Below are 288,358 nucleotides of genomic sequence, written 5' to 3' on the forward strand. Positions count from 1 at the left end.
TACACCACGCACATTTACCAAACATTTGTGTAGACGTGTTGGCACGCCAACAAGCTATTGTAGGCCAAGTAGTGCTTAAGACACTTTTTCAGACAACTGCAACATCTACAGGTTAGCCATCCCTTTGGGAGCATACTGCTTATAGCCCATGCAAAGCATGTCTATCTACAGCACTCGTGCCTCGAAAGGAATATATTACTTACCCACTAAGCAGCTGTTCTTGACATGTAGAGCTGTAGCTTCACTTGTGCTCACTCTCCTCCCTGGACATCTATAGTTGCAGTTCTTACTATTTACATTCATACGCATGGACATCTATATTCTACACTCTATTACTCCATTCTCACCCGCTTGCTGGAAAACAACAATGGAGTCGATGCCCATGCGGACTGTCACCGAAAGGAGTCGCCGCCTTACCTCGTGATTGGAAAAACCTCTTTGAAGAAAAACAACTTGCAAACATCCGGACCCAACACTAGATGGCAGGAGTTATGCACAGCATGTGAATCTACAGCTGTACATGCCAAGAACAGATGCTTACTGGGTAAGTAACATAATCTTTTCTGTGTACCAGTGAACTCTTTTTAAATAAGCTGTGTTCTTTTTCAACATTTTGACATTTCCATTTATTCTGTTCAGTCTACCTCCTTTCATTGGTGCATTCATCCCATTTTGCTCAAAAGTCATATTTGAACCCATTTGCTTTGCTGATAAAAATGGCTTAATTTGAGCACTGGTCCGTTTCTCCTTCAGTGTTTTGGGACCCACGGAGATTGAGCCTCCAACAAGAGCCACCACACTACAGCTATATCTGCTCTCCTGGTTGGCCTCTACACTTACTACACCAGTCTATACTCTCCAGTGGTAACCAAGTCAGCTAAGGAAGTGGCACCCGTCTATACTCCCACGACTGATGCGAGAAGACAACGATTACTTGGAGACTGTAGTGGAAGAGATTGAGGCTACGATACAAGAGTTAGTTGAGGAAAGCCATGGGCCCCAATGCACTCCCAGTAGACTGTACAAAGCCATGGCCTCAAATCTTGCACCACCTATTAACTATAGCAGGAGGGCAGAGAGTGAGGTATACTCCAGGTGGACTGGAGGCTCACCACAATCCTAGTCCTCCATATTAAAAATAAACTTCCAGAGGACTGCGACTCTTATAGGCCTATATTGCTCCTGAATGCAGAGGTCAAAATATTAGCTAAGATTTTGGCAACATGCCTATGAAAGGTAATCTAATCACTTATCCACCTGAGCCAATTTGGCTTTATGCCGCAGCGAAGTGTAAGACAATCTGTGGTGACCATATGAAGAGTTGGGGGCAAAGATAGACCATGAAAATGTACTAGTAATGTCCCTGGACACCAAAACGGCTTTCAGTGCCCTGGAACTGGACTTCATCTTAGTGGTGTTAAGAAGATAAAGCTTCTGCCCACAAATTCAGAAGGGGCTATGCTATGCTATGCTGGCTCTACAGTGGCCCACTAACAAAGGTCAGGGTCAATGTGTCGAACTTATCCACTATGGGACTCCAGCAGGGTACCAGAAAGTGTTTACACCTATCGCCAATGATCTTCGTGCTGGTCCTAGAACCACTGGCTGCATGGGTGAGTCAAGACCCACTGGTCAGGGGACTGAACTGGGGGCGGGGGGTGCTTGGGAGCATATAATCTCTTAACGTAGATGACATCCTGTTCTATATTACCAACCCTGAGATGACTAGAATAATGCAAATACTCGTGAACTTTGGCAAACACGTCATTAACTAGCATAAATCTGTGGTATACCCACTGGTGGGAGGAATTGTGCAACTTCCATTAGACTGCAAGGCGATGGTTCCACAAATCGGCTTTAGATACCTCAACGTATATGTAACAATCGATCTCTACCAATCCCCACTGATGGATAGGCTTAGAGCCTATGTACGTCAGTGGAGGGCCCTGCCGCTTTCCTTATTAGGCAGAGCTGCACTGTTCAAAATTATGTCATTACTGCGCTTCCTGTGTGTATTAGAGCGTACACCGCACAAGGTTCCAAAAATACTTGAAAGTGATAGAGGCGGACGTCCTACCCATTTTAAATTCTTACACAGATTGTACAGAACACCAGACTGGCTATACAAAGTAGGCCTGACAGATGATGTGCGATGTATGCGGTGCTGGGCCCCCAATGCAACCTTCCTGCACATGTCCTGGGATTGCCTGGGCATCAATAAATACTGGGGAGTCATCTTTGATGCACTGGATAAGATGTTAGAATTGCATTTTGAAAGTTCTGCCCTGACTACGCTGCTGGGGTATGTAAGGAATGTCCCTTTAGGCAACAGGAAATTAATTTCCATGCTTTTTGCTGCTTGCCAAACGACGCATACAGGTGTGCTGGGGCCTCCACCAGGCTCCTCGTAGGGAGGACTGGCTTCAGGACGCAGCGTTCTGTCACGGGCAGCTGTCCGCTTATTGGGACCTCATGCCTATCCAAGCTCGACCCTGATATATCCGGGAGCCGCTACAAACGTATTTGCGGCTGTAGGCGAAGGATGAAAGTCGGTCCCACTCCCCACCCCTGTTGATAAGTAATAGATCTGGGAAAATTAGATCAGGCTGATGTTAGTAAGCGATGTCATGTTATTTGGGCACAACATGAGGAGACCGGCCACCCAACCCCTCTTTCCATTCCATTGTATTTGTAGTTTTCTGTGGTGTAACCTGGATCTCCACGCACAAATGTTCGATAGGAAGGTGCTGAGCTCCTGCATTAGTAATTGAGATGTATAGGGTGTATGGGGCTCCGCTCTCTCTTGATGTCCAAATGCACACGCTAATGGACAAATGAGTAATGTATGAAGCTGGCTTTTTTTTATACAAGTTACCAAAAGAGTCCAGACGACCTTCACTGGCATACAGGGCTCCTAAATGCTCTCTTTTGTGGTACTGTGGGCAAGCAGATTAGGTTTATCAGGATAGTGTTAGGCATTTGTTGTATACATAGTCAATAAATGAGACAAGGACAAGAAAAAACTCAAGACTAATTTAGAATATAGTGATACCAAAGGGGATGATCGACGGAGTGTTAGAATATAAACATTTTTATAGAATTTTGTCATATTTGAGGCATGAGACAAACTCGATAATGTTGTCCTATGGGAGAAACAGCCACTGTATAGGGTCACTTGCAAACGACTTACTGGACTGTTCTTCTGGGTTTAAGGTGCCAAGATCCAAGAAAGCACTAAGAGCTCAGTGTTACCTGCCCTGTGCTGTCTGGGTGCAGAGGTGATTTCAGTGGTGGTAGCCTCAATTGCTACATGTTGTAGTCAAGGGAAAAAGTGCCTGTGGAAAAGAGGCTGCACGGGGGACCAGTCCGGCAGAACCCAAGTGGGGAGAGGGATGAGTCTCCACTCCTGGGGTCTCAGGCTACAGAGACACCGTTGGTTTCAATGGACTCGGGGTGGGGGGGGGGACATTGTGGGGTGGTCCGTGCTTAAATGTTTTGTCTGAAGGGTCGTCAAGTTTGAGGCTCCCATGTTCTCAGTGCACCTGTAGAAGGAGGAGAAGAAACACAGGAAGACTACTTCTGGTGTGGAGCTGGCCTCTGAAGTCCTTCAACATGCAGGTCGGTTTTGGTGGCAGTGGTGTTCAGATTGGACTCAAACAAGCCTTTGTGCTTGCAACGGGCACCAGTACCTCTGGAATTGGTGTAGGGTGTGTCCTGGTGTCTCCAAACTCATCAGGGAGACGGATCTGACCTCTTGGACCACGATGACCTCCTTGGATAGCTGCTGCATCGGTGAAACCGATGGTCAGCAGGTCGGTGTACCGGACACCCCAGTCAGTGGTTGCACAATGCAGGGAAGTGGCTTCTCCACTTAAAGGGAGATGCTAACAGGTTGGTGAAGTGTTTGCAGTGCTTGATACCAAACACCATAGGTTTCAGTAAAGGCATCATGTAGCTGGGGAACTTGTAATTATCAATGCCCAGTACAAATACTTAAAATGGCTTTCCAGTTCACTTGCACTATCTAGTAATTGGACTAGACAGCACAGGGGCATATCTGTTCATGCAGATATATCCTCACATGTTATGTTGCACCCTGCCTTAGTGCTATAAGGCCTGCTGTAGGAGTGTTTTACATATATAGCATGTAGTCTGTAATCTTGGCACACAAGGTGTATGCCATGTGTTTTCACACTGGCTTGCACAATTTCACGCACTTTTCACAAGTTTGGTGCTGGGTCCCTTTGGGTGTCACAATACATGCTGCAGCCCAAGTGACCCCCTTTAATAGCCATGCCCTAGTTACCAGGATTACCACTTACTAGGGACTTACAGAGGTGCTAAGGGTAAAATGCAACTGTACCTTGTTTTAGGGCAAGAGCACTGGTGACCTGGTTTGCAGGATCCCTGTGCACTTCAGTCAAAATTGCATCGGTACCAGGTAAAAAGTGGGGGTGCCCATGTCAAAAAGGGGAACTTTCCTACAGCACACAAAAAAAGAATTAGACTGATCTTTTCCCAAGAGCGTCTTCATCTTCTAGTTGGAAAAACCTGAAAAGACCATCTGCATTAGCATGGTCAGTCCTAGTCAGTGCTCCACCTAAAGTCCATTCCCTGTAGGAAAATGGATCACCTCAACTGTTTGGAGTTTTTACCTTTCAGTTGCATCAGCCTCTGAGAGGCCTGTGGTCAGTTTTTCTAAGGAAGTACCAAGCAGGTATGGCCTCAGCTTCTTCAGGAACCAAACTCACAGCAATGGCAAATGGCACTCCAAAGCTCTTCTCTGGGGAGCAACCTCTTGCTAATAAACACAACCGGCTGGTCATGGCCATCATCGTTGGTCTGGGATAGGACCATTCCTATCTCATGTTCAGAGGCCCCAGTCTGGTCTGCACTATGAACTGCTTAGAATAATCTGGAGCTTTTAGAATGGGTGCAGAGTACATTGCTTCCTTCAAAGGTCTTTTGACAGCTTGTGCTAATTTACCATCTTTGGCTGCTTCTTGGAAGTCAATTCTGTTAGGGGTGCCACAGTGGTACCATACCCCTTCACAAACCACCTGTAGTACTGAGTCAAGCCAAGTAATGCCCTAACTTGAGTCTGGGTTGTTGGAGCTACCCAGTCCACAATTGTTTGGATTCTGCGCTGTAAGAGTTGAACTTAGCCTCCACCTAAAAGGTGGCTCGAGTATTCAACAGATCTGGCACTTGCTTGCCTTGATAGTGAAGCCTGCACGCTACAGAGTTTCAAGGACCATGTCAAGGTGGATCAGGTGATCCTGCCAAGTGGAGCTATGGACAGCTATATCATCAAGATATGCTGCACTAAAATACTCAAACCCAGCAAGGGCTTTGTTCACCAACTTTTGGAATGTGACAGGGACCTTCTTTAATCCAAATTGCATTAGAATAAACTGTGAATATCCATCTGGGGCTGAGAATGCTGATTTCTCTTTTGCTTCTAGGGTCAATCCAATCTGCCAGTACCATGATGTCAAATCAGCATTGAGATCGCTATAGTCCACACAAAACCTCATCTCTGGTTTGCCATGCTTGGAAAGAGGCTTGGGGACTGAGCCCAGGGACTTTCAGAGGGTTCAGTCACCCCTAACTCCAGCATCGTGCTGATTTTAGCTCTGATGCTTTTCTTAGCTTGGCCAAACTGGCTGTATATTTTGTTTTTGACAGGTTTGCTGTCTCTAGTGTCCACATCATGGGTACACCAGGTTATCTGACCAGAGGTTAGGGTGAAGAGCCCAGCAATACTGCCTCAGAACTTGTCTGCAGTCAGCTTGTTGGGCAGAGAGGGTGTCTGAGAAGACAACTCCTACTGACCCATCTTTAGGACTGTGGGGGAGGAGGTTCAGGAGAGGTTCACTCTCTTCCTGATCCTCATGAGAGACCATCAGCATGGCGGCATCAGCCCTGTTAAAGAAATGCTTTGGGTGATTTACATGGATGACCCTGTGAGGGCTCCCGCAAGTGCCAGGTCAACCAAGTAGGTGACCTCACATTTCCTCCCAAGGATAGGGTAGGGACCACTCAAATTGTCCTGGAGGGCCCTAGGAGACACGGGTTTCAACATCCGTACCTTATACCCTAGTTGGAACTCCGCCAGTGCAGCCTTTTGGTCATGCCAGAATTTCTTTTCAGGGAGTCTCATGATCATACCTGTCATTGTCTTGTTGAATCTCTTAACTAGACCATTGGTTTGTGGGAGATAACGGGTGATAAACGTAAACGTCACCCCACACTCAGTCCGCATGGTTTTTAGGTAGCCAGACATGGTTACTACCTCTGTCTGACACCACCTCCTTAGGAATGCCCACTCTAGTAAAGATACTGATGAGGGCTCTGGCAACTGTAGGATCAGTGAAAGTCCTAAGTGGAGTTGCTTCAGGATACCTGGTGGTATGATCCACTACCACCAGTATAAATCTGTTTTCATGATGCTGTTGGGTCACGGGGACCGACTGTCCTTTCAAAGAGAAACCCAACCACTGGGAGTGGAATTAAGGGAGACTTTGGGTGGTTACCTGTTGAGCCAGTGTCAAGACAGGTAACACAGGAGTTGCAAAACTCATTCACCTTCTGGTACATATTTGACCAATAGAAGTGGGCGACTAGCCTACTCCCAAGTCTTCGCTTGGTCAAGATGCCCAAGAACTCTCTGTATCACTGAGGCACTACCACTCTCCTAGTGGCACCAGATTTGGGATCTCTGGCCTCAGTATATATTAGCCCCTCCTCCCAATAGGTCCTATGGGAACCACTGACATCTCCCTGTTCCTGTGCAGCAGCTTGCTGGCTCAGGCTTTCAAGAGTGGGACATGTTTTCTGTTCTTGGCACAGCTCTTTCCTTGAGGGTCCCCCTGGGCCTAGGAGCTCTGCAGTGTAAGGCCCATGTCTCTGGGGCTTAGTCCCCTCTAGGGCTGACAGGTCTTCTCCCTGAGGAGAGGAGACCTGAGGTTGTGGCTGCCCAGAAGTTGGTTTCCTAGCCTTCTTGCCTTTTCTCTTGGATGATTGTGCCATTATTCCAGGCTGCAATTCCTCTTTTTCACCCTGGGCTTTACTCGGTGCCCTTGTTTTTACACACACCCATTCCGATGTTCCCAGCATCGCTGCATGGCCCAGCATTGCTGCACAGGATCTTAGCTCTACCTCAGCCCATGCTGAGGTCTCCAGATCGTTCCCTAGCAGACATTCACCTGGAATTACAGAGGACACAACCACCTTCTTTTGACCAGTAACCCCTCCCCACTCTAAGGATACCATAGCCATGGGCTGCAATGGCGGCTGCTTTAACAGCAAAGTGGTAGGGCAACGCAAACACTGGGGGGGGGGGCGGCAGCAGGGGTAGGAAGAGGAAATAATAAAGAACACATGCCTGTCGCTGCGGCTGCTGCCTTATGCTCCTCTCCTGACGCTGGGCACACTGCACAGGTTCCTAGGTGCCAATCACTGCAGTGCTGTGATTGGCCTGAGTGGGCAGACTTGACACTTGCTCAAGCACAGAGATCCTGTGCCATTTCTCCACCTGGCTGTGCAACACAGCTGGGTTGGAGAAATGTAAGTGCGCATGCCGGCTTGGCCATCCTAAGTTGGCTGGCCAATGCGACATGCACACATACAGTGCACAACTCTTCTGGCAGCTGAGTGACGCTCCGTCAGCACGGCCTGTCCTAAGGCTGGCAATTTGCTCAGTGGAAAAATAACAACCCCTTTCTTCTGGTCACCACCATCATTGGACTTTTTAGACACCCTATTCTTGACCCAATGGTTAGCCTTCTTCCCCAACTGTTGGGGAGAGATCAAACCTAGTCATAATAAGTATTGGGGCAATTTTTCAGAAGTACAGCTACTTAACAGATGCTCTTTCATAAGTAAATTATATGGCCCATCATAGTCTTGTATTTTACTTCCTCTTAACCACCCACCTAGTGTTTTGACATGAAAGTCCACAAAATCAACCCAGTACTGACTCAAGGTTTGTGATTCTCCCTGAACTTAATCTTGTACTCCTCAGTGGTGAGTCCAAAGCCCTCAATCAGGGTATCCTTCATGAGGTCATAGGACTCAGCATCTTCCTCATTAAGTGTCAGTAGTATGTCCCTGCACTTGCCTGAGAAAAGCTCTCAGAGCAGAGAGCCCCAATACTTTTGGTTGAGCTTTCTCATTTTACAAGCCCTCTCAAAGTTTGTAAGACATTTTGTGATCTCATCACCCTCAACATATTTGGGGACAATCCCTTTGAGGATTTTGAGATCAAATGTTTCCTCTCTATATACCTTGTTGCTGCCACCATGTATGTGTTCTAGACCCATCTCAGCCCTTTCTCGCTCTATGGCCAGGATTTTGGCCTCAAGGGCTACGCTTTAGGGTAGTCTCTCCAGCTCCTGGTTTACATCCTCTAGTTCTTTTTGTGGCCTGGCCTACCTCCTGGTACAGTTTTAGGGAAGAGGTTCTATTGTTCTCCTCATCCTATGGGATATCGGAAGTCCTCCCCTCTGAAGGACAGACCTGTTGGGCGACCCAAGAAAAGTGGTGTTAAAATCCAGAGTTCCGACTGGTGCAGTTCTGTATACTACATTGCTCTTACTATTCTAGAATGACCCTACTGAAAGCCACTACTGTGAGTGTGGAGAGCACATCTGTTGCTACGGTAGGCACATTCTTTCATATCATATGGCCCTGCCCGATAATTGTCTTTCTGGACTGGACTTTCAGACTTCATGAGACAAGCGGGTGAGATTGACTAGATCAGCCAAAAAGTATATGCTAAGTGTGTGGTGGGAAGACACAGCCCCGATATACCCCAAATGGACCATGCTTGGACTGACGGTGAGAATAAGAAGCCATGCCAAAGCTTGTAGTGCCAGAAGCCCTCCAACTTTAGATTCCTTGAAGAGAGATAGGGACTGCTGTATGATAGCTGTAAAAGCAACATACGGAAAAAAATGGGATGCCCAAGAAATGGGACAATATATGGAGCACTTGGAGCTCCTACCGTGGGTTTGTTTCGGGAGGGTCTGGTCCGGCACCCCAGAGGGACAATCATATGACCTCCCCCCAATACTGACAGATTCCCAGTTTAAAATACAAAGGTGGCTGGGAGGGAGGGAATTGTCAGAGGGTTTTGATTTTATTAATCATATAATGACTGTACAAGACATTGAAAACTGAATGTTACTGTATCTTCTTAAAACATAAAAAAAATAATCACTACTGTTCTTTGCTAGTTTCAAAACCTCATGTATACCTTTTGTCAACCAACACAATTCCATCTGCTGACTATGATTACTTATTTCTGATCTGAGTCCGTTCACCAAACACTATACCTCCAAAAGCATTCTTCATTGGATTTTCGACTCTGCTATGTTTTTTAAAAACCTACACCAATCTCTCATAATAGGCATGTATGGCGTCTTTAGGCTCCTATGTTTTTCTCATAATCTTTTCTCAATGTATTTCCCTTTTCTGGAATTATTTTTTCAAATTCTTAAACACTGACTTATATTTCTCATCAACGTCCGCAGACAGTACATTATTAGGACAAAGTCTAGCTGACTCCAGAGCTGGCCATCCAACAGCCACTTTACACCCCAACCAGAAATATCCAGGAAAAACTATTTCAAACAGTGTATTTAAATCCGTTCATAACATCAGAGAAAGGTGTGTTAAATTATGAGCTTCATCATACAATTTTGCAAGTCTGCCCATGTCCAAGTGACGTGCCACATTCTCTCCATGTACGTCTTTTAGAAGAAACTCATCTACAATATTTGTTACTGCTTCTGAATCACTTTTTACATTTCATGCCCCTTTGTCTTCACTGCACTTTCTTCCATTTATCTTGATACTACTGTAAATCCTCCCTGTCAAGTTTTCTCAATCAAACCTTTGATCTGGGCCCTTAAACTAATGAGACCCATCTCTTTAATTTCATCAACAAATCCATATTGTAATTTTGTTTTATATTTTATTAATATCAACGACTAATTCATTAGCCAATTCTTCTAATTTATCGTGCACTTCATTAGAACATCTGGCTGCTTCTGGGATAAAATATCTCATTTTATCAGCATTATAGGTCAATAATCTTTTAAATCCACATTTCCTTGCAACATCTCTCCAAGTTCTATCTTTGGCACTGCTATACATATTTGTATAGATGGTGGCTCTATCACGAGGCGCCGATGTAAGGGGAAGTGGACTCCAGGGCTCCGTCCACAGCTTCCCCCGCCCGCAAAGATCCTGCCGACATAGCGGTGCCCCTTGCTGTGGAACCTGTTTAGGAACTGCCGGTGCAGGTGAGGAGCAACTGTAGAACAGTGGCGGTGCTTCACAAGCGGCGCAAAGCTGACTTTATTCACGGGAGCCGAGCGCCGCGGAGACAAGATGGCGGCCGCGCGCCGATGTGGCAGCTTCCAGTGAGCCCGAACGAAGTGCTCCCAGGTCCGCAGTGAGTTCTGCCGAGTGTGTGGCACCTCGGCGATTGCAGCACCAGCATTGGGTAGAGAAGTGCCCTTCAGGGAGCTGCCGGAGCGCATTTGGCTGGGGAGGAGCGACATCGTGACAAGAAGACGGCGGCCGGCTATTGCAGTCTGCATCAGTGAGCGGAGGCCTGGGGACCCGTACTGTAGCGATGGAGGTTGGAGTCTGACCTGCCTAAGCTGACCAGCGTCAAGCGGAGCCGGGAGAGCCATGAGCACTGTGCGGGGGTACTGAGCTTGAGGCGGAGAGGTCCTACCTGAGACAACAGCTTACATCGAGACCGTGGGAGCTTCTTGGTTCGGATTGGTGACTGACCGTGGAGCGGAGAAGTTCAGCGCGGCAAAACGGTGCAGCATCGGTTGGATCTCCATAGCGCTTACCACTGGGGAACTGCGATACTGCTGGTGGGGTAACCCCCCCACCCCCCCCCCCCCGTGTGGATGGGTCTTGTTGGCGGCAGGGGTACACGGAACAGGCCCTAGAGAATGAAAGTCGCCGCTGATTGCCTGTGAGCTCAGTCGAGAGCCCCCACCAATACGCCGGGGGTCCAGCGGTGCGGCGAGTCCTGCTCTACGGCCGACAGCAACGCCCACGCTTACGGTGACCCCTGAGGACTTACCTGCCCTCTACTAATGGGGAGGGTCTCCAAAAAGAAGGGATTCACTGTGCTGCAGGTGGAGGACACGGGACTGCTCACAGATGAAGAGGACGAGGGGGCGGTGAGGAGGAAGGATGCCGTCCTGCCGGGGCCCACTATGGTGGACATTATACAGGCCATCACTTCCTCAAGAGAAGCCCTGGAGAAAAAGATGGACGCCATAGGGGCAGAACTCAATCTATTGAAGGATGACCATCGTAAGCTTAAGGAGCATGTGAAGCTTACCGAGAAGACCTTGGAGGAGGTCCCAGATGTGGTCCCAGCACTACAGCATTTGCTGAAAACTGTGGAGACCAAGGTTAGAGTGCTGGAAGGGAGGGCAGAGGACAGTGAGGGTGCTCCCGCCGTAACAATTTGCGCATCGTGGGGATCCCGGAGCAAGAGGAAGGGGACAATGTGGTACGTTTTATGGAGACCTGACTCAAGACAGAAGTGCCGCCGGAGGGTCTCTCCTCCTATGCACTTGAGCGAGCCCATAGAGCCCCGACTAGGCAGCCCAACCCGGGGGGCCCTCCTCGACCGATGGTGGTACGGCCGCTTCACTACCGAGACAGGGATCATATCGTACAGCAGGCTCTGGAGAAGCGGAATTTGCAGATTGGGAACGCCAGGGTGATGATTTTCCCGGACTTCACCAGGGAGGTACAGAGGCAACGTGCTTCCTTCCTGTCTGTCAAGCGGAAGCTGTGCCAGCTGCAAAGTTCTTTACTGCACCGCAAGATGCCTGGGACTGGCTGGAGACGCGAAGGACACAGGTGGCAAGTACTTCGCTGTTGAGGTAGACACGGTGATGATCGCTCACTCCCCCGCCATCCTCGAGGGCTCCTACGCCAACAGGCTGCCAACTGGAAAGGCACTAAGCTGTGCGGGCTGTCGCGGAGATTAGCCATTGTGAGGCTAGTCCAAACTCAACTATCAGCGAACATGATGTGGACAGATCTGAAAGCTCCCGACCCAGCAGCACGTATGGGGACTCCGAAACGGACTTATCGGTTGCAAACAGAGAAGGCATTGCCTGAGGCATGCCCCTTGAGCTGAAGGGGGGAGGGTCTTCGTGCAGATAGGTGCTGTTCATCAGAGAGGCTACCGTGAGTTGGCAATGGACTACCGGCACAGGAGCAAACATTGGGGCTACTACCGCTTGTACGGGGGTGGGGGCCTAGCCGGGGGTGGGATGTTCTGGGTCCTGCAGGGCCAGCCTACGCATCTCCACTTATTTCTTTTCTTCGTGACTTGTAGGTCACCGTACTGGTTTGGATGGGGACTTGTTGGTTGGTACCTGTCCTGGGGAGGGGGAGTTTGGTTGTTGAGGGGGTTCTTTTTGGGGCCAGGCATGTCACTGTTAGGAGGTTAGAAGGCGGGCTAACTCAGATTGAGCAATGGGATCCCCCATAGGGATTAAATGCATCTCCTGCAACGTCAGGGGGATGCACACGATGCTGAATAGGCACAAAATACATACATATCTGGTGCAGAGGGTGGTGCAGATTGCCCGGCTGCAGGAAACTCATTTGATGCACAAGGAGGGGCTTGCATTGCAAAAGAGGTAAAGGGGACAGGTATTTTGCACTACATACTCGGCCTATACCAGAGGCACTTTGATTTGGGTGCGGGCGGTTGTCCACTTCCAGAGTACTAGGCAGTTGGTGGACCCAGACGGTAGATATGTGGTGGTCTCAGGACGGTTGGATGACAGGGACATAGTGATAGGGAGCCTTTATGCCCCCAATATGGACCAGTCCGCGTACTTTGCACACCTCTTGAGGACACTGGCGACCATGTTGACAGGGTCGGTACTGTTGGGGGAGGGGGGGGGGCTTTAACAGCATTACTGACATTGACCTGGACCGCTCTCACCCTCCGCTCCCAGATGCCCCGGTGCATAGACTGGCAGCTCTCAGACACAATTGGCAGCACCACTGCGGGTTGATGGACATTTGGAGGGCCCATCACCCAGTCGACAGGGACTACTCCTACTATTCCACTTTGCGTGAACTGCATGTTAGGTTGGATTCGATCCTATGTTTCCCAGACGTGTGTGGTGGGAACACGCACAGTGAATATTTGGCTAGAACGATCTCTGATCATAACCTGCTGTTATTATCCTTAAATCTACTATCCCTAGTCGGCGCCTGCGCCCAGAGACGCTGGAAGACCTGGTGTTTCGGGCCACGATAGGCTCAGCTATTGATGACTTTTTTTAGTAAATACCGGAACAGCGACAAATCTGATTATTGAATGGGATGCCTTTAAGGCGGTCATTAGGGGGCGCTGCATTGGGGAGGTCGTTGGAGTACAGAGGGTGCTACTACGGGAAGTGCTAACTGCGTAGAACAGCCTATGAGACCTCGAGAGGGAAAGACCGGAGCAAGTGGACAGGCAGGCCGATCTTCTCGCGGCCCGGGAGGTACTGGTTACACACCTCGAAAAACTATGCTGCTTCGACTACAGGGCATTCATTAGCCGGGCCCACACAGAACGGGATAGATCTGGGGCGTTGTTGGCTTGGTTGGCCAATCCGGCACGCAGAGGAAGGGTCATCCTGGAGCTGTGGGGGCTGGGGTGTGAGGTATTTTACAGTCAACGAGATATCAATACCCAGTTTTTGGAGTATTATACTTCCCTATATCAAAGTAGACTTGACCCGGGGGCTGATAATGGGACAGATTTTTTGGTGGCTGTAGAGCTTCCTAGGGTCGATGCAGAGGCGGCAGAGGGTCTAGGCAAAGCGGTGGAGGTGGGTGAAGTACGTAGCGCCATCAAACATATGGCTAGAAATAAGACCCCGGGGACAGACGGACTCTCGGTGGAGTTTTACTCTACATACATCAATGTGTTAGCTCCGCGGCTGGTGGCTCTGTATAACCAGGCGAAACAGGACGGTTGTCTTCCTGCCTCGACGAGAGATGCGGTAATTGTTCCGCTCCTGGTAAACCCCCTGAGGACTGAACGGCCTATCGGCCCCTCGCCATGCTTAACTTGGACTATAAAATATTAACCCCTTCAGTGCCCATGACGAGCTGGACTCGTCATGGGCTGCGGTGGCGCTGTGCCCATGACGAGTCCAGCTCGTCATGAACTCCGCCCGCTAATGGAAGGCGCGGCACTGGGCGGGGAAAGGGGCGGGCATGCAAGGGGTTAAGCCGTATATTGGCGAGTGTGCTCTTGGCCCAAATGCCGACGCTTGTTAATGTGGATCAGGCAGGGTTTATCCCGTCCAAAAATATGGTAATGAATGTCCGCAGGCTGCTGTGTATACAAGGAGAAAGCATGCATTTCTACAGTCGACATTGAGAAGGCTTTTGTCAGCCTAGAGTGGCCGTATCTCTTTAGGGTTCTGAGAGCCTTTGGTCTGGGGGAACCACTTTGTGCAATGGACGGCGCTCCTCTACAAGAATTCCACCGCCAGAGTCCAGACAGGGGGGTTGATCTCAGAGGCATGTGAGGTGGGCAGAGGGTCAGTTACAGCACATTGCGCTGTACGCAGATGAATTCCTGTTGTTTCTGGTTAATTCGGGGGAGGCCCTGCGGGGAGCCAAGGAGCTGCTGGGTGTTCTGAGAAATGTCGCGGGCTTAGGGTGAACTGGGTCAAGTCGTGTCTTTTTCCCATGAGGTCGGATAGGACTGGACTAACAGAGGCTGAGGGGGTTCCTTGGGAAACTACCTGGGCACTCAGATATATCATGACCCTGCGGATCTCCTAGAGGGTAACGTAGGGCGCGCAATACATAGCGCAAAGGGCAGCCTTGAGTTCTGGGGGACCCTCCCGCTATCAGTGGCGGGGAGGGTAGCGCTGGTGAAAATGGTTACATTACCCAGGCTCCTTTATTTCTTCGGAACGCTCCCGCTATGGATCCCACCGAAGGTTTTAGCTCAACTCAATACAATGCTCACGGGTTTCCTTTGGAGCATAGGGAAGTGGAGAGTAGCTTTCACCACTATGATGAGAGCCTGGACGTAGGGAGGTTTTGAGCTGTCGGATCTGGAGGCCTATTACCATGCCGTGCAGCTACAGTGGTACACGAAGTGGATGGCAGGACGCCTAAAGGACACAGGGGGCCGGACCCCTCCCAGCACCTCTTATCCCGAGTGCTGCTGCGTCTCCCTCTGGGGGTGGGAGTGGTCCCTCGGGACTTACAAATAGTGCGCCAGTGTTGGAACAGGCTGCCTAGGAGAACACGGGTGAAAAACCTGTATGCACCTGAGATTTCGTTGGGTGTTTGTGAGGCATCACCCCATGCAGGGGACTGGAGCAGGCTGCGACTCTGGGACGAGACCGGGGTCTCCAGAGGGGATTTCCACCTGCATGCCGCCTTGACGGCAGCTATCCGTTAACATTGGCGAGAGGGGTTGGCGGAACCCCAGACTTCCCTGACCTGGGATTAGTGTTGGCTAAAAGAGAATTCACCAGCCACTGGAAAACTAAAAACGGCCTTGGTCTGACACGCTGGTCTGGGGAGATGGTGAAGTGGGCAGACTGTGAGGGGACCTCCCGACGACAGATGGCCAACCGTACTGGGAATGAGAGGACGTTGGAGATGGCACAGGCATGGGTGGCATTAGTTGACCTGTTGAAACACCCGACTGACTAAACCGTGGACGATCCGGGGGAGGTGGACCCTTTAGCGGGTGAATGATCCTGGGATTCCCACGATATTCGCCAACATCACTGGGTTGGGCTGACATGGTACTCGTCCTCTCCGGTGAAGCCACTTGGCAGAGTCAGGTAAAGTGGAGCCCCTCTTACATGACTATATTGACCGTTACTCGAATACAGATAAGCTTAGCGACATGCCTGGGGGTGAGGGGGACAGGGGGGGTGGGGGGAGTTTGAAAGGGGGTGGGGTGTCTATCAGCTGTTATCTGCATAAAGACATTTAGGGTGAATAGAGTGGTTCGACAAGTCCCACTGGATCCCGAGTTAGGCATTCCCATATTTTTCCAGCAGGTGGACTGGCATTTGACATTACAGCCTTACATTGCATGTTTATATTCCACCATGTTGTATATTGTGCTTATCATCATGTCTGCCACAACGCTCTGCAGGCTGTTTTTCATTGACCTATAGCAAGTTAATAACATTTGTTTACAAAAAAAATGGTGGCTCTATCACTACTGTCTTTTCATAAACAATCTGCACCTGCCCTTCTTGTTCCACAATCCTACTAGTCATTGTGATTGTGACTAAACTTGGAGCACTCTGTTCATTTTCAATAAGAGCTTGCACCATGGTAGTATCTACCCCTCTGTCCCTGTCAACCCCGATAGTAGTCTGGGTCGGTTGTCTGTATATGGAGGAGGTCTTGAAATTAACAGTTTATTTATAAATTTGTCATCATCTGATTCCTTGTTTTTTGCTCCTCCCTAGTTTTTGTCTTGTCCTGCTCCCATAACGATAGCTGGAAAGGTTTTAACACATTTCATCTTATCTCCCCTACACTTTTTCTCTTGAAAATCTAGTTGACCTTCCAACCAGCCCCTAAATGATTTCTTTATGGTACTATCCTTCTTGAATCTCTCTTTCCGATTGAGGAATCCAGACACACGTATAACATCCAACCTCTTTAATCATTTCATATCATGGTGTGCTTGGTTTTCGAAAAATCCAGTAAACAATTCAATTCTATTTACATAACGAATAACTTCAAATAGGTTTACATATATGAATAACACATCATTACCACAGTAATCAAACTACTAATTGAACCTACAATCTTCATGTATCCAAACAATTCAGCACAAAAACAGATTATTCAACATAGTTCATCTCCACACAACACATCTCAACACAACACCTGTTCACAAACACATTTTCTCCCTATTCATACCTAAACACCAAGATCTTTCAGGACCATATAGCACCGAAAAATTTAGTACATCTCCAAAAACTTGTTCGAGGCATGTGTGTTGTAGATACACATGCTTTGCATACTCCTGCCATCTAGTTTTGGGCCTGGATGTTTGCAAGTTTTTTTTTTTTTTAAGCCTTTCCAGTTACAACGTAAGGTGACTCCTCCTTAGTGATAGTGCGCATGGGCATTGTCTCCATTGTTAGATTGTTTTTTTCCAGCCATAGCATTCCCTAGTAGGGTCCATCCCCCTTAGCACTGCTAAATCCCCATTAACCAGGGATGAATAATATTCAAATGTAGAACATGAATTAAACGCAAGAAAGTTTTCAGTAAGTAGACGATGTTTTAATTGTTTTCTGTTTTTATGATTCAATTCCACTTATTGCTTAGGTTCAGCAATGGTACGTAAATCCATTATATTAACAAATACAATCCTCTTTCCTTTTTCTCCACCCCGATGCATTTCGGGCAACGAGCCCTTCACCAGGGAATAGCTCTAGAGCAGTGTTCTTCAATCTGTGGAGCGCGCCCCCCCAGGGGGGCGTGACACCATCTCAGGGGGGGGCGCACACTCCACCATAAAATCAGACCTTTGTTTACCACTGTCTAACGTTGCAAGTACATTTACTTCCGGTTTTTCTTCACCCTTTTCAAATGGGGCTTTTGGATTGGAGAACAGCAGCCAATCAGCACATAGGGACGTCACCACTGACGTTCCACCAATGAGGGGAACAGCATTATAGATGGCAGGACGTGCCGCGAAATTTTGCATTCATAAAGCTCTTGCATACTACTACCTTTTGGTAGTGTGGCGCTTCTTCACTTCTGCAGTTTGCCTCGTGCTTGCTGCCTTTTCTTTTTTGGTTGCTGTCCTTTGCCTGCCGCCTCGCTGTGAAGGATCTCACCTCGGAACATTTTACATCACCAACAGGTAAGTGAGAGCTAACAGACAGTCCTTCTTCCCATGGCATCTGCTTGCCTAAAAGAAATCTGTTCACTTTCAGTTTCTCAGCACAGGAGACTCCGTGCTTCCCACTGCAGCTGAGGCCTCTCGGGGGGCGGGGAGGGGAGAAAGTATAGCTAATACAATACATTTGATTAAAAATCACTTGCGAGTATCGTACTTGAACTGCTTTTTGCATGTGTACATTGCCCACGAATCACACATCACGTCCTTTGAAATCATGGGGTTTTGCTGATTCTATTTAGCCTCCCCACTATTTGTTTCAAGGAATGGCCCGATAGTCGTAAAAGTTAATTGGACCTAACAATAATGTACAATAAATGCACAACTGAAAATAGCTCTCAGGTGGGGTACAGTACGAAGGGGAACTCTTATGGGTCCTGAGCTGTGTGTGGAGAGCCGAGGGCTGCTCTCGGGTAATGCAGGCTGTTGAGGACAGGAGCTGCACTCCCGGAATTGTGTGCACAGAGCTAGTGTGGGCTTTTGAGGGCAGGGGCTGCACTTCTGAAGTTGTGTGTAGAGAGCCGAGGGCAGCTCCCTAAGCTCTTGGGTGGTACAGGCTGTTGAGGACCACTTCTACACTCCTCGAGTCCTGTGTACAGAGCTGAGTCAGACTGTTGAGGTCAGCTGCTGCACTATACTTCGTTTCTTGTCTTTCCATACTTACATTTTTTTATACAGCCTAGCAGTGTGAAGACGGCTACTGCAGCTGCTTGCTGGCCTGCTAGAAATCTGTTTTCCTCTGGATTTTCTTTTAATAAGGTGGAAACTTTGAGTTCTCTCATCCTTAGGAATTGAAGGTTAAAATGCCTCTGCGTCAAATATTGCATTCCCTTTTCTTGCTCTTCTCCAATCTGGAAACCCACTGTATATGTCTTCCTGCTGCTTGCCTTGAATCCGACAAAGCGTCTTCCACTCTCCAGTTTAAGTCTGTTCGGTGGTAGTGTAAGGGGATTAGGAAAACAACACACAACTTGTACTGATCACTGGTTGCATGTCTGCATACCCAGTGCTTTTCCAGTCGCACAACTACTGTCTTTCCGCATGCCTTGGCTTCAGAATTACAAAAAAAAGCTTAATTTTTGTTTTCCTAACTGCTGAAGATTTACATTTTGAAATAGACAACTTGTTGTGCGTTTCAAAAAATTACATCCTGCCTTTCATTTGGCACTCACTATACCCAAAATAGATTGACTGCAAAGTGAGAAGAGTTTGTAAATACCAATTCCTATGTCAAAAAAATAAGCAGAAATTTGACATTAGACACAGCCTGACATTTGGTCTCTTTCTTTGAAGCGCAGCAGATGAGACAAGATAAATACATTTTAAGGCAATTTTATTTATTGCTTGGACTTTCGGCCTACCAGTGCATCCCCACCCACAGATTAGGTAACACTGGCTTAAATTATATAGCCTCTACCTTTAAAACGACCACCAAGATTTTAAAATCTCGTGCAATATTGTATAATGGATTGCAATGGGCCGAATGTTAGTCTATGTAAAATTCCAAACAATCATTGCTACTTTTTCATAATTATAAGAATAAACACAATCATGGCAATACCTGAAATTCCTATGTTGATGTCTGGGGCAGTCCACTCAGTCATTTCATGGAAGCCAGCCTCCACAATTATACATTAACAGATGAGCAACCTGGACATAACCGCTTCCTTGCTACAACCGTCTTTGATGTAATTGTGACAAAATGAAAAACGGGAACAGGATGTTGGCCATTCCTGAGCCATTCAGAACACCTGCACAATACTCCTCTAGACTTCTGCACTTTTTGTTCTGGAAATAGAGCAAATTACTGAGGATGGGGAAAAGAGTTCTACGAAAGACTAGAATCCAAGCTAAATATTTCAGCACAGATTGAATCTGGCTGGATATTGCTACCAGTTGTAGTGCAGTGTGTATTCATGCTCATAGAGCCTAGGAGTGCAGAAAGCACAGGGGTATCTCTGCACTGGACATGCCTGAACGTACAGGAAGGGCTGTGGATATTCTTCCAGTCTCATTGACAGTACCCCAGGTTCTGAACCTTGCACAGACGGATCCTGTGAACAGATTGGTAGGACATCTATGCCCAGATGGCAGTTCAAGAGTAACAGAAAGGTGGTAAGTCTTAACACACAAATAATCTTGTATCCGTAGATTGAAAGGTTTGTAGTGCACCTTCTCACGTTTTTTATGTCCATGTTGCCTGTATTATATGTTATCCTGTAAAATGTGCAGTTGAAGGAATGTATTTAATGTAAATATGTGTTAATTATATTAAAATCTCTATATTTTAATGTTGTGTAATATGTTGGCACTGAAAAATCACTGGTGTTTTTCTAAAATGTTCAGGTCACCATTGTCATGTGCCCTTGTTTATTAACGTAAATTGCTTACTTTTGTTAAATGCATGTACCACACGTAATCTAGTTTATTTCTATCATATCAGCCATGCGTCATAGGCAGTGTGAAACACACTTCTTGGCCGTTTTGTTATGTTACTATATGCAAAATTATCAGTATCAAGTCATTAACCTACATATGACACATGGACGTATCCAATATCACTTGCCCAGCCATGCATGCTGCGCCAATCAATCACCAACTCCTGACCTTCAAGTCAGGCGTTAGTTCCTCTTTGCCATTCTAAGTGAATGGGAGGGTGATATTGCTTTAATCCCGGGTCAACAGTTGCTGGGTCCTACGCAAAATTGAATAAAGTGTAATAAGCCTCTGTCAGTTATCCACACCCATTCACAAACCTGAAGCTTGTTAAACAATCTTACTGTGTTTAACATTATTAGCCGGATATGGCCTGGAATATGCGGATGGCGGGTCGATTATGTAGTGTACGATGTTCCAGAAATTTTTGTCAGGTGGGAGGGGGGCCCCAACGCCTACAAATTTTTAGCTGGGTGGGCTCAACCTAAAAAAGTTTGAAGACCTCTGCTCTAGAGGAATACATATGGTACAACAGTGAGGAAAACAAACCTATCAAATGATACATAGTCATCCGGCGCCACCGGGTGTAGTGATTGATAAATCTGGGTTAACATGGTGAAGTGATAATGATCCTTAATAATACGCCAAAAAACCTAGTCCATGCGGTGAAAAAATGGATATTTATGGGTCAATGCCCTTATCTAAGTAATATCGTGACCCCTGCCATGCAACATCTTAAAGGTAAAAACGATGCCTCAGATTGTGATCAAGCCAGTATTCACAGAGTACCTTACAGCCTCTGCCATATCAAGACGTCCACAGATAAATGGAATCTTAACTAGCGCGTGAGTGTAGTCCAACCCGTTAATGTGCCAAAGTCACAGAAAGCCTGGACTCGAGGTATGAATCCTGAATACTAAAAACGTGTTAGGAGCTTACTCATATGAGGAGATCTTGTAGATCGTTAATGTTAAAACGTGTTTGCCGCTGCTCAAACAGCGTGGAGCTTACTCATGTGCATAAGGTTATGTGGAGGAGTGAGTTAAACTACCGGGGACACGCGGTAGTAATTCGTCACAATGGCCGTGGTGGGGCCATGCGAACAGTGTAGTCCCTGCGAAAAGCTGTAAATAAACAATTTTATGGTGACTTAAAACGCCGTGTACTAAACAAGCAGGTGCCGCGGTACATACATAATCACGAATGTCAGAAAAACATAGTACAAATGAGAACGTCATAGTCAAGTTTAACAGGCGTGTAGGAGCGCCTACACAAAATACTGTTACTTACAGGATACACGTGGATCTGGCTGTACCATGCGATCTTTAGATGCGGAGCTCAATGGTCTCCATGCTTAAAGATGCCAAAGCCGTAAACAGAGTAAAATGACTAAGGTAAACACACAGTCGGAGTAAAACTCAAACGGGGGCCATGTCTGAGAAGGAAAGCTTACGACAACAACGCAGTTATGCGAGCCAACAGGTGATGAAAACGGTATGAAACCGAGAGATTATAAAAAAGAATAGCACAAGTTTCTCATAGAAGCTTGCCAAGGAAGTAAACTAACAGCACGCTTAAAACTTGACTAATAACTAACAGCACGCTTAAAACTTGACTAATTTCAGGCTTGGGTATGGAGAACCATATGGGGCCATATTGAAGAGTGTAACATACAAAAAGCTGTCCAAAGCACGCGAACAGTAAGAAACCGAGAGTTGGATAAAAAATGTGAATGCAAGTTGTCTCTCAAGGTGGGAAGATGAGACAACTTTACAGGCGTCTTTTGGTAAAGATAAGCGGTGACAGTAAGGCACAGTATAAGGACACTTGGAGTGTGGGAAACAGTCATGACACAGACTCTCAACTGGACCACAGTTGAAGGCACAACTAGGCCTGAACTAGGAAGAAAACTAAAACAACGAAACATGCAAGGCATTCTACAGGTAACATAAAAATTCCAACCTGTCATTCAGCCATTTAGGCTTTAAAGTATCAAGGCGTTTGATCCAGAAGTTTTCCCTCTGGACCATGGTGTTGTCTTTGCCTTCTTTTTTCTCTATGATTTCTAGAATCAGAAATGTGAGTTGGCTCACATTGAAGCTGTTTTCCACAAAATGGCTTGACTCCACAGACCTCATGTTTTTAGTGCCGATACTGCTCTTATGTTCATTGACTCTTGTTTTGATCTTTCTTTCGGTTTTGCCCACGTATGCCGTTCTGCAGGGGCATTTTAGTAGATATATGACATTTTTGGTGTCACAATTGTCGGAAACTTTTAGATCAATTTTGGCACCCGTCATGGGATGGGTGATCCAAGTACCCTTAATAATGTTATTGCCGTTGTTGCAATTATAACAGGCAGTCATGCCCTTGCATCCTGTTCTTTAAGATTCCCTAAAAAAAGAAAAAGGACATGGCTACCAGCCCTGTTTATCCTGCCCCACAGCCCTCTCCACCTCCACCATCTTCTCCACAGTTAATAATTGAAGATCCCTTACACATAACTTCAGGGATCTCCACATACAGATCCCGATATGGATCATAGGGATGATGATACTCATTTGCCTGCAGACCCACACCAGTGACCCTCCAGTAGACAATTAGCCAGACCTTTATCCTGCAAAACCATCACCACCAGATGATAATATTGCTTATCAACAGCTCATTGCTAGAGCAGCAGAGTATCATGGGGTGCCCTTATATAAAAAAACATTAGAAGAGGACTTTTTATTTGAAACACTTGAGTCCACACACAGGTCAAGTCAAACACTCCCTATGCTTAAATGCATGATGAGGAATGCAGCTGATATCTTTAAAGACCCTGCTCGAGCACGTATTTTAACTCCAAGAGTAGACAAAAAATATAAACCGTCCCCATCAGATCCTGTGTTCATCAAGGGACAATTACCTCTTGACTCCCTAGTGATCCAGCGGGGTACCAACCTCAGATACTCACTTGGGCCCATACACACACACTCATTCATAATAGGCTAGTAAATACCCCATGGGGTCAATTTATTGTGCTATTACCTGTATGATGAATTATTTAATTATGTCTTATCAAACCTTTTGTCCCAATCTATTTTCCTCTGGTCAATGGACCTTTTTAGTTAACTAAATAGATGAAAAATTACATATCATAAACCTTTATTAAAGAACCACAGACTCGGGAGAGTTTAAATTGTTTATCTAATAAATTCATGTGAGCCAAGAACCAAAATACAGTTAGAACACCGTCTTTGACAAGGACAGGAAGGGAAAGTAATTCAATCAGAATAATCATTAAACAAAGGTATTACGATGACAGAACCTGAGTAAGGAAGAAAAACAGAGAACAGTACATTAACATACTACACAGAATTATATTGACCTAGTATGGTGTGGAAACCAACCCCTAGGGCAAGGAATTGCAAAGGGTCCCCTGGGACAGATAAGGTGACAAAGGCTCAGGACAGGATTCAGGACAGGATAGATGACCTCTTCTAGATACGACGCCTGCGCCGCACCCCTCTCTGACACTATATTTCTCCTTGATTATTCCCCGATGTTCCTCTGTTATGTACCTCCTCGATTCTTCCGCGATGTTCTTCTAATTAATTGGCTCAAAAGTTCTTAGTCTGGAATTGAATCTTTTTTAGTATTTTCTTAATTCTCGGACAGCATACCGGTCTCTCATCCTTGTCCGTCTCTCTGTGTGTACTAATCTAACTAAACTACCTCTATTATACCTTTCTAATGGCATGCACCAACCCTAAATGTTTCAAAATTATGACACTCCCAACTCTGATTGGAAAGGGGAGATTATGATCACACCATGCTAAGTTTAATACTTTTCTTTTAACTCATTGTTCTATGTTCCCTCCCCTTAATTTATTTTCCCATGCTTTTTCCCCACCCGTATTCACAAGTTAATCAATACAATGTATGCAATTTAATTTAAAATCCTTTCCGTTCTCAGGACATCATGCTGGTTCCCAGAGTATTTTACTGTTTTCTTTGGATGACATTCAAAGCTTTGCATCGCTGCTCCTGGGTCGTTACAACTGCGCATGTGAAAAGGTCACATGATGCACAAGCTTCGGTCCCGCATGGAGGACCAAATACGAACTAATATAGAGATCAAAGAAAGAGAATATTAAAATCAAAAATAAATGATTTCACTGTATACAACTTATCTCTACTCTATTCCCCTTTACTTATATAAATCTTTCGCATTAGCATTTCATTAAATTTGCAGGGTTTAGTTTTGCATTCCGTCCATTAATTGTTCTTTCTGCATTTGTCACCCCCGAGTGGACGGGTATGCCCAGACGTGTGTCCCGTGCTCTCCATGCCACTGGAGTCAAGCTATCCTGGCTGATGAGTGCTGAAAGCCCGAAACCAGTCCTAGGATGCTTGTTTCCAGTCCAGGAAGGACCTGGCCTGGCAGTTTGGGCTGGACTATTCCCATTGGGTACATGGTCAATACAGATTTGCATATGGCTGGGTCCAAGCTGGAATGGCATGGTGCGCAAAGAAACAATGGATTTAGGCCCAGATCTCTGCACTGTGGTGAATGTATGACATTGTTCTGCATTCTGTTCATTAATTGTTCTTTCTGCATTTGTCACCCCGAGTGGGACGGGTATGGCCACTGGAGTCAAGCTATCCTAGCTGATGAGGGCTGAAAGCCCGAAACCGGTCCTAGGATGCTTATTTCCAGTCCAGGGAGGACCTGGCCTGGCAGTTCGGGCTGGACTGTTCTCACTGGGCACAGGGTCAAGACTGATTTGCATATGGCTGGGTCCAAGCTGGAATAGCATGGTGAGCAAAACAACAATGGATTTAGGCCCAGATCTCTGTACTGGGGTGAATGTATGACATTGTTCTGCATTCTGTCCATTAATTGTTCTTTCTGCATTAGTTTCAGCATAAGCATGTGCATTAACATGCAAGTTCCAAGCGGCCATTTTGGAAGCGTTTGCGCAAATGCAAAGATTTCCCTCCAAAGCAAAGGTACGTCATTACTACGTAGATGTAGTCAACGCATGCACAGTGAAAATTCCCGGGTTAGCAGCCATTTTAATCACTCTCTGGTTACTTGTTAGTACGACACATAGGCAAGCTTCTCTCAAGGTTAAGTGTACGGATTTTCAGGTGCGTTATTAGTATTTACAAACACAAATATTACGGTATTACAAGTTATTTGAGAGGATTGCTTCAGAGCAAGTCTCTTTTATACTCTCAGATGGCATTTTATGCCATCACTAAATTCTCATCACCTAATCAGATGCCAACTTTAGCAAATCTCGATTTCCTCTTCAACCTTTTCATTCCCTTTCTTTTCATTTCTGTACTGTAAACCCTTCATTCTTTTATATATATTTCCTTTCATTTCTTCAAGTTGTATCTCTTCATAATTTCTTTTCTTTCTCTTTTCATTTACTTCATACCTTTTTCTTTTCTTGCAACATTTGAACCATGTCATTACTGCTTAGACTAATAATGTTATCCCTAAGATTGGCAATATTAATTGACCTATTATGCTCTTACCTATGTTAGAAAACCAGCTCCCTAATGTAGTAATACTATTTGTTAATTGCTTCCATACACTGTCAACTGCCAGTGGTTTCATATCTTCTTCCAATTTCGTAATGTTTTTAATATATCTTTCAATTTCAACGCTTTTATCAGGTATGTAGGTGCAACAATGTTGCGCCTTCAGCATTTTACAGACTCCGCCCTCATTTGCCATATATATATATAGAGCAAGCCGATTTTGCAAAATCATAGATCTGATCGCAACCATTTCTGTATTGGTCATCAAGAATCCTCCAGCAGTGTCAGTAGCTAACCGATCTACTACATTAGATAGCTGACAAATTGTTTGTGAATTCAGAATTACGCCCACTGAAGGTATGAATGCACTAAAAATGTCACCTACTATTTCAGAAATATTAGCTCTTTTTATACATGTTCCTTTGCGTCTTCATTATTTCCAGTGATTCTTATCACATGGTACACCTTTGGGAATACTATAGCAACTCCCGTACCAATGATCATGTAACCTGAAATAGGCTTTATTGCCACACACGTAATAAATTCCAGGAAATACTGGATCTGTTCCACCTTTAAGTCCCCATCCACCAATAACTAGGAAATTATGTTCGCATTCACTATAACCAATAAATACATTGTTATATTCAGTCTTTAATCTATGGAGGCAGATCTTCCCTTTCTTTTCAAAGTCGAAGGACATAGCAGCATGAGTCTTGCCAGTTTTATAAATGTAATCTTTTTCAGCCCATTAAGGTATCTGTGGTTTCGGTTCAGAAGCCCTTCTTTGGAAGTTTTGTCTCCTTTGCTCAACTAAATTCAAAAAATTCTTCTTCGTATAATTTATATGTTAAATTGTGCTTGTGTGTTTCGGCTATATCTATTGTTTTCATGGTTAGAAAACATTCTCCCATAAACTTTGCGTCTTTAGTACTAAGAACTGGGTTCATGCTTTTTAGCATAGGAGCCTCGAAAAAAAATCACATCTACATTAGAATAATAATATTGTAATTTCCCTGTTCTATAAAACAAACTTGCTAAAACACTACAAGAGATACCATATGTTAATGGAATATGATGATATGTCACACCTTCTGCTACTGATGAAGGTAATTTCATACACACATAACAATCACTAACTTCCATAGTGTCCACGTACTACACTAGCAACTTTGTAAATACATTTAAAGCAGTGTCCTTATTTGCCACAGTGTGATGTACATCTAACTCATCTGGTGCTTCTAAATTTACTTTGTCTCCTTTTGTCTTATTCTCATCTGGTGCTTCTAATGCTACCCTATTTCCCTTAATGTTATAAGGAATGGCTACTGTTAGTACTAACCAAACTATGAGTACTAAAAATATACTACATATGCATATTCTACAACATTTTTGTACACAATTTCGTTTTGGTTTTCCAGCAGCCCTATCATCAGCCATTTTGAGTTAAGAAGATTTCTCTTCTCTACTTTTGATTTACTTGTGGAATTCAAAATTTCTTTGGGAAATGTTCAGGTTGGTCTCACTTTTTTGACAATCTGTTATGTATTTCTTCATCACTTTCTTCATTTAAATCTAAATTCTCAAATTCTTCAAGAATTACATAGGTCCATTCAGGACCCTTGAATTTAATATTCAGTCATCTTAATCTTTGACTTCTTCGTTTGGGCTTATCACTAGATTTCCCAGACTGACTAGAAATTTCGTTTACCTGGTCAGGTTCTTCATCAATTGTTTTGAAATGATATTTTAACCTTTTCACACCACCTGGCCAGTTATCACATTTTCTGACCCTTTTTGCTTGCACTGCACTGTCACCGTCTTAGAGTGCTCTTTTATTTTCGTTAAGTTGTGGCACAACTTGGTTATCTTCATTTTCAGAATTCCTCTCTGTCTGACCCTGTCCAGGGCTTACTCCTGTAGTGTCCTTTTCTGCCTGGATGTGGTCTTCTTCCCTAGTCTGGCCCTGTTCAGGTTTCATCTGGATTCTCTCTTCTACTTCTACCTGAACTTGTTCTTCTTTTCCTAATTGGTCCTGCTCAGGACTTACTGCACTTTGGTTTTCTGCAGCCTGAACGTGTTCTTCTAGACATATCTGTCCCTCCTCAGACTCATGAATGGTTGCATCCACTTCTGTCTGAGTAGATTGTTCTCTCCTTGTCTTTTCCTGCTCAGGTTCTCCAACAGCTGTATTCTCTCTTTCCTGAACTTCTTCTTCTATACCTGACTGGTCCTCACTATTTCCTTGTCCTTCTAAACGGATTTGGCTTCTCGTTCTTACAATTACTTCAGGTATGACAACCACTGGTATCCAGTCATCCTGACTTGTGCTTAGTTGTTCTCGATCAGCTATTTTAGGATCTGTTATCTTATATCCTTCAGCTGTACAACCTTCCGCAGCCTCAATTGCATGTGTCAGTTGGGAACCTTCTGTGCCGGGTGCTGGTACTCTCTTGGTATGGCTTGCATGAATCCAATTAGGCAAGCCTGCACACTTCACTGCTGTGGTTGTAACCAATATAATCTGATGTGGTTTTTTCCCACCTGGGTGCTAGACACGACTCTAGAGTGTGTTCCTTCACCACCACCCAATCACCAGGATTCAGATCATGTGCTTGATTCGGCTGCCTGGCAACTGTGTCTTCTCCAACCAGGTGAGAGATAAAACGCATACGGTCAGCCAGTTCTGTGCAATATTCCAATACCAAGTCATCAGATATATTCAACAGTTTGTGTCCTGATATACATGCCTGCCTCATTGCTCTTCTCATGTGCATTTCATGGGGACTCAACCCTGTATTCCTATCAGGAATGCTTCTGAGCCCCATCAGAACGAGAGGTAAAACATCAGGCCAGTCCAGTGGGGTAGATGCACATACCTTTCCCAGTCTTGCTTTTATAGTGCCATTCAGTTGTTCTACCACTCCAGAAGCCTATGGGCGGTATGCACAGTGCAGTTTTTGTTCAATTTTAAATGCTTCACAGATTAGTTAAATTACTTCATTATTAAAATGAGACCATCTATCTGATTCCAAGGTCACTGGAAAACCGACCCATGGAATCAGTTCTCTCAACAATAATTTGGCAACTGTTATACTGTCATTTCTTTTAGTAGGGTAGGCCTCCACCCACCGTGAGAACAAACAAACTATCAAACCTCTGCAAGGTGGTAATTGGATAAAATCTAACTGTAACCTTATAAATGGACCTTCGACTTTTCCAATTTTTCCTGTACTGACCACTGTCTTTTGACCTGGATTCATTTGTTGACAAATTAAGCATCTCTGGCATAGACTCTCTGCTATACTCCTAAACTTTGGATTATACCAATCTTGTTTGAAGAGTCTGATCATGGCATCCCAACCTACGTGGGTGTCACCGTGTTACATTCTAGCAAATTGTGAAAGCATACAGTTTGGCATTACTGGCCTGCCATCTAGGTAAACCCACACATCGTCTTGTGACCTTTGTTCGCATCCTTCTTTCACCCATTATTCCTTTTCTTTCAATTCTACTTCCTCTTGTAGTTGTCTTACTTCTTCCCATGTTTCCTAATCCTGTGAGTAGCATAAGTTGGCAGCTGATTCCACTTGTTTCAATTTTCTTCACTGCCATTTTATATTTGGCACAATGTTGGGCAACCTGGTCAGCATACCTGTTACCAGCTGTCACATAGTCACTTCAAGCAATTCTTTTGCAAAATTTCCATATTTAATTGGGGATCCTGAAGAAGTCAAGAAATCCGTCTGCATCCAGAGTTGGCCAAAATCATGCACAACCCCGTAACTATACTGGCTATCAGTAAAAATGGTTACTTTCCAATTTTTCCCAATTTTGCATGATTTAATCAAAGCGGGCAATTTGGCTTCTTGTGCAGATTTGACTCCATGCAAATAGGGTGCTTCGACTATTCCAGCCAATGTGCATACAGCATAAGCAAAACTTAGCCCTCCCTCCTCATGGCGCATACACGAGCCATCTACAAATAGTTAATGTTCCGCATTCTTCAAAGGTTCTTCCTGTATGTCTGGACGGGGCTTAGTACAAAGCTCAGTCACGTCCAGACAATCATGTTCGACTTCATCCTTCACTTCTTCTCCATAGAGATCTGGTAACAAGGTGGCAGGGTTCGACACTGTACACCTGACTATTGTCACTTTTTCAGCACCTAAGATGATTCTTTCAGATTTAGTCATCCTATTAGGAGTGAGATATTGAGTTTGAGTTCTTGTTAAAAGAATCTCAACTGAATGTGGGACATGCTCCTTTATCGGATGTCCCATTACAATTGATTTGCTTTGCTCTAAACTCATGCATGTTGCAGCTACTGCTTTTAAACAACTGGGTAAAGCTGAGGCTACAGAGGCCAAAGTGGCAGAGAAGTATGCCACTGGTTGTTGCATCAAACCATGTCTTTGGGTAAAAACTGAAAGTGCACAACTATTTCTTTCACAGCAAAACAGTGCGAATTCTTTTGAATAATCTGGCATTTCTAAAGCTGGGGCTTCACACAAACATTTCCGTAAGTTCACAAAGGCTCCCATGCTTTCGTCATCCCATTTTATAGGATCCTTTGCTCGCTTCTTGGTCATTTGTATTAGGGTTTGGCCAGCATTGAAAACCCTACAATCCACTGTCTACAGTATCCTACAACTCCAAGGAACATTCTTATTTCTCTCTGGGTTTGCGGCAATTTCATTTTTCTTATTATTTCTATTCCCTCAGGAGTCACTCTCCTCAATCCACATTCTATTTGATGTCCAAGATACTTGACTCCGGTTCGGCAAAACTGTAATTGTTCTGGGGACACTTTATGTCCACCTTCAGCCAAATGGTTCAACAAGGCAATCAAGTCAGCAACAGTCATCTCTTGTTTTGGATGCGACTACAAAGTCGTCAATATACTGCACCAATACTGACTCTCTGGGCAACACTAAGGTTTCTAGGCACTTTTTCAGTATCTGATTGAAAATTGAAGGATTTTCAGTGTACCCTTGAGGAACTCGATTCCAAACTAAAATACAGTCCACAAATTTGATAGAATGCCTTGTTCAATCATTCAATCAATTTCTGCTGCAACACCAGCTTTAACTTCAGGACTCATCTTGTATTGTCGAGTGTTTAGATAAACTGAACCTTCCTTTACAGTTCCTTTTACTGGGTCTACATTTGCCATTAACCCTACATCTATTCCTGTAAAATCCCACACATCTGGATTTACTGTAATTTTGACCTCGTCTGGTAAGTCATCATAGAATACATCTCGCCTATCTCTGTGCCTTGTTTAGCCAACATGATTTTGTAGACTCTGTCTTCATCTGGGGTTTGAATTGCAACACCGTCCGGTGTGCAAATTATTGTGCAATTCATTTTGCACAGTAGATCTCTTCCTAATAAATTTACAGGACTGGAGTCACTCATTACGAATTTGTGCATTTCCCTAAAATTGCCAATGCGTTCCTCCATGGGTTCTGTAATAGGTGTTCTAATCTGTTTATTGGAAACGCCCAATACTTGGATCGCTTCTCCCGAGAGGGGTAGGTTTGGAATGTCTGCTGTTCTCACAGTGGCATCAGTGTCCAATAAGAAGGTAATATCTTTTCCCTCTACTTTACCATCAACATATGGACCCGACTGGTCGACCGGTAAGGATGCGCCAAGTATGCACTCCTTTTCCTCCCCATCAGGAACTTCATTGGTCACTGTCATCGAAATAAGGGTCCTGTAAAAGAAATTGCGAGGTTACAGAATTTTTCTTACCACTTCCTCCTTGAAATCCGGTGTCTGCGCTGTACTTGGCCTGGTTCACAAAATTCGGCATAGGAGTAGGTGGCAACTGACTCTGTAGATTTCCAACCTGCTGCGGTTGATTCATTATCACCTCATTTTGCGTCTGTGGATTTAAATTTTGATTTGGGCCATTATTGTTCTGTGTATTTTTACACTTGTTTTTCCAGTGCCCCAATTTTCTGCACCCATGACAAGGAAACCTTTTCTTTGCCTCTTCTCTACTCATTCGTCCCTTCTGTTTTCCCCCACTATTTTCAATTTGGCCTTGCCCCTTTCCTTGATTTCCTGTCTGGCTGTTTAGTTGGAGTTCCTGCTGTTCTGCTAATTTTACTTGTGCCCACATTACTTTTTCCTCTAATTTCTTTAGTTTATTGTCAATCTCATCTCCGCAATACTTTGCGTATTTGAGAATATCGTCTTTGGGCCTCCGTGCCAACACAACATGTGTTGACGAATCACGTCTCCAATTTCTGTTTTTAAACCGGTCACAAATAAATACACAAAATGTCCCATATCTTTATCTCCAAAGTTCTCAAATCCACTATACTGTTTAAATACCTGAAGCAAGCGTTCATAATAAGTATGTACGGACTCATTTCTGTCCCGAGTCTTTTATCTATCTTTACCCAGTCTGTTTCCTTTGGAGGAATCTTCCCTTTGAAGAAAATCATCACCTGGTGATATTTCTTCATTACTTCTTCTGAAGGGGCTCCTGTTTTCGCATCTCTCGGGTACTCATCACTAGGCCAATCAACAGTAATTTTACATTCTGTCCATCAATCAGCAGGTACCACAATGTAAAACAAACCATCCAAATCCTTTAACAACACTTTAGAAACTTTCACAAATCTTTCAACTTGCCGATACCACTCAACTGGCTTTTCTCTTAACTTCGGGAAATCATTTATAAATAATAAAATATCCCGTCTGGTCCATGGAACATGTACATATCCTTCTCCTGGTACCTCCATCATAGGACAATCTTTCTACCTTTCCTGTTTCTTTCATCACAAATTCAGGAGTAGTTCGATTGGCATGTGCTTCTTCCCTTTTCCGCATCCATCTAGCTTTCAATTTTTCCAAGTCACCCTATTTTTGTAAAATGGTCATTAATTCTTTAACCTGTAATTTTCTTCCAGACACATTCATATTTTCCAGGTCCTTATCACTTAATTCTGCTCTGTATGGTTTCTGTAATACTTTGGATTTGCCTATTTCAACTCCCATTTCAGAAGCCAAGTCTGTCAATTTCTCATGGAATATCTATGTATTTCTAGCGATACGTCTGCAGATAAACAATAACTCTTCTTCACTCTAAGTATTTAACCTGTCTAATCCCACATTCCCAGCTATCATTTCTTCCAGTTTCACTTTCATTTTGTAGATATCTAGGATTTTCATTGGCTATTTCGGTTTGTCTATTCCCTGTGCCCATCTTTCTATTTCTTCTGGGGATACTATTGTGGCACTCTTAACTCCTGTGGCTGTTTCTATTTGTACTCCCTTTAAACAACTAGGTGTAACTCTTCTCGGGGTTTCATTTATCTGACCTCTTATCGGTAAATCCATTAATGATATTACTGAATCACATTCGCTGCCTTGATCATCAATGATTAAGTTCTCTTTTCTGGGTTCAATTGTAGGTGTGGACATGACTGGGGGTTTCTGAGCGATTGTCTTATCTCCATATAATGGAACCACCGGAACTATAGTCACTGTTAAGTTAGTGCTTCAGGATGAGTACTCAATTAAGTTATTTTCTGTATCAATTCCTCTCTATTCTTGTTTAATGCCTCTCTTTCTTTTCCCTGAAGTACCCTTCCATTTGTTGGGTCATGTATAACTTGGGGAACTAATGGTGTTCCCAAGACCGGAGCACTAGGAGTAGTTCTGCTCAGTCCCTCTTGGTAAGGTGGAGAGTTTTTTTATAAAATGTCCTCCAAAAAATCATTGTGAGAAGTTGGCCTGATGTATGATGTCACTAGTTCTAGTGAACACCTTATATCAGTCCAAACAACCCTTATGGTGATTGGTTGTAAAGTCAACCTTATAGACCAGCTATCCTAGTGGTAGCATGGACAAGAGCAGTCTTAGGCTAAACTCTGAATGGCATGTGAAGCCAGCTGTGATACCATATATAATCCCTTGAATACCAAATAAAAGGACACCACAACAGATATATATATATATATAAAATAAAGTGTATTTATTCTAGTCGAACCCTCAGCACTCTTTATGATATTCGAGGTAAGTACAACACAGTCTTATTTAAGCATACATTAAGTCACACAGGTAAGTAATACAGTTAGGCCCTAGGGGCCACGCAAACCATATACTAAAGAAGTGGTATAAGGACCACTGTCACGGAAATAGAATAGGCCTAGGCCTAGGGAATCGCTGGGGCTACACTACACTACCAACAGTTAGGAAGTGGGAGGCCCACGGGATTCAGGTGCAGAGTGGAAACACTCGCACGTAATGCGTAAATGTCGATAGAATTACTAGCAGTTAGAAATAAGCAGTTTTAGGACACTTCTGGTATAGCTAGAAAGTCGAGACTCGGAAACTAGACTCTAGGTTAGTCAATACCCTTGTGAGCACTGAAGTACCCAAGTTACCTAGCCCACGGGCTGCGGGTGCATAGGTGTGAACTTGCGTCGGGTTTCGTCGTGGACTTCTATGGATGCCTGAAGGAAAGTTGCTGACGGGCAGTCAGTGAAGAGTGTCCGGTGGATCCCAAGGCCGGGATCAGGAAGGAAGGGTACCTGCAAGCAGAAGGGACAGAGTCAAGGTCACTAGCCAGTGACCACGTGGAACCAGGAAGAAACCAGGCGATGTCGTGAAGATTGCAGGTGAAGAGTGAAGCTTGTCGCTGCAGCCACGGGTACCAGGAGACGTCGAGGACGACCAGGACCAGGAGGCGAGCTGTCCCACGAAGGCTCTTGCTGTCGGCGGCGTCGAAGTCGAACTAGGACTCACCAAGCCTTGGCAAGCGGAACCCACGAAGAACGGAGGACTTGCTTCTGGTGCAGACCAGGAAGGTCTGGGGTGCTTCTCTTTTGCAAGGAAGCGGGAGCCAGTCTGGAGGAGCCAAACCAGCAGTGAAGATTTCAAGGTGTGTTGTCACAGAGGCCGCTAGCCAACGGGCAAGCAACCGGACAGACGCGGCAAGCAGGAAAATGCAGAAGGGCCCCACGCAGGACTCGTGGAGTGTGGGGGGCTGATCTTCGGTGCAGATGGTGCTTGGGTTTGGGGCTTCTCAATCCCCGGTGCACAACTTCGAGGGTACCTCAGAAGCTGCGCTGGAAGATACTCGCCACTTTTCCCAGGTAGCCGGTCCCACGTCTCTCGTCGCCTCCACGGATCTCAGCTCGGCTGTGGATGTGGATCAGGGTCGGAGAAGTCTGGAAGTCAAGGCTCTGGTCGGGCTCTGCAGTCGGTCCCTCATAGAACTTCAGCAAAGCAAAGGGTAAGTCTCTTGATGGTGCCTGTTTGCACAGGGTAGCCACTCCTTGGCCACAGGGGAGATTCTTCAGTCTTCTTCTTTCGTCGAATGTCGAAGGTCCAGAGTTTCTGTTCAAGTTGCAGGTTCAGGATAAGCTAATCTCCTGGGGCCCAGCTACCACTCTTATACTAATCTGGGGGGCTGGGTTGCCTGCTAGGTCACGCCTTATGGGTGGGACCTGGGAGGGGGGTGGTTACACCCCCTTCCCTTTGTCCAGTTTCGCGCCAGGACTGGGGCTGGTGTGCCCCAGCACCGGTTTGAACTGGACTATGCATGGAGCACCTTGTGTGCCCCAGGCAGTGTCTCATTTCTTTCATCACTCCCTGCCCCAATACACTAAGGCCTGTCTGGGGTGGTGCTCGCACCTCCCAAGGCAGGAAACCTATTGTCCAAGCCTCCCTTGCCGGGATCACTCCCAGCAGCAGGAGGTCAGACTTGTGTCGTGGCAGCAGCATCCATTTTGTGATGCTGGGGCTCTGGTTAACTTTAACCGGGTAAGTAGGTTACAACATGTCTTCTCCCTCTAGAAGGGAGGAATAATATCCTCATCCCCAGAAATGGGATGGGGGTATTATTCCAAAGTGTTAGACACCTTACACGACATGTTTTGATAAAGCCAAACCATAGTTACCATAACCGTTTAAGATTATAAGGCACTTTAAGAGTATATGGTAGGCTATATCATAGAACAGCTATAAGGACATGGTTCCGAAAGCTGCAGACAGGCTCAGCTCATGCTAGAGCACCATCTCACATGTTACCAAGCACTCTGCCTCCAGGATTGTTAAGGCCTGCCATAGGAGTGGCTGATAGGTACACATGTGTCTATATATAAGATAGGTATAGGAATACTACACCTAAGCAAGGGGTGATTACACCACCTTGCCCCAGCTGAGTGATCAGCCAGTTGTGTCATAATGGAAGGCCAGGCCAGGGGTGGCATAATACATGCTGCAGCCCCTGGTAGGCCTAGGGTACACCTATGCCCTGGGTACCTAAGGTACACTGCACAGGGGCCAATAAGGTGATCCTATCCAAATGGGTTATGCACCTAAAGTACATAGTATCAATTTAGAGAGAGAACAGCAGGGCTGTGGGTCTGGTTAGCAGGCCCACAGCCACATCTAAGTCGAAAACCAGTAAAGCAAAAGCAAAAAGTGGGGGTGAACATAGAAAGCAGACCCTACTCTCCTACAATCATCTTCCGATTTTCCACTACCTGTCATTGTTAAATGTTTGGTCTTCTCTGTGCACTTGCCTCCTGACTGTTACTCAGCCATTAGTACAGGATATAATCCCTCAGCCACCATTGCCTGTCTCCATTGTTTCATCTGATTATCTTGTGATTCATGTGGTATCCTAAGATAGAATCCTCTGAAACGTCTGTTACTTCTGGATCTATCACGCTCAAATGCTTCAGTCTCCCATTCCTCTAAGGCTTTATATTGGGTTAATCTTGGTCGTGCTCTAATTCATTTATTTTTAATCTCAGGTTATGCAGAATTCTCCCTTGAAATGTACCGTGTTCTGGAAAAGCTAGCACTCCATCACCTTTTGTATATTTTATCCAATTCTCCAACCATACCCAAGTATGATAGCCTCTCTCCATCATCATGTATGATGCGGGCGTTTTCAGGGGAGGGATAAGAATTCCCTCTCTAGTCTTAACGGGTTTATCCTTTTTAAAATAATTTTTTACTTTTCTGCATAAATGTCATCTTTCATTTTTCTCCGTACATTTTAGGTGTTGATCCTTTTTTGTATTGTTTTCTGGCAAAACCTAAATACCTTCTATCTGATCGATTCCCTATTAATGTTGGATCGTGTCTCCACATACAAAACCCACTGTCAATTATTAGTGTAGCTTCTATTTTGCTAGCCAAATCAAAGGTTCGGTTTTACTCTAATGTTTGACTAATATCAGCGCGGCTTCTATTCTTTCGACCAATCAAATTCTATTTCACACTATGCGCTTAGCCAATACTAGCGCGGCTTTTCTGTGATGTCAGTATCACTCCTTACCACTGACCCCCCTCCTTTACAATTTTGTGTCAGTCACACGCCCGCTGTTACAACCAATCCCTGCGCATCCCTCTGTGCTGTCAGTGCAGCACCCACAACTGACCCCTCCTTTGCAAGGTAACACAAAACTTGTTTTTCTTTCAATTTACATACAAATTCATTAAATAACAGAAACATTCGCTACTCTGTTTGCTCCGCTAAAATCAGAAAGTCAATTGCTTTTATTGCAAGTAAACCATTCCGCTTACTCCTCAAACACTACGAGTAAAACTCTTCCGCTTACTCTTCACTCAAGCACCGATGAACCTGCTACTCCTTCAGTACTATCCTTTCTCGGTGATATAGGACCAAAGTTTCACCAGCGAACTCTTTGCTATCAATCACGCTCACTTTTATACAAAATAGTCCCTAATTCAGCACTGTCAGCCTTGCATAGCCCTTCAGCGCTACCTTTAGCAAACGAGTGACCTCACTGCAGTGTGGTTTCCACTCACCATCCGCTATTCAATATTCCCGGGAATTTCCAGACAACATAAAACAAGTACAAACGGGTAAGTTAATACATAACCAATAATTCAAATTCAAAGTTTTTCACCTAACTAGTTGATAAATTAAACCATAGCTCTGCTACCAGAAAAACCGATCCAGTGGGCTACCCACCTCAGATACTCATTTACAATATACTCACTTGGGCCCATACACACACACTCATTCATAATAGGCTAGTAAATACAGCTGGGGTCAATTCATTGTACTATTACCTGTAGGATGAATTATTTAACTATTTCTTATCAAACCTTTTGTCCCAATCTATTTTCCTCTGGTCAATGGACCTTTTAATTAACTAAATAGATGAATATTACATATCATAAACCTTTATTAAAGAACCACAGACTCGGGAGAATTTAAATTGTTTATCCAATAAATTCATGTGAGCCAAAAACCAAATTACAGTTAGAATACCGTCTTTGACAAGGGGAGGAAGGGTAAGTAATTCAATCAGAATAATCGTTAAACAAAGTTATTACGATGACAAAACCTGAGTAAGGAGGAAAAACAGAGAACAGTACATTGACATACTACACAGAATTATATTCACCTAGTATGGTGTGGAAACCAACCCCTTGGCCAAGGAATAGGAAAGGGTCCTCTGGGAAAGATCAGGTGACAAAGGCTCAGGACAGGATAGATTACCTCTTCTAGATACGACACCTGCGCCGCACCCCTCTCTGACACTATCTTCCTCCTCGATTCTTCCCCGATGTTCTTCTATTATGTGCCCCCTCGATTCTTCTGCGATGTTCTTCTAATTAATTGGCTCAAAAGTTTTAAGTCTGGAATTTGATCTTCTTCATTATTTTCTTAATTCTCGGACAGCATCTCGGTCTCTCAGCATTCTCTGTCTCTCTGTGTGTACTAATCTAACTAACCTACCTCTATTATACCTTTCTAATGGCATGTACCAACCCTAATATTTCAAAATTATGAAACTCCTAACTCTGATTGGACAAGGAAAGAGGAGATGATCATCACACCATGCTAAGTTTAATACATTTACTCCAGTATTGGAACTTTCATAGATTCCCATTGCTTGTATCATTCCCCGTCGTCGAGATGGGAGTCCCCGGTAAATTAAAAAATACCATAGCAATAGGTACAAAAAAAGAATAAGGCCTAGGCTTCATCTAATTTTGTAGCATATCCACCTCTTTCTGTAAAAGAGACCAAATAAAATGAACAGCCTCACCCCATATAACCTTCCTGAGAGAGCCTCAGAGCCTCAGATTTTCTACCGCACGTTGTGCAAGGGAGTCTCCACTGAGTTCTGCTCAGTTTGTCTTCACATTCTTCTTCACTTTAACTCTTCACTTCAGATTCAACATGTCTGACAAGGAGAAAAAGGCTCTGTTCAAAGCTTGTGCCACCTGCTCCACAAAGAGACTTTATGTGGAGGACAAACATAAAGACTGTATTTATTGTTTGTATCCTGACCATAAAGCTACTGACTGCAAAAGCTGTCGGACCTTCTCCACCAAGACCTTGCGGGACCGTGAGGGACGTCTACTCACTTGGCTTCAAAAACTTAAGTCACGGAAAGATCCTGTTTCCAGTGACAGTGATGACGCTGCATCAGCTACTTCATCGAGGAGATAACAAAAAAGGGGTAGGTCTTCACCTTCTGCTTCTTCAGAACCCCCTTCAAAAGCCTTACAAAAGACCTCTGATAGGTCTGACAGGCGTAGTCCCATCAAATCTCCGCACCGTGGTGTAAAGGAGAGGGAAGGACTTGCTTCAGAAGTAGCACCTGCAAAGAAGACAAGCCATGTGCCTTCGGCTTCTTCTTCTCCTTCTGAGAAGGTAAAAACTTTTTTTTTTTTAAACAGCTTCTGTCCCACCTGAGGGAAAAGCTAACAGAAAAGTTCGCTCGTCGACGACGATAACATCGACACCGTCAACGACGACTTCAAAAACCTTACCGGCGTCTACTTTGGCTCCGTCGACAGGCTCGTCGATGAGTTTCCTAGTCTCCACCGGCTTCGTCGACGCCGCGTACAGAGGTACCTTTCTTTCTGTTGTCGACGTCTACTTTGACGACATCGACGAGGATGACGCCGATGATGGTGTCGACGGCAACCACGTCGACGACGACAGCTTCCAGCTTGATTATGACGACAGTCTCGACGATGGTCCCGTCGACGGTGGCCCTCTCCCCGTCGACAGGTCAAACATCGGCGGCGGCTCCGTCGACGACTTCGTTGACGATACAAAATGTGGTAATTTCTATACAGAGACATCACATTACTCCAGAAATGACTTCTCCCAGGAAGGTGACTCCCCTGCCTCCTGCTCTCCTGTTAGAAGAGGAGTTCTCTGAGGACGATGACGGTCCTTATGGTGATGCAGATAGCCCATCTCAACTGCATGTTAAATATCAAGACTCTGACTCTGACGGGTATTACATGGAGCAGCAACATTATGACCTACAATTGAGGTCTCGGGTGCAATATCAACAGGAGATGGTCTGTGTGCCATCTGCCCTCATTACGGACTTGCAGTTCATGCTTTCGGATTACAGAAAGAGATTTCCTACACAGTCCTCTGTACAAGAAGCAGTGCAAGTGCCTTCAACTCCACTTGCTCTACCGGTTACGCCTCACCTTCCTCCTCAAGTTTTATTACCGGAGTTACCGGAACCACAGCAGAATGTGGTTACTGTCCAGGACGATACATCCGATGATGACCAAGGGACACCGACAATCCTGGACCCTGACAGGGAATGAGATGATTACATCATTCCGGATCCCGCCTCTCCCGTTCCAGATCCGGCGGATTCCCCTCCTGCTGATATTGGGGTCTTTCCTAATCTAATGGAGAGAGCTTCTACGCGTTTCGATCTGCCCATTCCATCTGTGCAGTCGGAATGTTTTTTATATGACTTTAAAGAACCATACAGGAAGTCAGTACGCTCTATCCCTATCGTGGGTCACGTCTGGAATGAGGGGCTAAAGATTATGAAGTCGCCGGCCACAGTCATACCTGTACTTCCTCGTCTAGAAAAAAAGTACAAGGCTCCTGAAGATAGCCCTGCTTGTCCTGTCAGCCAGCTGAAACCAGATTCCAGGATTTCTCAAGCGGCCCAGAGAAAGTCCAAAAATCCGGTGGCCCCTCTTACCACACCACCTGATAAGGAGGGAAGGCGGTTGGATAATGCTGGAACGAGGTTTCTTGGCAATTCTTGGAAGGTATGATCGCCAAATGTGGTGTGATCTGTCTCCTTATCTAGACCAGCTGCCGGAAGAAGCTAAGGCTGAAGCTAAAAAGATCCTCCAGGAGGGAGAGAGAACATCTTCAGAAATAATTGACTGCGCAATGGATATTGCCACCACAGCCTTCCGTTCCCTAGCAGGGGCAGCAGTTCTTCGACGCCAAGGCTGGCTTCGTGCCACTTGGTTCTGGCCGGAAGTCCAAAACAAGATTCTGGACCTTCCCTTTGACAACGAGGCGCTTTTTGGGAAGCACATTGATGATGCGCTGCAAGATGTAAAGAAAGACACGGAAACTGCAAGTCCCTGGGGACTCTACAATACTGCAAGGTCCCTTTCCGTGGAGCGAGAGGGAGAGGATTTTCCTCACACAGAAGCAGATATCAGCAGCTGCGCTAATCCTCTTACTGACAGCCTTCTCAATCATACAGGCCGCAATATTCTCAACGACAGGGCCAGTCGTCTTCTTTCTCTCGATCTTCATCTAGAGGATGACAAGGGCGCCAGGGGAGGGATTCCTCTAAGCTCCAGTAGAGGCTTCCGGGCTCTTCCTACTGTTCCTTTGTCCCGTGTAACACCAGTGGGGGACAGGATATCCCAACACTTTCACAACTGGCAACTTATAACATCAGATCGATGGGTGCTCAATATTGTTTTGTCAGGCCATACTCTGGAATTTCAACATCAGCCACCCTCCAAAGCTCCCCGAGCCATCGAATCCAAACATCTACACCTTCTACGTCTAGAAGCACATCAACTACTTCTCAAGGGAGCGATAGAACCGGTCCCTCTATCCCAACGGAGAAAAGGATTCTATTCCTGGTTCTTCTTTGTTCAAAAGACCGTAGAAAAATGGCACCCAATTTTAGACTGGAGGGAGCTAAACACCTATCTCATAAGACTCTCTTTTCGTATGGTCTCCTTACAGGACATTTTACGGCTCCTCAATCCAGGAGATTACATGGCCACCCTGGACCTCGAGGACGCATACTTTCATGTCCCCATCCACCCTGCCCACAGGAAGTTTTTACGCTTCACAGTAGCCAAGAGCCACTTTCAATTCAAGGTCCTGCCTTTCGGACTCGGATCCACTCTGCAAATTTTCACGAAGGTCCTAGCCCCGGTCGCAGCTTTTCTCAGGGAACAGAAGCTCCAGGTCTTTCCTTACCTGGACGACTGGTTGGTGAAAGCTCCGTCTCATCATGCAGTGGAAGAGGCTGTCAGAACTTGCACACAGCTCTTCCGTCACCTGGGGCTCCAGCTCAACACGGAAAAGTCAGTCCTGCTCCCTTCCAAGTCAGCCAAGTTCTTGGGGGCCACTCTGGACACATCTTGCTGCAAAGCGTTCCCGTCAAAAGAAAGGCAAACAAAGCTGATGACTTCTGCTCGTCGGTTGCAAAAAAGAGGGTCACTTTCGGTTCACCTCTACAAATCCCTTCTGGGGTCAATCTCGTCCTTCATTCCCTTGATTCCACATTGCAGGTTACGAATGCGCCCCCTCCAATAACAACTGGATTTGCAGTGGCGCCAGGCAGAAGGCCCTTTTGACGACAAGATTACAAAAACTCAGCCTATGAAAGAAGCGGCATCGTGGTGGACGGTCAGAGAGAATCTCTCTCAGGGTCTCACCTTCAGGGGCGCCCCAGCTCCCTAATAATAACAGACGCCGAACTGGAAGGCTGGGGAGCAATCTTACAAGACCTTCAGGTAAGCGTCCGTTGGCTGCCCCAGCATCGCCTACTCCACATCAATCTGTTGGAACTCAGGGCGATTCGTCTAGCCTTGCAGGCCTTCCTTCCGCGGATTCAACGGTCCACTGTCCTGGTCCATACAGACAACACGACAGCCATGCATTACGTAAACAAGCAGGAAGGTACAATGTCTAGTCGACTATCGAAAGAGGCTCAGGAAATTTGGGCATGAGCAATCCAACAGGAGATATCGCTCTCGGCGGAACATCTTCCAGGTGCCCTCAACAAGACAGCGGACACGCTCAGTCGCCTGAAGTCAGTGAGCCACGAGTTGGGAATTAGACCAAGACATTTTTTCAGTCTCTGGGGCACTCTGCCCATAGATCTCTTTGCCACTCCAGAGAACAGGAAATGCAGACTCTACGCAAGCAGGGATCACCATCTGGGCTCATTAGGGAATGCACTTTCGATGGCCTGGTCAGGCTCCTTTGTTTACGCCACAGCTTTCCAAACTTTTCATGTTGGTGACACACCTTTTAGACAATGTTCATCTTGCGACACGGCAAAGCGAGCGAGCGAAGGGAGTGACCCCGAGCCACCTAAGCGGGATTCGGGGGGGGTCTCCCCCAAGAATATTTTGAAAAAATAGTGGGCAAATGGTGCATTTCCAAGCAAATTTGAGGAAGCAGGAAGGTTAATAAAGCAATTGTGAATCTGTTCTAACAAAGACAGTGACTGGCAAAACTTCTGTGATTCAGGGACATAAAAACATACTAGGTGTCTGCTGTAATGCCAACTAAACCAAATATCAGAGCAATCGCCAGAAGGGCCAACTAACCCCTGGCATTCGAGAATCCACATCCTTTGGCTTCCCAAGACCCTTCATCTCAGCCTTTGCAACTACTCTGACAAGAATAAAAAAAACGGTCGACCTGGTGGTCATACCCACAACCATTGTTCATGCATCTTGATCATGGCAAGATCTTTAAGCAAGGGCAGAATTTAAGTCATCAGTCTTTTAGCTGGTTCCGGCAAGGATACCCTCATTCAGAGATTACGTGTCTTTGAAATATGAATAATAACGTGCATGCTGCTGTTCTTTTCCGGAACTGGTGGCCTCTTGCCACCTGCGCCCCTTCGAATCGCCTCAATAAAAAAAAGCATTCAACATACAGATTCCACACTGCGCCCGACTCTATCACCAGCATTGACCCCACGCCTAGCCCTGCCCATCACACGTAGTTCGCCGTGGAAAAATACCATGTTCCAGGCGCTCCCAGAGAATTGTGGCTTAAACACACAGTGCATTCCACCCATGGGTTCTCCGTTTCTATGGGGCTCGGAGATGGGAGAGAGCGGAATGCAAATCAAACCACAGTGTAGTTTGTATCCCCTGGTGCTAGGTTAGTGAACCAGTATGGCGCCAATCTTGGAGGTGTAGGTACTATTTGCATGAAGCAAGGCAGCTTTTCTAGAGTGTCTGTGCTTGGTGGACAGCAGCAGCAGTGTCACTCGTATTAGATATGGCTCCGGGCTGTAATTTCCCTTGTGGGCTACTCGGAGTAGCAAATTTGCTTGCTGTGCTGCGTTGAATGACACATTATTAAATCTGGGCCCTAAGGCGTATAAAATATGGACCAGTTTCAAAAGGGAGATTCGGCTTACAAGGAAGAGAACAACTGTGCTAAATTGACCACAGGTAGGTCAAAAATCAGATATCACTCCCATGGTAGTTCAGATATAACCTAAAAAGGCTTAATTTGTGCAGGTGGTTGCAGGTGAGAGTCGCATGCGCTCCTTCTTGTGCACCAGTGGCCATGTACTCAGGGAGGGGACAGCTGTGTGCCAGTTTTCATGCGCTTGCACATTATAAAGTACTTACATTTAACTCCGAATTTCTCCAAGTTGCACTACTAACCGCATAGCTCAGAGGCACTCACCTCTTAGCTGTGCTACATGCACTGTCTCGGAGAAATTCAGAGTTAAATGTACACGGTATTTCTAATTGTACTTAACTTACTTGTTATGTCTTTGAAAGCGCGCAGCGGTGATCCGGATGTGCCTGGGGCCATGTAACTATGCAGTGAGGCAGTCTGTCTCAGAAAGTTTGTACGAAAGCACACTAACTCATTTTGGGCCGTGGTGACTTAGCGCCAGAGATGTGGTGCCACTGTACTTGCAGACCGCGTGGTCAAGCCTGGGCGGTAGGCCGCTCAGCATTTAAAAATTTTTATCAGCGTGACCTAAAACTCTTTATGAAATAATACAGCCTCTTTCACATTGCATTTTTTTTTCCCGTCGATTTTATATAGTGCGAACGCGGCCCGCTTTATGAGTATCAGTTACTATACACAAGGACACAAACACATTCATTTTTCTTCATTTTCCTCGGTTGAAAGGGTCACTCATAGTCGTTGAAATGTCACTCCTAATAACTCAAAATTATGAACGTGTCACACATAGCAATCCGAAACCTTGGCAGCTATGTATTACTGACTCTGTATTTACTTTGTGTCCCAAAGCAAAGCAGGAGGATTTCACATATAACACCTGGCTCTTGAAATCGCCTAGGCCACAGCGGATGAGGTTGTAAAACAGCGGATTTAGATTGTTGCTCGAGTAATTCCTGTCTGTTTCTATCGCGGACCTATTTCATCTTCCAACCTGGCAGTGGAAATTCAGGAGCATTCCGAGATTGGCGCCATACTGCTTCCCTAACCACGCAACAGGGAATACAAACTACGCCTCTGACATTGGCGTAATATTATTTCAGGGGATCCAATTGAATGCCAACAGTTTTTAAAATTCCAAATTTGCCTTGCCGAGCGCCGATTCAACGTTCAACGTGCGTCGCACAGGGGAACGAGGCCGCGCTCACCTAGCACCTCTCCTTACTCCACGTACGGTACTGCGCCACTGAATGCAAACTCCAAGAGGGCACCCTAAACTGTCCGCGACGTCATCGTCGCGCGACACACCTACATATAGGAGGCGACACAGTACTGTGTCGCGCCACAGAGTTTGGAAAGCTCTGGTTTACGCCTTTTCTCAAATCCCACTAATTCCCAGACTTCTCCGGAAGCTCAAGGCGGAACCCTGCAGAATGATTCTGGTGGCCCCGGCTTGGCCCCACCAGTTTTGGTTTACGGAGCTTCTCCTGCCCTCCCTGGATCATCCAGTTCATCTGCGCCCAATTCCTTCCCTGCTGACAATGTCTCGGGCCAAGTGGTATATCCGGATCCGAGCTCTCTTCAGTTATCGGCGTGGCTCCTGAGTACCGAGAATTTCAGAATCTAATTATCTCGGCAGAGTGTAGAGAGGTGCTTGCTCGAGCACCGAGTACAAATAAGACATATTGCTTAAAATGGAAGCGTTTCTGCCTGTGGTGCCAGCAAGAGAAAATTCATCCTTACTCTTCTGCTCCTCATCAGATTTTGACATGCATTCTGGATTTGGCTAAATCAGGTCTCGCTCATTCCTCTATCAAGGTGCACCTTGCAGCCATTTCTAGATTCAGACTAACTTCTTGTGGACCATCCCTCTGTTCGGCAAGGATTGTGAAGCAATTTCTTAAAGGTCTTTTTAGAGTCTTCCCACCAGTTAGGCCTTAACCGCCTCTGTGACAGCTGAACTTAGTCCGTAATCAACTCATGAGGCCGCCTTTTGGACCAATTCATAGGGCGTACCTTAAATTCCTCTCATGGAAAGTGGCCCTCCTTCTGGCCTTGACATCTGCCAGAAGGGTGGGTGAAATGCACGCTCTCACTATTCAAGAACCATTCTTACAGTTTAAAAGAGAGACTTTGATTTTGAGAACGAATCACAAATTTATCCCGAAGGTGCCTTCAGACTTTCATTTGAATGAACCATTGATTCTCAAATCCTTTTTTCCTCGACCCACTACTCCAGCGGAGAGGGCTCTACACTCTCTGGACGTTCAAAGATGTCTAAAATGTTATCTTCAACGTACCAAAGATTTCAGAAGATCAACACAGCTCTTTGTCGCTTTCAGTGCCCCTCGCAAGGGTTTCCCTCTTCCAAAGCAGGGTATTGCTCGATGGATTGCCAGCACGATCCAATACTGTCACCAAGCGGCTGGTAAGCCCCTGGAAGGGCGGGTTGGGGCACACTCTACGAGAGCCATGTCTTCTTCTGTTGCTCTATTTGCCGGAGTGCCGATAAAGGACCTTTGCAGAGCAGCGGCATGGAGCAGTACCCATTCCTTCAAGGCATTACTGCTTGGACTCCTCCACGCGTAATGACGCTGCAGTGGGACTGGCAGTATTTCAATAAGTGGTGAGCTTTCCCTACTATCCCTCCTTCCTTTTATTGGCTATTCGCACATTTTGTATCTCTTGATGTTCTCTTACTATTCTATTTCCAATTCTCTATAGATAATTTATATCTCTAATGAATGTCATGCATCTTGCAGGATTTTATAACAATGTTTTATGACACAAAATGTGCGTTCTGACTGCTACCTATTCTGATACAAGCAATGGGAATATATGAAAGTTCCAATACTGGAGTAAGGAAACAAGTTACTTACCTGTAACTTTGGTTCTCCAGTATTGGTACCTTTCATAGATTCCCATGCGCCCACGCTCCTCCCCTGGAAAGGCTCAGCTTTCGGCATCCTCTATTATACACAACGGCTACGAAAATCTGATGCTCTGAGGCTCTCTCAGGAAGGTTCTATGGGGTGAGGCTGTTCTGACTGGCTGTTCATTTTATTTGGTCTCTTTTACAAAAAGAGGCGGATATGCTACAAAATGAGATGAGGCCTAGGCCTTTTACTTTTTTTTGTACCTATTTCTATGGTATTTTTTATTTACCAGGGACTCCCATCTCGACGACGGGGAATGATACAAGCAATGGGAATCTATGAAAGTTACCAATACTGGAGAACCAAAGTTTAGGTAAGTAACTTGTTTTCTTCTTTAAGCTCATTGTTCTTTGTTCCCTCCCCTTAATTTTTTTCCCCATGCTTTATTTCCCACCCGTATTCACAAGTTAATCAATACAGTGTATGCAATTTTATTTAAAATCCTTTCCATTCTCAGGACATCATGCACATCCCCCAGATAAAGAATCCAACTTATAGATGCCTCTGGAAAACAAGTGGCTGTTGAAGCCGCTAACCATTGGTGCATTGCAAACACACATGGGCCTACTAGCTAGGTGCAACAGGGCACACTGGGATGAGATGGAGCAACTGCTCCAATATCTCCCAGACGAACAAATAACTAAGACACAGCAGTTAGTTGAAGAAGGGAAACTCATCTCTAACTCCTCAATCAGATGTGCTTTAGCTGCAGCTGACACCGCAGCTAGGGAGATCAATACCAGCATTCTCCTTAGAAGGCATGCATGGTTTAGAATCTTGGGATTTAAGCCTGAAGTTCAACAGTCTATCTTGAACACCCCCTTTGACAAGGAACACCAGTTTAGTCGTGTAGTTGACCAATCCTTAAAAAAGGTGAAAAAGGACACTGAACTGGCAAAATCCATGGGAGGGCTCCAGTCCCCATCCAATAGAGTCTCCTTTCACCACTCATTTTACAGAGCAGGGTCCAAAACAACATCCTCAGATCCAAATACTTCATCTTACAAAGGCAACAACCAGTCCTTTCCCTTTAGAGGTTTCTATAGAGGAGGATATAGAGGAAACAATTCGAAAGGTAGGGGTAAAAGCACCACGCCACGTAACACCCCTTCCTCTAATAAACAGTGACTTGCCCCCGATCACTCAACACCTGTCGGGGAAGACTTCAACAGTTTCTCTCCATTTGGCAATCTATAACAACCGACAAATGGGTGCTTGACCTTATCCAACATGGTTATTGCCTGTAGCTCATGCCCAATCCACCAAACATTCCAACTCACGTTTACAAACGGTTGACAGACCATTTGCATTTACTCAAACAAGAGGTGCAATCTCTTACAAAAGGAGGCCATAGAACCAGTTCCATTTCAGTACCAAGGTTCAGGGGTTTACACTCTTTATTTTCTAATTCCCCAAAAAGACAGTTCCTTAAGACCAATTTTTGATCTCAGAGAGTTACACACCAGTACATACTGTTAGAACATTTCCATATGGTAACGCTTCAACAGGTTCTTCCTCTCCTACAGCAAGGTGATTGTTTTGTCCCCATAAGTCTTAAAAGATGCATATTTTCACACTCCCATTCACCCAGCTCTTCGCAAATATCTCAGACTTGTGATAGCAGGCAAAAGCTATCAGATCAAAGTACTTCCATTCGGAGTAACTACTGCTCCCAGGGTATTTGCAAAATGTCTAGCAGTGGTAGCAGCTCATTTAAGAAGACAACAAATTCTTCCCGTACCTAGACGACTGGCTCACCAAAGCCAGCACACACCAAAAGTGTTTATAAAACACTTAGACCACGCTACACCTACTCCACCAATTGGGTTTCATGGTCAACATTGTAAAATTTCACCTACGGTCTTCACTCTTATCTAGGACCCACCTACAGTCTACATCTTATCTAGGAGCCACTCACGACACTCACACGGCTCTAGCCTCCCCAATGCAGCCTGAATTTCCAATCTCCAAACTCTATTGCTGCAGTTCCAAACCTTGCCAGCCAGGAATTTTATGCGGCTACCTGGAATGATGGCGTTGTGCATTGCAATAGTACCTCATGCAAGACTACACATGCGTCCATTATATGACTGCTTAGCACGTCAGTGGAATCAGTCACAGGGTCAATTAACAAATCTAGTGTTGGTGGACAGCTGCACCCATTGCTCTCTACAGTGGAGGAACACACAAAATGTATCGAAAGGGAGGCCTTTCATCGACCCTGTTTCACAAGTCGTGCTAACAGCAGACACATCTCTCACAGGTTGGGGTGCACATCTCCATCATTACACAATTCATGGTCTCTGGGACCACAAACACAGAAATTTCCACATCAACTATCTAGAGCTCCAAGCAGTGTTTCTAGCGTTGAAAGCTTTTCAGTCTCATCTCGCAGGCAAAGTTGTTCTAGTCCACATAGACAACATGACAGCGGTGTACTATGTACAAAAACAAGGGGGGGGGGCACACTCTCTCCAACTATCATGCCTGTCTTAGACAATTTGAAAATGGGCAATCCATCACAAGTTTCACCTTCTGGCGAAACGCCTCCTGGGAGTGAACAATCAAATTGCCAACCTCCTCAGCAGAAGGAGACAGCAAATACAGGAGTGGAAACTTCATCCCCAAGTTCTCCTTCCAAACTTTCAACTATGGGGACACACACCATCTATCCAAAGGCAATGCCCTATGGATGAATTGGTCAGACATATTTGCCTGCGACTTTCGGCCTCTCCCACTCCTTCCGTTTGTGGTTCGGAAACTCAGACAAGCATCGCTCACACTGATTTTGGTAGCTCCCACATGGGCCCGTCAACCGTGGTACACCACCCTGTTAGAGCTCTCAGTAGTTCCACATAAAAAGCTACATCTCACCTCCAGTCTCCTCACTCAAAACCATGTAGAAATCAAGCATTCAAATCCCAAGGAGCTCAACTTAGCGATTTGGCTCCTGAAGTCATAGAGTTTTTCTATTTAAATTTACCTGCACTGTATGACTATTCTGAAAGAAGCAAGAAAACGTACTACCAGAGCTTGCTCTGCAGCAAAATGAGAACTATTGGGTGCTTCTGTTCAGAACATTGTCTGTTACCTTCTAAACCTACAGCAATGTGGGCTAGCATACACATCTATTCGGTTGCACCTTGCAGCAGTAGCTGCGTATTTTCAAAACAGACAGCATTTGTCTTTGTTCAAAGTTCCTGCCATTAAAGCCTTTATGGAGGGCTTAAAGAGAGTTGTACCACCAAGAATTCCTCCAGCACCAGTGTGGAATCTTACTGTTGTGCTTCCAAGACTTCTGGGTCCAACCTTTGAACCACTACACAATTGTCCTTTACAGTTTCTCTCACGGAAGGTTGCATTCCTTATTGCAATCACTTCATTAGGGCGAGGTGGTGAACTACAGGCATTAACCTTAAAAGAACCCTTCTTTCAGCTCCATAAAGATAGGGTAGCTCTTCACACCAACCTCAAATGACTTCCCAAAGTGGTTTCTGCTTTCCATATTAACCAATATGTTGAGTTACCTAAGTTCTTTACTCAATCTGATTGAGTAGCAGAATGAGCTCATCAAACACTTGGCGTCAAAAGAGCTTTATTGTATTTTATCGAACGAACAAAAGATTTTTTTCAAATCAAAGCACCTGTTTGTTTCATTTACACCACCTGACAAAGGCAATCCTATTTCTAAATCTGGCATTTGAAGATGGATTGTTCAGGCCATTCAAACTTGCTATGCAAAAGCCAAAATAACTATCTATACCCCCAGAGGGCATTCCACTCGCAAAATAGGGGCATCTACGGGCTTTTTAGGTAACATTCCTATAGCTGACATTTGTAAAGCAGCAACATGGTCTACACCACACACATTTACCAAACACTACTGTGTGGATGTACTAGCACGCCAACAAGCCAATGTAGGTGGTCCCAGTGAATCCGTCTAATAAAATAACTACGTTTCTCATGACGTCCGTCATTTTGCTAGACGGATTGAGAACCTTCATTTATTTATGCCATTTCCACCCAAATCATTGGAATAAGCAGAATATATTTACATTTTATCACCAAGAGTCCGTCCCTTTCGGACACTGGAGCCTCCAGCCTGTTCTTGTTCTTTCCACCGCTTTACTAGGTGGATTTCGAGTGCCCCTCCCCATGTCCTGATGAAGACCCTTATGTAAGGAGCAGAATTTCCTACACTAACCCTGGGTCAAAACGTCAACAGCTCTATGTTCTCTGTATTGATTGCGGAAAACAGTGATAGATTAACCGTGACCTTTTCTGACATTCTCTTTCTGTAAATAATTTAGTCTTGGTTGAGGCTGGATATTTCTTTTATGCGTTTGGATGTACACATTGTTCACTGCCCTCCCTCCATTGCTCACCCTCCCTTCTGCACATTAATGCACCAATTCCTCCCTTTCCCCCTTCTGGGACACCTATGCACAAACTTTTTGATAAGTGTGCTATGTTTTGAACATGATGCATTATATGTTCAACGTGATTAAATATTTTCAATATGCATACATATTGTTTGTAATTGATTAATCAGGTGATGTTGATGTCTATGTAATATTATGTTTCCACAGGGACCACCCCCCGTATTGTACCGCAATTCACCCAGGTCCTAGTGACGTGTCTGGGTCAGCCCCATTATTGTGTAACAAGCCCATGTAGGGCAGGCAGTGCTACAAACACTTTTCCAGACAACTGCAACATCTACTGGTTAACCACCGCTTTGGGGGAATACTGCTAAGATAGTCTATGCAAAGCATGTGTATCTACAGCACACATGCCTTGAACGGATTATTTTTCTTACCCAGTAAGCATCTGTTCTTGGCATGTAGAGCTGTAGATTCACATGCGCCCACCCTCCTCCCTGGGCACCTGTAGTTGTTGCAGTTCTCATTATTCACGTTATCTACGCATGGACCTCTTTTTACTACACTTGCTTACTTCATTCTCACCCTCTTGCGGGAAAACAATCTAACAATGGAGTTGATGCCCATGCGCACTATCACTGAAAGGAGGAGTCACCTTACCTCATGACTGGAAAGACTTCTTCGAAGAAAAACAACTTGAAAACATCCGGACCCAATTCTACATAGCTGGAATATGCAAAGCATGTGAATCTCCAGCTCTACATGCCAAGAACAGATGCTTACTGGGTAAGTAACAATCCTTTCCTTCATTTGTGGCAGAAATTACCCAAAACCGTACATTTTAACAGTAAAAGCCATTATCAAGGAGGTGATCTAATGCTAATCGTTCTCTAGCACAAATGCGGGACCTGAACCCCAATATTTTGGACACCTCTATTTTTACCCAATTAATTTGGTTCCAAAATCTCCACTAGCATTTAGAAAGAACAAATGATGTAGTTCCCAAAAAAGCAGCACAGAAGAAAATGCATGAGAATGCCATGAAAGCTCAATTATAGAAATACAGAATCATAAAACTTAGCCCTAACCAAACACTTTTAAGCAAAATACAGGTCAAACTCCTAAACAGTACTGACAAAACACCCAACAGAAAATCTGTCCAATGGTCATAGAAAAATGACAAAATCTCCCAACAACAGGAGCCCCAGTGATGGGTGTAAAAATGGAATCCAAAAAGAAGCCCACGGTTCTAAAGCCCAAGAGTTCCTATGCACAAATCACTTTATATTAATAAATTCTGCAATTTCAGCATAGTATTGTCATGGTTAGGGTATTGGCAAAAAAGAAACCGCATGTAATTAAATAGCTTTTAGCACTTGTTAATTTCTTGAGGTAAGAGAAATATTCCACTATTCTCTCAGCAACTGCACCCTGGAGATGATCAGCAAAAAATAGAATTAGCTGGCTTTAATAGAACTCCTTGAACATGATACTTTGAATACACAATGGAAGCTTCATTCACAATACACTCTTCCTAACACAATAGTTCATTTTTAGGTCGAGCTTTTGAGACCTGTTGTATATACTTTAGTATATACTTATTTGTGGGCTACCAGCCTGTCCACTGCTTTTCATTTGTTTGTTTCAGTGTCCTATAAAAATCCTTGTTTGCTAGTGGTCAATCCTTCCTCTTTGTCCCTCCTATTTGTCTTTTGTTTCCTCCCACGGAGTAGGGACCAAGCACTGTTTCTTTATTCTTTGGTTGTTTATCGGTTAGTTTCGGAGACTCTACATTTATTTGTTTGTTTCCTGCTCGTGTGAATGTTTATCTGTCTTGAGCTTTGACACCCATAGATTCTTGTTTCTTTTGTTTCATTATGGAGGCATGGGAAGGCTCCTTCGCGCAACTGCTCCTCCTGCCTTTGGAATTCTAGCAAGATTTCAAACAGGCCTGTACATCTTATGCCTTTGTTTTAATAGCATGGCGTCCTCTTTCATATTTTGCCATCACACGCATTTGATTTTATCAGCACGGGGGCCCCACAGCTTGTCATCGGCACAGTTTCATTGGCTTTGGGTTTATACTTCTCGCAGCAGTGTCATGGAGTAGCGATACTTCGTGTTGCATCTGCATCACGACAAACAATTCCTCTCCTGAGCTAGGAAAATGCATACGATGAGGGAGGACGGGCACTGCGGATGCAGTTTGCCAACACTGAAATTGGTGAGTCTGGGCACATTCCAGCTTGGCTTTCGGAACTACTTTCCTTCTCTTCGCTGTACTTTTAAAAATGGCCCAAATATGGAACTTCATTTTGCTCTATTACGGACGTGGTTCTATTCTAAAAGTAACCTCTGACTTGCTTTTGAACAACTTAGACACCAGGCTCTACGGTTTACAGGCTTAGTGATGCACATGTAAAATATTCTCCAGTCCCAACTGTAACATGAGCAGGGGGAGGAAATGTTTTTCTTGCTCCTGCCAGTTAAGGCTTTTTAGCAGTGGGCGGGTTGGGATGTTAAAAGAATATGTGTAATAAAAAGATCTAAGATGTTTAAAGTAGGCTTTACTATTTCACTAGCACAGGTAGGCGATAACTGAGTGTGTCATACTTTTGTGTATTATATGTATAAATACATATATGTTGCGTTTCCCACTAAACTTCTGCCAGTCTCAAAATTGCTATTTCGCTAGGGTCACCATGACTGGTCCGATGAGAACTCATGCTGGGTTCTTTCTATTACTACCTTAGCCAATATGTGACATGTTGCAGAAGTCTGCTTCGCGGGTTTGAGTTATTGCTCTGGCTGCACAACCACATTGCCTCCTTTTAAAAAACACATATGCCCCAGAGCGCGTGAGAATTGAGAAGCCTGGTGGTGCTGGATTTTTTTTAACATGTCCCAAAAGGGGCATATTTGGCTTGGCGTCAGTGTAGAAATGCTGGTGCCGACACATGGCGCTGCTGATAGTGAACACATTACCTGCAGCAAAAGTCACTGTTTGCAGGCTGGGAAGCATCATGGTATGAATAAAACCTCCTATGACACTCACCCCTCAACCTTCGCCTTGTTTTTTATTTCTTTTTATTTAAACTGTTCTCCATTTTATCGGCCCAGCGCTGTATAGTCCTATCTGGGAACCCCTAGTGATGGCCTGTGCCACAGCAGCAGAACCTGATGTAATCACACCGCCTTCTCCTCCCCCTCCACAGCCGCTGACATTCCCTGCTCCACTCTCTGTACACTGGGAACCGCTGCCCTCCAGCTGGGGGGTGGGGAGGTGAGAAGAGGGAGACACCATGGGTGAGCACACAGCCAATGGCATGTGAACAGAGGGAGGGGATGGTGAAAGTCATTTTACGATATAACTTCTGCGTCCAGTCGTCCCTTCACCATTCCTCTTAAGTTGTTGTGGTTTATGTTATCAAGGTCAGCTGGAGCTCAGCGTTGTAAATATTGCTATGATGGGGTGGGTGCTTTTCTGCATCCATAAGTGCTCCTCACATCAATTCCTCATGCACCCCCCAGTGCAGTATTCCCTTTCTCTTCCACTACCCTTCCTTTCAGACCATTATCTTTCCCTCTAATCTAACCTATTTTGCTACTCACTGCCCCTAGCCTACGCACTTGTCCCCCTTCCTCTTCCCTGTACCCACTCAATCTGCATGTCCTCACCCTAAGTAGTGCCTCTTCGCTGTACTGTGTCTCTCCTAGTGTATTGTTTCTCCTCACTATGTACTGTACTCCCCCATGCATTTACCTACTTATAGTCCCAGGTCATTATTCTCCCCTATGTTTCCATCACCAGCGCACCTCCCAGTACTTTGTCCCTACACAATACCACTCACTGTATAATGCACACATTGGCTGTCTGCCCCTCCTCTCTGTGCTGCCACCAAAATAATCCCTCACCCTTGCTCTGGACCGTACTTCTCTTTGAATGTGATCTCCTTGTATACTACAAGCATTTGCCTTAATATGGCCCTCCTCATACAGTAGCAAGATCACCTGGGCATCCCCACCCCTTTTGCAGTGCCCCTCCTCAAACACACACCCATGTGATGCAAGCGTGCTCTAAAGAGGTACACATTGCTGTCTAATGTCTGCCTGCCCCTCCTGTCTTCATTCCTTCAGCTACTGTCTATTCTTTGCTTGGATTTTTGTTTTAGGTCGAGCTTCAATGATTGGTGCCTGGTACTACCTTATTCTACTTTGGATGAATGAAAGGATGCATCAAGCAGAACAATCACGACAGGCCTTACTACATGTTTCTCTTTTAACCGATCTCTAGAATTGGTATATATAATGACGTTCAGTGGTGTCTTATTTCTATTCTGCATTGCAACATACGATTTGTAATGCTCTTCAATCCCTAGCGCCACAGCACCCAGGATAATGTGCTGCATGGCTAGATACTTATCAGGACCCAAAGGTGAGACCTATTAGCTATGCCAATGCTTGTTTAATCTTTGGTGTCATTCACTTGATGCTCTGCGAAAATGAGAGGTGAGATGGTTTGCAGCAGAATACTGATCGGGATGGGAAATGAGAAGGTGTGAGATGAACAGTACTCCAGAAACTGCATCCATGAAACAATAAATGGCGTCTGAGAATGTGGCCCAACTACTTCACAGTATTAATTACATTTTTAAATGGGTCTGTACTCTCCTTGCAAGTGCAACATCATTATTCATCATTTATATTTCTATGCATCAATAAAACCAACTTTCAAAAATTATTTTTACCAGACATTTTCATATTTTGAAAAAGCTACTATATAACCATAAATGTTGCCTACTGCAGTAATCTGTGACATACCATGTAATAAAATCCTTCTCTGCAGGCTTTTATACAGAACAATAATAATCCATCCTCAGATTGATGTTAAACATGAATTTCACAATAAATACTCCGGGCCTACTGTCTTTATCATAACATTTCAAATTAATAGGTCAGGCCTTTGATCATTTGCTTGCCACCACATAGAACTTTGTCCCGTTGTATTGAGTGAAAGTTTTGTGACAAGCCAAAAAGTGCAGAACAAACCATCTTTTCAGTGTAAGCACGCAACTGCAGCTCTATCAAACCCTGTACTCTGGAAACCTACAGGTGGGTGAAGTGTGAATCCTTCTCTCAGTACTATTTTGTAAGCTCTTTTGTTGATCACATACTGTCTGGTGACAAAGATGTTGTTACCTAAGGCCGCCCTGGACATCCAATACTGCTCTCACATACAACTGCACTCTAATGTCTAAAGTTAATGATGGAAAGAGAACTGGATGGTGCTGGGACTGGAAACCAATACCACATGTTCGAGGCATATGAGCTGTAGATTGTATACTTTAGCATAGATCGCCATCTGGTGTTGGGCTTGGATGTTTGCAGTTTGTTTTTGTCGAAGAAGTCTTTGGTAGTCATGAGATAAGTGACTCCTTCATGTAGTGACAGTGCACATGGGCATCGACTCTATCCCCAGATTGTATTTTTCCGCCATCGGGTTCGGATGTGACTTGCTGCGCTCCAGGTCAGTGTCGTTATCGAAACCCCCTTCGACACGCAATCACCTACGACTCAACGGTATTATCTCGATCGTGTTTCCATTTCTCGACGCGCATCTTCTACAATCGAAAAGACTTAGACAAAACTTTGACGGGGGCCGTTGGGCCTACCTGTGCCGATTCCGACGGAAGTCGATGGAACGGACTCCCTTTAAGAAATGTCCCCAGTGTGGTGCTAAATTCCCACACTCTGACCTACACCCAGTGTGTAATCTCTGCCTCTCTCCGGAACATCGAGAGGATACCTGTGAGGCTTGTCTATTTCAAGTCTAAGAAGACCATTCGTGATCATCGGGCTCGACGCCACGAAATGTCGAGGAAGCGGCTCCATTCCAGGCATCTTCCTTCCAGGCCCGACAGCCTTCTAGAACAAGCCCAGGAGGAACCGGTCTCAGTCTCCACAGATGACTCAGATGCCGAAGACGAAGTCACCTCAGCTCAGCGGACCTTAAGTACTGAGACCCCTGCCCCTCCCAAGCCCATATCAAAGGCTCCGGTAACACCTTCGCCACAAGGCCCAGGTCCACACCGGTCTAACATTTCAGATGCCCCGCCCTCGTTCTCGGCTATGAAAACCAAAGATAAGCCTTCCAACTCAGGCTCGAGCCAAACGCACTCCGGAACCAAAAAACCACCTTCGGCACCGAAATGCAAGGCCACCGATATGCCACGCCTTCCTCCATCGGCACCTGAAAACCCTCCGGCACTGAAACAGCTGAAGGACAAACCCTCGAAGCCGAAGCAAAAGGGGAAAACTTAGACACCAAAAACCTCGGAGCCGAAACAATCCAAGGAAAAACCTTACACGCCTAAACCTCCGAAGCAAACCTCTCCGGAACCGAAACAATCAACATCGAAATTTTCGGAACCACAAAAGGCTTCTAAACCAGACACTATCCCTATGCCTAAACAGTCTATGCCTCCTCATAGGGAGAAATCTTAGGCACCGAAAAAGAACACCGGATCCGAATAACTTTTTGCCCCAGATCCCAATCAGAAAACAATTTATATCCATCCAAAGACTGGTCATATTCTCTCCAAACAACTTGCAAAAGGGAAACCGAACCATTTGCAAGATACACCGGTTCTGGCTAAAAGAATGGACATGAGCACTAACACCTCTCCACTCCCTACACCTTCTCCTCCACCTGTTAATCCCACTGTACTTATCTCTCCAGCTCACTCTCCAGAACACACTTTTCCACTCTCACAACCAGAGGATAGTGATTATAGAGATGGGACGGACAAGGGAATGATAACATAATCCCACAGCCAGATAATGATGACATTGAGGATCCCCCACAGGACCCAGATCCATGGATGGACAATAACACAGATCCCAACTTAACAGACCCATATCTTTATACCCCTAAGCTATCCCCACACAGACGATAATGTAGGTTTTGCCCAACTGATCAACAGGGCCGCAACATAACACTGAGTAAATCTACATTCTGACCCTGTAGAGGAGGATTTTCTCTTAAAGACTTTTGCTCAGCCACAAAAAAACTTGCACGCCCTACCAATGTTAAAAGGGCTCACTAGACACGCACCAGAAGTGTTTAAGGACCCTGTTAGGACTAGGGTTCTTAACCCAAGGATGGACAAAAAATACAAAGCTGCTCCCAGTGACCCCATATACATTAAGGGTCAACTCCCTTTAGATTCCCTGGTAGCAGCTAATGCATGTAAAAGGGCCAACTCTCAAGGTTTAGGTGACGCCCCGCCCCCGGATAAAGAATCCAAATTATTAGATGCCTCAGGCAAACGTATGGCATCTCAAGCTGCAAACAATTGGAAAATAGCCTATACACAAGCTCTCTTGGCAAGGTACGATAGGGCTCACTACGATGAGCTAGAGAAACTCATCCAACACCTACCAGACCAATACAAAGACAAGGCCAATGACCTCATACAGGAGGGCAAATTGATCATGAACACATCCATTAAATGTGCTCTAGACGCTGCAGACACCGCGTCCCGCGCAGTCAATGCTAGCGTATTGTTACGCAGGCATGCTTGGCTCAGGATATCTGAATTTAAACAGGAGGTGCAAACCAGTATCCTTAATCAGCCCTTCGACCAAGAGCACCTCTTTGGCCCTGCAGTACACACATCTTTAGAAAAGATGGAAAACGACCCTGAAACCTCAAAGTCTACAGGAGCCTTGCAGTTCTCGTCTCCTAGAGCCTCCTTTCGATGCTCCTTTTATAGGGCTGGCTCAAAAACCAACACACCAGAGCACCCATCTTCATCTTACAAAAGCTCCAATCAAAGTTCCTATTCCAAAAGATACTTTAGGGGAGGTTACAGGGGTACCAAAAACAAGGGCAGAGGCTGGGGTAACACCTGCAGCTCCCCTACCACCAAGCAGTGACTGCGCTTCCCCCTGACCACTCCACACCTGTCGGGGAACGCCTTTCACAGTTCCTACCTTTCTGGAATTCCATCACCACATACAGGTGGATGAGACAAATTATCCAGTATGGTTACTGCCTCGAACTCATGTCCTCTCCCCCACACATTCCTCCCAAACACCATCCAATGTACACACAATATTTGACTCTACTCAAACAGGAAATTCTCTCTCTACTAGACAAAAATGCAATAGAACCAGTCACCTTACCCCAACAGGGCACAGGCGTTTATTCACTCTCCTTTCTGATTCCAAAAAAGGACGGCTCTCTCAGGCCAATATTAGACCTCAGACCCCTAAACCTCTACATCCAATCAGACCACTTCCACATGGTCCCTCTCCAACAGGTGCTCCCACCACTTCAACAAGGCGACTTCCTCTCCACACTGAATCTAAAGGACGCCTACTTTCATATCCCTATTCACCCTTCTCACAGAAAGTACGTCAGGTTCACTGTGGACGGACAACATTATCAGTTCAAAGTCCTTCCATTCGGAGTAACCACGGCACCCAGAGTCTTCACCAAATGCCTCGCAGTTGTGGCGGCTCATTTAAGAAGGCAACACATTCATGTGTTCCCTTGTTTGGACGACTGGCTCATAAAGACCAAATCCCACAAAAATTGTGTGCAACACACACAAAACTATCCTACTACTTCACAACTTGGGTTTCACAGTAAACCTCAACAAGTCTCACCTTCGGCCATCCAACAGTATCTAGGGGCTACTCTGGACACCTCAACAGCACTAGCATACCCAAATCCAGGAAGGATTCAATACATGCAGGCTCTAATATTACAATTTCGACCTCAACACTCGCTGCCAGCTCAAGTGTTTATGCAGTTAATTGGGATGATGGCTTCTTGCATTCTCATCATCCATTATGCAAGACTCCAAATGCGTCCCTTACAAGAATGCTTAGCACATCAGTGGAACCAGGCTCAAGGCCAGCTGACAGATCTGGTGTTGTTGGACAGCCGCACACATCGCTCTCTGCAGTGGTGGAATACACAAAACCTTTCCAGAGGGCGTCCGTTCCTCGACCCGGTTCCACAGATAGTACTAACAACAGACACGCCGCTCAACGGCTGGGGAGCTCATCTTCAAAGTCAAACTGTCCAGGACTTATGGACCCCTCGGCAGAAACAATTCCACATAAATCACCTGGAGTTACTAGCAATCTTTTTAGCGCTAAAATCTTTCCAACTTTTACGACTAGGCAAAGCTGTCCTAATACGTACAGACAACATGACAGCAATGTATTACATTCAAAAGCAGGGGGGGGGGGACACTCTCTCCAACTTTCGCGCATAGCGCAAACTATATGGAGATGGGCTATTCCTCAAAAGATATACCTCCTTGCAGAACATCTACCAGGAGAACACAATCAGAGTGCGGATCTGCTCAGTCGACAAACGCAACAAATCCACGAAAGGGAACTTCATCCTCAAGTTCTTCTTCCATTCTTTCAAATGTGGGGGACACCCAGACATAGGTCTATTCACCACACACCACAACGCAAAATGCCCAAACTTCGCCGCCAGGTATCCACACCCATTGTCCAAAGGCATTGTGCTATGGATGAACTGGTCAAACAAATTTGCTTATGCTTTTCCGCCTCTCCCGCTCATTCCCTTAGTGGTTCGGAAACTCAAACAACATTCCCTCACAATGATTCTAGTTGCTCCAACATGGGCCGGACAACCATGGTTCACAACCCTCTTGGAACTATCAGTAGTTCCACATTAAAAGCTACACCTCTCACCCAAATTTCTTAAGCAGAACCATGGAGAGATAAGACATCCAGATCCCAATCAACTCAATCTTGCGATCTGGCTCCTGAGGTCCTAGAGTTTGGCTACCTCAATCTCCCACCAGATTGTATGAACGTCATCAAAGAGGCTAGACGTCCTACCACAAGAGCATGCTATGCAGCTAAGTGGAAACTATTCGTTGTTCATTGTACAAATAACAAAATCAACCCACTAGATGCTTCCATTCAAAACATTATCTGTTATCTCCTGCATCTACAACAATGTTATTTGGCATATACATCTATACGACTACATCTAGCTGCAATAGCCGCTTACCTCCAAAGTAGACAACACTTGTCTCTATTTCGAGTTCCTGCTATCAAAGCGTTCATGGAAGGACTAAAAAGAATAATTCCACCTAGAGTTCCACCCTCCCCAGTCTGGAACCTTAATATTGTCCTTACCAGACTCATGGGCCCCACCTTTGAACCTCTACACAAATGTGAATTACAATTCCTCACTTGGAAAGTAGCCTTCTTGGTAGCTATCACATCCATCAGGAGAGTTAGTGAACTCCAGGCATTAACCATACAAGAACCATTTTTACAAATGCATCATAGTAAAGTGGTTCTTAGGCCTAACCCAAAATTTCTACCCAAGGTAGTTTCTACCTTCCACCTTAATCAGTCTGTTGAACTCCCAGTTTTTTCCCCTCAACCAGACTCCGTGGCAGAACGCGCTCTTCACACACTAGACGTCAAAAGAGCGTTACTATACTACATATAAATAACTAAACCTTTCAGAAAGACTAAGCAACTCTTTGTATCTTTCTCCCCACCTCAAAAGGGCAATCCCATTTCAAAAACAGGGATTCCGAGATGGCTTGTCAAGTGCATCCAAATATGCTATCTCAAAGCTAAACGCACATTAACCATTCCCCCTAGATCTCATTCCACACGCAAACTAGGGGCTTCTATGGCATTCCTAGAAAATATTCCCCTAGATGACATCTACAAAGCAGCAACTTGGTCTGCACCACTCACTTTCATTAAACACTATTGTGTAGATGTGCAAGCAAAGCAACAAGCTAGTGTGGGCCAGGCTGCATTAAGAACACTTTTTCAGACCACTGCAACGGATACAGGTTGCCACCGCTAAGGAGACAAACTGCTATATAGTCTATGCTAAAGAATACAACCTACAGCTCATATGCCTCGAACGGAAAATGCTACTTACCAGTATGTATCTGTTCTTGCATGTAGAGCTGTAGAGTTGTATACACCCACCCACCTCTCCTCATATCTTTACCCGTTGCAGTATCATCTGATTTAGATACATTACACATGAACATCCTTTTCTGCTTTCCTACTAACTCCATCATTACCCTTCATGGCGAAAAATAATCTGGGAATGGAGTCGATGCGCACTATCACTACAAGGAGGAGTCACCTATCTCGTGACTAACAAAGACTTCTTCGACAAAAACAAACTGCAAACATCCGAGCCCAACACCAGATGGCGTTCCATGCTAAAGTATACAATTCTACAGCTCTATATGCCAAGAACAGATGCATACTGGTAAGGAGCATTTTCCTTTTCGTGACAGCCTTCCTCCCATCTATGCTGCTACCACAAACCAAACATGTAAATTATCTACTGATATTAAGACACTGCCATGTGTCCCTTGAAAGGAGGTCAAGATCCATCCCATTTGAGTTGATTTATATTTCTATAAAGCATGTAAATACCAAAGAAATAGGGTGTCCTGATTCTAAAGAAGCCACCAGCATGCAGACAAACTTACGTAGAGAATAGTTCGGTATTTAACACTTTGAAATTTTAACACAACCTTGTCTGCTCGAACAGACAGGTAGAGCATTCCTGGCTCTAGATGTAATGACTGTAAAAGAATGGCCACTAATGCAGGCTTTAATAAAATTGAGAGAGTTTACATGATGCTTAGTAACTACAGTGAAGGGGTCTCGGATGGATGTAAAAAGAGTGGCCATATTATAGTCAGATGACAGACTATGGCAAAAGAAAAACACCTTAAAAATACTTTGTTTGCTTCATGGCAGCGAATGAAGAGTGGAGAGATGTACCCAAATGCAGGTTCTCTTGGTTAACCCCTATAATAAGATTGGATGTTGGATTCTGAATTTGCTACAATTTATTGAGAAGTGAGTTACAATAATCTAGCCTATAAATGATGAAGGCTTGGATTAAGAGTTTCCTGGTGAAGTAGGGAAGCAACATAGCAATTTTCCTGATAGTTTTGAGCATGAAACACTATGTGGAACTAAGTTTATGTACTTCATATTTTTTCATCAAAAATTACCTCAAAATTCTGAGCTGTAGAAGAAGGTGTGGGACACCCCAAGAGAAGCAGGCCACCAGTTGGAGGACCAGAATATGGGCCTGCTGAGCACAATACTGAATGCTGGTATACTCATTTCAAAGATCAGGATCTCCTTTCTGGAAAGTCATCGCCCTGCAACCTAGCAATACCTAATCTCTTCTAGCTCGTCTATTAATCCCACCAAAGGTTTGCATACATTCACATATCTGCTATTCCCACTAGTTATCACACCAAATTCCTGGTAATTATTTCTACCACATTGAAACTGGATTGAATGGTATTCTTGAGCGCACAAGATTAATCCCAATAGCTAATAACACTGGACTAACCACTAACTTTGAGTTGTGGAGCATAATGCTGACCGGCATGAGGCACTTCAATGCCTTATCACAGGTAGTAAGCGCTATATAAATGCAATTACAGTTACACTGATCTTATCTGCAATTAGCCTAAGAGAGTAGGCAATTAGCTACCAAGCCATGACAGCCTTTAAACTGTGTTTGAAGATGGTCAGGATTTCCATGACAAGTTTGGTATCGTCTACTTGAAATGTGAGGTCCTAATATAAAATGCAGTAAGCGGGGCCACATAAATGTTAAATGTTAAAAAGCATAGGGCTCAATAAGGAGCTCTGGGGAGCTCTGCAATTGACACATTTAAATGCCCATCAAAAAGATGCCAGCAATACTGCTTGGGATCATCGTTAGAAAAAAATGTGAACCAGTGATGTACTGTGCCCTTTATACCAAAGATATCAAGCCTATCCAGCAAGATATTGGGGTAGATCATATTGAAATCTGCGCTGAGATCTAAAACAATAAGAGCGGCAGAACTGCTGGCATCCAGAATCATCCTGATGTGATTTGTTATTGCAACTACAACAGGCTTAGTGCTGAGATTAGGACATCAGCTTGTTTGTAGAAGGTTTAAGCAAGAGTGTTTCCCGATGTATCAAGACAGTTGATTTGCACAGCGTTCGATGATCTTAGTGGACAGGGGCAAGAGTAAAATAAGTGTATAGCAGGATCAAGTTTAGCGTTTTACAGGAGAGGAATTGCAAGAACCTTTTTTCCATGTTAGTTACTAAACCAGAATTGAAGTCCTTTATCTTCATCCTTTCATGATCTCGCTCTGTAGTACAACTGCTTTAGCTAATTTTGGAGGACATGGATCAGATGGGAGTCTTAAGTGAAAAATTGAAGCTTAGAAAGAAGTAACCCTGGGCGTAGTTCGCGAAGTAGCGCTACGCGTAGCTATGCAAAGCGCACTTCGCACTACGCGAGTTATGCGTAGCACTTCGCGAACTGCGTAGTACCCTGTTTGCACTGTGCAAGATGCCGTTTTCAATGATTGCACAGTGCGGACAAGCATCCGGCACTGTGCAATCATTGAAAACGGCATCTTGCACAGTGCGAGCTGTAGTTTTCTGCCGCTCGAGTAGATTTTTACTCGAGCAGCAACTTTCTCGACGCAAACTGGTAGTTTCTCATCACGAGCGGTCGCGAGCATACGCAACCACTCGCAATGAGAAACCTGACCTCCCTGCGTTTAGAATCTCGCCGGGAGGTTTATTTTCCACGCTCGCGATCGGCAACTTGATGTTGCTGATCGCGAACGAGGAAAAAGTCTCGCCAGGATGTCATTTTGCTTGCTTGCGGTCGCCAACTTGACGTTGAGGACTGCGAGCAAGCAAAAAATGACCGCTGCACTACGCTACGCGTGTTTGCACTGTGCTACATGCAATTCGCGTAGTGCGAAGTAGCGCAAACTACGCATGCATAGTGCTTTGCCCAGGCTTAGAAAGAAGGCCATCTAGAACTAAAGGATCAAAAGGAGACCAGGTGGAGGCTGTTACACTGAAAGTGAGGTGGAGAACACTTGTACTGGAAGAGTGTGTATCTGATCAGAAATTATTTAAGGAGTTTACGGTGGGAAAAAATCTGAGCAGAAATGTTAAGCAGGGCAGAAATATTAGCTTCAGCAGGATGAATTGGAACATAATACTGAAAAATCTCTTTATAAGGATTTGTTGCAAATAACATTTGATTGTGGTAATACCTAGCTTTAGTATTCAGAACCAATTTTTTTTGTAGATGTGATGCTCTGTTTTATAGAGGTTTTTTTTAGCAGGATGATAATTAAGTCTCCATTGGCTTTCCAACTTCTTGCAGTGCCTTTTGGCAATAGAAAGTTCCTTAAAATACATGGGAGCTGAAGGAAGACATATGTGAAAGATTCCTTAAAAATATTCATGGTATCAATAGCATTTTTGACCCAGTTATAAAGGTCCGAAGAACAAGTTATTTACCTTCTGTAACACTCTGGTGGATACTCTAACCACAGATTCCTCACCTTTAGACTGTCCCCAGGCTCCAGAGTGGATCTGGAATATTTATCATCTATGCTCTTGTGTGCTGCTAGGTGTGATCATGCAGCTTGCCATTTGCAGTGTTCCACTCTAGAATGACATGCAGAACTGCATATAGGTAACATCCCTGCTCGCTGACGTCCGTTTCTTTCTTGACCCTGTCTGCGCCTTTGGATACTAAGCTTAGTAATGACCAGCAGTACCAGTGTGCATATCTCTAGATTGGGACTTTTTTAAATCGAAAAAGAGATCATTCAACAGAATGAGAAGGAGATGAGGAAGCTGCAGTTAGATAAGAGTATTCACCAGAAAGACCGTTATCGAAGATAACTTGTTTTTTTCATGAATACTTATAACCACTAGAAGCTGCCTCTGTATATACTATACCAAAGTAAGGTATAGTGTGCACAGAGTCCAGTGGATCCCCAAAGGCTTACTGAGTTATAGGTAGATAATACCTTACTCTCTCTTTGTGGTAGTGTGGGCGAGCAGTAAGGCTTTATCAGAGGGTAGTGTTAAGCATTTATTGTACACACTCTGATAAGAAATGATGTCACACACTGAAAGACTGAACTCAGACCAATTGTTTGTAGTACAAATATTTCTTTAGTTGTATTTTATTTTTAGAACCAAGCAGGACTTGATACAGATAAATAGAATTGTACTTTTCCAGACAGATTGATCAACAAGAAAACTGGATGAGAATTATTTTTGCTACAGGTTTGTGCAAAGATTCAAATACAGTTAAAATTACTTTTGAATACTTTTTCTAGTAAGTGTGATATGCCTAGATATCACACTGGGACATTTCCTAGATAAAAGGTAAGTAAAACAGTTTTCATAAAACCACAGTTTCTTTTGTTTCCATACAAACGCCCTCAACTCTTGAAGTTTTTCAGTGGAAAACAGACAATGCAATCCTAAGGAGAAAAATTAGCTTATGTGCTTGCAGGTAAGTACACGGTCTTGAGGTTGAGTTTCTGGGGTTAGAACAAGGGGTTCCCCTAGGATCAAGGATGCACTCAAAAAGCCCCCTCAGCGGCATTAGGGCAGCCGGGTGAAGAGTGCTAACGCCCAATGTTAGCCTATGGGGCTAGGGGGCGGTCGGTTGGTGGCTGCTCATGGGCAAGCCACAGGATTGCGGGAGCAACGCTCCCAGCGTTAAGCTCAGGGCAAAGGGAGATCCAAGTTAGCACACAAAGTACACCCACAGGGGCAACAGGGTGCAGTATGCTGGATCGGTGTTAGGTGCCCTGTTGTTTTCAATGGGAGATCTCCGGTTGGAACAAACACCGCAGGTTCGGGCAAGGAGGCTTTCCGGAGGTGACCACTGATTAGAGAGGTAAGTTGGGATGCTGGGGGGTTGCCCCGACACTGTCGGATGGGCTACCCAAGGCCGTGGGGCGTTGGGTGCAGTGGTGTCTTGTGGTGTCAGGTTTTCCTTGTCAGATCTGGTCGCAGTCGGGGAACCCACCAGATAAAGACTTCAGGCGTCATCAGGAAGCTTGAGGTAGGTCAGGGGTGACTAGGGCCCAAGTCCAGATCTCTGGGGGTTGGGCCACTCTAACTCAGGCCATGGGCATCGAGTGCAGAGTGGTGCAGACTCGCGGATTCGGCTGTAACCAGAGTCTGGTTCTTGAGCAAGTCCAGTGCTCACAGGAGACTTTGTAGGGAAAGCAGGGCAGGTCCTCTGGGTTCTGGGGGGCTGCTGGCTGCAGGACACACCCTGATTTAGCTGGAACAGGTCGGGACAGGCTGGTAGGGCTGAGGCCAAGGCATTTGGTGTCATCCTCCTTCTTTCTTCAGCACGGCTCTTCGGTCCTTCTTTTTCTTGCTTGTCTGAGGAGGCAAGGTTCGGGGTTGCCTTATAATAATACATTTAGGGACGTTTCAGGTAGGTACAGGCCGGGACCAATGGGTCCCTTCCTTTGGCTAGGTACACCCCCTAATATGCCACCATCCAGTGGGAGGGCGTGCATAAGCCTCACTCTGGTGGGCTGGGGTCCCCCCCATCTTCATGATGGTGGGAACTGAGTTGTGCTGCGCCCCGCCCTCCCCCATCTGAAGGGTGGGGTTGGCAAAGGTGGGTACACTTCTCCCATCTTGGTTTCCCTTCTGATTCTTCCTCCAAAAGTGGGGGTTAGAACCAGTGGGGGCCAGTTGCTGGGAGCAGCAAATGGCTGGGTCAGCTAACAAAGGCGGCAAGCCTTTGAAGCTTCCCCTTCGTGGGCCCTGCCCATCCTGGGGGTGGAGGCATGGCTTCTCGACCCAGGATGTGCTGTTTCAGGACCCCGAGAGAGGGAGGCTCTCGACCCAGGGGTTCAGAAACATGTCTGAGAGTGGCAGCTGGCGAGCAGCCAGTCAACCAGGACACTAGAGTTAGGTTGTTTTTCAGGGGACATCTCTAAGATGCCCTCTGAGTGTATTTGTCATTAAATCCCACACTGGCATCAGTGTGGATTAGATGTGCTGAGAAGTTTGATACCAAGATTTCAGTAAAGCTATTATGGTGCTGTGGAGTTCGTAATGACAAACACCCAGACCATATGCTCTTTATGACTTTACTTCACTTACAATGTCTAAGAATGGACTTAGACACTGTAGGGGTAAAGGGCTCATGCACCTGTACCCTAACCAGTGGTATTGTATTGTATCTGGAATTTCTAAAGCGCAACTATCACTCCGCAGGAGTATGTTGGCGCTATGCAGAAATAGATGGAAAGGCACAAGGTGGCCCGAGTTGCCACGGAGAGACTGAAAGGGTTAAATGAGCATAGAGAGTCCAAGGCTCCAAAAATCAGAGGTTTTTAAGGATTTCCTGAAACAGGCTTCAGATTGGATGAGACGAAGATGGCTGGGGAGTGTATCCCAAGGACAGTTACTGATTTACCTCCTCTAGTTTTATATTTGAAAAGGGGAGGGTTTTAAGAGATTAGCTGAGGTGGATCTAAGAGTACATGTGGTGATATAGGGCGAAGATCTAGATCTTAGGTACATGGGTCCTGTGGCACTGAAGTCTCCAAAAGTGATGACGAGTATCTTAAAAAGCACTCTTTTGTGAATGGGTAGCCAATGCGACCCTTTTAAAGCTGCGGATTCTGAGGAGCGGCGTGGCAGCTTGAGTACCAGGCGGGCTGCCGAGTGTTGAACAGTCTGAAGCTTGCTTTGTTGGCACCTGCATAGAGGCTATTGCAATAGTCCAGCCTAGAAGTTATTAGGGATACTGTAACAGTTTTCTTTGCTGTGGCTGGGAAACGGTCAAATCATTTTTTCAGGGATTTGATCAGCTGGAAACACTCTCCTGCCACTCATAGTACTTGCGGACAGAAGGATAGGGTAGAATCGAATTTTACCCCAAGATTGTTTACTACCTTCACTGTATTGGGTGGTGGAGGGGTATTTAGTGGCCACAAGCGACTGGGGGTGAAGGTGTTGTCTTTGCCTAAGAGCATGATTACATTTTTTTCCGAGTTACACTTCAAATGATTCTGATTCATCCAATGAAACACCTCTGTAAGACAATGTTGGAAGTTTTCTTCAGCAGGGATTGATTGTTTATCTAATGTTAGAATCAGCTGAGTGTTATCTGCATAAGATGTAGTTTCGATGTTGAATGATGATATCAATTCTATAAGTGGGGCCATGTAGATGTTAAACAGTACTGGACTTAATATAGATTCCTGCGGGACACCTATATGCAGAAGTTTCATGGCTGACTGGTAGGGCCCAAGCGTAGTTACTTGCTGATGGCCTGTCAGGAATGATTTTAGCCAGGCCAAAACCAGATGGGAGATGCTACATGCGTTGAGGCAAACTCTCATGGGATAGGAGTGCACCCAGCTAGAGGGGTGGCTGACCTATGCCATAGGCAGTGGATTATTGGCATAGCACACAGGGATATGTGCCATGTCGACTCTTTTTCTGCAGCAAAATACCCAGCTTGTAATGGAAGTGTGTGTGTGTGTTAAGATACCATCTTTCTTGCATGGTATGCCCCCACCTTTTGCTGAATTACTGAATGTACTTTGACTGGGTGTGCCCTGGACTCCTGCCAAACAGGTGCCCAGGGCCTATGTTCCTTCCCTAAAAACCTCAAACCCAAATTGGCAAACCCTGGCCACATGTCAGCCCCTAGTAAATGGTACCCTAGGTACCTAGGGCCTTGTGACCAGGGAAGGCCTCTAAGGGCTGTAGCACTCATTATGCCACCCTGAGAGGCCCTGTACCCTAACACACACATACTGCCCTTGCAGGCTGAGTGTCTGGGTACAAGACAAAACAAAGAGTCGACATGGCACACATCCCTGTGTGCCATGCCCACCACCTACACTGCCCTGGCATACATCAGCCACCCCTCTAGCTGGGTGCCCTATGCCAGTGGTGTGGGCACAGGAGCATGAGCCCTGTGCCCCTACAGTACCCCGGTCCATTCCTGGCCACTGTAAGTGCAGTGCTGCCATTTAAGAGTACATGGTGCTGAGAGCTCGTCAAACACGAACTCCACAGCACCATAATGGCAACCCCTCAAGACTGAGAAGTTTGGTATCAAACTTCTCAGCACATTAAACCCGCACTGATGCCAGTGTGGGATTTAATGTACAAAGCACCACAGAGGGCATCTTGGAGATGCCCTATGAAACCTAACCTACAATCCACGTCTGGTTTGGGTGGCTGCCTGGGCTGCCACACAGCAGACATGTTGCTGGACCCCTGGGTAGGAGAGCCCCCGCTCTCCTGGGCCTGCAACAATGCACATCCTGGGCGAGGTGCTTGGTCTCCTCCCCCAGGATGGACATGGGGGATGCTTCAAAGGCATGCCGCCTCTGTGAGCTTCCCCAGGCCACTTGCTGTACCCAGCAAACTGGCCCCCACTGGTTCTAACCCCCACTCTGGCGAGAAGACTGTCCGGAAACCCCAAATAAGGACAGGGGATGTGCCAGCCTGCCAACCCCACCCCTCAGGTGGGGGGGGGGAGGGGAGGTGAAGCACATCTCCGGGCACTCGCCATCTTGAAGATGGGAGGCCCTGCCCAATCAGGACTAGGCTACTGCCCCCCTCCCACAGGAGAGTGGCATGATAGGGGGTGTACCCACTCCAAGGCAGCGATCCATTTGTCCCTGTCCTTTACCTACCTGTAACGCCCCTAAATCTAGTATTTAGGGGCACCCTGAACCTTCCTTCCCTAGATTCCAGATTCTGAAAAACAAAGAAGAGCAAGAAGAAAGAAGACACCAACTGCTTTGGCCCCAGTCCTACCGCCTGTCGACCCTCGAACCTGCTCCTGCTACATCCTGGCACCTCTTGTGGCCAGCAATCTCACAAACCCCGGAGGACCTGGCTACCTTTTTGACACTAAGCACGTGGGACTCCCATGAGCAGTGGCTCTGCTCAAAACCAGCTTCTAACCCCTGGCAACAGCCCGGAACCGCGAACCCTGCACACTCTGCACCCGCCAAGCCTGGCCTGTGCCGGAGTGAATAAAGACCCCGAGGACGTACCCCCGGCGACTGTGGCCCCGAGTCCGGCACCCAAGGACTCACCTCGACGCTCCTGACGACGCCTGCAGCCTCAGAACCAGAGGGTAAGATTTCCCGACACCAAAATGCACCCAGGCGCCCGGCGGCCTCCTGTGCCGAACTTCTGGGTACCTACCTATCCTCCAACTACCCAACTTACCTCTCGAAGTGGTGGTGGCACCTGAAGAATCTTCGTCCCCGAGCGTGCAGCCTTTTTTCATCCAGGAGCTTTCCCATTTAAATCCATTGAGCGCCCGAAGGCTCAAAAGCACCCGGCACCCAGCCGCCCGAGTGGCCCTGGCAGTGTAACCTCAACTCCTAGCTACTTCCCCATTTGCCCTGAGCAAGTGACCAGGATCCCAGCTCCCACAGCCGCGTAGATTGCCAGTCAGCAGCCACCAACCAAGGCCCTCCTGCCTCCCTTAGGATAACATTGGGCCTAACTCACTCTGGACCCGGCCGCCCCGGTGCTGCTGAGGGTGTAACAACTGTACTTACCTGACCCTGGGAGACCCCTGAGTCTGTGCCCAGAACCTTAACTCTGCCAGTCGAGTACTTACCCAAAAGCCGATAACCCAGTTTCCTCCATAGGGTAACATTGACTGGTTTCTTCTGTGGAGTTTCTAAAACTTAAAATATTCACCTAAAACCAACCGAGTAACGAAAACGAAAATACTCACCTGCTATTAGGAGAGATCCCAGTTCTGGATCTTGGTGCCCAGCACTGACCCTGAAAAGTACTCACAATCGTACTTACCATTAACCCAATTTTCTTCCATAGGGAATCATTGACTGTTTTTCTGTGAAATTTCTTCTAAGTGTCGATTTTTGCAAACTACAAATATTCTTTAAAAATCGTACCAACTCTGAAAACATATAGGCACATGCATCAATGTAAAAACCGGGCGCAAACGGGCAGATTCTCAGAATCTGCCCCTTTGCGACCGGTATTTTTGCATTTGGGATGCATCATCCCAAATGCAAAAATCGCAATTTAAGGAATCTCTAAATTGCGATTCCTTAAATTGCGATTGCATTTAAGGAATCCCAAATTGAGATTCCTTAAATGCAATGTATGAAAGTGAAAAAATTAGCGATTTCGCTAATAGGGGGAGTAAATTACCATGAAGTTGAACTTCATGGTAATTTGCAAAAACTTTGAAAAATGCACTTTTGTGCATTTTTCAAAGTTTCATGTTGCGCACACACATGCCCTTAGAGCATGTGTGTGTGCAACATATGTGCACAGATCAATTTCAGGGGTGCAAAAGGGTGTCATTTTGACACCCTTGCACACTTGAAATTGCATGAGCTATTTGCGAGTACCTACTGGTACTCGCAAATTGCTCATGCAATCTCCAATTCATTCCTATGGGCCTGTAGGCCCATAGGAATAAATGGGACGGCATTCCTTAATTGCGACTCGCAATTTGCGAGTCGCAAATAAGGAATTTGTAGGAATCGCTATTTTTATAGCGATTCCTACATGCATAGCCTTTTGCAATTCCTTAATTGCGATTCCTTAAACGCAATTAAGGAATCGCAAAAGTCGTTGTTGATGCATGTGCCAGGTAATTGCTTACCGGTTTTAGATTGAGGTCCCAGTACTGAGCCTAGGAGCCTAGTCCTGGATTACAAAAGTAACGAGAACATACCATACCTGTAACTTGAATTTTCTCCCATAGGGAATAATTGACTGATTTTCTATGAAATTTCTTCTGTCAACTTTTAAAATAGCAAAATATTGCCTAAAAATCACAACAGTAACTAAGTCGACTTTACTCACTTGTTTCCAAGAACTATCCCAGGACTGAATATAGGATCCAGTTCTGGAGTTAGAAAAGTAATCCTGAAAGTAATCTATTGTAAATAACTTAAAACTTCCATTGAGCTCAATGTACTATTGTGTTTGAAATTGTGTTGCCTATTGCAACAACCTGTAACTACTAGCTACAAAAGTCAATTGCATATTGCAAAAGTATTTACATTAAAGCATCTCATTCTGAAAGTATATTTTAATACCTATTGTTGGTTCTAAAATAAAACAAACATATATTTTTTATATAAACCATTGGCCTAGAGTTCAGTTATTGAGTGTGTGAGACCATTTGCTGACTGTGTACAACAAATGCTTTACACTGTCCTCTGATACTGCCTTACTGCTCGACCAAGCTACCACTTTAGAGAGTAAGGTTATATCTAACTTTAGCCTCTACCAAACCTCTGGGGACTGGGGACTCTGTACACACTGTACCTATTTGGGAACAGTATATACAGAGCCACTTTCTCACATTGGTGGATCAGCGGTGGGATACAAACTTGCATTTGTTGGACTACTTGGTTACCATCTGATCACACAACAGAACTCTTAAAATTGCCTTTAGAATTCTGATTGGTCTTTCCAAAATACTAAAAGTCTTGTCAGGGCCTTGCTTAAGTCCCACTAGAATTTTAGAAAAATAAAAGTCACTATATTCAGGATAGAGGATTAGAACTGTCAGGTTAGAATAACTCAAACAAACCCAGCTATTAGTGAAAATAATAACATGGACCTGGTGGAGGAGCTCGACCTCACACCTTACTTACACTTGTCTTCCAAAGAATTGAGGTCCCTATGCAAACTTAAAAATATACCAATGGGCCTGCATCCAACCAAACTAGGGTTCCAGGAGCTCTTGGCTGAGTATGCTAAGGACCACCCATATGAACATGATGATGGCCAGTCAGATGAGGAAAGGGAAGAAGAGGAGGAGGGTAATAACCCCTCCCACACACTATTCCCTAGGGAGGAGAGGGCCCCCATACCTTTGAATCCAAGAATTAGCATCTGGGAACCTAGAGTTCACACAGGTGAACCTGGTACCAGAGAGATCACTGGGGGACCCACCAGTGAAGAGGACAGCCTTTTAGCAAGGCTGGCCAAAAAATTGGAGCTGGAGTCCAGGCTCCTGGCTCTTGAAAAAGAAAGGAGAAAGATGGGTTTAGCACCCATCAATGGTAGCAGCAATAATAAAAACAAGGATAGGGAGGAAACTTCTGATCCTAACATCCCCAAAGGGATTGTCCATAAATTTGAGGAAGATGATGACATCACCAAATGGTTCACAGCCTTTGAGAGGGCTTGTGAAATAAGAAGAGTAAAGAAACCTCTCTGGGGGGCACTCCTGTGGGAACTGTTCTCTAGTAACTGCAGAGACAGGTTTCTGACCCTCTCTGGGCCAGAGGCAGGATCCTATGACCTCATGAGGAAGACTCTGAGGGATTTGGATTCACTACTGAGGAATATAGAATTAGATTCAGGGGGGCTCACAAAACCCAGACCCAGTCCTGGATTGACTTTGTTGACTTCCTTCTCAGTAAAGACACTGGAGGGTTGGTTAGCTGGACATGGTGTGCAGGATTTTACTGGATTGTACAATTTGTTCATGCAGGAACATATATTAAGTAATTGCACAAATGAAAAGTTGCATCAGCATTTGGTAGTCCTAGGTCTAATTTCTCCCCAAGAATTGGGAAAGAAGGCAGACTACTGGGTCAAGATTAGAGTGACAAGGACAGCCACTGGGGGTGACCAGAAGAAGGTGGTCACAAAACCTCCCAGGGGAAAGGTGGTGAGAATCCCCAAGATAAAAAGTCTGAGCCTTCCAAAGGGCCCCAAAAACCTGTTCAGGGGGGTGGGATCCAAACGACTCCCTATGTGCCTCAACCCTATAGGGGGGGAGAACTTTGATCCCTTAAAGGCCTGGTGTAATAACTGTAAGCGGTCAGGACACCTAACTGTAGCCAAATCTTGCCCCCACAACAAAGCCCCTAAGGCACCCAGTACAGCTACTCCTGGGGCAGCAAGTATGCAGATGGGATCAGAAGTGTACCCTGAGCAAATCTGGGAACACACTGAGGCAAGTCTAGTCTCACTGGGGGAAGTGGAGTTTGCCACTGTAGCTGTGTGACCACCCAACTTAAAGAAATATTTGCAGTACCCCTGGGTGAATGGAACTAGGGTAGAAGCTCATAGGGATACAGGTGCCAGTGTCACTACGGTGAAAGACACACTGGTTTCCCCTGAGCAATATTTGATTGGGAAGTCTTACCCAGTCACCAATGCTGACAGTGTCACCACGAGTCATCCCATGGCCATGGTGACATTAGGCTGGGGGGAGGGGGGGGGTGTTACTGGCCTGACCTGAACCAGGTATTAGTCTCTCCGAAGTTGCCAGCTGCATGTCTGCTAGGAAATGATCTGGAAACCTCAGCCTGGGCTGAGGTTGAGCTAAAGGCCCATGCAGCCATGCTGGGCATCCCTGAATTGGTGTGTGTGCAAACCAGAGCACAGAGCAAGAGGAAGGGTGAAAAAGTAGGTCTGGAGCCTGAAATAATGGCCAAACTAACCAAGAGAAAAGGTAAGAAGACTGGGGAACCAGCTTCTGTACAGCAAAACATTCAGGACCCCTCTCCACAGGGAGAGGATTTGGATACCCCTAAGGGAACTGAGCCCATGGAGCTTGACCCTTACCAGGTTGAACTCTTGGGCCCAGGGGGACCCTGTAGGGAAGAGCTTTGCCAGGGTCAGCGAGACTGTCCCACTCTTGAAAGCCGGAGCTGTTTCAGAAGCAAAGAGAGATGTCAGTGGTACCCACAGAGCTTATTGGGAAGAGGGATTACTATATGCTGAGGCAAGGAACCCCACTCCTGGAACCACCAGGAGGGTGGTAGTGCCGCAGAAGTACAGGGAGTTCCTCCTAACTTTGGCTCATGACATCCCCCTAGCTGGACATCTGGGGCAATCCAAAACTTGGGAAATGCTAGTTAGTCACTTTTACTGGCCCCAGATGCACCAAAAGGTGAAGGAGTTTGTCAGCTCCTGTGTTACCTGTCAAGCCAATGGCAAGACAGGTGGCCACCCAAAGGCCCCCCTAATCCCACTACCAGTGGTAGGGGTGCCCTTTGAAAGGGTAGGAGTGGACATTGTGGGTCCACTTGAACCTCCCACAGCCTCAGGGAACACATTTATTCTAGTAGTAGTGGATCATGCTACTAGGTACCCTGAAGCAATCCCACTTAGGACTACTACAGCCCCTGCAGTAGCCAAGGTCCTCCTGGGAGTCTTCACCAGGGTGGGTTTTCCTAAGGAGGTGGTTTCAGACAGAGGTTCCAACTTCATGTCTGCTTACCTGACATACATGTGGAAGGAGTGTGGAGTGCAGTACAATTTTACTCCACCCTACCATCCACAAACCAATGGCCTTGTTGAGAGATTCAACAAGACATTGAAAGGCATGATCATGGGTCTCCCTGAGAAACTCAAAAGGAGATGGGATGTCCTGTTACCATGCCTGCTTTTCGCTTACAGAGAAGTACCACAGAAGGGAGTAGGTTTCTCACCCTTTGAACTTCTGTTTGGTCATCCTGTGAGGGGACCAGACTGTCTTGTAAAAGAGGGCTAGGAGAGGCCTCTTCAAGAGCCTAAACAAGACATAGTGGACTATGTGCTTGGCCTAAGGTCCAGAATGGCTGAGTACATGGAAAAAGCATCCAAGAACCTTGAGGCCAGCCAGGAGCTTCAGAAGCACTGGTATGACCAAAAAGCTGCACTGGTTGAATTTCAACCTGGGCAACAGGTGTGGGTTTTGGAGCCAGTGGCACCAAGGGCCCTCCAAGATAGATGGAGTGGCCCTTACCCTATCCTAGAGAGAAAGAGTGAGGTCACCTGTTTAGTTGACCTGGGCACTAGCAGGACACCCAAAAGGGTTATCCATGTGAACCGCCTTAAGCTCTACAATGCCAGGGCTGACATCACCATGCTGATGCTGACTGATGAGGAACAGGAAGCAGAGAGTGAACCTCTCCCTGACCTCCTCTCCTACAGCCCACAAGATGGGTCAGTAGATGGTGCGGTCTTTTCAGACACCCTCTCTGCCCAACAGCAGACTGACTGTAAGCAAGTCTTGCAACAGTATGCTAGCCTCTTTTCCCTGACCCCTAGTCTGACAAACTGGTGTACCCATGATGTGGACACTGATGACAGTGCACCTGTCAAGAACAAGATCTATCGCTAGTCAGACCAAGTCAAGGAAAGCATCAAAGCTGAGGTCAGCAAGATGCTGGAGTTAGGGGTCATTGAACCCTCTGAGAGCCCCTGGGCTTGCCCAGTGGTTCTGGTCCCCAAACCTCATCAACAAGGTGGAAAGAGAGAGATGAGGTTCTGTGTGGACTATAGAGGGCTCAACTCTGTCACCAAGACAGATGCTCACCCTATTCCAAGAGCAGATGAGCTGATAAATAAATTAGGGGCAGCCCAATTCCTCAGTACCTTTGACTTAACTGCAGGGTACTGGCAGATTGGCATGGCCCCAGGAGCAAAAGAAAAGACAGCATTCTCCACACCTGATGGGCATTACCAGTTTACCGTGATGCCTTTTGGGTTAAAGAATGCCCCTGCCACCTTCCAGAGGTTGGTGAACCATGTCCTGGCTGGGCTGGAGTCCTTTAGTGCAGCTTATCTTGATGATATTGCTGTCTTTAGATCCACCTGGCAGGATCACCTGATCCACCTTGGGAAGGCTCTAGAGGCTCTGCAAAATGCAGGTCTCACTATCAAGGCATCCAAATGCCAGATAGGTCAGGGCACTGTGGTATACTTGGGCCACCTTGTAGGTGGAGGCCAGGTACTACCCTTACAACTCAAGATCCAGGCCATCCTGGACTGGGTAGCTCCAACAACCCAGACTCAAGTCAGAGCATTCCTTGGCTTGACTGGGTACTACAGGAGGTTTGTGAAGGGATATGGGTCCATTGTGACTCCCCTCACAGAACTCACCTCACAGATGATGCCCAAGAAGGTTAACTGGACAGTTAGTTGCCAAAAGGCTTTTGACACCCTGAAAGAAGCAATGTGCTCAGCACCAATTCTAAAAGCTCCAGATTATGCCAAGCAGTTCATAGTGCAGACTGATGCCTCTGAGCTAGGGATAGGAGCGGTCCTATCCCAAACCAATGATGAAGGCCAAGACCAACCTGTTGCTTTTATAAGCAGGAGGCTACTCCCCAGAGAGCAGCGTTGGAGTGCCATTGAGAGGGAGGCCTTTGCTGTGGTTTGGTCCCTGAAGAAGTTGAGGCCATACTTGTTTGGTACTCACTTCCTGGTTCAAACTGACCTCAGACCTCTCAGATGGCTAATGCAGATGAAAGGGGAAAATCCAAAACTACTAAGGTGGTCCATCTCCCTACAGGGAATGGACTTTGAAGTGGAACACAGACCAGGGACTGCCCATGCCAATGCAGATGGACTTTTCAGGTTCTTCCACTTAGACAATGAAGACTCCATAGGGCAAGGTTAGTCTCATCAACTTTCGTTTGGCGGGGAGGTGGGGGGCGGTTGTGTGAGAAAGTGCCATCTTTCTTGCATGCTATGCCCCCACATTTTGCTGAATTGCTGAATGTACTTTGACTGAGTGTGCCCTGGACTCCTGTCAATCAGGTGCCCAGGGCCTATGTTCCTTCCTTAAAAACCTTAAACCCAAATTGGCAAACCCTGGCCACATGTCAGCCCCTAGTAAATGGTACCCTAGGTACCCAGGGCCTTGTGACCAGGGAAGGCCTCTAAGGGCTGCAGCACTCATTGTGCCACCCTTAGAGGCCCTGTACCCTAACACACACACACTGCCCTTGCAGGCTGAGCGTCTAGGTACAAGACAAAACAAAGAGTCGACATGGCACACATCCCTGTGTTCCATGCCCACCACTTACACTGCCCTGGCATACATCAGCCACCCCTCTAGCTGGGTGCCCTATGCCAGTGGTGTGGGCACAGGAGCACGAGCCCTGTGCCCCTACAGTACCCAGGTCCATTCCTGGGCACTGTATGTGCAGTGCTGCCATTTAAGAGTACATGGTGCTGAGAGCTCGTCAAACACGAACTCCACAGCACCATAATGGCAACACTGAAGACTGAGAAGTTTGGTATCAAACTTTTCAGCACATTAAACCCGCACTGATGCCAGTGTGGGATGTAATGTACAAAGCACCACAGAGGGCATCTTAGAGATGCCCCCTGAAACCTAACCTACAATCCATGTCTGGACTGGGAGGCTGCCTAGGCTGCAACACAGCAGACATGTTGCTGGACCCCTGGGTAGGAGAGGCCCCGCTCTCCTGGGCCTGCAACAATGCACATCCTGGGCGAGGTGCTAGGTCTCCTCCCCTAGGATGGACATGGGGGAATCTTCTAAGGCATGCCGCCTCTGTGAGCTTCCCTGGGCCACTTGCTGTACCTAGCACACTGGCCCCCACCGGTTCTGACCCCCACTCTGGTGGGAAGACTGGCCGGAAACCCCAAATAAGGACAGGGAATGTGCCAGCCTGCCAACCCCACCCCTCAGGTGGGGGAGGCAAGGTGAAGCACATCTCCGGGCACTCGCCATCTTGAAGATGGGAGGCCCTGCCCAATCAGGACTAGGCTACTGTCCCCCTCCCACAGGAGAGTGGCAGGACAGGGGGTGTACCCACCCCAGGGCAGGGACCCATTGGTCCCTGTCCTTTACCTACCTGTAACGCCCCTAAATCTAGTATTTAGGGGCACCCTGAACCTTCCTTCCCTAGATTCCAGATTCCGAAAATCAAAGAAGAGCAAGAAAAAAGAAGACCTGCCGTGCAGCTGCTAAGAAGAGGAAGACACCAACTGCTTTGGCCCCAGCCGTACCGGCCTGTCGACCCTCGAACCTGCTCCTGCTACATCCCGGCACCTCTTGTGGCCAGCAACCTCACAAACCCCGGAGGACTCGGCTCCCTTTTTGACTCTAAGCACCTGGGACTCCTATGAGCAGTGGCTCTGCTCAAAACCAGCTTCTAACCCCTGGCATCAGCTCGGAACTGCGAACCCTGCACACTCTGCACCCGCCAAGCCTGGCCTGCGCCGGCGTGAACAAAGTCCCCGAGGACGTCCCCCCGGCGACTGTGACCCTGAATCCGGCACCCAGGGACTCACCTCGACGCTCCTGATGACGCCTGCAGCCTCAGAAACAGGTGCCGCTGAGGGTGTAACAACTGTACTTACCTGACCCTGGGAGACCCCTGAGTCTATACCCAGAACCTTAACTCTGCCAGTCGAGTACTTACCCAAAGGCTGATAACCCAATTTTCCTCCATGGGGTAACATTGACTGGTTTCTTCTGAAATTTCTTTTAAGTGTGGAGTTTCTAAAACTTAAAATATTCACCTAAAATCAACCGAGTAACGAAAATACTCACCTGCTATTAGGAGAGATCCCAGTGCTGGATCTTGGTGCCCAGCACTGACCCTGAAAAGTACTCACAACCATACTTACCATTACCCCAATTTTCTTCCATAGGAAATCATTGACTGTTTTTCTGTGAAATTTCTTCTGTCAATTTTTGCAAGCTACAAATATTCTTTAAAAATCGTACCAACTCTGAAAACGAAATTGCTTACCTGTTTTAGATTGAGGTCCCAGTACTGAGCCTAGGAGCCCAGTCCTGGATTACAAAAGTAACGAGAACATACCATACCTGTAACTTGAATTTTCTCCCATAGGGAATAATTGACTGTTTTTCTATGAAATTTCTTCTAAGTGTCAACTCTTAAAATAGCAAAATATTGCCTAAAAATCACAACATTAACTAAGTCGACTTTACTCACTTGTTTCCAAAAACTGTCCCAGGACCGAATCTAGGATCCAGTCCTGGAGTTAGAAAAGTAATCCTGAAAGTAATCGATTGTAAATAACTTAAAACTTCCATTGAGCTCAATGTACTAGTGTGTTTGAAAACGTGTTGCCTATTGCAACAACCTGTAACTACTAGCTACAAAAGTCAATTGCATATTGCAAAAGTATTTAACTAAAGCATCTCATTCTGAGAACGTATATTTTAATACCTATTGTTGGTTCTAAAATAAAACAAACATATATTTTTATATAAACCATTGGCCTAGAGTACAGTTATTGAGTGTGTGAGACCATTTGCTGACTGAGTGTGTACAACAAATGCTTTACACTGTCCTCTGATACTGCCTTACTGCTCGACCAAGCTACCACTTTAGAGAGTAAGGTTATATCTAACTTTAGCCTCTGCCAAACCTCTGGGTTCTGTGGATTCTGTACACACTGTACCTATTTGGGAACAGTATATACAGAGCCACTTTCTCACACCAGGCCTATAAATCCTTAGAGGCCTTCCCTGCTCACAGTGCCCTTGATATCCATGGTACCTTTTACAAGGGACTTAAATTTGTCCAGAGAGTTGCCAACTGGGTTTGCAACAGTACAGTTTTAGGGAAAGAATATAGGCCCTGGGTACCTGGTTGGCAGGAACCCATGGCACACTCAGTCAAAGAGTATCAACATCAGGCAAAAAGTGGGGGGCAACCATGCAAAAATGGGTAATTTCCTACAGCAATTCAACAACAAACGAGTGCAACCAACAAACGAAGAGCCGGCAAAAGAAATCACTCTTGTTTTGATAAAAGAACCGGCACTCACCAACCTAGTTGGTGACTTGCTTCATCATCGGGTTCCCACCAGAGAGGCCGAGTGCATCTCTGGTGTGCTACAACGCCTGACTACAAATATAATCAAAAAAATGTTACCTCTGACACCATGGATAATACGTAATTTTGCTTGCCAGATGGATTTTTTATTTATCCCTGGATTGCAATTAGATGCATATCGAATCTATTTTTTGTGTTTCATCAAGACATGTTGTTCCTATGCAGAGCCTACTTAAACAATGACTAAATGCTCAAGACAGTGTACAATAAATTCATAAAAAAAGTCACAAAAAAGAATGAGTAGACAAAGCTTACATCTGTACAAATAGCAGGCAAACAAATTATATAATAAACACGTGAGAAATTCTTATACAATTTACAAACATCAAACTCTGTGGTTTTGTGTGCAGAGAAAAGTCCTACGCTCTTCTTTAAATAGAGATACGGGGAATCCTTTTCATGAGGTCCTCACAATACAATAGTCTTTTTTAATGCCAAAAGGAGGTCGCCTCTAAGTCTAGAAGCCAGGTCCAGAAAACTGTATTAGATGAATTACAAGTAGTCACAATGACTTGACATCAATTTGTCCTGGGTTCTTTTAGGCTCGCCTCATGGGAAAATTAACCAACGCGTTTCGACCTTCTGAGTGGCGCTTCTTATCTCAGAGGTCTTCATCAGGGTGGATATATTTGTACGAAGGACTGGTGATATCTATTTATAAAAAGTACGAATACTAGTCAGGACTTATGAACGTGTGGGGAGTATTTACAAGTGAGAATGTCTGTTTGACTGGGAGCATTACGTACCACATCTGTCATTAATGAGTTTCAGAATCCATAACTCTCTTAGCGAGGAAGAATCTTTAGGCTAGAGAAAGAAGATAGATAAGAACGTAGTCACTATCATAGGTCTCAGTACTAGTCTCCTTGGTAGTTTTAGATTTTAGCCCCTCAAGCTTGCACCAACGGATGTCTAAAATGGAGGAAATCGCGAAAGGGAAGTGGCAAAGGATATTAAAAGATGTTCAAAATAGTTTAATAGACGCACAGTGGAAAAAGTTTATCTGGACATCGCGGAAAGTATATGCTGCTGTTTCCTTTAAATATCAGGAAACGTGTTAAACCGACCACCGCTCCGGCGTGCATACGGACAGGAATCATAGCTGCCCTTTAAACCCCAGTGTGGTAACCATTATTAAAACACGCAGTCTTTAACTTATATTGCAGATGGAAGACTTATACGAAGTCTATGGACGAGCCCCAACGAACCGGCTGCTAATCGAATCCGTGCTCTTTCCGGGCGGGGCGCATCTTAACTTTTAATATTCTGGCGTGAAGACAGTATTAACCCCTTCGCTGCCAGGCCTTTTCCCCCTCCTGTGCCACGCCCTTTTTTTAGGCTATTTGGGGTAGTGCGCGCTGAGGCCCCTTTACCTTTTTGACCACATAAGGTATCCACGCAAAATTTGTGTCCTTTTCTTCCAACATCATGGGGATTCTAAAGGTACTCAGGGTTTTTGGATTCCCCTGGAGGGGTCACAGAAATGAGCCACAATACAGCAAAAGTTAGTTTTTGGGGGAAAAATGGGAAAAACGGGCTGCAAATGAAACCATCTGGGTTTTTCCCTGCAAATGGTATCAAAAACGAGTTTGTGGGGCTGAAATCACAATTTTCCCAGCTTTTAGGGGATACCAGACTTTTGTCAGAAACCCAAACATTTTTACACAGTTTTGGCATTTTTCTGGGACATAGCCTATTTTTGCTATTTTTTGTGCTTTCGACCTCCTTCCAGTTAATGGTAGAAATGGGTACAAAAGCAATAATGGATCCTGAAAAGCTATACATTTTAGAGAAGTAGACAAAATTCTGAATTCAGCAAGGGGTCATTTGTGTAGATCCATCAAGGTTTCTTTATAGAAACTAACAGTTAAATATAGGATAAATTTAAAATTTGTTGAAAAAAAAAGCCTTTTGTGTCAACGTTTTCACCTTTAACTTCTTCTAATTATGACAGCTCTTTGAAAGCAATATACCGTTACATCCGCTGGACATTACTGGTTGTGGGGATATATAGGACTTGTAGGTTCACCAAGAACCCGACGAACCCAGAGCCAAAAACTGAGCAGCAACTTGCAATGGTTTTTTTATTATGTACCGGGTATATAGTAATTATTCTGTAAAAATGTGTACATGGAAAAATCGGTATGAAAGATACCTATGTATTTCTGAAATGGGAACAAAATATAGAGTTTAGAAACAGTAGATATTTGCACATTTTCGAAATTGGAAATACTCATCCTAGCATGAGAATTATCAGTCATTTTTTAGAATGACTTCTTTTTTACACAATGTCTTTCATTTGGAAGGCAGAAATGCATCGAAAGTCAATAGGTAATAACAGTTCCTTTACAAATATGAATTACCCTATGTCTCCCGATAAAAATGGTACCTCACTTGTATGGGTAGGCATAGTGCCCATGACAGGAAATGGCTCAAAACCCAATGTGAACACACCACATTTTCACAATACAAAATTACCCTTTTTTAGCAAAGTGCCTAGCTGTAGTTTTTTAACCCTAGCTCTGCCGGCACCTCGGGACACCTAGCAAACCTATACATTTTTGAAAACTAGACACCCAGGGGAATCCAGGATGGGGTGACTTGACTGCCTCCCACCAGGTTCTGTTACCCAGAATCCCTTGGAAACCTAAAAAATTGCAAAACAAAACCCACATTTTCCCCACATTTCTCTGGTGGAAAGTTATGGAATCTGCGTGGATCCACAAATTTCTACACACCCCACGTTCCCCAAAGTCTTTCGAGAAAAATGGTACCTCACTTGTGTGGGTCGGCCTAGTGCCCGCGACAGGAAATGGCGCAAAGTGGACACACCTCAATTTCGCTGTGAAAAATGACCCTTTTTTGGCAAAGTGCCTAGCTGTAGTTTTTGAACCATAGCTCTGCCGGCACCCAAGGAAACCTAGCAAACCTATACATTTTTGAAAACTAGACACCCAGGGGAATCCAGGATGGGGTGACTTGACTGCCTCCCACCAGGTTCTGTTACCCAGAATCGCTTGCAAACCTAAAAAAATGCCAAAAAACCCACTTTTTCCCCACATTTCTCTGGTGGAAAGTTCGGGAATCTACGTGGATCCACAAATTTCCACCCACTCCGCGTTTCCCAAAGTCTTCCGAGAAAAATGGTACCTCACTTGTGTGGGTCGGCCTAGTGCCTGCGACAGGAAACGGCACAAAACGCAACGTGGACACACCTCAATTTCGCTGTGAAAAATGACCCTTTTTTGGCAAAGTGCCTAGCTGTAGTTTTTGAACCACAGCTCTGCCGGCACCTAGGGAAACCTAGCAAACCTATACATTTTTTAAAACTAGACACCCAGGGGAATCCAGGATTGGGTGACTTGACTGCATCCCACCAGGTTGTGTTACCCAGAATCCCTTGCAAATCTAAAACAATTGCCAAAAAAAAACATTTTCCCCACATTTCTGTGGTGGAAAATTCTGGAATCTGCGTGGATCCACAAATTTCCACCCACCCTGCGTTCCCCAAAGTCTTCCGAGACAAATGGTACCTCACTTGTGTGGGTCGGCCTAGTGCCCATGACAGGAAACGGCGCAAAACGTAACGTGGACACACCTCAATTTCGCAGTGAAAAATGACCCTTTTTTGGCAAAGTGCCTAGCTGTAGTTTTTTAACCATAGCTCTGCCGGCACCTAGGGAAACCTAGCAAATCTATACATTTTTGAAAACTAGACACCCAGGGAAATCCAGGATGGGGTGACTTGACTGCCTCCCTCCAGGTTCTGTTACCCAGAATCCCTTGCAAACCTAAAAAATTGCCAAACAAAACACATTTTCCCCACATTTCTGTGGTGGAAAGTTCTGGAATCTGCGTGGATCCACAAATGTCCACCCACCCCGTGTTCCCCAAAGTCTTCCGAGAAAAATGGTACCTCACTTGTGTGGGTCGGAATAGTGCCCGCGACAGGAAACAGCACAAAACGCATCGTGGACACACCTCAATTTCGCAGTGAAAAATGAACCTTTTTTGGCAAACTGCCTAGCTGTAGTTTTTGAACCCTAGCTCTGCTGGCACCTAGGGAAACCTACCAAACCCACACATTTCTGAAAACTGGACACCCGGGGGATTCCAGGGAGGTATGGCTTGCGTGGATCCCCCAACGTTTCCTTACCCAGAATTCCCTGCAAACCTCAAATATAGCTGAGAAAATCACCTTTTCCCCCACATTTCTGTGATGGAAAATTCTGGAATCTGCGTGGATCCACAAATTTCCACCCACCCCGCGTTCCCCAAAGTCGTCCGAGAAAAATGGTACCTCACTTGTGTGGGTCGGCCTAGTGCCCGCAACAGGAAACGGCGCAAAACGTAACCTGGACACACCTCAATTTTGCAGCGAAAAATGACCCTTTTTTGGCAAAGTGCCTAGCTGTAGTTTCTGAACCACAGCTATGACGGCACCTAGGGAAATCTAGCAAACCTATACATTTTTGAAAACTAGACACCCAGGGGAATCCAGGATGGGGTGACTTGTCTGCCTCCCACCTGGTAGTGTTACTCAGAATCCCTTGCAAACCTAAAAAAGTTGCCCAAAAAAAACACATTTTCCCCACATTTCTCTGGTGGAAAGTTCTGGAATCTGCGTGGATCCACAAATTTTCACCCACCCTGCGTTCCCCAAAGTCTTCCGAGAAAAATGGTACCTCACTTGTGTGGGTCGGCTTAGTGCCCATGACAGGAAACAGCGCAAAACGTAACGTGGACACACCTCAATTTCGCAGTGAACAATGACCCTTTTTTGGCAAAGTGCCTAGCTGTAGTTTTTGAACCATAGCTCTGCCGGCACCTAGGGAAACCTAGCAATACTATACATTTTTTAAAACTAGGTACCCAGGGGAATCAAGGATGGGGTAACTTGACTGCCTCCCACCAGGTTCTGTTACCCAGAATCCCTTGCAAACCTAAACAATTGCCAAAAAAAACCACATTTTCCCCACATTTCTCTGGTGGAAAGTTCTGGAATCTGCGTGGATCCACAAATTTCCCCCCACCCCGCGTTCCCCAAAGTCTCCTGAGAAAAATGGTACCTCACTTGTGTGGGTCGGCCTAGTGCCATCGACAGGAAACGGCACAAAACGCAACGTGGACACACCTCAATTTCGCTGTGAAAAATGACCCTTCTTTGGCAAAGTGCCTCGCTGTAGTTTTTGAACCATAGCTCTGCCGGCACCTAGGGAAACCTAGCAAACCTATACATTTTTTAAAACTAGACACCCAGGGGAATCCAGGATGGGGTGACTTGTCTGCCTCCCACCAGGTTGTGTTACCCAGAATCCCTTGCAAACCTAAAAAAGTTGCCAAAAAACCACATTTTCCCCACATTTCTCTGGTGGAAAGTTCTGGAATCTGCGTGGATCCACAAATTTCCACCCACCCTGCGTTCCCCAAAGTCTTCCGAGAAAAATGGTACCTCACTTGTGTGGGTCGGCTTCGTGCCCATGACCGGAAACAGCGCAAAACGTAACGTGGACACACCTCAATTTCGCAGTGAAAAATGACCCTTTTTTGGCAAAGTGCCTAGCTGTAGTTTTTGAACCATAGCTCTGCCGGCACCTAGGGAAACCTAGCAATCCTATACATTTTTTAAAACTAGAGACCCAGGGGGATCCAGAATGGGGTGACTTGTCTGCCTCCCACCAGGTTGTGTTACCCAGAATCCCTTGCAAACCTAAAAGAATTGCCAAAAAAACACATTTTCCCCTCATTTCTCTGGTGGAAAGTTCTGGAATCTGCGTGGATCCACACATTTCCACCCACCCCGTGTTCCCCAAAGTCTTCCGAGAAAAATGGTACCTCACTTGTGTGGGTCGGCCTAGTGCCCGCGACAGGAAACAGCACAAAACGCATCGTGGACACACCTCAATTTCGCAGTGAAAAATGAACATTTTTGGCAAACTGCCTAGCTGTAGTTTTTGAACCCTAGCTCTGCCGGCACCTAGGGAAACCTACCAAACCCACACATTTCTGAAAACTGGACACCCGGGGGATTCCAGGGAGGTATGGCTTGCGTGGATCCCCCAACGTTTCCTTACCCAGAATGCCCTGCAAACCTCTCATATAGCTGAAAAAATCACCTTTCCCCCACATTTCTGTGGTGGAAAATTCTGGAATCTGCGTGGATCCACAGATTTCCACCCACCCCGCGTTCCCCAAAGTCTTCCGAGAAAAATGGTACCTCACTTGTGTGGGTCGGCCTAGTGCCCGCGACAGGAAACGGCGCAAAACGTAACGTGGACACACCTCAATTTCGCAGCGAAAAATGACCCCTTTTTGGCAAAGTGCCTAGCTGTAGTTTCTGAACCACAGCTCTGCCGGCACCTAGGGAAACCTAGCAAACCTATACATTTTTGAAAACTAGACACCCAGGGGAATCCAGGATGGGGTGACTTGTCTGCCTCCCACCAGGTTGTGTTACCCAGAATCCCTTGCAAACCTAAAAAAGTTGCCATAAAAAACACATTTTCCCCACATTTCTCTGGTGGAAAGTTCTGGAATCTGCGTGGATCCACAAATTTCCACCCACCCTGCGTTCCCCAAAGTCTTCCGAGAAAAATGGTACCTCACTTGTGTGGGTCGGCCTAGTGCCCGCGACAGGAAACGGCATAAAACGCATCGTGGACACACCTCAATTTCGCAGTGAAAAATGCACCTTTTTTGGCAAACTGTCTAGCTGTAGTTTTTGTACCCTAGCTCTGCCGGCACCTAGGTAAACCTACCAAACCCACACATTTCTGAAAACTGGACACCCGGGGGATTCCAGGGAGGTATGGCTTGCGTGGCTCCCCCAACGTTTCCTTACCCAGAATGCCCTGCAAACCTCAAATATAGCTGAAAAAATCACCTTTTCCCCCACATTTCTGTGGTGGAAAATTCTGGAATCTGCGTGGATCCACAAATTTCCACCCACCCCGCATTCCCCAAAGTCTTCCGAGAAAAATGATACCTCACTTGTGTGGGTCGGCCTAGTGCCCGCGACAGGAAACGGCGCAAAACGTAACGTGGACACACCTCAGTTTCGCAGCGAAAAATGACCCTTGTTTGGCAAAGTGCCTAGCTGTAGTTTTTTTAACCATAGCTCTGCCGGCACCTAGGGAAACCTAGCAATCCTACACATTTTTTAAATCTAGACACCCAGGGGAATCCAGGATGGGGTAACTTGACTGCCTCCCACCAGGTTCTGTTACCCAGAATCCCTTGCAAACCTAAAAAATTGCCAAAAAAAATAAATTTTCCCCACATTTCTCTGGTGGAAAGTTCTGGAATCTGCGTGGATCCACAAATTTTCACCCACCCCGCGTTCCCCAAAGTATTCGGAGAAAAATGGTACCTCACTTGTATGGGTCGGCCTAGTGCCAGCGACCGGAAACGGCACAGAACGCAACGTGGACACACCTCAATTTCGCTGTGAAAAATGACCCTTTTTTGGGAAAGTGCCTAGCTGTAGTTTTTGAACCATAGCTCTGTCGGCACCTAGGGAAACCTAGCAAACCTATACATTTTTGAAAACTAGACACCCTGGGGATTCCAGGATGGGGTGACTTGTCTGCCTCCCACCAGGTTGTGTTACCCAGAATCCCATGCAAACCTAAAAAAATTTGCCAAAAAAACACATTTTCCCCTCATTTCTCTGGTGGAAAGTTCTGGAATCTGCGTGGATCCACAAATTTCCACCCACCCTGCGTTCCCCAAAGTCTTCCGAGAAAAATGTTACCTCACTTGTGTGGGTCGGCCTAGTGCCCGCGACAGGAAACGGCGCAAAACGCAATGTGGACACACCTCAATTTCGCTTTGAAAAATGACCCTTTTTTGGCAAAGTGACTAGCTGTAGTTTTTTAACCATAGCCCTGCCGGCACCTAGGGAAATGTTAGAAATGGCGATTTCTGGTTGGCTAGGGCTTGCGCCAAAGCCAGGCAGAAACCACCACTCTAGTCAGGGCAAGGAAGGTACACGCCAAAGATAACCCCTGCTCACCCCCTTGGTAGCTTGGCACGAGCAGTCAGGCTTATCTCTGAGGCAATGTGTAAAGCGTTTGCGCGCGCACCCAGCAACAACACCCAAGGCCCACCACAAAGGAAACTCCACACAAGGTATTATATAAAAATAACCTTTGTATTATATCAAAACACATTAGATAAAAACACACACTCTACAATGTGCCAACAGGCACGGGCAGAATTTACAAGGGATTATATGTACAGGGGACAGGGCCACATGGACCACTGTCAGGAATTAGCACTTTTTAGAAATAGGAATAATACTTTAGACCATAGCACTTACAATCACTGTAGCACTAAAATAGAACATGTAGCACCCAACCAGTAACTACTGGCGCAATAATGACCTCAGCGTCATCACACTAGCATCAGGTAAGTACCACCTACGCAACCCTAACCACCTTAGGAAAATATTGCGCAGGGAATCAGGACCTCACTAGCACCACCTGTGTTAGGGAGAAAACAACCACCTAAGTATCACAATACCTGTAGGGGTCTACGCATATAAACACATGAGGCATAACATTCAGAGGTGTAGGGAAGGGAAACACATGATGCATAAAATACATTCAGCGGTGTAAAGCAAAGCACATGACGCATAAAAAAAAACACATTCAGAGGTGCAGGTAGGAACAACAGCGCAAAACTCACATTAGCCACTACCTGTGGCAGTCCCTAGGCCAACTGGCCTTGTCGGGGCTTGGACGCCCTGCGTCCCATAGGGTCAGGGGCCTAAACGGAGCAGCTGCCCACAAAGTGCTGGGCAGCTGTAGGACAATGCTGGGGCCAACGCTGGAGCCTGGCAGGCTCTGTCCACAGACTGTCCCCTGAGCCCCTCTGGGCTCTGAAATCCAAACAATGAGCCTTTTTGGAGCCTTCTAGGCTCTTTCAACCATGTGCCCCTCCGTTGGAGCCTCGGGGCTCTAATCAACAATAAAAGCCATCCTAGAGCCTCTGTGGCTCTGTAAACTAATGTGGGGCAAGGTGGGAGTGGCCCGCTGCTATCTGGGGCCACTCAAACACTGCTGAAGTGCCCGTGTAACGTTGGAGCCCTTTAGGCTCGAGAAATAATGGCCCCGACGTTGGAGTCCCACTCGGGGGACTCGTGAGCCTCGCAGGCTCTGAACAACAATGGGCCCCTTCGTTGGAGCGCCACTCGCGCTCGAGAAAATAATGATGGCCCCTTCGTTGGAGCCTCTCGGGGGCTCAAGGTCACGGCGGCACGTGGGAGCCTTGTGGGCTCCACACATCAGAGAAATGCCCCCGATTGTTTAGAGCGTCCACGCGCTCTGAGCAAATGTCCCCCTACGTCGGAGCGCCACTCGCGCTCGGAGACCACCCTGCGGTCCCGTTGGAGCAGCCTCTGTGCAGCAGGGCCGCTCTACTTCCGCCTCTCCCCACCCGGACTCCCTTTTTCACTCACCGGCTGGGGGGAGAGGTGGCGAAGGCAGCACTCGGTCTGCGGGGCTCGTTCCTCGCAGACTTCTGACTTCAGTGCAGGAACGCGGGGTAGGCTCCCGCCCGCTTCCTGCTTCGTGTAACGGAGCGCGGGGTAGGCTCCCGTCTGCTTCGGTGTTGAGGACCCGCCCACGTCCCGGTCAGCGCTGCCTGACTTCCTGTGAGCCCGGCCACGGCGGTGATTCCACGGCAGTAAGAGGGGTAGGCTCCCTCGGGATAAGGACTATACGGCGGGGTGGGCACCCGCCGTTGAATTTATGACAAATAAGCGGGGTGGGCACCCGCCAATGACCACGGCAATGCCCCTGGCAGGGTGGGCACCTGCCAGTGGACGTCGGAATCGGCAAAGACAGGGCAAACGCCAGGTGGGCACCGGCTTCCAAAAATAAAGCGCTCCTGAGCGCTAAAGGCAAATCCAAGCGCTTTGGGGGAAAGAAAAGCGCTTCCAGGCGCTTAGGGGTGCCAGCCAACACCTAAGTCCAGCAAAGTTCCTCCCTGCATGCAGCAGGGCAGGGGTGGGGGGCAAGGCTGGACCCAGAGCCAGCTCACTGGGCCTCCAGGCAGGGAGGTAGTCCAAGTGGCGGTCCTCTGGTCCAGCGGCAGCAGCAGCAGCCCCCCTCAGGTAAGATCCTGGCAGAGAACAGTTTCTGTGGGGACACAGCCCCATTTTTATACAGTAAAACCCTTTGTTCTTGGTTCAGGGTGAGGGGGAAAACCAGTCGCAGCCGGTTGGGGAGCACCCTTGATGTGCTCAGCCCCTCACTCAATTCACTGGCAGGGCTAGGGTCGTCAGTCGCACCACAGGGGGCGGAGCCAGCATTGTGTGGGGAAAGTCCTGCCCTATTTAGGTCTAAGGTGCACTCCTCCCCAGCCATCAGCATGCTAATCTCACACTCACCACTGGGGCAGACCCAACCAGACTCCTGGAGCCAGGCTCACCAGCCAGCTCCAGCCAATCACACGCCAGACACACTGCACACAGAAGTGCCCACTTCTAGAAGTGGCACTTCCACACTAGGTACATGCACGCCGCACACATCATCGCGCAGCATTCACTCACACGAGTCCGCACATACCAAACTCGAACCTGCACACCCCACGCATCAGGAACTACTAGGGACACATACATTCCCCATGCATTCCTATGGGAGGGCAGGCCTATCTCACCACATGCACTCAGAGTGTGCACGCACTTTACCCTGGGACACAGGGAAAGTGCGCAGAAACCAAAAATCACCACACCAAGTCACCAATAAAAAGCAAAAAGTTCAGGGGTGAACCTACCAGAAGGGCCAAGTCCAACACAACCCCCTTCCAGCCAAAACGCAGGGCAGACCAATCACCACCGTGATGGACTTCCCTGCTTGGGGCGATAGAACACGGACGCGGGCCCGCAACTGCAGGGACACCCTCCGGTTCTACGCCACGGTGAACCCATGGAATTCTTTCTAACACCGCTGTCTGGACCAACTGGGCTACCCCACTGGTACTCCCAAGCTGTCCGCGGCCAAGACCAGGCCCTAGGCCACCCAGGTGCCACCGGTCCTTGCCTAATCACAGAGTGGGGGGTAGTAACCCCTGGCACATAGCGGCCATTCTCCACTCTTCCTGTCTGCAAGACAGGACTAGACTGACACTGGTTCTCCAGCCTAGGGCCTACACCCTCAGGCGGACCAGGAGTCTCAGGGAAGGCTCTCCTCCCCCTACCTCTTCTCCTAGGGTTCCTCCTCCTCTGGCGAGGGGTACACCTAGAACGCCATTCCAACCCAGGGTTTAACCCCTCAGGTTGTACCGGGGCAGAGGTGGGCTCTCCCACCCTCTGCACCCCCTTCCAGAACCCTGCTCCCTACCAACTGGGGCGGTACCTCTGGAAGAAGAACCGGTCGGGACGCTGATTACAGACGTCCCACCCTTCAGGTCAGGCTGATCCCGAACCTGGCCTTCCAACCTCCGGCCTAGAACCTTTGGTGGAATAATCGCCTGGCACTCCAGGACTTTTGGGGATTTACATTCCATCCCCCTGAGGCTAACATACGACACATAAGTCGGGTGACTGTCTGTCTGGCGCAGATCTCCCGTCCCCTGTCCACCTGACAGTGCGCAGAGATCCCCCAGAACAGAAGTGGTGTCCCCATGGTCACTACACGGGATCCTAGCCCAACTGGGTAGTCCCTGACCCACTGGCTCTTCCACTGGGAAACTCATCCCCCAATCACTCCTCACGCTGGACTCCTGCACCCTCCCTACCGGAGCGGTACTGCCAGACTCTAGAACCACAGGAGCCCTGTTTACAGGCGCTCCAGGTCCTCTACTCACTAGGAGATCTTCCTCAAATGGGCTAACAGGACAGCCTAGGTCCCCAACTTGGTGTTCCCTCATGAAACCATCCAAGTCCTGAGGCAGGGTTTCGTACGACTGGGGACCCTCGGTCACACACTTACTCCCGCTCCACTGAGCCAGGCCGTAAGCCCCTACACCCTCCTCGCTATCCTGGGACCTAGCTGGGCTACACTGAGCCTCTTCCACCACGCTGGGCTGGAAGATACCTGAACCACTACTTTTGGATTCACTCCCTAATGACTCTAGAGAACCTCTAGCACTTTCCCAGCGCTCTGCTTCATCCGCAAGCTCAAATGGCGCAGACAATCCACACCCCAACAGGTGTTGGCGCAACCCCGGCACACAACAACTGAGCAGGTGTTCTTTGAGAACCAGATCAAACAGTTTATCAAAATCTGGAACTTTTATCCAATCCAACAGTGCATCCTCACATTCACCTACAAACTCCTCCCAAGACTGGTGAGACAGTTTCCTACTGCCCCTGAATTTCAACCTTAACTCCTCCTCTTGGGAAACAGGTACCAGACTGGGGGAACTGGGACTGGGATTTCCTACACTGAAATCTATATAACTACCACCACTGGACTCAACCCTCCCTGGGGAATCCAGAAAATTTACACTGCGCGCAGGGGATAGTCTACCCTCCAGAGCTACTTTGCCTCTGGTGGAGGCCCTCTCCGCCTCCTCTATTCTTTCCTGCGCCAAGACCCTCTCAGTCTCCAGCTTGGCATGCTCTAGCCTGAGCTTCTCCATGGCCAGCTGATGCTCCCTTTCTTCCCTCCTATCCACCCACTCCTCTGGGGACAGGGAAAGGGATGGGGTGCTGCTCCTGACACTGGACACAGCAAGAGAATCCCTATCTATGGGGTCTCCACTATCTACTGGCGTCCCTGTCAGGTTACTCTCTTCCTCCTCTTCTGAATCTTCAGGGCTCCCCACAGACCCACCACCCTCCTGGTGTGAGGCCCGGGCCCTTATCCTACTGCGCTCAAGACCCCATTGACCCTTTTGCCATAGGATCAGGCTGCTCCTAAGTTCGGACTGAGTGTCTGACTCATCCACCCCTATGTCTCTCTCTTCACAGAACCTTACCAACTCCAACATACTGTACCCAAACAGATCACAGAAATCAAAAGCTGGCTCCATTTTGGCGGACGTTCTTGAGAAAAGATTACACAGGGAACCTAGGGGTCTGAGCTTAACAGGAACACACAATTCAAAAAAAGGATTCAGCAAGCTCTCTAACCCAGAGAACTCACCCTCACTTGCCTAGTGCCACACACCATCCATCCACACACAACCCTCCCCTCGGACTGGTAAGGCAGTTTCTACCACCCCTGATTCCTCAACCTGACCACAAGTGACACAGGTACCAACTCTGGGCGCAGGGCGGGGGACAAATGTACAGGACACTATTACGCTGCCACCACTGGATCCCACCCTCTGGTGAATCCAGAAAACACAATGCACTTGGGGGGGGGATGATCTACCCTCCCGAGCTAGGGACACCTAACTCACAGTGCACAAGAAACACATTTCCAAAGAAATGACACTTAAAAACAAACTTAAAACAATAATCCCTATACCATGTGATTTATCTAAATGCAGAGTTTTGTGGTGCAGCCAGTCGCCGCTACGGTACAGAGCAAAAGCAAGTCCAAATCCCACTGCTGATCACCAATGTTAGAAATGGAGATTTCTGGTTGGCTAGGGCTTGCGCCAAAGCCAGGCAGAAACCACCACTCTAGTCAGGGCAAGGAAGGTACACGCCAAAGATAACCCCTGCTCACCCCCTTGGTAGCTTGGCACGAGCAGTCAGGCTTATTTCTGAGGCAATGTGTAAAGCGTTTGCGCGCCCACCCAGCAACAACACCCAAGGCCCACCACAAAGGAAACTCCACACAAGGTATTATATAAAAATAACCTTTGTATTATATCAAAACACATTAGATAAAAACACACACTCTACAATGTGCCAACAGGCACGGGCAGAATTTACAAGGGATTATATGTACAGGGGACAGGGCCACATGGACCACTGTCAGGAATTAGCACTTTTTAGAAATAGGAATAATACTTTAGACCATAGCACTTACAATCACTGTAGCACTAAAATAGAACATGTAGCACCCAACCAGTAACTACTGGCGCAATAATGACCTCAGCGTCATCACACTAGCATCAGGTAAGTACCACCTACGCAACCCTAACCACCTTAGGAAAATATTGCGCAGGGAATCAGGACCTCACTAGCACCACCTGTGTTAGGGAGAAAACAACCACCTAAGTATCACAATACCTGTAGGGGTCTACGCATATAAACACATGAGGCATAACATTCAGAGGTGTAGGGAAGGGAAACACATGATGCATAAAATACATTCAGCGGTGTAAAGCAAAGCACATGACGCATAAAAAAAACACATTCAGAGGTGCAGGTAGGAACAACAGCGCAAAACTCACATTAGCCACTACCTGTGGCAGTCCCTAGGCCAACTGGCCTTGTCGGGGCTTGGACGCCCTGCGTCCCGTAGGGTCAGGGGCCTAAACGGAGCAGCTGCCCACAAAGTGCTGGGCAGCTGTAGGACAATGCTGGGGCCAACGCTGGAGCCTGGCAGGCTCTGTCCATAGACTGTCCCCTGAGCCCCTCTGGGCTCTGAAATCCAAACAATGAGCCTTTTTGGAGCCTTCTAGGCTCTTTCAACCATGTGCCCCTCCGTTGGAGCCTCGGGGCTCTAATCATCAATAAAAGCCATCCTAGAGCCTCTGTGGCTCTGTAAACTAATGTGGGGCAAGGTGGGAGTGGCCCGCTGCTATCTGGGGCCACTCAAACACTGCTGAAGTGCCCGTGTAACGTTGGAGCCCTTTAGGCTCGAGAAATAATGGCCCCGACGTTGGAGTCCCACTCGGGGGACTCGTGAGCCTCGCAGGCTCTGAACAACAATGGGCCCCTTCGTTGGAGCGCCACTCGCGCTCGAGAAAATAATGATGGCCCCTTCGTTGGAGCCTCTCGGGGGCTCAAGGTCACGGCGGCACGTGGGAGCCTCGTGGGCTCCACACATCAGAGAAATGCCCCCGATTGTTTAGAGCGTCCACGCGCTCTGAGCAAATGTCCCCCTACGTCGGAGTGCCACTCGCGCTCGGAGACCACCCTGCGGTCCCGTTGGAGCAGCCTCTGTGCAGCAGGGCCGCTCTACTTCCGCCTCTCCCCACCCGGACTCCCTTTTTCACTCACCGGCTGGGGGGAGAGGTGGCGAAGGCAGCACTCGGTCTGCGGGGCTCGTTCCTCGCAGACTTCTGACTTCAGTGCAGGAGCGCGGGGTAGGCTCCCGCCCGCTTCCTGCTTCGTGTAATGGAGCGCGGGGTAGGCTCCCGTCTGCTTCCGTGTTGAGGACCCGCCCACGTCCCGGTCAGCGCTGCCTGACTTCCTGGGAGCCCGGCCACGCCGGTGATTCCACGGCAGTAAGAGGGGTAGGCTCCCTCGGGACCTCGGGATAAGGACTAAACGGCGGGGTGGGCACCCGCCGTGAATTTATTACAAATAAGCGGGGTGGGCACCCGCCAATGACCACGGCAATGCCCCTGGCAGGGTGGGCACCTGCCAGTGGACGTCGGAATCGGCAAAGACAGGGCAAACGCCGGGTGGGCACCGGCTTCCAAAAATATAGCGCTCCTGAGCGCTAAAGGCAAATCCAAGCGCTTTGGGGGAAAGAAAAGCGCTTCCAGGCGCTTAGGGGTGCCAGCCAACACCTAAGTCCAGCAAAGTTCCTCCCTGCATGCAGCAGGGCAGGGGTGGGGGGCAAGGCTGGACCCAGAGCCAGCTCACTGGGCCTCCAGGCAGGGAGGTAGTCCAAGTGGCGGTCCTCTGGTCCAGCGGCAGCAGCAGCAGCACCCCTCAGGTAAGATCCTGGCAGAGAACAGTTTCTGTGGGGACACAGCCCCATTTTTATACAGTAAAACCCTTTGTTCTTGGTTCAGGGTGAGGGGGAAAACCAGTCGCAGCCGGTTGGGGAGCACCCTTGATGTGCTCAGCCCCTCACTCTATTCACTGGCAGGGCTAGGGTCGTCAGTCGCACCACAGGGGGCGGAGCCAGCATTGTGTGGGGAAAGTCCTGCCCTATTCAGGTCTAAGGTGCACTCCTCCTCAGCCATCAGCATGCTAATCTCACACTCACCACTGGGGCAGACCCAACCAGACTCCTGGAGCCAGGCTCACCAGCCAGCTCCAGCCAATCACACGCCAGACACACTGCACACAGAAGTGCCCACTTCTAGAAGTGGCACTTCCACACTAGGTACATGCACGCCGCACACATCATCGCGCAGCATTCACTCACACGAGTCCGCACATACCAAACTCGGGCCTGCACACCCCACGCATCAGGAACTACTAGGGACACATACATTCCCCATGCATTCCTATGGGAGGGCAGGCCTATCTCACCACATGCACTCAGAGTGTGCACGCACTTTACCCTGGGACACAGGGAAAGTGCGCAGAAACCAAAAATCACCACACCAAGTCACCAATAAAAAGCAAAAAGTTCAGGGGTGAACCTGCCAGAAGGGCCAAGTCCAACAGGAAACCTAGCAAACCTATACATTTTTGAAAACTAGACACCCAGGGGAATCCAGGATGGGGTGACTTGACTGCCTCCCTCCAGGTTCTGTTACCCAGAATCCCTTGCAAACCTAAAAAAATTTCCAAAAAAAACACATTTTCCACACATTTCTCTGGTGGAAAGTTCTAGAATCTGCGTGGATCCACAAATTTCCACCCACCCTGCGTCCCCCAAAGTCTTCCGAGACAAATGGTACCTCACTTGTGTGGGTCGGCCTAGTGCCCATGACAGGAAACGGCGCAAAACGTAACGTGGACACACCTCAATTTCGCAGTGAAAAATGACCCTTTTTTGGCAAAGTGCCTAGCTGTAGTTTTTTAACCATAGCTCTGCCGGCACCTAGGGAAACCTAGCAAACCTATACATTTTTGAAAACTAGACACCCAGGGAAATCCAGGATGGGGTGACTTGACTGCCTCCCTCCAGGTTCTGTAACCTAGAATCCCTTGCAAACCTAAAAAATTGCCAAACAAAACACATTTTCCCCACATTTCTGTGGTGGAAAGTTCTGGAATCTGCGTGGATCCACAAATGTCCACCCACCCCGTGTTCCCCAAAGTCTTCCGAAAAAAATGGTACCTCACTTGTGTGGGTCGGCCTAGTGCCCGCGACAGGAAACGGCACAAAACGCATCGTGGACACACCTCAATTTCGCAGTGAAAAATGAACCTTTTTTGGCAAACTGCCTAGCTGTAGTTTTTGAACCCTAGCTCTGCCGGCACCTAGGGAAACCTAGCAATCCTACACATTTTTTAAATCTAGACACCCAGGGGAATCCAGGATGGGGTAACTTGACTGCCTCCCACCAGGTTCTGTTACCCAGAATCCCTTGCAAACCTAAAAAATTGCCCAAAAAAATAAATTTTCCCCACATTTCTGTGGTGGAAAGTTCTGGAATCTGCGTGGATCCACAAATTTTCACCCACCCCGCGTTCCCCAAAGTATTCGGAGAAAAATGGTACCTCACTTGTATGGGTCGGCCTAGTGCCAGCGACCGGAAACGGCACAGAACGCAACGTGGACACACCTCAATTTCGCTGTGAAAAATGACCCTTTTTTGGGAAAGTGCCTAGCTGTAGTTTTTGAACCATAGCTCTGTCGGCACCTAGGGAAACCTAGCAAACCTATACATTTTTGAAAACTAGACACCCTGGGGATTCCAGGATGGGGTGACTTGTCTGCCTCCCACCAGGTTGTGTTACCCAGAATCCCATGCAAACCTAAAAAAATTTGCCAAAAAAACACATTTTCCACTCATTTCTCTGGTGGAAAGTTCTGGAATCTGCGTGGATCCACAAATTTCCACCCACCCTGCGTTCCCCAAAGTCTTCCGAGAAAAATGTTACCTCACTTGTGTGGGTCGGCCTAGTGCCCGCGACAGGAAACGGCGCAAAACGCAATGTGGACACACCTCAATTTCGCTTTGAAAAATGACCCTTTTTTGGCAAAGTGACTAGCTGTAGTTTTTTAACCATAGCCCTGCCGGCACCTAGGGAAATGTTAGAAATGGCGATTTCTGGTTGGCTAGGGCTTGCGCCAAAGCCAGGCAGAAACCACCACTCTAGTCAGGGCAAGGAAGGTACACGCCAAAGATAACCCCTGCTCACCCCCTTGGTAGCTTGGCACGAGCAGTCAGGCTTATCTCTGAGGCAATGTGTAAAGCGTTTGCGCGCGCACCCAGCAACAACACCCAAGGCCCACCACAAAGGAAACTCCACACAAGGTATTATATAAAAATAACCTTTGTATTATATCAAAACACATTAGATAAAAACACACACTCTACAATGTGCCAACAGGCACGGGCAGAATTTACAAGGGATTATATGTACAGGGGACAGGGCCACATGGACCACTGTCAGGAATTAGCACTTTTTAGAAATAGGAATAATACTTTAGACCATAGCACTTACAATCACTGTAGCACTAAAATAGAACATGTAGCACCCAACCAGTAACTACTGGCGCAATAATGACCTCAGCGTCATCACACTAGCATCAGGTAAGTACCACCTACGCAACCCTAACCACCTTAGGAAAATATTGCGCAGGGAATCAGGACCTCACTAGCACCACCTGTGTTAGGGAGAAAACAACCACCTAAGTATCACAATACCTGTAGGGGTCTACGCATATAAACACATGAGGCATAACATTCAGAGGTGTAGGGAAGGGAAACACATGATGCATAAAATACATTCAGCGGTGTAAAGCAAAGCACATGACGCATAAAACAAAACACATTCAGAGGTGCAGGTAGGAACAACAGCGCAAAACTCACATTAGCCACTACCTGTGGCAGTCCCTAGGCCAACTGGCCTTGTCGGGGCTTGGACGCCCTGCGTCCCATAGGGTCAGGGGCCTAAACGGAGCAGCTGCCCACAAAGTGCTGGGCAGCTGTAGGACAATGCTGGGGCCAACGCTGGAGCCTGGCAGGCTCTGTCCACAGACTGTCCCCTGAGCCCCTCTGGGCTCTGAAATCCAAACAATGAGCCTTTTTGGAGCCTTCTAGGCTCTTTCAACCATGTGCCCCTCCGTTGGAGCCTCGGGGCTCTAATCAACAATAAAAGCCATCCTAGAGCCTCTGTGGCTCTGTAAACTAATGTGGGGCAAGGTGGGAGTGGCCCGCTGCTATCTGGGGCCACTCAAACACTGCTGAAGTGCCCGTGTAACGTTGGAGCCCTTTAGGCTCGAGAAATAATGGCCCCGACGTTGGAGTCCCACTCGGGGGACTCGTGAGCCTCGCAGGCTCTGAACAACAATGGGCCCCTTCGTTGGAGCGCCACTCGCGCTCGAGAAAATAATGATGGCCCCTTCGTTGGAGCCTCTCGGGGGCTCAAGGTCACGGCGGCACGTGGGAGCCTTGTGGGCTCCACACATCAGAGAAATGCCCCCGATTGTTTAGAGCGTCCACGCGCTCTGAGCAAATGTCCCCCTACGTCGGAGGACCACCCTGCGGTCCCGTTGGAGCAGCCTCTGTGCAGCAGGGCCGCTCTACTTCCGCCTCTCCCCACCCGGACTCCCTTTTTCACTCACCGGCTGGGGGGAGAGGTGGCGAAGGCAGCACTCGGTCTGCGGGGCTCGTTCCTCGCAGACTTCTGACTTCAGTGCAGGAGCGCGGGGTAGGCTCCCGCCCGCTTCCTGCTTCGTGTAATGGAGCGCGGGGTAGGCTCCCGTCTGCTTCCGTGTTGAGGACCCGCCCACGTCCCGGTCAGCGCTGCCTGACTTCCTGGGAGCCCGGCCACGGCGGTGATTCCACGGCAGTAAGAGGGGTAGGCTCCCTCGGGACCTCGGGATAAGGACTATACGGCGGGGTGGGCACCCGCCGTGAATTTATGACAAATAAGCGGGGTGGGCACCCGCCAATGACCACGGCAATGCCCCTGGCAGGGTGGGCACCTGCCAGTGGACGTCGGAATCGGCAAAGACAGGGCAAACGCCGGGTGGGCACCGGCTTCCAAAAATAAAGCGCTCCTGAGCGCTAAAGGCAAATCCAAGTGCTTTGGGGGAAAGAAAAGCGCTTCCAGGCGCTTAGGGGTGCCAGCCAACACCTAAGTCCAGCAAAGTTCCTCCCTGCATGCAGCAGGGCAGGGGTGGGGGGCAAGGCTGGACCCAGAGCCAGCTCACTGGGCCTCCAGGCAGGGAGGTAGTCCAAGTGGCGGTCCTCTGGTCCAGCGGCAGCAGCAGCAGCACCCCTCAGGTAAGATCCTGGCAGAGAACAGTTTCTGTGGGGACACAGCCCCATTTTTATACAGTAAAACCCTTTGTTCTTGGTTCAGGGTGAGGGGGAAAACCAGTCGCAGCCGGTTGGGGAGCACCCTTGATGTGCTCAGCCCCTCACTCTATTCACTTGGCAGGGCTAGGGTCGTCAGTCGCACCACAGGGGGCGGAGCCAGCATTGTGTGGGGAAAGTCCTGCCCTATTCAGGTCTAAGGTGCACTCCTCCTCAGCCATCAGCATGCTAATCTCACACTCACCACTGGGGCAGACCCAACCAGACTCCTGGAGCCAGGCTCACCAGCCAGCTCCAGCCAATCACACGCCAGACACACTGCACACAGAAGTGCCCTCTTCTAGAAGTGGCACTTCCACACTAGGTACATGCACGCCGCACACATCATCGCGCAGCATTCACTCACACGAGTCCGCACATACCAAACTCGGGCCTGCACACCCCACGCATCAGGAACTACTAGGGACACATACATTCCCCATGCATTCCTATGGGAGGGCAGGCCTATCTCACCACATGCACTCAGAGTGTGCACGCACTTTACCCTGGGACACAGGGAAAGTGCGCAGAAACCAAAAATCACCACACCAAGTCACCAATAAAAAGCAAAAAGTTCAGGGGTGAACCTGCCAGAAGGGCCAAGTCCAACAGGAAACCTAGCAAACCTATACATTTTTGAAAACTAGACACCCAGGGGAATCCAGGATGGGGTGACTTGACTGCCTCCCTCCAGGTTCTGTTACCCAGAATCCCTTGCAAACCTAAAAAAAATTCCAAAAAAAACACATTTTCCACACATTTCTCTGGTGGAAAGTTCTAGAATCTGCGTGGATCCACAAATTTCCACCCACCCTGCGTCCCCCAAAGTCTTCCGAGACAAATGGTACCTCACTTGTGTGGGTCGGCCTAGTGCCCATGACAGGAAACGGCGCAAAACGTAACGTGGACACACCTCAATTTCGCAGTGAAAAATGACCCTTTTTTGGCAAAGTGCCTAGCTGTAGTTTTTTAACCATAGCTCTGCCGGCACCTAGGGAAACCTAGCAAACCTATACATTTTTGAAAACTGGACACCCGTGGGATTCCAGGGAGGTATGGCTTGCGTGGATCCCCCAACGTTTCCTTACCCAGAATGCCCTGCAAACCTCAAATATAGCTGAAAAAATCACCTTTTCCCCCACATTTCTGTGGTGGAAAATTCTGGAATCTGCATGGATCCACAAATTTCCACCCACCCCGCGTTCCCCAAAGTCTTCCGAGAAAAATGGTACCTCACTTGTGTGGGTCGGCCTAGTGCCCGCAACAGGAAACGGCGCAAAACGTAACATGGATACACCTCAATTTCGCAGTGAAAAATGACCCTTTTTTGGCAAAGTGCCTAGCTGTAGTTTCTGAACCACAGCCCTGCCGGCACCTAGGGAAACCTAGCAAACCTATACATTTTTGAAAACTAGACACCCAGGAGAATCCAGAATAGGGTGACCTGTCTGCCTCCCGCCAGGTTGTGTTACCCAGAATCCCTTGCAAACCTAAAAAAGTTGCCAAAAAACACATTTTCCCCACATTTCTCTGGTGGAAAGTTCTGGAATCTGTGTGGATCCACAAATTTCCACCCACCCTGCGTTCCCCAAAGTCTTCCGAGAAAAATGGTACCTCACTTGTGTGGGTTGGCCTAGTGCCAGCGACAGGAAACGGCACAAAACGCAACGTGGACACACCTCCATTTCGCTGTGAAAAATGACCCTTTTTTGGCAAAGTGCCTAGCTGTAGTTTTTGAACCATAGCTCTGCCGGCACCTAGGGAAACCTAGCAAACCTATACATTTTTGAAAACTAGACACCCAGAGGAATATAGGATGGGGTGACTTGTCTGCCTCCCACCTGGTTGTGTTACCCAGAATCTCTTACAAACCTAAACAAATTTCCAAAAAAACACATTTTCCCCTCATTTCTCTGGTGGAAAGTTCTGGAATCTGCGTGGATCCACAAATTTCCACCCACCCTGCGTTCCCCAAAGTCTTCCGAGAAAAATGTTACCTCACTTATGTGGGTCGGCCTAGTGCCCGCAACAGGAAGCGGCGCAAAACGCAATGTGGACACACCTCAATTTCGCTTTGAAAAATGACCCTTTTTTGGCAAAGTGCCTAGCTGTAGTTTTTTAACCATAGCTCTGCCGGCACCTAGGGAAACCTAGCAAACCTATACATTTTTGAAAACTAGACACCCAGGGGAATCCAGGATAGGGTGACTTGACTGCCTCCCTCCAGGTTCTGTTACCCAGAATCCCTTGCAAACCTAAAAAATTACCAAACAAAACACATTTTCCCCACATTTCTGTGGTGGAAAGTTCTGGAATCTGCGTGGATCAACAAATGTCCACCCACCCCGTATTCCCCAAAGTCTTCCGAGAAAAATGGTACCTCACTTGTGTGGGTCGGCCTAGTGCCCGCGACAGGAAACGGCACAAAACGCATCGTGGACACACCTCAATTTCGCAGTGAAAAATGAACCTTTTTTGGCAAACTGCCTAACTGAAGTTTTTGAACTCTAGCTCTACTGGCACCTAGGGAAACCTACCAAACCCACACATTTCGGAAAACTAGGCACCCGGGGGATTCCAGGGAGGATTCCCTCAACGTTTCCTTGCCCAGAATGCGCTGCAAACCTCATTTAGCTGAAAAAATCACCTTTTTCACACATTTTTGTGTGGGAAAGTTGTGGCATCACCGGGCTGATACAAATTTTCTACCACCCAGCGTTCCCCCGGGTCTCCCGATAAAAACAGTGCCTCACTCGTGTGGGAGACCCAAGTACCCGCGACAGGCAAGGGCCCACAACGTAGTGAGGCGACATGAAAATTCCCTATCTCAAAACGACCTGCTTTTGCAAGAGGGGTCACTTGGGTTTTTGGCCCGGTGCTCGGCGGCCACCTAGGGAAACCTACCAAACCCACTCATTTATGAAAACTAGACACCCGGGGGATTCCAGGGAGGCATGGCTTGCGTGGATCCCCCAACGTTTCCTTACCCAGAATGCCCTGCAAACCTCAAATTTAGCTGAAAAAATCACCTTTTTCACACATTTTTGTGTGGGAAAGTTGTGGCATCACCGGGCTGATACAAATTTCCCACCACCCAGCGTTCCCCCGAGTCTCCCGGTAAAAATGGTTTGCAGGGTATTCTGGGTAAGGGAACGTTGGGGGATCCACGCAAGCCATACCTCCCTGGAATCCCCCGGGTGTCTAGTTTTCAGAAATTTGTGGGTGTGGTAGGTTTCCCTAGATGGCCGCCGAGCACAGAGCCAGGTGACCCCCCATGCAAAACTAGGTGGTTTTGAGATAGGCAATTTTGATGTCGCCTCACTACGTTTTGGGCCCTTGCCTGTCGCGGGTACTTGGGCCTCCCACACAAGTGATTCACCATTTTTATCGGGAGACCTGGGGGAACGCTGGGTGGTGGGAAATTTCTGTGAACCCGGTGATGCCACACTTTCTACAAAAGAATGTGTGAAAAAAGTGTTTTTTTTCAGCTACAATTGAGGTTTGCAGGGAATTTTGGGTAAGGAAACTTTGGGGGATCCATGCAAGTCATACCTCCCTGGAAGCCCCCCGGGTGTCTAGCCTTCAGAAATGTGTGGGTTTGGTAGGTTTCCCTAGGTGCCGGCAGAGCTAGGGTTCACAAACTACAGCTAGGCACTTTGCCAAAAAAGGGTCATTTTTCACTGCGAAATTGAGGTCTGACCACGTTGCGTTTTGCGCCGTTTCCTGTTGCGGGCACTAGGCCAACCCACACAAGTGAGGTACCATTTTTCTCGTACGACTTTGGGGAACGCGGGGTGGGTGGAAATTTGTGGAACCTCGCAGGTTCCAGAACTTTCCACCACAGAAATGTGGGGAAAATTTGTTTTTTTTCACCACCCAGCGTTCCTCCCGGTCTCCCGATAAGAATGGTGTCTCAGTTGTGTGGTAGGCCCAAGTACCCGCGACAGGCAAGGACACAAAATGTTTTGAGGCAACATCAACATTGCCTATCAAAAAATGTTTTGGGCCCTTCCCTGTCGCGGGTACTTGGGCCTCCCACACAAGTGAGGCACCATTTTTATCGGGAGACCTGGGGGAACGCTGGGTGGAGGGAAATTTGTGTGAGCCCGGTGATGCCACAACTTTCCCACACAAAAATGTGTGAAAAAAGTGACTTTTTCAGCTAAATTTGAGGTTTGCAGGGCATTCTGGGTAAGGAAACGTTGGGGGATCCACGCAAGCCATACCTCCCTGGAATCCCCCGGGTGTCTAGTTTTCAGAAATGTGTGGGTTTGGTAGGTTCCCCTAGGTGGCCGCCGAGCACCGGCCAAAAACCCAGGTGACCCCCTTGCAAAACCAGGTCGTTTTGATGTAGGCAATTTTCATGTCGCCTCAATACGTTTTGGGCCCTTGCCTGTCGCAGGTACTTGGGCCTCCCACACGAGTGAGGCACCGTTTTTATCAGGAGACCCGGGGGAACGCTGGGTGGTAGGAAGTTTGTGTCAGCCCGGTGATGCCACAACTTTCCAACACAAAAATGTGTGAAAAAGGTGATTTTTTTCAGCTAAATTTGAGGTTTGCAGGGCATTCTGGGTAAGGAAACGTTGGGGGATCCACGCAAGCCATACCTCCCTGCAATCCCCCGGGTGTCTATTTTTCAGAAATGTGTGGGTTTGGTAGGTTTCCCTAGGTGGCCGCCGAGCACCGGGCCAAAAACCCAGGTGACCCCCTTGCAAAACCAGGTTGTTTTGAGATAGGCAAATTTCATGTCGCCTCACTACGTTGTGGGCCCTTGCCTGTCACAGGTACTTGGGCCTCCCACACGAGTGCCCGCACCAGAGGGATTTCCAAGGGAATGCCTCATGACGAGCTGGACTCGTCATGGGCACACGAGAACTGTGTGCCATGATGAGTCCAGCTCGTCATAGGCATTCAAGGGGTTAATACGCCTGGAAAAGCGTCTTCCTTTTATTTGTGCTCGGGACAAGAACGTTCCTGCGATGACGCCGGAAAAGCGATCAGAGTATTTCCGGGTTCAGTAACGGAGAGGGGGTCGGCTCCGCTATGACGTAGTTCCCATGAGTTGCTATGGAGCTAAACGCTATTACAATGAGCCTTGTTTTGTCAACACTTCAGAGAGCGTGTATAGCTCCGTGCTTACTTATTACGTTTGAGGAAGTTGGAAATTCATAAGCGTAAGCTGCTACGAAGTTTACTTAGCGTCAGCAGGTTTCAAAGAATATTTAAAGGAACTTGTGATTTAAACTCAAAAGAGCCACTCACGTCGACACTACCACCATTAGTACTGCCGCACTCACAGTACAATGGTGGGTGGAGTGCCTACGTATTTTCGTAGCCTTTCACGTTGTTAGTGAATCAAAAGGAAAGGAAGGAAAGAGGAACTGTATAGAAGCTTGCTCATACCTAGTGATTAATCTCACTGAGTTCGTTCAGGCCATTATCGATTGTGTTTAAATACATAATGGTTTTAGCTTCAAATCTAGATAGGAGGGTATCAACATTCTTTCCAGACACATGTTTGAGCACGGTCCATTTTATATCGTTGGGACTGTGCTGGCGTTCAAGGCAGTGTGAGACCATCGGTGCACTGATACTTACATCGAATTCTGGAATGATGTTGGGTCATGCGTGTCTTGATGGCTTGAGTTGTTTTTCCAACATACACTTTGAGGCATGGACAAATTGTGCAATAGATTACATTATGCGTGTTGCAATTCGTGAACGACTCATGTTTTACAAATTTGTTTCCATACATGAAGATGGAGCCTTCTATTGTGCTTTCACAAGAGGAACAATTACTGCATCTTCGATGGCCTCTGATGGGTGGTAAAGTGAGCAAAGTTCGAATTGATTGGGTGATTTTTTTCTTGGCTGTGTCGGCATGCACTAGTTTATCTTTTAAACTTTTGTTTTTCTTGAGTGCAAAGATTGGAGGGTTTTGTAGAGGTTCCAAGGCTTTTACGGTGGACCAGTTTTTTCGTACTATTTTGTTCATGTCATTAGTACAACCTGAAAAGGTGGTGACGCAAACGAGTGGTAGGTCATCCTCTCGTACTTTGGGTACCAAGAGTGTTTCCCTAGGGATGTACCATGCTCTCTTCATGGCCCTCTTGTGAGAAAGTGGCTCTGTATATACTGTTTCTTAATAGGTAAAGGGTGTACAGAGTCCACAGACCCCAAGGGTTTAACAGAGGTTAACGTTAGATATAACCTTACTCTCCAAAGTGGTAGCTTGGTCGAGCAGTAAGGCAGTATCAGAGGACAGTGTAAAGCATTTGTTGTACACACTCAGTCAGCAAATGGTTCCACACACTCAATAACTGAACTCTAGGCCAATGGTTTATGTATAAAAAATATATGCTTGTTTTATTTTAGAACCAACACTTGGAATTAAAATATACTTTCTCGACAGGAGATGTTTCATAAAAATACTTTTGTATATGCAATAGACTTTTTAGTAAACAGTTACAAGTAGTTGCAGTAGGCAACTCTATTTCTAAACACAACCATACATTGAGCTCAATGATAAATTCAAGTTATCTGCAACAGATTACTTTTTAGATTACTTTTGTAATTCCAGGACTGGATCCTAGATTCAGTCCTGGGTCAGTTTTCAGAATCATTTGATGAAAGTCGACTTTAGTACTGTAATGATTTTTAACTAATATTTAGCTATTTTAAAAGTTGACACTTAGAAAATATTTCAGAGCAAACAATCAATGATTCCCTATGGAAGAAAATTCAGGTTATAGGTACAGTATGTTCTCGTTACTTTTGTAATCCAGTACTGGGTGCCTAGACTCCGTACTGGGACCTTTATCCAAAACAGGTAAGTAATTACGTTTTCAGATATTATACGATTTTTGAAGAATATTTAAAGATTGCAGAAATCAACACTTAGAAGAAATTTCACAGAAAAACAGTCAATGGTTTCCTATGGAAGAAAAATGAGTTAAAGGTAAGTATAGTTGTGGGTACTTTTCAGAGTCAGTGCTGGGCACCAAGATCCAGCACTGGGAGCTCACCTAAGAGCAGGTGAGTAAATTCGTTTTTGAAACTCGGCTGATTTTTGGTGAATATTTGAAGATTTGAAAACTCCACACTCAGAAGAAATTTCAGGAAAAAGCCAGTCAATGTTACCCTATGAGGAAAATAGAGTTTGCGGTTTAAGGGTAAGTACTCGACTGGCAGAGTTGAGGTTCTGGGCACAGACTCAGGGGTCTCCCAGGGTCAGGTAGGTACAGTTGGTTCACCCTCAGCGACTCTAGGGCGGCCGGGTGCAGAGAGAGTTAGGCCCAATGTTATCCTATGAGGGATAGGGGGCCTTGTTTGGTGGCTGCTGTCTGGCAAGCCACGCGGCTGTGGGAGCTGGGCTCCTGGTCACTTACTCAGGGCAAGTGGAGAAGTAGGAAGGTGTAGAGTTTTCACTGTCAGGGCCACTCGGGCAGCTGGGTGCAGAGGGCTTTTGAGCCTTCGGGTGCTCAATGGATTTCAATGGGAAATCTCTGGTTTCGAAAAAAGACTGCAGGCTCGGGGACGAGGACTCTTCAGGTGCCACCACCACTTCGAGAGGTAAGTTGGGTAGTTTGAGGATAGGTAGGTACCCCGGGATTGGACACAGAGGGCCGTGGGGCGCCGGTGCAGGGATGCCTTTTGATGTCGGAAAATCTTACCCTCTGTTGATCGCGGTTGGGGTGGCACACTGTTCTGAGGCTGCAGGCTTCTTCAGGATCGTCGAGGGGGGTCCTTGGGTGCCGGACTCGGGGTCACAGGCGCCTTGGGTTTGTCCTCATGGGTTTAGTTCACTCCGGCACCGGCCAGGCTTGGCTGGTGCAGAGTGGGCTGGGATCGCGGTTCCGGGCTGCTGCCAGGGGTGAAAGGTAGTTTCTGAGTAGAGACTCATGGGAGTCCCAGGGGATCAGAGTTCAAAGGTAGCCAGGTCCTCCGGGGTTTCTGAGGTTGCTGGCCACAAGAGATGCCGGGTTTGGAGCAGGTGCAGGTTTGAGGTCGACAGGCCGGTAGGGCTGGGGCCAAAGCAGTTGGTGTCTCCCTCTCTTTCGCAGCTGCAGGGCAGGTCTTCTTTTCTTCTCGCTCTTCTTGTAATTTTCGGAATCTGGAATCTGGGGAAGGAATGTTCAGGGTGTCCCTAAATACTAGATTTAGGGGCGTTACAGGTAGGTGAAGGACAGGGACCAATGGGTTCCCGTCCTGGGGTGGGTACACCCCCTATCCTGCCTCTCTCCTGTGGGAGGGGGGCAGTAGCCTAGTCCTGATAGGGTAGGGCTCCCCATCTTCAAGATGGCGAGAGCCCGGATATGTGCTTCACCTCGCCTCCCCCACCTGAGGGGTGGGGTTGGCAGGCTGGCACATCCCCTGTCCTTATTTGGGGTTTCCGGCCAGAGCTTCCCGCCAGAGTTGGGGGTTGCAGGGGCCTGGGGAAGCTCACAGGGGCGGCATGCCTTTGAAGCTTCCCCCTGCCCATCCTGGGGGAGGAGATTTAGCACCTCGCCCAGGATGTGCATTGTCGCAGGACCAGGAGAGCAGGGGCTCTCCTACCCAGGGGTCCAGCAACATGTCTGCTGGGTGGCAGCCTAGGCAGCCTCAGAGCAGACGTGGATTCGTAGGTTAGGTTTCAGGGGGCACCTCTAGATGCCCTCTGTGGTGCTTTGTACATTAAATCCCACTCTGGCATCAGTGTGGGTTTAATGTGCTGAGAAGTTTGATACCAAACTTCCCAGTCTTTAGTGTTGCCATTATGGTGCTGTGGAGCTCGTGTTTGACGAGCTCTCAGCACCATGTACTCTTAAATGGCAGCACTGCACTTACAGGGCTCAGGAATTGACCTGGGCACTGTAGGGGCACAGGGCTCCTGCTCCTGTGCCCACACCATTGGCATAAGGCACCCAGCTAGAGGGGTGACTGGTGTATGCCATGGCAGTGGAGCAGTGTGTGTGTGTAAGGGTACAGGGCCTCTAAGGGTGGCACAAGGTGGGCTGCAGCTCTTAGAGGTCTCCCTTGGTCACAAAGCCCTGGGTACTTAGGGTACCATTTACTAGGGACTGACATGTGGCCAGGGTTTGCCAATTTGGGTTTGTTTTGTTTTAGGGAAGGAACATAGGCCCTGGGCACCTGATTGGCAGGAGTCCAGGGTACACTCAGTCAAAGTACATTCAGCAATTCAGCAAAAAGTGGGGGCATACCATGCAAGAAAGATGGCACTTTCTCACACCTCTTCAGAAGCTTCTTTGGATACTGCCTCTCGATCAGCTTACCCATGAGGACTTTTGCATTTTCAAAGTAATCCTCCTTCTTCATACAGTTTTGTTTTATTCTCAGAAACTGGCTGAAGGGCAAGTTTTCCCGAAGATTGGGTTGATGAAAGCTGGAAAAGTGGAGTATGGTATTCCTGTCAGTTTTTTTCTTATACAAGGTCGTATATAGACTTCCTCCTTCATGTTTTATCATTAGATCTAAAAAGTTCATCTCAGTTTTGTTGTAATTAACCGTGAATTGAATATCGCTGTTCCTGTGGTTGACCCAATTATGAAATTCCAGGAGTTGTTCTTTCGAACCACGCCATAGCATGAACACGTCATCGATATAACGGTACCACATTTTAATGTGGCCGTCATATGGATTATTGATGTAAATCCACCTGTCTTCAAATAGTGCCATAAACATTATGGCCATTTCCGGCGCAAATGGACATCCCATTGCTGCTCCTTTTATTTGAACAAATTGGGATCCATTGAAGGTAAAGCAGTTATGTTTCAGACATAGTTCTGCCATTTGCCGTATGAATGCAGTAGGAACATTATGGGGACGTTCGCGTTTTTCCAGAAAAAACTCGATTGCCTCCAGCCCGGCTTCCTGCGGGATGTTCGTGTATAGGCTGACAATGTCAAGCGTAACCAGATATTCTTCTTGTTCTTCAAAGGGTTGTCCTTCCAGGAGTAATCGCTTGCATTGTATCTTTAATATAGCTGACGGTATCTCCCACTAAAGGTTTTAGGAAGGTGTCAACATACTTAGCAGGTCTTTCAAGGATGGAATTCACTCCTGAAATAATTGGTCTTCCAGGAGGGTTCTCGAGATCTTTGTGAACTTTTGGGAGGACACATAGTAGTGGTGTTCTTGGAATGTTGTTAATCAGATATTGAGCTTATTTTTTTAGACAGCCAGCCTTCTTCTTCTCCAGAATTTATCAAAGCAATAAGTTTGTGTTTTATCAAATGTACAAAATCTTCATCAGAACGTTTGTAATGTTCCTCTTGGGTCAGTTGTCGTTCGACTTCAGACTCATATTTATCTTGTTGCAGGATCACTATGGCACCGCCCTTGTCCGCAGGCTTGATGATAATATCTTCATTCTCCATTAGTTTCTCCAAAGCTATTTTCTCATTTTTGGTCAGGTTCCATTTGGTATAGATCTTCTTTTGGTCTAATGTATTTAGACCTCTCATAAAAATTTTTTTTAAGGTAAGCAACTCTATTGGCATTAACTCGGCAGCAGGAAAGAACGTAGAGGGATTCTTTAACCCCGAGTAGTTAATCATTGCAACGTCGTTTTTATTAAAAAAGAAGACTTTCAGACGCATCTTTCGAAATAGTTGTAGCATCTCCAGCTTCATTTGACCAATATCGGGTTTAACAGTAGGTATGAATGATAACCCTTTCTGGAGTAGTGATGTTTCTTATTGTGAAAGGATAAGTGTAGATAGGATATAATTAGAATTCTTCTCTTCTTCTACCACCTGTAGACTCTCCTCCGAGTTGTAATTTCTCCCTGATATTGTTGGGAGGCGGAGGGCGGTTGTACCACTGTGTTGATCTTGTCCGTCCTGTTGGTCGTCTTGGGCCTCTTCCTAAAAAAGGTCTTGGTTGAAAATATTATCTTGATTCGTTGTCCCTCTTGCTTGTTGAGGGTTCAGAATAACTGGAGTTGTCTGAATAGGAAGAGGCGTCAGAAAAGGTGATATACTGTCTCTTACTTCTACCACCGTAGGTACGAAGCATGCCAAGGTTTGCCTGTTTGCCAGGTCTAAATAAGGATAGGTCTTTTTCTCTGTGAAGTTGCTAATATCTTTTTGAAGTTTAGATCTTTTTAAGTCCTCTGTATTCTTTTTGAAGGTTTCATTTTCTTTTTCAATTTTGATCAGGAGTGCTTGTGCATTCTGCACTGCTGTATTGGATCTAAATTCTTCCTCCAGTTCTTTTATTAATTCAAGTTCCAGTAGGGAAAGTCTCTCTGCTGTCTTAATGGAATGAAACATCCAATCCCTGGAACATTTTGTGCCTATATGGCTGAAGCCCTCAAGATATTCTGGTGGGTCTACAAAAATTAATGGAAAATTTTTCACCTGAAAGCCGGCAGGTATAGTCCCTGCTCGTAGATGTTCTAGTAGCACTTCACCGTGTAAGGCCGTGCGTACCTGTTTCTTTTTTAAACGGGTGATCTCATCTAAATCTGACTGTTGACCTGACGTTGCCTGATTACTATTTAGATTAAGTTTAGAGGGTCGCTTCAGCAGTTCCTCAATTTCCTCCTCTCCAATGCTCAAAGTCTTTAATTCAGACATTGATCGCAACTAAAGGAATTCCGATCTCTTGTGGTACTGGTTTGTAGTGCTCGGACATGTAAAAAAGGGAAGTGTTAGTGAAAGAATTTGAAAAAAAGGGTAATAATCCTAATTAATAAAAATGCGTTGCACAGGTGAAAACAGGGAAAGTCTTGGAGAATCTCTTTATGTAGGAAGGATGCTACTTCCTTCCCAATGGCCTCTACTATATGCCCCGGGACTTAATCCTAGAAATCTTCCCTCGTAGGCTGGTGCCTACTCCAAGGAGCTATAAAGAACAGGGGAGTGATTCTGTTAGGGAGTGCAGAGGTTGGAATCCCAATAATATAATCAATAAAATGTTACCTCTGACACCATGGATAATACGTAATTTTGCTTGCCAGATGGATTTTTTATTTATCCCTGGATTGCAATTAGATGCATATCGAATCTATTTTTTGTGTTTCATCAAGACATTTTGTTCCTATGCAGAGCCTACTTAAACAATGACTAAGTGCTCAAGACAGTGTACAATAAATTCATTAAAAAAGTCACAAAAAAGAATGAGTAGACAAAAGCTTACATCTCTACAAATAGCAGGCAAACAAATTATATAATAAACACGTGAGAAATTCTTATACAATTTACAAACATCAAACTCTGTGGTTTTGTGTGCAGAGAAAAGTCCTACGCTCTTCTTTAAATAGAGGTACGGGGACTCCTTTTCATGAGGTCCTCACGATACAATAGTGTTTTTTAATGCCAAAAGGAGGTTGCCTCTAAGTCTATAAGCCAGGTCCAAAAAAACGTATTAGATGAATTACAAGTAGTCACAATGACTTGACATCAATTTTTCCTGGGTTCTTTTAGGCTCGCCTCATGGGAAAATTAACCAACGCGTTTCGACCTTCTGCGTGGCGCTTCTTATCTCAGAGGTCTTCATCAGGGTGGATATATTTGTACGAAGGACTGGTGATATCTATTTATAAAAAATATGAATACTAGTCAGGACTTATGAACGTGTGGGGAGTATTTACAAGTGAGAATGTCTGTTTGACTGGGAGCATTACGTACCACATCTGTCATTAATGAGTTTCAGAATCCATAACTCTCTTAGCGAGGAAGAATCTTTAGGCTAGGGAAAGAAGATAGACAAGAACATAGTCACTATCATATGTCTCAGTGCTAGTCTCCTTGGTAGTTTTAGATTTTAGCCCCTCAAGCTTACACCAACGAGTGTCTAAAACGACGCCTGACTACAGCAGAGCAGGATTTATGGTGTATGGCATGAGTGCAATACGTGAGTGAAAAAAGTGATTAAAAATGCCTTTGTTTTATAAAAAAAAATGTAATGGTGGAAAAACTAGGCACGGGTTTTTAGTAACAGGTTAAATTGACCAGGTACATCCTAATGTGAAAAGAAGAATAAGTCAACATGTTTCTGCTTCAAATTGCTCTTAGCCGAAGCATTCATCAGGACATGCTCATCCTAAGGCGCACCCTAACCTGTGGCGTGAAAAAACCCAATGGACTCACGGTTGTAGTTGACCCTTCAGGATTTCTGAAAGCCGCAAGTATCTGTGAAAATAAAAAAACATACAGATAGACAGAACAAATCACATGGCACAAAATACATGATAGCTCAAGTGCATTGGGAATGTTCATAAGTGACCGCCGTTTAGTGCTCTTCAAAGTATAGCACCTGGTTTATTCGTTAGTAAACTATACTGCTGTATCAGTGACAGTAATATGTGAATATTTAGTACTATCATGTCGTGCTATTCCGGTGCTTCTGATGGCATGCCAGGCTCTTTGCTTGTATGGTACCAGAATATAAATTAGAAAAGGAGTGCTTAAATTACTGCACACCTACACGAACATTACCGGTAGATTACTAAATAAAAACAGTGAACATGACTACACAACCGAATCACGAGAGGTGGTAGGGCTCGTGATCCCAGTGAATAAGGCAGGCTAAAAGCATTGGTAAAAAAACAGGGCTTACGTAAAGTTTTGGATAATCTCACAATATGGGTCCCAGTGGGGGACGGTGGCTTATAGTCACACGCTGCAGAGGTTCGAAAACAAATAACACCAAGTGCATAAAACATTGCCAATGTGTTACCTTGATTGTTTTAGTAATCGCAACTCAACTCACTTAATCAAAGTCACGCGCCCGTATGGCACCTGCATACTCCCTTCTGCGGACTCCAAAGATGCCAAGGGGTCCGGTTCGCTTCAGGAGCTTTTGAAGGAAGTGATCATCCGGTGAAACCGGAATGCTGTGTGCGTCACGTGTCCGTGTCACGTGACGTAGTGGCGCTTTGCGTGCGTGTAAGCGTATTATGCAAGGCTGCAAAGCTCACTTTCAAGCTAATGCGGAAGTACTTTGAACATCAATAATGCTTTATTGGGAAGGTAAAGAGCAGTCAGAAAACTGCATTGTTATGTGTTTGAGCTCAGTAAAAAAGAGAGAAATGAAAGTCGGGGGCAGACACCACTCTGTAGATTACAGGACCAAAATAAGCTGACACTAAAAGAGTGTTTTAGAGCATGAAACCAATATTTGGAACAGATTCTCAAGTAGATCCTCCCAGTATGACACAGAATAGAAAGATCTATCTGATAAATGTCACTCTGTTAATTAATGTATATATATAGACATAACCCACTATGATAGGTGACTGGTGTAATGGAATTCTAGATCCTAAGCTCAGAAAGGCCAGAAAACAGTGGGGCAGAGCTCGGGTTTCCAGAGACTCAGCGTCTCATAACTGTAGCCCACGGAATGTTATCATTGAGTCCATGCACATGTATGGAAAAGCGATAGACCCACCGTTGTTCCTTCCTCAGCAACATTGAAGATGACTTGTTCCCTGGTTTAATTTGCTCAATAACAGTCCAACGCAGATCATTGGTAGTGTGGTTGGACTGTAAAAAATGTTCAGTCAACTTGGTGGTATTCTTTTTACACCGGATTTCTGATGGATACATCTGCCTGTGGATTCCTCACCTTATGAATATCCCCTATGCGCCAGCATTCTGGAAACTTTTTGTAGCTCTCTGCGCCGACGAGGTCGTCACAGCGTCATGGCTCCGCACGCGGCTCCGCATGACGTCACTGGAGCCATAAGAAGACCACGTCGGCGTGATGATGTCAGTTTCTTTTTTTCCACGCTACAAACTAACGGAGTTTCTGGGACTCTCCTGTCTTTCAACTGCTACTTTGTTTCGAGACTTAATTTGTAATTGTTTCGACTATGTCTGTTCCTAGGAAATAAGTTTCAAGCCCTGCAAGGAATGCGGAGGTCACATGTCCATTATTGACCCGCATGATGACTGTCTCTGGTGCCTCTCTAGCGATCACGTCGAAGGTTGGTCATCCTGTAAAAAAAATGAACCCTAAGGCGCTGAAGGAGAGAGAGGCCAAACTCTACATGTCCAAGGTGAGAAAGGAGAAAAGAGGTCGTAAGAGGTCGAAGTCGAGGTCGTTGACTTCGCATGGATCCAAGAGAAGGCACAAGAAGAAGAAGAGACATGGGTCTCGACCTCGATCATCCACGTCTCGAGTTTCGAAGTCGCCTTCTCCTGCTCCTTTACGTCTTACCAAGGATGTTATCTTTCCTTTACCTTCTGAGTCTCCACAGGCTTCTCCAGGCCGATCTCCTGTTTTGGGTTCTCCGGTGCAGTCTTCGGCGCCGGTTGATTCTCCGTCTTCGGATGCGGATTCAAATCCGGTAGAGGAAGAGTTTCCTGTGGCTCCACCTGTTACTCCAGTGGATCTGACTCCGGAGACTCCTCGTAAGGAAGATGAACCAGCGCAGTTTCCTTCGTTCCCGGCGCCGGGATCGGATCCGTCACATTTCATGAATGCGATTTATGGTATTTTCACCAGAGCCCCATGCCCCTCTGGAGCACCTTCGGTCCCATGGGCCCTTTGGCATTTAATTTGGGCGTGCCTCAGCATTATCCTCCGGCCCCCTTTATGCCATATATGCCTATGGCGCTGTCATGGCAGTATCCTGCGCCGAGGGTGTCGACGCCGCTTGAGCAGTCTCCGGCTCCGTCCGGCATCCCCTCTTCCAGGGTTCATTCGAGGCAGGTCCCTCTCACAGAGCCTACTTCGACGCCGTTGCCGGAACCGTCGACGCCACGGATGGCGCCGCCGACGCCGCAGTCGTGGATGCGTTCGAGAAGGGAAGCTCAAAGGCTTATTGAGGAGGAGCAATATCGGGCTGGTGACATAGAGGAAGGAGAAATGTATGAGTCTGAGGACTTATTGGAAGATTTGTGTGAAGCAAGTGGTTTGGATGTCTTTTCAGAAGGGGAATTTGCTTTACAGAAGGCTTCTCCTTTGAAGGATGTAGCTCCTTATCATGTTGTTATCAAGAAGGCAGCTGAACTGTTGGACCTACAGCTCTCTATGGCTGAATATAAGCCTAATCTTTTAACAGAGGTGCTTCATTCTCCTTCTGCTGTGGTGGAACCTCTTTTACCATTCAATGATGCTCTTAAAGAGCTGATATTGGAAGTCTGGAGTAATCCTCTTTCTGCTCCTGCGGTTTCTAGATCTGTTTCTAGGAGATATAGGCCGGCACCAGGGGACCCTGATTTCCTGTCTTCTCACCCGTCACCTCAAAGTCTGGTGGTTCAAGCTTCTTGTTCGAAGCAGTCGGTTGCCTCTTTCCCTCAAGCACCGGCTGATAGAGATTCAAAAAAGCTTGAGCAATCGGCAAAGAAAGTATTTTCTTCAGCCAGTATGGAATTAAAGTCCACAAATGCAGCTTGTCTATTGGGCAGATACATCCACGCCCTCATGGACTCTGCTAAGCAGATTTTCCCTAAGCTGTCTAAAGAGGATCGGAACAACTTGAGTGAGGTTTTTATGGACTCCCAGGCTTCTGCTCGACAAGTAATCCAGTCGGGCCTGGACACTGCAGATTCAGTGGCAAGGGTGATGGGTTCGTCTGTTGCCACTAGGAGGCATGCTTGGTTAAGATCGTCAGGATTCTCACCTGATGTGCAAGCTGCCCTTTTGGACCTTCCTTTTGATGGTTCTTAGCTCTTCGGGGAGAAAGCGGACTTGGCCTTGCAGAGATTTAAAGACAGTAAAGCCACGGCAAAATCTCTGGGTTTGCAGTCTCAGTCAAGAGGGTATGGTTACAGAAGGTACAGTGGCTTTGGAAAGTCTTCCTTTCGTTCCTGTCAGCCTCAGCAACAACAATAACAGCAGCAAAACCCTCTGTATAAATCCTACAGAGGTAAAGGCAGAGGTCGCCTTCGTGGAGCTGGACGACATCCCTCTTCCTCCTCCTCCTCTACCTCCCCTCCCCTTCCCGGTAATGCAGGAAAGCAGCCCTAGATTCGCCATCCTGGATCATGTGGGTCCTGTGGGAGGTCTGCTTACCCATTTTCTTCAAGACTGGAGATTAATAACTTTGGACCTTTGGGTTCTAGATCTTGTGGAAAATGGGTATGCCCTTCCCTTAAGGGAATTCGCTCCTCCTTACCCTTCTTGCCAAGGGTTTTGTGCGGAGGATCATTTGCTTCTCCTTCAGAAGGAAGTTATGGCCCTATTACAAAAAGGTGTGATAGAGGTGGTTCCAGAGCAGGAAAGGGGTCAGGGATGCTACTGCAGGAGAGATTCAAGATGCTCACTCTAGCGCAGGTTCTTCAGGTGCTGCAACAAGAGGACTGAATGGTGTCCATCGACTTGCTGGATGCGTATTTCCACATCCCATTGCTGAAGTCGCACAGGAAGTATCTCCGTTTCACGGTTGGGTCGCAACATAACCAGTTTGCGGTCCTTCCGTTTGGTCTTACTACTGCCCCTCGAGTCTTCACCAAGGTGATGGCAGTGGTGGCAGCTCATCTCAGAAGGTTGGGGAATCTAGTTTTTCCTTACCTGGACGACTGGCTTCTGAAGGCAGAGTCTCCAGAGATGGTGTGTCGTCATCTGCAGGTAACAACCCAGCTGTTGTACAAATTGGGTTTTTCAATAAATGTACCCAAGTCCCACCTGGTGCCCTCACAGCGCAACCTGTTCACAGGGGCAGTACTGGATACCACTGTGTGTCGAGCATTCCCTCCACCTCAAAGGATTCTCTACATACAGGGAAATGATTCCCTTGTTTTACAATGGAGCGGTTGTTCCAGTTCTGAAGGTCCTTCGCCTGCTCGGTCTGTTCACTTCCTGCATCCTGTTGGTCAACCATGCACGCTGGCACATGAGGGCGCTCCAGTGGTGTCTCCGCAGGCAGTGGTATCAGCAACGGAGATCTCAGGGAGTCTGTGAGGATCTCCAGAGAAGCTGCAGCGGATCTGTCTTGGTGGAGCGTGGAGGGCAATCTGTCTCAAGGAAAGCCTTTCCATTTTCCTCCATCGGTGACCACAGTGATAACGGATGCCTCTACCCTAGGGTGGGGAGCACATCTGGGGGATCTGTAGATCAAGGGTCTTTGGTCTCCAGAAGAAAGGTTAATTCACATCAACCTTTTGGAATTGCAGGCGATACGTTTGGCGCTCAAGGACTTTCTCCCTTCGCAGTCTGTCAGTTCAAGTCCTGACGGACAACACTGCTGCGATGTGGTATGTCAACAAGCAGGGAGGAGTAGGGTTGTACCGTCTCTGCAAAGAGGCGTTGCGACTCTGGTCCTAGGCTCAGGACCATCGGATTTGTTGGATGGCAAATCATCTGGCCGGGGTTCTGAACGTGCGTGTGGACAGTCTCAGTTGGCAGTTCTCCGCCGACCACGAGTGGAGGCTTCATCCAGAGGTAGTCCGACACATCCGGACGTGGGGGACTCCTCGGTTGGACCTGTTTGCCACTCACGAGAACGCGCACTGCCCCTCATTCTGTAGTCTCCAGTTTCCGGGGCAGGGAGCGTTGGGGGACGCGTTTCAGTTGAGTTGGGGCTCCCAACTCCTTTATGCGTTTCCTCCCATACCCTTGATTCCTTGGGTTCTGAGGAAAATTCGCCAAGACCGGGCCCAAGTTATGTTGATCGCCCTGGATTGGCCAAGAAGGGTGTGGTACACGGACCTTCTTCGCCTCTTGTTGCACCCTCCGCTCTGTCTCCCTCTCAGGGCAGACCTCCTCTCTCAGATGGAGGGACAAGTTCTACACCCCCACCTCCAGAGCCTGCACCTTCATGCCTGGAGATTGAACGGGGCAACTTGAATTATTTTTCTCTCCCGCCTGACGTGGTGGATGTTATATTATCGGCCAGGCGACACTCCACTATTCATACAGGTGGTCTAAATTTGTTAAGTGGTGCGGAGAGAAATCTATTGATCCCTTAAAAGCTCATCTATCTGATGTTCTTTGTTTTTCTCTTCATTTGGCCCAGCACGGTTTTGCTGTGGCCACTGAAAGGGTATTTGTCGGCTTTGTCGGCATTTTTGTGTTTACCTGATCAGCCTTCTTTATTTAAGTCTCCTATAGTCTTAAGATGTATTAAGGGGCTAACAAACATGTTTCCTCCCACTCCTTTCATTATGCCCCAGTGGGACTTGAATTTGGTGTTAACTTTTTTAATGGGTCCGTCATTCGAACCGATGCATAGTTGTCCTTTAAGACTTTTAACTTTTAAAAACGGTCTTCCTGGTAGCTATCACCTCAGCCAGGAGGGTAAGTGAACTCCAGGCTTTGAGTTCAAAGCCACCTTTTCTGACCATATATGCAGAAAGGATGGTACTTAGGACCAGGGCTGCTTTTCTGGTGACTCCCTTCCACCTAGGTCAGTCCATTACCCTTCCTACTTTCTATCCTCCCCCCACCCTTCCAAGGAGGAGGAGAGACTTCATCGTTTAGATCCAAAGAGGGCGATTAGCTTCTATTTGGACAGAACAAAGGACTTTTGTCAGGATGACCAGCTCTTTGTTGGAAATGCTGGTCGTATGAAGGGCAAGGCGGTGCACAAGCGCACTTTATAACGTTGGATCATCTTGTGCATCAAGATATGCTACTCCCTGGCTTGTAAGGAGCCTCCTGTAGGCATTAGAGCTCATTCCACCAGGTCTAAATCTTCTACTTCTGCATTGTCTAGAAGTGTACCGGTTTTGGACATCTGTAAGGACGCAACTTGGGCCTCCCTCCACTCTTTCGCGAAGCATTACTGATTAGATTCCGTAATGAGGAGGGATGGCCATTTTGCGCATTCTGTTTTGCAGGACTTTTTGGTATAAAAGAGTGGACACCCACCTCCGGGAGTGGTACTGCTGTGGGATTCTATTCATAAGGTGAGGAATCCACAGGCAGGTGTATCCATCAGAAGAACAAGTTATTTACCTTCGGTAGCGCTTTTTCTGGTGGATACAGTATCTGCCTGTGGATTCCTTACAGATCCACCCACCTCAACGTTGTCCACCCTTTTATACCATAAAAGCTGAGGTTTTAGATTTTTGACGTATTATGTGTACTCAAGACTTTGTTACCTCTGTTTATTTGCTATTGTCTTGTTTGAAGTGCAAGCTTTCTTCTTTCTTTATACACTGAGTGATTTGTGTTTGAATTCTGTATACTATGTATACATTGTCTCTATGTTGGTCCGCCCGTTTTGCCTCTGTGGCACGGAAAAAATGGGTGGAACTGACGTCATCACGCCGGCGTGGTCTTCTTATGGCGCCGGTGATGTCATGCGGAGCCGCGTGCGAAGCCATGCCGCTGTGACGACCTCGTTGGCGCAGAGAGCTATGAAAAGTTTCTGGAATGCTGGCGCAGAGGGGATATTCATAAGGTGAGGAATCCACAGGCAGATACTGTATCCATCAGAAAAAGCGTTACCGATGGTAAGTAACTTGTTCGTTACTTCGGTGTTCGCACACCCGTTGTTTCATTATTTGTGTGGTCATGCCCACGTATATCTATCCACATGGGCAAGTGATCAAGTACACCACATTCATCGAATTACAGTTCGTGTGCGAGCGTTGTGTCCATGTCTTGCCACTCTCCAGATTTAGTGTTTTTGTTGGTGTGGTCAGGTGGCAAACACTGCATGATCCACAGGGAAAGTGGCCTGTGACTCTTGGTAGACCCCAAGCGTTAAGTACCGAAGGATCTTCATCAGTGTTAGTTTTCCTGGGGCGTGTATGCACTAGGGCGTCCTTAATACTTCTTGCCTTCTTAAAAGAAAACAAAGGTTTTTCCCACTATGTTTTTACTTTCTAGGATGCGCCAGTGTTTTTTGATGGATTCAGTATCCACGTTAGATGCAACACTATACGTAGTGACACTGGTTAGTGGATCTTCTTCAATATGTCTGGGTATGTCTTCCAGGAGGGCCTCTCTGGGTTGATTTCTTGCCCTTTTGCAGCTCCTGTTCAGAATCCTCTCAGGGTAACCTCGATTGCGAAGTTTTTTTGTAAGTTCCCTAGATGGAGAACGATAGTCCTCCACCTTACTGCAGTTACGCCTTATGCAAAGGTATTGTCCATAAGGGAGATTTTCTCGTAGAGGCCTTGGGTGGAAACTGGAGAAAGCCAACAAATTGTTTTGAGCTGTGGGCCTATAATGTGTTTTTGTGAGCAGTTTTCCTTCTGACTTTGATATCACAACATCCAAGAAGATCACTTCTTTTCTATGGAAGGTATATGTGAACCTGAGGTTGGGATCAGGAATATTAATCCAGTCAAAGAATTCCAACATTGAGCATTCAGGTCCTTGCCAGACAGCAAAAACGTAATCTATATATCTCTTACAGAACGAAATAATTAACGTATATGTGTTGTCTGTAGTCAGAATGTGCTTGCACTCAAAGTCGTGGACATAGAGTCCAGCCACGCTCGGGGCGAAGGTACTGCCGATTGAAGTCCCTGTGGACTGTAGATCCAGGTCCCCCCTGTATTCAAAGAAGTTTTGTTTGAGTACTAAAGTAGCACACTTGATGACAAACTGTTTAGGTGTCTGAAAGTCCCAGGGAGCTCCCTTTAGAGCCTCGCTGAGGACCCGCATAGTATCATCCTGGAAAATGCTGGTATAAAGACTCTCGATATCGAGAGTGACCAGAATAGTAGAATCGTTGTCAACTATGAAATCTCGCAGAAGAGCCAAAAGGCTCGTAGTATCTTTTAGATAAGTGGAGGTCTTTTGAATGAGAAAGTCACAGTACCGTGACAAAGGCTCCAACAGAGAGCCAATGCCCGACATGATAGGATGTCCAGGTGGTGGTGTCTTATTCTTGTGGGTTTTAGGCAGAGTATAAAAGTATGGAATAATTCCATCGCCTGTTGTTAGGAAGTCCGCCTCCTGTTAAGTAATGTACCCATTAGCTTCAGTGCAGCTGACCAAATTGGTGATCTTGGTCTTGAGTTGTGGTGATGGATCTATAGGCAGTGGGGTGTAGTTTCTGCCGTCATCTAAGAGGCACCTACAATCTTTATCATAATCCGTGGTGTCCTGGATAACCACTTCCCCACCCTTGTCTGCTGATTGTATGACAATGGAGGTGTTGGACTGTAGGGCTTTTAAAGCTTGAAATTCCACCGCACTCATGTTTTTGAACACTCCTGTTTCTTGAAATACCTCAACATCATTGAACACTGCCTGTTCAAAGGCAGTTATTTCTGCTGGAACAGTGGGTGGTGGAGGGTTAAATATAGATTTAGTTCGTAAACCTGTGTCACTAGAGGAGTCACAAGCCTCAAGAGGGCTTTGCTTCTCAAAAAAGGATTTCAGTTTTAATTTCCTGAAAAACTCTGATAGCTTGCAGTGCAAACGAAACCGATCCAGGCGTGCTGTCGGTACGAAACCCAGCCTTTTCTCTAGGACCATGCACGCTGTTGGTGTGAGGGTCACAGAAGAGAGGTTTGTAACTAAACTCTCCTATTGCTGGTTCCCGCTTGTTGGTCCCGGGATTTGCTGCGTGTGTTGTTCCCCACAGCTTCCTCCTGTTCCCAATGGACTTGGTTCGTCCCTCTTCTTTTCTCACGGCCTCTCCGGCCTCTCTCTAAAAAAGGCAGTCAGTACATGTTCTGTGGATATGGTGGAATTGGCATAAAAGCTGGATTCCAGCCCATCATTGGGAACTGGGGTTGTTGAAACTGGTTATGGAAGCCACCGCCCCCTGATGTTGGAAAAGATCGCCAATTCTGTTGATAGTGGTGTTGTCTATTCCTCTCTATAGACCTAGACAGCGGGGCAGTGGAAGGAATAGAAAACTAGAGGAGGTAAATCAGTAACTGTCCTAGGGATACACTCCCTAACCATCTTCGTCTCATCCAATCTGAAGCCTGTTTCAGGAAATCCTTAAAAACCTGACTGTATGTCCACAAAAGGCACCCCACGTGTCAACACAGTCGTTGCAGTCATAGGTCTGGTAGAATGAGCCTTCAGTTCCTCTACGGCCTGCTTCTTGGCCATTGCACCGCATTAATGCAGAGTTCCTGGACAAGGCCTGTTTCTGCACTGCCTTGCTTTGCCATAAAGAGACGCTCCTTAGAGGAATCAATGTAAAAATGTATTGCACTTTGGGATTGAGCCGATGGGGAGTCTCCTCCTCTTTTGAGGCGGTGAGCAGAGCAAAGAACGTAGTGAGAGTGATGGATTGCCCAATGTGGTCAGACATGACTGCAAAGATTAAGGCTGCTCTGTTCCTTAACACCTTTTTGTCAAGGAAATAGGTGGTGTAGGACGGATGCGCTGGGAGAGGTTAGAATTCACTCATGTGGAAAGCGGATATTACTGCAAACAAGAACACACTCTTCAGAGTAGAGATGTAAAAGCCAGCTGTGCAGCAGTTTTAATGGCTTTCATATTTATTTATTTATTTATTTTTACCATTTATTAGGCGCAAAGTATCATCCCCGGGGGGATCTCTCGGCGCCGCAGTACAGTCCAAAATTAGCCAAGCACAGTCCGGTTATCGGTTGAACTGCCAGGTTTTAAGAAGTTTTCTAAACTGAACCAATTTAGAACAGTCACAAATGGAGAGTGGCAGCTTATTCCAGTGGAAGGGAGCCAGAAAGGAAAAGGCGCGACCACCTAGTCTGATTTTGTTAATACATTTGAGACACAGATGTAACTGGTCACTAGATCTAAGTCGCCGGGTGGGAATGTATGTCTGAAGTTTATTTTTCAGATAGTCTGGACCCCTTCCCTGCAAGATTTTAAAGACCAGACATAAGAACTTGAATAGGGCATATTTTTGTACGGTCCAGTGGAGCCGGCGCAATAGAGGTTCTGACGTTGATCGTGGAGGGAGTTTGAGAGGTTGAAGGCAAGGCGAGCCGCTGAGTTCTGCAACACCTGCAACCAGGAGAAAAGACCTTCATGCATGCAGACCACTAAGGCATGTCCATAATCCAGGCGGCTGACTATCAGAGCCTGAATCATGGTTTTTCTGGTAGAGAGAGGTATCAAAGGAAACACTTTCTTGAGCATGCACATTAGGCCGAAACATGTGCCCGATATGCTTTTAACATGGTCACCATGGATAAGCCATCATCTAGAAGGACTTACGCATCTTTAAGGAATTGGAGGGCTGGGGTGGGTCCCAATTCTGGGGGCCACCAGTCAGAAGACCATTATATGAGGATGGTGAGGACCAAATTAGGTGTCCACTGATGCATCAAAAAGTGCTTGGGAGGATATTAATAATTCAAAATGTTCTAAAATCGTATCACAACAGATTATTTTAATATGGATGACTTGTCTGATAACTGTAGAAATTCCGAAAGGGTCGACTCATAACCTTTGATTGTGCCCAACACAAGACCTTGCTAGTCCAGTGATAAAACAAACAACAAAACATCCAACAGTTTGGCTTGTAAGGGATTGGTGTTGCAGACTCCACACTAGGCCACAAATTTGTCCCAGCATCCTGCATAAAAAGACTTAGTAGAAGGACCTTGGGCTGCAAGGATGGCATCCACTACCTCCTGATGTAGACTGAACGCAGTCAACTGCCGCCACTCAATCTCCATGTATGGCGCCGTAGCTTGTGTAGGTTTAGGTGCAGAATATTAACCTGCTGCTCAACTGGAGGTCCCCTGGAACCACTGGCATGATTGAAGTATGCTCATGCCTAGAATTTCCAGGCACTACAATCTCCTTTCCCAAAACAGAGCCACCAGGATAACTTAGACCTGCTTTTTCCTGATCTTCTACAGAAGTCTGGGCGAGAGAGGTAGGGGTGGAAAGATGTACAGGAGCTGTGAGCTCCACTCTTGAAGAAAGCCTCTCGGAGAGTGAATTTTTTCGGAAACTCCAGTGCACGAACATTTTGACATACATTGTCGATTGTGGCGAACATATCTAGCAAGGGTTCTCTCTTTGCTTAAAGAAGATGCCCTACATATAACCGTCATTTGTAATCTGCCCTGGGATTCAAAGGTCCTACCAGGTGCTTCATGATCAGGGATATACCCTGACTCTCAAGCCAGCTCCAGTAGCAAAGTGCCTCTTGGCCCACGATCCAGGATCCCACACCACCCTGCTTGTTCCTGTGCCACATGGCAGTGGTGTTGCCAGTGAACCTGAACCACCTTCCCTTTGATGGAAAGCACAAAATTGTTCACTGCCAGGTAAATGGCCCATAACTCCAGCAAGTTCATGCGGAGACGGGACTCCGCCGTAGACCAGGGTCCTCTTATCTTCGTCCCTCCCAGATGAACCTGCCATCCCTGTAAGGTCACATCTGTCACCACTGAAAGCTCTTGGGCAAGAAGAGGGGTATGCTGTTGGTCCAACTGCAGTGTAGCCACCACTGCAGTTCTTTTACAGTTTCCTCTGAAACTAGGATGGGATCCTACAGATTCCCCACTTGTTGTGGCTATTTTCAGGTTCCATTGCAGAGCCCACATATGCCACCTGCCTTAAAGCCACTCTCATCGTGGCCCAGAAATCAGCACAAATGTCCTAGTCTTGCTATTGTGGAAACTGCATTGTATCCAGAATGGCTGCAATTAAAGAATGCCTCTGTGAAGGGATAAGGTATGACTTCAGCACATTAATAGCAAACCCCAGTGATGTCAGGAGGTTCACCATAATGTCTGGAGGTGGTCAAGGGCTGACTGTGGTTAGCCCTCCTACAGCCAGTCGCTGAGGTATGCGAAAACTGGAACCCATGGCCGCTGAAGTTGTGCTGCTACCACCATCATTTTCGTGAATAACCGAGGGGCACTGATGAGGCTGAAGAGGAGCAAGGCCAACTAAAAATGCTCAACCGCAAATGGCATCTTTGGAACTTCAGGATGCGTATGTGAGAGTAGGCGCCCTGCAGGTCCAAAGCCACCATCGAGTTGCGTGGGTTCAGGGCATGCATAACCTGGGCCGGTGTGAGCATCTTGAACTTTCCCTTCTGCAAGATGGCTTTGAAAGTGTGAAGATCTAAATCTGGACCTCCTTCCGGCACAAGGAAAAGAGCAAGAATAACAACCAGTCCCAATTACTGGTACGGGTACCCTCTCGATGGCTTCTTTGACCAAAAGAGCCTGCACTTCATCGAGAAAGATAGACAGGTGCTTTCCGAAAGGTGCTGTGATCTAGGTGGAATGAGTGGTGGGTCTAAAAGGAATAGTAGGGTGTAACCCCATTGAATGTTCTGCAGGACTCACCTATCGTATGTAATTCTTTGTCAAACAGCACGTCTCCAGCGTAGCCTATGGAGCTCATCCATGTTCGATGCTGGAGCACTACACTGGTTCCAATTGCTCTGCCAAAGCAATCAGCGGTCTCTAGTCCAGACTGAATAATGTATTTGGACATATTTTGGACATTCTGAATATCTGAAATTCTTTAGGGGCCACCATCAAGATCTAACCAAGTCCCAGAAAGAGTGGTAATATCTGTCCAGTAAACTGCTTTGACTGACTGGAGGGTTAATCTGGCTGAGGAAAACGTCAGTTTCCTGAAAGCTTCAATTTGCTTCAACTCCCTGTTAGTAGTTGTCTGGAATGAATTAAAGATCACCCTATTGATGGAAGCTTGAGCCACCAAATGTTCTGGTGTAGGGTTCTTCATCAAAAAGTCAGGGTCACCTGCCGCTGGTCTGTGGCACCTGGCAACCTGCCTGTTCATTGGCGGTGGCTGCCAAACGTCTGTGAGTACATTAATTGTGACTTCCATAGTTGGTAGTTGTGAATCCAACTCCTCTGCTGCCCATCTCATAACCACGTCAAAGGAGGCATTCTCTTCCATTGATCCCCCAGGAAGAGAACACAGCCTAGTGTCTGGGGGAGTATCCAGCCCACTGGCCTCCTTTATGACCATGTATAGGTTATCATCATCATCATAGTGGGGTGGAAAATAATCCACCTCATCGCTATTAACATCACCAAAGGATTTTTGGCTCTGATTATAGACTGAACCGATAAGTTGTTGGATCGCTGAACTGAGGCTCCTAAGCAAAGGCATGGCTCTATGACTGTGACCAGGTGCATCAGTACAACTTCGGGAAGTTACCTCAGGGTATAGATGGATTCAGCTCAGAGCAAGAAAGGATTATTGGGGCAGTGTTGTCCTCCAACGCCAGATGCATCGGCTCTGTTGTTGATGTAAAGAGAACTGGTGTGGGTTTTTGATTAGAAGTCACCGCTGGCGTCAGAGTGGACACAAAATGGGTTTTGGAAGCACAGACAGTCCTGAGGGTGGACCCGAGAAGGTGTCTTACCAGTTGTAACCTGGCTTGACACTTTCTTAGGGTCCCGATGGCATGCCATAGGGAGCTGGAGGGGTGCAGAAAATGCACTCTGAGAAGATCTCAATCTGTTGTGGCATCACCAACAGACCCAGAAACCCTGGATACAGGGCGATTGGCTCGTCAGAAGGGAAAAGAGAGCAGGACCATAAGGCATCACACGTCATTCATGAAACTTCTCAGGTTCAGAGTGGTGGGACTGGGACAAATCACACTTGGACAACGTTTGCATCTGCTTAGACTTTTTTTGTTTGATCTATTTATTTCGTTTTCATATTATAAGAGACAAAAACATTTTTAACATATAATTTGTACAGAACCAGTATGCATTTACATCAGTCAGGTCATTTGCTACCATCATATCTTAAAAATAAGAGAAAAATAGAAAAATAATCAGACAGATTGCTCACGAACATGACATATGGTGAGTGAAATCCAATAGAATAAAGTCAGACCATATTAGTCAATACCGACCAATATTCCGGTAAATAAACAAAATTATAGGCCTTATACTGTAAACAATCGTGTCACATCAACATTTCTACTAGTGATTACATCCGGCCCAGCCGTGCCCTCAGGATTTTTTATTTTTTTAGAACTCTGTTTATTGAAAAGAAACATAAATCAAAGAAAAACAATACTGGTGCAGTTGCAAAACAAAATACAATTTCTGAGGACAACCGGAAATGAGAATGAGTCAAAAGAATACATTGGGTCAAAGAGAAAAAATTACAATGATATCATCAGCCTCTACAACAGCCAGCCTATGGTGTAACGTTGTCAACAACATCGATCGTCTCATCAAATGAGGTACAGATAAAACCTCTACTTTTGTTCCAGGGGCCCCATATTTATCTGCTTAGATTTTGACTTACTGAACCTTGACAACAACCTGTCGCTGGAACATCCTCAGGAGTGGGAATGGGCCTACACCCTCAATTTCAGACTTTTCTTTCAGTGTTCGGTGGTGTGCACCTTCATTTTGCTGTCTTGAATGGCCTTCGAGTTCATAAGCGCACTCCTTGCAACCTTGAAGTTGTTTGCCGGACCCAAACACGAGAGGCAGACACTGTGAGGATTTGCCGCAGACATATGATTATGAATGTCCCTTCAAGGCTTAAACCCTGTAGTTTTAGGTGAAGACATAGTCCTTGCACACTGGTAAAAACAATTTGAAAAAAAAGTTTATCAAGGATAATGAAAGTTGTGAGTGAGGTTAATATTCGCGTACGAAGGCTCAGAAAGAAAGAAACAGATGTATGCGACCAGGCGTGGTACTAATATGCAGCTTTGCATGTCACTTTCGGTGGGGAATGACTCCCAACAGGGAGCCACATGATGCCACCTATCAGAAAAAGAGTTAACATCTGATTGGAGAGTGGGTATGGTATTATCAAGAGAAGAGGCTAAGTAAAGAACACTGAGTTTAGACCAGGGCCACTGGAATTATATGATTGTGTGGCCACGGCGATTTTTGCATGATTATAGATTTGTTACATAATTCATTATGTGCCGCATAATCTGCATATTTTCACCCAAAAAATGTGTTTCTAGCTCAAACGGTTCAAAAGTTACTAAACATGTGACGACATATTGCCCCAGTGGAAGGCCCTTTACAAATATGGATTGGTCACCTTGCTTTTGGTTATTGCTATATTTGGGTGTTAAACTGGTACTAATGTGTTCCGACGAGTTTGAAAATCACACAATAAAGAAGTAATACTATTACAAAATTTGCTTCATTATGCCACATAACTTGCCTTCTCTTGATGCATAATTTACTCAGCCCTGCTGCATAATTTGTCCCTCTCCTGTCGCATAATTCAAGTAGCCCTGGTTTAGAACAAGGACAATATAATTAAGAAGCTTGATTATTACTGGCCATTTTTCAATTGGTAAAACAGAGAATCTGGAAAAAGATGCATAAGAAGACCAAGCAAGGTTGATGGAGAACGCAAAGCTAAGTAGCTTCTGGTGAGCAAAAATCAAATCAGTTGTGTGGCCAGCAAATTATGTGGGCTGAGAGACCAATTAATCTATCTGAAAAGCCAAACAGGAGGTGACAAATTCCTGGGCCGTCTTAGCTGTATCATTGATGTGTGGGTTGACATCTCCTAGGGCAATTAAATCATCGGTGTCAAGGCCAGTGATTGAAATATTTTCAAGCGCAGATGTTAGAAAACGTTTTGGTGGGCCAGGAGGAGGTCTGTAGATTAAAAGTATCTTGAATGAAATTGTAGCATTAATAATAATAGTTAAAGCTAGAGTTTCAGAGTCATTTTGGTGGTTGAGAGCAAGAGTGGAGACCTTAAAATTAGTTGGAGAAATTACTGCTACACCACCGCCATGGTGAGAACAAGCACTAACAAGAACACATCTTATGCTGGGTACTTTTTTGTTAATACTGAAAAACACAAATTTCCAAACCATCAGACATAGAGTGAAGAGTAGATGGACAGTCATGAAAAAGATTAATATTCTAATCTGACTGGGGGCATGAAGAGAGCAATCATAGGGAGCACTGACAAAAGTATGGAATGATGAAGTCGAAGCTAAAAACTCAGGAGTAATCAAATCTCAGATCAGGAAGACAGGATTACAAATACTTAAAGGAGAATCCCGAAGAGATAAAATACATTCTCTGCTTACCTGGTTGAACAAAGTTGCAGCATCCCCGGCACTGGGCAAGTCTCGGGCATCGACAAGCGCAGATGGGCTTGCCCTAGGTGTGCCAGCGGTGCATCTGCACTGTATCTGTCCCTATGCCGCCCAAAGATGGTCTGCATATTGTAGGAAGCACTGCCGTAGAACGCATGTTAACTAAGGTGACCGCTCACTTTGGCACAGCGAAGATGTTGAGGAGGTAGAAAAAACGACCTTGCCAAAGAGCCAACATAAAGTAGAAGAAGCAGGCCCGGTTCTAGCACCCAAACAAGAGTCTGGCCCACCCAAACATGAGTCTTGGCCCTGTCAGAGACGGCGCGAAGGCCAATAGTAAATGGCATCTTTCATTGAAAACGTTCCTCCGAACGTTGTCTTTTTTTTCTTCCTGTTCTGGGATTTGTGTGATTGGCCCTGGGCTCTCTCTCACAGGCACCCCAATAACGCATCTCCTTTTAGAAAGGTTGGATGTGTCCCCGCCCACTCGTTCAGGTAAAATAGGGGCATGGCGAAGGGTACAAATCTTTTTGGCACCAGGTAACCTTAACTGTTCTGCTGTTTGGATATTTCCTTTTCTATTCTGCGCTGGCGAAAAACAGTTTGGTTCTCCGGATTCACCTGTCCTGGCCCCTGCTACTGCTTATCAGAGCGGGTTGTGACTAGGAACTCAGCAGATGAGAGAATGTCTGGCTATTTGTTCTTCTTTTTAAAATCATCAGGGAAGGCCCAGCAAGACACATACTTCATGTATGCTTTATTTAAACAGTTTTTATCATTATCAAGGCCTCTCTGCCACAGATGTATGACAACAATAAAAATGTCCAGATAACTGGTGATTAATGATCCTGCCAATCCTTTGTCTGTTGGTGGTTTTGAAATGCAGCTAAACTGTATTTTATGTGGATAGCTTAGTGGGTTACTGCCTTTGTCACAGAGATTTTTGTGTTACTTGCCGTTCATAAATTACAATCCTATCATAGGACAGTGACTTATGACCTATCATCAAAAAGCCGCATGCAAACCTGAATGATATAGTTAGAACTTAGCTTTTTTGTGTTGGAGTATAGTTAGAACATCCCCAGTCTTTAACTATTCTAATGTTGCTAAAAAGAGTTTGTTTGAGCAGACATACATTTTTATCAGTAAAGCCAACCCCTAACCACTGGGGTATACTCTAAATCCTGAGTTTGTGCTTCTCCAGACCAAACCCTCTTTAAATATACTGCCCACCAGTATGGATGACGTGATTCCTACACCTTGTAATCCTCATTGGCTTTTGTGACATTCCCTGTAGACTGATTTACATACTTCCATGATTGTCTCTGTATAATGTGTGCATGAAGTAAAGTACTGTGACACCCTACACTGATATGAATAGCGCTATACAACAAATGAAATGCATATGAGAGATTGGCTACGGAGAGATGAAGGGCGCTGGTGAAGGATGGCAGAGAGGGAATCCGAGGAGGCGGTCATGAGGGAGAGCCCGTGAAGTGTCACTTGCCTGATACTCCCACCTCAGAAACTTCCTCTTCCCATCAAAGGGACATTTCATGGAGAAAAACACTTTTTGAGAGTGATTACATTTAGAAAGAGATTTAGTATGAAAATAATCGGTTTTACTGGGCCCTTGTAAGACTAAGGAGAGATAAATGAGGGCACTGAAGCAGCCCTGGCTAGACATACAGGTGACAAATCGGGCCCGCAGTGGCCCACCCAAATGCATACTCGGCCCACCCATCTAAAAATTCTTGGAGCTGGGCCTGAGAAGAAGTAGCTAGAATTAACAGATAGAGGTTGTTTCAAGAATATGCAAAATGAGGAGGATTTAATACAAAAGACAGATAAAACACTTGATAACACTGACATTCAAAAGTGTAGCACAAACTGCTAAAGGTACATGAAGCCTCTAAACAGAAGGAAGGGTAGGGTTTTTACCGTGCCGCAGTTCCTAAATCACCCAGGGACGGTTTGAACATCATAGGAAGCAGAGCACTAGAGCATGTGTAAACAAAGACAGCGGCTCAGTGAGGCACAACAAAGTGGAGAAAAATGGCGTCCAGTTTCAACACAAAAGCTCTTTCAGCAAAGGAAAGTGGACCAAAGAGCCACACGCAAAGCAGAAGTAGCATCAGGTAATAGAAGTCTTTTCAGGGCTGTGCAAAATGAACAAGATTTAATAGGTAGGGCAAACACATAAAACCCAAGTGCGAACAAAACTTAAAGCCTCTAAACAATTAAGTTTGGCATTTAAATGCTTTTAGAGATCCTTCTCCAGGCTGCCATACTACCTATGGCAACTAGACAAACAAAATGATTACAGCTGCACGGAGGTGAAGGACTGGTTCTGTGGAAGCGTACAACTTGTGCCCACACTAAAAATATACTTCTATCTACCAACATGTGGGCAGAGGCAAAGCCCCTCTTTGTAGTACTCCTGCAAGCTCTTTTTTAGGTGGATCACATAAGGTCTGCGCTGTCAACCTGCACCTTTAATTGGGATCCCTTCCTAATGATGGCCAGAGCCAAAAGTTGTTTCCCTTTTAGACACATAGAAGAACTGCCAATTGCCAGACTGTTAACTTGTGGATCGTTTTCCAAGGGCTGGACATAGGTGTTCCTCCAGATACATCTCAAATGGCTGTTAAGCCTTTCTTTCATTCCACATGGTATGTAAATGTGTAACATTTTACATCCTAGCTACGGCCATTATTGTTAGAGATGAGTAAGCCAGCAATAGTCAAGCTTGAGATCTGACTTTGCTATAGGGGCCAAAGCATGAGTTGAGCCACCCAAAATACGTCATCTGAATGGTACAGAAACCATCTTGTAAAAATATGATAAAGACTCTTCCAAATTACAAATTGGTTATTTGTTTTTGACACTTTTTTTACTTTAGTTTATTAAAAAATATCACAGTTTTATACATTCATTGTTTGTTGTCCCTTATGGATTCCCGCAGTGGTCTAAATTGGAATGCTATTAGGTAATTTGGAATGTTGAGAATAAAGCTGAGAAGCTGTTGGGGGAAACTGAACTGTTTCCTCCTGATGTGCCAGTGTGTTTACCTACAATAACATTTACTTCATCTACATTAGAGTAGAAATATCTTTCCAAATGTGGCGACGAGTGACCCTGGCACACAAATCTACTCTTCAGTCGTTTTAAGGATGCATCAAGTCTGGAGAAGTGATTTCATTGTATAACTACTAACAGTTCTACATGACTAGCTTCATGGATGCATGATTCTCTACTAGCTGAAACTTCTATCGTCTTCGTGGGAGTCACAATCCAAGATTCATAAGGGAAATTATGCAATGCAAACGGTCAGGGTGTTAAACAAGTGATTCAATTCACACTTACTATTCCATCTGCACGCAGTGTTGCCAGATTTTGAGACCCACCCCAAGCCCAAAGCTGCTCAAGTATAAGCCCAATCCAGCCCAACGCAGACTAGTTCCAGTCCAAAAACCAGCCCAAAGTCGAAACGCTCAAATTTTGCAAAAGTAGTCTTCAGAAGACATTTTAAGAATGTATTTCAGTTCTATTCAATATATAGATAGTGGGAGGAGGTTAACTGGGCACCTGTTTTAATAGATACTCATTTTCAAGACCACTCAAGGCACGATACCTGAACGAGACTGAATTTTGCAACTATACACACGACGGCAGACTGAGATTTTGGTTCTGTCAGTGGACGACTATTGAAAGCTATTAGAGCAATATATGAATATCTTCGCTAATATACCTTATGGGTTGGAATTATCACCACATTTGAAATAGACTAGGACAAGTGACATTAGAGCCTTGAAAAAGTCGCGGGTTAATATTCCCACTGTGGCGACGAAACACGTGTTGGCTGGCTAAGGACTTGTAGGAATAAAAGAAAAAAGAGGAAAAGAATAAAAGAAATAAAGAACCTCATCACTATGTTTGCTTTGTGAGTAAGTGGACTTACGTATGCTACTGCTGTCATTTTTTTAGGAAATAGAGTAACGTGTGCTGGGGATTGCAATTTCCTGTCTTTATAGCTTAGGCCACAAGTTTTGGGGAGGCCGGTGGTTCTCTCCACCCTACAGCATATGCCCCTTAGTTTGGCGTGCGTGCAAATCCTGCATTTCCGATCCCTGGTGAGTTGCACTAGTCCTGCTTAAACAAGGCCAATGGAGGTACCAATGGGTGAGGCGGACTGGCCTCAAGGGACCTGTGACTTCAGTGACAGTCACTATTGCTCTAGGGTGTGCTACTTCGTAGGCCTTCCTGCAAGACTGGAGGTGAACTTCAGTATGGATTGTGGTGGACAGACCTTCAAGTTGCTATGACTACAGAGCTTCAAAGCTGTAGCTAGGGTTTCTAAGGTCTAGCATGGGAATGTGCTTCCTCAGGAGAGCGGTCTGGTGGACTTTTCATGAAGACTGAACCTGTTTCCCTAGTACCAAATTCGGCAGCTCTGGCCATAGTGTCACATCCTTTGTCCCACTGAGAGAAACTAGCACTGCCTTCAGCTACATCCGAATTGTGACCCGCAATAAATACCTGGATGCAATTCTATTCAAATTATGCACAAGAGCAATATGCTGCCTGAAAATAAAGTAACAACATCCTGGAGCTTCATAGAGAATGCAAGATTAAGTAAAGCATGTGAAATGTAAGCAGAGCAACATGGTTATTACCTTAACACTTTTATACTCATTTAGAAATCAATGAGTGTTTTTGCCTGAAATGTTAAGCACATGACTACAGGGCCCGGCATGGACCCGTTTCAATGCCTATTGCTTAAATCCTTACAAAACATGAGTAGTATGGTTTAAAAAGACCACATCCCTGAACACAGAACAGTAGTACACATTTTATAAACTAAAATAAGGAAAAGAGCTGATAAGAATCACAATAAAGAACTATACACTCCAGTCATCAACCAGGTATTGCAGAACCTCCTGGAATGGTGCACTCATACACCCAGGGAAAACAATGTTGTTCAAAGAATTACGAGAAAACGAAAGTAGCGCTTCAATGGCAAACTCTGTAAAGTGGGCTAAGGTGTTTGTGTGAGAATAAAACCAATCTGGCAACTTTGCAACTGCTGTGTAATGCGTTATTCAGTTATTTATTTTTCCTATTTTGCACCTGTTTTTTTCTCTTTGTCCTGAGGCTGCACTTTGGAACAGAAATCTGTAAGAAAAAGAAATTTCCAACAAAAGTGTTTCTTTCTTTTTTGCATTCATTTCACAAAGGGACGAATGAAGGAAAGTAGAATGAAACCGAGGATAAGAGACGTTTAGTGAAGCACGGGTTTCAGCAAGTGAGAAGCTGAGAGAGAGACAGAAAGAGAGGGAATAAAAGGAAGAGGGGGCAGCTGACCGCGGCAGCACAGGAAAAAATGGACACTTCCTAGACTAATCTCACCTTAATACACCTGCTGGGCACCAAGGAACTCCCATGCGCAACAGAAGTAGGCTGCAGGGTGGGCAAACAAGCCCTGCCTTCACACTCGTGACTCCTCGTCTCTGTCACACTACAAGCAATTCATTCTGGCTCTACAGTATTGAAGACACGGCGTTTGTCAATCACTAGGAAAGTGACTCACTACTCGAGCCTAGAAGCCATCGTTTGACTATCAGAAAATGCAACATTCACAGCACACGCGTAATCTGGGAAAGTTAACTCTGGTAAAACACCAACACAAATTTGCCGTACAAAAAACAAGGGAATTAAGTGAAGACGCCACCATCACTCACTCACTATGTGCAATTTAAGTCTCAATGTATAATAAAAATAAAAACACAAGGCTAATAAACTCCCGCCTTTAAACTAGAACCCGTTTGAATAACAGCCGTAGTCTCCCTCCGCATCACTGATCACTTGCAGTGCCTTTTATTTGCCCACTCCGATATCAGCTAGAGAAACTTTTAACCAGGTAACAATAGGAATTAATGGCACGGATTATCTCACACTGCAATGCAACTCAACTCAGGAAAAAGATGTTTATATTTACACCATTGATTAATCTATGAAATGGATTAGAGAATTCTTAAAACAGGTATAATTACGGACCTTAGACTAGCAAAGTCTCTTAAAATATGTTTAATAACTATCAACTCGCATTTGTTCGTATGAAAAGTTAAAAAAAACTTAAGCCCCCACTCAAAGGCCAATAACGCTATGGAAAATGATTAAGAATAAATATTTAATCACAAATAGTAAATAAATAGGCTACTGTGGTATGTTACAAATATGAAAACAAGATTTGTATCGTCTTGCAGCTCGGAAAAGCATGAGAAGCAAAGGAAGGGTACTTTTAAAGGGAACCATATGTTATCACCTTCATATGCGAAACATATCGTCAAAAAATGCTGAACGAACACGCACTAAACCACCTTAAAAGGAACATTGTCAGACTCCAAATGCCAATCACTGAAAACTCAAGTTTAGCCAAAGTCACTTCACGTGAAGCTGCAATTTAGACCTTACATATTATCAGGCTAACTACCCTCCCCTCCCGGGTGTCACTTGCACTAGTTCACATGGGGGTACAAGGGGGCACGTGCTCGCTCAAGGAACTCTTTTGTCACCTGCCATGGTGACTACTACTACCAACACAGAGAACCTACTTCCTCCACACCACCTTGGCAGCCCCTACATTCCTTACCTCACACTCCATGGCTTTGCTTGAACTCTCATTATCCTATCCTACCGCTCACACACCGCTTCCTTCTAATGCACCTGCATCTCCGAGTACCGTGCGCACCCGCCCGCGCCAAAAGGACCGTGTTACGTCAGTGGCAGGCCCTGGCTGGGTCAGTCCTCCTCCAATAAGAAGCACTGCTGTATTGATGTTAGCGTGCTCTGTGAGCTCATTTGCCACACTGGAACTTCTGCGCCACTGTGATAGGCGCACGCCATGAACTCATCATGGTCGGCGCCGCCCACAGCCAGTAAATTGCACACACTGGCCTAAATACAGCCCAAAAAGTAGCCCCCGCCAGGTATGAGTTTTTCCCGCACAATTGGGAAAAATGTTGCCCAATTGTGCGGGAAATAGCCCAATCTGGCAACACTGTCTGCACGCTCATCTCCCGAGCAGTTGACAGGCACCGCACACGTCACCTAGCGTGAGGTTATGATGCTAAACGCAACGTGCGTACCGCCATATTGGTTTTTGGCAAAATTTACTTCATTACACAGCGTTACACCATTGTGTACCACCATATTACTGTAGGAAGGTCTTCGGTTGTTTCCGCAGCCAACTAATTGCCACTTTACATCAGTTGTATCATAATTATTCAACCATCCACACTTTACGGTAGGTGAATTTTCTAATTGTACTAGTGTATTAGGGACTCTTGTGTTTTATTTATCATAGTGTTCAGCAATACATTGAATGTGATGCCTCCTCAACCTTTTATTTCTTCTTCTGGTGGGTCTTCATCAAAGTGGCAAGAGTGGTGTGAATGTTTTTAAACTACATTTCAACATCTGATGATGAGGATTTTAACACATGATTAGAAAAAAAGGACCTTTGCAATGCTTGGGTCCTTTAGGATTAAAAACGTAAAATTGCATGGAAAAGAAACGTAGGCAGCCAGGTCAAGATAATGTTTTTACCAATGCACTTGAAGACTTGCATATATATTACACTCCCACCATTTGCGTTGGCATGGACAGGTGCAAATGTTACCATAGAAAGCAATCTAAACAAGAATCTATTGAAGATCAAGTTTCTGCATTAAAGAACCTTGCGTTGACATGTCGGTTTAGAGTGTTTCACAATGAACTTATTTGAGACCAAATCGTCGTGCATGCTGCTTATCCTGTCATACAGAATAATTTATTGGTGAAAGGGAAAGCTTCGCTACAGGCGGTCATAGAAATAGTGAAACATGCGGAGTAGATATTCCAAGGCAGTACTTTCTGAAAATAATAAAGAGGAAGCAGACAACAAAGGTTGTAATATTGGTGAGGTAGTTAATAAAATTAAATCTTTAAAAAAACAATAGAAAGTGCCATAGAGACCTTGAAGAAGGCCAACAGTGTCCAAAACACTAAGTTGTTCAATACTGTCGTAAAGTATTACAGTTGTGATTTCACTGGTCATATTGCCAATGTTAAAAATGTCCTGTCCGAAATCAACGTTGTGCTGCTTGTGGCAACATGGGACATTTCCAAAAGGTTTGCAGAAGGAAGAAAGGAAATTTTATAAAGGTTTCGGATAGTGATTTGAGTCAAGACTCACAAGACAGTGATAATGAAGAGCAGAGCAACACAAACTGACTGATAGACTAAAGGAAGTGGAGGTAGGGCTGACGAAGTACAGTTCGACTTGGCTCACAAGGTGGCAGTGTTGAACGGACAGAGTGTGCACCCTGGAATATAGGGCTGAGGATGCAGAGGGACGCAATTTGCAGAACATTGACCGCATAGTGGGCCTGCCAGAGGGCACTGAAGGAAACAATATGGTGGCTTATCTTGAGCAATGGCTTCAGACGTAGGTTGCCCTTTAGCAAGCACATAGAGTGCCCTCTCATCCACCGGCTCTTGGCTGACCACCCCGCCCGGTTGTAGCAAAGCTTCTCTATTTCAGGGATAGGGATGCCCTTCTGAAGAGGACACAAGAAGATGGCCAGTATGCGGTTTAGGACAGTAAAGTGTTGCTGTATCTGGACTACACAGCTGCAGTACAGGCTAAACGGGCCTCCTACATGGGAAGTGAAAAGGGCATTCCGAGAGGAAGGGATTCAATACTCCCTAATGTTTCCGGAAAAATTGAAGATTATCCTCTATGGCAAGACCCACTTCTGTGAAGAACCTAAGGCAGCATGGGACTGACTGGACATTTATAAAACAGGGTTGGTCCCGGCAAACTCCTACAATGCTCTAAGGGAGAACTTGCATAGGTCAAGTAAGAGGTCTCGGAAGGCCCAGAATAAGAGTTTCACTAAGAAGCCGACCAGACTGGAAGAGGAACGGGAGTGGGCACCTGACTTGAAGACTACAGCAGAACTTATTGTGGTAACCTAAATGAAATAATACCAATCAGCACATATGATAGAGAAAATGTATTCTCGATGACGAGATAATACAAATACGTACAGCACTGAGACAGTCAGCAAAGCCGCTGAGTGTCCAAAGAGGTGACGTCCCTGACAGCTTTTATTGACAAACCACAGAGGATACAGCATCATAATGCGCGTAACACAAATTAAGCATCAAATACTTGACCAATTAGCAAAGGCCTAGGCTGCGCTATACCAATTATGGTCCGAAATATACTGTTGCTGACTACGTGTCTTAGATATTTGGTATCACATTATAAAGGCGGCTTCTACATTACCCCATCTAATACCAAATCACTACATCTTACTCGCAGGGCCTCCCCATTATCGTGTTGGTACCTCAATTTACTCTTTACTAGTACAGTTGTATTGTGCCCAGTTAGTGCAATTATCCTGACCACAGTGCAACCCATTACTCTGAACTTTGCAAACCACCGAGAACTAACAGTACCACTGCTATGCAGCACTATGATTGGTGCCCTTTCGCAATATGGTCCCTTTGTATTGTATTCTTTGCAATTTGTGTCCGATAAAACCTACTCATTTCTTAATTATATTTGTAGTGTGTACTTTTCTGAACCTTTCCTAATGCTATGTTCGAGGCATATGAGGTGTAGAGCACATAGTTTTGCATGGATCGCCATCTGGTGTTGGGCTTGGATGTTTGCACTTTGTTATTGTAGAAGTCTTTTAAGTCACAAGATAGGTGACTCCTCCTTTGGTTAGTAGTGCACATGGGCATCGACTCCATCTCTAGACTGTTTTTTTCCGCCATCGGGTTCAAATGTGATTTGTTGCGCTCCGGGTCGGTGTCGTTTTCGATTCCCCTTCGACGCGCAAAGCTCTCACCGATCAACGGTATTGTTTCGATTGCGATCGACACGTATCCAAAATCCAACAAAATCTTCGAGTTTGGTCGTCGACACGGGCCATTGAGCTAATCGACGCATTCAACCAGCATATGGAAAGGACTCCATTCAAAAAAATGCAAGTATGGGGCTAAATTCCCACACACAGATCTCCACGAGGTCTGCAACCTTTGTCTCTCCAGAACACGAGAGTCGACACTGCCAGGCCTGTGATTCTTTCAGGTCCAAGAAAACTATACGTGATCGCCGGGCTCGACGTCACGAAATGTCGAGATCAACCGTTTTGGCGCCAGACAACATCTTCGAGGCAGGCCCCGATGATCCAGAACCAGAGACAGGAGATGAACAAGCTAGCGTCTCCGAAGCCGATGAATCGGACTCAGAAGACCAGACAATTACTCCAGGTTAACGGAGCATGAGTACTGATGTCGAAGCCCCTGCCCCGAAAAAACACAAGGCTCCGGTAACACCTTCATCTTCGGGTCTGGGTCGACACCGTGACAATACTTCAGAAGCACCGCCTCCGGGCCCGGCTCTGAAGTCTACAAAGCCTTCAGGCAGCTCGGGATCGAGCCAGCCACACCACGGTACCGAAAAATCATCTTTGCCACTGATACACAAACCCAAGGTGCCATCCACACCAGACTCTTCGGCACCGAAAGAGAAAACCAAGGCCTTGCCCACACCAGACTCTTCAGTGCCGAAACAGAGTCAGCCCAAAGTTTCGAACCTGAAAAAGCACTCCAAATCTTCGGAGACGACAACTCCACTTAAGCAGCAGGACACAAAAAGCCCTCCTAAAGCTAAAGAAGACAGGCCAAAACACCACTCGGAGCCTAAGTCCTCGGCATCGAAAAAAGACAGTGCATCATAGGAACTTTTTCATCCAGATCCACCGGATCCGAAGCAAAAGACACTCCATATTGACCCCATTACCGGCCAAGTCACCTCTATACGACCTAAAAGAGGAAATTGGACACTTCAGAAACACCTGAGATACGCTTAAAGAAAAAAGACTCCGCCACCTCACCTATGAGGCCTTTCTCTCCACCTCCACAGCTTCCAAGCATAGCACTCTCTCCAGCACACTCTCCAGTGCCTCCTCTTTCACCTGCACCACAAGATGATGATTAGGATATAGGGGGTGGGGATGAGGACATAGACCCACCATATGATCATGACGATACTGACGATGACACACACAGTATCCCACCTCATGACTCTTGGGATGATTATAATGTCCCAGATGTACCTGAGCCAGATGTATATCCTTCTAGACCATCCCCTCCAGATGACAACGTAGGGTTTGCGCAACTAATAAATAGAGGTGCACAATACCATGGAGTTAAACTCCACTCAGACCCTCTGGAGGAAGATTTTTTATTAGAGACCTTCTCGCAGCCTCAAAAAACAACAAATACTCTCCCTATGCTAAAAGGGATGATTAAACATGCCCCTGAGGTTTTTAAAGATCCTGTCAGGGCTAGAGTGCTCAATCCCAGGATTGAAGAGAAATGCAAACAGCTCCAACCGATCCAGCTTACATTAAGGGTCAACTCCCCCTGGGTTAATTAGTAGTGGCAAATGCCCATAAACTGGCAAATTCCCAAACCACAGGTGATGGCCCTCCAAAGAATCTAAACTATTGGATGCATCCGGTAAAAGGCTTGCATCACAGGCGGCACATTTTTGGCGTATTGCCAACTCACAAGCTTTATTGGCGAGGTATGACAGGGCTCACTACGATGAGCTTGAAAAACTCATCCAGCATTTTCCAGACCAATATAAGACCAGGGCAAATGATCTTATACAAGAGGAAAAGCTAAATACAAATACCTCTATTAAATGTGCCCTGGATGCAGCAGATACAGCATACCACACAATTAATACAAGTGGGTTACTACGCAGACATGTGTGGTTACGCATATCCAGTTTTAAGCAAGAGGTACAGTCTACTATCCTCAATCAACCCTTGGATCAGGAACACTTGTTTGGACCTACTGTGGACACATCTTTAGAAAAGATGAAAAAGGACACAGAAACAGCCAAATCTTTGGGGGCTCTACAGGCAACAACTAGTAGAGGTGCCTTTTGTCGCTCCTCTTATAGGGTCGCCTCCAAAACAATTGGCACAGAAAACACCTCTTCTACTTACAAAAGCCCCACTCAAAGGTCCCCCAACAGAGGACATTTTAGAGGGACTTACAGAGGCGGCAACAATAGAGGGAGAGGACGTGGTTCTAACACCCGCAACTCCCCCACCCAAAACAGTGACTTCCCTCCACTCCCCCCAGACCACTCCACTCCGGTCGGGGGAAGATTATCACATTTTCCTACCGGTCTGGAATTCCATCACCACAGACAGGTGGGTAAGACAAAGTATCCAGTATGGTTACTGCCTGGAACTCACTTCTATCCCCCCACATACCTCCCATAAAACGTCTAATGTCCACAGAACATCTCACGCTTCTCAAGCAGGAGGTTCTCTCTCTCTTGCAAAAGCATGCAATAGAACCAGATCTCCTACATCATCAAGGTACAGGGGTTTGCTCCCTTTATTTCCCTATTCCAAAAAAGGAAGCCACTTTCAGGCCAATATTAGACCTCAGACCATTAAACCTGTACATACAATCTTACCACTTCCACATGGTCACGCTACAACAGGTCCTCCCGCTGCTCCAACAAGGCGACTTCCTTGCCACTCTAGATCTCAAGGACGCCTACTTCCACATTCCTATTCACCCTGCTCACAGGAAATAACTATGGTTCGTATTGGACGGACATTACCAGTTCAAAGTCCTTCCAATCGGGGTCAAAACAGCACCGAGAGTCTTCACAAAATGTCTCGCAGTGGTAGCAGCCCACTTAAGAAGACAACACATTCATGTGTTTCCTTACCTACACGACTGGCTCATAAAAGCCCAGTCACGCAACGATTGTGTACAACAAACACACGACACAATCCAGCTGCTGCACAGCTTAGGATTCACTATGAACCTCACCAAGTCACATCTCCAACCGTCCCTCACCCAACAGTATCTAGGTGCAACAATAGATACTTCCAAAGCCCTTGCATACCCCAATCCAGCCAGGATAGCCAGTATGCAAGCCCTCGTAACAAAATTTCAACCGCAGCACTCACTACCAGCGTGAGTCTTCATGCTGCTAATAGAGATGATGACCTCTTGCATCTTAATTGTCCCTTACGCAAGACTCCAGATGCGTCCATTACAAGAATGTCTAGCACAACAATGGAATCAAGGTCAACTTACAGATCTGGTGTTGGTGGACAGCCTGTCACGGTTTCGTATCCTCAGGATCGGCTTGTTGCTGAGAGTGGTCCACCTCTAGATAGCCCCGAGCCAGAAAGCCAAATGGCACTGGTCAGCGAGGAGATCAAGTGGGGGAAGGAAAGGAAGGGAACAGCTGGGAGGGAGACCTGCGAAGACAAAGACAGTAATCAAAACACTTCCCTTCCGTTACACACTAGAAAGGGTGTTGCCCTTTATCTATCTGAGAACGTGCATGTGTAAATACAACTCTTATACCTGTAAAGAAAACAGAACGTAAACATAGCAAGGTTCCTACGGACTTCATTCAATCATAGGTCCTTGTGAAGAGGGGGTGTGCTGTAACAAGATACAGGAAATTATCATTAAACAGGTACGACCTTCATCTAGAGAATCAACACTGTAACACCTAAAAGTGTCTCAACACCACGATACACGTACCCTTCTAAAACTCTCAACCAGCCTCACAGGGGACCGAAGGTAGACCGTCTGTACCTCACGCAAGAATCCCCTGTTAAGTGGAGTCAAAAACACAGGACACCCATAACTCAAGTAATAGCATACATTTTGACACCGCCATTATGAAACAGGCAGGAATGTTAACTTCGCCCTTCTAGTTCATTCACTAGGAGAGCACACAGGGCCGGGGAGGTATATCTTCGCTGATAAACCGGTGCTCAGTAACGATGCCCCTTTTGTACTATAACCCCTTCGTTTTCCCTTTGAAACTGTGAAGTGCCACCGAAGGGGAGGGGGGACAACACAGCAGCTTGTAAGTCTGAAGTCTTTAGACTGTCTTTTAATGCTCCACGAAATTCCCAGGTCCTGCCCTGCTTATCCTGCGCAACGGGACAGTGTACAGTCCGGAACACACCCTGCTGCTGGTGCGAGGCACCCCTACCTCACCATTCCTTGCGTATGACTCCGGAATCGGCACTCAGCGGGTCAGACCATCGCCGAGTAGTGACGCCTTTCGCTCTTCTCAGCCGACCGAGGGGCAGCCCGACGTCTTCCTCTCGCTCTTCGGGTCCATCTTCCAGAATTTCTCCGTCTGGTTGCAGCAATAAAGCCAGTTAGCCTGAGCAATATCCATGCCCAAGTCCTTGCCCCAAGCCAAGCGTGCGCGGTCAGTGGAGATGGAGGTGGACGATAACGTGAGGGCATATAATTTATATATAAAGTCGAGGGCAGGCATCGAAGGTGGAGGCTGGGGGAACGTTGGATGCATCTCCCTGCAAATTGCTTGCAGCTGGTAAAAGAGCAATGTGTCCATCAGACCAGAGGAAGCAGGGAGAGAATAGAACGTGTCACCGGGGTAGAGATCCGCCAATGTCATCAACCCCAAGCGGGTAGCATGTTTAGACATACCGGTTGGCTGGAGAGGAGGGAAAGCAGGATGGCGTATAATCAGCATGGCGTTAGCCGACAGCGTCGGAACATTAGAGAGGCGGCGCAGTCCAGACCAGGCCCAGCGCATGGTCTCGACCGTGTCTACCTCAGCACGAGGGCGACTCGCCGGGGCAAACAGAGCGGTGGCCAACGGCCAGGGATTTGCGATGTCGGCCTCAACCGCCACATGTGGCTCATAAGGAGAGGGGTGAATCCAGAAATGTAAAAAATTGGCCTGGGCACTTAAGGCATATAAAGCTTAAAATTAGGACCGCCCATACCGCCTACCGCCATGGGGAGAGTAATGGATATCATACTCAATCCTGGGCTGTTTGCCAGCCCAAGCGAGAGAAATTATCAAGGAGCGAAATTTATGAAAGAAATGGACAGTGAGAAGAATGGGGATATTTAAAAAAAGATAGAGGAATTTCGGGAGGACCACCATCTTGGCAACGGCTATGCGGCCAGCAAGGGACAATGGGAGTCTGTTCCAATGAGGTATTTTAGACTCCAGCCAGTCCACCACACGCCCAAAGTTGGCCCTCCAGAGGTCATCCAGGTCCCTGCTCAGCCAAATACCCAGATAGCGGGTTGGGCCTGAGGCCCAAATGTCGTACTTTAATCTCTGGGACCGCGTGGGGGACAGGGCCCCACCCCGTCTATCCTGGTATTAGCGAACCGCAAATGGTTAATACGGTATGTACAAGTGCTTTGTATAACGTTCTAGCTATGAATGCACTGCGTACACGTTATTCTGCATCACTACGCGGGTTCCATTTTGGAAGCGGTGGCCATCTTGTGATTGCCCTCACATAGGCTATAATGAAGCAAATACGGGCCTCACAGCACATTTGCCTTTCCATGACTCTTCCATGACCTGGGCAGCTTGGCTCTGCTCTCCCAGGTCAAACTGGTCCCACGAGCTCCCCTTCCTCCGGCCACCTGTGATTAGCATCAGGGCTTGACACGCCATAAAGTCCTTTTATCCCACACAAGCCTCCGGCTAATCTCTTTCACACCTGACTGTTCCTGCTTTATGACTTGTTTCTATCAACAGGAGCTGCCCGTGTTTTATTGGGGCCTATCGATATCTGATGTGGGATTTGAACCTTGCTGTGTAAATAATTGTGGGCTGGCTTAACTGGAATGTGGGATGGTCATCATGACTCTGCTCTTTCGTTTGAAATGTACACTTGTATATTGCCGTATCATAAACCTAGGAATGTATGCCTGAAGCAGGAAAAAGTGTATTTAAGAAGAAGTCCGTTTCTATGATTTTCAGCAGTCTCCTGAGAACATACACGCTGTTGTACTTCTAGGATACCTGTAATTGGTCTGCAGCCAATAAATGAATCTTTGACTTCACCCAGAAGACTCTGTGTTTCTGTAGGTCTGGAACAGGGAGAACCCAGAAGTCATAGGGTGTGTGCCCCTGCACCGCTGGGTTTAAAATAGCCAGTACTTCAGTTTGGCGCCCAATTCGGGACGATTTCAGCGGTACCAGTCCAAGCCAGAGGTTCGTGAGGAGCTTCGTGTGGAAATTCCGGAGGAAGGCCGCCACTTCATAGACCCCTGCATGTCGACGTGGTCCGAAAGTCTTTTCTGCGAGGTTCTCCGCGTCCCGACGGCTCCGAAGGACTGCTGCCCTGATTAATCGACCTGTTTTGGACCCTTGACGAGTTTTGATAGAGCGAAACAATCGAGAGAGTCTTCTGGTGACGCCATCGATCATCAATATTCAGTTAAGTATAAGTGGAGCGTCTCCCATTTGTTTGGTATCCCTCTGGATCGTTTTGATTTGGAAATTTGGAGTTTGCAAACGCCAAAGCCAGAGGACTCGTGTATTCACGAGACTATCGTAATCGATAATCCTTTGACGTTTGGATCTAGACTAGTGAGCGAAGATGCCTGGTTCTAGAATATTTGGTAGATTGTTTTGTTTGGGTTGTGGAAGGGATTTCCAGTTAGAGGAATCATGTCCGGTTCCTCCGGTTGGAACTCCAACTTATGAGCTCTATGTAAAACATGGCGTAGGCCCCATTGCATATAACGAAGTATGGATCCACTACACCAGAAAAGACGGTGTTTTAAAATGGCCCCAAAATGGTAGTTTCGATACCGATATTTTAGATAATTTGGAAATTAAATTGTTTAAAAAAAAGCCCGGCCGGCGATGTTTGATTCTTTCCGCTTATGGCGGAAGGAAGCCAAACAGAAGGAAATTAAGCTAGCGAAAAAGAATAAGAGAGAGAAAGGTATGACGGTAATGCAAGCAGCTGTGCAATTTAAAGACAATGAGGAGGAACAACTGAATGAGCAATTGCACAGGCAGCGTAAGTTAGGGATTGACAAATGTTACCCAGCTTTACCGCACTCTAAGCAGAATGAGTCCGAAGAAAAGGAGAAATATCCCCTGATGTCGCATTTGTTGAGTTCGCCACCCCCGTATGCTCAAAATGCCACGGCGCCTCCCCAGCTTGTGAATATGCCACCTCCAGTTAATATACTGCAAGCCTTGCCGCTACCGCCAGCTGCTTCGCAGCCGGCTTCTATCCCTATAGCGCAGCCCTCTCAAGGGCCGCCAGTTGTGTTTTCAACTGCCCCCGCGCTTCCTGCGACTTTGTCTAATTCAGCAGCTGCCTCCCCTGACACTCTTCCTTGCACCACTCCAGTACCTGTTTCTACATCCTCTTTTCTCCCCTCTGTTTATCCCCCTGTTTTCGCCTCAACATCTCCTTCAGCGCGACAGCGTTTAGCTAATGTGGTTACTACGTTAATGTCGCCTCTCTTTGAGTCATCCGGTGCGACTCCTGGCTTACAGCGTAAGCAATTGCGCAGTCAATTGCCTAACCCCAATGAGAAAAAGGTAATAGATCGCATGGCGCGTAGATGGATTGTTTTCCCTTCACTATATGATGTGGAATCAGTTGTCAACGTTTTCCATCAATGGGATGCCCCAAAACAGAGGTATGTCTTTGAGAAAATGTGCGAAATTCTCTGTGAGGAATTGGATGATAGTGGTAAAGACCCAAGCCCGCAGGAGTTGTGTCGAGTGAGATTTGATTTTGGAACTGGTACCATTGTGGATCGCGATGTAGATAAAGCAGTTGCGGTTGTATTATCCTTCAGGAATGATGATTGTCAACAGTCATTGTTTGAACCTGATGTCCCTGTGGGAAAAAGGGTAAAAGCACGCCAATATCCGATGCGTGAGGTTCCCCCAGTTTGGAGACCTGCTGATCCAAATGCTAATCCACCTGTCTTAGCACATTTTCAGCGTATTTGGGTACATGTTCCATGGAAAAGATCTGAGGTGTTAGCACTTAAGCAGACATTGCCTGATCCCCGTAAAAACCCTACTGGTTATTATAAGGAGTTGTCACAAACTGCAGAATCCTGTGTAATGAATCTGGCTGACGTAGATATGCTGTTTGGGAATGTGGTTCCACAGCCTTTGTGGGGATCCATTCGTAATACGGATCATGCTGCAGAACTAGGGGACACATGGGCTAACATCATCGCTGCTGACGATAGACAGGTTGGTGGCGCGAAACCAGAGCCTTTAATATCAGAACTCCCTGGTAGAATCATCACGTATATGAAGACAATAATGCCCGCGATGCGCGTAAATTGGGACAAGCTATCTGCATGCAAGCAGAAGAAAGATGAGACAGTGTCAGACTTCTTTACCAGGTTTGAAGAAACGTTTATTGACCACAGTGGGCAAGATATGAGTACTGAGGGTGGCCAACGGTTATTTGTGGATAAATTTGTGCAGAATTTACTTCCTGACCTGTGTAAAAAGTTAAAAGATTCAGAAAGTTCTTGGGCTGTTTCCTCTTCAGCGCAAGACTGGCTACTGCACAGCATTATGAAAACAGAGATAAAGACGAGAAAGATAGAACAGAAAAGAAAACGAAAGAACTAAAAACAAAGGTCCTTTTACAGCAGGCCTATCCGCCACGTGGAGGTCAGAATAATTATAGGCAACCCCAAGGTGTCTATCACCAACCCCAACAATTTCAGAACAATCAGCAAATGAATGGGTATTATCAACCACGTGTCCCTGTAGGTCCCAACCAATGTTCATACTGCAAAGAGGAAGGTCATTTTAAATATAGTTGCCCTAAATTGATGCAGCGTAACGGCAATATGTATGGCGCAAGAGGGAGGGGTGGTCAGCAAGCTCCTAGAGGCAGAGGGCGTGGAAATGTTCCCCAGAACGTGCGTCCTCTTCCGCCTCAAAATACCATCAATAGCTTTGATCAGCAAGCCAACGCGACTAGTAATACAGCTCAGTACTACAATAATGATTATTATGCAGAAGACGGCGATGCAGAAAATAATGATTACTAGGACAGCCGTAGACAGAGAGAGGGAGTTGTTTCAGTGCCAGTGGATCAGAGCGGACCGTATGTTGAAGTGACTACAGCAAATGTAACGGAGCCCTTTCTGCTAGACACTGGTGCTGCAAAGAGTTCAATCATACATTCAAAACTCCCTGGCGCACCTTTGTCTGGCGATATAAATGTTTCAGTAGGTTTTTCTGGCGCCCCAGTTAGAAACCCGATTTCTAGTCCCATGTCACTTTCTATTGGGCCTTGCGAGCTGAAAGCACCCCTGATTCTAACAACAGGTTGTGGTGAAAATTTGCTAGGGTTAGATTTGTTAAAAAGATTGCATGCTACACTGTATTGTTCACCGTCAGGAGTACAACTTACATTAGGCAGGAAAGTGATTTCCCCGATGTACTTGTCTAAAAATACAATGCCGCCTGAATTGTCATCCCTTCCGGATGTCCTTTGGGCTACTGGTCCCAATGATGTGGGCCTCTTGGAGATACCGCCATACGTGGTAACTTTAAAGACTAATGTCAGACTGCCACGTATTCCCCAGTACAAGATCTCTAATGAAGGCCAGAAAGCATTGTTAGACATTGTCAGCGATTTGATTAATAAGGATGTAATTGAAGAGACAAGAGGCAACGTTTGCAATAGTCCGATTTTGCCTGTCTTAAAACGAACGGACCCTTCACAGCCACCTGTTTACAGATTTGTGATTGATCTGAGAGAGGTTAAAAAGATTGTTGGGCCACAGTTTCCAGTTGTCCCTGATATAACTGCCTTGTTAACGATGATTCCAGCCTCTGCTGCATGGTTTTCAGTGATAGATTTAAAGAATGCTTTCTTTAGCATCCCAATTGCAGAGGAGAGCAGAGACATTTTTGGCTTCAGTCTGGGAGGCCGAAGCTTTCGCTTCAAACGCGCTCCCCAGGGCTACTGTGAAAGTCCATCAATATACAGCCAAGCTTTAAAAGCGCAGCTTGATGCACTTGTTTTACCTAGTGGCGCTATCCTGATTCAGTACGTTGACGATTTACTAATTGCCGCGGATACTGAGAAGATCTGCAAAGAAGCCACATTATCATTGTTGCGTCATTTATCTGCTTTCCATCACAAAGTGTCTCTCTCAAAGCTGCAATATTGTCGACAAGAAGTGACCTACTTAGGTCATCTCTTGTCGAAGGAGGGAAGGAAGCTGACCCCAGAGAGAATTCAAGCCATTGCACAGTTGAGTGTGCCAAGAACACAGAGAGAAGTGCGTGCTTTCTTGGGCATTACCTCATACTGTAGGCACTGGATCCCAAATTTTTCCTTGTTGGCAAAACCTTTGTTAGCATTAACATGCAAAGACACACCGAATCCTATCCCATGGTCTGAAGAGTGCCAGAAAAGTTTTGTGGAATTGCGCAATGCATTATGTTCAGCTCCTGTGTTGGGTACCCCTGACTACAGCAAGCCTTTTACATTGTATGTTCACGAGAAAGATGGTTGTGCGTTATCAGTGTTAACACAGCCTTTTGGCGACAGACCGCGCCCATGCGCATATTTTTCATCAACCTTGGACCCTGTAGCGAGGGCATTGCCAAGCTGTCTGAGAGCGACAGCTGCTGCAGCTATGTCTATCCGACAATCTGCTGGTCTGGTAATGGACAACACATTGATCGTTATGGTTCCACATGCTGTAGACACATTATTAAACAGGACCAAGACACAACACTTGACTAGTGCGCGATTATCAGGCTATGAGCTCACACTGTTAGCAAATCACATACACATAAAGAGATGCAATACGCTGAATCCAGCTACGTTATTGCCAAATCCAGCAGACCTAGATGAGATTGAGCAACATGACTGTCTGTTCAGAACAGAGGAAGAGACGAAAGGGAGAGTAGATCTAAAAGATACTCCCCTGACTGAGTGTGATGGTACTTTATGGGTGGATGGTTCGTGTTTCAAGCTCCCTAATGGTGACACGACTGCTGCATATGCTATCACGACTTTACACACGGTTGTGGAAACTGCACGAGTGCCACATAATTCGGCCCAAGCAGCAGAATTAATCGCCCATACAAGAGCATGCGTGTTGTCTGAAGGAATAAGAGTGAATATATACACCGATAGCCAGTACGCCTTTGGCGTGGCTCATAGTTTTGGGCGATTGTGGAAAGAACGTGGGTTCCTGACGTCGCATGGAGCTAAAATTCAGAATGGCAAGTTGGTGAATGATCTCCTTGAGTCACTGACCCTACCGTTGCAAGTTGCGATCATGAAATGCAGTGCGCACAGGAAAGTCACCGATGATGTTGGACGTGGGAATGCGTTTGCTGATGAGATCGCGAAAGAAACAGCACAGAATGTAAAGACTAGAATGTATGTTGCAGGCCCCGCAAGATGGGTTGATGATGTTGGAATGTGTGAAAACACGATAGAGAGTGTGAAGTCGCTTCAAGCTGAAGCCACAGAGAAAGAATTAAGCAAGTGGAGAGAAAGTGTGGGTAAGTTGGATGAGAATGGTTGTTGGATTGATCTGACAGAACATAGGCGATGGTTGTTGCCTGATGCATATGTGCTTCCAGTAGTTACAATGGCACATGGAATGGCACACATCAGTACGAAAGGAATTTGTAAGTTGTTGGCTCCAGTATGGCAGAATGCTGGGATTCCCAAGTGTGCAGAGAATGTGGTCAAGAATTGCATGGTATGCTTGAAATACAACCCTGGTAGGGGAACCCCAACTCCAGCTGGTCATTTTGTACCCCCATCATATCCATTTGAAGTTTTGCAGCTGGACTTTATCCACATGGAAAGGTGCAACAACCTGAAATATGTATTGGTGGTTGTCTGCGCTTTTTCAAAATGGCTAGAGGCCTATCCTCTAAAAGATAACACTGCCCTATCCACAGCCAAAGCCCTTGTGAAAGAATTCTTCCCTAGGTTTGGAATGCCAAGAATGGTGTGGTGTGATAATGGAAGTGAGTTTGTGGGTAAAGTGATGAAGAATGTGTGTGAGGGGTTAGGTATTAAGCAGAAGTTTCACGCTGCAAATCACCCCCAATCAGCTGGATTAGTAGAGCGCTACAACGGCGCTCTAAAACTTAAACTGGCCAAAATCCAGGCGAGCACCGGTCTTAAATGGCCTGATGCTCTGCCTTTAGCACTCCTGTCCACCAGAATGACCGTACACTCACGAGTGGGACTTAGTCCTTACGAAGTGGTTTTTGGCCGCCCGGCCAACGTATGGGGTATACCAAGGCCTACGAAATTCAGTGAGATCGAGCATCCAGTACTTCTCGATTACTTGTATGATTTGGCTGTTAAACTACGTGTTTTACATCAACAGGTGCATGATACTCTTCCCCAAGCTTCTGAAACTCCTGGACACCCTATCGACCCTGGCACATGGGTGCTGATTAGAAATTTCCAGCGCAAGAGCAACGACGAGCCTCGTTGGATCGGCCCCCACCTTGTACTTCTGTCAACGAGATCAGCGGTTCGAGTGAAAGGGAGAAAGAATTGGGTCCATGGCACCCACTGCAAGATAGTCCCCTTGCCCCTGCCATATGACCAGTGGGTCCAGGAGGGTATCGCCGACTCTGAAACAGACACTGTACCTCGTTTTGTACCATTCAGTGATGCACGCATAAGAGACACCGCTTCAGACCAAGAGAGTAACGATATTTTGCAAGAAGCTGTGCCATCGTCAAATCGATTGGACACCACAGAGCCTGAACTTTTGTTCCAGGATCAAACAGCACCTGGCCGTCTCCGCTATAATTTGAGACCAAGGCCTATGGACAAATAAAGATGTCTTTACTATTTTTTCTTTTTGACATTATAAGCTCTCCCATCTGAAGGACTTTCTTGATTTTTGTTTTTTGAACCACCATCCGGGTTCAGCCGCAGGGTCGCGGTGCCAAGACTTTGGGGTACAGGCCGAAGACGTTAGGTCGACGGTTCTGGTTGGTCTAGGGCGTTTCCCTGGGCTGACAGGCGTACACCTTAGCAGAAGAAACTCATCCGCCGCGAGCGGCCCGATTAGAGGATGGAGTTTTTTAAGATGGAGAGACCCGTTGAGGAAATGAACTTTAAAGCAAGGATGTGTAAAATTATAAAGAGTAAATGTTTTGTATTTTTGTGCCTATTCATACTATGTAGTATAATAATGTTCATCGTTGGATTTGTATTTTTCTCCTCTCAAAAGCCCATTGCACCCACTGTACAGCCTATACCTCTTCCTACTGCCTCCTCACACTCTTTTCACCCTCTGCCTGAGCACGAACAAACCAGACGATCAGAATTTGTAAATAACTCGTTTATTCAGCTCCTGCACCAGCACCAACTAGTCATGAATACAACCAATTGCTGGGTGTGTGGGTTAATGCCACATACCATCAACAAGGGTATTCCCTATCTAGTGTTGCCGTATAGTTACAATGGATCGTCATGGGCATTCCAGACCATGTTTCTCTTTGCTCTAGATACGTACTCCCCTCGACAGCCGCGTTCCATCAGACCTATCACCAATAATAAGGCCTTGATGAAAGGAGTTGCCGATATGAGCAGAGATATCGATGCATACTCGTCCATACCCAAGGAAGAATTAAGACCTTATGTAGGGTGGAACGCAACGGGGTATAGTATTAGTCTGGGTGAAAGACAGCGAAAAATCTCATCCCCAATTTGGGTCGTACCCCACATAGGTCGGTTCTGCTTACAAGGTAATGGTCAGAATCCTAGAGCTCAACTGGGGGAAAGTGACTGTACTGAAACGTACACTTTCCCATCACAGTTTTCTCCTGCGTTTTTGGCTGCCAAGGGCACATATTTCATCTGCAAAGATCGAGCATATACATGGTTGCCCCCTGATTTCTCGGGCACATGTTATATTGCGAACTTGCTACCGCCAACATTTACTGCTGCCTCTGACTATCACAAGACCAGAGTTGTGAGAGGCGTGATTAGTAAGGAGGATACTGCCGGTCAGGAAGCGGGAGACTTCTTCTTGGGTTTCCTGCCGTTTTGGGGACCTATGGTAAATGGTAGGAACCTGAGACAACTGACTCATGTGGTTGAATCCACCGTCAATGTAATGGCTGGTGCCCTCGGTAATCTGACAGCTGAGCTCCAAGCGGATCGCCTCATGACTTTGCAGAACCGCATGGTTCTAGACGTTATTCTTGCAGACCGCGGTGGGGTGTGTAAGGTTATCCAATCCAGTTGCTGCATTGTCATACCAGATAACGCTCCAACAGTCTATCAAGCCATCTCCAAACTCCATAAAATATCTGAATCCATACACGTGGATAAAGGAGATTGGTCACTGGTGGGGTGGTTCTGGGAACTGATATCCGCCTGGGGTTGGAAAGTCCTGATGGTCATTGGAATGATCTTAGCCATTCTTTTTCTGTTCTGTCTGTGCATACAGTGTGCTCCTGCGATATGTGGTCTCTGTGCTACATTATGTGTAAGGAAACCTGTATCGAGGGACGAGCTAAGTAATAGGATGATGCTACAGCAACATCTCCATGACTTCGTGGATATCGACCTAGACTCGGATTGAGTTGAGTATAGTGATTGCCTATGTAAGGGCAAAAGGAGGGTCTGTCGTACTTTAATCTCTGGGACCGCGTGGGGGACAGGGCCCCACCCCTGTCTATCCTGGTAATAGCGAACCGCAAATGGTTAATGCGGTATGTACAAGTGCTTTGTATAACGTTCTAGCTATGAATGCACTGCGTACACGTTATTCTGCATCACTACGCGGGTTCCATTTTGGAAGCGGTGGCCATCTTGTGATTGCCCTCACATAGGCTATAATGAAGCAAATATGGGCCTCACAGCACATTTGCCTTTCCATGACTCTTCCATGACCTGGGCAGCTTGGCTCTGCTCTCCCAGGTCAAACTGGTCCCACGAGCTCCCCTTCCTCCGGCCACCTGTGATTAGCATCAGGGCTTGACACGCCATAAAGTCCTTTTATCCCACACAAGCCTCCGGCTAATCTCTTTCACACCTGACTGTTCCTGCTTTATGACTTGTTTCTATCAACAGGAGCTGCCCGTGTTTTATTGGGGCCTATCGATATCTGATGTGGGATTTGAACCTTGCTGTGTAAATAATTGTGGGCTGGCTTAACTGGAATGTGGGATGGTCATCATGACTCTGCTCTTTCGTTTGAAATGTACACTTGTATATTGCCGTATCATAAACCTAGGAATGTATGCCTGAAGCAGGAAAAAGTGTATTTAAGAAGAAGTCCGTTTCTATGATTTTCAGCAGTCTCCTGAGAACATACACGCTGTTGTACTTCTAGGATACCTGTAATTGGTCTGCAGCCAATAAATGAATCTTTGACTTCACCCAGAAGACTCTGTGTTTCTGTAGGTGTGGAACAGGGAGAACCCAGAAGTCATAGGGTGTGTGCCCCTGCACCGCTGGGTTTAAAATACCCAGTACTTCACAAACAAAGAGAAAGTCTGGCGTGAATGGTTTGGTGGCATCAGTAAGAGGGAACAGCCCCGATTTGCTCCAATTCACCTGTATGCCGGACAGACCAACGAATCGAATTATCTCTCGCACAAGAGAGCTGAGGTTGTCTTGGGGGTGGCGGACATACAATGTAATGTTGTCGCCATACATGGAGACCAGGAGGGAGCGGGCCGAGAAACCTATGCCCTTCTGAGTATGGTGTTGCCAAAGTCTGGCCGCAAGAGGCTCCATTGCGATGGCAAAGAGCATAGTGGAGTGCGGGCATCCCTGCCAAGTGCTGCGCTCGATCAAAATATGATCGAATATATGACCATTGATTCGAAGACGAGCGGAGGGGCGAGTGTAGAGGATAGATATCTTACGTATGAACATATTGCTAAATCCAAGACGCGGTAGAAGAAAAAATAAAAAAGGCCATTCCTGTGTATCGAACGCCTTGGTGGCATCGAGCAGAGCGGCCACAGCGGGGAGGCTAGGATTAATTTGATGAAGAACTGAAAAAATTGTCCTAAGGTTATGCGAGGCGGCCTGGCCAGGGATGAAACCAGACTGATCGGGGAGAGCAATGAGGGGCATAAGGGGAAGAAGGCGGGAGGCCAGTAACTTAGCAAAAATGTTGTTGTCAATATTAATAAGGGAGAGGAATTAATAAGGGATAGGAATCGCGGCAATCAGCTGGTTTGTCCGGCTTAAGGAGTAGCGTTATCATCGCCTCGCGGAGAGATTGCGGGAAAATGCCATTGTCAAAAGAATCGTCTAACCCTAAATTCTTACCTAAAATAGTTTTGCCTTTTCACATTAACTAGTCTGTTGAGCTTCCAGTCTTTTTTCCTCAACCAGACTCAGTGCCAGAACAGGCTCTTCATACACTTGACGTCAAAAGAGCTATTCTTTACTACATTGAAAGAACAAATAAATTTCAGGAAAACTAAACTACTTTTTGTAGCTTTCTCACCACCACATAAGGGAAATCCCACATCAAAAGCTGGAATTGCCAGTTGGATAGTTAAATGCATCCAAATATGCTACCAAAAAGCAAAGCGTACATTATCCATTCCCCCTAGAGTGCATTCCACACTCAAACTAGGTGCATCCATGGCATTCTTAGGAAATATCCCCATGGAGGACATTTGCAAAGCTGCAACATGGTCTACACCGCACACTTTCACAAAACACTACTGTGTAGATGTGCAGGCAAAACAACAGGCTAGTGTGGGCCAGGCTGTACTAAGAACACTTTTCCAAACTACTGCAGCACATACAGGTGGCCACCGCTAATGGGGTAACTGCTGTATAGTCTATGCAAAAGTATGCGATCTACAGCTCACATGCCTCGAACGGAAAATTGTACTTACCAGTATGCATCTGTTCTTGGCATGTAGAGCTGTAGATCCACATACGCCCACCCACCTCCCCGGACACCTATATGTGTTGCAGTACTATCTTACTTGGAGACAATACACATGGATATGTTTTCTATTTCTAACTAACTCCATCATCACCCTTTATGGCGAAAACAATCTGGAGATGGAGTCGATGCCCATGCGCACTACTAACCAAAGGAGGAGTCACCTATCTCGTGACAACAAAGACTTCTACAATAACAAAGTGCAAACATAGTAGCCCAAAACCAAATGGCGATCTATGTAAAAGTATGCGGATCTACAGCTCTACATGCCAAGAACAGATGCATATTGGTAAGTAGCATTTTCCTTCTAAATGTTGTGGTCTGTAACATTGGTGATGGAACTTCAAGGTGAGTGTATCTATTCTATAGTTGTAGATGACAAACTGTGATGTCCCCTATTACTCTGCATGTTATTATTTACTTGGCACTAGTCATTATAATGGCAGTAATGGGGGTGAATCTTTCTAGTACCCATGGCCATTTTCTCTCATTGTTCTGAAAGTCTTGTGGCATTGTTCCAGTTAGTACGTGTGGTTAGTGTGACTAGTTGGAAGAATGTCTTATCTTCTGTTGCACTTTCACTCTTTTAAAAAGTCTGCAGAGGAAGGGTGCAGAGCCTCAGTGATAATATCAGAAACAGAAAAGTAACGGTTGATGCCTGTTTTCAGGTAATTTGAGAGGTTAACAAGCACTTTTATTACTTGGGCACTTTCAATATGAAGAAAACAAAGTGATGAGGAAGGTAAAGATGTCTCGTTGTAACATCTTGTAGATGGAGGGGTTGGGGCATTGATGTTCCAGACATCTTTAGTTGATGTATCGTTGGGGCCCGCTTACACACTCTTCCTTTCTCTGCTGTGTGCAGTACGTGCAACCCTCCAGGATGCGCTTGGATACCTTTCTCACTTGGTACCTTTTGTGGGACACATGTTGTAATGAGGTTGTACTTGATGTTATGCACGGTAACACACAAGGCTGCTGTGGTGGCAACGGAGTCACTGCTTTATTTGTATGAGAGCCATTGATCCAGGAAGGCAGGCCCTCACACTTGACCACTGTTGCGGTTTTCAGAAGGACCTAGAATGGCCCCTTCCACCGAAGTTGAGACAGTGCCGTCTGGTGTGGGCTTTTATCCAAACCCAATCCACTGGCTGGAGGCCATGGGCTGCTGGGGTCTCTGCTTCAGGAAGGGCCTACAGCACCTGACGTTGTTAGTGTTTTGAAATATTGAAGTGGCAGCTCATTAGATACGGACAGAGGGACAATAGACATGTGGCCTGGAATATTCTTTGACCGTCCAAACACTAGTTCATGTGGGCTGAGCTTTGTTACGCTGTCTGAGGTGCTACTCATAGACAACAGAGCAATCTATCTTATTTTTCAACACTCCGTTCTTTCACTCAACAGCGCAAGCTGCTGGTGGATGATAGGCACAATGTTGTTTCAATGTAGCTCCTAGCCAATTGCACAACACATGTGAGTTGAACGTTGGTCCATTGTTATAACTCAAAAGAATAGTCACTTAAAAGTATGGAATTAACTCTTTCAGGAGGCATTTGGCAATAGTCTGTGCATCGCAGTGCTTGGATGGGTATACCTCAGTCCATTTGCTGAACATGCACACAATAACGAAACTCATACTTGTACTTTTGAGTAGGGGGGCATGTTGATGAAGTCCATTTCATGTGGGGAAGGAAAGTGGCCTGGGGCAGTGAAAGTACCCTTTCCAATTTTACCATTGTACCAGCATAGGGAAAACAGTCTGATCATTCCATCACGTCCTACATGTGATGGACCATGAAAAAGTCGGGCCATAGGAGCAAGCATTATCGTTTGTAAACATATTTTTCCCTTTTGGGCCTATCCATATTCCCTCTTCTGTTTGCCTACATCCTCCCCATTTCTATTCTTCCTTTTCTCCCACATCCGCCCTATGTGTTATATACTTTGGGTCATAGTACATATCATCATCCTTCCTAAGGAAACCGTAAAAAATCTTGGGGTATGGTTTGATCACGGACTGACCTTCGATAAACAAACAAAAGTTGTTGCGGGGGTCTGTTTCAGACTCCTGCGGGGTCTAAAACCTTTGCTCAGTTTTTTCCCTCCTATGGTGCGCCAGACTATTGTCCAGGCGTCTGTCTTGTCAATATTGGACTACGGCAATTCCCTCTACCTGGGAGCGACCAGGGCAAGCATCAAGTGCCTCCAGAGGGTACAGAATGCGGCAGCACGGATTCTGGTCTCATTACCTAAACATTGCTCAGTAGCGCAGGTTCTCCCCAAACTCCATTGGTTGCCAATGGACAAATGGATACAATTTAAGGCACTGTGCATTTCACACAAGATCCTGTCACGACATGCTCCACCGGGCCTTTTTCATCTGTTGGAGGCCTACGTGCCTAAGCGCTCGTTGCGATCTGCCGACCTAGCTATGGTGTGCACTCCCCGAGTGTGGAGGGCTAGGGCCGGGGGACGTTCCTTCCGCTGGCTGGCGGCGAAACTTTGGAACCCACTTCCTACCCCTGTCAGAACTATTCCCAACCATCTGGCATTCTATAAAGCTTTGAAGACATGGCTTTTCCCCACTTCTACCATTTACTTGCCTCGACTCTCTCTTAGTTTCTTGTCTCTGGTCCTTGGACTGCGCTGGGACGCCTCGTTGCTGTGGCAGCCATGCGCATTATAAATCTGCAATAAATAAATAAATGTGGAGTAGAAGCAATTTGAACCATTGTGTTATCACAGCCAGTTAATGCTATTCCTTTTTTACTTGTGCATCAATGAAGGCTTTACTTTGTCATACATAGTCCTTGGAGAAGGTGTGTGTGCAGCACATTCTACAATTGCAACTCTCTTTGGTAGCAACAGGGCTTGCAATAGCTGTGCTATTAATGGTGCATGCTGTATTTGTTGGCCAGCTGACGTAAGGAATCCCCTCATAGCCCACAGCTGGCCAAGATCAGGGGCCACCCCAAAAGCATATTGGCTGTCTGTGTAAATGTTCACTATTCTTCCTTCATGTTGTTAATCTTGCCCCCTTCCAGTACATTTCTAGCTGTGCCCACTTAGTAAGAAGTTTGCAGTGAGCCTGTGTTATTGCTGATGCATGAACAATTAGTTCTCCAGTACTGAATCTTTCATAGATTCACATGCTTGTATCTTCCCTGTCGTCATGGTGGGAGCCTCGCGCTAGATAGAAAAGAAGTACTATAAAAGTACATTAGAAACCACCAAAGGAAAAGAAAAACTTTAACATTCGTCAGCCTCTTTATGTAGGTCCAAACTTTGACCAATCAGAGAAGAGCCCTAGACCTCAACTCCCCAGCAAAGCCACCAGACCTCAGATTTATATCCGCTCGTCGCATGTCAGGGAGTCTCCCTGAGCTCTGCTCAGTTTTGTCAGTTAGTGAACTTTTGACCCTGCTAGAATTCATCACAAGGTACTGTTTGATTCATCTTCTTTACTTCATAATGTCAGAGGGATCTAAGAAGAGGCTTTTTAGACCCTGTAGATCCTGTGGGGACTTTTCTCTGAAGACCCCCATAAGGACTGTCTGTATTGCCTTTATCCAAAGCATACAGCCAAGAACTGTAAATATTGTAGAACCTTTTCAGCCAAGACTCTAAAGGATAGAGAAGCCAGGTTGTTGTTATGGCTTCAGAAGAGAAAAAAATCTAAATCTGACTCTGATCTGAAGTGGAAGAGAGGCCCTGGGCCATCCTCAGCTGAGAGGAAACAAAAATGAGGGCTCTACCTCATTGAAGGCTGATTCTAAAAGGTTAAAGGCGGGAAAATATCATCTGCCGATAAAGCAGTTCTAAAGCAAAAATTATCTGGCTTGAAGAAATCTTCTGCTGCTTCTCTGCCTGTCACACCTCTAAAACAGGCTTCGTCGACGAAAAGAGCTCTGTCGATGGACTCGTCGTTGAGAACTCCAGCCAAATATACATCGGCGTCTGTAACGACAACCGCCTCGACGACGGCTGTGGTGACGGCCTCGTCGACGAATATGGCATCGACAGCGTTGACCACTGCGTCAACAATTTTGCTTACAGCGTCGACGTCGTCTACAGCTCCGTTGCCGATCCCTCCATCGATGACAGTGTTTAAGTCACCTTCTTCGTTGCCGGTTTCAACCACGATTACTCTCAGACATCTTCTGTCGTCGACGGAGCAAAAACAGGACTTTAGGAGCCTCCACTATATCCAGAAGTCTCCAGGTTTGTCTTCTTTGTCAAACATATCACCTCTGCCTCCTTCTCATCTTCTGGATTCGGAGGAATCGGGATATGAAAGTCTGTTCGGTCCAGCTTACAGCCCTTCTCAGCTCAGGGTTAAATGCCAGGACACAGATGAGGAAGAGGAAGCACAGGGGCAGGACACGTCTGAGTATTTGGTAGGGGACTACTCCTTCACAGGTCATCTACGGGCCCAGCGTTACGATTCTTTTCAGGAACATTATCCATATGAGGCTTACGAAGAGTGTCAGGAGGTTAGACGGGATTTCATGCTAGTGCCAACTACCCTGGTTTCCGACCTGAGACACATGCTAAACGATTACTACAAGCGGGTTCCAGATTCTTACGCTCTGGTTCCTATGACGCCTGGAGGCCCAAGTATTCAAGTACCGCCACTGCCAGTGGTTACTTCACCACCTGCTGTGCAGGAAGAGAGACAGGTTCCTTGGTGCATTACAATTCAGGACAATCACATCAAGAGTGAAGCAGATGATCACCCTGAAGAAGGTGAACTCACTCAGGATCCTCATTTAGTTGGTAGGAGTGGGATGATTACTTGGCTCCATATTCGCTGTCAGCTCCACCCCCAACATCCCCCCCCCCCCACACCCCCCCCCTCCAGCAAGTTCTCCTCCGGGAGATATTGGGGGCGTTCCACAAATTACTGGAGAGGGCTTCTAGGAGATTTGATTTGCCTTTACCTGTAGTTCAAAACAAATGCTTCCTTTATGATTTTAAGGATCCGGCCAGGAAGTCAGTTCGATCCATACCTATTATGTATTATATACGGAGCGAGGGATTAAAGATTATGAAGAATCTGGCCTAGGTTCCAGCTGTTTTGCTGAGGATGGAGAAAAAATACAAGGCACCTGATTCAGCTCCGGCACTTTTAATTAGTCATTCCAGTCCGAATTCCGTGATAACGCAAGCTGCGCAGAGGCGCTCTAGGAATCCGCAATCTCCTTGTTCTGTGCCTCCAGACAGAGAAGGCATGTGGCTTGACAGCATAGGCAGACACTTCGCTACTATGGCCGCTACTCCCATCAATGCCTCTAATGCCTTAGCAATTTTGGGGCGATTTGCCCGCCAGTTATGGTCAGACCTTGCACCTCTTCTTGAATATCTTCCCGAAGATAGAAAGAAGGAAGCAAAAGACCTGCTACCTACAGGAAGGTGCTAGAGCTTCATCCCAAGTGATTGACTCAACAATGGATTTGTTTTCAATTGCTTTTAGACAAAAGGCAGAAGCCGCTGTTCTCCGTATACACGGCTAGCTGAGGGCGACATCTTTCCGCCCTGAAGTACAATCAAAAGTGTTAGACATGCCCTTTGACGGGGAAAACCTGTTTGGGAAACACGTGGACGAAGAACTTCAGGGTATCAAAAAGGATACTGAGACGGCACATTCTTTGGGCATGTTGCAACAAAGACACCATCAGTCCTTTCATGGGGGAAGAGGACGAGGTCAGTTCCAGCAAAGATCGTCCTATCAGTCCTACAGATTTCAGCCGTATTCCCAACAATCGTACAGAGCAAAATATGGAGGACAGTAACAACAGCAGCATTTTCGGGCTTCCAATGTCTCATACAGCCATCAGTCAGCTAGACTTAAGTTTTCGGCACAAGGAAAATCGCAAGTCCCATCCAGACGACAGTGACGTTTCTCTTCTGCCAGGCACCTCATCTCGACTTCAGCCTCTGTAGTTCCATCATCTTTCTCCTTTTCTGAGTCAATGGCAACCCATTGCAAAGGACAAAAGGGTACTGGACATCATCCATTTGGGCCACAGCCTGGAATTTGTTCACAAGCCTCCTCGGAATCATCCCTCAACGAGAATACATCACCATCTTCCTTTACTAAAGCAGGAAATCTCAATCTTGCTGCAAAATGGGGTGATAGAAAAAGTTTTTCTCAGTCAACGAGAGAAAAGCTTCTATTTCAATTTCTTCCTCATAAAGAAAAAGTGTGGGAAATGGAGACAGGTCATGGACCTCAGACAACTGAACAAATACATCAAGAAACAATTATTCAGAATGCTGTCCCTGCAGGATATTCTCCTGTTGGTGAACAGGGGAGATTTTTTTTTAGCGTTCCTCGATCTCCTCGATGCATACTTCCCCATTCCTATTCTGGCGAAACATTGCCAATTCCTGAGGTTCGAGGTGGCTGGGGATCACTTCCAATTCAAGGTTCTGCCCTTCGGCCTTTTCTCAGCTCCCAGAGTCTTCACGAAATGTATGGCTCCGGTGGCTGCTTTTGTGAGGAGGCAGGGCCATCAGGTTTATCCCTTACCTGAATGACTGGCTGGTGAAAGTGCCTTTGTTCCACTCTGCTAGAGAGTCAACACGGGCTTGTCAAAGGCTGTTCACATCTCTAGGCTTGGAACTCAACAAGGAGAAGTCATGCCTGATTCCAAGTCATAAACGTATTTTTCTCGGAGCAATACTGGACACCAGATTGATGAAGGTGTATCCCACTCCAGAACGCAAGCAAAAGATAATGCTCTAAGCTTCCCTCCTGCACGCAAGAGAGTCCACTTCTGTAAGAGTGTTCAAATCTTTACTGGGGATGCTGTCATCATGCATCCCACTAATTCTGAATTGTCGGCTCCAAATGAGGCCTCTTCAAGAGCAGTTAGACAAACAGTGGATTCAGGCGCAGAGCTCCTTCGAAGACATCTTCCTTATTTCTCGGGCAATGAACCATGCACTCTCATGGTGGGAGAAGGAATGCAATATCTCTCCAGGCCTATCGTTCCAGGTGGCACAGGCCACTTATATAATGACCACGGATGCCTCAATGAATGGTTGGGGAGTGTATACTCAGGAGTTGCAAATCCTCGGAAAAAGGTCCATTAAAAAAAACAATTACACATCGATCTCTTGGAGTTGAGGGCTGTTTATCTAGGTCTTCAGGTGTTCCTTCCGAGAATCCATTGCTCCTCTGTTCTGGTGAAAACAGACAACACCATAACGATATTCAATCTAACCAAACAAGGGGGCACCAGGTCTCTCACGTTATCAGACCAAGCCCAAGAAATTTGGAGATGGTTAATCCAGCGCAATATAACGTTGCAGATAGAGAATGTCCCAGATGTGGACAACACGTGGGATTCTTTGAGCAGAACCAATGCACAATATCACAAATGGGAATTAGATTGGAAGCAGCTGCGGCGAGTTTTCAGGCTATGGGGCACTCCAAATCTGGATCTCTTCGCGACAGTGATGAACAAGAAATGTAAAATTTCGCCAGCAGGTTTCCATAGGCCACATCTTGGGGAAACGCTCTGCAGATGCAGCGGACAGGAATGTTCGCATACGCTTTCCTGCCGTTTCCCCTTATCCCAAAGGTGCTGAGTAAAATGAAGAAGGAACCATGTCATCTCATTCTCATCGCTCCGGCAGGGCCCGAGAAAGTTTTGGTTCCCAGAGCTTCTCAGAGTTCCCAGAGCTTCCCCTGCGTTCCATCTCTGCAACGCCTTGAGACCCTCACAGGTGAGTAGCGTGCTTTATAAACACCGATTGATTGATTGATCTCTCCGCACATTCACTTTCAACCATGGCCAAACGAATATATATGTCATTACATCACATGCGGTACAACTCATGCGATTACAACATGGTTGTTACAACGACTTCATTTTTACAACGCGAACCATTACTACACAAGCCGTTTTAACAACTTGCTGTAGGGGGTGCGCTGTACTTAGGAATAGTATAATTTACTATTCCAACTCCAGTGTGTGGAACACTAGGGAAGGTATTGGAATAGTAAATTATACTTTTCCTTAGTTTAGGTGCCCCCTACAGCAAGTCGTTGAAACGACTTGCGTTGTAATGGTTCGCGTTGTAACAACGCGATTGTTGTAACAACCATATTGTAATCGCATGCATTTTACCGCATGCAATGTAACCTGCTGTCCATGGACAACGGCCAGATTGTTCATCCTGATATAAAATCTTTGAGTTTATCAGTTTGGAACCTCACGACTATGAATTTACAAATCTAGACATCGCTCCAGATAGCAAGTCCATCCTTCAGCGGCCAAGTGCTTCTTCCACTAATAAGGCATACGCTGCGAAATGGAAAAGATTTTGCAACTGGTGTGTGGAAAAGGACATACATCCTTTACTCTCGACCCCGGAGCTAATTTTGGCTTACCTACTTCATTTAGCAAAGTCAAAGTGGGCTCATTCATCTATCAAGGTACACCTAGCTGCAATTTCTAGTTTTCAAAGAAAGCCAGGGGAACTATTTCTGTGGTCAACGCAAAATATTAAAGAGTTTATAGAGGGCCTTTTCAGAGTTTTTCCACCACTGAAACATCCGGCAGTTCCATGGGAATTAAACACGGTCCTATCTCAATTGATGAAATCGTCATTTGAGCCGATCCACAAAGCTGATTTAAAATACGTTTCATGGAAAACGGCTCTCTTACTGGCCCTCACTTCAGCTTGAAGAATCAGGAGATTCAGGATTTCATGGTGGCTGAACCTTTTCTACAATTCAAACAGGACAAGGTAGTGTTGAGAACAAACCCTCACTTTATACCAAAGGTTCCAATGTCTTTTCACTTAAATGAGCTGGTCGTGCTCTCAACGTACTTTGGAAATCTTTCAACTTCTGCCGAAAGAGCGTTGCATTCTTTGGATGGAAAATGATGCATTAAATTCTAAATCCATAGAACAAAGACTTTCAGGAAATCAGACCAGCTCTTTGTGTCTTTTGCTGCTCCAAGGAAAGGTCAAGCCCTTTCCAGAAACAGTATCGCACGTTGGATCTCTTCTGCAATTATCTTCTGCCGTAATAAAGCTAGAAAACCCCTGTCTGCAAAGGTGTCTGCTCACTCCACAAGTAAGATGGCGGCCTCTACTGCCCTCTTTGCTGGAGTATCGCTTCCAGATATATGTAGAGCGGCAACATGGTCTAACGTGCATAGGTTCACCAAGCATTATTGCCTCGATTCAGCATGGAAAACGGATGCCGCAGTGGGCTAAGCAGCCGTGAGACATCTGTTCCCTTGAGGTACAGCTTATTTATATCTTTTACCTCTGTTTTACTTTGTTCATTTGATTTCATAGTTTTACATGTTTCTAGTTATGTATCTGGATCTAGTGATGCATATAGATCTATATGTTTATATATGTTTCTCAAATGCTGTGTTTCATTCTCTGTGCACATTGTATCCTGAAAACATAATTATAATTATAATACGAAACACAGTTATTCAATGCACACTATCCTTCTGTATTTGCATATACTCATTACTAAACATCAATATATAAATATAATATTACTACTTATTATCCATCCTTGGTAGTCCATGGCCAATACACTGCATCAAAATGCATTTTAGTGCACCTTACAATTCGTTATAATATCATGTTCTGCAACTCTGAAGATCCTAGCAAAATTTTGGAATAACACAAATCAATGCAATGGTCACTGGAGCGTGTGTGGCGATGGAAGTATTGTATGTGAGGTGGTCTGTGAATGTGTTATACTACACTATGTGGAAAGCAAGCCAGTTACCTAACTTGACCTAATTGTGTGATCCTAAGTATTTAATTTCCTTTAATACGTTTGCTGTACTATTATCCTGAAAGTGATGCTGTTCAGGGCACAATGGCTACCTCCCTTCAATAATGTAACTTGACCTTTAAGAAAATGTTTGCCTCCATATCTTAACTTCTCTCTTATTCCAGAACTTAGTTGTCACAGTAAACAGCACCCTTCTGCTGTTCATGGGCCAGATGTTACCGGTAGGAGGACCGTATTTGGCTCCCCAGGCACCACGTTTACTATCGGGGTGGGCTTTGGTCCTTCACACATGCTTGCGGTTATACCTCCTATAAAACTTGCCCCCTGTTTTTTTAATTAAGTAGCTATTTGCACAATGTAATGCAATCTTTTGTTCTTTAAAACAGCAAATGTGGGGCGTGGCTAAGATGGCGGCGAGGTGAGATGTGTCCTCCCGTCTCTCCCGCTGACCGTCCGGGGAAATCACAGGCTTGGGCCAGCGGCAGCCTAAATTCGGCTGAAATTCTGCTCGAGACGCCACGCTGAGAGCCGGTGGCCCCCGCTCCGCTGGTGAACGTCATCTGGGCTGCGGTGAGGATCGAAGACTGACGTGCACGAGTCCGGGGCCTGCGGCTGGAGGCGGAGCTGCGGCTTCACGTTTGGGACTGAGTCGGACCGGCGCTGGGGTGGAGCGGCCCGGTGGCTGGTGACTGGCATGCGGCCGACAATGTGAGGAGCTGCGTCTGGAATGACCCGGAGCTGTGGGGTGTATGCGCCGAGATCTGCTCGACACCCGGTGCCCGCACCTGAAGAGTCCGTGACGGCGCACATCTGCATTCGAGCCGGTAGACGGTGGGGCCGATAGCGGAGGTGCCTTCCTGCCTGTGGAATCTCACAGATCCACCAGACGACCCTGAGACACATCTGAGGTGAGAGGCAGTGCTTGAGGCAGCCGAGCAACACGCCGCACATGGCGCCCTACACCTCGACTGACATTGTTACCGTCTACCTGCAGTACCCTGGGGAGAACTTTTGGCTGCTGCCCCTCGTCCTCTAGAGGAGCCACATGCACGATCCCTAAACTGGTGGCCTGAACTGGGCGACAGAGACACGGCTGTGGTTTAGATGTGCCCTGAAGGGGGCTGGAGGCTCCCCACTTGACCCCGCCTTCGGAGTGTACATAGCAGTTTCCCGCTTTGGAGCACTGGAAACTGCGGATGTGACTGTACCCTGGTAGCCATTGACGGTGCGTTCTTGTCCCTGCACCTTGCCAACAGTGAAGGGCCTTTGTACTGCTAGCTTCAACCGGGACCAGTGGTGGCTGCCTTGAGAGGGTGGGGTAGCCCTGTCATCTACTCGTTTGGAGGACTGTGCACTCTGGTTGGCCCCCCAGATAACCAGTATTGGAGCCATCATCGTGCCGGGGCTGGAGTTGTTCCCCTCTTCTGTTGACACTGGAAGGGCCCAGCCTTGAGAAGGTTGTCGCTCCCGCCCAACCACGTTGATCGAAGCGACAACGGGGCCTGTGGTGACCTCAACGGATCTGTCTAGTCCTGAGCCTCTCTTACTAGGTTATACCCCCCTCCTGGGACACTTCTCAGCGCCTTAATACTCATCCCAGGTGCTTGATTAGAGCAGCACAGTAGCATACATCCTGCTCGGGATTGAAATTCCTGATGAGGACGACAGTGGCGATGCGCAGGACCGAGGACCCGATGCTGCAAAGCTGCGCTGGAAAAAGCAACGACGGCGCCGCCAACCCACCCGCCTGTGGCGCCTGGACCCCAACGCGATCGCAAAGGGACAGCAGGATGCCCTTGAGACACTGCCACTAACCCTGGCTAAGACACAGTCCTCAAAATGGGCCTGAGCCTTGTAGCTATCTCTTAGCTTTGCTGCTCCTCGGGTGGTCGGGGGTTGACGAGGGACGTAGTTGGCCACGTAATGCCCGCATTAATGTTTCACCTGAGCTTCCATGGAAGATGGACTGTTGCCAAAACTTTTGTTTCTGGTTGGCACCTGTTGTGCTGGGTTCGCCTCTCCACTCTTCAAGGGCTATTCTTCTCTCTTCTCCCCCCCTGCATTCCTTACTGGTTCCCCAGCACTGCCAGGACTGGTCTCTCAAGCTGGCCGACCTTTTTCCGCTGCTGCAGCCGAGCGCTCTGCCCTGCCCTGGGATGCGCATGCCTTGCCACGCAAGATATCCTCTGCTGTAGATGCCCCCTCATAGTCTTAAACTCCTCATGCTTAACGTGCAGGGACTCAATAACCCCATCAAGCGCCGAGCGATCCTTACATATCTGGAGAGCTCAGGGGCTGATGTATGCCTATTACAAGAAATGCATTTACTGGCCAAAGACTGTCACAGGTTGCGATCCCGTGCCTTTCTTACCCAATTCTTTTCTTCTTGATCCTCTAAAACTGCGGGGGTGGGGTGGTGCAGAAGGAGGCAGAAATCAAAGGCAGTCTACTTACCTACCAGTTTATATTTGGAGCCACATGCTGATTATAGGGTCCATCTATGCCCCTAACGACGGACAGGAACGCTTTCTCCATGACGCCTTGCTTGAAGCCGCTGTGACTCCTGTACGTAGTTTACTCCTAGGGGTGATCTTAATCTAGTTTTCAACACTGAGTTGGACAGATCTGTGCAATGCTATGGGCAAGTGGGTGCCCTGTCCCGCACTGAGCATACTAGATTAGGCGAGCTAGGCTTGACAGATCTGTGGAGGCACCACCACCCACATTCCAGGGAGTATTCTTAATACTCGGGCGCCCACAAGACTTATGCTCAACTGGATTATTTCTTAGGCACTAAGACTCTCACTGATGTCACAACCTCCGCGGACATTCTGGTGGCCGCCTTATCAGATCACGCACCTGTTGTGCTCACCCTGACCTTACCCCCCGTTTGGTTGCCCATCCGGCAATGGCGCTTCCGCGATTCCCTTCTGCACCGTGCGGACACTGTTCAACGCGCGGTCGACGACTACCTATCCCATAATGACAACTCTGACACGCCCATCTCTACTAGATGGATGCCCTGAAGGCAGTGGTTAGAGGAGCAATTATTGCTGTCTCCTCTGCGGACAATGTGGAGCGCAAACGCAAGAGGGAGGATCTCACTCAGAAAGTACGTGAACTGGAACAGATCAACCATCGAACGGGTACCCCGCGTATCTGGCGTCAATTGAAAGTGGCTAGATCACAGTTAGCTGCTATAGACCGTGACAAAGCTGAATACGCGGCGCTACGCCTGCGTAATTCCTTCTACGTCGGTGGAGACAAGTGCGGTCGGCTGCTAGCACACAAACTGGGGGAAACAAGGCTGCTGGAGGGAGTTCAGGTAATCACAGATCATATAGGTCACACACAGAAGACTTTGACATAGCTAAGACGTTCAGGGACTTTTATCCACGACTGTATGATGCGCAGCACCTAGAGCTGAAGTACATCGACGCATATCTTGAGCAGGTTACTCTTCCCAGCCTGTCCCAGGCACAGATGGAGCATATGGAGAGGATGATCCACCTAGAAGAGGATGTTTCAGCTATTTCGCGCTTAAAATTGGCTAAATCCCTTGGACCGGATGGCTACACGGCAGCTTTCTATAAGCAATTCTGCTCTACGCTTGCTCCCCTTCTGACTCGTCTTTTTGATTGTTTTGTGTCTGCAGGGCGATCCCTCCCTCAATGCTCGAGGCGGACATCGCAGTTATTCATAAACCCGGTAAGGACAAGACACTATGCTGGGCGTACAGACCCATCTCTCTTATATATTGACCTAAAGCTTTACACAAGCATCCTAGCGGCTCGCCTGGCCCCCTATATGCCCGGTATCATTGACCCTGACCAAGCGGGTTTTATCCCTCAGAGGTAGACCAGCGACAACACGAAGCAAGTGCTGCACCTTATTGAAAAAGCTTCCCGCATCTCGAGAGATTATATGCTTCTGACAATTGACGCCGAAAAGGCGTTCAACCGAGTATTGGCCCTACCTGGAGCAAGTGCTGACCCGATTTGGCCTTGGGAAAAAGATGAGGACGCGCATTCTCAATTGCTATCGGGACCCTACGGCCTCAGTACAGGTAAATGGGCACACTTCGACCCCCCTCCAGATCCACAGAGGCACTAGACATTGGTGCCCTTTGTCGCCCCGCTCTTTGTCCTATACATGGAACCCCTGGCGTAAATGATGCAGGAGCACCCCCAGATCACGGGTATACGCTTTGGTAGTGATTTTTATACCATTAGCTTGTACGCGGATGACGCCCTGGTCACCCTGACCGATCCAGCAACGGCCCTGGGTACCCTTCTGGAGGAGCTGGACTCCTTTGGAATGGCGTCCGGGTTCAAACTTAACATTACGAAGTCCACGGCTTTAAATCTCTCTTTAACACCTCAGATGCTGGCAGAATTGCAGGCGCGTAATTCCATTCAGTGGTCTACTGACACAGTTCCTTACCTGGGTATCCGGCTCGCCCCCATGCTTCAAGCGACCAGGTCGGTCAACTACAACATCCTGCAATCTCACATCCGTGCTGACCTGCGGCGTTGGAAACACAATCTCATCTCCTGACTGGGACGCATCGCCGCAGTCAAAATGACGATCCTTCCCAAACTCCTCTACCTCTTTCAAACACTCCCTCTCCAGCCTCCCACCGGTTGGCTTCAGCGGGTGCAATCAGAACTTTCTCAATTCATATGGCAGGGTTGCAGGCCAAGGATGAAGCGGTTAGTCAGCTTTCTCCCACCGAATGAAGGGGGTCTGGGGATTTCTAATATCGCGCTTTATTATAAGGCTGCACAGTTATGGCACTTAGTGGAGTAGGGCTGAGTCAGAGAAACACTGGCTTTTCCAGGACCGTGCGGTAGCAGGCACCTCTCTGATGAAGATCCCCTTTCTTCGGAAGTCCCAACGCCCCCCCAATCTTTATGCCTTCTATGTGACCCACTCCACCATGTTGGTTTGGGATCAGACGAATAGACAATACGACTGACAACTTTCCCCTCCCCTCTTTTCGGCAACTCTGACTTTGGACCGGGGATGGGAGAGACCTCCTTCTCCCTCTGGAGATCCACTGGTCGCCGCGCACTTGGTACTCTCTATGACGCGAACGGGGTCCTGCCCTTCACACAGCTGCGTACTGACTATGGCCTCCCTGAATCTGAACGTATGCACTACCTGCCGCTACGTCACTGGGCCTCCCACCCTGACAATAGATCGCAGGCTCAGAGACATCTCACCCAATACAAACGATGGCTGATAACGCGCTCCTCAGACAAGAAGTTAATCTCAGACCTATACAGAATGCTTCTGTCTCATTACACCCATACTTTCCACGCAGGTCGAGCCCGATTGGAAAAGGACCTGGGCTGCGACCTTACCAGTAAGGAATGGGAGGGGATCTGCTACAGAGCACGACACACTGCGACGCACACTGGTCTCACTGAAACCTATACTAGCATATTACTGGTATTACACCCCCGAGTGACTGCATCACTTTGACAACAGGCATAGTCCAGATTGCTGGAGGGGTTGTGGGGAAGGTGGGTACACTTGTTCATCTGTTATGGAATTGTGAACTCCTGACTCCCTATTGGACTCAAGTCCTTGATGAAATCGACAAGTACCTAGACAGGGAACTTCCTCGGCTCCCGGAGTATGTACTTCTAGGGGTTCCTATCCCGCTCACCTACCCGTTGAAATCCAGGCGAGAAAAGCAGATCGCGCTCGCACTGGGCACTGCCACACAAAACATCCTTGCACATTGGAAACAACTCGTATTCCAACACACTCCGGGTGGCTTCATCGACTGTGGCACATACTAGGCATGGAAAAGATTGCACTCACCATAGCAGGCACAGGCTCTGAGTTTAGTGAATTATGGCAGCCATTTCTGGCCCTTTTAGCACAAGACTTTAGGGAACTGACATGCCCAAGATACCTCCGCCTTCTATGCCTGACGACACCGAACACTCTCACGTCAGAGGTTAGCCCCTCAAACTAGGGGGCTGCTCACATTTAGACATGCCAGGATTGCGGGGGGGTGGTGGAGGATATAGGCGTGCGCTATCCTATTCCTTCTTTCTCCATTCTTTCTCTTTCTGGGCTAGAGTGGGGCGCTGTGTTGTTACTCTTATTTTCAGAAATTGTTTTCTTTGTAACTTATTATGTCATTACACTGCACTGAGGCCCTCCGTGGCCCGATTGGCCGCATAGCTCCTTCTTGCTGGTGTACACCAATTGACACCTCCTGCAATAAAAATATTTAAACCATAAAACAGCAAGTGTCTCCTGTTGTAAATGCCTCTTGGAAATAGGGGTGGGGGACCTGTGGATTCCATCACTCTGGCCCTTACAATGTCAATTGTCAAGAGACATACCATGAAACAAGACATAAAACAGACACGTATGAGAAACAAACATCTTTTCCCCGACGTTCTTGCATCTGAAAATGAAAATGTTAGGAAACAAACAGTTGCAGCAAAACTTATTAAAGTGCATATACACAAAATAACACTTATCTTCGTTTTGCATTCCTTTCCATTCTCCGCTATGAATAAAATTCTTTTTAACCAGTTCTGTTCATACCCACAGAAAACTGTTGTAGTGTGTGGTTTGGTCTTGGCATAATGCCCAGAGTCTGTGGCCAGCCAGGATCGTTATTTCAAAGCCAGACCAAAAGAGTTTTCTTTAACCCTTCAATATATCATATCAAATGCCTTGCTGGGTAGAACATTTCTCAGTAACTATTGTTTTTCACTCTTTTTACTCTATGAAATTATCAGGGGTGCTAAGTGTCTCAGGAGAGGTCAGGTCTCCTCGAGCGGTCTGAAACACACTTTCCAGTGTATTTTTGTGCCTTAGAAGCTGGAAATCAGATATGGCTAACTCAAATTACATTAATTGACAGACTATGGCTGCTGTATTTAAATCTAGTGGTCCTGGAACAATGGGTATAGTTAGTGTGCATTCCATTCCACCTATTTGTCTCCCTTTCTGTCTCGTTAGTTCTGTGTACCCTCTTCTTTGTTTTTCTCGTAATTTCGGAAAGTCTTTGGTAAAGTCCATGAGATCTGCTCTGGACCATAGGACATGTACATATGCTACCTTATTTTCCTTCTTCCCAGTTGGAGGGGACACATTTCACAGCAGCATTATCAATGTGGGTGTTGTGGGCACTTGGAAAGAAATCTGTGAACGTAAATTTGGCTACATCCCAACTATAATCTGGAGAGAGGGGGCGCTGTTCCTGTAGTCTGTCTTTTTCTAGGGCCGTGGCTTGAAGCTCATACGCACAGTGGGCCTGAGGACCGTTGGCCATTAATTCTGCACGTGCTAGCGAGAGCCCTATATCCTGGTATTGTGGAACCTGAAATATAAGCAAGAAATGAATCCACACAAATAGTTCTCCGTCAAGGGTTAGACCACAGGTTTATTAAGAAACCAACAACAGAGTAACGTGCAGCACGGAGGCACCAGTAAAATCACTGAGTGCCCACTGAGGTGACGTGCTTGACAGTTTTTATAGGCCCAAACCACAAAGGATGTAGCATCATATTATACGATGCACAAATTAAGCATAATTCGTCTGACCAATTAACGAGGCCCTAAATGGTTGCATACCATTTAAGGACCGAAAGGTACTGTTGCTGGCTGCGTGACCCAAATCTGCTTCTGGGACTTTCCACTATAATGCAAGATATAAGTCTGGTGCTTTTCCACATAATGATTGCAACAGGATAGAGATGTCCAAAGACATGATTGAGAAATGTGATATGCAAGTGTACGTGCTGAAGCGAGCATCTTCTCCTGCCACGTATTTGTTTATGAGCAAGCCTTGCGTTACTGAAGCTATTTCTTTATAGCAGAATAATGCTAGTGCGCAGAGTTGGTTATGACAACTTAACAGGGCCTACAAATTTGCTGCATTTGGTATCACCACAGAACGTGGCTTCTACATTGCCCCATCTGATACCAAATCACCATTCCCTATGCTATTATCCCCAGCTCCTCTCCTTCTTCATCTGCCTCTGTATTATTCTTTGTATCGTGTCCATGTTGCGCACGCCACCTGCTGTGGTGTCCATGATGCGCAAAACGGGACACCAGGGCCGTGCAGCATGCTGGGCAAACGTGGCACATCACACACAGGGTAATCAGCGCTGCTATTATAACTATGCCTACTTCCAGTATCCATGAACCCCAGCCGGCCAGCCATGATAGCATTTTGTCCCACATGCTCCCAGTATGTATGCCGTGTGCTTCATCCCTGATGTCTATAATTCTTTTAATTGCATCATCTATATTACGCTGTTATCAGGTATATATGTACAGCACTTTTGCTGGATGATGTGGCAGACTCCACCCTCTTTTGCTAAAATGATATCTAACGCAACCCTGTTCTGCAGCACTGCAGCCCTCATAGCTGTGAGTTCCTCCGTAATGTTTCCCATGCCTGCTGCCGTTGAGCTAGCTAAGTCCTCAATCATCCTTGCTAGCTGATGTATTCTTTCTGTGGAGTAGATAACCCCTGCCCATGGAACCATCGCTCCTATAGCCGTGAATACGTGGTCCAGCCATTCTGGCGTCCTCCGGGCCCTTTTCTGCGATTTCCCTTGGAGTGCAATCTGGCCTATATCAGAGAAATGATTTATCTTTGGTATGATGTAGGCAAGGTAGCAACTGCCATGCCATCCTGGGGGTAGGTAGAAGTATGCCCATTGGCCACATACAAAGAACAATCCTTTATACCCCATTAGTCCGGGCGATAATCCCCTTTTCTTGCTCCTAAGTCGTGACAGACGTGTTGTGTGTGAGCAGACGCTGTTACCCACAAAAAATGGTTCCGCCTTCTCCTCCCCAATCCCCTTCATGGCTGCCTTTTCTACAGCTATTCCCTTAATTTTGTTAACCCTATCCTCACAGTCCAGCAGACCCTGTTCTCCTTGCGCCATTTCTCCTAGAGTGCACCCAAATGAGACACAGTCCTTCCATGCATCTTTCTGCATTAGCTGTGGGATTGTGCAGCTTTTTCCCTCCTGGGGCAATTTAGGTATCCTTTTCGGTGGCACTACTTGTGTTTCAGTATTTTGTATACAGGAGGGGGCAGGCGGTGCTTGCCCTATTCTAAATCTTGGTACCTTCAACTGTCCCTCTTTTCTTGTTCCCCCTTTTTCCCCACCTGCTCCTCCCTTTCGTTCCATATTTCTGGCATCTTCATCAAGTGTGCCTAACATGTCCGTGTCCCTTTGAGTCGGCCACATATTTATGCACGGCTGTTTTTTCCTCCCAGGTGTCTTCCCACCCTCCTTCGTTATTGTCCTATCTTCCTGTGTAGCTACTGACACTGACATATTATGTTGGTGATGGAGCATGTTTCGCATTAGGATACACCCCACATATTTGGAAACCGGTATTACATTGTATTGCATGCTGTTTTCTGTGTTTGTGGGCAAATGTGTGCAAACGTAACATCCAGAAATGTTCATGATGTGCACATACATTTTGAGCATTTCAACATATTGATTCCCATCGTACTCATCCCACAGCACACCGTTCGTTCCCTTTGCCTTCATTCCCAATTTGTGTTAAAATCATTTCATTTTCAAACTCAATGTGTTCTGCGTCTTTAGTATCATTGGTACCCCCCTCATCCCCTTGTCTGCCGTTGATGAATGGTATTTCAAGCTCATCTGCGAATGTTATTATTAGGGCAGTCACTATTATTGCGGGTACTGGTGTTAATACCGCTACTAGCACTGAAGGCCATATCCTTTCGTTTTTCTTTCTTCTCTGCATTGCTGCTTTGTTTCCCATCAGTTCAGATACAGTCTCTGGTAATGCTCAATCCGATGTCTTTTATTTCCTCAATTATGCAGTCCAAGATATCAAGGCGTGTGTTGGCGATGTCTTGTGTTGTGGCTTGTAGCCCAAAGGCGGGGAATGAAATGTCCTGCAGAATCAGATCTCTCAGCCCACTCAACAGGGGGGGATTTGGCACAGTCAGTTCTAGAACACCAACAACCCGATGTGAATTGTTAGTCGTGACTCTTCAACTCCCACTTGTACAGACCGAAGCCGTCCCGACCTGTTTGTTGTCATTGATCGCGGCTGGTGTCTGTTGTAGGCCTCTGCATAAAGTTCAGTTCTGGAGCACCATCTTCAATTCTAACTAGCGGGCGCTGCACCTCCTAAGTTTTCATTGGTGCAGGCACCAGTCAACCATTAAAAGAAAAACGTTGATGCCTTGATGTGGTACTGTCAGAGGTTACTAGCACGTGACAGTAGGCACTCCCTTGAAAGGTAGCTTGCTTCTGGTGTCTTCTGTTGTCCGTTGGAGGCCTGGCCTGCCCCGAGCAGGTGTCTGCCTCTTGTCTTCCGTTGTCTTTGTCTTGCGTTGTTGATTGGAGGTTGTACCTGCGAGGTGCCTCAGATGCCGCAGGTGGTGCTGGCGGCGCTTGCTTCTCGTTGTCTGGTTCGTCCGCCTTCTTGGTGTGGGAGCTGTGGATCCAAGACGTCAGGCCTTTGCACTTGACTGCTGTTGCTGTGCTGAGGATGACTTGATGGGGGCCTTTCCACCTTGGCTGAAGGCAGTGCCTTCGGGTGTGGGCTTTAACCCAGATCCAGTCGCCAGGCTGCAGGTCATGCGGCGGTGGGGTTGTTGCCTCTGGAAGAGCCTGCAGTACCTGGCGGTGAAGATAACGTAAAGTCTCAGTTAGTTTCTTGCAATAACATAAAAGTAAATCATCTGTAACTGATAGTGGGGCCGTGGACATATGGCCTGCAATGTTCATGGGACGGCCAAACAGTATCTCATGGGGGCTTAGCTTCGTTACTCTATCGGGTGTGCTTCTCATAGCCAACAGAGCTAGTGGTAGTGCATCTACCCATGAAAGTTCAGTTGATGCACATATTTTCCCAATTCTATTTTTCAGCACCCCATTCTTTCTTTCCACTGCGCCCGCAGCAGGGGGGTGATATGAGCAGTGTAATTTCTGTTTTACCCCAAGTCCTTTGCATATTCCCCCTATGATGTGGGAGATGAATGCTGGCCCATTGTCGGAGCTCAAAAGGGCAGGTATTCCAAAGCGTGGGATCAGTTCTTGGAGGAGGCATTTAGCAACCGTATGTGCATCACAGTTCTTTGTCGGGTATGCTCCTGTCCATTTGCTGAACATGCATACGATCACTAATACGTATTTGTACTTGTGGGTGGGGGGCATGTCAATGAAGTCCATTTGAAGGCTTTCAAATGGTCCGTGGGGAGTGGGGAAATGACCAGGTGCAGTTTGCGTGCCCTTCCCAGTATTGTACTTGCGCAAACAGTGCACTGTCTGCAAAGTCTCTCTGCTGTCTGGCGGAATTTGCAGTTGTACCAGCATTGGGCAAATAGTCTGATCATGCCGTCCCTGCCAATGTGTGTGGGACCGTGAAAGAGACGTGCCATGGAGGGGAGCATTGATGAAGGTAGGCATATTTTCCCACTGGGCCCTGTCCACAGTCCCTCCCTGTTTTGCACACACCCACCCTTTACCCACTCTTCTTTTTCTTCTTTCCCTACTCTGCTCTGAATATGTATGGGGTCGAAATGTAAGGTATCATCTGTGGCCTCTGTGTTGTTGCTTGGGCTTGTCATTTGTAGCATAGCTAGTTGACAGCCGGTCAGTGCTATTCTCCTTGCTTCCCCATCAATGAATGCGTTCCCTTTTGACACATAGTCTTTTGCTGAAGTATGTGCTGCGCATTTGATGACAGCCATCTTTGAAGGTAGTAGCAGGGCATGGAGGAGGTCGCTTATCAATTGTGCGTGTTGTATTTGCTGGCCTGCTGATGTGAGGAATCCCCTCATTGACCAGAGCTGGCCAAAGTCATGGACCACCCCGAAGGCATATTGGCAGTCGGTGTATATGTTTGCTCTTGTTCCCTTGGCCAATGTGCATGCCCTCGTGAGTGCCACGAGTTCGGCTGCTTGTGCGCTTTTAGCTTTTACTAGCCTACCACCCTCCAGCAGTTTATGGGCTGTGCCTATGGCATAGGAGGCCTGCAAAGTTCCCTGACCGTCCCTAAGACATGACCCATCTACAAACAGGTCCCTTTGTGCATCGGGAAGTGGTGTGTCCCGTAGGTCTGGGCGTACCTTGGTATGTCTGTCAATTGCTAATGTGCAATCATGAAAGGCATCATCTGATTGTAGGTCGTCCAGCTCGTGCTCTGTTGGCAAAAGGCATGCTGGATTCAAAGTGGTACATCTGATCATTATGTGTGGTGCTAATAGAATTAGTTCATACCTAGTGAGACGGGCATTTGTTAGGTGCTGGGTCTTTGTGGACGTCAGTAGTGTGTCCACTGCATGGGGAACGTGCAACATCATGGTGTGTGCCAGCACTATGTTCTCTGACTGTTCTACTGCTAGTGCTGCTGCCGCCACCGCTCAGAGGCAAGGCGGGAGGGCAGAGGCCACGGGGTCTAATGTGGCTGAGTAGTATGCCACTGGGCGGTAGTAAGATCCGTGCTTCTGACTCAGTACCCCCAGTGAGCATCCCCCCTTTTCGTGACAGAACAGGTGGAAATCTTTGCTGTAATCTGGGAGCCCTAATGCTGGTGCCCCACTCAGTTCGCTCTTTAGCCTGTTAAATGCTATCTCACAATCCGGGGGCCAAGGTACTATGTCTGGGACCTCTTTGTGTGTCAGTGCTTGCAATGGTTTCGCGATGAGGGAGAAATTTGGGATCCAGTGGCGGCAATATCCCGCCACTCCCAAAAATGCCCTAACATCCTTTTGTGTACGTGGTCGGGGAAAATGAGTAATAGCTGAGATCCTGTCCGGTAGTAGTTTCCTTGTCCCCTCCGATAGTTCATGGCCTAGATACCTCACAGCGGTGAGGCAAAACTGTAATTTCTTCGGGGAAACCTTGTATCCTTTCATCGCTAGATGGCATAGGACAGCAATGGTGTCCTGTATGCAAGCCTCCCTTGAAGGGGAGGCCAGCAGCAAGTCATCTATGTACTGGACAAGAGTTGAGCCGCTTCCTAACACTAGGGTGTCTAGATCTGTCTTCAGGGCATTTGTGAAGATAGACGGTGATTCTGTAAAACCTTGTGGAAGACGACACCATGTGTAGCGTTTTGATCTAAAGCAGAACGAAAAATATGATTGGCTGTTAGGGTGCAGTGGAATGGTGAAGAAGGCTGAACTCAAATCCAGTACTGTGAAGTGTGTTGCTGCGACTGGGATATTAAACAATATCGTTGCTGGGTTTGGAACCACTGGGAAAGAGGGAACCACTATTTTGTTCAAGTCTCTCAAATCCTGTGTAAAACGATATACAGGTGCTCCATTTGGGCCCTTGGATGCTTTCTTTACAGGGAGTATGGGCGTATTGCACGGGCTAGAGCGTATTTCTCTAATTATCCCCTGCCTCAGGAGGTCCTTGATCACTGGTGCTATGCCCTCCTCCCCTTCCTTTGAAATTTTGTACTGCGGTACTCTCGGGAGGGGTGCTCCCGGCTTCAAGGTGACCTGCACTGGGAGGTAATTCAGCACTTGCCCCACATCATTTGCGCTTGTGGCCCAGACCTGGGGTGGCACACTGTCCCGCAATTCTGGTGGGATGACGAAGTCAGTGCAGGTCATGAAGGCCTGTAGCATCAGACCGTGTGGTCTACTCTCCAGAAATACCCCTGTTGGTGAGCAGTGTATGGTGCATTGCATTTTACAAAGCAAATCCCTCCCTAGTAAATTTACTGGGCAGAATCTGCTGAGGATGAACTGGTGGTTGACAGTTATTGTGCCTACCTTGAATTGTAATGGCTGTGTAAGGTATTCATCTATTGGGTGTCCTGTCATTCCGACTGCAGTAATTTTCGTTCCCGAAAGTGGTGCTTCCGGCGCCGCTGACGCCTTTAGCATTGATCTTTGCGCTCCTATATCTATCAAGAAGGTCACAGCTTTTCCCATGACCGTCCCTTGTATGTATGGACCTGATTGGTCCACTGCTATTGCTGGAGCTATTATGCAGTCTCCCACTTTCGGGCAGCCCTAAAATAAATTCTGGGGTGGCGGTGGGAAAGTATTTTCCTGCTGTCCCCACTCGTCCCTCCCAGCCCAGTCTTGTTGTGTTGGGGGCATGTCGGTGGGCTGGTATCCCTGTAGTTCATTATTTCTATACTCCGTGTGCTGGGCATTGTGCTGATATTGTTCATTTTGTCTCCTATTCTGCGTTGGCCTCTCTTCCGAGTATTTCTTTTTCAATAGGGGGCAATCTGCTTTCCAGTGGCTCGGGTCCTTGCAGTAGAAACAAGCTGTACCTGGGGGTGGTAGGGAGGTGGACCTGTTGTTCTGTTGCCTACCTAGGCCCCTACCCCTACCCTTGCCCCTCTCTCTTCCTGGCCTGTTTGAGTAGAATTTTTAATGCGCCACCATCAGTCTTACTTTTTCCTTTCTTATCTTTTCTGCCTCCATTGACTGTTCGTTTGACTGGTAGTCAGAGCAGTATCGTGCTGCTGCTAGCACCTTTTCTACGGGCTCTTGCTGCCAGCAAACAAAAGAAGTTTGTAGGTGTGTTTTAATGGGTGGCCTCAGACCTTGGACAAAAGTGGTGACGAAAGCTGGCATTGCTTCCCCCATTGGGTTTTTCAACCCACTATTCTGCTGATAGACCTGTAGCAAGCGGTCATAATACACGTTCACGCTCTCATCCTTTTCCTGCTTTGTGTGTGTGATCTTGTTCCAGTCTACCTTGTCTTCTGGTATTTTGTCTTTTAAATATTTTACTACTTCTTTATATTTGTCGTTTACTTCACCTCCTGGTGCCCCTCCCTTCCCTCTTGCTGGTTCCCCCGTGGGCCAGTCCACATGCTTTTTACAGTCTTCCCATAAGTCCTTTGGAACTATTATATTGAACAGGACGTCAAAATCTCGCCATAAGAGTCCTCCCAAGCCCACCATCCTATCTAGTTCTGTGTACCATTTCCTTGGTTCATCTCTAAGCTTCGGGAAGTCCTTGGTAAAACACATAATGTCTTGTCTAGACCAGGGGACATGGACATACGCTAATTCGTCCTCTGAGGCACTGGGTATTTCTCTAAGGGGCATTATCAGTGTGTGTGTAGCAGCTGTGGATGGTGCTGATGTCCCTATCTGAGGGGAGAGGGACTGCGCTACTTCCAACACCGCAAATGTCTGTATCAGCTGTTTCCACTGTTGCAGCTTGTGCACCGCATATTGTAGTCTGTCTTTCAGTTCGTCCTCTGTATATGTTTGAAAGTCTGAGTCTGTGAAACCGAACTGTGCCGTATCCCACTCATATTGTGGAGGTAGTTGTGGGGCTATTCCTGTAGTACCTGTGTATGCTACCTTTTCCTTCTGTATATATAGGTTGTGAACGTGTGCGCCTTTATCCAGTAATTGAGCGCGCGCTAGTGACAGTACTTCTGATAGATATTGTCTGTTGTACCGTTGTATGAGGGCAGCTATCGTTAAGTTGTCCTCCACCATTTTCTGTAGTAAGTCCTGACATTTCTTTGTGTCTGATTTCAGTAATCTTTTGTGTGTTTGTGGTGAGTGTATGTCTCCTAGGCTGTGACGTCTGCCTGAGGGTGCAGCCTGTGTCGGAGTCTGTGTCTGTAAAGGGCCTTCTGCCGCCTGTTCGAGCACTTTTATGTCATGCTTTGTTTGTAATATGTAGGTGCACAGGTCCCAAACCAAGGCCTGCCACCGTGATAGGGACCTAGCGTGGTCTGCTAATTCGTCCTCGAATTGTTGCTGCCATTTATGGTCTATCAGTCTTGGTTGTGTTATCTCTTTCTTTGTACATTGAGACTGCAACTGTTTTTTTTGTTTACTGTTTTTTTTGTTTACTGGTTTTTTTGGCTGCAAGACTGCTTCCGTCCTCATCAGCTGCAAAACCGCAATGTCTTGGACGGCGTCCAAGTGTATTTTGGTAACTTCCTCATTGATAAGCTTATGCGTTAAGTCTACGGCGTCTGCCTGCTGCTCCTTTGTTAGCTCAGGAGGTTCGTCTGTGGGAGCTGAGTGTGATGCTGGCGTTGGTCGCATTCGCCCCAACAATAAGTCTTCTAGTACTGTGTCTTCTCCTCCCTGATCTTCCTTTGCTGTTTTGTTATCCTTTGCTAATGGTATACATGGGTATACCCCTACAACATCTAATTGTGTTTTCCTCCAATCCTCTTTTATTTTTGTTTTACTGATCTCATTGAGCACCCTGTTTTTCACTTCTACCAGCTCTTTATGGGCTTTTGACTTTACGTCGTTAGTTGCGCGCTTATCGCGCAATACAATGTCCCAGCTATGGTAACACTCCCATTCAACTGGCCGTATTTTCTTTCCTTTTAGTTTTAACATCTGTCTCAAATATAAGAGTTTTTTTATGTCGTATGTTCCCTGTCGCGGGAACTGAAGGTCTGGTCGATTAGCTGTCATGTCATGCCATTTGTGGACAAATAGTATGGAGTGGAGTCCTTGGCTTAGAGCCACATTGTACGCCGGGGAGTCTTTGGGGGGGGCTGGCTGGCTGCCATCCAATTTGTATTTACCAAGCGAGTTTCCCATTGTGGGATGTGAGTGTGCAGTGTGTGGCGTGCAAGCGCTAAACAGGGACAGGGCAAACACACCGGACAGATTGGTGGGGCCTCGCGCTGTATACTGGACAGACACCACCACAGTAGGTTGACGAACGTGGTCATATACTTCTCGGCCACTCTCCAGCTAATGTGGTAGCAAGCAAAGCCGTTCGTCAGGCAAACAGACAGAGCAATTGATTCAAGTTCACCCCAGCGGACATCAGTGAGAATGAGAAAGTAGTTCTGGGTGCTAATTACTGGCGTCCCATGAACAGAAGAGAAGACGACAGAATAGGTATAGGAATAGTTCTGGGTGCTAATTACTGGCGTCCCATGAACAGAAGAGAAGGTGACAGAATAGTTGTGGGAAGGAAGTTTAGTAATCCCGCCTCCTTGCAATCTTCCGTGACCCCATAATCGGGCGGAAGGGGCGGCTAGGCGGAATTGGAGCCTTTCAGGTAATTCACTAAATAGTGCAAGGTGGTGAACTCTACATTCAAGGCAGGCACACACATGAAACAGAATGCATCCCTGCGCGCAGCGCTGTCAAAGAGGCTGTGTACTAAAGTATGTGTGTGTGTGTGTAGTGCCTTTACACTAATCCCAGACGAATAAGGGAGGGCCCCTTTTATTGGGTCAAGAGACAGGACGCAGGGAGTCACTTGCCCTGTTTATTATTGGTGGACGACGGCGTACTGGACAATAGATGTTGATCAGTCAGACATATTAGCAGCATCGAGTGTCAGTCATGTTAGCGTCGTAATACCCAAGGAGAGAGTATGTCTGACAGAGACTTCACTGTGCCCTAAAATCCTAGTTAAATGGTGTCATTAGATTAAGAGGCTTCTGCAGTACAGCAAGGTAAAATGCAAGGAATCCCACAAAAATAAGCAAGTGAACAACAATCAATTCGATAATAACAAACAGGTCTACTAATACTCCCCCCGTTCTGTGCCCAGGGTAACCCCCTAGGCACAGCTGGAGGCCGCCTCAGGCGTCCAGGAGGAGGCAGCGGCCCACTGGGTACCCGGGTCCAGTGGCGCTGGGGCGAGGCAACTGGTGCCGGGACCGGAGTACAGGGACCTGGAGAACTGGTGCCCAAGAAACTGTTGCAACCAAGAGAGGGGCAGTCTAGGGACCGCCACTCCCACGATATCGTACCTGTACCAAACAGGGTGCGCGCAGTCAGGGGGGCAAAGCCGCCACCCCCTGAACCTGGGGAGCCTAACTGCCACAACTCTAAAACGGGGGGCTACCTGCTACCACCCAAAACCTGGGGAGCGAAACCGCTACACTCTACAACGAGGAGCTACCTGCTACCACCCAAACTGGAGTACGGAACTCCTAAAAGAGACTTACCGGCGTCTGTTGAGTCTGGCAAAGCGTACCGACCTCTGTTCCAGTCAAAGGAAAAAATCCTTGTAGGTCCACCACCCCCATCAGCCGAGGACTCTCTGCCAGCAAGACAGGGGATGCAGTAGGTCGCCCTCCGTTAGGCACCGTCAGGTAGGAGCTGCTGGGCACCGGGGAGTCACTGCGGGCTGGGAACTTGCAGAAGGGCGCTGTCACCGGCCAGGTGGGGAGGGTATCCGGACCAAAAACTGTATCAGAGGGCAAAGATGCACATGTAAAGTATTCTGGCAGAGGGCGGCAGCGGTGTCAGAGATCAAAAACTACGCCCAGCACTAGAAGAGAGAGAGAGAGAGAGAGAGAGAGAGAGCGAGAGCCTGTCGGCTTCTATGAACGGTGAGCAGACACTAAACAGGAGCGCAGTCCTCACGCGAATGGTGACAAACTGAAACATAAATCACGAGGGCCACAAAAAGAACACAGAAGAAAGTGATAAGTATAGGCATAATGATGGCCATTTGCGTGTCCCACAAGTCAGTAACACAGGCCCGAGAGATGCCGCCAGGGCATAAGCAAACAACCCTTGACATGAGAACAAGACAGGGAAAGAAGAGAGAGAGCAGGGGGCCAGAGGCAAAGCGAAGTCAACTTACTGGCAGGCAGGCCCCCAGCGTTCCAAGGGAGGCGGAGGAGAGAGGAAGACAAAGTAAAAGGTCCTTGAACCTCAGGTCTCCGAACCCTGAAGGAAGCTGGAGTCCAGGCCGCCAGTCAGCGAAATCGTCAATGGTCTGGAAGCTGCATTCTCCACCAAATGTGGAACCTGAAATATAAGCAAGAAATGAATCCACACAAATAGTTCTCCGTCAAGGGTTAGACCACAGGGTTTATTAAGAAACCAACAACAGAGTAACGTGCAGCACGGAGGCACCAGTAAAATCACTGAGTGCCCACTGAGGTGACGTGCTTGACAGTTTTTATAGGCCCAAACCACAAAGGATGTAGCATCATATTATACGTTGCACAAATTAAGCATAATTCGTATGACCAATTAACGAGGCCCTAAATGGTTGCATACCATTTAAGGACCGAAAGGTACTGTTGCTGGCTGCGTGACCCAAATCTGCTTCTGGGACTTTCCACTATAATGCAAGATATAAGTCTGGTGCTTTTCCACATAATGATTGCAACAGGATAGAGATGTCCAAAGACATGATTGAGAAATGTGATATGCAAGTGTACGTGCTGAAGCGAGCATCTTCTCCTGCCACGTATTTGTTTATGAGCAAGCCTTGCATTACTGAAGCTATTTCTTTATAGCAGAATAATGCTAGTGCGCAGAGTTGGTCATGACAACTTAACAGGGCCTACAAATTTGCTGCATTTGGTATCACCACAGAACGTGGCTTCTACAGTATGATCTGGAGTTAGTAGCTGTTAAGGCGTTTACTTGCAGCCTTCCCTCTACCAGTTGGTCAAGAAGTGTATGGCATTTAGAAGTGTCATTTTTTAGTACTTTCTTTTGTACTACAGGGGGGGAAGTGCAGTGTGGTGGTGCTGGAATTGGGATGACTAAAACTCTCTTTGTGAGCCTGTTAAGGCAGAGCTGTGTTCTATTTAAGGCCTTTCTAGTGTGATGATATTGTGGGCTGTCTGATGTGCATAAATGCAGATGTCCCATGCCAAAGTTCGCCGTGCTTCGGTCGTAAATGTGCCATCTAGTCAATTATCATCAAAAAGTTGTTTCCACGTATTATCAATAAGACGCGGTATTGTATTTTGTTTTTTTGTGCATAATTTCAACAGCAAAGTTTTCTTTCTACAGAACTTGGAAGCCGCATAAGCTGCTTCCTGTCCCATTGTTACAAAAGTAGCAATATTTGAAACATGCTATTGAAAGTTCTATTTAGTTTGCAAAGGTCTGTTCATCATGGGACAGCTGGTGCGTTGTGCCCCTGTGGCAGAGAATGCTGGTGTGTAATCGGTGTTGGGCAGGGGAGCCTGAACTTCCCCTTTCTGCTGGCTCATCATTCTACCCATTAGTATATGCTCGAGGACTCTGTCCTGTCCACCTTCTCCTGCTTTCCTTTTCTTTACCATCTCACTTTGTATTGCAAGTGTGTGCAAAAGCACTGACCCTACTTGCATTACCAACAATTCAGTTATACTGGACACAGAGAAACAAAAGGTGGCTTTTGTAAGGTTAATGCCAGGTGACAAAATAGGAAGGACAAATGTTACCACACACTTTCGGCCAGTCTGAAGCCTTTGAAAAAGAAGAGGAAGCCGCCCGTCATTCAAACAAACAATGCAATTGCTACTAGTTCACCAAAGCATTCACAAGTTGGAAAGGGAGAGAAAAGAGTCCTGTAGTACTGGCGTTCCTTGGACAGTATAAAAGGTTACAGGCATACACATGAAATACAGAAGTAGGAATTCAGTCCCTGTGCAGCGGCACTGTGTTGTACTGTTCGCTATGGCTGAGTGATGTTCTCCCAACCTAGTCCCAAAATATTATTAGTGGAAACAGAAAGAGGATAATGGGGACTTCAAGTGTGATAAGAAATATCACACAGGCAGAGGGTCATCCGTCCAATACAAAGTAAACGTCAGGAGGTCTGTTAGTCAATTCAACAGTTTATATCAACATAGTATTGTGACATTTCAAAGTAAAATTTGTATTAAGGCGACTGGTAATCATTCATTTGAGATCTAGCAATATATGAAAGGTCACTCGCAAAATAGTAATAGTCTCAATGAATCCCAATACATCATGTAACAATCAAAGACATAAAAAATAACAGCACTTCAAATAAATGCGTGCAATACAATAACAAAGGATACAATACAAACTACCTCACTGTTGTGAGTAGGTGCACACCTATTCACATCTGAAGATCACCCTTGGTGTCCAGGAGGAGGCAGAACACCAGAGCCGACCGCTCTCTGGCTACACTATAATGTGGCTACCAACACCAGGGATGTCACAAAAACCGGCGCCAAATACCTCTTGCAACACACGGGGAAGCACCACCTGCTAGCTCCCCTATGACATTGTCATGCACTCAATACCTGTGCCAAACCAGGGAGCAATTCCTGCATCAACCCTAAACCTGGGGAGCACTGCCTGCTATCTCTACAACATGAACCAATACCTGCTACCCCCCAAAATCTGAGGAGGGGAACCTCCTCCAGCACTCACCTAGTGATGTCCTGTCCGGGAATGCCCACCAACCTCTTGTGTTACTCACGTCTGAAGCCTTCGGCCCCTGGCTTGGTAGTCTCTTCTGGCAAGTCAGGGAACTGCAGGACTTCACCCTCTCTGACCCACCGTCAGTCAAAGGGCTGCTTAGAATCAGAGAGTCACTGCTGGCAAGGAAAAATTGCTGAATATTTGCCCTCTCCAGTGCCCTGGGGTGAGGGCGACAGCTCAGTAACTGAAATCCAAATTTAAACGCACCTGAGTAAATATAGAAACACATGGTCAGGCGGCATAGATAGAGAGAACTGTACCAGTAGTGCAAAATCAATGGGGCCTGTGACCCAACAGTCACCCAGTGGCAACGACAGCAGTCTGAAAAAGTGAGGGAATAAAACAGAGGACAGCACAATCAGAGGCTATACATGAGAGGAAACCCAAAACCGAGAACAAACAACTACTCCTCCCCTTTTCAAATGGCCCACCGCCAAGGACAACCAAAGGGAAATACGCAGGGAGACGGCAACTGTGTCCCAATGAGGCTAGAGACAACAAGATGGTGCAGCACTGGCCCAGCACCAGAAGTGCATACCAGAGAGAGACAGTCACCAACAGAGCCGTCATTGACAGCGTGGCGACGTACCCAAAAATACACAAATCACAAAATGCCAAAACACCCAACCACGAGGATGAGGGTAAGGCTCGCAAAAGACAACATTATGCGCTGAGAGAAAAATGGAGCAAGAGCAGCCCAGAGATGTGACAACTACTCACGGCCAGCGGCAGCATCCAGCCCAGAGCAGAGGAAGAGAGAGAGACCTCGAAAGCAGGGAAGCGTCATGGTCAGACCTCAGACCTCCACTCAAAGGGGAAGGCAGCAGCCCGCCGCAGCAGAAGACATGCATTCTAGAGTCGCATTCTCTCACCAAATGTGGTAGCCTAAATGAAATAATAGTAATCAGCACATATGATAGAGAAAATGTATTATAGATGACAAGATAATACAAATATGTGCAGCACAGATATAGTCAGCATAGCTGCTTAGTGTTTAAAGAGGTGATGTCTCTGACAGCTTCTATTGACACAAACCACAGAGGATACAGCATCATAGTGCAAGTAATACAAATTAAGCATCAAATACTTGACCAATTAGCAAAGGCCTAGTCTGCGCTATACCATTTATGGGCCAAAATACACTCTTGCTGACTACATTTCTTAAGTAGGCAGCTTTTGGGACTTTCCCCTATAATGCAATGTATTAGCCTTGGTACTTTTCCATAAAAAATTATTGCAATATCATAGCACGTACCAGACATATTTCTAAATGTGATATGCTAAAATACTTGTGGCTAAGCTAGCATCCTGCGTTGTTCTGGTATCTCTCTTAGGCACGCCTTACGTTACAAAAGAATCTTTACTTTCAACAGCTTCAGTAACTTTTATTTAATTATTTTGTGTCAAGGTTCTACTGACCTTTAAAGTAGATATTTGGTATCACATCATAAAGGCAGCTTCTACATTATGACTGGGACAGGGTCAGAGTTAGAACCGGACTCCCAGTCTGATAAACGGTCAACGGATTCTGAATCGGAAGGATCGGTCCTGGTGAGCGGAGATTTACCGGAAGTGACCAGTGTTCCCTTGAAGGTGTGCACCTGCCCGCGCGCACCTCAGTGCCCCCGAGTGCGCACCGCTGTGTGTGGCGCACACACACATCCCCCGGGAGCATTTGCGCCGCCGCTGCAGCAGCATGAAAAACTGGCATTTCCAACTTGCAGAGGAGGAGGCATTTAGCAAGTGCTCCCTCCCAATGAGGCAGCACTTGCTAAATTACTTTTGTTTTCTAGAGTGTGGCTGTGGGGCGCATTGTGTGCTTTTGTTTAAGTATTCATGTTAATTGCAGAGCCCGTCACGAGCTGCGATTAACAAATGCTTTAAACAAAAGCACACAATCTGCCCCGCAGCCACACTCTAGGAGAAAAGTAAAGAAATGCAGCACCAAACACAGCATGTGCTTTTAGAATCACCTAAAAGCACACACTGTGTTTATAGACTTACTTCATTTCTTCTCCTAATAGAGCTGGGCTGCTGGGTGATTGTGTGCCTTCGTTAAAGTTTTCATGTTAATTGCAGCTCATGAAGGGTGTTGCCATTAACATGAAAATGTTAACAAAGGCACACAATCACCCCGCAGCTGCGCTCTATTAAGAGAAGAAATGCAAGAAGCATAGCTGCCAAGGTTTCAGATTGCTTACGTGTGACATTTTCATAATTTCAGTGAAATTATGAGTGACATTCAGCGACTATGAGTGACACTTTCTTGTGAACAGTATAATGTCACAACACTTAGTAGTAGCATGGCACAGCCCACAGCCTCGGTTGGACACCTGTTTCCATGCGAGGCTGCAGAGAAACAATATATTAAACAGAGACTTCAATAATATGAACTGTCTCACTTTCTGGCAAGAGAGATGGGGGTGATGGGTGCTGCAAGCTGCAGTGGCCGCCTGGTTCGGGCCCTGGCACTTATTATTTTACATATTAAGCACTGCCCTGCCTCATTTAAAGTAGGGGAGACCTAAACCAGTTCCACAGTCGAAAACCCTGTCGGGTCAGCAGTACCACAACACCTTCACATCTACAGTAGTGGAACTTTAGGAAGGCAAATTAGCCCACTTAGGGAAAGTGTCCCAACGTTGCTCATCCTGCCCATGATCGCCATGTAAGGCCTGATGGTTGATGTTAGGAAAAAAGACAAACAATGCCTTCTATGCATTTGGAGACAACCTCTCAGTGCATCAGGTGCATTGACTCTAAAACAACAAAAAGCTGACCCGTTCGGAAATACAGTTCAGTGGTCTTGAAGAGAGGCCTTTTCATACACTTACTGACAAGCAGGTATGATGGGACACACCTGGTGTTTGGGGTAAGCTGTTCCATGTTCTGAAAAAGTGTGATGCAAGAGGCCGGCACAGGACAAAAATATTTTTCTATGGACCAGGAATTGGCACAAAAATAGCGCCCCAATGTATGCGCTAGTCAGTAGGCAAGTGCCATGCTCCGGACACCGGGGGCGCTCAAGTAGCTCCAAGCAGACACAGGGTCATGTGATAGATAGCAAGGAGGCAGGTGAGCAAAGAAAACCATGATACTACTACCCGCACAGTGTGCAGTGGTAGCCGCACTGTCAGGAGTCTGCAGACCATCAGTAACAGCTCGAGCAGCACGACAGTCCCAACCTCAGGAGCTGTGCAGCCCTAGCATCACAGAAAGGATGCTGCTGCCGGGTCAGCACACCGCATGTGTGCCATATCAAAACTGAATGTTTCACTTCTGAATACGGGAGTCTTTACTCTCATTGTGAGAAAAATAAAATGTGTACATTTGGATGCTATTTTAATCATATTGTGTACGTTTTGGTAGGCTAAGGTTAAGTTTTGTACTAATGTTTTATACGTGCGTTTAAAATGTGTAAAATGCATTTCATAAATTCAATTAGTCTGTTTCTTTATAATGAATTCAGTTTTCTATACATTTCTCCAATGTTTCGATTCTGAATGAGCCTTTGATTATTCACTATTACATAACAGCACCTGGCTAGTTTAAGAGGGCCACCCGATTTTAACACCGAGTGCAGTTTGAAGAGTTTCGTGTTTTCCTGACCTTCTTCTGTGTCGCGAGCATGTGCTAATGTCTTATGTCTATAGCCTAACTTCTATCCACTTACCTGTAATGCCTTTGTACGAGATGACCGTCAAACAGTGCCAAGTTTCTGACCACGCATTTGCATGCCTGGGAATTCTTAGTGTTAGGGGAAATGTATGTCCTTTGTCTACACTAGTCCAACTGTCCCTTACCTGCTGAGCCTCATTTTGAGAAGGATGTGCACTGTTATCTCGGGCGCACAGCGCTCTGCCACACTGGAGTTCAGTCATGCATTATAGCAGCGCTCAGCTTGATTTTGCATTTCAGTGCCGGGATGCGGACCACCGAAATGAAATGCGTTTGACTAACGCCTGATGCGTGGTACTTGGCAGGGCTGAGGAAGCCTACAAACGTGGCATTTGCTTACAGGAGACACAAGCTTAAAAGTGGAAGCACAAACCATTTGTCTCCAAGCCTTGCAGCTTCTGTCATCAGCACTTCTCCTCCCTTTTTCCACAAGGGCAGTACAAGCATGAATGGCAAAATATCCTAGTTTGCAAATGTTTTCTATATAATTCTGGTTCTGCAATATAAGGCATAATACATCATCTGCTGCATAATTTGACGATCTTAACTAATAAATTGTAGCTCAAATGGATCAAATGTTACTAAAAAACGTGACTTGTGTTTCTGCGAAGTGGACGGCCCTTTGCAAAGGTTGACTGATCACCTTTGTCACTGCTGGATTTCTATGTTACACTGGTACTAATAAGGCAACATTTTTCCAGAGATTGTTAGCATCTGTAAAAATGTAAAAATAATAAAGTATCTGAAAATATACTGCATTATGCTGCAGCCTTTTTTTTTGCTGCATAATTTAGTCAACACTGCGGCATAATTTTGTCCTCTTGCATAATTCCATTGCCCCCAAAGCAGGCAGCACATGTTAAAAGTGCTTGTGCATGAAGCAGAGAGACTGTGAAGTTTGTGAATTTAGTTAATTTAGTTAATTTTAGATTACAGTTAATAGCTCACTATTTTATGTTAGGATTTTGACTTATAAACTGCAAGTACCAAAAGGATCTCACTGACAAAAGCAGTAATCCACTAACCCATTTACATTATGTGCACTTTGTGATCTAAATGGTACATGTTCTTTGCAGCAAGAAAATTAGCCCTCTACACTCCCTTTCCATGAGTCAAAACTTCCACTTGACAAAACTCCATCTCTCTCTAGGAAGAACATTAATCATCGGAGTTATCATGGCATTTTTATTGTTGCCTTTAATTGCTGGAGGCCGTGAAGGAGGCAGCAAGTGCTTTTAGAAGCATAATATACTTGCAAGCATGACACCCCACCTGAAGTCAGCGTCCGGTGCGATCGCACTGCCCAAGAGCCACCCTGCTCAAGGGTCCTGTGACCTCAGTGACTGTTGTGCTAGGGTGTGCTGCTTCATAGGCCTGCCTGCAAGACTGGAGGTGAACTTCAATGTGGATTGTGGTTGACAGGCCTTTAAGGTTAACCCACAATTGCCACCATTAGGGTCCACATGCTGGTGCTAAGACACCAGGGCTTCTAAGGGCTTCTAGTCCAACGCCTCAGCAACACAGGTGTCCAAGAGAAGGCACTGGAATGGATCATCTCGTTCCTCGCCGGAAGAACACAGAGAGTCCGCCTCCCCCCGTTTAGATCCGAGGCCACCGAAGTCATCTGCGGCGTACCGCAAGGATCATCACTCAGCCCCACCCTCTTCAACGTCTACATGAGACCCCTTGCAGCCATCGCACGCCAACACAACCTCAACCTCATCTCCTACGCCGACGACACCCAACTAATCCTCTCCCTCACCAGTGACCCTGCCACCGCCAGAACTAGCCTACACGAAGGGATGAAAGACGTCGCCGAGTGGATGAAGAACAGCCGCCTGAAACTGAACCAGACAAGATGGAAGTCCTCGTCCTGGGACCATCGCCCTCCGCCTGGGACGACTCCTTGTGGCCCCCGGCCCTAGGCAGCGCACCCAAGCCAACAGACCACGCACGCAACCTGGGCTTCATCCTGGACTCCTCCCTCTCGACGACCAGACAAGTCAACGCCGTCTCCTCATCATGCTTCAACACCCTACGCACGCTCCGTAAGATCTTCCGATGGATCCCGACCGAAACCAGGAAGACGGTCACCCAGGCACTCGTCACAAGCCGACTGGACTACGGAAACACCCTCTATGCCGGAACCACAGCCAAGCTACAGAAAAGACTCCAACGCATCCAGAACGCCTCCGCCCGACTCATCCTGGACATCCCCCGACGCAGCCACATCTCCGGACACCTGAGGGACCTGCACTGGCTCCCCGTCAGCAAGAGAATCACGTTCAGACTCCTCACCCACGCACACAAGTCCCTCCACGACCTGGGCCCCAAGTACCTCAACAACCGCTTGACCTTCTACACGCCCACCCGCCAGCTACGTTCGACAAGCCTCGCCCTCGCCGCCGTACCACGCATCCGAAGAGCCACCGCCGGAGGAAGATCCTTCTCCTACCAGGCGGCCAAGACATGGAACTCCCTCCCCACCCACCTCCGGCTGACCCAGGACCATCTCGCCTTCAGGAGACAACTCAAGACCTAGCTGTTCGAGCAATAGCAGACCCCCCTTCCCCCAAGCGCCTTGAGACCCTCCGGGTGAGTAGTGCGCTATACAAATGCCATGATTGATTGATTGAAGGTCTAGCAAGGGAATGTGCTCCCTCAGGACAGTGGTCTGGTGGTCTGGTTATGAAGGCTGAACCTGGTTCCCCAGCTCTGTCAATGTGCCACATTCTCTCCTCCACTAAACACCATACTGCCCCATTGACAGAAACTTGAACTGCCTTCAGATACAACCCAATTGTGCCCTTCTATAAACTCCTGGATGCGACACAATTCAAATTACGCACTAGACGAGTAATATGGTGCCTAAAAAAAAAAGTAACAACATCCTGGAAAAAGCAAACACTCATAGGGAATGCAAGTTTAAGTAAAGCATCTGAAATGTAAGCAGGAACAACTTGGTTGCTTTTACATTCATTATTCAGAATTCAGTGAGTGCTTTTGCTAGTGGCAGAGCAGGAGTGGACACTGTCCTTGTCTTCTCTGGGCAAGAAGAAAGAGACAGAGTCCTTTTCCTTCTCTACCCACTCCGAACTGCCACGAACGCCAAGCCGTATCTGTGGGCCGTGACTTTTTCTGCCATCCTGGGACGCATGTTTAAAATAAAAAAGCAGGGGAACGGAATCTTTTAAATTAAAGAAGTAGGGGCACGCTGTACCCTGCCGATCCCGCCCACTTTGACCTCTGCATGTGTGGTTCTTTTAGGAAGCAAGCAGACTTCTTCGAGTGTTAATTCTAGTAGTAACTAGAATGGCTGAGCTAGAGTGCATAAGGTGAATCAACATGATTGGACAGAGTCACTACAAAAAAAGGTTTGTGTTTGGAGTCGGAAAAGAAAGGAAATCTGATGGACATAGTTTGTTTGGCAGTGAGGGGAGAAAACCCCTGCAGAGCTGCATTTTTATTCTATTGCTGAAAGATGTTTAATTCCCTGCTCTGTGCAGCATGCAGAGTATTCTAATGAAAGCTCTACTTTTTATGAAATTAAATGAAATTAATTGAAATGGTGTATTTGATATAGCGCACAACTACTCAAACTAGAGTGTTCTGGCGTGTGACAGCAGAAGGAACGGACCAATTAGTTATTGAAAAGCCGGGTTTTTAGATTCTTCCTGAAGGATAGTAGGTCTGTGGTTAGTCTCAGAGGCTCAGGGAGGCTGTTCCATAATTTTGCGCCTGAAAAATCTAAGGATCTGCCTCCTGTGTGGACACGGCGTATTTTAGGCACGATGGCCAGGTTGGCATTAGTAGATCTTAGGGTTCTGGATGTGGTGTAGCGATTTACGCACTTATTTAGGTAGTCGGCACCTAACCCGTAGAAAGCTTTCAAGAAGATATCATCGCTTTGAAGTCAATCCATTCCTTTAGGCGTAGCCAGTGTAGAGACTTTAAAATAAGGGTCATACTTGATCTGGGTTTAGACCTCAAGATGGCTCTGGCCGCCGCGTTTTGTACCACTTGTAAGTGCTGTATAAGAGATTTGGGAAGACCGAGGTACAATATGTTGACATAGTCAAGTTTTGACGTCCCCAGAGCCTGCACCACTATCTTTCTTCTATCAAGCGGTAGCAGCAGCACACATTTTTTTAACATATGGATCTGAGAGCAAATGGAGAGTGCGTTGTCAATGACAATTGCTACGTTTTGGACTTTCTCCTTTGCTGTGGGCTGGGGCGGAAGATCTTTTGGCCACAAAGAGCTCTAGTCAAGCGTTTCCGGTTTTCTAAAGAAAACAACTTCAGTTTTGTCAGGGTTACACTTCATCTGATTATTCTTTAACCAGATAAAAGCTTTGTGAGTCAAGACTTAATCATTGCCCTGTCAAAGTTTGTTCCTTTATTGCATGTAAAAATCAGATGAGTGTCATCTGCATAGAAGACAATTTTGGCGCCCTCTTCCTCTACTAGAAGTGCAAGGGGAGATAGATATATATTAAAAAGGGTTGGACTGAGAATGGAGCCCTGAGGGACTCTCACATTCAAGGCCGAAATGGGATGAGAAAAGGGGGAGTCAGATGTCCTAACATCTGTTGTCCAGGAAGGAGGACATCCATGTTAGGGCGGTCCCCCTCAGGCCGATGTTAGCAAGTCTATCCAAGAACCACTTATGAGGTACCGTATCAACGGCCGCTGACAGATCGAGTAGTATTAGAACAGCCTTGCCCCCCTGGTGCAGATTGGGGTCCTGAATCACGTACACTTTGAATTACCAACCCCATTTCCTTTCCCTGAAAACCTAATTCTTGACCCCTGAAATGATATGCCCTCAGCAGCAGCTACCGTGTGACAAAGCAGTAAGACTGCGGCGCCCCATTCTTGTGGAGAAAGTAGTAGCTGAGGTAAGGGTTGGGTAACGACCTGAATCTCCCGAAGTCCATTTTCCAAGAAAAAAAATTGTCCTTTTGAGAGGTAAAGCAAGGTTCATTGACGGTGAGACTAGTTAAACGACGATGATTCGAAAAGTGTGGCAAAGTAGATTATTTCCAAAACAAAGTGTTTTGAAGTATATAAGCGATTATTGCTTTAAACCCAGATCATACAAACAGAATGTCTGAAAATATGGATTATAAGCTTGTTTTTAAAAATGCCTCCTGCCTCTGCTGGTCGCACTTAAACACTTGTGTGCTGCTCTGACGACAATCAAGTCCCGGGATCATGTGACAAGGCCAATAGTGTGCCTCTGGTTCACGAAAGTACACATGTTCAGAGGCACGGCAGGGGCCTGAGAAGTTGACTGTTTTGTCAACAATCTCTGTCCAGGCTGATGCAGGGACTTAAAAGGGAATGGGCCCAGCAGGCTGTAAAACTATAACATCCTGCGCAAGAGGCCCAGGTAATGTGACTTCTCCTCTGGGGGTGCGGGAAGGAAAACAAAGCTACCACCCGCTGGTGTGTCCAATCTTCAAAGCATGTGTGTGCTTCTGGTCACCTAAAGGGTGGTGTGATTATGGGAAAACAGCAGGCAAGACCCGTTCCCTGGGTCACCCACGTGATGGCTGGTACCCCCAGAGTAGACTCACAGGAAGGCTGGTTGGGGCATGGCTAATTGATCTGTTAAATTCTGGCCTGCATGCTCAGCGCTGTTCATGAATATTCTATCTCTGATGCATAGCTCTTTAAATTTGAAGGCACAGTTGCATGCTCATATATGTTAGACAATTTTAGCGTGCTGGTGGTGCCTCATTGGCAGTGTGCCACAATTGCAGTATTGTCAGAGGGGTGCTAGAATACGTGACTAATACATTTTAAAGCGGCGATGCGGACATTAGCATTAAAATGCGTTAGTCGAAAACCTGATGCAGCCCTACCCTAACCCAGCCCTGAAACTGCAAAAAGTAAAATTATAATAACAATGCTAATATAATTTTATTTTTCTTGCTCAGAGAGCATTTGTTAAAATGTTCATGTTAATCGCAGCGCCTATCATGAGCTGAAATTAACATGAAAACTTGAACAAATGCACGCAATCACCCTGCAGCCCAGCTCTATTAAGACAAGAAATGCAGCAACATAGCTGCCAAAGTTTCAAAATGCTATGTGGGACGGTTTCAAACCTGCCTTAACAGCGTTCACGTGGATCTGTATGTGAGGAAATGCAGTCTTTTCACTTTTTTAAGCAAAACTTTGGAGTGATATTTGGCGCTGCACCCACACACGTGGTCTGGTTTCTGGCGCACATAGCCTTGGTTGCAGCGCACATAGACGTTACACTGCCGCACACAGAGGAAAAAAATTAGAGGGAACATTGGTAGTAATCCTGCAATCAGTGGAGGAACTTATTTTCCTTTTGGGTCTGATGACTCAAGGGCTGTCTTATTGGAAGCTGCTGATTGCTTGTTGAGCTCTGCCTCTGCCCTTGTGGGGGGGGGGGGGGGTGAGTTGGGGGAGATCACCTCTCTCTGGTGATATCCCAAATGTTTGCGGCAGCACTGGGCGAGGGAAGACGACACGGACCCACTAAACTGGGGCTCTGCAGGCTTTGAAGAAGGGGCTCAGATCAGCCTTTTGTGTACCTGACACATTTCGGCCAGAGCAGATCTCCAACCTGTGGTTCACCCTCTCCAGCACCATACAACTCAGCCCAGTGTTGTGGAGTCTAGCTAATGACTCTGTTCTTTAGTTACCGTAATTAGGGTGGCCGACCATTGTCGTGCGGTCCTGGGAATGGGGAGTTTGTTGTTGGGGTGTGTATTGATTTTTGTCTCTTAGGAGCTGTTATTGGGGTGGAGATGCAGTAGATCTGGTTGGGGAGTAGATGGGAAATGCAGTAAGCACACAGAGCTGATATTTTTGTTCTGGAATGTGAGGGGAATAGAATCTGCCATCAAGTGCCACATCAATAGATATTTCAGATGCAGGGGGGTACATATTGCAATGCTGCAAGAGACTCACCGTACATGGGTGGAGGTGGAGCGACTTCACCGCTGGTGGCATGGACAATTTTACGCTACCTCCTATTATGTATATGTCCAGGGTGTATTGATATGGGTGAGAGTTGGGACACCCTTTGAACCCTTATGTACACTGGTGGATGTGGTGGGATGGTATGTGCTAGTAAAGGGTAGGATATTGGGGAACGAAGTGATTTTGGGAAGCATATACGCACCTAATCATGATCAGTTGCCATTCTTTCCCTCACTGTCAGCCCCACTGAGATGCCTGGCAAACAGGCTTGTGAGCGGGTGAGGACTATAACTGTGCTACAGATGTGCTTCTGGACTGTTCCACCACCTGCCCCCACTGCCAGGGACACTTGCCCATAAGATATCAACAGGCTTTCGGGACTGGCTCCAGCATTGGGAGTTGTCAAATATCTGGCAATCACAACATGGTGAGGAGTAGGATTACTCCTATTCCCACATCTATACCTTATCCACACGATTTGACAGGGTCCTTTGCCCGGGGACATTGTGTCCTCACGCTACCATCACAGAGTACCAGGGGTGCACCCTCTCAGACCACAGCCACTTACTCATGGGACTCAGGCTGTTAAAGACGACAGGCCAGCGATTTCGACCAGGTTCCTCCAACCGGCGGCACTAGAAGACCCGTGCTATAGGGAAACGTTACAGCCAGCTGTCATGTCTTTTAGGTTAGTACTGTCATGTATACCCCTATTACATACATTTGTCCCATCCACGCAACAAAAACAATTCTAAACAGGTGACCTTTTACCTAGTAGCTTACTCCTGTCTCTTCTACACCAGGCTCTTGGTACTCTATCACAATCTTTGCACCTGACGTACATAAACTTGTCATCAGGCACGGGCAAATTATTCTGTATAAGGGTCACCACTTTTTTTTATCCTTGGCCAACGGCCAGCAGTGCATGATAAAACCTGTTTGAAAAAGCATTGTGATTGTTTTCAAAACATTTATGATTATTTTCATAACACCCATTATGTTTTTAAAACATATCGATTCTAGAAAAGCGAGTAGCTCGGGGAAGACAAATTTGCAAACGCTCTTAACATCACAGAGAATTGCAGACATGCAGTAACAATAAAGCTGTTAGAACACGGGGTACCAGCAACAGGTGGCTGTGTTACCTTTGTGATTAAGGCACACAAGGTTTTCGGATCAGAGGTATTCTATTCTTGGGTTCAGTTCCCACCTGCAGATCCCGTAACTAAATTGCTCCACACATACATTGTAGTTGAACCACCGGAAGAATACATTCCATATGTCGACACTGAAGTCCCGTTAATTTACCAGCAGTATAAAAACTGGTTTAAAGGCGCCCTCCCACATACATCATATATCGTGAGACTCTGTCTGCTCAGCATACAAGGAGCAACCTGGCCGATCTTAGCAACATACACTCCACATCCTGAGATAGATACACTACCAGTGGATGAAGTCCATACAATATACAAAGACACTTACCAGGCAATACAGACACATTGTCCAGTTCGTCATGCGAACATTAACCGTCCAACCTGCGAGATATGCTCCAGCCGGTCCACATCAAGCAATACCTACAATTAACCCACATGCACTGAAATCAGTCATAGGGACAATACCTTCCAAATAGGAGCAAATTATGTTCTGGGTAGCACAAAAATTGACCCAGCTGGAAGCAGTGTTTCCCCATACAGGTCCGCAGGAAAAACACAGAATGCTAACCATTTGGTTACCTCGATTGAGGGTTGTACCACTTGGGGAACAATCTTTGCTGCCGTTTATGTCAGAGTACACATACCCCTTCCTTAGCAGTTTTTCTTGATTTCTTGAAACAAATACAGAACGAGTACGGGGCAAGACCTGCCCTGGACCTGGTAATGAAACTGATGAGTAATTTTGCCCAAGTCTCCACAATCATGTTGAGTAACATAAAGAGGGAGGCAGGAGCAATGGCCATACGCAACTGCCTAAGGGAAACAGCTCCTATCAATAGGGAGCGAGAATTACCCAAAATTATCGAAGAAACCCATGCATCTTTAGGTAGAGATAATTTGGGAACCAAAGCCAAGAAGCCACAAATGGCGGGTAGTCCCGACAAAGACAACTCGAAGCAAACACTCACTTCTTCTAAAAAGAAATGGGAAAACAAAAACTCTAAAAATAATAATTCAGAAAAGAATTCACGATCAAGGGGTGGGTCTCCCCAACGGGAGTCCTCTGAAAAGATGTACAACCGTAGGAATCGTGATAACATTAGGAAACCTGATAGGTATCAGGACACTGATGCACGTTCCTTTCGTTCCTTCCAGGGTTCATCAAAAAACTCAGAGAGGGACGGGCGATCAGAACAAAAGACTGAAGATAGACCAAAGGCACACTTCAGATTATATTATCAATTAGGAAGAGCAACCTAAAGCAAAACCTTAATTCAAAAAGAAGAAAGTAGCTGGCTTAAAGATTAGACATGCCTAGGTTACTGAGGACTCAGCTTCTGAACATGAAATGGGCTGTAACGATGCTAGACAGTGCAGCAGACTTAACAATAGCGCGCCTAACCTGAAGGATTTTCTGGGGACAGCAGTATTGAATGAACATATCACGGTGGAAACACCTGATACCAGAATTAGTGTCCTATATGGACTGAGCGAAATTACATTACAAATAGAGGGGGACATCTCAAGAAAGGTTAAAGGTCTCTTTTGGGAGAACTTAACATATGGATATGACATACTGCTAGCAGAACAAGATTGGCCGCCTGAGTTTGTTTTGTAAATGATTGCCCAAAGGGGGAAAGCGTCTTTTTGCCTGCTTTCTCTGACCTCATTCCAGAACCTTTCAAATACTCATACGCGCAGGAGTGGGTGCTGGCACTAGCTCCGGCATTATACCGAAACCATGTAGGGTGGGACGTGGGGTCTACCCACCACAAGATCCCATTGAAATCTACTCCAAATCAACAGAGATAGTATCCTATTTAAAATGATGCAATGAAACAGGTCAAGGAAATCTTAGACCAGCTAGAATTCCAAGAGGTAATTGAAACTTGAACCTCCCAGATGAAAAATCCTCTTTTTCCAGTAATGACACATATTGTCTATATTGTTTAACAAAAGAGCTCGCACCATTAAAGACACAGTTGTATCCACGAGACCGCTCCTCCTTCCCAGGCCCACCACTACGGTCCTCAACGCCTGGGGTCTTCCTAACATCAAAGGACATTTCCCCTGCGGCAACTGCAGCGTCTGCCATATCACAGAAACGACCAAAAGCCTGCACCTTGAACCCGACAAAACATGGGAACTTAGCAAACACACGAATTGCAACACTGAGAATGTGGTGTACCGAATAACGTGCCCATGCAATCTCGTCTATATTGGCATGACCACCCGGAAGGTGAAAACTAGGATTTGCGAACATCGCAGCACTATACGCTGCAAGAAAAACATCACCAAAATGACGAATCATTTCTTGGAGAAAGGCCACACCACCAACGACATGAGATGGGTCGTCCTGGAAGCCCTGGATAACAACCTACCCAACATTCAGAGCCGTCTCTTTGAACAAGAGCAAAGATGGATTTATCGCCTTTCTAGCCACGTAACTGGGCTGAACGATAATATCCCCTGGAATAGCCTGAGGAGACCCTAACCTTGTGCCTGCAATCTCTGGCATGTCCACTGGCATTCACAGCATGAGAATTCCCGTCTAACACCACCCATATCCCTACATTATCCAGCATGGCTCTTTCACCCTCAGGCATAGCAGCCACTGCCCAAATACGAGCCTGATGTTAAACACCCTCGTCTCAGTATCTTAATTAGCCCCACTAACACTCCGTTTCCTGTTGCGAGTTCACTCTCGGTTCTCTGCACATGCGCGCCTGTGCAGCATTTGGACGCATACGCGCCCCCAGCACTCCAATCCCGCAATCGCAGGCAATCAGCATTCCGTTCTGACACACGCGCCTGTGCAGTACTTGGACGCATACGCGCCAGCACTCCAATCCCGCAATCGCAGGCAATCAGCATTCCGTTCTGACACATGCGCAGACTGCTCTGCCCCTCCCGCGATCACCGGACTGTCAGCACGTACGCAATGGCCCCCGTCCCCTTATATTCCCCAATAATCTTAGACTCCACACCATCCAGGAGCCGGGAGACCACAGTAGGTGCCTAGTGGGTGCTGCTCTCTGACCAAGTAAGGTGACGCGCGCAGTCTATTGCTGGCATTACCGGGCTATTTACTGCCATTACTGCCCATTCCTGACTATGTTTCGTTCCTTCGCAGAATCTGTGTTACGAGGAGCGCACTCCTCCCCTTCCTGATCAGCGATCAATATTCAGCCATAGTGTAATATTTCTTTCTGTTTTTCTTTCATTTCCATTCGTAGCGCGCCACCAAAGGGTAATCGCCCCACTACTGTACCTTGTACCCTACACGTAGCCTGGTACACTCACAGCCTATTTGACATGCAAATCGCACCATCGCTCACTCGTTGCGATCTAGCCCGACTACTCCAGCCAGTGGCTACACGGTATCTCCGTTTTTAGTTGCCTGCCACACCATTCAGGCACCCCACGAGGACAGTCCACACGCTCCCTGCTGGCCTCACTGATAGCTCACTGAGGGCGTATTCCGCCCGCCTAATCACTTGACATCGTGAAGCACCAGCCAATAGCCGCATGTCACAGCGTGTGTGTTGCCACTTGTACGACCATTTGCCAACACTGATCCTTTCACAGTCAGTAAAAGATTGCATTTTATATTTGTTGCGAATCCTAGCACCATTTGCTATCTGTGTCTGTGTATTGTGTTTTCTTTCCCACAGGTCTTTTTTCGCTGCGGTGTCTGCCAATGAGCTGATATCGCTTCCACACACCTTAGAGTGTGTAGGTAAATTACCCTTTTTATTTTTCACTATTCACGTGGCCCTATTTTGCCACTCACTGCACTTCCTGGTCCTGAAGAAAGCCCCGCACATCCTGAGGTGGGCTGAAACATGTAGACCAACCACATAGCCAACTATTAGAAATTGAATCTTTTTCATAGTTGCTTCACATAATTCTTAATTTTAATATATCCTGAGCCGCCACTAATAAATTTCCTTCGGCAAGGATTCTCAGAGGTATTTTTAACTTTTCACTACATCACATTATCACACCACACCAGCTCCGCTGTAGTCAGGCGTTGCAGCACAACCGGGAGGCGCTCGGCCACCCGGTTGGGGCCCCTATGATGAAGCATGACACCAACCAGGTTGGTGTGTGAGGGGCCTTTTACTCACCTAGTGGGTTCCCAAGCACTGCTTGCCAGTGATCGTACCAACACCATTGGGTTCGTCCATTTTTGATTAAACTCATATATATTACAGGGGATACGGACGCACCCTTGCTTCCCTAGCTCTCTCATTGTTCTCTTCATTTATTCGCAGCGCACAGCTGCGAGAGCCTCCTCTACTGACGACGCTCGCTTTTTTTCCCCCTTCCCCCCCCCCCTTTTTTCCACTATGGCTGAAAACCCAGGCTTAGGGTTCACGTTGGACGACGTCAACAGTATACTTGACAATCCCCCCCTACTGGCAGATTTCAATCTGGCATCATCCATTGCCCAAACAGCAGATTGGGAAAATCTCAACGAGAAAAAACGCAACAGAATACGCACTATACTCCACGGAGTCATTCTGACCGAATACCTACGGAACAACACCGCACCTAGGGGCTTAATTGTTACCAATGCCCCACGAATCTTTCTTGAAGATCCCACCTTTCGAAAAGATTGGGCCCAAATAGCATGGAGATGTACCCGTGACTGGATGATACTCATCATCCAAACATCCAAACGTCTCTCTGATGCCTTTCTCATCGAAATTCAAGCTACAGAAACCCATTTCAAAGCTACACTTTCCTCATTTAAGAAAAAATTGGACGAAACAAACAAAGAAATCAACGAATACAAAGAAGGCCTTACACAAAGTAAGATCAACAAATTCCAGAAGGACCTCAAAAGGTTCTCTTACGCCAAGACGTACCCCTACGCCGAAGCTGATTACCAACCACCTCACCGTGCAGACACAACAGGTACTTCATCAGATGATGATTCATCTGCAAGTAGTGGTTCTAGCAACAACAGCTACCGTAGACGCCAGCAAGGTAGAAACGGACAACCTGGATGGCAACCACCCTGGCCCCACGGCCCCCAGGGACCCAACATGGCTTACCCACCTATGTACCAACCTGTACACCCCCAGTTCGGATACGGCTGGAATCCGCCTTTTGGACCCCCACCGCCATACCTGAACCAAAATCATCCACAGGCTTTTTTAGGAAGAGGCCGACGAGGACGCGGAAGGAGACACAGAGGGAACACAGTACACTGGCAAGACAACCCGCAGTAGGGTGCCCAGACAAGGAGCCAAACCAGAGACCAACAACCAGGCCCGAGTACGCGCTGAGTCTTGTCACTAACCTCTCCAACCATGCTCTTACATCTACAGAAGTAGCCATCCTAGAAAAAGGCCTCGGTTTTGCTCCTACAACCAAATTGGACAAATTTAAATTACATTGTGAACTGGCGGAATTCTTCCGTAAAATCAAACTCAAGGCCTTTTTTGAAAACGCCCCCACCACTACTGACCTGGAAGACCAGGGGGACACCACCCTCAGAGTCAAATCCACATTCATGCCTCCACCTTGCTCCATACCACCTGAGATCTTGGTATATGAACAGACAGTGTACAAAGAAATAGAAGCTCTTAAAGAACCCCACACGTTCCAAAACACCAGCAAAACAGAACGCATGGCTCTTATGTCTCTGAAAAACAACTCAGATATTGTCATCAAACCGGCAGATAAAGGGGGAGGCACGGTCGTACTCAACAAGGATGACTACCATCAAGAATGTGAGCGCCTACTAAATGACACCAAGAATTACGAGTTACTCACACACGACCCTACACCCACCTTGAAAATCCGCATAAAAACCATAGTGGACGATGCGGAACACTCCGGTCAAATATCAAAGAATGAGGCTAAATTCCTCACTACTACACAAAGCAAAATTCCATATTTCTACACAGTCCCAAAAATCCACAAAAACAAAACCCCCCCTCCTGGACGTCCCATCGTTTCAGGCATCGGATCCCTACTAGAACCTCTATCACGATTCTGTGACCATTTCCTGCAACCACTGGTCCAATCCACCAGTACGTACCTTAAAGATACTAAGGACCTTCTAGGACTGCTAGCAGACATGAATTACGACCCTAACACCTCCTTTCTCGTGTCACTCGACGTGGAAAGCTTGTACACAAGTATCCCCCAAGATGACACATTGAGAGTACTAGAAGAGGCTCTAAAAGACTCCAATTGGCAACACAGAACCCCACCTTCCTTTGTACTGAAATGCGCCACCTTAGCGCTCAAAGAGAATTACTTTGAGTACCAGGGTAAGCTCTACTTACAGAAGTACGGCACATCTATGGGGAGCGTTTTCGCCCCCAGCATAGCAGGCTTGTATGTATTCCATTTCGAGACAAAACACCTTCTCAATAACAGCACACCACGCATTCCCCAAATCAAGTTTTATAGGCGATATATTGACGATATCCTCCTGATTTGGGAGGGATCACAAGAATCCCTGGCCTCATTCTGCGAATGGATCAACACGTGTGACCCTAATCTGAAATTCACACACAACGCAGACAGGCATAAGACTACCTTTCTTGATTTGGATATACAAGCAGCCTCGGGAGGCCTTATTAGCAAGACGCACTTTAAACCAACAGCCCGCAATTCCCTACTGCACTTCACCAGTTTCCATCCCCGAGTTCTCCGTGAAAATCTCCCATATGGTCAATTCCTCCGCCTCCGTAGGAATTGCAGTGACATCAAAGATTACAAGACACAGGCCACTGATCTCTGCGAGAAACTGCACCAACGAGGCTACCCACATAAAATAACCAAGGCAGCCAACAAAAGGGCCAGGAATCAAAATCGTGATGGCCTTTTGGAAAACTACATCCAGGAACCCACCAATCCACCACTGACATGCGTCACTACCTACAACACAGTGACGCACAAAGTTGCCCAAATTATCAAAAGAAATTGGAAAATACTCAACACGGGCAAACTCAACTGGGAACCTCCACTCCTATCTAACAAAAGAGCTCGCACCATTAAAGACACAGTTGTATCCACGAGACCGCTACTCCTTCCCAGGCCCACCACTACGGTCCTCAACGCCTGGGGTCTTCCTAACATCAAAGGACATTTCCCCTGCGGCAACTGCAGCGTCTGCCATATCACAGAAACGACCAAAAGCCTGCACCTTGAACCCGGCAAAACATGGGAACTTCGCAAACACACGAATTGCAACACTGAGAATGTGGTGTACCGAATAACGTGCCCATGCAATCTCGTCTATATTGGCATGACCACCCGGAAGGTGAAAACTAGGATTTGCGAACATCGCAGCACTATACGCTGCAAGAAAAACATCACCAAAATGACGAATCATTTCTTGGAGAAAGGCCACACCACCAACGACATGAGATGGGTCGTCCTGGAAGCCCTGGATAACAACCTACCCAACATTCAGAGCCGTCTCTTTGAACAAGAGCAAAGATGGATTTATCGCCTTTCTAGCCACGTAACTGGGCTGAACGATAATATCCCCTGGAATAGCCTGAGGAGACCCTAACCTTGTGCCTGCAATCTCTGGCATGTCCACTGGCATTCACAGCATGAGAATTCCCGTCTAACACCACCCATATCCCTACATTATCCAGCATGGCTCTTTCACCCTCAGGCATAGCAGCCACTGCCCAAATACGAGCCTGATGTTAAACACCCTCGTCTCAGTATCTTAATTAGCCCCACTAACACTCCGTTTCCTGTTGCGAGTTCACTCTCGGTTCTCTGCACATGCGCGCCTGTGCAGCATTTGGACGCATACGCGCCCCCAGCACTCCAATCCCGCAATCGCAGGCAATCAGCATTCCGTTCTGACACACGCGCCTGTGCAGTACTTGGACGCATACGCGCCAGCACTCCAATCCCGCAATCGCAGGCAATCCGCATTCCGTTCTGACACATGCGCAGACTGCTCTGCCCCTCCCGCGATCACCGGACTGTCAGCACGTACGCAATGGCCCCCGTCCCCTTATATTCCCCAAAAATCTTAGACTCCACACCATCCAGGAGCCGGGAGACCACAGTAGGTGCCTAGCGGGTGCTGCTCTCTGACCAAGTAAGGTGACGCGCGCAGTCTATTGCTGGCATTACCGGGCTATTTACTGCCATTACTGCCCATTCCTGACTATGTTTCGTTCCTTCGCAGAATCTGTGTTACGAGGAGCGCACTCCTCCCCTTCCTGATCAGCGATCAATATTCAGCCATAGTGTAATATTTCTTTCTGTTTTTCTTTCATTTCCATTCGTAGCGCGCCACCAAAGGGTAATCGCCCCACTACTGTACCTTGTACCCTACACGTAGCCTGGTACACTCACAGCCTATTTGACATGCAAATCGCACCATCGCTCACTCGTTGCGATCTAGCCCTACTACTCCAGCCAGTGGCTACACGGTATCTCCGTTTTTAGTTGCCTGCCACACCATTCAGGCACCCCACGAGGACAGTCCACACGCTCCCTGCTGGCCTCACTGATAGCTCACTGAGGGCGTATTCCGCCCGCCTAATCACTTGACATCGTGAAGCACCAGCCAATAGCCGCATGTCACAGCGTGTGTGTTGCCACTTGTACGTCCATTTGCCAACACTGATCCTTTCACAGTCAGTAAAAGATTGCATTTTATATTTGTTGCGAATCCTAGCACCATTTGCTATCTGTGTCTGTGTATTGTGTTTTCTTTCCCACAGGTCTTTTTTCGCTGCGGTGTCTGCCAATGAGCTGATATCGCTTCCACACACCTTAGAGAGTGTGTAGGTAAATTACCCTTTTTATTTTTCACTATTCACGTGGCCCTATTATGCCACTCACTGCACTTCCTGGTCCTGAAGAAAGCCCCGCACATCCTGAGGTGGGCTGAAACATGTAGACCAACCACATAGCCATCTATTAGAAATTGAATCTTTTTCATAGTTGCTTCACATAATTCTTAATTTTAATATATCCTGAGCCGCCACTAATAAATTTCCTTCGGCAAGGATTCTCAGAGGTATTTTTAACTTTTCACTACATCACATTATCACACCACACCAGCTCCGCTGTAGTCAGGCGTTGCAGCACAACCGGGAGGCGCTCGGCCACCCGGTTGGGGCCCCTATGATGAAGCATGACACCAACCAGGTTGGTGTGTGAGGGGCCTTTTACTCACCTAGTGGGTTCCCAAGCACTGCTTGCCAGTGATCGTACCAACACCGTTGGGTTCGTCCATTTTTGATTAAACTAGTTTTAGATTACCGACATTTAAACACATGCACAGGAACATTTGTGGTTCAAAATGCACACATTGCCGCATATATGAATAACATTGTGCGGAAGAAATACAAAACAACCTTAGATATCTCGAATGGATTCTTCTGCCAGAATATAGTTCCAGAAAGCAGATATTTGACAGCATTTTCTGCGCTCAGCACTCAGCAAAATTTTTGTCGTTTGCCCCAAGGGTATAAGAACGGCCTGGGGCTATTCACGGCAAGTGTGTCAGAAATGTTACAAACATGTGATAAGGAGGCAGTGTCCTGTGTAGATGACATCTATCTGACAGACGATGAATTACTTGAACACTTGTGCAGGGTGAACAACATAATGGTTGGATTCGCCAATTTGGGCTACAAATTTAATTTTAAGAAATCAAAGATTGCCCATCTCAATGTCCTATTTTTGGTATTCGAGCTGTCAAGTGAAAGCAAGAGCCTGGCAGCCAACTTTTTTAGAAAAGTGTGCACTGCTCCAGCCTCTAAAGAATTTAAAAGGGTTTCTAAATTTTGGCAGAACATACATTTTAGATTATGCATAAAAAGTAAATCCTTTCTACGACTTAATCATACCTGATTTCACACCACATCAGTGGACACAACAACACACAGATACTCTCTGTTTAGTTCAGGCTGACATGATAGCATCTAAACACTTGCACACACGTGTAAACACTACCAACTTGGTGATTGGGGTCATTCCTGGTTTAACAGGATATCCCTTTCAATGAAGGTAAGGCAGTCCCAAGAGCATACAAATCACATTTGTACTCATTCTGAAATGCGATTTGCGGCAACCGAAAAAATATTCACAGCAGTACAGACTGCTGCAGTAAAAGAAAGAGCACTAGCACAGCGGAAACGCATAATTTTTGCTACTCCGGTACCAACTTTAGAAGCTGTAACAAAAGCTAGCATTCCAAATGCAAAAGCACTACATCCGCTATGGATACAATAGGCTAATTCTCTCACTGCAACAGATGTAAATTGCAAATACGAATCTACATTAAAAACACAAGCATTCCTGCAGTACGAACAAGAATACCTTCTGCCGAATGAAATCTTGCCTCTAGAGAAATATGAATACATAATTTTACACTAATGGATCTGCTCAGCCTGCCATAGGAAGTAAACCGCAATATAAAAAATATAGCGCTGCATGTGCTATAGTTAAGGGGAGATTGTACAGTGCAGTTGGCAGAGTTGAAAGCCCTGATATTGGCACCACAGTATACGGATCAGGAATTCCCCACACTGATGGTGGGCGATTCGTTCTACTGTGTGCAGTCTTACAATGAATATCTTTATTAATCGGGCCAGAATGGGTTTAGAGATTCCAAGGGTTGCACAATTAAACACAAATTGATATAGGAACAAGTGGCAAAGCTGAAAGCATGCCTGCAACGGGCTCATGTTATTCACACCTTGAGTCACCAGCGTGTTGGCATATACATTGAAGGGAATTCACTGGCTGATGAAGCCGCCAAGGGGACAGTGCAAACTGCTGCCACTGCTGAAATCACTCATTCTAGCATGAGATAGACGGAGACATAGTGATAGCAGTCAATGCCTCAAAGAATGTCTCTGCCGCTCCAAAGGTCTTTCCACTCAAATATTTCTATTAATTAGATGCGCAAAACCCACCGTATGCTCAAATTCCAGGAGTAGGGGATAGAGTTATACCAAACAGAGATAGCAGATTAGATTGGATGCTAGCTGCACACGAGGGTCTGGGCTCTGCATGCGCAGGAGTCACCGCTACGGTCTCGTTACTGAAGCAGTGATTCTGGTGGCCAAGTTTATCTAAACAAACTAAGGCTTATGTCTTCAAGTGCGACATCTGCCAGCAGATGAAGGGTTCCACCGTAGCACGGCCACCACAAACACCATTACTCATTTCAGAAAGACGTCTCGCATGTGTCTATTTGGATAACTGCAGCCCCTTAAATTCAGACGGGCCTACAAGTACATCTTGGTGGCAGTGGATTCATGCTCTAGATTTCTATTGGTTTGGCCTCAGTGCTTGGCTGATGCTCAAACTGTTATAAAGGATTTGCGAGTCTTTATCGGTACATACACAATTGCCATATTACATTCTGACAGTGGCCCTGCGTTTAGCTCTTGGGCTTATAAGGAACCCATGGAAAGTATGGGCGTGGTCTTGCAGTACTCCTCCCCCTACCATTCCAAGGGAAATTCGGTGGTGGCGATTAAAAAACGTGACCTAAAGCAATCCTTAACAGCAAGGGTTTTAGGTGCGGGCAGTAGTTGGGTCAATCACCTATATGGAGTCTAGAGGGCACTGAATAATATGCCAAGAAAATCCATGGGAGGACGTACCCCCTATGTAATCCTGTTTGGGTACCTGACCTAGATTGTGCCAGCACAGTGGCGGATGTGGAACCATTTGAATTGAATGATAGTTTGGCTGTTTTCCAGGAACTCAATGAATTTGGGGCATTATAAAGCAACATCCAAGTAAAACACACTGCCACTGGGTAAGTGAAACCGGTGCCGGCAAGACCTGTCTGGGTTCCGAAGATTTAGGACCTGGTCAGAGAAAAGATCGTGAACAAGAAGAAGTTTGGGCCATCCTACAGAACACCTGTACCTGTCCTGACGGTTCAAGGAACAAGAACAGTACTTCTTCTGCCTCTTGCCGTCAAAAAAGAAAAAATAATTGTCTCCATTGATCTGATCAAACCACACTATGTGGCCAATTCTCAACGGCAGGCCACATGGAATCTCTTCTAACTACTATACAGGAAGTTCAGATGGAAAGACTAATACCATTTCAAGACTCCACTGCGCAAAATGAAGGAGTATCAAATAACGGAGTACAAATTATACCTGTTGAAATTGAACGACATCCAAATGAAACAAACGCAAATTGCAATTCGGCCCAGCAACGAACTTTTAATCAACGTGCCTTCACAAGAAGCTACTGCCAGTTCTAAAAACACTGCTGAGCTCCCAAGGATAGATCGAACTGCATCTGGCTACTTCATCAACTTTGATGGCTTTTCTTCATATCCAAGTGAACCTGAGCAAACGCCACCCATCTGTAATTAAAAGAACAACTTCGATAATTCTATCTCTGGCTGAAAAAGACTTACTTGGCATCACCTTGGCTGCATCTTTGGTTTACATTAGGGATCCTGTTCTTGTTAATTTGAATTGGTATAGTAACTGTCTTTTTCCTATTACTGAATGGACATTACCTCCCAAAACACTCTGCAGTACAACCTGTGAACTTGGTCTTGAAACTACATACGTCATCACACCCTGAGCAGAGAGGCTTGTCCCTAGTGAACATTTCAGCGATTCTAGTACCAGATGGTATAGTTTGGAATAGAGTTTCATATGATTATTTGGTCTTACTGAACATTTGAAAATTCCACACATGTTCAAAATCCCTATGAATTACTTCATTACCCCGAGTACACTCTCTGATGATTGAGACTTTTAAATACTATGCTTTCAGATTTAGAACAATCTGCTGCATTTTCTTACAGGGAATTGTATGGAGACACACCTGTACACACTAGCATGTTTTGTTACCAGCATTATGGCAATCACTTTTTGCATAGAGCTTGTGTTCCACGCATTGTAAACACTTACCATCAATGGGAACATTGCCCAAAACCAGCCAAAGGTAGTTATGCCACATTCGCAAAGAAATTTGCATAGTTTTCAGGGTTCAATACACCAGACCCAATGGCATACTATTTTAAGTTGGTACAGACTAATGCAACTGCGAAGAAAATGATGCTGACAAACACCTAGCTCATTTATTCAGCACCTTTCATCTCCCAACTGTCTATACAATGTTTTGACTATTGGAGGAACACGATTGACACAAAATCCGTCTGGGGGTGCCAAAGATTGGCAGGTTCAGGTAACTGAGGCTTTATTTAGAGCTTGCCTCATACCGTTACAGATAATATTCCTGAACAGAACAGTGCAACAAACTACCTGCTACAGGTTTGCAAAAATAAAAGACCTAAAAACACCACGCATCCCCTTACCCACACATATTGAAGGTTTATTAAATGACACACTGATAAGTGAGGAGATGTTGGGTGAAATGGTACAGAATGGTACACACAATTCCTCAACTCCCAATTGGAAGTGATGGTTGGTTTGGCCTATCGACACAAATAGGTGTCAAACAAGATTCAAGGGTACCACCAGTGGGTTAAGTATCAATAGGCCCGACCCACGCTATGTACACACAGACGACCCACGGGTAGTGACTTCATATTGTGTTATGAAGTTGTGCCTAGAATGGCTAAAAACCTCAACACTACAACAGGTGAAACAACACTTCATAGATACCATCTACAATGAACTGTAAAAAGTCTCCCAACAGGATGCTGCTGAGAGATTACGTGAAATTGATAGGATTAACCTAGAAAAGGCCCTGGCTGTGGTAGACAATGATATGACCACACTTTCTTCACGTATTTATTATTCACTGAGCAACATTGGGTCCTCTGCAATTGACCAAATGGAACAAGAGTTGTCTATTCTACAACATGGGCAATCTCAATTGCACTCCATTATGATGTTAAGCTGGACGATGCAATCATTGCGTTCAGGCCACGTGCCATGCAAATACATTAATAGCACAAGTTTGTTTTCGGCTTACAATGCACAACATGGCATTTCACCATTGCGGTGGGTGCTGCAACCAGCAGCACCCGCCTCAATGTTAAAATGCCTGATGCGACCGCCTCGGTGGTGGTCGCATCATGATTGGGGTGGCGGGGCCGCCGCATGGCTGGCGGGTGGTCCCGTTACTGCTAGGGTGGTGGGCAGACTTCAGTCCGTCCGCCATCCTAATCACCCCCTAAATTCTTGAATAAACATTTCTTTGCAAACATGTAAAATATAAATTTTTTGTCAATTAATTTTAACTTATTTGTAAAAATTATTTGACATAATAAATATATTTGATATATTTACAAACATCAATAAAAATGCCAAAAATTACATTTCCCTCCCATTGTAAATAATTTAAAATGATTTACTTTTTTTGTTGCTGAAGAATTGAATCCAAACTGCCATAAATAAATCCAAACGTGTAAAAATCCCAAAACGTACATAAAAGTCCCCCAAAAAATTTTACAAAATAAAATCTGGCGACAACATATCCGTAGACTCCAACCCATTAAAACCCCAAAAATGTAATTAAAAAAAAGAAACGCTCCAGGAAAACCCAAAAAATAAAGGAACTGTAAAATAATTATTATTTTACTAGAAACTAATACACAGTTCCTTTCAAAACAAAAAGCATGCTTCTCCCAACAAGCATTTCCAAACGACAAAAACATGTAAAAAAAACACAATCCCTCCCGCACAAATACACAATAAAATCATTAAAAAACAAACATAAACACACTAATAACACCATACTCTAAATATATTTAAACGTATAATGCATACTCTAACACCTAGCTATCAACAAACTAACCGCATTTCACAAACGTAAAACTACTAACTAAACCACACCACAAACACTAAATACAAACTATACATACACTATACCCTACCTAAATACCTTCACCCTACACCTAAATTAAGCCTAAAAGTAATTAAATTAAACTTACCTTAACCGATACAACACAACTTCCAACCGCGAGCTTCTCCCCTCAGAAATGACCTAAAACAACACATATAGTCCAACAAAATACAACTTAGGGGGCCATTAGAAAGGCGGACTGACTTGAGTTCGTCTGCCATCCTGTGGTAAACCGGGACTGTCCGCAATACATGCGGTGGTCCCGCATACCAAATTAGGATGTGACCGCCACCATGGCGGTCACATTTTGGTTTTTAACATGCGGCGTATGCTGCTCCCAGCAGCACCCGCCGCAAAACAAAAAACCATGTTGTGCATTTCACTGCACTACGTGGCATGCACTACACGATGCCTGCCAAGTAGTGCTGTGAAATGTAGGTGCACCCTCACCTCCCCCAACACATAGGGGCCCGCAACAGGCCCCCCTAAGTAATCCCCACATGCCTTTCCATGGCGGCATCGCCACCATGAAAAGTCCTGAAATTTCCATCATCATAATTTGGTGGACCTTGCTAAGGCTGTCAGACCACCCGAACCTCCTCGGCGTTTCACAGTTACCACCCGTACGGGCGCTGGGCTTGATACACATATGCCCTGGAGAACCATGAGTGATTATCATATCACGTCATTACACCCTACAATCAACTTTGACTAACTTTGACTAACATATGAAAATAATAAGGCTAATATGCAAGGAGCACAGTACTAAAAGACAAACCTAGGAATGATATTAAAATCGTCTATCTAATGACACCTTGTAATTCACAAATGCCCTGAAGAAGTTCTGTTTATAGAATGAAACGCGTTGGCTGTTGCTTTTCTAAAAAAGAGAGAAAATAAAAACAATAAAGTAGACATCTGAACCACCTCATGAAAATGGACTGGTTATGACTTAAGTTGATTATATACGAATTGGAATGTGGTGCAATTTCGATACAAGTTATATATACAATTGACCCTGAGGGATAAGGGTAGTGCCTTGGGACAGAGGGCACTTTTGAAGTTTGCACACAATATTGTTTCCCTGCTAAAAATATTTAGTATACTCTGAGGTTGGTGCCTATGGTAGGCTAATTTGTCCACTGTCCAGTCTTGGTGTATATATCATTTACTATTCCCCCTCCAAACTTGAAAAAGTCAGGGAAGGCGTTGTATTGTAAACATATATAATTTACTATTCCCACTCCAAACTGTATCAACTCAGGGAGGGGTGCTGGACACTAAACATACAATTTACTTTTCCCACTCCAAACTACATTAACTCAGGGAAGATGCTAGACACTAAACATATATAATTTACTATGCCCACTCCAAACTACATTAACTCAGGGAAGGTGCTGGACACTAAGAGGTCCATTAGGATGTAGGGTGGGAAAACACCCAGACCGCCATGTAAGCGGAAAACAACCACCCGTCAGTCCCGTGGGAAAACCGGCAGACAAATTAGCATTAACCGCCAAAAAAACCAACCGCGGCGGTACTTGTCCCAGAATAAGGACATGGCCGGAGATGGCCAAAATCCGTCCGCGGCGCTCAGAATCGTGGCTGAAAAACAACAACCCGCCGCAAGTATAGCGGAGACACCGCCCCGGAAATTAGTATATCCCCAACGGTCCCGCAGTACGTACCGCCGTCTCAGACCGCTGCGGTCGCCGAATGGAATGAATGGGAGAGCCAGCGGAAGATCTGAAGCATAGCCACCGCGGCGGACGAACCGTCAAAAATATGGCGGACAAAGCCAAAACCCCACAAGAAGGCCAAAAAGTGCACACAGAAAACTAGACATGCCTCACAAATACACAAAAGTCACCCCAATGACACAACCACATGGCAAAACGAAAAATACAAATCCCAGGACAACACACCTGTCAGCAACAGCCCAATTGGACACACCCACATAGCTGTGTCTAAAACCAGCCCCTTCACTGACCACAATCCCTTGCAAAACTCCAGGAGAGAAGGGACACATACCCCAGCTGACAGGAGAGGCAAAGGACACAACATCACCAGCCACAGCACCACCACCACCTCCAAACCAGCACAACTAAGCCCCCTGGACAACACACACCATACACAGCACAACCACAACCACAACTCACACCCCTGCACCCACAATCACTTTGCACACCACACACCATGGCCACACAGAAAATGCCCAAATTCACTGAGAGTGAGTTGAAGGTCATGGTAGATGAGATAGTCAGAGTGGAACCACAGCTTTTTGGTACCCTGATCCAACAGACACCATTAGCCACAAGGACACAAATGTGGGCTAGGATAGTCCAAAGGGTCAATGCAGTAGGGACCACCCCAAGATCAAAAAAGGAGATCATGAAGCGGTGGCATGACCTGAAGAGGGTGGTCAAGGAGAGGAGGAGCAAGAGCCGTGAGCTGGCTCAGAGGACTGGCGGTGGACCTCCCATTCCACTAAAAACATTCACACAATGGGAGGAGAAGGTGCTTGCCATACTGCATCCAGAGAGTCTCACAGGAGTAGCCGGGGGAGTGGTGGCTGGTAAGTACAAACAAATGACTACCACCACTCTGCTATGTACTGCCTTGCACAACTACAAAGCTACACCACCTAGGGCACACATCATCCATCTGCACTCCACACTCACAGAAACATGGCTCACAGATCCAACATACACCCACTCTCATTCACCACAAACATAGCTAACAACATAACCATGGGGGCATGTGTACAGGAAGGCAGCACTACAGCAACCACCAGGCCCCCTGGCCCACACCTGAGCAGGATGGATCCCTCCCCCACCCCACTAGAAGCATGTGTCAGCCATTACACAACCCTCATCAAACTTACAGGTAGGTAGCCATCTTCACAATGAGGGTGTTTGTGTCAGGGAGGGCTGCACTACTACTCCCACCATGCCCCCTGTCCCACACCTGAGCAGGATGGACCCCCCCCCCCACCCAGAAGCAGTTGGAAGTCATTGTAGTACAACAAAGAAACTTACAGGTAGGTAGCCATCTTCACAATGAGGGTGTCTGGGGGTGGGGGCCTGCACCACTACTCCCACCATGCCCCCTGTCGCACAGCCTAGCAAGATATATCCCTCCCCCACCCTACCCAGGCGCAGTTGGAAGCCATTGCAGTACAACAAACAAACTTACAGGTAGGTAGCCATCTTCACAATGAGGGTGTCTGGGGGTGGGGGGCCTGAACTACTACTCCCACCATACACCCTGTCCCACACCTGAGCAGGATGGATCCCTCACCCACCCCACCCAGGAGCAGTTGGAAGCCATTGCAGTACAACAAACAAGCCTACAGGTAGGTAGCCATCTTCACAATTAGGGTGTCTGGGGGTGGGGGGGCCTGCACTACTACTCCCACCATGCGCCCTGTCCCACACCTGAGCAGGATGGATCCCTCCCGCACCCAGAAGTAGTTGGAAGCCATTGCAGTACAACAAACAAACTTACAGGTATGTAGCCATCTTCACAATGAGGGTGTTTGTATCAGGGAGGGCTGCACTACTACTCCCACCATGCCCCCTGTCCCACACCTCAGCAGGATGTATCCCTCCCCCACCCCACCCAGGAGCAGTTGGACGCCATTGCAGTACAACAAACAAACTTACAGGTAGGTAGCCATCTTCACAATGAGGGTGTTTGTGGCTGGGAGTGCTGCACTACTACTCCCAATATTCCCTGTGTCCCACACCTCAGCAGGATGGATCCCTCCCCCACCCCACACAGGAGCAGTTGGAAGCCATTGCAGTACAACAAACAAACTCGTAGGTAGCCAGTACGTGCACCCACACATTCTCCCCAAATTAAATGGTGCCATATGACAACACCAGCCCTCACATTGCACAAAGAGCCATACCTACCCCATTGCCAAGCACAGTGTGCACACAGGTAAGCCAAGGAAACTGCCACAACCACCAAAGTGTGACACACCAATGCACGAGTAGAAGAAAGCCTGGGCACATTCATGTAAACCTCAATTGGACACGGTTCGCATGGTATGCCCTGACACCTCGCACCATGGACAAGTAATGCTTGTACCATTGTATCATGTCAGGGAGCACAGTACTGCACACAGTCAACAATGTGATGATATGTCAATTGTGCAGTGTACAAAATGTGAATGACACACTGCTAAACCACAGCTTGCCGGGTGCACTGCAATGACCATTTCCCATCTGACCAAGAACTCACTGCAGAGGACAACACCAGCAACCTGCAGAGCCAGTCTCCACCCCCGGTACAAGGACTCCCGGATGTTGACTCCCAGGATTCCGTGGACGATGAGCTCGAGGCCGGCCCATCTGGTGTGCCAGGGAGTAACAGGTCCCAGGACCCCAGCGTCCCCCCCACCACATCTGCGGCAACAACAACTCCACAGCAGACCCCTGCTGTCACGGCCTGTGCAGCCACAGCCACCACCACCGCCACCACCACCACCACCACCAGTGCTGCCGGCAACACCCTCCCTGTCCCAGAGGATGCCCCGCACACACCACCCATGGAGGAGGGCAGAGAGAGGATGCGGGTGCCCACAGTGGTGAGGCAACAGGTCCGTGGCAGCAGGGCAGGTGGGAGGGGCAGGGTCACCCAGGGACACCAGGAGGCTGGGACCCACTCCCTGGAACACATCACCCGAGTCCTGGGCACATACGAACAGGCCCAAGGATGAACTGGCCAGTCGGATGATCTGTTTCACAAGCTCATCCTGCTGATGCGGTCCATCGACAGACGCATGGGACAAATCGTAGACCTCTTGGGCCAGCAAGTGGCGGTACTGAGGGACAGGCATCCGCCTCCCTCTGGTGGGCTGCACACTGACAGTTCACCATCCTCCCCTGCGCCCACAGAGAGGGGTGGGTCCTCAGACCCCACTGACCCTGCAGCAGGGCCCCCCCCCCTGCCAAACGACAAAGGGGCCGTCCCAAGAAGACCCTGGGAGTATCTGGAGGCAAAGCACCTGCCAGATGCAAGTCACAGAGCCAGCCATGATGGCAACCCTCTCCACTACTGCATTGACTCTTTGGACTGTCCTACCCCACACTGCCTTGTGAATGGCATCTGCCTGTTGGACTGGGTCACCACAGCAATGTGGTGACTACTCGACCATCTCATCTACCACGACTGTCAACTCACTCCCCCCCAATGGAAATGTACACCCCCCTTGCATCTCACCATAGTAAATAAAATATCCTCACACACATGTTGTTGTGTCTGCTCCGTCTTTATTGCAGGGTATACAGTCTTCAACATGATCACAATGTACCTGGACCATGGGCTGTATGTAGGCAAGGAGAAGTGGAAGGCACCTAGGGAAACACAACAGAACAACTGTCACTGGTCTGAGTGTGGCATCACAGACATCACACAAGCCCTAACTCCAGGATAACCCAACATGCACATGTCACAATGGCCCCCAAGTGTCAACATACACGTCCCATTGATGTTCCCAAATGACATGTCCTAGAAACATTTCCAACCACCACTGAGTCTACAACTGGCTGATGCTACAATTTTCACATGCCCCTTCACGACAACAGCAATCTCATCAGACAATGGGTATGTTGCATATTGCCACCCACCGTCAAGTGAATTGCGGGTGATGAGCTGTTCACGCAGGTCAACACCTTCCTCCTCTCCACTGTCCTCATCACTGAACACGGCTTGGTTTGCAGGATGGGGCCTTGGGTCCTCACCATCATCCAGGAGCAGGGGAATCTCCCTGCGAATGGCTAGGTTGTGGAGCATGCAGCATGCAACAACAATCTGACACACCTTCCCGGGCGAGTATGCCAGTGCAACTCCGGTCTTGTCCAGACACCGGAAACGTGACTTGAGCAGGCCAAAAGTGCGCTCCACCACACGACGTGTCCTCCCATGGGCCTCATTATAGCGGACTTCAGCCGGGGACCAGGGATTCCGCAGTGGGCTCAGCAACCAGGGACGGTTGGGATATGCAGAGTCACCTAGGTATGACAAACACAAATAGACATTGCAATGTCGCAGAGTCTCAGAGGAGCAGGTCACACACACAGCACGCCACACGACTAGGCATACTCATCCACAATCCATGCACGCTCTGGAAGAAGATTAGCCATCAGCTGGAGCACAATGCTGTTACTCAAGATGTAGGAGTCGTGGGCCGAGCCTGGGATCCTGGGAGATGGTCATATCTGCCAGGCACACCACCTGCACATTGATGGAGTAGTAATGCTTGCGATTGCGGTAAATGTGCTCACTTGCCTGTGGTGGCACAAGAGAGACATGGGTGCAATCAATGGCCCCAACAACATTGGGGATGTGTCCAAGGGGATAGAAGTCTCCCTTCACAGCTGGCAATTCAGCACCCCTGGGGAAATGGATGCATCTGTCCTTGTATAGCATCATGGCGGACAGTACATCACGCAGCACCATGCTGAACATCGGTTGTGACATCCCACCAACGCTGGCCGCAGTCTCCTGGAACGATCCTGTGGCAAAAAAATGTAGGGCTGCCATCACCTTATAAGTAGGGGTGAAAGCTGTTGGATATGTCCTGCGTGGCTGCAGGTGAGACTCCAACAGATCACAAAGGGTTTTCAGGGTGGCTCTGTCCAGGCGGCATTTGCGTATGATGGCAACATCCTCCATATCCTCCAGCACCGTCAAGTGACGAATCAAATTTGGCCTCCTCCTAATGGAGTTGATAGTGGACACATGTCAATATAATACACCAAGAGATGTGCACAGCATATCACGTTCAGGATGACACAACGACAACAATGACTGACATCTAGAGTGACTAACAGACCAGCTTACATGGAGGGACACCTTCAGCTACACAAGGGGCACACGTGTTAACTTACACAAGACAAGTACCTCAAACACCACCTTTGGCTATGTGAATGCACATAGGGATATGGCCACAGTACACGTGTGCACGCCTGGGAATCTAGCATCCAGCATGTGTGCAACTAATCAAAACCACTGTCTCCTACCTAGCTGCTGTACCGGTCACACCTTGATGCATCATTACAACGTGGCACACATCCACCACACAATGACCACAGTCGGCGCTGGAATGATGAATGTGTTCATGAGCAGACATGAGAGGCAATGCTAATTAGACCAACATTCATCGAAACGAGCGTTGCTGTGATTGACACTGGACCTCAACACATTGACATGTGTGCACATTGTACAGTCCAGGACTACACTGTCCTGCCTACACGAAGATCAAATCCTCAAGTGACATGTGAGTGGGTACAGACAAATGTACGTTACACACACACAAACATGGCATGTGTAGCCATCAGTGGAGTAAATTGAACATTGGCATCGTGTGCACAATGATGTGCCATTGAACATGTTGGCACTATGCACTGTTGATGTGTGACAGATGGAGATCACCATTGCATGACACCCATATCGCGGTAGCTACCACCTGGCACCGGCGGTGTGTCACCAGCACCCCCATTCACACCAGTGCAGTACTCATAGGCATGGAGACATGTGGAAATGGCGGCTGGCACGCTCCGCCACCAGAATGGCAGTGCCTCGTGTCAATGCATGGCACCCATATCGCGGCAGCTACCGCCTGACACCGGTGATGTGTCACCAGCACCCCCATTCACACCAGTGCAGTACTCATAGGCATGAAGACATGTGGAAATGCCAGTTGGCATGCTCCGCCGCCAGAATGGCGGTGCCTCGTGTCAATGCATGGCACTCATATCGCGGTAGCTACTGCCTGGCACCGGCGCTGTGTCACCAGCACCTCCATTCACACCAGTACAGTACTCATAGGCATGGAGACATGTGGAAATGGCGGTTGGCATGCTCCGCCGCCAGAATGGCGGTGCCTCGTGTCAATTCATGGCACCCATATCGCGGTAGCTACCACCTGGCACCGGCGGTGTGTCACCAGCACCCCCATTCACACCAGTGCAGTACTCATAGGCATGGAGACATGTGGAAATGGCGGTTGGCATGCTCCGCCGCCAGAATGGCGGTGCCTCATGTCAATGCATGGCACCCATATCGCGGTAGCTAACACCTGGCACCGGCGGTGTGTCACCAGTACCCCCATTCACACCAGTGCAGTACTCATAGGCATGGAGACATGTGGAAATGGCGGTTGGCATGCTCCACCGCCAGAATGGCGGTGCCTCGTGTCAATGCATGGCACCCATATCGAGGTAGCTACTGCCTGGCACCGGCGGCGTGTCACCAGCACCTCCATTCACACCAGTACAGTACTCATAGGCATGGAGACATGTGAAAATGACGGTTGGCATCCTCCGCCGCCAGAATGGCAGTGCCTCGTGTCAATGCATGGCACCCATATCGCGGTAGCTACCGCCTGACACCGGTGATGTGTCACCAGCACCCCCATTCACACCAGTGCAGTACTCATAGGCATGGAGACATGTGGAAATGGCAGTTGGCATGCTCCGCCGCCAGAATGGCGGTGCCTCGTGTCAATGCATGGCACACATATCGTGGTAGCTACCACCTGGCACCGGCAGTGTGTCACCAGCACCCCCATTCACACCAGTGCAGTACTCATAGGCATGGAGACATGTGGAAATGGCGGTTGGCATGCTCCGCCGCCAGAATGGCGGTGCCTCGTGTCAATGCATGGCACCCATATCGCGGTAGCTACCACCTGGCACCGGCGGTGTGTCACCAGTACCCCCATTCACACAAGTGCAGTACTCATAGGCATGGAGACATGTGGAAATGTCGGTTGGCATGCTCCACCGCCAGAATGGCGGTGCCTCGTGTCAATGCATGGCACCCATATCGAGGTAGCTACTGCCTGGCACCGGCGGTGTGTCACCAGCACCCCCATTCACACCAGTGCAGTAATCATAGGCATGGAGACATGTGGAAATGGCAGTTGGCATGCTCCACCACTAAAATCGGGGTAGCCACCCCGGGCCCCAGCGGTGTTACACCGCCATGGAGCTCGCCCTAGAGCAAATGGGAAGCTCGATAGCGGTGGCATGATGCAATTTTGAAGATCGCGGTAGGCGTGCTCCGCCACCGCGGAGGCGGTCATTGGCTGCATTTGAAAGATGCACCATCGCAGTAGCGCACCCCGGGCCCCAGCGGTGTTACATCGCCATGGAGCTCGCCCTAGAGCCCGCCCTAGAGCTAATGGGAAGCCCAATAGCGATGACATGATGCAATTTTGAAGATTGCGGTAGGCGTGCTCTGCCACCGCGGAGGCGGTCATTGGCTGCATTTGAAAGATGCACCATCGCGCTAGCGCATCCCAGGCCCCAGCGGTGTTACACCGCCATGGAGCTCGCCATAGAGCCAATGGGAAGCTCGATAGCGTTGGCATGATACAATTTTGAAGATTGCGATAGGCGTGCTCCGCCATCGCGGAGGCAGTCATTGGATGCATTTGAAAGAGGCAGACATGGACCACCAATTGCTACAGCTTGGCGCCTTTGAAACGACCCCAGGGGGCTATATATGTGGGAGTAAGCCTCACATTGCCACTGCTCACAGAGCCTGCTGCCTGAGACCCCTCACCTGCTGCTGCCTCCAGGGACTGCTGCCTGAGACCCCTCGCCAGCTGCTGCCTCCAGGGACTGCTGCCTGAGACCCCTCACCTGCTGCTGCCTCCAGGGACAGCAGCCTGGCACCCCTCACCTGCTGCTGCCTCCAGGGACTGCTGCCTGACAACCCTCACCTGCTGCTGCCTCCAGGGACTGCTGCCTGACACCCCGCACCTGCTGCTGCCTCCAGGGACTGCTGCATGAGACCCATCACCTGCTGCTGCCTCCAGGGACTGCTGCCTGTCACCCCTCTCCTGCTGCTGCCTCCAGGGACTGCCGCCTGACACCCCTCGCCTGCTGCTGCATCCAGGGATTGCTACCTGACACCCCTCACCTGCTGCTGCCTCCTGGGCCTGCTGCCTGGGGACCCTCACCACCAAAATCCCCTGCTGTTGTCTCATGTCCACAGTGATGGCAAGGACAGAGAATATCCGTGCCAGTCCCTTCACGAGTGAGGAGCTGGAGGTCCTGGTGGACGAGGTGCTCACACAGTACCCAAGGCTATATGGTGCCCCAAATGTCGTGGTGAGTCTTAAACAGTGTTGTGGTAGGGCAGGGGGGCCACACATGTAGTGGACTGATGCAGTATGTGCCTGGGAGTGTGGAGTAGTGTAATGCACTGCCTGACATGCTGTCTCCAGTGGGAGGGTGTGTGTACCCAATGCCACAGCTTTCCCTCCCTGCACATGTAAGTATGAGTGACCTGTGTTGTGTTGTTCATGCTGTAGTCAGGACAGTGATTGCTTGGCTGGATGGCTGTGTGTGCCCCTGTAGTCCATCTCAGTGTGAGCCCAGCTGGCCTACACAGTCCCCGTCTACTAAGACAAGGACACATCACTTCACTTACATCAGTCTTTTCACATTGCACTCCAGCTGTGGCCCCTCTCATCACTGTAGATTGCACACAACCACCCTTGTGAAGGGCATTTTGTATTTATGAGATCATGTCCCTCAATGTGACATCCATGACACAGTTATCTATTCACAGGGCAGGGACATTGAGGGCTGCGCAGTCTTGGACACAGTGGGTCACCCCACCAACACAGGTTGATATGTGATGTATGTGCTGCTCAACCCAACAATTGACTGGAGATGTGGACAGGCAGGTTTCAGTGCTGGCATCCTGCATGTGTGTGAGGTGTGCAGGGACTGTGTTCCCACTCACACCTGCATACTTTAAAATCAGCTTTTCCCATGCAGGGGTCACATGTGGGCTGTACTATAGTCTCTGATTAATCTATAGTTGGATATGTGATTTGGTTGTATCTTGCTGCTATACTGATAGATGTCGTTATATGGCACTGTATACCTGATCATTTCTCCCTCTTGTCTCCCATGCCTGCAGCTCAAGGTGCACCAGCGTAAGGCCGTGTGGAGGGCCATTGCAGCGAAGGTGCGAGCCCTGTGGTTCTCAAACCGACGGCGCACCCACTGCCACAAGAGATGGGATGACATCAGCCGGCTGGCAAAGAATGTGGCAGAGATGACCCTGGGTCTGCTTCCTCGCACTGGGCGTCTGGCACGGCGCAGCATGACACCACTAATGGGGCGCATCTTGGCGGTGACACAGCCTGAGCTGGATGCACGTTTGAAGGAGCTTCAGCAGCAAGCCAGGGGTGAGCATTTGGGGAGTCTGACTTTGGATGGGAGTGGCTGCATGTGTACAGAGCCTGTGCCAGCGCTGGCCTCTGTGATGTTGGTAGTGTGATGCTGGGGCATGTAAGTGGCTGCTGGCCTGGGTGCCTGTGGCATGCATTTGCCTTACCTGTACTTACAAAGTTGATTTGGAAACTGTGCCTTCACATTACATTCTGAGTTGTGCTCTTCAGGTTTCTTCTGCATTGGTGTAGTCTTGGGAATCCCATGGGAGGGAACGGCAGTGTGCCCAATCTGACGCGTACATCAATGCGTCCATTGCATGCACCCCTATTGAGGGAGGGCTAGATATCTTACAGCAATATGCAGCATTCTATTGTCCCCAAGGTACGACATGGTGGGTGGCATGGGCTAATGTCCATTGTGGACTGTCATGTTGTAGTCTGGGTCTGTGTTGTCCCCTCCTGTTACATCCAGTTCTGTCATTGGTAACAAGTTGTGTGCCCCCATCATGTCCCTAGGTGTGCTCAGAACTAGTTGTGTGTCTGTTTGAACAGAGCCACAAGCAGGGTGTTGTGCTGTGTGGTCATCACATGGCTCACTCATGCCTGGGTTTCCAGTTTCCATGCACTGCTTGAGTCTATGTAGTGAGTTGGCACGATGTGATTGCACAGGGTGGTGTGCAACATGTAGATTTGTTCAACTTTTGTCATGCATTGCTTGCATATGTTTGTTCTGTTTTTGGCACTAACCTGACCCTACATCTCTCTCTCCCATGCAGCATCCCCTGTGGTTACGGAGGGACAGGAGACGGACACCAGTGGGAGTGAAACTAGCACCACAGCTGCCCAGGAGCCCAGTGACACAGATGTCACCAGCGCATCAGAGGGGGACAGGAGTCTGCTGGAGGAGTCCCAGCCTGAGACGCAAAGCACCACATCATCCGATGCCAGCAGGAATGCATCCATGTTGGAGGGCACAGGGAACGGGGACTCTGCATCGACTTCCACCACACAGCGGCCATTGCCCACCCTCCCAGCCACTTCCTCTGGTACTGGCCGTGTCTGCCTTAGTAAGAGGGGAAGAGTGTCCTTCACCCCTGGCACTGCTGCCCCTGCCCCTGTCCCCCCTGCTGCCATCAGTGCGGAGTTTGTGGACCTTTTGCACCAGCTGTGTGTAGACAGCTCTCCTAAATGCCTTCATTGACCACGACAAGAAATTGGCCCAGGTGGTTGCCTTCATGGAGGGCATACATTCCGACGTGGGTGTGCTGCACCGGACAGTCCAGGCTTTGTCATCAACAGTGACGTCTGTCCTGCAACAGGCACATTCTCACAGTCCAGCTCTGGTCCCTTTGTCCACCCCCCTGGCAGTGGCCACGTCTGACGATAGTGACCATGGTCCACATACATCAAAGTCACGATACAGCACACGAAGCACACAGCAGCAACAACCCAAGCGGTCCCGTGCGCAGACACCATCCCCACAGAAGACCCAGAGTGCAGGGAGAAAAGCCTGTCATGCGACACCAGGGGATAATTAGCAAAGCAGCAGACCTCAGGCACACATGCCTCAGTGGCATCCCCATTCAAGAACTCTCCTGCCCCTAAGGCATCGCGCAAAGATAAACGTACAGTGTCTGTGCCCACCGAGGAGGTGGTGCATGCCAAGGGTACACCTGGGAAGGGCTCAAAGGCAGTATCACCAACCACCTCGACTCCCATTCCAAGCCCAGTGAAGCAGGGGCCGGAGGGGACTGTAGGGGTGACACCTAGTAAACATGGAAAGGGGGGGGCAGAGGCGAAGCAAGGCAAAGCGTTCCGCTGGGTCCAGTACATCACCAGAGGGGCTGCCAGCGCCTGCACCTGCTGCAGCAGTGGTGGTGAGTGTGCCTGTTGTGCCCACACCACTTTCCATTGATCCACAGTCAGTCAAGCCATTTAGGTTCCCCAAGAAGTGGAAGGGCACCCCTCCACAATCTCCCAGCCACACCGTTACTCCCGTCTGCATGACTCCACCTCCACGTGCCACTACACCACCTGGTCCAAGCAGCCCTCCAGCCTGCCAAGACACTGATTGCTCTACCTCAGCTGTTCCGCTCTCTCCCCCTTTAAGTGCCCCGACAGTCCCCGAGGTACAGCCAGCTCCCAGTCTGCCTGACAGCCAAGTCTGAGTGGTAGTCACCCTCACACACCTGTGTCTCACACAGGAGGGCCTGTACTGCACATTGTTGCCCCCTGACTGTGTTGCTGGCCATGGAAAGGTACAGTCGCACACATTCCCTATGCAGCTTCTCATGGATATGCTCTGCACTCTGCCCTGGCCACTGGCCTTGTTGTTCACTGCTGTGTTGGACCCTTGCCTGTGCAGCTTCTCATTGACAAACTCTGCACCCTGCCCTGACCACTGGCCTTGTTGTTCACTGCTGTTTTGCCCTTGCCTGTGCAACTTCTCATGGACATGCTCTGCACTCTGCCCAGGCCACTGGCTTTGTTGTTCACTGCTATTTTGCCCTTGTCTGTGCAGCTTCTCATGGACATGCTCTGCATTTTGTGCCTTACTCTTCTCTTCTCTTCTCTTCTCTTCTCTTCTCTTCTCTTCTCTTCTCTTCTCTTCTCTTCTCTTCTCTTCTCTTCTCTTCTCTTCTCTTCTCTTCTCTTCTCGTGGTGCCTATCTGTGCAATTTGTGAATAAAAACAGTTGCTCCAGTTGTCTATTTTGTCAGCCTCCTTACTGAATAAAGTTATTTTGCTGTGTGTAAATTGTTTACTGTGCCACATGGTGTGTGTGGCACTTCAACATGGTCAATGTTTGGGCTCACTTGCTCTCTTTTTTTTCAGGGGTGACAGGGGCTTCAGTTCTTCTTGGTCCAGATACTTGTGGTGGCAATGGTGTCAATTTCGAATGTTTAGCAGTAGTCATTTACTTGATTAGTTCATGTTGGCTCTATTGTACACATGTCAGGTTGGCGGGCACTGCCAGCATAGGGTGGGTTTCTGCACACAGTAAGTATTTTAGGCAGGCTGTCCAGGGTCATCATGTGTATGTTCTTCCTATATGTGTGCCCAGTGGTGTATGTGTGTGGTCATCTTGTGATGGCCATTCATCCTAGTCCCTTGGCTTACTTTCTATGTGTGCTCTTGGATGACCAGGTATTGTGCAGTGTGAAGGGGTGAGTTTGTGGGGAGTGTTGACGTTTGCATGCCTCTGCAATGTCAACTACACACGTGTCACCCAGGAGTTGTGTGCCTGTTGTTTTGATTGTTCATCCCTGTGGATGTGGTTGTATGCCCATGTGTGAGTTGTATGTTGTGCACTGTGCAGTGTGTTGGTGTGTCCTTGCAGTTCTGTCTGACTCCTACTTGATGTTTTTGTCACTTGTGAGTATGCAGAGGGTGTTACTGGCAATTCAGTGTTGTGTTTTGTTGCACATCCCTGTGTCTGGTGGCTGTCTGTGGGGTGTGTGCAGACCTGCTGCTCCCCACTGCAATTGTGGTTGTGTTTTCTCATGCCTTGCTGTCCCATGGTGCCTTCTTGCCTCCAGTGTGGCATGTTGTGTGTGTTGTCATGCTATCCCCTATCTGTGCTTCAGCTGCCTACCCATTGTGGGTCTGCACTCCCTCTCTTTGTGTATGGTACACTCCTGCCATGTCCCCTACTGACATGCAGTACACTTCACTTTGGTGTGAACTGTCCCCTTGGTTTGTATGTGTGTGTGCCTCCCCATGACTTCATTTGTGCCACTGTGCTTTGTGGTGCAGTTCTTTGTCCAGGGTCAATGTGTCATGTGTGATTTACTGGTGCTGTTTGTCAGTCATGGTTGCTGCTATGCAGTTCAACTGTGTCTGCTGCCCAGTCCTGTGGTCAAGTTGTTTCCACCTTTGTGTCCCAGACTTGTGCATCTATTGGGTGTTGTGTTGGATGTATGTGTGTTTTTTGTGTTATTGCTTCACTTCCTGGGTGTGCTGTTGTCTTTGTGCTATGCTGTATGGTGTTGTGTGGGTTGCTGTTCTGTCACTGATGTCTGTGTGTGTCTGGTATGCTTGGTGTGCACACACAGCTTGTTGTGCTTGCTGTGCTGTGTGTATGTTGCCTTGTGATTGCCTGTTGTGCATCCCCTGATGTCATGCTATGTTTGCTATGTGATTGTTCTGCCTGTGTATCTGTTGTTTGTTGGCTGTGTTCTGTGATGGTGCACTTCTTGTGTGTGTTGTGGAATGTTGTCTGTGCATTGTTCCTGAGTGATGAGGTTGTGCACTCCTGTTGTGTCTGTGCTCCCATTGCCTTTCCCCAGTTTAGCTGCACAGGGCATGTCTGTAGTTGTTGTTGTGGCTCTTTGTGTGTTTCAGTTGGGTGGCATCCCTGTGTGTGTGTGTGTGTGTGTGTGTTTGTGTGATGTTTGTGGCTGAGCCCAGGGTGTGTGGTTGTTTGTGTGTGTATTGCCTGTCAAGTATTGCCAGCCTTCAGTGTGTTTGGCACTGGTGTTGTGTACTGCTGGTGTGAACGGGGTATGTGTGTAGATTCTTACTGGTGTTTGTCAGTCCTGAGGTGTGTAGATGGTCCCTGTGTGTAGTGCTGCTTGTGTAGTCCTGCGAAGTAGTTGTATGTATGTGTGGCTGTTCCCAGTTTGAGTTCAGGGCCTTCTTTTCATTCTTTCATCCTTGTGCCTATACATGGTTTGCCTTGCTGTCTCCCTGTGTGGTTGCACTGAGCTGTCTGTGGTTTGATTTCACTGACTGTGCCAGCCATGTGTGCGTTGATGGTGTGTGGGTGTTGTGCTCTGTTCCTTGTGTTGATGTGATGTACACATGCTTGTTGTGTGTCTCCATGGCCTTCCATTTGTGTGCAGCCCACTTTGGTTTCCCTATCTGTTGTGCTCCATTGCTGTTGGCATGTGGGGTGTGTATGTGTGTGTGTGTCAGTCTATGATATGTATGTGTGACTGTGCAGGCTGTGTGTCCATTTGGATGTTGCTTCCTTGCGTGTGTTCATTTGTTGCTTGTCCTCATTGCTTTTTCCATGAGTGTGGTGTAGAGTGTGTTTCCCTGGCCCTGTGCTACTGTGCTGTGTGTTTTGTGTTCCTGTGCAGCCACTCCTGCATTGTGTGTCTCCATGATTGTTGGTTGTGTGGTGCAGGATATGTACTGCCCTGGCTTGTTGTTGTGCATGGGGTGCACATGGAATGTGCCTTCATGGGGTGTGCTAGTGTGTGGGTGTGTCCCTGTGGTCTTTGTGCCCTGCCCATGCCTGGCACTGGCCCTGCCTTCTGCATTGCCCATGTATTTGCTTGTGTTCGCCGCTGCGGTGACGTGACCGGGACAATGCTGCATGGTGGCGGTAGCTGTGTGTCCAGGATGCAGCGGGGTGAATTTGTGGCAGGTGGGTGATGTGTGGGTGCCCTTGGGGATGTGTCCCTATCCCCCCTAGGGTGTCTAATGTGGATTTGGACCCTGTGTCAGGCCGTGGGTTGTGTGTTGTGTTATTGCGTACCTGCAGCGGCGTCCACGGCGGTCCATGAGTTCCTGGTGATGTAGCAGGTACAGCACCGGAAAGACGTGTAGAGCTGGGTCCATTGCGGTCGTGTCCGGGTGGTGTGGACCGGGACTCTGGTTTCGCGCTCCGCTGTCGAGTTTCCGCCGTCTCTGGTTGGGCGGTGTCTCCGCTGCGGTGCGTCTGCTTGCTTGAGCCATCCTAATTTGTGGACCGGGGCGGACGTCATTCCGCACGGCGGAGGGTCTCCATTGGCTCCCACCGCCGCGGTGGCGGACGCACTTTGAAGGCGGTGCGCTTTGCACCGCGGCGGTCGGGAATTGGCCTATGTTTGACCATACTAATATGGCGGACGTGATGTCTGCTGCTAGCGGGCGGAAAAAGGCATTTTTCCGCACCGCCAGCGCGGCGGTGGTTCCACCGCCTTACATCCTAATGGACCCCTAAACATATATAATTTACTATTCCCACCACAAACTATATTAACTCAGGCAAGGTGCTGGAAACTAAACTTATTTAATTTACTATTGCCACTCCAAACTAGAAAAAGTCAGGGGAGGTGCTGGACAATAAACATATATAATTTACTATTACCACTCCAAACTACATTAACTTGGGGAAGATGCTGGACAATAAACATATATAATAAACTATTCCCACTCCAAACTCGAAAAAGTTAGGGAGGGCGTTGGATAGTAAACATATATAATTTACTATACCAACTCCAAACTAGAAAAAGTCAGGGAAGGTGCTGGACAGAATCAACCCAGGGTGGGTGCTGGATACTAAACATATTATTTTCTATTCCCACCCCAAACTAGATTAACTCAAGAGTACACAAAAATACAATTTATAAATGTAATATTGCCAAAAAACTTACATAAATAATAAACATTATACATATATTTACATATTCCCATTTATGAAAACGTATCTAAAAATATGTAATTTTAATAATTCATTTAGATTAACTCAAGAGTACACAAAATATAATTTATAAATGTAATATTGCCAAAAAACTTACATAAATAATAAACATTATACATATATTTACATATTCCCATTTATGAAAACGTAGCTAAGAATATGTAATTTTAATAGTTAATTTTATATCCTAATCAAAAATATTATTACATTGAAAAAAAATCTCTCTTTTTTAAATGTAAACATAATAACATTATTTACAAATTTCACAAAATATCACAAAACTTGTAATTTTTTTTTAAATGTTGTCAAATATATAAAAAATGTATTTTAAAACTTCAAAATTATTTCAAAAATACCCCCATCATCACCTATAACCCCAACATCACACTCCTAAAATTCAAAATATATATTTTGTATTCAAATATTTTTTTTTCGAATTGTTTTATATGAAAACACTCCCCACCCTTATCCCCTATAACCACAACATCCCACTCCTTAAACAAATATATATATTTTAAGAAATTCTCTAAAAATGTTACATTTTATTTTCAAAACACACCCCACCCTTATCCCCATTAAACCAAACATCCCGCTCCTAAAACATTTCATATAAAATATATGCAATCAATAAAAAATTATGAATACCTTTAAAATTATTTACTTTATTAGAAAATTCACAACATTTACAAAATCAATATTTTTTCATAACAATATTTTTAACCCCTTCCATGCTCATGACAGAATGGTTCCGTCATGAGCACAAGTTCAAGTGTGCCCATAACAGAACCATTTCGTCATGAGCACATGCTCAGAAAAGCCCTCTGCTGCAGACAGCAGTGGGATTTCCCTTTTTTTTGCCTGGGGAGGTGGGGAAAAGCTACCCCAACCTCCCCAGGCCTATTTTGTATTTTGTTTCAATGACAATCGCGCGCATTTCGCGCCATCATCATTGCAACGAAACTGAAACTAGTTTCAGTTTCTCAGTTTCGGTGCTTGTGGGGCTATCTCAGCCCCCCAAGCACCGAAAAAAATGGGAGGGGTATCATTAGAAAGGGGAGAATCTCCCAGGAGGGTGATCCCCAAGCAGGGATCCACCCACTAGCACCAGGGAGGGGGCAGCGGCCCCTTGGGCAAGGGCCTTTGCTCCCCCATATTTTAATGGGCACAACAGTCTTTCGGCCCCCTCTTGGGGGCAGATGGGGGCACTAGCCCACTAGAAACCAGGGATTATTTTCTTAATTGATGTTGGGGTGGGGACTGCCCAAAAAGGGCATGGCAATGCCCTCACCCCCCCAGAGAAATGTCTGTCTTTCTTCCCCCCAGGGGGCAGACGGGGGCCATAGCCCCCAATCTGCCCCCCGGGGGGGGCAGAAAGCCCACTAGAAACCAGTTTTTGGGCAGGCCAATGCCCCCACCCCCACCACAAAAAATGCAACAGTCTTTCTGCTCCCCCAGGGGCAGATGCGGGCAATAGCCCCTGATCTGCCCCCGGGAGGGCAGAAAGCTCGCTAGGCACTAGGGATTTTTTTTTAATAATGTAGGGGTGGGGGCTCCCCAGAATGGGCAGGCCAATGCCCCAACCCCCATCCCAAAAAATGTAACAGTCTTACTGCTCCCCCCAGGGGCAGATGGGGGCAGAAGCCCCTGATCTGCCCCCGGGGGGGGCAGAAAGCCCACTAGGCGCCAGCGATTGTGGGGGGTGCCCCCGCCCCCGAAAAACATAGCCACAGTCTTTCTGCCCCCCCCCCTTGGGGACATATCGGGGCAACCGCCCCCCCCCCCCTTTCCCCCCAGGGCGGCAGAAAGCCCACAAGGCACAACTTGTTTTTAGCAATGTCCCTACCTGTGGATTTTGGGCCCTGGCACAGCCGGCTCATAGGGAAACCTAGCAAATCTGTACATTTTTTTAAAACTAGACACCAAGGGGAATCCAGGATGGGGTTACTTGTGTGCCTCTCACCAGGTTCTGTTACCCAGAATCCCTTGCAAACCTCAAACTTAGGGGCCTATTACGATGGCGGGCGGACACCGTAACGGAATGCGGGACCGTCTGCCAGGGGTGCAGCGGTCCCGCACCTGCAATTAGGATGCCACCGCCACCGTGGCAGTGGCATCCCCCATTCCCATCATTGTGGCGGTCGGAGCTCACAGCACAGCCCGCCACAATGCGGGAATGCACGGTGTGCATTGACATGCACAAGATGACAGGCACTGCAGGGTGCCTGCCACTTTGTCCATGCCAATGCAGGGGGGTACCCATGTGCACCCCCCAACACCCTGGGGGCCCGCTACGGGCCCCCCAAGAGCAAAGACCGCATGCCTTTCCATGGCGGCCTTGCCGCCATGGAAGGGCTGCTCTCTGATATCATCATAATATGGATGGCGGTGTCTTGCATACACCGTCACCATATTATGCATGTTTTCAGCCTGGTCGACCGGCGGAAAAGCGGCGGACGGTCTTTCCGTCCGCCGCGGACCCCCAGCCATCCTAATATGGCGAGGGGTCTTTGAAGTGTGGATGGCGGGCGGATCGCCCCCAGCCGGGCCAGCTGTGACTACCGCTGGCCCGGCGAGGGCCATCCGCCCACCATCCTAATGGGCCCCTTAGTTAAAAAAACCATTTTCCTCACATTTCTGTGGTGGCAAGTTCTGGAATCTGTGTGGATCCACAAAATTCCACCCACCCCACATTTCCCAAAGTCTCCTGAAAAAAAAGTACCTCACTTGTGTGGGTAAGCCTAGTACCCTCGACAGGAAACGGCCCAAAACGCAAACGCAACGTGAACACACTACATTTTACAGTGAAAACTGACACTATTTTGCAAAGTGCCTGGCTGTAGATTTTGAACCCTAGCTCTGTCGGCACCTAGGGAAACCTAACATTTTTGAAAACTAGACACCCTGGGGAAATCAGGATGGGGTGACTTGTCTGGCTCGCACCAGGTTCTGTTACCCAGAATCCCTTGCAAACCTCACAATTTGTCAAAAAAACACATTTTCCTCACATTTCTGTGGTGGAAAGTTCAGGAATCTGCATGGATCCACAAAATTCCATGCACCCCGCATTCACCAAAGTCTTCCAAGAAAAATGGTACCTCACTTGTGTGCGTAGGGTTAGTGCCCACGAGAGGAAACTGCCCAAAACGCAACGTGGACACACCACATTTTACAGTGAAAACAGATACTATTTTGCAAAGTGCCTAGCTGTAGATTTTGAACCCTAGCTCTGCCGGCACCTAGGGAAACATCGAACCTATACATTTTTAAAAACTAGACACCCAGGGGAATCCAGGATGGGGTGACTTGTCTGGCTCTCACCAGGTTCTGTTACCCAGAATCCCTTGCAAACCTCAAAATTTGAAAAAAAAAACACCTTTTCCTCACATTTCTCTGGTGGAAAAATCTGGAATCTGTGTGGATCCACAAATTTCCACCCAGCCCACATTTCCCAAAGTCTTCTGAGAAAAATGGTACCTCACTTGTGTGGGTGGGTCAAGTACCCGCGACAGGCAAGGGCCCTAAACCTATTGAGGTGACTTCAAAAATACCTATCACAAAACAACCTGGTTTTGCAAGGTGGGGGGTCCCATGAGTTTTTGGACCCGGGCTCGGCTACCATCTAGGGAAACCTACCAAACGCACATATTTCTGAAAACTAGACACCCTGCGGAGTACAACAAGGTATGGCTTGTGTGGTTCCCCCAAGATTTCCCTACTTAGAATCCCCTGCAAACCTCAAATTTAGCTGAAAAAATAACTTTTTTCTCAAATTTCTCTGTGGGAAAGTTTTGGAATCTGCGTGGATCCACAAATTTCCTTCTACAGAGCATTCCCCCACATCTCCCGATAAAAATGTTACCTCACTCGCGTGGGTGGGTCAAGTACCCACGACAGGCAACGACCCAAAATGTATTGAGGAGACATCAAAATTACCTATCACAAAACCTCAAATTTATCTGAAAAAACCATATTTTCCATATATTTGTGTGTGGAATCACTGTGCCGGCACAAATGTCCTACCCCACAGCGTTCCCCTCAGTCTCCCGAGTAAAATGATACCTCGCCTGTGTGGGTGGGGCAAGGGCCTGTGACTTAGAAGAACCCAAAACATAGGGAATAAGGGAATAGCACCAAGAATTCTAAGTGCTACATTTTTTTAAAAATACGTTTTTAGCCAATCCTGCATTGGACACCCACACAAGTGAGGTATCATTTTATTCGGGACACTACGAAGAACGTGGTGGGGTAGAACATTTGTGCCGCCACGGTGATTCCACGCAAAAATATGTGGAAAATGTGTTTTTTTCAGCTACATTTGAGGTTTGCAGGGGATTCTGGGTAGGGAAACTTTGGGGGATCCACACAAGCTATACCTCATTGGACTCCCCAGGGTGTCTAGTTTTCAGAAATGTGTGAGTTTGGTAGGTTTCCCTAGATGACAGCGACCCCGGGGCCAAAACCCCAGGTGTCCCCCCCGCCTCAAGTCTCCACAGTACGATTTGGGCAATTTCCTGTTGCAGCCACATTGCCTACCCACACAAGTGAGGTACCATTTTTATTGAGAGACCTGGGGTAACGCTGGGTGGTAGGAAATTTGTGTCAGCCCGGTGATCCTACAACTTTCCCCACAGAAATGTGAGAAAAAATAGATTTTGTTCAGCTAAATTTGAGGTTTGCAGGGGATTCTGCATAGGAAAATGTTGGGGGACCCACTCAAGCCATACCTTGCTGAACTCCCAAGGGTGTCTAGTTTTCAGAAATGTGTGGGTTTGGTAGGTTTCCCTAGATGGCCTCCGGGGCCAAAAATTCATGGAACCCCCCACTTGCAGAACCAGGTTGTTTTGTGATAGGTAATTTTGTAGTCGTCTCAATAGGTTTTGGGCCCTTGCCTGTCGCGGGTACTTGACCCACCCACACAAGTGAAGACTTTGGGGAGCGCGGGGTGGGTGGAATTTTGTGGATCCAAACAGATTCCAGAACTTTCCACCACAGAAATGTGAGGAAATTTTGTTTTTGGGACAAATTTTGAGGTTTGGAAGGGATTCTGGGTAACAGAATCTAGTGAGAGCCAGACAAATCACCCCATCCTAGATTTCCATGGGTGTCTAGATTTCAAAAATGTATAGGTTTGCTAGATTTCCCTAGGTGCCGGCAGAACTAGGGTTCAAAATCTACAGCTAGGCACTTTGCAAAATAGTTTCAGTTTTCACTGTAAAATGTGGTTATCCACGTTGTGTTTTGGTTTGGGGCCGTTTCCTGTCACAGGCACTATCCCTACCCACACAAGTGAGGTACCATTTTTCACAGATGACTTTGGGGAATGCAGGGTGGGTAGAATTGTGTGGATCCACGCAGATTCCAGAACATTCCACCACAGAAATGTGAGGAACTTTCTTTTTTTTTTTTACAAGGTTTGAGGTTTGCAAGGGATTCTGGGTAACAGAACCTGGTGAGAGCCAGTTAAGTCACCCCATCCTAGATTCTCCAGGGTGTCTAGTTTTCACAAATGTATAGGTGTGCTAGGTTTCCCTAGGTGCCGGCAGAGCTAGGGTTCCAAATCTACAGCTAGACACTTTGCAAAAAAAGGGTCAGTTTTCACTGTGAAAATGTGGTGTCCAAGTTGCGTTTTGGGCCATTTTCTGTTGCGGGCACTAGGCTTACCCACACAAGTGAGGTACCATTTTTCTCGGACTTTGGGAAACGTGGGGTGGGGGAATTTGGTGGATCCATGCAGATTCCAGAACTTTCCACCACAGAAATGTGAGGAAAATTTGTTTTTTTTAACAAATGTTTTAGGTTTGCAAGGGTTCTGGGTAATAGAACATGGTGAGAGACAGTCAAGTTACCCCATCCTGGATTCCCCTGGGTGTTTAGTTTTCAAAAATGTATAGGTTTGCTAGGTTTCCATAGGTGCCGGCAGAGCTAGGGTTCAAAATCTACAGCTAAGCTCTTTGCAAAAAAAGGGTCCATTTTCACTGTTAAAATGTGGTGTGTCCAAGTTGCGTTTTGGGCCATTTTCTGTCGCGGGCACTAGGCTTACCCACACAAGTGAGGTACCATTTTTCTCTGAAGACTTTGGGAAACGTGGGGTGGGGGCAATTTTGTGGATCCATGCAGATTCCAGAACTTTCCACCACAGAAATGTGAGGAAAATGGGTTTGTTTTACAAATCTTTAGGTTTGCAAGGGTTCTGGGTAATAGAACCTGGTGAAAGCCAGTCAAGTCTCCCCATCCTGGATTCACCTTGGTGTCTAGTTTTTAAAAATGTATAGATTTGCTAGGTTTCCCTAGGTGCCGGCAGAGCTAGGGTTCTAAATCTACAGCTAGGCACTTTACAAAAAAAGGGTCAGTTTTCCCAGTAAAAATAAAGTGTATCCATGTTGAGTTTTGAGCTGTTTCCTGTCGAAGGAAATAGGCCTACCCACACAAGTGAGGTACCATTTTTATTGGGAGACTTAGGGTAATACAGAATTGTATAGCAACTGTTATTACCTATTGACTTTTGAAGCATTTCTGCCTTCCAAATGAAAGACAATGTGTAAAAAAGAAGTCATTTTAAAAAATAACCTATAATTCTCAAGCTAGTATGGCTACTCACAGTTTCGGAAATGTGCAAATATCTACTGTTTCAAAACTCTATATTTTCTTGCAAATTCAGAAATACATAGGTGTCTTTCATACTGATTTTTCCATGTATATATTTTCCCAAAATAATTGCTATAAACCCGGTACATAATAAAAAACCATTGCAAGACGGTGCTCAGTTATTGGCTCTGGGTTTGTCGGGTTCTTGGTGAACCTACAAGTCCTATATATCCCCACAACCAGAAAGGTCCAGCGGATGTAACGGTATATTGGTTTTAAACAGCTGTCATATTTAGAAGAAGTTACAGGTGAAAATGTTGACACAAACGGCTGTTTTTTTTCAACTAATTTTCAATTTTTCTTATATTCAACTGTTAGTTTCTATAAAGAAACCTTGAAGGATCTACATAAATGACCCCTTGCTGAATTCAGAATTTTGTCTACTTTTCCAAAATGTATAGCTTTCTAGGATCCATTATTGCTTTCATACCCATTTCTACCATTAACTGGAAGGAGGTTGAAAGCACAAAAGATAGCAAAAATAGGCTATGTCTCAGAAAAATGCCAAAACTGTGTAAAAACTTTTGGTTTTCTGACAAAAGTCTGCTTGTCCCTGAAAGCTGGGAAGATGATTTCAGCACCACAACTCCTTTGTTGATACCATTTACAGGGGGAAAAAAACAGACGCTTTCATCTGTAGCCCTGTTTTCCCATTTCCCCCCCCAAAAAACAAAATTGTGCTGTATTTTGGCTAATTTCTGGGTTCCCTCCAGGGGAATCCGCAAACCCTGGGTACCTTTAGAATCTCCATGATGTTGGAAGAAAAGGGCGCAAATTTGGTGTAGATGCCTTATGTGGTTAAAAGTTTACAGGGGACTAAGTGCGAACTACCCCAAATAGCCAAAAAAAAGGCTTAGCACATGGTTGGAAAAGGCATAGCACTGAAGGGGTTAAAAATCGATATTTTTAACAACAATATTTTATACAACACAACAAATCGATATTCTGGGCATCGATATTATATACAACGATATTTTTGACTTTCGACATCTTAAAATCAATACTGCACAACGATATTTAAAACTCAATATTATGTCCACTTACCTTCACAGATGGGGAAAATGTACCTGCATGAAGATTATGGGGACATGGTTGCATGGTAACTGTGTTTTTTAAGGATAGATCTAAAGGAGTGGTATGTAGGTCCAGGACCGGGGGTTTCTTCTTCTTCGTCAAAGAAAGGCAACTTGATTTTGGTTTGTTTAGCGTGAGATCTACTTCCTGATTTTTACATGACCCTGGCTGTTGTGTGTCTGCAGCTGGAAGTATGTATCCTTTGAGGTCTACACCCTTAGCCAAAAATAGTCTTCCTGTGTATGTATTCGCTTTACTGGTTTTGCTGGTAAGGGAGTGTAGGAGTTAGAGTGACAAGAGTCTCTAAGGCCTGCATTTGCAGAGCTCGCACATGGTTTGTTATAAAGCACTGGGCATCTCTTACAGGTTGCTAGCATAGGGTAATTTTGACGGATCTTTGTGATGTCCTTCAGTGGCATCGACATATACTTAAACTTTCGTGATACTCCGGCACTGGTCTTTTGTGTTGACTCAACAAAGGAAACCAAAAAAAATGCACATTAGTAAAAGAAAAAGAAAGCCTGGCGTCTCTTTGCAACCTTATGATTGTAGAGTACTTATTAAAAAAGGTCTTTGATGTTGAGACAATAACGTTAGCATCGGTCCCAGAAGGATAGCGCTCTAAATATCTGTATCTTGTTGAAATTCATCTGTTTCCTCATGGATCCATGTTAATGCTGGGAGACCCTGTGTGCAGAGCAGACAGGTTTGGTTTGAAACAGCTCCAACAAACAACGCCTGTCCTAGTTGATGGAGGGATTTAAAAATTATTCTAGACATGTGTTGTTCACAATATAATTACATTTACAGTTGTTGGAACAGGCATTCCCAACAAGCTGTGTGGCCAGCAGGGTTACTTAAAGCAGGTGCTTTGTAATGGTGCTAAAAAGTTCTTGCGTATAAGCACAGGGCTGTGCGAGATTTTTAACATTAAACATTTACAAGTAAATATTCAAGAGCTAGAGTCTTCTGGGCAAAAAATAAAACAGCACAGCTTTCATTTTTGAAATCCTTACAGTTGCAGCTGTTTGGGGATGGTGTTTACTTGGCTCTGTTTCTTAACCACATTCGCTCCAACCCTTGGAACTAGCTCAATTCTGTCTACAGAGCCAGCTCTCCTTCAAACCCATCTTTCAGCCCCCCTATTACTATCCTGTTCACCGCCCCAATGAGGTCTTTGTCACAACCAGTGCCTCAGGCCATGGCCTGTCGCAGTCTGCATGCAGCCCGGTACAAAGCCTGCTGCCCCTCTTTATCTCCTGGCAAACTGTAGTTTAAACAACAGATTTTATTTGTACATTCTTGTAAATGCAGATTTCCATGCAACCTGCAGCCTCTTAAGCAAATGCAACACAATGAAACCAACAACATGCTTCAGCCACCATTCCCTAAACCACAACAGAGGTCCTTGAGCTCACGCCGTTAAAGAAATAGTTGCTGGACCTGGCATTCTTAGCAAACTTTGTAGGCCTAAGGCTAATTAATGCTGGGGCTTTGAAACTACGCTAAACAGTTCAGACGTCTAAGCCCATGGACTGCGTTAGATCATTAAACCCCCTTACAGAGTTGCACTAAGCATATTAAAAATCACACACATATTACGTCAGAACAATTTGTACTATTACACAGACCATTAAACATTTTCAAGTAAATATTTAGGAGCTGGTGTCTTCTTCTCAAAAAATTAAACAACACAGCCCTTTAGTTTTTTTAATCCTTACAGTTGCAGCTGTTTGTGGATGGTGTATACATGGCTCTGTTTTGAAACCATATTCACTCCAACCCTTGAAACTAGCTCAACTCTGACTATAGAGACAGCTCATACTCAACTCCCACCCTTCAGCCCCCATGTTCCTATCCTGTTCACTGCCACTCTGAGGCCTTTGTCACAACCAATGCCTCAGGCAGTGGCCTGTCGCAGCCTGCATGCAGGCAGGTTCAAAGCCTGCTGCTGTCCTTTAACCCCTAGCAATCTGTGGTTTAAACAACAGATTTTATGTGAACATTTTTGTAAACGCAGACGGCCTGCAGGCACTTAAGCAAATGCAACACAATGAAACAAACAACATGCTTCAGGTACTGTTCCCTTAACTGCAACAGAAGTCCTTGAGCCCTCGCAGTTAAAATAAATAGCTGTCCCTCTGACACCCCTATTTTAAACATACATTTTAATTATTGCAGGATAATTCCAAGGGCTGCCTGGTCAACCAACTTTCGTGGGACACTGTAACACTTTTGCATTTTCAGAACTACCAACTACAAGATGCCACACATTTTTGTTTCAAACCTTAAATAAAGCAGACATTTTCAGAACAGGAAAACAGAAACTGGGCTTCGCTTTGCAACACACTGAATGAAAAAATAATTATTTTATTATATATGCTATCATTGTTTTTACCTGCAGCAGAAGTTGTCCTGTGCCGCCTGGTTGTTCCCTGCAATTCAGCTTGAAGCTTTTCTCCATGTTGCTAGGGCCTCTCAGACTTAAAATATGTGTTTTGCGGCCGCTTCTGACTGCGTGTGTGTGTGGCCTTGATGCGGCATTTCATACTTCGTAGAGTTTGCTAACTATACATGGGCCCACTTTGGGGAGGCGGAGCAGCCATCTGTGTTTGGGTTCCATTTCATAGCAGATGGCTGCTTCTGACTCTGTGTGTGTGTGTGTGTGTGTGTGCGCGTGTGTGTGGCCTTGGGACAGCGTTTTATACTGAGCAGGGCTTGCAGATTATGTGATGGGCCCACCTTGGGGAGGGGGAGAAGCCTTCTGTGTTTGGGTTCCATTTCATAGCAGATGGCTGCTTCTGATTGTGAGTGTGGCCTTGGGACGACAGTAGAGCGTGCTAATTTTGCAATTGGTCCACTTTGAGAAGGGTGAGTAGCAGCCATCTACTTTTGGGTTCCATTTAATAGCAGTCTTGATTCAATTATGAATTTGTCTAGATGTTTCTAAAGAAATACCTTTTTAAGTCAAATATGCCCCGTCCAAGAAAGGTTCCGTCTGTGTATTTGCAGAGCCTCTCGTTGAGGAACACTCCAGCTGTCTCAACAACGATTTATGACTGCCACTCTCAGAAGATGCCCAGGCTTGCTCTGTTAGAGGCTCACATGCTGTGCACCCCGAGAGTGTTGCAATTTTGCCTGAGACTAAGCCCTAGACACAAGGCAATAGGGCCCCTACCTGTTATGACAGCATCCTTACCACGTGGTTGAACCATGAGCACATGACTCGCATGTGACCAGGGTGATATCACAATACATGTGACCCAACATGGTCACGAGTCCTCCCCCCATGAAGTGACATCACTGCCGGGGAGGGCCCCCAGGGGCCTGGAAGTCCTGCTAATGGAAGTGACGTCACTTCCAGGGTGTGACAACTGTCACTTTTTGCTTGATGTGGAAGGTATCCCTAATTACTACTGACCTGTTTTTGTCACAATATTGAATATGCGGATTATGATCTTTAAAGCCTATCAATGATAGGGATAAAAGCTTGAACTACAGTTAGTTTTTTAAATGCAGAAGGTTCATCAGACGACCAGTCTGCCTTTCTAATACTGTTGGGTGTTTACCCAGAAAATCTACAGGCCTTTACACCCTTAGCCAAATGAGCACGAAGGATGCACTGTCTATTCAAGCCAGTTGCAAGATCCACTTTATCCAGTTTGCCAATGTGAGAGGTAAAACTGAGCAATAAATATTTTTCAAGCAGATAAGCTGTGGGTAACAGGAGCACGTTGTTAGATGGATCATTGTACAAAATGCAATTAGGAAATTAAAGGTAGAGACCAGTAGTTGATTTAGTCATTGCTGATTTATAAATAAAAAAAACAGATCCTCCAAAGAAGAATATTACCTGGATGGTACGTTAAGGCATCTGAAATGCTCATGGATGGTACTAGATAGGAAGGTTTGGCAGACAGCACCTTAACCTGACAGGATGTTTCTGCCCACTTGGAGAACAGGTTTAGGACCAGCTGTACAAAGTTTTTGTGTGGTTGCAAACGGCCAAATACACAGAATTGGCCCATTTGTGACAGCAAAAAGGCTTTTTACGATGAACAAAAGGCAAATTGCTATTCGGTAACTTGTAGCCGAATCACATTTTGCGTTTTCTACCAAATACCAATTGGTAGTTGGAAGGGGAGTCCCTTCATAATTCTGAATCAGGATGGAATGTATTAATGTTTTGTGACCAAATTCCAGTTGCAAAACAGTAATACTTTACCACCAGTTTAAAACTGATGGTAAGCCATTCACAAATTTGCCCTTTGAGAAATTAAAAACAATCTTTTTAGAACAGGTAGTGGTGGTGCCAACTCTTAGAAAATAAAACTGAAAAGTTTCATTTTTTGTTTTATTAAACACATCCTGTTTTCCTTATTTTTTTTTGTAAACGGGCTGCATTTGAAAATAAAAATAAAGATTGCTTTATTAAAAGGCAATCACAGACATGGTGGTCTGCTGATCTCAGCAGGCCACCATCCCTGTGATGGATGCGATTCCTAATGGGTCGTAAATTGCGACCTACCTCATTAATATGCATGAGCTAGGTCTATTTGCGAATCACTAGTAATCGCTCAAAAGAGTTTCATACATTAGGAATACCGATTTCCTAATTGCGTTTAGGAGAGAATTGCAATTAGGAAATCAGTATTCCTAATATTTGTACATCTGGTCCATAGTGCTTTGGTGTTATTCCATAGCAAGGATGTTTTGGATGAGGATGCTTTGCAACAGGTAGTGGTAAGACAGTTGCAAACAAAAAGCAGTCCCTATTGTGTCCCTTCACCTTTGTGAATGCCGTCAAGACTAAATTTTAAGAGTAGGCTTTGGACCTATAAAACTTTAAATATTTTTTTTAATACAGCCTGTTTTCCTGAAAATGGGCTGCATGAAAAAATTATTGCTCTTACTTAAAGCAATCACAGACATGGTGGTCTTCTGAACCCAGCAGGCTACCATTCTTGTGATGTTTGAGAATCATAGTGGGTCGCTATTTGCAACTTGCCTTACTAAAATTCATGAGGTAAGACAAATTGTGGCCCACCATAATGCAGTATTTTGTGAATCGACCTATCAGTACACAGGTCAGTTTGCAAAATTCCACACTAGTCACAAAAATACTGGTAAAAAATTGCGACCACTATATCTGAAAGAAACACGTTAGTTAGATTCCTTACCTTAGAATATCCCCAGACGTCAGGCTGGATCTGGAAAGATTTTCGTCAGCAATGCCCTTGCGCGTCGCTAGGCGTTGTCTGCGGCTCCACGTCCGTCGTCGGTGTCGTGATCGCCGGGATGACGTCAGTTCTTCTTTTTTCCGCGCCAGTAAGCGCAGATCCGGGAAGAGCATACCCTTTTAGTCACTTTTTGACTAAACTTTTTGAACTTTTTTGGTTCCTGTTTTGAGTCGACCTTGACTCCTGGTGCCGGTAGGGATGCCCGGGTTCAAGCCGTGCGATGCCTGTCACCGCCTGATGTCGGTCACGGATCACCACCGCCGGTGTCTCTACTGCCTTGGTTTTGAAAATTGAAACAGCGATGTGATTAAGCATTCACTGAAGACATGAATTCCCCTTAGGTGGACCAAGTTTCTCTCCTTATGTTGACTAATGTTTGGACTCCATTTTGTATTGTCGTGTCTCCACGTGCTCAGCACGAGAAGAGTCCTATCTTCGTGTCAGTTGCTCTCATAATCTGCCTAGTAACAGTCTATAAATAGCTTCTTTGTCCGTCTGGCGCATGCCCAGACTTGACCACATCTGTTATCAGTTAGTCCTTGCTTGACCATGTTTTCGCGGGCTTAAGGAGTGTGTTAACTCCGCCCACATATTAGTTCTGTATCGAAAATGACCATAAAAGGTAATGAATTTTGCTTCATGTTGTATCCACCCACTTATGAGCCCCTCTGTTGTGTATAAAAGGGGACCGTGTACGCAAGTTCTTTGTGCTACTCTATGCAATACTGAAGAGTGTTGTATAGGTTGTAGGACCACCCTTAAGGGTTAATAAACTCTGTCTTTGTATTTTGCAGTTTCCGTGCCAACTTCCTTCTAGTTTTTGTTACAGGAGAGCGAACCCTTGTACTCTGCGGGCCAAGCTGGGGCCTGTATTCATCAATTGGCGCCCGTCACGTGGGGCTCATCGGCGACTCGGATGCTCGAAGGACTGGTCGTGACGAAGGTGAGGAATTTTGCCGGGGATGTGATCTCTGCCAGTGGCGTTTTAGTCTTGGCATCCCGAGGTTTTCTTCCTTCCCTTCCGAACTGACCTTCTGGGTGGCGCCGGTCCTCGACTGAGACCTCTTCTGTCGGTTTTGCTGTGACAGCCGTTTGGGCGAATTTTGGAACTTGGCAGTTGGAATCTGGACACTCTTGATTGGTAAGAACCGTTGTACGGTACTTGCTCCGAGTTTTGACGCCTGGGTTGGCTATTTGAGTTTGATTTGTGATGACCGGTCATACCTTGTATTGATTACTGTGAGAATATATGCGTTGCAACACATATAGGCAGGTAATGTGGAGATATTTCTCCGGAGCTGTGTAAATTTGAACGGCGCAAAGTTTAAGTGCCATTTTTGGTAATACTGCATATTTTGCATTATTTTTGAGCATGCCTGCTTTTAGCGCACTCCGTAAGTGGTGCTGCTGCTTTGGAAACCGGTTGAACCTCGAGGAATCTGCTCCAGCCCCCCCAGAGGGGACTCCTAATAGGGATATGTATGTGAAGCATGGTCTTTCTTCTATAATGTACAGCACAGTATGGAGGAAATACACCAAAAAGGATCCTGAGTTGCGCTGGCCTTTGTATGGATCATTTGATATGCGTAAGATTGAGTATGTGGAACAGTGTATGTGTAAACGGCATGCTCGGCAAGACATGTTTGAATGTGTACGGTTATGGGTGAAGGAAGTGCTTGAGCGAGAGAAACGGGAGAAAGCGCTGTTTGATAAAGAGCAACGGAAAAATGATCATGTGCGAGCACAGGAAGCGAAGCGTCGGGAGGAAAGAGAACTGGCGGAGAGACAAGAGAAAGAGCGTAGGTTGCAAGTCTCGGGTCAATATGCTGTCCGCCAGCCACTTTATCCTGTCCTTACTAATCTTGAAGATGATTTTCATTTATTAGATCGTTCTCCGCCTCCTTACGCTGGCGCGTCTGCCCCGAGATCACAGGATTCTGGAATGGTTTCGGATAAGGTAGACACGCGGTCTATGTTATCAGTTGAACGTATGGGTGAGCTTCGGAAAGTTTCTTTTCGTGCACTTAAGGGCAAGTTATCCCTCACTGAATTGTTGGACTCTTTGGAAAAGTGGCAGGATAGAGAGAAGTTGTATTTTTTGGAAACCTTTTCTGATGAAGTGATTACTGCCTTTCGGAAATATTCAGAAGTTTTTGAGCCTGATGATGTAGTATTAGATGCTAAAGCATTACGTAACGGTGTTTTTTCTCCCTCTAAGGCGCCTGCTGCGGTTCGACGGCTGTTTGCATTGCGGGACATGGCGAGTGACCTTAAAGAGAGAGCACGCCTAAAAGCAGGGGAGGAGGAGCAGTCGGATCCACGTACCGGCGATGACCAATCATCTACCTCCCACTCAGATTAGAGCGAACTAGTGCATGCTAAACCGATGCGAGAGGCAGCACCTTTGTATGTTCCTCCTAAAGGAGCGGGAACTAGTTCAGATATTACTTCCGCCGATGCTAAGGGATATTTTGTGTATAATTGGGTCTATACTCCCTGGCATAGGGCTGATGTTATGGCATTAAAGAATGCATTGCCTGACCCCCGCAAGAATCCAGCGGCCTTTTATGAAGAGGTCGAGGGGGCCTTGAATTCTTGTACTATGACTTTAGCAGATATAGATTTGTTCTTTGGGCTCATATTACCACCGGATATGTGGAGATCTGTGCGGAAGGTGGATGATGTTCCCGCTTTTAAGGCTAGGTGGTCCGAGATTGAGGATGAGGATAGGGAGAGAAAACCCGCGCAAAAACCACAGCGGATTATTTTAGATCTTCCTGCTGCTATCTTGACTAAGTTGAAAACGATTATTCCCCCTAAAAAGATTGACTGGAATATGTTAGCATCGTGTAAACAGAAGGTTGATGAATCAGTCTCAGATTTCTTTACGCGCTTTGAGGAGACATTTCATGATTTCAGTGGTCAGTCACTTACGGATGATACGGGTCGCCATCTTTTTGTGGATAAATATGTGGCGAACTTATTACCGGGAATAGCAGCTCGTTTAAAAGCGAGTGAAAGTTCTTGGTCCACTTCGTCTCCGGCATCCCTCCTGACTATGGCTCAGTATTATGAGCGTCAGGAGCAAGAAGCGAAGGGGCAGGAGGAGAAGAAATCGAAAGATTTGAAAACAAAGGTGATGTTAGCGCAAGTGTATGGTCCGCCTCGTCGGGGTGTCGATAGAGGTAGGGGAGGATTCTATGGTCCCCCTTCGGGTCGGTCAGATGTAAATAGAAATCAATGTGCATATTGTAAACAGTCGGGTCATTGGGCCAGAGATTGTCCGGTGTTGTATGCATCTCGTCCGGGACGTGGTCAGGGACCACCGAGAGGTAGAGGGGGCTTTTCGAATTTCAGAGGGAATTCTAATGATCGTGCTCGCTTTGAACCTAACGCGCAGCAGCGAGATAGACCCAATGTATTTGATCGACAGCATCAGTATCAAATGTCAGGGACTGACCGCTTTGGGTACCATGATTCGCAGCATGCATAGGAATTCGTTGGATGGGGGTTAGAATCAGTTGAAGTGCCGGTTGATCAGAAGGGTCCTTATGTTTCAGCAAAGGTTTTGGGTTCTACTGATCGGTTCCTAGTTGATACAGGAGCTACCCGCAGTGCGCTGTCCAAACAATTGGTTCCGAGGGCTCCCCCATCTGGCTTAATGGTTACATCGGTAGGGTTTGATGGTACACTCTCTTGAAGCCCTCTTTCCCGACCCCTTGCATTCCATGTTGATCCCTTTTCTGCACCCTGTCCGTTTCTGCTTGCCCCGAACACGCCTGACAACATTATGGGTCTTGATATGCTCAAGCACTTCAGAGCTACGATCCGCTGCTCCCCCGATGGTGTACGTGTGATCTTAAATGATAATCACCCGATGACAGACCGGATGTGTGTGGTCGCGGAGGATACTGTGTTAGCTTCCCTCCCTCATTCTTTTTGGGCTACTTCAGATACTGATGTGGGACGGATGGTGATTCCACCTGTCCATATTAGTGTCCAGGAGGGTGCGGTGTTACCGCGCCTCCCGCAGTATCGCATTTCCCAGGAGGGGGAGGAGGCACTCATTCAGATTGTGCAGGATTTGATTAAGGTGGGGGTAGTGGAAGAAGTTCCCTATAATGTTTGCAACAGTCCTATCTTACCCATTTTGAAGAAAGATACGGATGCTAGGGTTTATCGGTTTATCATCGATTTAAGGGAAGTGAACAAGATTGTGATACCCCAGTATCCAGTGGTTTCTGATATCACGACGTTACTCACTTTGGTCCCGCCAACGGCGACCACGTTTTCAGTTATTGATTTGAAGAATGCCTTCTTTTCGATCCCTATTCATCCTGATAGCCGATACCTTTTTGGTTTTACTTTGAATAATAGGTCTTATAGATTTTGTAGAGTCCCTCAGGGCTACACAGAAAGCCCTAGCATTTACAGTCAAGCATTGAAAAGGCAATTGGATTCCTTTGTTCTGCCTGAGGGTGTCGCCCTTATACAATATGTCGATGACATCTTGTTGGCGGCTGACACTCCTGAGCTGTGTGAAAAGAGTACGTTATCCTTACTTTCCTTTTTGGCATCTCACAATCACAAAGTGTCGAAGAAGAAATTGCAATTCTGTAGACCAAAGGTGACTTATTTGGGTCACCTTTTGTCTAAGGACGGGCGTGCACTCACACCAGATCGTATTCAAGCAATTTTGGACACGCCAGTGCCTTCCACACAGAAGGACGTGCGTGCATTTTTGGGTCTTGTTTCTTTTTGTAGGCAATGGATATTGGGATTTTCACACATAGCTAAACCATTGTTAGCTCTTTTGACAAAGGACACACCAATTCCCCTTCCCTGGTCAAATGAGTGTGAAATTGCCTTCCAGCAATTGCGACAGGCCCTTTGTTCAGCGCCAGTGTTAGGGACCCCTGATTATACGAAGCTCTTTTCACTGTATGTGCATGAGAAAGATGGATGTGCATTATCAGTTTTAGTACAGATGCACGGCGACAAGCAGCGCCCTTGTGCATATTTTTCGGCTGTACTTGATCCTGTCGCCCGAGCATTGCCTGGTTGTTTTCGCTCGGTTGCGGCGACAGCTGTGTCAATACGTCAAAGTGAGGGAATTGTGTTATCTCACAAACTGTTGGTATTAGTCCCCCATGCTGTTGATGCCCTGCTTAATCAGACAAAGATGCAGCATTTGACCAGTGCCCGTTTAACAGGATATGAGTTGACGCTTTTGGCTCCTCATATTACGTTAAAGAGGTGTGTAACGTTAAATCCGGCCACATTGTTGCCGTTCCCGGAAACTCAGTCTGAAGCACGGAAAGCACACGACTGTATTCTTGTGACTGAGGAACAGACAAAGGGTCGTATTGATCTCCAGGATACGCCCTTTACAGATGTAGATGGAGAACTGTGGGTGGACGGATCATGCCTGAAGCTACCAGATGGTACCACTTCAGCAGCGTATGTAATTACCATACTGCAAACAATAGTGGAGACAGCACGCATACCGCAGAAATCAGCTCAAGCAGCGGAACTGATAGCATTAACACGAGCATGTGAGCTCAGTGCAGGATTGTGTGTGAATGTTTATACAGATAGCCGCTATGCCTTCGGAGTAGCGCACGATTTCGGCCTACTTTGGAAGGAGAGAGGGTTTCTAACGTCACATGGAGCGCAGATAATGTATGGGGAGTTAGTTCACAACCTTTTGACTGCATTAACATATCCAAAGAAGATTGCTATAATTAAATGTAGTGCCCATAAGAAAGTGGTTGATAAAGTTGGAGAAGGGAATGCTTTGGCAGACCGGGTGGCACGAGAGACTGCGATGCAGCCTGGTGCTACTGCAATGTATGTTGTGAAGTCACAGGCAGAAAGATGGCACGATGCTAGGAGAGAAGTGTTGGAAATACAGAGGACCGCTTCCGATAAGGAACGGGAGCAATGGTCCAACGATGGAGAATTAGATGACGAAGGGTGTTGGAGAAATAAGCAGATGGATAAATGGAAGTTACCCACAGCCTTCGTACAACCTATGGTTCAGATGGCACATGGACTAGCGCATGTCGGAGCTTCCGCAATTGTTAAATTACTCACACGAGTTTGGGAGCATCCGGAGATCGCTAGTACGGCAAAGAGGGTAGTGCAGACCTGCATGATTTGCCTGAGATATAACCCGGGAAAGGGTACCCGAACTCCAGCAGGAGGATTTGCGACACCTACTGCACCCTTTGAGGTTTTGCAGATGGATTACATCCAGCTTGAGCGCTGTAACAATCTGAAGTATGTCTTAATAGTGATTTGTGCCTTCAGCAAATGGGTTGAGGCATACCCTATGAAAGACAATACTGCAATGACTACAGCCAAGATGCTATTGAAGGAGTTCTTCCCTCAATACGGTGTTTGCAGATTGTTGTGGAGTGATAACGGACCTCATTTTATAGCAGACGTTATAAAGTATGTCCTGAAGGGTCTAGGCATTACCCAGAAGTTCCATGTAGTATTTCACCCTCAGTCTGCGGGATTGGTTGAGAAGTATAACGGTACTCTGAAGCTTAAGATCGCTAAGATCCAAGCTTCGACTTCTTTGACTTGGCCAGACGCTTTGCCGCTGGCATTATTGTCAATCAGATCGATACCGCATTCTCGGACCGGTCTCACACCTTACGAGATCGTCTTTGGACGCCCAATGAATATTTGGGGTCCACCAAAACCTAAGTCACTGCATGATGTACCTTGTGTAATGATGAATGATTATCTGGCACAGTTAATGGATAATTTGGTTTCTATTCATCAACAGGTTCGAGAGGCGCTCCCTGATCGGTCCACAGGTGAAGGTCATAATCTCCGACCTGGAGACCATGTTATGCTGAAGATCTTTGAAAGGACGAACAGTCTGGAGCCGAGATGGGTTGGTCCTGAGCAAGTCTTACTCGCAACGAGGACGGCTGTGCGGGTGTCCAATCGGAAGAACTGGATCCATTCCTTGCACTGTCGCAAAGTGCCGCCTGGATTGGTGGAGCCTGCTGTATTGACCGACCATCGAGAAATTCTGACTGCGGGGAAAGGCCGTGCTGTGGAGCCGAACGACACTGAGGAGCTCTTCCCGAACCAAGCGATTCCTGGAGGAGGAAGATATCACCTCAGACCAAGAAAGTGATTGCTGTATCCAAAGTTGTCAGAACGGCCCTTAGGTTAGTGAAACGGAGAGCCAATGTGGCAAGGGGTGGGGATCAGCCCTGCATTAGTGTAGCGACACCCGTCTTGGCCCGCTGGTGAAGAAATCAACGGCTGCCTAAGGGGAAGAGTTCTGACAACCTTTTTAGTTTCAGGAAGATATTGACTTCTTACTACAAGATGGAGAAGAAGAAGATTCTTTGTGCGACAAGCTTTATTATCATTGTGGCTATTGTTGGTATAACCACATGGTTTGTTGAGGATGTGACTCCTGCCCGTGAGTTGCTTGTTTTGACCACCCCAGTGCCTGAGGAGCACTACTTTTATACCCTTCCGTATCAAGAATTGAAGCATCGTCAGTCTTATTTGAATAACACTTTCATCCAGATGTTGCATCACACCCATGTTGCTACTAATGCTACGAACTGTTGGATATGTGGTATGATGCCAGCTCATCAGAAGAAAGGAGGAACGCCATTCATACCTCTTCCCTTTTCTCATAATGGCTCTTGTAGAGCATGGTACACTTTGCTTTTTGCCACACGGAAACCTACAGTGGGACGATTACTCTTTAGACTTAATAGGGAATGTCATCAAGATAAAGATGGTTATCCACAAGCAAATGGGACAATATGGGAATGGGAAGAGTATCGACCAGACAATGAATCGATCCCCTACATTTTCACGAACACTAGAGACACTGTAGGGAGAGAACGATTTGTGATTCAAGTGGCACAAGCTCAAGCGGACCTGTGTGTCCAGAGTGTGGGTTATATTCCTGTTGGTGTTAGTGACTGTATCATTATCCTGAACATTGACGGGTTGAATAATAGTACTTTCTTAGCATCCCATAACACATACTTCATATGTGGGAATAAGGGTTATTATCGTTTGCCAGCCGGTTGGTCCGGAGTATGCTATGTAGCATTCCTATTACCTCCTGTATTCTTGGCACCTGCATCTTATCATAAAGATTTGAAGTTGTTGAACAATGTGACTGTAAATAGGTATAAACGTACTCTGTCTATTGATGATGTTGATCAAACTGATACTAGCTTGCAGCAGTATATTGATTTTAATTTAGGATTGTTTTTCTTTGTCGGAGCTGCCCTAAATAGTAGGAAAGTTTGAAGATTAACAAGAGTTGTAGAGGCTGTGACAAATCAAACCGCTGCTGCTCTTGGGAATCTTACGGAAGAATTACAAATTACTAGAATTGTTGCATTACAGAATCGTATGGTATTAGATGTTATGTTAGCTGACCGAGGTGGAGCATGTAAAATTATCGGAAGTAGTTGTTGTGTGTTTATTCCTGACCATACGCCATCAGTTTATAATGCTATCAATAAATTACAAAAAATTGCAGCTGAAATCCATACAGAAAATGGCACTTGGACCTTTTCTGGATGGTTTTGGGCATTGATCACCACATGGGGGTGGAAGGTTTTGACTGGTCTCTGTATTATTGTAGCAATTCTGTTTTCTTGTTGCATTTGTGTCCAATGTGGTCCTTTACTTTGTTCCCTATGTGTGTCATTCTGTATTCCTGATAAGAAAGCTATTGCCAATGTCACCTATCAGAAACATTTAACTAAAGAAGTAGAAGAAATGATGAAAATTGACATATATGATGATTATCCTAATAAACCGAATGTCTTCAGTAAATGCTGAAAGGGTCGTCTGTTGAAAATTGAAACAGCGATGTGATTAAGCATTCACTGAAGACATGAATTCCCCTTAGGTGGACCAAGTTTCTCTCCTTATGTTGACTAATGTTTGGACTCCATTTTGTATTGTCGTGTCTCCACGTGCTCAGCACGAGAAGAGTCCTATCTTCGTGTCAGTTGCTCTCATAATCTGCCTAGTAACAGTCTATAAATAGCTCCTTTGTCCGTCTGGCGCATGCCCAGACTTGACCACATCTGTTATCAGTTAGTCCTTGCTTGACCATGTTTTCGCGGGCTTAAGGAGTGTGTTAACTCCGCCCACATATTAGTTCTGTACCGAAAATGACCATAAAAGGTAATGAATTTTGCTTCATGTTGTATCCACCCACTTATGAGCCCCTCTGTTGTGTATAAAAGGGGACCGTGTACGCAAGTTCTTTGTGCTACTCTATGCAATACTGAAGAGTGTTGTATAGGTTGTAGGACCACCCTTAAGGGTTAATAAACTCTGTCTTTGTATTTTGCAGTTTCCGTGCCAACTTCCTTCTAGTTTTTGTTACAGGAGAGCGAACCCTTGTACTCTGCGGGCCTAGCTGGGGCCTGTATTCATCATTGGGGCCTACCATGATGCCGAGTCGTGCCTCGACTGCCGGGCCTTGACCTCGAAGGCTAGGCGGGAGCGGTCCCGCAAGCTGCTCGAGATCCGGCAGTCGGCTCCGCACCGCTCCAGGTCCCGGTCGAGGAGGAGGTCGAGGGACCGGTCGAGGAGACTTCCTTGTGGCCATGAGGAGTCTTGCTCCACCGTCGAGGCCTGCCGGCGCGCCTTCGGGCCCCGCAGGCCCAACTGGGAGACCTAGCAAGCAGGCGGGTCCGGCCCCGGTGCCGTTGTCGACTTCGGTCCCGATGCCGCAGGCCCCCGTGGGATCCAGGCCTGGATCCCGGTCGACTCCGGTCGACCTAACGACCCCTCCGCCGGCACCGACCCCTTTGGTTCCACCCCCGGTGCCGTCTTTGGATGACATCGTCCCCAGGTTTAGTCCCGGTCCGGGCCCGGCGTCGGAGCGGCGCTGCCCGGCGCCGTTCCCAGCGCCGATGGATGACAGATTCATCTACCCGCCTTCTCCGACCTTTCCGCCTGTCTACCCGGAGTCGGATGACAGGTACGACTGGGAGGGGTCTGAGGACCCTCTGGCACAGCAGTGCCAGTTAAGCCAGGACTGGGCAGAAGAACTGGGGGATGCCAGTGGTCTTGACACCTCCCCTGACACTGACTTAATCTCTCCTCCCTCCGTGTCTACGGGTGCTACCTATTCTGTGGTGCTGCGCAAGGCACGCCGAAGCCCTTTATCTGGAGCTCCCTGCAGTGGCCTTGAGGACTAACCACCTCACTGAAGTGCTTCAACCACCAGTAAGCTCCTCGGAGCCTCTACTGCAGTTCAATGAGGCACTGACGGACGTTCTGATGGGCACCTGGCCCAAGCCCTCCACAGTCCCTCCTGTGGATCGGAACGTAGCCTGGCACCACCGCCCCGCACCGGGCAACCCCAGCTTTCTGTCGGTGCACCCCACCCCTGAGAGTCTGGTTATCCAGGCCTCTACCTCCCAGACCGCCTTCCCGTCCGCTCCTCCGGATCCGGAATCCAAAAGGTTGGAACAGTTTGGGAAGAAACTGTTTTCCTCCCTTAGTTTGGGGTTGCGTTCTATCAACACCGCGTGCCTTTTGGACCGTTACACCCACTCCTTGTGGAATACGGTGGCGGACGTGCTGCCCCAGTGTCCGGAGGAGGCCCAGACACGGCTCGCCCAGGCTCTTGCCTAGGGGTGGGATGCAGCACGGCTCTCGATACGATGTGGGCTTGACACAACGGACTCGCTAGGTAGGGCAATTGAGACCACGGTGGCGATTCGTCGCCACGCCTGGCTGAGGTCCACGAATTTCTCCGGGGATGTCCAGAGCACCCTCATGGACATGCCCTTCGATGGCCGTCACCTTTTCGGCGACAAAGCGGATAGTGCGCTGGAGAACTTTAAGGACTCCAGGGCTACGGCCAAGTCCTTGGGTCTCACGGCCCACCGCCCTCAAACTTCCGCTTTTCGCTCCTTTCGTGGCCAAGGCAGGGGTGCCCCCACTCGTCCATCTAGCCACAGGCCGCAGAACCAGCCTCAACGCGGACGTGGATTCGGCTGAGGCGGAGCAGGGGGACAGAGAGCCAGTCAGCCCACATCTGCCCCAGCAGCATCTGCCTCAGCAGCATCTGCCTCAAAGCCTTCCTAGTCCGAGCTTTCAGGCCCATTCAACGCCAGTGGGAGACAGAGTTTGCCATCACCTGCTCCACTGGCGTACCATCACATCGGACAGGTGGGTGCTGCAAATCGTCCGAAGGGGCTACTCCCTCCCCTTCAAGGCGACCCCTCCAGCCATGCCACCACATGTCGGGGGATAACTTGCGACTTCTGCAGGAGAAGTTACGACCCTCTTGGCCAAGGGGGCCATCGAGCGCTTTCCTGGCCCAGAAGTAGGTCGGGGTTGTTATTCCCACTACTTTCTGGTTTCCAAGAAGGGCAAAGGGGGCCTATGCCCTATCTTGGACCTCAGAAGCGTCAACGCCTTCCTCCGGAAGGAGAAGTTTAAGATACTTACCTTAGCTCAGGTTCTGGCTGCCCTAGACCCTGGAGACTGGATGGTAGCGTTGGACTTGCAGGACGCATATTTCCACATCCCCTTCCTGCCGGCCCACCGGCGTTACCTGCGGTTCACGGTAGGCCACGAGCACTTTCAGTTTACCGTGCTCCCCTTCGGCCTCACCAGTGCCCCTCGGGTGTTCACGAAAGTGATGGCAGTGGTCGCAGCTCATCTGCGCAGATTAGGGGTTCCAGTCTTCCCCTATCTCGACGACTGGCTGTTGAAGGCGGGCTCGCCCCAGACAGTCGTTTTTCACCTGCATACTACGGCCGACCTCCTGCATTTGCTGGGGCTCTCCATCAATGTGCCGAAGTCGCATCTGTGTCCCTCCCAGAAGCTCCTTTTCATCGGAGCGGTTCTGGACTCAGCGCAGTTCCGGGTCTATCCTCCGGAACAGCGGGTTCGGAATATTCAGGCTCTGATTCCGATCTTTCAGCCTTTATCCCGGATTTTGGTCTGGTTGGTGCTGCGGCTGCTGGGTCTGATGGCCTCCTGCATCCTGCTGGTACATCACGTCAGATGGCGGATGTGGGCGCTGCAGTGTGGGACCTGAAGTTCCAGTGGTCCCAGCATCTGGGCAACCTGTCCGACCGCGTCCTGATCTCAGAGGGCACTGCAAGACAGTTGCAGTGGTGGCTCACGGACCGCGATTGGGTCAGTGGCAGATCCCTCTCCCTTCCCCAACTGGAGCACGTAGTGGTGACGGAGGCGTCCCTCCTGGGATGGGGGGGCCACACGGGAAAGGCGGAGATCAGAGGCCTCTGGTCTCCAGCGGAGTCCCGGCTCCATATCAACCTATTGGAGCTACGGGCGATCCGGCTTGCACTGAAGGTATTCCTTCCCTCTGTCCGGGGAAGTGTAGTGCAGGTGTTCACAGACAACACCACCTCCATGTGGTATTGCAACAAACAGGGTGGGTTGGGGTCGTGGACCCTTTGTCAGGAGGCTCTGCGCCTCTTGACATGGCTGGAACATCAGGACATCACCCTGGTGGTTCAACACCTGGCGGGTTCTCTGAACGCCAGGGCGGACAAACTCAGCCGCCGGTGCATGATGGATCCCGAATGGCGTCTGAACTCGGATGTGGCGCAAGGCCTCTTTCGGCAGTGGGGAGAGCCTTGGTTAGATCTATTGTCCACGAAAGAGAACGCGCAATGTCATCAGTTCTGCGCGTTGGAATTTCCAAGGCGGCACTCGCTCGGTGACGCTTTTCGTTGCGAGTGGAGTTTGGTCTGTTGTATGCCTTTCTGCCTATAACACTTCTGCCCGGAGTGCTGAAGAAGATCAGGCACGACCGGGCTCAAGTCATCCTTCTGGCTCCGGATTGGGCACAAAGATACTGGTATCCCGAGCTACTCAGTCTGTCAATCGATCCCCCGATTCGACTGCCTCTTCAGGAGGATCTTCTGTCACAGCAGCAGGGGACGGTCCTCCACCCGAACCTGTCCAGCCTCCACCTCCATGCGTGGAGATTGAGTGGCGGCAGTTGATGCCATTTGACTTGCCTCCTGAAGTCTGTGATGTCATACTGGCAGCCAGGCGTCCCTCCACTAAAACGGTATACGCCTGCAGGTGGAACAAATTTGTGGCATGGTGCACAGCAAAGGCTGTGGATCCCCTTTCCGCCCCGCTTTCTGAGGTTCTCCTCTTTCTTATTTCCCTGGCCCAGCAGGGCTCTGCTCTGGGCACCCTCAAGGGATACCTTTCAGCTGTTTCTGCTTTCTTGCGGCTTCCTGATCAGCCTTCTCTTTTCAAGTCCCCTGTTGTTGCTCGATTCTTTAAAGGCATTACTCATATGTTTCCTCCTGTCCCTTTCGTAATGCCTCAGTGGGATTTGAACCTGGTGTTGACCTATCTGATGTGCGCTCCTTTTGAGCCACTTCATAATTGTCCTCTTTGTCTTCTAACTCTTAAGACTGCTTTCCTGGTTGCTATCACCTCGGCTAGACGAATGAGTGAGCTCCAGGCTCTCTCTTCTAAACCTCGTTTCGTCTCTGTCCATCCGAACAAGGTTGTTCTCAGGACTTGTCCTTCCTTTCTCCCTAAGGTGGTAACTGCCTTTCACATCGGCCAGTCTGTTACATTGCCCACCTTCTTTTCACCTCCGCATCCCTCGAAAGAGGAAGAGAGGCTCCACCGTCTGGACCCAAAACGAGCACTGTCCTTCTATCTGGACCGTACGAAACAGTTCCGGGTGGACGACCAACTCTTTGTTGACTACGAGAGCGCTAAGAAGGGATGGGCAGTGCACAAGCAAACCATCTCTAGGTGGGTCGTTCTGTGCATTAAGACCTCTTATTCCTTGGCAAAGAAGGAGCCTCCTGTGGGGCTGAGGGCCCATTCCACTCGGGCCACAGCGGCTACTACTGCCCTGGGTCGGGGAGTCCCTCTGCAGGACATTTGTCAGGCAGCTACGTGAGCTTCGCTGCACACGTTTGCTAAGCATTAATGCCTGGACAGCCAAGTCCGGAGAGACGGCTTCTTTGGCCGTTCTGTCCTCTAGGACTTCCTGGTGTGATCTTGGTTCGCAGACCCACCACCGGGGTTGGTATTGCTGGGGTATCTATTCTAAGGTAAGGAATCTAACTAACGTGTTTCTTTCAGCTGAACAAGTTACTTACCTTCGGTAACGATATATCTGTAAGAAACATTAGATAGTTAGATTCCTTACCGCCCCACCCATCCTCCCCGTTCTGCGAACTGATGCCTAGGGTTAAGGTCATCCCTTTCAGGGCCCTAGATTCATGGCACCAGTGTCGGTCTCTTGCATGGCTCTGCGTTCCTGGCGCGGAAAGCTATGTACAAGAACTGATGTCAGCGCGCGAGGGCGGCGTCTAAGTACTCCGACGACGTCATCCCGGCGATCACGACGCCGATGACGGACGCGAAGCCGCAGACGACGCCTAGCGACGCGCAAGGGTATTGCTGACAAAAATCTTTCCGGATCTAGCCTGACGCCTGGGGATATTCTAAGGTAAGGAATCTAACTAACAAATGTTTCTTACAGATATATATCGTTACCGAAGGTAAGTAACTTATTCTTTACGACCAGTGCTTTGTACATCTGGTCGTTTAAAGAGCTTGTGGTCCAGGATTCCCTGTAAAAGTCAGCAGTCTTTGATGAACAGCCTGGAATTCTCCAGGCAGACCCTAATTTGGAGCATTTTGGCAAGTAAGAGGCTTTGACAATGCCTCTAGGAATGCTGTAACAGCATGGAGAAGAATGGAAAAAATAATAATTCGCATAGGCATTTCAAACGGAGTCAAAAATCCAGTGAACTGTTCTGTCTGCTTGTCCGCGAACGTAAGTTATGTATCTGGTGCTTATCCAAAAAGGAGGAAAAGCTTAGGGTTCCCTGTGACCAATCTTGACAGAAGCAAAAAGAACAAGTGACTGACGGAATGCTGAACAAATCAAACATTCTCCCCTGTCACAGATCTGGCTTAATCCATATTTATTTGCTCACCACGCCACTCCAGTTTGGACCCAGCAAATCAGTCTTAACCCTGCTCCCCATCGGAACAGTCCAGCCTGATCTGCCAGGCCAGGTCCTCCCTGGACCGGAAGCAAATTTCCTGGGACCGGTTTGGGGTATCACTCCTCATCAGCCAGGCTAGCTTGAATCCAGTGACACATTAAGCACGGGACCCACATCTGGGCATACCCTTCCCACTTAGGCGACGAAAACAAAAAGAACAAATGATGGACGGAATGTAGAACAAATCAAACATTGGCCCCCGCCCTCCATCCCTCGGGCTGGACTGTTTGTAGTAGTGTGATCTTGTGCAGCATAGATCACCAAAATGACCTTTCATTGATTCCCCAAATAAATTGATAATTGCTGGTGTATCTTCCTATTTGGACTACTCTAACATTCTGTACTCTGGTCTTCTTAAAGTAACCATTTCAAAGCTTCAAAGAGTCCTAAACAATACTGCATGCCTACTATTTGGTCTAAATATACGAGGCCACATCTCACCTGCCACAAAGTTTACCATTAGCTGCCAGTAAAAGAGATCTACCATCAATGCCCTTTGCATTGTACACAGAGCATTATATGGTCGAGCTACCAACTAAATCATTCAGGTGCTCTATCTCCTGCCTTCCACACGAATACAGAAATTCATTTTAGTGTTTGGCATTGCTTGTGCTTTATTTTTTAACAATGCCTGAAACCTGCAAGTCAGGCACAAAATGGTGGCTGAATCCAACAGTGTAAGTGGTTGCTGATGAGCTCACGACTCAGCTCGAACTTCTGAGTCACACACCAGTTTTTGGTGCTTTTTTCCCCAGAGTGGCTTGTTTTTTCCAATACATAAAAGGTGATGGGAGAGATGCTTACATTAATTATAACCACTGGCAATCGCTCAGAGTAGCATTACAAATCAGTCTTGACGCGGCTCCAATCAGAACAGTGCAGCCCAAACTGCCAGACCAGGTGCCTTGTATTTTACATACATCTGGGCACCCCTGACCATTACCCTGAGTCAAGTCACCTTTGGGGTTGGCCCCCACAACTCTGGAAGTTTTTTTATACAGTGCAAAACGTGTGAGTTGGCACCAATTGTTTAGTTTCAAAATAGTGGTGTTGGACTTGGCCCTTCTGGCCGGTTCACCCTGAAACTTTTTGCTTAATATGGTGACTTGGTTTAGTGATTTTATTGACTTCTGCGCACTTTACCGCTGTGTCCCAGGGTAAAGTGCGTGCGTGTTGTGAGGTTGGCCTGCCCTCCCATAGGAATGCATGGGGGAATGTATGTGTCCCGGTAGTTCCTGATGCGTGGGGTGTGCAGGCCCGTGTTTGGTATGTGCGGACTCGTGGGAGTGAATGCTGCGCGTTGATGTGTGCAGCGTGCATGTACCTGGTGTGGAAGTGCCACTTCTAGAAGTGGGCACTTCAGTGTGCAGTCTGAAATGTGTGGCTTGTCTGGCGATTGGCTGGTGAGGTCAGGTGACGGACTAGGGAATTCCCCAGAGTCAGGAGGAGTCACCCAGTGGTGAATGGGGAGTTAGCATGTTGATGGCTGGGGAGGAGTGTACCTGGGTCCTGAATAGGACAGGGATTCCCCCACACAATGCTGGCGCCGGCCCCTGTGGTGCGTCTAATGACCCTAGCCCTGCCAGTGAATAGGGAGAGGGGCTGAGCAAAACAAAGTGCTCAGGAACCTGGTGGAACTGGTTCGCCCCTTCCCTGCACCTTAGACAAAGGATTTGACTGTATAAAAATGGGGCTGTGTCCCCACAGAAGTTGTTCTCTTGCAGGATCATCTGAGGGGGGGGCCTGCTGCTGCTGGGCGCCAGGAGAGACCGCCACTGGGGACTGCCTCCCTGCTGGAGGGCCCTGTGTGCTGGCTCTGGGCCCAGCCTTTGCCCCTCTGCCCTGGAAGAACTTTATTTTCTGGACTTGCTATTTCTAAGCGCCTGGGAGCGCTTTTATGGGCTTCATAGCGCTGTGAGCGCTGTCTGATTTTATAGCGCTGTGTGCGCTTGGATTTCGATAGCGGGTGCCCACCCCGCGATTCCGCTGGTACCTGCCAGGTCGGCGGGTGCCCACCCCGCCGTTGTGTTCGTTGCGAGGGAGCCTACCCCTCATTGCCGCTGTAAAGGAGAATCACCGCTGCAGCCCGGTTCGTAACCGGAAGTCAGGCAGGCCTGGGGGCGTGCCGCGGGACGGAAGCCTCGTTTTGGAATCAGGAAGCGGACGGTAGCCTACCCCGCGCTCCTGTGCAGCGAAGATCCAGGCGGGAGCCTACCCCGCGCTGGACCCGAGAGAGGAGTGCGGCCGGACCTGGTACGGAGGGGGCGCGAGGCACATTGTCGGTGCCTGCCCCTCCGCGTTGAAGAGAAGCCTTGGAGTCCTTCACGCCCCCCCTCCCGAGAACGGAGAGAGGGAAGACGACGCGGGAGTCCCCGAGCAGCCCGGTGAGTGTTTAGAAGGGCTGGGGGGACTCCGCGCATGTGCTGGGGGTGCGGGGGCAGTGATCGAGCCCCGAGAGGCTCCAAAGGTTGCCACAAGCAGTGTGTCGAGCCCCGTGAGGCTCCAGAAGGGGCATAAGTAGCGAGAGCGCGAGGCGCTCCAACGTGAACACAGCTGGGTGTTCAGAGCGCTCAGAGCGCTCCAACGTGGGGATTGTGTTTTTCTCGAGCCCAGGGAGGCTCCAACGTTGTGCTGAGCCACGAAGGCTCTAGGGGGCATATTTTAAATGGTCAGAGCCCAGAGAGGGCTCCAGAGGCACGCAGAGTGCCTGAAGTTCGTTTTCCAGCTGCCCAGCACTTAGTGGGCAGCTGCCACGTTTAGGTGGGAGACCATTCTTGTTCTAGTCTGCGCAGCTGGCGCAGCTTAACTTTGTTGAACACAGGGCGTCCTAGCCCCTTCCAGGCCAGTTGGCCCAGGGACTGCCACAGGTGGTGGCATAGGAGTTTTGCGCAATTGTGTTCCTACTTGCACCTCTGAATGTGTGTTGATGCATCATGTGCCATTGCTTTTACACCTCTGAATGTTTTATGCATCATGTGTGTTCTTTCCTTGCACCTCTGAATGTGTTTTGATGCGTCATGTGCCATTGCTTTACACCTCTGAATGTTTTTAGACATCATGTGTTTTCCCTCCATACACCTCTGAATGTGATGCATCATGTGTAACGCTCTATTACCCCTACAGGTATCGTGATACGTAGGTGGTTGTTGCTTTCTCCTAGCACAGGTGGTGCTAGTGAGGTTCTAGTCCCCTGCGTGACAGTCTCCTAAAGTAGTTAGGGTTACGTAGGTGGTACTTCCCCGATACCAGTGAGTACTGGTTGTGTGCTATACAGTTTATTTTTGTGCTAGAGTGATTTTATATATTTTGTGTGCTAAATATCTAAAAAGTGCTAATTCCTGACAGTGGTCCAGGTGGCCCTGTCTTGTACATAATCCCTTGTAAATTCTGCCCGTGCCTGTTGGCACATTGTAAAGTGTGTGTTTTTATCTAATGTGTTGTGTATAATACAAAGGTTATTTTTATAGAATACCTTGTGTGGAGTTTCCTTTGTGGTGGGCCTTGGGTGTTGTTGCTGGGTGCGCGCGCAAACGCTTTACACATCGCCTCAGAGATAAGCCTGACTGCTCGTGCCAAGCTACCAAGGGGGTGAGCAGGGGTTATCTTTGGCGTGTAACTTCCTTGCCCTGACTAGAGTGGTGGTTTCTGCCTGACTTTGGCGCAAGCCTTAGCCAACCAGAAATCCCCAGGTCTAACAAGTGGGAAAAAATTCAACCCTAATCCAGACAATCTTAGTTTGTAAAAATAAAACAAAATGTGATTTGCATGATTCTAAAGCCATGACTTGCTAGTTAAAATGGTAGAGATATACAAAAGTGTTAAACCTTTAAATCTCGCCTGGCAACTTGTTAAAGTACTAATATCTCAAAAAATGCTAAGCAGATTTATATCAAAACAAAAAAAGCATATTTTCTGAGTAAAGTTCTACTTTTATGCAAAGTTAGATGTGAATCCATTCAGCAGTTTCTGCTATATCTTTCAATGAAATTGCTATAAAAGGTAAAAGGGGAAAATCACAGTTTTTTCCTGTGGACGAATTTTCACAAAAAATTGACTCGTTAATATGTATCTCGCTGCTAAGTTTGTTGCACAGTTTTGCACACAGTGGTTATCTTTGTATGTATATTCACCTAAAAAAAATTGTAGCAGCTATGGTTGATATGAATTAAAGTTGAACAACCACTAAAACGTGCATGTCTTGTTTAGGAGCTCAATCCCAAACGCACACAATATCCATGTAAACCATAACTAGCACACCAAATGCATTGCTAATGATTTTAACATTAGTGAAACAGATGCAATTACAGATGTTGAAAATCTTCATGCAGATGAAATTACATATCATGTAACCCAAGCCACTTTGACATAAAGGAATACAAAAGTACTAATGTTAATTGCTTTAATTATGTGCTGTTTAATTACACTTCGCGTTTAGATGTTATTCATTGGAATAAATAGTGTAAGATCATAAGCATTGCACTTGGTGAGCAAGTTATGGTTTGTTTGATTGTTGTACAAGTTATTGATTGTGCTCCTTTCATGACATGGTGGTCATGAAGATTCCAGATGTAGTCCAGCCTGCATGCCAGGTTGGAGGAGGCCTCGACCTTTGCTCCCATGGTGGAAGTCCATTAACCATATCTAGAGATGCCCATCGTCATTGCAGTTTTCACTGTAAAGAAAGCGCATCTACCAGATGCACTTTCGTTACTATTCATTACTAAACAAGCCACCAGGTTGATGTAATCCGTTCGGCATTTCTTTTTGCTTTGGAGTAACAAACCTTCTAAGTAGGAGACTGTAGGTGCAAAAGTCAGATGTCTTTGACATGCAATGAGCTTTCTCCCTGCACATCATGAGAATTTGAAATAATACATGGGCCAGAACTACCATCATTGTCAGCTGGCAGCACACTGTGGTCAGGCTGCCAAGTTAAGCTCTTCCTCTGGCACGGATTGCGGAGGCTATGCCGATGGAACGCAGCAGTTCCAATACCCCTAAGTGTGGTGAGTGACCCAGTCTGCTCACTACGTCCCTTATTGGAGGAACTGTCTAAATTTAGCTGTGGGCATCTCCATAGCATGTGGAAAAATGTGCCCTCTAGGCCGCAGTATATAAGACGCAATGCAGTTATTGACCTGCCCATCTTCACCATTGCAGTGCATGAGTAATAGCACCTGTATAGGATTTTTAATTGTACAAGGCGGAACCTAGATCTTAATGCAACTTCTTGAGGGATGACAAGGCCTCCAGCCACTCATCATCCTCCTGGCCCCTCAGATCTTGTTCCCAGTTCTCCCTCAACCAAATTAAGATGTCTGGTGAGTTATTAATCAGTTTACGGTAGGGAAGGGAGATTTCTTTTTTGGGTATTAAAGCTTTTGAGCAAATTGAGTTGGAGATTGAGACCCTTCAGTTGAGGCACTGGGTTACCCACAAGGATGTAAAGCACAGAACCTCTCAAATCATGATATACTTTAAGAGATGGATACTTCTTAAGGTGGATACCCGTTGACTCGTTTCTGAGCAATATAAGGCAATCAACTCTGCATCCCCCAGAACGTGGACAGTTGGACAACTCCAGTGGAAGACTGAACTCAAGTGAACACTTACGGATAAAGAGTGGACCTACATACTAGCAAGACCCTGATTAAGTGCCTCTAGCATATCCATGATGGAGGCACTTACAAAAATCGCAACTTATTGGTACTACAGCCCAGGCAGAGTTCACAAGTGGGCCCCTCTTAGGAGTGATCTCTGCTTTAAGGACTGCTGCAAATCTGAATCGCATCTTCATCTACTCTGGCATTGTCCCAAACTGCTGAAATATTGAAAGGAAGTCATAGACGGGAGTGATAAAATGTACAATGGTCAACTGCTAAGATTCCCAGCCTATACTATACTCGGGGTGTCTGATCAACTCGCTTATCCCTTGAGGTCACACAGAGGTCGACAGATTTCCTTTGTTGTGGGAGCAGCCAAACAAGATATCCTGAGTCATTGGGGTAGAAAGGACAACCATGCCTACAGAACCTGGTTATACCAGGTATGGGATGTGCTGGGGATGGAGTAGATCTCCTATGAATTGGCAGGTAAAGGTGATAGATGTGACCAGCGGCGGCTTCTCCGCAAGGGCGAGCAAGCGTCTCCCCACTGGCTCAGAGCCAGCAGCTAAAAAACTAAAACGATATCTTACTATCATTTTATTTTTTCGTTGCTGACTCTGAGCCAGCTTGTTCAGGGATGGGCGGGGCCAGGGCATGGGAGCAGGGAGGAGGAAGAGTGGTATGTGCACTTGTAAGTGCGCATGTTAGTTTGGACAGCCGTCTTAGGCCGGCCAAACTGACATGTGCACTTTGCTGTACAATGCAGCCAGGTTGGAGAAACAGCACAGACTCCCTGTGCCTGAGCGAGCGTCTTTTCAGCCAGCTCAGGCCAATCCCCACGCAGCTCTCATGCTTGAGAGCAGTGCGGAATTGGATGGGTAGTCCGTGATGCTGCCCCAGGGACTGCTGGGAGCAGCAGAGATGCAGCGAGAGGTGAGGAAGCCATCATCACAAGGTACGTCTTCATTTATTAATCCCATCCGCGCTCCCCCATGCTCCTCCAAGTCAGTCTAGTTCATAACTCAACTTGAATATCTGTCATAGCTGGTAACTTCAGCTCCATTAGCTTGTGGGTCGGTGAGAAATCTCTTTGGGAGTTTTATTTTATATGGTTTAGTTACAAATGCTCTCTTTATAGACAATGCTGAGTCATGTCAAAAACAACTTTTTGCATGCTTCCTTTGTTTATAACACCACTCTTTTTTATACCGCCCCCTTCAGTATTGGGATGCAAGTGGGTGTTTGTATTGTGAAAGTAATAAATAAAGGTAATCCTAAATGGGCCGAAGGTGGCAGTTGCGGGAACACCATAAATTTATGTTGGTTCTCCTTCTCCGCAAAACTCTAAATGATAACCCACGTTTCCACCCTTGGAATTTTCTGTTACTAATTATTGGTTAAATGAAATCCAACACTGATACAACCCCCAGAATACATTATGATATGATGTCTAATGAAAGCTCATGACTAGAAGCATGGTTCCCTGCTGACTTGGACCAAGGTAGCAATCCTAATCAAAGAATAATAACATCCTTTTCCCAATTCCTGTCCTTAATACATTATGATAAAATTATCTTTATGGTGAGTCTACTACTTTTTGTCCAAGGTTTCTCTCGCAATTCCATTAGTTCTCCTATGGGCTAGAGAGTCCTGTGCAGCTGGTGAAATGCATGTGGGCCTTACATGTGGAACATTTCCACACTACCTACTACTCGCAATAGTGCCCCACCCTTCAATTCCCTATAACCACTCAGCTGGAACTTAGAGAAAATTACTGTGGCATTTGTTAAAGTGAACGAGAATCACTACCAGGTTTCGACTCTGCAGGAAGTAAGAATGTTTTGGTTGAGGTCAAGAAAATTGGAATATACGCAATAATGTTTTGGTTGCGGTCAGGGATATTAAAATATTAAGATTTAAAATGTGCAGCGCACTGGAAGGTAGATCTTTGCCTTGAGTGGGTTGGCAATTTACTAGGAAGAGGTTTGGGGGGGACACTAGGATCAAGAGAATGTTATTTTCAGCGTGGGTTGAAACAGGCTAGTTTCAGTGGATTGGTGAAGATCCCTCATAGAAGTTTAAATTGTTTGAAGTTTAAAGTGAAGCAATTGTAGGGCTCAGTATATTGCTAATTTTTTTAAGAAAAGCAGCAAACAGCCAGCTCATAAAGGGGGAGGCCTAAGTTTTCTGACAGATTTCTATCTATCTTGGAAACGGAGTGGAATTTTAAAGCAATGAGAAGATAGCTCAAAAGCCCAAGCTGCTGAAATAATAAAGGAGGGTGTACATAGGTGAAATTAAGAGATCTATTTGTCAATATTTGGTAAAGGAAAGACTGGAACTCGAATTGCCATTCTTTAGAAGATATGATGGCAGAGACTTTGCATGAAGGCACTTTGAGACCGGACACATTTTTGGATAATTCTATTGGGTAGTGATTCGTGACTTGTGCTGTCAGTTTTCCGACCATATGTGTGTCACAGGCATGGTAGAGTGCCTGCATGTAATACTTTTGTTCGATTTTTGAGATCTATAAATCTGAATATTGTAAGTTTCATACTTTCATCCATAGCTTTTATTTTTAAAGGACATAGGATGGGTTGGAATGTAACTTTATCTTATTTTTAATTCATTGGCTTTTTGCTGTTGATCCCATTGCTGATTCTAATAGTATTAAGCAGAAGGAAAAGAAAATACAGCAGTGGCTAAACTTGTTTTTACAAAATAAGTTTCTGAGCACTCGCTCAGTGAAGAGCGTTAGGGCATTATGTTGGAATGAGGATTCCAGTGGCTAATTGCTGCAAAATCATGATGTGCAACCGTTAGCTGCTCGATAGAAACCAGCTATCCATATTTGTCTATAAAAATACACAATTGCTGCTTTTTAGGTTGAGCCTGGAGTCAGCGCGCATGCGCTGCTCTGCGAGACTTGCTGTGCTGGATTATGGAATAGAAGCCCCGCCCACTCTCCGCCCATATTTGTCATTGGCTTGTGTCATTGTCCTTCATGAATGCTGGCTTCTGATTGGTTAATAGGCTTGTTAGTCCCTCCTTAGTACTGCCTTGTCTTCATTTGTAACCTCCCATTGCGACTGGCCCTTTTACTTTGGTTGTTACACGGTATGTGTTCAGGGGCGGAACACAGACCCCGCATCCGCCGCGGTGCGGGTGGGCCCCCAAGCTGCAGGGGGCCCTCTCTGCACAGTACTTAAACCTGAGCGCTCCGTATTATATCCAGAGTGGGGGCCCCTCTGTGCACATTGCAGGGGGGGCCCTTAAACTTTCGTTACGCTACTGTATGTGTTCTTAAGTCTGTAAGCACTATTTTCTTTAAGGAGTTTCTCTTACTGCAGGCAGTGCATGGGCGCCCGCTTTCACTTTAACACGGGCGCCCTGCAGATTTTCTGTCACCCCCTTCTTCGACCCTCCCTTCGTGCCCCACATTAGAAGAAGCCACGGGATGCAGTGACATTCACTCTGGCATTTGATGGCACAAGGGTGCTGTTCCTTGCCTCCCGCGCCTTAGGCCCGGCCCGTGCTCAATTAGCGCCAGCCTACCACGGCGTAGAACTCCCGCAGCAAGGGGACAGATTATGGAACGGAACAGCTAATGAACGCCTGGTGCTGAACCCGAGGCCGGGGAAGAGGCCTGTCCACTTCTATTTGTGCCCGGCACGCTAAGGCCTGACCTTTCACCATCTGCTCCTGTCTGGCCCTCCCTGTACCTCCGCCGTTCGCTCTCTTTGCCACAGTCCTGGACATCCATTCTGTAGAGTCCCACGCATGGCCCTCAGCGCCCACCTAATAGTAGCAGTGGGCCAGCTTCGCCAAATGATTGGTTAGGCGCAGGGTATATGATCAGTTCCGAGGGGAATCTGTATGTGGGGCGAAGGCCCTTACGTACTAGCATAACGGTCCTTGCAAAACACCTGTGAATTAAACAACTCACCCTAACTCGAGAACAATAAAAAGGCAACTTATTGATTTGTCTTGTGCGCCTACACACCAGTGCTGGACGCCCCCTCTGCCTCTCCCTTGAACCTTGAGAGTAATAAAAAATAGTTGCCTACGCTATGTACATAATGTCACTTAATCATAAGAAGACTGTCCCCACCGTTTTGTGCCCTTCTTCTCAGTTAAAGGTGAGATAAAATCTTAGCAACATTTATTATATGTGCATGTAAATGTACGACCTACAGTGAATATTTTTATATATAAACAACATGCAGGGGTCTAAAGTTTATGATCATGTTTTCTTTGTGTTAGTGCCCTAAAGAGGCCCTCCTGCCTATGTTGGCACTATATTATCCTAATGGAAGTGTGAAATGAAGAGTTTAGTAATGTAAACAAATCATGTGCATATTTTCCACATATGTAGCGGCTGAACTCATGGATGAGTCAAAATTGCAATTTAAAACTAGGAACACACGCAGTGAATTTTAAAAGATTTTTTTTCATCATATATAATAAATGCTCTAACTTGGGTGTTATAGAGCTGTAGAGTTATGGGTATGAGAAAGGGCTTTGAATGGCAGCCTCACATACGCTTGACTCCTCAACTCGAAAGAAAGCAGACCTGTGCAAGTTGAGTCAGAAAATAACGTGAAAGGTCCTATCCCATACCTTGGGCACTTATACATTTTTCTGTGAGGCACAACCCTTATAACCTGCGCCTTTGGTTTTAGTAGTGGAAATTAAAGAAAGTGGATCTGGTTCTTCATTATCCCTGAAGCAGAGGGTGGCAAGAGGCTGTGCCAGGTGGAATTGGGTGAGCCATTGACACTCAAGCCTGGCTTAGCTGCGGTTTGCTCTGAAATCCTTTTGTAGGTTTGAGCCAAGCTGTGAGTGCAACCAGTTCAAAGCACACACACCATCTCAAATATATATCTGCTATGCTCCATTGATGCAGACGCTACCCTTCTTAGTGCCTACCTTTAACTTCTACAGCACATGGTGTGATTGCAAGAGGAGACAGAAATAGGACAGAGGAAAAGCAACAGTATTTAGGAAGAGATCCGACATAAAGGGATATAGACGAGAGCTGGCAAAGGGACATGAGATGGAAAAGAAAGCCTCTCTCACTCACTCATTCTTTCATGTGCCAGACCAAATGGAGGCCAAAAGCTCCAAAATTCACACCAGTATGGCATCTGTTGTAAGCTTAGCTTTCTTTTATACAAGAGAAAATGTAACTGTAAGATGACCAGAGGTCTGTAACTGGTCTCCTCCATCAAACTGCCTTGCAGGGATAAAGCACTAAGGGGGAGGCCATGACTTATAGGCCAATAATTAAGTTGGTCATGATGCCCCCGCCCTTGCTTAACAATGTTAATAAATAGCACATGAATGATCCTGGACCAAAGAGGGAGAATGGCTGAATTGAGCTCCTTAAAAAACTTAGCAGGTAAAGTATCACTGAAATGATTAGAGGGTTTAAGGGACGCCATGTTGTGTAGAAGCTCCATGACATCTGGGAGGAGAAAGGAATTCCAAGAGGCGTTATTTTTAAGAGAATAGCCAAAGGGCGAGGATGTTGCCAAGGGTTCAGCCAGCTCAGCTGATAATGCGGATATGTTCGGAGGCCTCTGAGTTGGGGTGACAGATAGTAGCTCCAGCTCAATTTTTCTTGTTTTTTCAGACAAGTGAACTGTGAACTAGGAAGCAAGGACACAGGAGTTAAAGATCGGGTGCAAGAATGGCTAGCTTGTTCCTTGATGAGTTCAAAGAGTTTCTTGGGTCTATTTTTGGCTCCATCCAGCTGACCCTGAAGTTGTCTATTTTAGCAATGCAGATGTGTTTGTTGTAAGTCCTTCTCACTTTCCTTAGTTGAGTGAGACTTGTGGTGGAGGTGTGTTTCTCCAGAGCCTCTCTGAGAGTCTAAGATTACGCCGCTCATGATTTAGGGCACCATTAAACCAAGGTTTGGATTATTTGACTGGAATCCTGTTGAGTTGCTTCAGTGCAATAGTATCAAGAATGTTAGACACAGTGTTAATGTAGTGATCAGCTCTAAATAAAGGTGTCTCACCATATCCAGAACACAACGTTATAAATCTGTGCAGCGAAATAAAATCACAGTATCTAGCCTTATGAGGATGCCTTCAGCTGATGTCTGCTGTAAGGGGAGCCTGGAATAGAATCTCCGAGCCATTAATCATTTTTCCCCCAAATGAGTAATACTCTGCTGTGGTAATATCACCTTTGCTCCGTAGTAATAAATATGTGAATCTGTTTATGAATACACTTGTTCAAAATAACAAGTGCATGGCATATTTGTCTGTTTATGCCATGCAAGTCAAATGTGGCCAGATAAGTGTTATGCACACATTTATTACTACAGCGCAATAGTCAAAAGACAGTTTATTATCACAGTAAAGAAAAACTAACATGAGGAAAGGCCAGTTTCTCCAGCATTGGATCTTTGACAGGGTATAATTTAAGTATGTGAATCTGTGACAGCTACCAATGCCAAGGAACTGTAGTTGTAGCTGCGTAACGTTTTCTTACGTCCTTACAGATTGCATGTTACAATTTCTGGGCACAGTCACACAACTTTCCAAATAGTCATGAGGCCTTGTGAAAGTCGTTTTCACTTACTGCACAAACTAACCCTTGCATTCTTTTTTTGTTCAAATACCTTTTGTTAAACAAACACACATGAACAAATGCCATGATATACACCACATATGCAAATGTGCAGAGTGCAATGTACTATTAATTACCATTATTTAGGAAGGTGACGAGCATCCTGACCCATTCAAGATCTTGCCTTGAGGTGGTCGTTGCTCATCCCCACGCTCAACAATGGTAATACAAAGCATATTAGCATATGCATATTTATTGGTATGTGTATACATATTACCCTCATATGAACCCCATATTCTTACATACACAACTTTTATTTATGTTTAAAAACAAAAACATAAATAAAAGGCATTGTCATTTACAATGTCAATAGCTAAATCCCGCGTAAATGCGAGACCTATTGCATTGCAAATGCTTGTTACTGTGAGCCAAGGCTCTAATTCTATCTGGACGAAAACATACTTGCAACCGTAAGTGTCTTGCGATCCTTGATTGCGAGGCATAGTGGGTTACCAAGAGATCACAGAAGGTGACAAAAGGACAAGTTGAGGATCTAAATGCTTATATTTTATCAAGGTAGGATACAAACTCTCCTATGTTCATTATGTGAAGCACCTTCCCCGCAGAACAGGCACTAGGTCTGAGAAAATACTGGATCCAGATGTTTTGAAAGAACGGATGATTGCATCTTGAGCACCAGTTTATCATGATGAAGAAGGGTGTATGACTTTTTGAAAGGGTTGGGATTCGCCAGGCCTGGCTGCCAACTAGGTTTTACATATCTGCACAACATCGGTCAAAAGCAAAATGCGCATCATGACGTTACTAAGACTGCGTCATTCAGTAGGTATGCACATGTATGATGACATATGCATGTGCATAAACATTTTCATTGGCATGAGTGCATTTAAAAAAAAAAAAAAGATTAACGGATCCAAGATGGTGGATGCCACTTACAGGGGTAAGTACAAAAATCTTTTTACAAGCCCCAAATTGCTTTTTTTAAACAGCGTTGCCTGGTAGCAAATATGTAGAAAAAAGCCAGAGAAGAAGCAATGGCCAGGGTTGGGGAAGGAGGAAGTAACACTGAAGCCGTGGGGTGGATGGACTAAAAAATAGCAAACAAAGGAAAGAGCAAATGGAGGGAGAAGGAAGCAATACTGATCACTCAGGGAGGGGAATGCAGGGATTTGATGGGAAGGAAACAGCGCACAAAGAAGAGATCCTGAAAACACATACACTCTCATGGAGGGCTTAATTATAAAAACAAAAGTAGTTTCATAAAGGTGGGCAGGGGAAGGATACAAGTTACCAATCAAAAGAATGATAAAACGTCAATGTTCCAAGGGAGGACTAACAAAAGAAGCAGAATGCAAGCTATTGAATAAGTAGCAAGTAAATGAGAGCAACAATAAAGTAAACCAATGCTAAGCACTGGGTGGCCCACTTTAAGTTCTTGATATGGTCCACCTGAAGCTTTCACCTACAAGTACCCAGGATACTGAAAAACTGTGACCGCACAAAGGGCCCCAACTAATGACCTTGAGACCTAGATGCTATCTGTCTGTGGTCTGGACTTTACATATTATTCATATTAAACATTGAAAAACAGGTCTATACTAAAATGAAGAGGCATGCAAAATGCACATAGTTGTTAGTATTTAACAGAAACTATACACGTATTCTAGTATGATCAATGTGTCACTGATTGCTATTTAAAGTGGTAAAAACTACAATGTCTCTCTTAAAAGTTAGTTTATACTAGACGTGAAGGGGATGTCATGTAGTTCTCTACTTCCCAGAAGGAACTGCGTGTTTGTTGGGCAACATATACTTAGGGATGTTGCAGAATGATTCCGTGCACCCCTGCAGGATATGTCATCCTTGGGACCAACTAGCCCACAGTGCCACCATAAGCCCCCCTAAACCTAGACAGGGAGCAGATGGTTTTGGCAAGCACAGAATATGACAACCATGAGCACTTCCAGGGATCGTGGCAACAGATCTAGAAACCTTTCACTTAATCACTCGTGCTCTCTATATCTCAGAGAAGTATACAAGGAATACTCAGTGGGGCATTTTCAATATTTATTGAATCGTTGTGATACTTGTATAGAATATATGTGCTGCAATGATCAGTAGACAGAAGCATATGAAAGTGACTGGCAATATAAGGACAGTGAAGAGAATGAAATCTTGCTAAACAATGTAGATATGCAGGCATCTAAAACAATATATCGATATGTATACAGCGTACTCCTACTACGCGTTCCCTAACCTAGATGCCTAGTGTGCATGAATGTGTTGTGCCAGGAATCCCCATTGGATGATCCAAACCCAATGTCTGAAGGGAAAGAATGTAGGTCCCCGTTGTGGTCACAAGTTGGACATCCCTTGCTGAGGGTTCAGCTTATAGCTGGGCTGAGATTTCAGGGTGCAGTACCTCGCAAACGATAGCAAGTGCGCCTTTGCCAAAACCCAGAAATGCTTGTTTATTTATAACAGAATGATGATGATGATGAAAAGCTTTATTCGGTAAGGCAATTACATACCATAAAAGCATTTACATATAGAAAAAACTTTTACAAATATACATATAACATTGATAAAAAAGGTGAATTGATTTTACCTGACTAAATGACAGTAAGTGCAAAAGCGACGAATAAGAAGTGTTCGTGTGGCTTTAAAAAAGGTTTGACAGTAACTAGGATAATAAAAGTACAGTAAAAATATTTAGACGGTACAGGAAAAACAAACCCCCCACTAGCAATTTTAGGATGCGTAGGGGGGCTAATCCCAGTTCATCGTAGGGTATGTTTAAATGACTCATGAGAACCGTCTGTTTTTGAATGTTAAAAACAAAAAGGGGGCAAATTTCCATTTAGAGGTTTGTTCTATGTCGCACGCAAAATTTTAGGAACTTTGCCATGTTTTTTGCCAATGTTTCTGTTTCTAACATTTGAAGGGCCATAAGAGCTGGCCGACATTGAGTTAGGCCCGAATGTTTCAGAAAAGGAATCAGGTATAGCTTTCTTGGCTCTGTATAAAATTTACAAAACATAATTACGTGCAATGTCGATTGGGCGGAGAGGTCGTCACAGGGGCAAAGCGTCAGTTGGGGTGTCCAGTCATTTATCACAGGGAAGGCAATTAGGCGGTGAAATATATTCAGTCGCAATCTGGTCAATAGGAATTTCTCGTAGTTACTTAGAGTGGAATTCAAGTAAGGCTCTATTTGATCTGTTGTCTGAATGGGAAGAGACAGTTGCACGGAATTTTTGTTTAATTCAAGTGCCAGGCGCAGGTCTGCTAAGTGGCTTATACACATGTCTCGCAGTCTCTTTCTAGGGATTAGGTTAATTTTTTGAGGATTAGTAAAAAGATGATCAAGTCCTAAATCCGTTAGAAAGTTTTTAACATAAGCGAGCCAAGTGATGTGTGATCCGTGCTCCAGTTTCATGCAGTCAGAAATGAGTGCCTGGGTGAATTTTAGTTCCGATGTAGACCAGATGCGATGCCATAAAAGGATAGGCTGCATACGTATCACATCTGTGATATATGGAAGGCCCAATTCGCTGTGGATATTAAAAGTCGAAATGGATGACGGGGCTGCCAAGAGGAATTTCAGAAAAGAGTTCTCTGTCTTTTGGATTGAGGTGACTCGTGCGCTGCCCCATATCCCAGCCCCATAGATCGCCGTACTAAGGCATTTTGAGTTGTAAATGTCTAACATTTCCTTAGATGCTCTTTTGCCCAATCTCCGGGCGAACGCTCTCAAGGCCGTTGTTGCTTTTAAGAGTTGTAAATTTCTGTTCTCTATAGTGCTTTTCCAAGTTGTTTTATTATCTATTATGACTCCCAGATAGGGATAAGTGGTGGTATATTCTATTTTGGTGTCGTTTAAATAGATATTTTTCATTTTACGTGATTGTTTACCTGATGCCATTATGAAAGTCTTTTTGGCGTTGATGTTTAAGTCCAGGTGTTTCATAAAGTTTGTATATCTAACCAGGGCCCGTTGTAACTCAAGGGGGGTACGGGCGAGTATGACTGCGTCGTCCGCATATAGAAGGGCGGGGATTGGGCGTAATTGGATGTGTGGTTGGTCCTGGCTACCCTTTAACAAGGCTGCTTCTAGGCCATTGGTGTATATGTTAAAAAGAAAGGGAGCCAGGACACAGCCTTGCCTGACCCCCCGCTCGATTCCAAAGGATGACGTTAGCTGCCCCCCTGAGCCGTATCTTACTCTAGTAGTGGTGTTCGAATAGATTTCTCTGATATAGTTGACAAGGTTAGTGTCAATTCCCAGTTGTGTCATTACAGTCCAAAGCTTGTTGTGGTCTACGCAGTCAAAGGCTGCGGATAGGTCGACGTATGCCATGTAAAGACTGCCACCCTTTGCATGGACATACTTCCCTCTCAAGAGGGTGAGGTTAAGGACCTGTTCTATGGTACCTCTTCCTTCCCTAAAGCCGAACTGTAGGTCAGATAAAATGTTGTTTGTCTCAGCCCAGTTTTGTAGGCGTGCTAGAAGAATTCTACCTACTGCTTTACCAAAAGAATCCAGTAGGGATATGGGTCTGTAGCACGCGGGACTATTCCTATTTCCCTTTTTAAATATGGGGACTAGGATCGAATCTGACCAAGAGGTTGGTAGTCCTACATGTCCCAACACCTCTAAAACGTTTAGTAGCAGGGGAGCCCAGAGGTCGATGTTTGATTTGTAAAGATCCATGGGGACCGCCTCAGGTCCCGGGGCCTTTCCTGATCTGCTAACGTTCAGGGCCAACTCTACCTCGGCGAGGTTGTAGTTCATCGTTAGTGGGTTGGATCGGACCGTTGGTGAGCAGTGGGTGTGTGGGGATTGCCCTACCGGGATTGAAATTGTTTTGAGAAGTGGGTAACCCACTCTTGTTCGGTGATGGTCGTTTCAAATGTACCACTAGCTTTTGGTCCAGTCAGAAAAGAGGAGTTTACAATCTCCCAGAAGGTTACCGAATCTTTATTTTGGCAGATATCGTGTAAAGCAGTCCAGTGTTCCTCTTTTAGTTCCCTTTTCCTGGATGCTACTGCTTTATTATATATTCGCCTAGCCAATGAAACCTCAAGGGTATTTCTTGGGGATTTTTTTAGGGTATTTTTAAGGTTTTTGTAGGCTCTGGAACATACTGAGTTAAACCACCTGAACGTAGGTTTATCCTTTAATGTTTTTTGCCCCATAGGGTGCACTGTCAGGGCGTTCTTTACTTCTAATGTTATTTTTACATAGTTGGCCACAATCTCTGCAGGGGAAGACGTCTCCGTTAAGCAGACTTCGAAGGCTGGACGGGCCGCATTAATTACAGTTTCTAAAATGGCGGTAGGGTCGATTTTTGACCATTTAAGTGCGTAGCCATTTAGACTGGACATAGAGATATGCTCATCGTGATATATTGTTTCGGCGTTTTTTCGTAGAGCGGTGGTTTGAATAGTGACAGACAGTGGGAAATGGTCACTGAATACACAGTCGTGAGTGATGACATCGGTGATCAGGTTTGGGGAAATGTTCCCTGCCAAAATAAAATCAATGCAGGAGGATAGTCCTCTGCCGTTAAAAGTTGGGGCGAAGGGAGTTGTGGGGGCGGTGAGTTCATTTGCGAAGGCCAGCTGAAGGAGGATCATGTTCTCGTTCAAAAGGGACCCCTTGTGGGAATGTATGAAATGAGAGATGTTATTTTGCAGGTGATCCATGTAACCACAATTACCATTTAGAATACTCTTGCATAATGTCAAGTTGAAATCCCCCCCCCAAATTATTATTGGTTCATTGCCTTTGCTAAGAGTGAGTTGTTTTTGTAGGGAGTCACGGATTTCTTTTATGACCTCTGTGAATCTAGTATCCGAAAGGTTGTTGTAGATGTTAACTATTAGAATAGGTGGCATTCTACTTATGATTACACGTATAATCTGGTATTGTGGCTCAATTTTAAGAGTGTGGGCTTCCAGGGTTGGTATTAGATTTGAGACGTAAATGGTTAATCCGCCCTTTGCTCTGCCGGATGTTGAGGGGAGTGCTGGGCTAAAGAAGGTCTTAAAACCATTTATGTGAATAGGAGTGGTTACCCATGTCTCCTGGAAAGCGACGATTTTGCTTTCTTTAATCCATTTAATCCATTCTTCGTTATGGATCTTTAAACGAAGGCCTGATATGTTCCAGAATGTTATGTTTAGAGGTGAATTTATTTTCTTACGTCTAGTGGAGGTCCTAGGGATATTTTGCTTGGGCGCAAGAGAGTCCTCAGTGGGGCTAATGTCGCCCTCCCTGCAAAGTCTCACTGTCACAGGGGAAGTGTTTTCAGGGATACTGATATAATCAGGGTTGAGTGAGATCCCTGGTTGGTCTGTAGATATTGGATAGGTGGAAAGAGGAGGGACCAAGATCTTGCCTTTGTCGGGATGTAAGTCAGAATGTCCAGTTGGTGTAGGAAGAGGCAGGGTGACGGTTGGAGGGACAGGGTTATCCAATGATGTTAGCTGTCAGTCCACCTCCTCTAGTGTGGTAAGTTGTTCAAACCTATTTTGAGTGAGGATGCACCCGTTCCCTCTATGGACGTTTGTTTGCTCGCTAAGATAGAAAAAGTCGAGTGACACCAGGTTGATGTTTGTAGTTTCGTGTGTTGTTGCCCTGTTGATCCTAAGAAGGGAGCAAACTAAGCCTGGTGACCTAAAGTTTACGACTATACAGTCTCCAGGGCTTTTTTTGTGAGAGTCACCGATCCAACCCACTCTTCTCACCATCAGGATCTGATTTATGTGCCTTGGGTGGAAGTAGGTGTTTTTAGTGAGCCAGTTGGTGACCTTATTCCTTAGTGAGACCCATGTTTCTATTGAATCTTTTTGTAGAGGAGGAACGTTTGTTAGGACCAGGACATATGGCCGAGCGGCCGGTGGTAGATTTAAACAGTCTTTGTTTGGGATTGTAGAGGTTGTGGGATCTGCCCTTTTGTTATGATTTGGGCTTGCTAGAGATCTCGCGGGTAGTTCCGCTGCAGTGTTTGATCTAGAAGCTCCCTTTGTGCCCCGGTTATTCAACGGTCTTATTGTAGGGGGAGTAATAGGAGTGTTTGTATTAGGGTTATTAGAATGTTCAATTAAGGAAAGTGAGTTCCGTTCTTGTTGGAGGTTAGATTGGCTATTTACCAACGGTATATTTGGAAGATTTAATCGAGTTATGCCATCAAGTAGCGTTTTTGTGAGTTGGACAAATTTATCTTCAAAGACCGAAGAAAGTAAGGAGATCATTTCACCAAGTTTGTCTTCTATGTCATGACTGACTGCTGATTGAATTGCCTTTACACTATTTTGTACTGATAGCTTGATCGTTTCGCCAAGGGTAGCTAATTGGTCATGGGGAAGTAGGTTTTTTTCTTCTGTTTGTGTACCTATGTCACAAGTAGCTAGATGGGATGAAGTCTTCCCCGTTTTGGGAGGTTGGCCTTTTCTATATGCCCCCCTCCCGGTACTCAGTTTAGTTTTGGCTTTCCCTCGTGTTAGGGGTCCTTTTGGTTGTGGCGGGGTGACTTTTTGCAAAGTTCCTTTTCGACCCGATGGAGTTAAAGGGGAATGACCCGAAAGTTCAGTGGCAGTTATCAGAGTGGGTGATTTAGTCGGTGAAGGTAAGTTTGGAACATCAAAAGTTCTGGTTGATCTCATCGAGGGTTCTAGTGAAAGCCTCCTTTCAGTAGTTTGAATTTCCTGTATGATTAGGGATTCTGCTCTCAATAGGTAGGCATCTAGTGTGCCCACTGTGCTTTTACGTGTTTCCATTTTGAAGAGGTAATGAGGTTGCAAAACGGGGTGGACAAGTTGCACAGTACAGCTCAAGGTATATTAAGAGGAAGATGAGTCTTTACCGTCAGCTGTCTTCAGCCAGTCCATATGGAACGATAAGGAGGCAGTAGTCTTTGTCCCAAGAGTCTAGAATACTTTAACAGGGGGTCTGGGTAGCACAGCAAAGGGGGGTGGCCCGACCCAGCCTCCTCTGGCCCCGGACGGCCACAGACGGCCCGCCCTCTGCCCGGGCTCAGCCCGGCGCCGCCCGCGCGCGTCCCGCGACGTGGAGGGAGCCGCTGTTTATCAAGCGCCTCCGGGCGCGCTGTTGGCCGGAAATGAGATGGGCTGCTGAGGATCACGGGAGCTGTAGTCTCCCCCAACTGCGGCCCGCGATGTTTGTTGGGCGGCGGGGGAGACACGCAGCGTTGGCACCCCATCTGCTGTCCGCTGGTACAGAGCCCTGGTGAGTGTGTTGAGTCTTGTGACTGGTGTTCGGCAAGAGAGTCAATGGAAAGCCCCCCGCTCCACCGAGGGAGCCGCTGTTTATCAAGCGCCTCCGGGCGCGCTGTTGGCCGGAAATGAGATGGGCTGCTGAGGATCACGGGAGCTGTAGTCTCCCCCAACTGCGGCCCGCGATGTTTGTTGGGCGGCGGGGGAGACACGCAGCATTGGCACCCCGTCTGCTGTCCGCTGGTACAGAGCCCTGGTGAGTGCGTTGAGTCTTGTGACTGGTGTGCGGTAAGAGAGTCAATGGAAAGTCCCCCGCTCCACCGAGGGAGCCGCTGTTTATCAAGCGCCTCCGGGCGCGCTGTTGGCCGGAAATGAGATGGGCTGCTGAGGATCACGGGAGCTGTAGTCTCCCCCAACTGCGGCCCGCGATGTTTGTTGGGCGGCGGGGGAGACACGCAGCGTTGGCACCCCGTCTGCTGTCCGCTGGTACAGAGCCCTGGTGAGTGCGTTGAGTCTTGTGACTGGTGTGCGGCAAGAGAGTCAATGGAAAGTATTCTTGCCTTGGGCAGAGATTCTAGTCACGCCGCCATTGTTTATGTACTATAGATATCCGTGTCGCTGCATGGACGAAAACAAACAATCACATTTGCACTATGTACGTGTAGACCTTGTACATGAAGTTCAAGGTATCATGATAGTGTTCATGCAAAGTTAATTTTGTAAGCAAGTATAGTTTCATGTAAACTAATTTGCACTGTCATGTTTGCAAAAGTCATTGTGTGAGAGTGAAGGCAACTTAGGAGAAACTCGTGTGTATGTAAAATGGCTGTGTTTCCTTCTAGGCCTAACCAGAACATATGACACCCACTAAGTCGACTAATAAGCTATCTAAATAAACAGAAAGCAATGGTCAAAAATGCATCAGCATATATAAATGTAAAAAGGAATGTCAAATTTCACTTTAAATAATTAGCTAAAAACTGATAAAAAAAAGGCAATCATGTGATTTAGAAGCACAAAGCACAAAGAAAGCCATTTAAAATAAAATAAAAAATAAGAGGCAATTTAAAAACAGGCTGAATTTTTAACATCCTAAATTCCCACCAAACGGAATAGCCAAATGTTTATGTGTTCTGAAAGGTAGAAAAAACATTTCTGTTCCCAGCATCCGCAGAGGCACACCTTGGAGAAGGTTTTTAGAGCAAATGTATTCCCATTCAACCCTCATAGCAGCCGCAGAGGGAAAGACTATAGCAGATGTATCCCAGGAGGGCTCGTAGAATGCAGCCTAGAGCAACAGAATTTGCAGTGGCCAGCTATATATGTAAGGGCCTTTAGGGGTCCAGCAGTATATTTATATCCGAAGGCTCAACCAGTTGCGATTACAGGTACAAATCCAAGGCACACTCGAAAGTGCACAACTGACAGCGGCGCATAGGCTTGTAGTGTAGTTCCTATATCCCTGATAGGTTCTGCGCATTGGAATAACATACACTATAGATTTGACATAGGACTAAGGTCATTATGTCTCTATCGAGTATATTAAACTTAATTACTTGTGTGTGCCAGCTAACTCAGAGGTCACTAGAAACTTCTTGAATATACAAGAAGGGATTAGTCTCTGACAACTGCATAAACATGACAACTTTGTTTCCCTTTAGAATCGGAACAGTCTCAGAATCGTGGAAACAATAGATAACAGTTTCACCCCAGTCAATCGTGCATGCTTCGTTTCTACAGAGTTGCACAGAATTAGAGAGACGGGCGTTTCAATAAAAGGGTTTATTGAACAGTCTTATTTCTCATGCAAGAGATATGAATTGCTACAATAGTAAGACAGACTGCGATGTACAATATGTATGAGGTTAGCAGTAAGATAAAATAATACTGCAATAGCATGGTTTGCAGCTATGACATATATTAATCAACATACATACATAAATAACATAATGCTAAAATGTGATACTCCTCTGATGCTTCTAAATTGTTCTACCCTAGTGTACCTAACCTAAGTGCAGTACGAGGTTTGAAGTAGGTCTTGTTCTAAACTATAGCTAGCTATATTTTAGTTTAGCCAAGAGTTGTCAAAAGTTTCTCTAAGTTCTAGTCAGCTCCATACCTGAGAATGAGAGAGGTTGGAATCTCTGTTCTGGACTCGATAGTCTAACCCTCCGCAAGGGAAGTCAGAGAGCACTGGAGCTGGATTCTCTGCGAGGAGGATGGCAGCGTCAGGTCAGTGCATCAGGCTGGAACTCGATCTCCTTCCGAACTTGCCGTGGCAAACCGCGTAGTCTGGGCTGAATCGAATCCTCCGGGATCCGCAATTTGCCAAAGCAAGTGATGGTATATTTATACCTTGAAGGTGTCTAGGAATGGGGGGGGGAAAACATGGTGGCCGGAAGCTAACGGCCGTGGCTGAGCTCTCCCTGACACTCGCTCATGGACCCGTGTAAAACACACTAAGATGCATCCTTTTCTTCCGTAACGTTACGTTCTGACTTACCGACTAGTTGGCCTCGAACGGTTCCTTCAGAAAAAGCCCCCCTTGTTCTCAACTTAAATATTAACTTCTTCGATCCACCGTACCTGGATGGTGCCTTCGGAGATTTCGCAGCTTAGACTGGGCGGTGCTGTGCAGGAGTGGAGGAAGCGCGCCTCGGAGCTTCAGCTCCGGGCTAATTCTGGAGGAGACAGAACTAGCAAGCCCGGCTTCGGCTCCGGCTCCGGCTACGTCGAGTGGTGCAGGAAGACTTGGTATGCGAGTGGGCTGGTAAGCTGGGGGATACGGAAGGCTCGAGGTAAGGCTATCCCCGTAACTATCCCTGCAATTAAAGCTCTGGAAGCTCAAGAATTTGACTCCCCCAGTAACGATATTTTTTTGGCTGTTTTGGAACCTGGTCAGGTCGCTCTCAAGGAAGCGGGAGGAGCTAATATTTCAACTATTGCTCCTCGGGAGTGTATGGATAGCGGGGGACGTAGCCACCAGAGTGCCCTTAGTAGTGTTATCACGCAGAAGGGTCCTACAACCTCAAATAACAATAACGTTAATATCATATCCCCAATCAGTAGATATACCCTGCGAAACAGAGTGGCAAGGAGGGATATAAACACGGATACTGCCTATCCTATTGCTGGTGCTCCCCCAACTGTCAAGATGAAAGTCTCTGCTAGGCAGGGAGGGGGAAAAGGAGCCACGGAGGGTATCTCTAGAGAAGGGGGAAAAGGTAGAGGGAGGGCAAAGAAAGCCCCCTCATCTAAAGTCAGAGTGACTCCTTCGTTAAAGTCCTTCTATAAGGTATTATCCAACCCCCTGGACAGAGGTAAAGAAGTAAACAATAAAAGTACCATGGCCTCCCCTAACAAACAGACTTTGAGATCCAGGAGTCCCGAGAAATCACCTTTACCTCTATCTCCAGAGAATGACACCCAGATGATATTAGCTGAGGGAGACAGTGCAGTACCCCTTGCAGATATACATCCCTCGGTCAGGGTGTCAAACAGATATTCGGCTTTAGAAACTCTAGGAAGTTCAGTCTGTAGTGAAAATCAGGAAGCCTCTCCAGGAACAGGAACAGTCAAAACAGCGGAAACTGTTTCAGCTGAGATAACACCGATGGCTGATGCTGAATTGCCCCATACACCAGAGGGTGATATTCCTCGGAATAGGAATGATGGAGTTGGGGCATTAGCGGATATACTATTGGCCTTAAAGGAAGATATTGGAAGGCGATTTTCAATTTCCGAGACTAACCAAGCCGATATTAAATCTTCCTGTGAGGTCTTGGCGCAAAAGATTGAAGAGGTCTCCAAAAGGGCCGATATTTTAGAGGGGGAGATCCCTAAATTAAGGGAGGCTCTACACAGCTCCACTGCCGAAATGGATAAGTTAGCCCTCCAAAATAGAGAATTAAAAGACAATATTGAACGACTCGAGAATCATGCCAGGAAGAACAATCTGAAAATTTTGAATGTCCCGGAAGACTTGGAGGGAAGTGATATAAAAGAATTTGTGATTGCACTTCTAAAGGGAACAATCCTTAAGGACGTTCCGGATCTAAATCTATCTTCTGATATTCAACGAGTTCATCGTGATCCTTATAGAAGGAATCCTACAAGGTCTAAACCGAGGAAAATCCTGGTTAACTTTCTCACATATACATCAAAAGAGAAAATTCTATCTCTTGCGTTGAAAACAGGCCCTGTGAAGTGCAGCTCGTACTCCAGCCCGTTCTCCTACACCATCAGGTCCGACATTTCCCATATTACGGCCACAAAACAATGGGAGTTAGGCAAAAGGATGACAATCCTAAACCCCCTCGGTGTTAAGGTTCAGTTAAGATTCCCAGCCCTCCTACGAATAATGTGGAATAATCATATGTATAATATGCATCAGATTGAGGAAGTTGATGACCTTATCGGGAAAATAAGAAGTGAAAAAGAGGGAGAGGCTTCTTTGTAATATTTGTTAACAAACTATCACACTCTCACTCATCTAGTGTTGGTATTTCACTGAAGGGTCCAGGAAATTAATTTTTCAATTTTTTTTTTTTATCTACGTACAGTGTCAGGGGGGTCTTGCCCTAAGAGCGTATGCTCAGAAGAGAAAGGAGGGTTTCCCAGGGTAGTAAGGTAGAGGTATTGGGGCAGGATAGGGTCACAGGTGTAAGGGGGGGAGGGACGGGGAGCACGGTGGGGTTGCAAGGGGAAAAAAGTTAAAAAAATATCCTCAATCTCAAAGAAACCTGATTAATTTGGCGTTAAGAAAGCAGTACACGGAGTATTTGATTAAAAGTCGGATTAAGGGGTAGTTATAATGAATAGATGTATTAATTTGATCTCATGGAATGTTAATGGTCTCAGATGCCCTCGAAGGCTTGGATTGGTAATGAAATACCTCGAACAAACTACAGCCCAGATCTTCCTCCTCCAGGAGTCTCATTTGAGCCTACTGGAAAGCAGGATCTCTTTTGGTAAATTCCGCTGGGTTGAGTCATTCTATCCTTCTGAGCAAGTAGGCCATACTAAAGGGGTGGTTATTTTAATTAGAACAGGTGCTGGAGTGGATATTAAATCAGTCTCCTCAGATCAGTCGGGTAGATGGATTACCGCACAGATTGAAATTGAAGGGAGAGAGTTATCCATAGCATCATTTTACGGACCAAATCTCGATGATCCAGCATATATGTATAAACTACAGGCTAAGCTAACAGAAACCAACTGCCCAATCATTATAGGAGGTGATTTCAATGTTCTTCTTAACCCCATTAGGGATAGGTCCAATAATAGCCACTATGTTGGAAACCCCAATATTCGCCGTGGGATGATAAATATGATGCATGAGCTTGGTTTAGCCGATGTGTGGAGGGTAAAGCATGGAGATAAGACAGGGTTTACTTTTCTCAGTAAGAAATACGGTCATTCTTCAAGAAGTGACTATCTTTTAGCTGATAGGACTATCCTGGAGAATATTCTTGATATCTCGATCCTACCCACCATCCTCTCCGACCATGCCCCTATATCCTTCTCTTTTTTATTTCCAGGGGGGAG

The 288,358-nt window shown here is 46.7% G+C and overlaps 1 protein-coding gene across 1 annotated transcript; it reads left to right on the forward strand.

The window, feature by feature from the left end:
- Positions 1–17,744: 17,744 nt before the first annotated feature.
- On the forward strand, positions 17,745–230,472 carry LOC146858893 (uncharacterized). Its single transcript, XM_085649506.1, has 3 exons — positions 17,745–17,935; positions 227,668–227,938; positions 228,700–230,472. The coding sequence occupies exons 2-3, from the start codon at positions 227,806–227,808 to the stop codon at positions 229,122–229,124; spliced, it is 558 nt and encodes a 185-aa protein (XP_085505632.1). The 5' UTR covers positions 17,745–17,935; positions 227,668–227,805; the 3' UTR covers positions 229,125–230,472.
- The last annotated feature ends 57,886 nt before the right edge of the window (positions 230,473–288,358 follow it).

The sequence above is a fragment of the Triturus cristatus genome, chromosome 3_2 (genome assembly GCF_964204655.1).
Source record: "Triturus cristatus chromosome 3_2, aTriCri1.1, whole genome shotgun sequence".
Lineage (NCBI taxonomy): Eukaryota > Metazoa > Chordata > Amphibia > Caudata > Salamandridae > Triturus > Triturus cristatus.

Bases quoted from the DNA above. Each gene is read 5' to 3' on its own strand.
- LOC146858893 (XM_085649506.1), top strand. From the start codon at position 227,806: ATGACCCTGGGTCTGCTTCCTCGCACTGGGCGTCTGGCACGGCGCAGC. The intron at 227,939-228,699 runs GTGAGCATTTGG...TCTCCCATGCAG, and splicing joins GCTTCAGCAGCAAGCCAGGG to CATCCCCTGTGGTTACGGAG.